Source organism: Pinus tabuliformis, chromosome 5_1, assembly GCF_031772625.1.
Source record: "Pinus tabuliformis cultivar Carrire ecotype Pingquan chromosome 5_1, CPIR1, whole genome shotgun sequence".
NCBI lineage: Eukaryota > Viridiplantae > Streptophyta > Pinopsida > Pinales > Pinaceae > Pinus > Pinus tabuliformis.
In genome coordinates, this window is record NC_142305.1 from 976,103,505 (window position 1) to 976,391,862 (window position 288,358).

Below are 288,358 nucleotides of genomic sequence, written 5' to 3' on the forward strand. Positions count from 1 at the left end.
TTTCGTTGATAGGGAGATATGAAGCATCTTGTGGCAATAATATTCTTGGGAGGACATTTGGTCTGCCTATGTGTTGATGTCTAAATCCCAAAGTAGGGAGGGTGGATTTGGTCTTGGAGCTCCGACCTTGGATACACACCTAGATCCTTGGGTTAGTGTTAGAGCTTAAAACCTTGATGGTGTCCAGAGTGGCTAAATCTTGAGTACACCTTAGTCTCAACCAATTGGAGTACCCTGGTTAGGTATGTAGTCCGTAGCATTGTGTGTGTTATGGCTCTTCAGCGTTCATATCATTTTGAGATCTTCCATGTACCTATATATGTATGTAATTATGAATACCTCCCTATTTAAGAGGAAGCATTGAAGAATGTAACTAGTGTCAGTATTCATATTTGTATTTGATGAAAAGAAATAGAAAAAAAATATTGTAAAAGAAAATTGAAGCATGGGCTTCATGTTGTTTTATTTATTTTCTAGGTCAAAGCATCCATTAAAGGCTTCTAGCTTTTGTCTTGAGTCAATAGAGTCATTGTCATTTTTATTAGACCCTTCTTAGGCTTTTGTATCATGTAAAAAGGATTATTTTTGAGTCAAAATGTCATTTTTCACCACCACACCAAGTAGGCCCTGTCCACATGAAGTTGGCTTGGGTTAGGGCTATTTGACCCAGTAGAAGAAGTATATATAGAGAGGCAACTCAAATCATTTGAAGAACACACTCAACAAGTTTTATCTACAAGAGAAAAAGGCATAAAAGGAAGAGTGAAGTTGAGGAGAAAGAATGAAGAAGCTAGAGAAGTCAAGAACGAAGTTTTTGGGCATCTCTCTCTCACATGTGCGAATTTATTGGACTGAAGATGTGGATGAAATTATGAATCAATTGTGGACCCAAAATTTTGAAGCTGGTAGCCGAAATTATGGATTGAAGCTGCATTTGAGAAGCTAACACTTGGATACTTTGGCAAGGATCATCTACTAGAATGAAGGGTTGACTTGGTGATTGGACGGGGTCTTTGTCTAGGTCAAAAGGGTCTTGGATCATCTCATCTTGATTTGAATCTACTAGTGGAAGAGTTGGATTGGGTTTTCCCCTTGGAGGGGTTATGCCCTGGACGATTGCCTACATCTTGTTTCTCTTGTTCTTATGGTTTTCATATACATTTAATTTGGTAATTTCTTGATGAAATATATTCTAACATAGAAGTAAAAGAATCCAACATAAATCACAAGTAATTATCAAGAAGGAGAAAGCACGCCCTATTTCCTATAAGCAATGATTTCTAAACATATAGTTTAGGTAACATGACCATCTAACTTTGTAACCAGAGAACCCACAGCAAAAACCATTTTTCTGTCAACGTTTCAAATCCCAATAGGGATCCATCATCAGGACTCTTATTGAATGTTGATAGTAGAAGAGCTCAATTGTGAGATATAAATAGTTATGAGGTAAGCTTACCTTCTTTTTTCCTTTAATCAAAACAGCTTACCTCATAACTATTTATATCTCACAATTGAACTCTTCTACTATCAAAATTCAATAAGAGTCCTGATGATGGATCCATGTTGGGATTTGAAACGTTGACAAAAAAATGGTTTTTACTGTGGGTTCTCCGATTACAAAGTTAGAATATATTAACCAGAGAAGTCTTAAATCCAATAACATGACCATCTCACATGGGACCTTTACAAAAATTTTGTCCCTTTATCCTCCTTCCAATCTCAAAATAGATTTAGAAATACATATTTGGTCTAAAGAGGAGGATAATGATTAAGAGGGATAAATGTTTCAATTCCTCTCTATAGACCAATACTTGGATATTCATGAGAAAATAGAGAATGATGAAATCAATGATTTCATATATTCCTCTTCTTCCTCAAAGCAAGCACACACTCTTAATGATATTTTTCACCTTGATGAGCCTTTAGCTAAAGAATATCAATATTTCACTATGGAAACCATGGAAATTGGCCCTGGCAGAACCTTGAACATTAAATAGGTATTGAATAAAAAAAGGAGTGATTGATGCCTTCACTTGGGATTACAGATACGAAGGGGATCTACCCCAACCTACGAACACATTATATATATATATATATATATATATATATATAAAGGATCTAGGCCCATTTGTTAACCCCAACGATGAATGAATCCAACACTAAGAGACATAGTAAAGAAGGAACTACAAAAAATTCTCACAATGGATTTTATCTACCTAATTTATGATATTCAATGGATCTCTCCTCTTTTCATTTTTTCTTGGATTATCGAGAACTGAATAAAGCAACCCACAATGACCATTTCCCACTTCCCTTTGTCTACAAGGTCCTAGACACCTTAGCAAGAAAGAAATATTTTTCTTTCCTCGATGGGTTCAATGGTTATAACTAGATTCAAATCATGCCTAAATACCAAGACAAGACCACATTCACTTGTCCATGGGAAACATTTACAAATCGACTCTTACCACTTGGATTGTGTAATGCCCCTGCCACCTTTCACTGAGACGTAATTAGTATATTCTTTGATATGATACATGAATATGTGGAGATATATGTGAATGATTTCATGACTTAAGGTGATTATTTTGATGAGGCACTAGATAATTTAGAGAAAACATTAATAAGATGCAAGGATGTCATGTCCCTTCTCAAATAAATTTGTAACAAGGTGCTACTACACACTTTTACATAATTTTAGCTAAGGAAGAGAGCCCATCATTTTTGACTTAGGGACTTAGGAGGCAATTTAACTTTATTTGGTTGCTAGTGGAATTTGGGGGCCACCCACATGGGAGTTTGAATTGGCCCATTCAAATAGCTTGGTCGGAAATTTGAATAGGTCGATGGAGTGATGCACATGAGGCTAGGGAGCCCCAAGGAGTTATAAGGAGGGAGAATCTCTCATTCTGGATTCATTCTTACACCTTGCAATCACAATTACTTGATTGTTCACTCTACTATTTAGTTGAGTCAACAGGCCGTTTAGCTACAAATCTATCAAGAAAGAGATTCAACCTCTACTTCGGGGGCCATCTGTGCCCACCCTAGAGAGGCAATTCCATAAGTATTTTAGGACTTCTAGGAGTGTGTTACAACACTACCGTTCAGCCACAACAGGGAGTGTGTATTTCTGGTTAGCTGGAGAATATGCAGGGGAATTTTGGAGCTATCAGTGATCAAGAATTTTCTTGGAGAGTTAGAGGATTGGGAGAGAGACAAAGGGCCAACATTTCTTGTGGGTTTTGGAGCCAACAGGGCTAGCATACCAACAGTTCGAATTACTGGGCTTGGCAACAGTGTAGATGGCCAATCCAACAATTTCGTGGAGCTGAGTAGGTGCCATAGGCTGGAAGCCCATCCAGGAAGTCAGGGGATTGATAGCAGAGGTCAGACCAGCACTTTGGGTCCATTTCTGGGAGGATTAATAGGGAGATTCCAACAAGCTGAGTTTTGTAGTTGAAGTTGAAGCTGGGCTCCAACGGGGTCGAATTTCAGAAGTCTAAACCAGCCAAATTCCTTCATGGGTTTTTCTCGGGTTTCTTAGAGGATTTCGTGGTTAAAATTCAAAATTTTCTAGATGTTATTCGGACCTGAAATCCTAATTCTTATAATAGGTCGAATTGCTAGTTAGTTGGGGGAATTTGCACCATTTTGTGGGTTTGACTTTGTCTCAGAGATAGGCCAAACCCTTTTTGGGTTGTTGTGTGTTTTCATCAAGGAGCTTGAGGTTAAATTTGCATCTTTTTCTAAGCATCAGAGGTGAAGTTTCTCGTAGTCCATTTTTCAGCCAACATTGTAGTTTTTTGCGCAACGCAGGGCATTAGAGGAGCATTCATTTCCAACATTTGAGATCATTGTATTATCACCTAGGTTTTGTCACGCTTTCCATTGAGGCAAACCCAGGTTCATTCCTCCATACTATTGTACTTGCTCCATTGATTAATAAAATGGCTTAGTTGGTTCTCACTTCTAATGTTTTTATGAGCATTTGCTGATTGTTTAAAATTTATGTGTTGTAAATCGTTTTTTCTTTGCATATCGCTATTTATTTAAGTTTGGAACATTAAAAAGGAATCCAATGTGGTCCTTAGTAATTTAAAATTTCAAATGATTTTAAATAAAGGCATTGTGTTAGGTCACTGTATCTCAACAAAAGGTATTCAAGTGGAATGGACAAAGATTAAGGTAATATTAAATATTACCATTCTACATTCACAAAAATAGGTATGTAGTTTCCTTGGAAATGCTAGTTATTAATGATCTCAAATTTCTCATTCATTATTTGCTTTACTAACTAGAAATTCCAAGTATGTAGGACAAAAAATGCCAACATGCTTTCAAGGAGTTGAATTCCAAAGTATCAGAGGCTCTAATTATAATAGGACCTAATTGGTCCCTCCCATTCTATATTTCCACAAATGCCTCAAATACCACCATAGGATACGTACTATACAACTTGAAGAAGGAAACCTATATGACATCTACTATGTTAGTAAGAATCTCTTTGGAACTAAACTATATGGTAACTAAAAAATATTTCCTCATGGTTATATTTGCAACCATCAAACTCTGACATTACATTATAGGTTATCTAGTGGTATTAAATACTAACCATGATATTAGTAAGTATTTAATGAATAAACTAATTACCAATACCATAGTTACTAAATGGTTATTTTTATTACAACAATATGGTATTAGCATTCTATACAAGCTAGGGCCAAAGGTAATGTTATGGATAATTTTCTCTCTAGAATTACATCTAATGAAAGTGAGCTCCCCATAAAATATTATTTTCTTGATGAGCTCCTATTTACATTTTCTACTAACTCCCCATGGATTGTAGATATATCTAACTACTTGACCATGGGTAGAATTCCACATCATATCTCCCTAAAGGAATTTCATAATATTGTGAGACAAAGTGGAAGGTTCTCATGGATTTATGGGTGTCTCTTTTACACAGGCCCTGATCTCATTATCCAGAAATTTTTTAGGGAATATAAAATCTATGAGATCCTCAAAGCTAGTCATGGTGGTCCATGTGGGGCCACTTTGATGATAAAATAACATGGTACAATGTACTTCACCGGGATTACTATTGTCCCACCATCTTCAAAGAAGCAAGGAATATGTAAAGAGGTGTGACAATGACCAATACATGGAAAGACTTGTGTACTTCGATGAGATGATGCTACAACCACAACTAGTATTGGAAACGTCTGATCTATGGGCCATTGACTTCATTGGTCCAATAAAATTTCCTCACTATAATTCTTACATCTTAATATGCACATATTATGTGATGAAATGGATGGAGGCCAAGGCACTTCCAACTACAACTGAACAAGTAGTAGCAAATTTCTTCATGAGAAAATATTGACCAGATTTGTGATACCACGATAGATAGTCATAGATGGAGGAGATTAGTTCATATCAAGACTCATTAAAGACAATGAAAAAATACAAGATAAAAAACAAAGTTACCACACCATATCATCCACAAGCCAATGGACAAGTGGAAGGAAAAAATATGATTCTTGAGAACATGATCATCAATACTATTCAATTACATCTCTAGGATTTAGCTGAAAAACTTCTTGAGGCCTCATGGGTGTATTAGACAACATGGAGAACTATTATTGGCCACAATCCTTATGAAATAGTATATAATAAAAGAGTATTATTTCTCATTAAGACAAATATCCACACACTTAGAACAATTGTTCAACTTGGAATGGACCTACAAGAATCTCAAAGGTAGATACTTCTCCATATGAATGAGTTGGACGAACTTTGTCATGCTGCCTTGCAAAAAATAGGAATAATACAGAATCAGAGGGCATAATGACATGACAAATTCATTAAGGAGAAGAAGTTCAAGGATGGATATTGAGCTTTGTTATTTTACTCCATATTTAAACACTTTAGAGGGAATTTTTGCATTAGATGGCTTAGACCTTATGAAATTAACACTTTTTATGACAATGGGGAAATCAAAATATGAATCATGGATGATTAAAAAATTCCCTTATGGCCAATGAACATAGGCTTCACTTATATCATTGACCCCTATATAAGGAAGCCTTACTACAAAAAATAACAAGTGGATGGCCTAATACTAATATGAGAGAGAGAGAGAGAGAGAGAGAGAGAGAGAGAGAGAGAGAGAGAGAGAGAGAGAGAGAGAGAGAGAGAGAAGGGAACTTCACAATTTTGTGATGGTTATGTTAGGATCTTTATCCACTAAAAGTGGTAAATGCAATTCATATTGCTACAGCTCCCATTATTGCAACTCCTATTTCTGCAACTCCCATTGTTGCAAATCCTCTAGCTACAAATCCCATTTATACAAATATGGTTAATTTATTTATCATTGCTACAATTCTACTAGCAACAATTCATGTTTCTGTTGATGCAACTCCCATTGTTATAAATCCCATTACTGCAAATTCGATGAGAATAAACAAGGTATGGCACTAGCTGCCAACTCAACCTTTATAAGGAGGTAAATCCTCCAAGATAAGATATGATAGGTTGGTAAGAGAACTTGCTTATCATTACCTACTATTACCATTCCCTTACTACATCAAATTCATTCATAAGAGTGTTGTAACTTACCATGTATTTTACATTTACTTGTTGAAAAAATGAAGAATATATATATATAATATATATATATATATATATATTATATATATATATAAAGAAAAGAATGAAAAAGATAAAAAGAAAAGGGATAAAATGAAAAAAAAAAAAAAAAAAAAAAAAAAAAAAATTGAAAATTGTTGAAATCAATGATCTGTGCGCTATTAAGTGCGAATTGTCACACATTATGGTTAATTAGTTGTTTAATTAGTTTAATCTTAATTAAATGAATAATCATATTTTGTAATATAGCTGACTTGGCATTGATTTTTTGTCATATATAAACAAGACGCATGATCAACTTCTGAGAAACTTTGAGATCCTCTCGATCATCAATGACAAGGGAAGCACTTCAGACACCCCTGCCGCTCCGACATTTAACCAAGAGGGGGGGAGGGTCAAAAAGTTGTTTTAAAAACTCTGCTAATGCTACTTGCTACCCCCTTGCACTTCGGACCCCCCGTATTAAACCATTAGCATCGACCCCCCTCGCCCCAAATCCAACCATCCATCAAAAAGCTCCCCCTCCATCATTCTGCCTCTCTGCCAACTGTCCATTTGTCATTCGATGATTAGTTGATCGTTATCTACCCACTCAATTCCTCGACTGTTATGATAATAAATGACCTGCTCCCATAATGAGTATTCTGACATGGTTAATCATCCCATTTTATAAATAAAATCTTGGTTTGCTATCGTTTTCTTTTACACATTCTGTTTTGTAAAACTGCATATCCAGGCTCAATATAACTAGACAACCATACCAGCATAAACAAACTTCTTTAGAATTACAACAACCTACTAACTTACCTGGTAATCATCACCATTACCTTGTATACCTTCAATATGTCTTCAAAAGGAAAAGCTAAGATAATGGAGGAAAACTCACTGATAACCCCTGTCATAGATTTAGATAGAATAGCCCTTGTTGATGAGGAATATAAAATTTCTGAAACCCAAAGTGAGTTCGACTTATATGAACTCCACATTTGGGTTGAACAAAACTTCCTTGTTGACAACGATGAATTGAGCATGTGGGACTCCTTCCTACCACAATTCGTCCTTCCCCAGACCCATTTATTTCCCAAATTTGTAACCTAGTGCCATTTCAAATACATCTCAAGCCAAAGAGCCATTATTTCTCAAAATAATGATATTTTTTTACCATATCCCTAGAGTCGATATGCCAAATTCTTAAAGTAAAACCTTCATCCCCTTTGAACGCTTTCTCTATAGATTCCCTCATGGAAATATATAAGAATTACCTTTCCTTGGTCAACCAAAATTTTTAAAATATTCTTGGCTCAAAATGCAGAATTACCTAGAAAAAAATCTCCATACCCCTCTTCCATGTTCCCAAAAATTAATAGACATGTTATCTCAATAGTTTCTTGTCTATTAGGTTATCCAACTAATCACTGGGTAGATGAGATTATTTTAGGATTTCTATCAATATTTTCAGCAGGTTAAAAGCCCCATGATCTTAAATTACAATGAGATTTTGTCTGAACCAATGCATGATCAATTCTTAAAGTTTTCAATAGAAGGGTATTTCAAGTATGAGTCAATTCTTGTATACCTATTGTTATTCCATAAAGTCGATACGTTTCAGTTACAATTATAGAAATTAGATGAGAAAGGTAATCCTCAATCTGTGATTCATTGGACTTCCTTAGTCAGGAAGAATACCAATGAATTTTCCTTCAATGATTACACCAATTAGTTTTTATATATGGTCTCATGCTTACTCAATAGTGATGGTGTTCCTAGTATTTCCCCTAAAATCAAGAGAATTCCCCATCTCAATGAGAAAACAAAGACTGGATATTGGTACTTGTACCAAAACTACACAAAGATCAGAGTATATGGATGTGAGTTTCCTCCATATAAATTGCCTAAGTTTGTACCAATTAGGATTTTTTCACTTGAATATATTAGGTAGATGATGAACATGGATGAGATACACTTTATGTCAGCTAAGAAGAAATATCAGTTTAAATTAAAAGCTCAAATTGGACCCTTTATTTTTAATACTAGAGCAGTAGCAAAAGAAGTAGACCTCCTTTTGAAACAAACAAAATTTAAACCAAGTTTTACCTAGTCTTATGATCCCTTGGGGATTATTTCTAAGCTAAGGGTAGAACATAAAACTAATCCTTATGCATGAACTCCTAGACCAAATATTGAACATTATATGAACCAAGAGGAATGGAAGGAGAATACATTGCAGGAAGCAGAGGAGCATGTTTTTATTTCTACATCAGCACAGACTCCAATACCATAAAAAAAAACATGCTAAAAGGACAAGGTAAAGTATTTCCCCTCTTGTTTTATAAATTTAGTAGTCAAAACTCATAATGTATAAAAATAAGAAAAATAACCATGTTGAAGATCCATCTCAAGAAGAGAGTTCAAAGGAAAAAACCACATTAATTTTATATGGTCCTTATGCTGCAACAGTCCCAAGAGTTGAAGAAATTTTATCTAGCTCTCATATGTCATTGGTCACTCAGGATCCTTTAGAATTAGTTCAGACAGGAGAGCTAGCCCAAACCACTATAGAACAAAGGATCTTTTCTAGGTACATAGAAATTAAGAATAAAAATGAGGCACTCAAGTACACTACTTATTCAGAATTATGAAAGAAAACTTCAGCTTCCTAGCACAGGCTTCTCTCAGTATTAGATACTCAAAAGGGACAGTTTCAGATGGCACTTTTAGAGCCTAAAGTTCCTTTTCCAAAAACTACAACAGAGTACAAAGCATCTATTTTCACCTTTGACACTAAATAGATCCATCCTATTAACCAAATTGATATGCACAAATGAGATGGAGAAATGATTTACTCCACCTTGGCTAGTTCATCCATGGCAACATCCAGGTTGCAGGTTTTAGTGAATAATGTTCAATCCCAGTTAAATCTAGAAATTATGTCATCACTTTCCAAATAATACTGAAATAAAATCTTTGCAAGATCTGGTAATTAAACAGGGATATGGTCCCAGTAATGTTAAAGCTACCGAGGAGATGATTAAAAGGAAAAATGTTGATATTCAAGCATTGAGGAAACAATTAAAACTCCCTACTACTGAAGATCCCAAACCAAAGAAGTAGATGAGTTAGAAAAGGAAAAGGATAACATGTTCAAAATTATTGTTGAACAAAACTTACAGATACAGAGGATGGAAACTGAACTAGAAAATCTTTTGAAGGAAAAACAACAACAAGCAGATGTCGCAACATCTCTTCCTATAGCAACAAATTCCATTGCAGGTACTCCAACAAATCATATTGCAAGGAATTCTATTGCAATAGCTATAACAGTGGAAACATAGTCCATAAACGTAGTAATTGATTTACCTAAAGAAATGGGAGATTTGTCCATAAAAGATAAAGAGATTGAAAATTTGAAGGTTCAACTCAAAAATCACTAAGAGCAAAAGCTAAAAATTGATAATTTTTATTTCACAGAGCTTCAGAAAAATCATAGACTAACTCGAAGGAGAGAAACTCTAGAAAATGAGTCTGTTATTTCTCACACCATTGCACAGGCCAAGGAAAACGTCTGGCTAGACATTAATGGGTCTATGACAAATTTGTGGCCTTCTATTGAAATTATTTTTGAACGGGAGGAGCTATTGGAAAAATCACTAGGAAGTGATTATCGAAGTAAAGAAAGACCTGGGTCAAAAACCAATAGATGCTACAACAATAATTAGAATTATGAAATAAAAAACAAGGGAAGAATTGGAAGAATTTGAAATAGTGTACAAAACCGAAACAAACTTGGAAGTGAGAATGATTCTCACTGAAATAAATCTAATGTTGCAACTGGAAAATAAATGTCATTATCTAGAAGCCAGCATCCAAAAATTTCATAAGAATTTCAATATTCTACATCAAAAAGGGCTTCCACGTTTAAGAGGAATTGCATACAATCTCATTCCCCTTGAAGAATACCAGTGCAAGTTGCATGCTATAGCTACAAACAAATCCAAATTTTCCAAGATTAAGGGGACTATTACAGGAAAAGCCTTCATTAAAGGTTTAAGTTTTGATTTATTGATTAATCATGAGATCAAACATCTGTTTTTAATTAATCCCACTTTTCAAAAATACATTGAATTGGATGAAACATACATCAAGTTAATTAAATATTCCACTCTAGATGATGAAAGATGGGAAAAGATATGTCAACTCCTTGAGTAAACACACACATATTTCTAGCAACAGATAAAGGATATTTTGCAACAGGATGCAAATTTTTGGGATCAATAAAACAACAACCTTTTCACCCCAGTCATCACTATAAGCCTCAAATTCAGTGCCAAAAGGCCTAAGAAGTTTTATTTTCCTATATTGTAGATCTACTTTTGTAAACAGTTATTTTGTAAATAAATATTGATATTTAAATCAAGATATTTTAAGGAAAGTTGTATAAGTACTTTGTACATCAAAGTATAAAGGATTGAACCATTGTGACAGACTCTTGAGCAAACTTGTAATCATCTAAAATTATTTGTTGAAAGTAATAGGAGGATTATGGATTCATCTTGAAACAACTTGTGTCCCTGTGAGTACTTCTACGTTATTAAATTTTCACTTTGTTTAAATATGAATATGTTTGAATTTAATGGGAATTCTAGGTATGATAAAATTGAATTCAATTTATCTAAAAACCCCTACAAATTTATTATCAATTACAAATATTAGTTAATTAGACTTTCTATGTCAATTAACTCCTCTACATCATTAAACTTTCATTTCCCCTCAAGTTTTAAATGTATGTTGTTTGGATGTAAAACCATTTTACACACATCATTTGTATATGACTAAGTTAAATAATCTATTTGAATATTTAATTAATCATATATTTTCTAAAGTTCAACCTTACACATTCCTTCAAATCTAAATCATGTCAGAGGTGAAGAGTCAACCCTTCTAATACATCATAAATAATTAAGAAATTGTACCTGTTGAACAGTGTAACGCATTGGTCATCCAAAAATTCAAAACAAAAAAAAAAAGACATTTTAGATGCTCTGGCATAATTCCTTGACCTAGATCTATCTATAGATGTACAACAAAGAGTATGAAATAGAGATATCAATTTCAAGTGAAGTGGAAAATCATCTGATTTTGAATTCATCAAGAAAGCTCAAAATACTTGGAGCTTGTTACAAAAATTTTCTAGTTGCTAAGCAACAACACCAACAAGCTCACAATTCTTAAAGATGAATCAAGGCCAGGGAAAATTACATGAAGTCAATTATCAAAAGAATAAGTCAAGCTTCATACCATGTCCACCATGCTATTCTAAAAAAAGAAGTCCTCTCGAAGCCCGGCTATTGATTATATCATTTATCAATTTTGTTGTATGTCAATGTCCTTATTCTAAGTTTCATAATCCATACATGTTGAGGTCCAAACTTCCATTTTGTATGGAGCCAACCTTAAAATATCCATCTTACTACTACTACTACTCAATCATGACTTAAACCTATTTTCCTTTCATAAGCTTACCATAATTCCTTGCTCCATCCACCCCATCTTCCATGTTGGATTTTCTTTTCAGGAAAAAAATGGAGAAAAGAAAATAATAAATAATAAAAATTCTAGCTATGAAAATCCAAGTTACTGGCGCACAAAGACTTCAATTTTCATTCCAAAACCAAGAAAAATGGCTCATGAAAATTTTGAATAACAATATCTACCAAGTGGTTCCATTTTTTTTCAAAATTATTAGGTAATATCTGATGAAGATTAAGCGATAATATGAGGAGAATACTTGTAAAGATGAACTTTTCAATTCTTGTAAATAAGCTCTATGTTATTGCATTAAGACCTATGCAAGCTACCACAAACACATATTTTTTATTTGTAAGTTTCTAAGAGCTCCATTTTTTCTCTAATAAAGAGACATGACCAATGTATCGTCAAATCCAGATGTAACAAGGTCTTTCTCATTCATAAGGAGATCATGAACACTATTGGAAGGAGGCCAAACAATTCAAACTTCTAAAGGAGAACAAAGACAAGGACTTGCGAAAACAAACAAGAGAATACTTAGTGCAAAAGAAGCAACATAAAGACTACAACAATATGTAAAAGATGGTTTGGTAAGGGTATTTGAATGCTTTTAAATTTTGTTAAAGTTATTGAATTAAAATAATAAAATGACAATACCTTTTCATTCCTATTATTTCACTAGCATTTTCCTAAAATTTTTGGTGGTTTTACAGCCCCAAAATTTTCAAGTTTGATTTATCAATACAATAAAAACCTTATCCTAATCGAACCTGCCTTTATTGTCCTAATGTTAACCCTAATAGCACTTCTTTATATTGAAGGCTTAAGGTCCAATGAGACTTAGTCAAACTAGTATACTAGATGCTTCATGCCATAATCGTTGATTAGAGGACCTTATATATTCATTTTTTTTCAATTTCCGGGAAACTGCTATTTTGAGCAGTTATACTTTTTTTATATTCATACCATCAAGGGTTCAAATATCAAATGTGACTACTTCTTGATCTAGGTGAAAGAAAAAGAAAGTCTAATGAGATTGTTTTCACTCAGATTAAGAATCACACTTTTTCCTTTGTTTTGTGTTTTTTCATAATTATGGCCCAATTCATCATTTAGCTAAAACTTGTGCTTTTTTTCTTTTTGCTTTTTTGAGGAAGGCTGCCATTTTAGGTATGTATATAATTAGTAAGCGTATATATTTTGAAGGTGCAAGTGTTGGCTGTGATTCCTAGCTAGCAAGTGAGTGGTGGTCTGAGCTTCCTTTGCATGAAAAAGTGAGGAGTTTAGTACCAACTTTGTCATTGGCTTCTATCTTGAGCCAACACTTGGTGTGGATCTAAATCATATCTCTAGGTAAATTTTCAAGGATTATGACCTCAAAGTCATAAGTTTTGAAATAATTAAATAATTGAATTTTTATTTAATTATTTAATAAATGGAAAAGGATTCAAATAGTTCTAATGAGAGAATGGGAGCTTTTACTAAATTTCTTCATGAGTAAACCTAAAGGAAAAGTGATTTTTTCCAATTCAATGGGGATATTTGAAAAGTAGATTTTGATGATGTTTTCACTTAATAACTAAAGTAAATAAAGAGAAATTTGTGTTTTTTCCAAAATAATTGAAAATTAAAATGAAGAGAGAATGGATTTACTTACAAAGCTTGTGGCCATTCCAACATTTCCTTGTTTTGAGCCATCAGATTAACTAGTTTGAGAGAGGAAATATTTCTTTCATATATGCATATTAGAGCACCACTACAAGGGTTAGACACTTTTTCTTATATGCTTTGGTAGAAATGAAGATCTCAGCTTTCTATTTTCTAATCTTTTAGACTACTACCTCCACCACAAGCGAAGGAATTCACGACAGCTTGTCACTTAGTACTCATTATGGCGCAACCAATTTATTCAGTAATTTGTGATTTCATTCAATTATGTTTTATTCTAACTCTTTGAATATATAGGAGGCCATTGAATTAATATATTTTGTAGTATGATGTTATATTGAACTACACTTCTTTTGAATTATTTCACTTCAAACACAAATTCGTTTCTAACATCACTTTTAATTACGTTGCTACTATTACTATCAAAAATCTAATTTCAACCATTATAAATTTCATCCTAAAGAATTATTTCACTTTTGGTTTCTTATTGACAAGTCAAAAGTGAAGCTTTTTTGAATGCTAATCAAATTGAAGTTTTATGTAAGAATATTAAGTGGATATTATTGTACATCATCTAGGGACACCCGCCAGAGACTAGAAAACACTAGTTCGAATAAAGAGACTTTCAACTGTGACAATGTTTACCGTCTAAAAGTTTCGTGCATGTTTTTCAATACATATTTTTGTGATAAAACCTAATTAAAGTTGGGCTTATATATCAAAAACCTAACTTTATATACCTATCATATACCACTATCCTATTTATCATTACTTATCCTATAAATCTTACATACCTAATAATTTCCATACATACCTATCCTATCACTCCTAACATACTCCATTATGCATTAGTATGGAAAATGAATCCTAATCATTGGCATGACTCCTTCATGCCAAAGCATATGTATAAAAATGGAAAAGAGCTATGGTGAAAACACTCTATTTTCTGCTCCATATATAAAAAAAAATTAACATTTGGTTTATATATTCATTCCCCTATCATCAATATGCATTCCTCTGCCCCCTTTTGAAGCTACATTCGTGTTGGGAGATTGACTAGTGTTTGACTTGCATTCTCATGATGTGAGAATTTGGTAACAAGTATATATATTTTTTACTATATGAAAACAAAAATGAGAGTAGAGGGCATAGGTGGATATATAGAGAACACAAATAATAGGGAAATAAAATTCTCCAAGTATGTTATCTCAAAAGCATTAAAATAGAAAATATTTTAAGTTGTGAGGATTGTTTTAAATTGTAAGTTTACAAATATTTAAGCTATGAGGTGTTACACGTCAAGTTTTTTCCATGACACTTGATCAGTTTATGGATATTATTACCATCCGTGAACATGTTGAAACCAACTCCCTTAGAAATGCAACAACTCAAAATATGTTAAAGTCCATGAGAATTTGGGTCTAATAGCTCTCACACCTTGTTAAGTTCCACCTACGTTGATTTCTCTAGTGTTTCCTATGCATGCAATGAAATTTACTCTGAGAATAGTGTAGAGTTGCACTCTGTCTATTACTATAAATCCGCGTAGGTGAATTCTAGAAAGTAAAAATAAAAAGTACATTCTAGAAACATAGTTGGTTAAATATTTTCCAATTGAAATCTTCTAGGTGATGAATATTTGAACTATAACCCTCATAAGATGCATTTCCATACCTTTTCTCATGGTAACCTAATCCTTCATTAAAGGAGGTTCATCCTCTTCTTATGGATCTAAGACTTCCTCCTCTTTGATCTATAAAAGGACTAGTAGGTTGAGGGATGAAGGAGGTCAAAATTTAGAGAATACAAACTTATGTTGTTAGTTTGAGATTGGAGAGCTTGTTATCTAAGGAGACAATTGAAGGCATTTGGGAGGGACCTCATGACATCAAGGCAGAGGTTGTAAGGCTCCTCTTATCTTACAATTAATACAAATGAGCACTTCTCTCATTGATTTTGTCTTTTGTGAATGATGAATAGTTTGCAATTATTTATTATGTTCATTAAGACAAGTTCAAGCCCTAATTTCCTTGATCATTAGGCTAAGTTGTTTGAATTACTATATCACAACTTATTTTGATCCTTTTTATGGTTTATGTTCCCAGGTTCTACCAAGCATTGAAAAGTTGCATCAAGTCACAACCACAAATACTCATCAGGCATTTCATGAAATTGGTAAGAGGTCTACCCATTAGTTAGACTACTTATAATTTAGTTAAGTTCAACTTAGGGAAAGATGTTAGGATATTCCGACACATAGGATATAGTTAAGTTCAACTTGGTCTAGTATAGAGTTAGGTTAGAGTTAGGTAAAGTGTGTTTCTTTACCGTTGTACATTTTGTAACTTACAATCCGACGGTCACGATATGTAGTGATCCGACGGTTCACTCTCACCTCGGTATTACCGACACTTGATCCGTGGCTTGACACCCGATTGGTCCATGAATTCTATTTAAAGCGCATGGAGGGTCATTGTTCGGGTAATCCATGCATGAGAGAAGCTTATGTAAATTTTCATTCTTTGATTAATAAATTGCCTGTAGTACCCACGTTGGGACAGGCCGTGGACTGTTTCCCTCCTTGCACTCTGAGGGTTTTAACCACGTCAAAAATACTGGTGTATTGATTTGAGATCTGGTTGTGAGCGGTGTCCTTTTGGTATTCTTTCTGTGGAACTTACCCTGTAAATTCCTACATGGTATCAGAGCTATTTGAGGGCCGCGTCCGTTGGTGATCCAAATCTGAAGCCGGTAGAACTGCATGCGGCTGTCGTTTCCTAGATCTACTGTTTCTGACTGCTTTCGGGCCGAGAGGACTGCTCTGTTGCGTTCGGAGCATCTGTTCCAGTGAGGAACCCCTTTCGTTTCACGTGAAAAGGTTTCCGGTAGCCCTAGCTGCGTCATTTTTTAGATCGGGAGGTATACAGTGTTTTTTGCAGTTTACTGTTATTTTCTCTCTGCTTATTTCAGTCTCAGTTTATTTAGCCTTTTTTTAACCGGATCTATACCTTTCATTTCTGCGTATGCTCTTTGCCCTGCGACTCTGTGCGATCTGGGCAAATCAGAAACAGAAAGGAAGGATTTTTCTCATGCGTATGCTCTTTTCCCTGCACCTTAGTGTGATCTCGGAAAATCAGAAACATTGAGAAAAATATTTAGTTTTTCGGCTAAAGCTAACTTTGAGATTTTTTTTTTTAAATTTCTAGTTTTTTTGGCTAAAGCTAACTTCGAGCCGTAAGGTTCGTTTTTCTTTGCATATTCGTGTTGGGTTTTGTGTTTTGTGTTTTGTAGGGAAAAAGAGCTTTCTCAAGGCAAGCACGCAAACCAAGGCCCCCCCCCCCCCTCTCTCTCTCTCTCTCTCTCTCTCTCTCAAATTTTTTGTATAGATCAATTGGTTCAAAGCTATTTTAAGAGAGTAGAGGTCTTGGGTTCAAGTCTCCATTTTGTGGGGGCGGATTTTTTCATTCCCGCACATTCGCGCACTTTGCCGGCAACGTCAACATTTTTTTTTCAAAAAGCCATAACTTCTTCATCCGGAAGCCTTTTTCAGAGCCGTTTTTTTTAAAACCGCCTATTTTTTCGAGATCTATCCATTGGAACACTTACTTTCAGCATCTTCAGCTTCAGTTTTTTTAAAATGGAAAGTCCATGCCAAGTCATTCTTGACAGCACTAACTACTTCCAATGGGTAGCCTACATGGGAGATTTACTTAGAAGTAAAGGTCTCTACAGAATAGCCACAGACCAAGAGAAGAAACCAAAAGATGAAGACAAGGCGGCAAAATGGGAAAATAGACAAGATCAAGCACGTGGTTTGATAGGGATGTCTGTTTCTCCTGATCTTAGATTCCACATTGCAGAACTTGAGACTCCTCATGAAGCATTAGAAAAACTTGCTAAAGTTTTTGGAATTAAAAATGAAATTAGAGCCCATCAACTTGAAAATGAGCTGCTTACTTTGGATCCTAATAATTTTTCTTGCATTGAAGATTTCTTGTCCAAATTCAAGACCCTTAGATATCTCTTGGAAGGTGTTAAAGTTAAGAAAGAAGATGGTAACCTCATTTATTCCATCCTTACTAAGTTGGGACCAGCCTACTCTGTATTTGTTTCCACTTTCCATTCTACAAGGGAAGCTTTCATTTGTCAAGGACAAGAATACAAGGCCCCTTCCTTTGACTCCTTTTGTGATTCCTTAATAAGAGAACAAGAAAAACTCTTACACCTTGGTCTTCTTAATCTTGGAAACTCTTCCACGAAAGTGTTAGCCGCCCAGCAGCAACCAAATTCAAAGAATCCTAAGAAGTCATATCCTCAAAAGAATGGTCCTAAACCATCTCAGCCTCAAAATGAAAGATCATTTCAGCAAAATGATAAGACCAATAAAAACAAATGGAAGAAGTCTGATAGACATTGTAACTTTTGTAATCGAGATGGCCACTTAGAATCTAAATGCTTTAAGAAGATGGAAGCCTTGGAAGCCGCAATGAAGAAACATAACATCCATGTGGAGCCTACTTCAACTTCAACTTCCGGAATGGCACTTTCTGCATGTCATTATCAATCATCTCAGTCTGGTTATGCATTAAATGTATCTTCTTCTTCTTCTCATTCTCATGAGTGGCTCATTGATTCTGGAGCCTCTTGTCACATGGCCAAAAATCAAGCCATGTTTTCTTCTTTAAATGATTGTAACACCAAAAATATATATATTGGTGATGATAGATCTCTTAATGTTGTAGGGACTGGAACTGTTCATCTAGACAATGGTCAGTTTAATGATGTATTATGTGTTCCAACCTTATCCTGCAACCTTCTATCTGTCTATCAGATAACTCATTCAGGTGAAGGTAAAATTGTTGAATTTTCACCTCATGATGTTGTAATCAAGGATCTAAAAGATCCTAAACAGATTCTAGCTACTGGTCTTGCTGATGATTCCAAAAGGTTGTATAAGTTTCACAACTTTGGGTCATCCATCTTCCCTCAGTATTTGTTGCTCATAATGATGAAGTGAGCAAACTTTGGCATGAGCGATTTGGTCACTTAAACTATCGCTCCCTTCAGCATCTATGTAAAGAAAATATGGTGACAGGTCTTCCTATGATATCTTGCAGAGATGGTGTTTGTTCCGGATGTGTACTCGGAAAACATCATCGGGACAGTTTTGACAAACGTGCCTCTTGGCACGCCTCAGCCCCTTTACAGCTTGTGCACAGTGATTTATGTGGTCCTCTTCTTGTTGCTTCATTCTCTGGCTGCAAGTACTTCTTAACTTTCATTGATGATTTCTCCAGACGCACTTGGGTATACTTCTTAAAACTCAAGAGTGAAGTATTTAACACTTTTTTGGCCTTCAAAGCCTTTGTTGAAAAACAATCTGGACATCAAATTCTTAAGCTAAGAACTGATAATGGTGGAGAATATGTTAAAAACACATTCATCAACTTTTGCACCGAAAATGGAATTCAAATGCAACATACTGTTCCATACACTCCACAACAAAATGGTGTAGCTGAAAGGAAAAATCGCACCTTAAAGGAAATGGCTAATTGTATGCTGCAATCTAAAGGACTCAGTCTTAGTTTTTGGGCCGAAGCAATTAACTGTGCAAATTATATAATCAATCGCACTCCTACTAAGGTTCTAGAGAATATCACTCCAGAAGAAACTTGGAGTTCCATTAAACCAGATGTAAGTCACTTTCGTGTGTTTGGAAGTGAAGCATGGGCCCATATTCCAGATGAAAAGCATAAAGCTTTAGAACCTAAGAGTGAGAAATGTACTTTTGTTGGATATTCTGAAGATGTAAAAGGTTATAGACTTATTCCATTTAAGTCCAAAAATGTTATCATTAGAAGAGATGTAAAATTTGATGAAAATAAATCGGCCTGCGAGCCTAGTCCGGCGGATGTGCCACCTCTTCCTATCTCTTCTACTTTTGAAAACATTTCTTCTTCAGATGATGAAAGCGAGGATGATAATCCTCCCCCACCTTCTCAGGATCCTCAACTTCCAAGATGGGTCCGTGCTACTCGGGATGCAGTAGGTGATCTTGCCGGTGATCCTACAGATCAGCGACGTACACGTTCTCAGTTCGAAAGAGCCTCTTCTTTACTGGCTCAAGCTCCAGTAAATCATGATCCTGACACTTTTGCAGAAGCTTCAGGCCATCCACATTGGGAAGCAGCTATGAATGAAGAATATCATTCATTGATGACAAATGATACATGGGATCTTGTTCCTCTACCAAAGGGACGCAAACTTGTTAGATGTAAATGGGTTTACAGAACCAAGTATGGACCAGATGGGAAAGTTGATAAACATAAAGCTCGTCTCGTTGCTAAGGGCTTTTCACAGGTTGAAGGCATTGACTACACTGAAACCTTCTCCCCTGTTGCCAAAATGAACTCTATCCGCCTTGTTCTTTCCCTTGCTGCCTCTTTAAAATGGGAAGTCCATCAGATGGATGTTAAATCTGCCTTCTTGCATGGGGACTTGCAGGAAGAAATCTATATGGAACAACCCATTGGCTTCATACAAACAGACTCCAGCCTTGTTTGTCGACTTAAGAAATCCCTTTATGGCCTCAAGCAAGCTCCTCGGGCTTGGTATGCCAAAATGGATAGCTTTCTTTTAGAATCTGGCTTTTCTAGGTGTCATTCTGACAATACTGTCTACACCAAGAAAGTGGGCAACTCTCTTATCATCCTTGTTCTTTATGTTGATGATCTTATTCTTACTGGTAGTGATCCCAACCTTATAAACCATGTGAAGTCAAGCCTTAAAAAGAAATTTGAAATGACAGACTTAGGCCACTTACACTATTTTCTCGGTCTTCAAGTCTTGCAATCCCAAGAGGGTATTTTCCTTTCCCAGTCCAAGTATGCTTGTGATATTCTTCGTCATTTTCACATGGAAGACTGTAAGCCAGCCCCTTCTCCCTTTCAGTCTGGAGTCAAACTTTCAGTCTCTTGTACTTCTCCTGAAGTTGATGCTACCTTATACCGTCAACTTGTCGGAAAACTCTTGTATTTAACCCATACTCGTCCTGATCTTTCCTTTGCTGTTGGCCTTGTTGCTCGTTTTATGCAAAACCCCCGTGAAAGTCATTGGAAAGCAGCTAAAAGAATACTTCGTTATGTTCGAGGTACAATACAGTTTGGGATTCATTACAGTGCCAAAGCAGCTCCTCTGTTAGTTGGTTTCACTGATTCTGATTGGGCTGGTGACCCTGATGATCGGAAGTCTACTGCCGGTTATGTCTTCACTCTTGGTTCAGGACCTATTACATGGGCTTGTAAGAAACAGGCTGCAATTTCTCTTTCGTCAGCAGAAGCAGAGTATCGTGGTGCCGTGGAAGCTAGTAAGGAAGCCTTGTGGCTTCGTCAGATCCTATCAGAGTTTGGCTTTGAGCAGCAGCATCCAACCACACTTTGGTGTGATAATCAAAGTGCCATTCAGCTATGCAAAGATCCAGTCCAGCATCAGCGCAGCAAACACATTGAACTACACATGCACTTCATCAGAAAGCTCATTCATGACCATGTTCTTGAAGTGCAATATTGTCCAACAGATGATCAGGTTGCAGACATCTTCACAAAGGCTCTCACAGAGGCGAAGTTCACTAAACTTCGATATATGCTTGGAGTTCAGGAAGTTGTCACTAAGGGGGGATAGGCTCTAGTGCCTCCTTCCTTCTCCTATTGTGTCATATTTGTAAATCCTTCAATCCTATCCCAAGTTGTTCTTAAGGGGGGATGTTAGGATATTCCGACACATAGGATATAGTTAAGTTCAACTTGGTCTAGTATAGAGTTAGGTTAGAGTTAGGTAAAGTGTGTTTCTTTACCGTTGTACATTTTGTAACTTACAATCCGACGGTCACGATATGTAGTGATCCGACGGTTCACTCTCACCTCGGTATTACCGACACTTGATCCGTGGCTTGACACCCGATTGGTCCATGAATTCTATTTAAAGCGCATGGAGGGTCATTGTTCGGGTAATCCGTGCATGAGAGAAGCTTATGTAAATTTTCATTCTTTGATTAATAAATTGCCTGTAGTACCCACGTTGGGACAGGCCGTGGACTGTTTCCCTCCTTGCACTCTGAGGGTTTTAACCACGTCAAAAATACTGGTGTATTGATTTGAGATCTGGTTGTGAGCGGTGTCCTTTTGGTATTCTTTCTGTGGAACTTACCCTGTAAATTCCTACAAAAGAGTCATTTCATTTGTCATGATTGTTTCTAGTTTCCATTTAGGATCTAGGGAGATCGATCTTGTCTGAAAGAGGGATTGTCCAGTGTAACAAACTGGTGACTCCACTGGAGAATGTCTTTGTTCTCATCTTTTTCCTTACCCTCTCTTTTTGATTTTTCTGATTTATCCAATCCTCAGTCTTCAAAAATTAATGACCTTTTAGATCTAAATGGTTAATTTTCAAATTTTTAATTTTTTCTTTAAGTTTTCCTCCCTGTGCTATTTTTGTTTGTACACAGAGCGCATCTTTGCACCCTTTTTGTCGTAACAACTGAGGGCATGTGCACTGTAACCTACTAGAAACCCACGCAGGCCCTGATTTTTTTTTTAAATTTCATTATAGCTTCAACCCAGACCTGAATTTGTCTTTCTGAAAGTGTCATTCTATTTTTTTGGATTTTGTGTTTTCTTTTCTGAACTCAGTATTTGCTTTGTTGATTATTTTCTGAAGATTAGGTCTTTTTGGAAGAATACCTTAGGATTTTGACAGGTTGATTTTATCATTGATCAAAACAAGTTTGAATGTACTTTTTTGATTGATATTCTTATTTTGTTCTGTCAAATACACTGGTGAAGCTTTAACCATTGTTTATTTGTAGTTAAAATCACTTTGAATTACAAGTTAGCGTTTTTGAATACCTTGTGCTTTTGTGAAAAAAATCATAGTTATTTTTGCTTGATAAAAGAAGTTGTTGCTTTCATCTTGGGAATATTTTCACAATTGCATTGTTATTGCCATAAAATCGAAGAATTCATGGGAGAATATGTCTTTTCTCCCTCTTCTTGAATGATTTCTGTGTGCTTGAAATTTTCAAGTGATTATAAGAAAAGAGTGTTTTAGTTTATTTTGATAATTAGGGAAATCTAGAAGTTAGTTTGTTGATTGCATTTTTCATTACAAAATAGTGAAATTGGTTGTTTTGAGAAAATTGGAAAAGTTGTGAGTTGTTGCATTTTATTTCTCAAAAATCAAAGAAAACTCTTTCTTTTCTCTAAATAGAATTTCATCGAAATTGAAAGTTGCTTTTTCATTTTAGAGTGCATTAAGATTTTTCATTGTGTCACAACATCATAAGTTTCACCTCGATTACCCATTGAGTAAAAGAAAAACTTAATAATATAGTGCTAATTAAAATTCACTTAGAATTTTATATTTTTTAGGGCTCTTTTCACCTACATTAGCTTAAGTGTAGGGCTTTGGAATAGGGAAGGAAGTAAACTTTCCAAAGCTACAAACAGACAATAGAATCTTGAGTTAGGGAGAGAAAATCCAAGTATTTCCATTTTTCTTTGCGAAGCTCTTCTTAGACATGAGTTAAGCACGAGGTCGTGTCGAATTTGGTGAAGTGATCCAACCCACTTCATTGGCCTAGATATAGTGATTTACATGTATTACAATGGTGTCGAAAGGTACTTGGGGTCACTTGAAAGTAAACCTCCAATTGATCATGTGGAGGAGCCTTCAAGGGGATTGAGCTTATTCCTCTGCCCTTGCCTGTACATCCAATCTAAGACTGTACCCCCACGTAAATTGTTTTATTTTGTGAACATAGTGGCTATAATCCTAGGGATCTACCTAAGGTGACGGCAGAGGGTAGGTCCTATTGTACCTGGAACATACGTTGGCTAGACTCACCTGGACTCTCTAGAGCGTAATATTTGCTTGGGATGATTTATAGCAGAGTTACTTGCACCAGACTGTTTTATTAAGCAGGTTATCAGGGCAACTGGTCCAAATACTCTTTTTCTATATAAAAAAAATCACTTTGTTCTCTTCGATGTTGGACTTCATCACCAACTAGTATATATTGATCTTTGTGAAGAGTAAATTTGTGTGGTTCGAACACCTATATTTTTAGCATGTGTTACTTCATGTGTTGTTTTTTTTACTTTTTAGAGACTTTAGGTATAATTTAGATATTGTGTGATTAATAATTTCAGAAAAATGTTCATTGTGGCGGAACTACAAAGACAAGCACGTAGGATAATTGGCGATCCCCCTAAGTATACACCTAGTCAGTTACAAAATATCAAAGAAGAAAATTCTAAATCATCTGAAACTAGAACTACGACAGAAATTGAAACTTCTACTATTATAGATTCTGATGTAAGAGGAATTGATGTTAATCAACCTATAACATCTACTATTTCAGGGATTGAAGTAACAAAAACTAAATTTAATCAAACTCAAAATTTAACATCACACTCAGCAGCAACTGATTTACAAATTACTGAAATCATTCAAACTGAATCAGATACCGAAGAATCTTTTGATAGAAACCTTGTTTCTGAACCAAATATTGACGAACCTGAGTTTGATATTTCTGAGCCTAAAATTCATACATCTGCTACATCACATATTCTGGATCCTCCACTTTCAAAGCATGTGAAACTTATCATTACTGATAGTCTTCCTCCTAGTCTTATTTCCATTGAAGAACTTGTTTCAGACAAAGAGGAAGAACCTCTAGTTTCTACCAATGAACCTATAGATATCTTAGAACTTTTTTTTCGATATCTTCACCCTCACCCTTGGTATTTTAAATCCTTGAAATTTTTAGGGAAAGGGATTCCATGTTACACGACTACTTATTCTACTGTACCCAGTTTTGATTGGTCCACAATGATTCCTAGAAGTTCCCTGACTAATACATCCATGTATTCCACTTCTCCAAAGTCCACATTGCATGGCGTTCTTTTACCACCTGGATATCACTCTCTCGTAGGAGCTTATTCAGGAGCTTCTTCCTAGAACTCATCTTAAAACATTTCAACTAGTGTAATAACCCTACGAATGAAGGTTTGGCATCTGAACAAGCCATTAATATGGTTTCTAGTAATGTTGGTAATCCACGAGCTAACCCAATAGGTGGTTATTATCCACCTGGGGGGAAACCATCATATCCTCCACATGGAGCACAACCTTTTGGTGGACCTTACCTTGTAGTTGGGGGAGGAACCCCCCACCAAAAACTACTTTAACTATGGTCAAATGCCTCAAACTAGTTTTGGTAAGCCTGTTATGCCTCAAACCACCTATGGAATGCCTTACCTTGGATTGAATACAATCTGGAACCCTTCTCAACAGTCAATTCATGTTTCTTATCAAGAACCTTTGTATCAACCTAGCCAACCTATTGGACAACCTATGCAGCAACTTCCTTTTCAAGGTATGTCTTCTCAAGTCCAACCAACCGTCCAAGCTACCTCATTGACACCTACCCAAAAATCACTTCAGTAGTCCACCCAAAGTACCCATCAAACCATAGGGCAGTCTGTTATGGCAACGTCTATTCAGAACCCATGTTCAAGTTCGCCTAGAATTCCCATTCCAGGAGTATCACAAATAACTGTCCCTCTTACATCACAGGTTACTATGAAACTTCTTGTTCAGTCTTTACCTCAGGCATCTGGTGTTCAATCCATTCCTACGATTCCATCAGCACCTCAAATACCTATTGTTCAACCTAGTGTTCCATATACACAAGTACCTTTTCAAGGTATATCTTTCCAAGGTTTACCCTAGAGTTAGTTTGTTCAAGCTACGCCTTTTCAAACCCAATTTCTCCAAGTCAACCCTTGCAAATCCAACCCTTTCAAGGATAGTTTGTTTGAGGTAAAATAGGTTAGAATCTCACCTTCTAGAATCAACCGTACCCAGGTCATATGTTTCAAAAACCGATTCAACCACAATATGGTATAGCTCATCCTGGATACCTAGGAGGTATGCAAATCCCAACTACTCAGGCTTTCCCAGGATATCTTGGATATCCTCCTCCTGGTATGGGACTTGCCCCTCAGGGTTATCAATATCCATCGTAGGACCCCAATTGCTACTTTCCTTTCATTGCAACTTTGGATTTTCCTTACCTCTCTCGATTAACTAATGATCCACTTCTTTATTTACCCTATTGGCCAGTTATTCCTACTAAGCTTCCCAGTGACATTCCTAACTTTGAAGGTAAGTTGGGTGAAGATCCATCCAACCATGTCATGACCTACCATCTTTGGTGTGGATCCAACTCATTAAATGGTGATTCTATCAGATTATGACTTTTCCAACGAACCCTAATCAATTCGGCAACCAAATGGTATGTAGAATTTCTGTGCGCTTCTTTCAACACGTCCAATACCATTACTACAATTTTTTTCACCCATTTTCAGTTACCCGTTTGGTATGACAATGGAATTGAACTTTTGACTTCTATAAAGAATTCAACATCTACCCATATCTTAGATCACATTCACAAATGGAGATGAAGATGTTTCCTAGTTAGAGTTTGCATTCCAGACCACATTCTGGCTGAATGCTTTATAAAGTTACTTTTACCAGTGATAACTAAAGATGTGGCCAAAGGGGGTGTTGTAATTGAAGAGTAGGTAATTGGCCGCACTTAATATCTCAGTCTTGTTTATACTCAGTCTAGTACTTTGTATTAAAAGAGCCCAAATTTACCCCGATCTACTCCAAATAATCCACCTCTTCCAGGATCACATGTCGTAAATGGCATGATTGGTCCTATGAGACAGAAGACTAAGAAAAAAAAGAAAAATTATACAAATGTTCAAGTTTCAGCCCTATCTGATTCACTTCATGAAGATCCTTCTCCTGAAATTACTTCCAAAATCAACACCGTAGACTCATCTACTAGCAAGGGTAAGTCATCCAAAAATTTTAAAAAAAAAGGGAAAAGGAAAAACTAAATAGGACAACTTCTCTAAGGAGAAATCATCTAAGAACGAACCATCTAACGAAAAGAGGAAACCTCAATATCCTTGTTTGATTTTTGAGGAAGATAATTACACTGAGTGCCCTCATCGAGCCGAAGTTTCTAAATTCGTCAAAATTTCGTCCACACCCATTGCTTTGAAGGATCCTTTTCCTCAAGATAGTAAAATGGTCTCTCACAACCAATCCTCCTCATCCCCATCGATAGATATCATGATGATGTATTCAAGTGTTATGGTAGAAACGAGATCCAAAGATTATGCATCAAAGAGTCCTGTTGAAAATGGAGATGATTCTAGTTCATCTAGTCAAACTTCCGCATCTACTCCTCCTTCTTCTAAACCATTACATATTGAAAAACCAAATTTTGATATGGTAATTCATCTGCCTCCTAAGGGTATGCTTCATAGGTCAGCCTTTAATCCTCATGCTAGGGCTGCCCAAAATTATAACATCATTAAAGATCTAGCTATGTCACCTTCGACCATGTCTGCCCTTGAAGTGCTGCAAACTTGGAAAGCTTTAGGTTCTTCAAAAATCAATCAATCTCCCACGACTTTGAAAGCATTCAATGGAAGAGATTTTCGTCCGTATGGACTTTTAAATGATTTTCCAATCGAGTTAGAGGGAAAAACAGTTGCAATAGGCATTCAGGTTGTTGATGCTCAACTTGATAACAACCTTTTTCTTGACCAGAGATGGACTTATGCCATGGAGGTAGTAGTCTCATCGTATTTTAGGATGATTATGTTTCTTCACAAAGGAAGAATTGTGAAAGTAGATCAATTGTACTACTATACCTCTGACCCTAATTCTACCAACAATATCCCATTTGTTGGAAAATCAACCACTCGATATGAAGAAGTTGGAGTTGGCCTAATCAAAGTATCATATTTGATGGGAACTTTCGCGTTCACTCCACTCATTCTTCTTCATAATGAAGCACATATCAACATGATTATATCAAGTACTTTCAAACTAGGAGATCCATGGAAAGTATCGTCAAAATAAGAAATGATCTTATATGGTGATGAAATGCCTCGTAGTCCTTTTGAGTTATCCTATGAGGTCATTTAGTCCTTTTCCAACCCATCAACATATGATGATGATCAAATTAATATGATCATTTATGAATCTTCTCATTTTTCATGCTTGGAACCAATATCTATGCCTAATCCTTTTAACAAATATTTTTTAACTGATGAAGGGATTATGGAAGTTATGACCTTGGATGAAATGACATGGGATGATACTCATCATCATTCAACTTTCTTACCATATTTTGATAAAATTGATAATAGTTTTTCATGATTATTTTCATCTGAGACCCTTAGTGATCCTCAAAATCCAATATCTACCCTTTCTTCCAGTTCTGAATAGAATTTAGGGAACATATTGGCAACAGTACCTATCGATATCTCAATGAAACCCAGAATAATTGAAAATATTCATATAGGAGCCTCTTTTTCATTAAAAGAGATTTCAACTTACAAAGCCCTCTTTCAAAAATTTTGTGACATTTTTGTTTGGTCCTACGAAGAGATGCCAGGAATCAACCCTAGCATTTTTGTACATTAAATAAAAACTTATCCGGATGCTAATCCAGTTAGACAATGATTACATCCACAAAAAGTTGTTTTTATCAAAACTAAGGTTGAGAAATTTCTAAAAGCAGGATTCATTTACCATGTTCCTTTAACCGATTGGGTATCAAATATTATGCTCGTTAATTAAAAGTAAGGAACCATTCGAGTGTGTGTTTATTACCGAGATATCAATAAAGATTGTCCCAAGGACAATTATCCAACTCTGTATATCAACCAAATTATTGACAACTGTGCCGGAAATGAAATTGTTTCCTTTATGGATGGATTTTCTGGCTACAATGAGATAAACATACTCTCTGTCAATCAATATAAAACCACATTTATATGCTCATGGAGGAATTTTTCTTATCGCGAACTCCCATTTGGCCTAAAAAAAGTTGGCACAAATTAATGAGCAATGTCTTACACATTCCACGATATCAAGCATATTGTTCAGCCTTATTTAGATGACCTCTCGACTCATTCCATGAAACGGCAAGATCACCCAATGCACTTAAAAGTGAATTTCATTAGGTGTAGGCATTACAATATTTGCTTGAATCCACACAAATGTGTTTTTTGTGTGCAATCTGGTCGCCTTCTAGGTTTCATTGTTTCAAAGGAAGGCATTCATATAGATCCCCGAGAAAATTTTAGGGGTTAATATTCGTAGGTGGGCTAATTTTCCATGTTTTTTCCAAAAAAAAAAGATTCAGCAATTTTTTTTTTTTTTGTAAAAGTGATTCTCCTACATTTTATAGTATAAAATTATTTTAGCTTAAAAGTAGCCAAAATTTTATATAGACTAATATAAAATCATTAGAAATACAAATATTTTTACAAAAATATTGGCAAACATTTTAGAATTTGCATATTAGGGACTAGTAAGATTTGCCAAGGTTTATAAACTTTAATACAAACTTCCATCCTTAAAATTTTCCTTGGTCGATCCTTTCAAGGTAGAGGCAATTTTGAATTTGCCTACTCCTTCTAGCCTGACTCAACTCCAAAGTTTGCAAGGGAAAGCAAACATTTTGTGCAGATTCATCCACAATTATGTTGAACTAACACAAGGTTTTACTCGACTATTGGAAAAGGGTATTCCATTTTTCTGGGGTGAGCCTGCTAATAAAGCTTTTGATGCATTAAAGAATGCATTGACTAATGTGCCTTTACTGCATCCACTTGATTATCATCGAGACTACTTTTGTACTTAGTTGCATCTGATGCTACCATTGGCATGGTGTTAGCCCAAGAGGATGATTCTAGTACCAAACATGTGATTTACTATTTGAGTAGGAGTCCCACTAAAACTGAGATTAAATATGCACATGTGGAGAGGCTAGCCTTGGTAGCTATGCAAGTTGTTCAACGATTCTGTTACTATATACTTTTCTGAAAAACGACTGTCATTTTAGATTGCAACCCTATGATGTATATCCTCACGAAGCAGCTGATAGGGGGGAAATACTCAAAGTGGATAGTCATTCTACAAGAGTTTAATCTAGAATTTGAAAATCCAAATCAAAGAAATCCTTGGTTTTCACTAAACTATTGTGTGACTTCCACCATACTGGTATAGAAACTGTAGTAGAAGATTCTTTTGCTGACGAATCTTTATTTCTTATTAGTGTATCAGATCCATGGTATGGATACATCATTATATATCTCCAAACACAAACTTTTACACCTAAGTTATCCAAAATTGATTGTCATCGAATTCGATACCAATCCCAACAATACAACATTATTGGCGACACTCTTTATCGTCATGGTGCTGATTTTGTATTCCGACATTGTTTAACTCTTGAAGAAGCCGAAAAAACTTTGAATGACTACCACTCTAGAGCATGTGGCGGTCACATGTCTGGGTATGCTACTGCCCAAAATATATTACGTGATGGCTATTTTTGGTCATCAATGTTTAAACACTACATCACTACAGTCCAAAAATGCCATAATTTCCAAATTTATGATCGAACAATGCAAGCACCTCCCACTTCTCTTCACCCAATCATATTTTTCATTCCATTTTCCAAATGGTGCATCGACTTCATCACTTGTAACCATCACTCGGGCAGGGGGAATGGATATATCATCCTTACAATGATTACTTTACAAAATGTTTTGAGGCGATTCCTACATATAGAGACTCTTAGTTTCAGTATTGTCTGCCTATCACTAGTGATCAAATATGATTTTGCGAATTCTGTTAGGAGTCTCAAGGTTAAATTTTATCATGTCACTAGGCTTTCATAGTAAAATTTGGTCACTGGCTAGTTTGTCTAGGAAGGTCTTCATTCTTTTGGAAAGTCACACATGTTGGTCACCTACCTCACTCAGATGAAGGAATCATAATAAAAAGGATGTTTTCATTATATAATTCATCATCATTAACATTCCATTTAGTCTCATGTCTTCATTAAGTCATTAGGGTTTCAAGGTCCATCGTCATCATGTGTAAATCCAACATTAAATGAGTTGTAACAAGTATCTCTTTCGCATAAGTTTGATGAGTTTTCATAAGTTATTCATGGTTTCAATCTCAAAGGTTCCAGAAGAAGAAGTCGCATTGTTCAAAAAGGTAAAAACAAACTTAGGTTTTAGCTCTCCAAAGTGGCTCAGTTTTAAAGGTGAAAAATCAGGTTTTGAAAAGGTATGTGGGGCCCATTTCTATTCGAAAGAGAATCATACTTGCCTATAAAAACCCAAAATGTTCCAAACTCATTTCATTTTCCTTATATTCTCCTTAGTCATCAAGATATCCCTTCCATTGGTGAAAAAATCATGGGTTTCTAGGAAAATTTGGTCAAAAATTAGCGGTGCTACACTTCCAGCGTCGGCACTACACTTCTACAAATTTATGTGTTTTTCATTTAAATTTCACTGTGTAATTTCCTAGTTTTCAGTTTGACTTGGTCAAAGTCAAAACTCTTGATGTAATTGAAGTTAGTTCGAGGTTAGATGATGTAATCATGAAATAAATAGACAGGTTGTTTTTATGGTTTAATAGGCCTCATTAAGGAAGCAAAATCCAAAATAAAGTCTAAAAGAAGTGTTTGTATTTGACCTTCTCACTCTCACCTCTTGGTTGAGAGAATCTTGGAAATAGTTCCACCACCTAGGAATTTGACTCCTGAAGGTGGGAAAGTGGTTCAATTGAGTCTATATGTATCATTTCTCATTCAAAGATAACGGTTGGACTTTTGCGGAGAAGCCTTGTAGCTTATGTTCTTTTCAGCTAATACAGGAGCAGTTGCAGCTATATTTCAGGAACTCTAGTTCAGTGAGTCTATGGTGTTGTTTCCTTTTCTTATCATTTTCGAATGGATAAATCATCTCTCTTTACATTATTTATCTTCTTCCTATGAAATTCCTTGTTGTTATATAGACAAAAATCTTGAATTTAAGCTCTGTTTATGTGGAGTTCATACTTGTTTTTCCTTTTCTTCTAAAGCTACTGAATTCATGCTTTCACATTCTCATTAGGTTCTCTGAAACTCACAAATATATACTACATTAACAAACACTCTAAGTGCACCATAACATACTAATATCTAGCTCCTATTTATACTTGTCTCTGCATACTTGAGGCCCTAACCTAATTACCTATTCTAAACCCTAGTCTAGTAAACCTAAAAAACATAAATTCACAAATACATGAAACAACCTTATATATCTAGCCTAAAACCTATTTCTTTACATATATTCATTGACAAATCCTTTGAGAGATCCCTCTCTGGTTCAATAGGGCTAGCTACTAAGCTGAAAGTGGTTCGAGGTTACCTCTTTCGATCTCCCCCTCGGCCTAGGAAATTGTAGAGGATAACGGAGACAATGACGAAATTGTGGCTATTTTCATTTTCAATCATGTGATTGCTTGATTCGACATCTCACAAGCTATTTTTATAGACCATAGTATTCATTTTCACAACTTTATGATGGTCAAATTGTCTGCACAACTTGACCTCCGCCATGATAGCACTACTCCATATTATCCACAAGATAATGGTCAATTCGAAGCTGTCAATAAAGTTTTAACCAATATGATTAAACAGATAGTTGGTATCCATAAAGGAAACTGGCACTCTATGCTATTTTCAGCATTGTGGGCTTACCGCACTACTGTAAAAACATCGATTGATTTTACCCCTTTTCAACTCGTTTATGGTTTCGAAGTTGTATTACCTATTGAATGTGAAATTCCATCTCTTAAATTAGTTATCGAATTATTACCTTCTACCTCTGCAGACGAAGAACAATCTGTACACATAGCCCATCTAGATGAAAATCATCACAATTCTGTATTGGCTAGCGAAGCTCACCAGAAACATGTCAAAGCTCAATACAACCAGAACGTTAATCCTCATACATATTCATAAGGTGACCTAGTCTTGGTATATGCTCAAGCTCATGACAAGCTAGGTGCAGGGAACTTTGAGCCCATGTGGCATGGTCCTTACATCATAAAACACGTATTAGCTAAAGGTTCCTATGATCTTATTGATTATGATGATGTTCCTTTGGGAAAGCTCGGAAATGGTCTTTACCTAAAGAAATATTTTTCATAAGTTTTTGGTGAAGATTTGTACATTATTTACCATTTTTAGGTATGTGTGGTAGATTAGTGTTTTTTAATACTTCTTCTTCTTATCTCATTCTGATCTAGGTGGATCCAAACACATGTAGAAGTCCAAGAGGACTCAGAAAAGGGTCAAAATTCAAAGTATTTAGATCACTCCCAAACTAGCACCAGATCGAAGTTCTTGTTGCCCTGGTTCCAACGATGTGAACGACACTCAAATCCGAGCTCGTATGAGGGAGAAATATCCAGTCAAAGTTTCAGTCAAAGTTGGACAGTGGGCTAGGTTTAATTGCCCTACAAATTCACCATCAACTGGTGTAGGAAGCTAGCTCGCAAAAGAGGGCAAATTTGTTGCATACTTAATTTGTCTAATATCCCTTATATTAGACAAAATAAAAAATGTGGCTATTATTGAATAAAAATAAAAATAAATATATTAAAAGAGGTGGTGGGCCATGATCCCCACCACCACCATCGGACCCAAACCATAACATTAAAAAAGAAATTGATAATTAAAAAACATCTACTGGTCGTGAACCCCGCCGGCCCAACCGCATTAAAAAAACTAAATTAATATTAAAAGGGTCAGTGGCCATGACCCCATTGAACCCTCCAAACTCCATGCCCAAAACTGTTAACACAAAACATATATATATATATATATATATATATATATAATATATATATATATATATATATATATATATATATAGATATATATATATAGATATATATATATATATATATATATATATATAGATATATATATATATATATATATAGATATAACATACAATACCGGTGGGAGTTGAACCCAAGGTTGGGTCTACCAGCCCTGCCCATGCGGTGGTCCCACACACCTCCGCTCCATATTTAAAACATATCACCACTTATGTAATGGCTCCAACGTACAACTCAAAACCACACTCCAATAAAATATTCAAATGGTCATGCACCAAGTAGAGGGGTCGATGGGGTTGGAACCCCCACCCTACCCATGCCAAATTTTGTGCTTTCACTAACAGGCTAACAACGCTTGTGTTGTATACTCCACCCGAAAACATACATTTAACCCATTTTTTTCATTCGCTCAAGAGAACGCAGTCACTAAATAGGAACAGAGAGTGGAATTGGAAATCAAAATATTAATATTTTATTACAGAGCAGCAGAACCATGTGGCATAGATTTTGAGACAGGAATCTTTTGATGTTGTGAGGAATCTTTTAGATTCCATGGGGAGGCAAAAATTCATTTTATCATAATGTAATCAAGTTTATAGTCATTTTAATCAAATTTTTGCAGGGAACACAATGGCGAGGTCAGATTTACCTTTTGAGTAGTGGATTTGAACATTCCCAAAAGAGGAGAATCTTTGAGAATCCTGAGGGAATCTTCCAGATTCTTTGGAGGCTGAAATTCGCCAAACTCAGAATGCAGACAACTTTATACTCATTCTTATCAGAATTTCGCAAGGATCTCAATGGAAAGATCAGTTTTTTGATTTGAGTTGCAAATATCTAGTTGATGAGCCCCAATTTTTGGTACAATTTGGGCTCATTTGGCCTACCTGCTCTGCTCAAACCATTCATTTTTTTATTGCTTATGCATTCATTTCTTGGTTTATTCGTGTTGTTTGTAGGAAGAAGGGTAGGAATTCTATCTACGTGACTAATACATGATGCTTTCAAGTTTTTGGCATTAAAAGGGAGCAAAGATCACGAAAAAGGAGACAAGGAGACAATGAGGTGGCACTGCTGGTTTTTAGGAGAGGATGTCCACGGTCTTGGGGACCTTCCTCGTGATTCCCACCATAGCTCCGAGCTCCAATCCATCTCCCCACCGAGCTTAGAGGCAGCCAACTGTTCTACAGGAACAGCAGTTATAACTGTTCTACAGGAACAGCAATTATGACTGTCCTACAGGATCAACAGTTTAAACTTCAGTTGGACAGCCGAGCTCCTCACGTCAAGGACACCTGTTGGATGATCATTTTGCATAAATACTGAGGCCGTAGCCTTGGATAGAAGCTTTTTGAACTTTGGTATTACTCTTGTAATTTGGAAGTACGAGCTACAGCTCGGTTTTTGTTCCTTTTGTAAGCCAATTTTGGCATGTCATCAGACTTTCGTTTATGAATAAAGGCAGGCAGATTTTGATCTCATTCTGAGTTTCTAAGGGAGCTATAGCTCTCAGGTTAGGGCCCAACCTGAGAGCAATAGATCTCCTCGGTGTTGTAATGTTGTTGCATTTCGTTCCAGCACTTTGAGTTTTTACTTTAACATGCAATTCGAGTTTACAGTTTGTTAATTTAGTCTTTTTCATGAGCTTAGATAGGATTAGTTTATGGTGAATTTGTTTCAGTTGCTTAGGTTAGAAGAGGATAGAAATAATCTATTGGAGCTCCAGAAAAAGGTTGTTAAAGCTCACTGCCATCTCTCTTAGGGATTGGGGTGCAGCCCATAACCAACCACCAAAAAGAAACGCAGTTCTTCTCACTTCCATGCAAGCTGCAACATAGACATTTTCGTTGAAGATCCATCCATGCATTTTTGACATTGAACCATACTTCTACATTCCACTTCCACGCATAAGTTTCATTTCTTGGTTTTCCATTGCTGCTCATAGGTTTCATGGCACAGTTATCATAGGTTAATGAATTTCTCGTTTTTGGTGCATAAGTCATTTGTTTCATTTCCGCTGCTCCTTATCAATCCACTTTCTTCTTCTTCTTCTTGATCTCTCCTCAATCCACCTACTCAGCCTTTGTCCAACCCATTTACCCTCCAACTCATCCATTAATCACTTAGCTCCATTTACTCAAACTTTCGTTGATCCCATCCTTCTAACCATCAAACCACTGCATGCACTCTTCCTCCATCTGATTTCTCTGCTCCTGAGCCATCACCAGCTCCATCTCCATCCCACCTATCCTCCCACACCACTCCAACACTTCACCATCTCCCAAAACTTCCACGGCCAAACATCCTGTAGAATTGCATAGACTTCCTGTAGAAACCCCTGAGTTTCCTGTAGGATCCCCTGCAGACTTCCTGTAGAAACCTGCAAACTCGGTTGCTGAGCATCCGAACGTGGTAGGCTTCTGTGGACTGATGCTGGAGACCCTCTGGGACCTCCCTTAGCCATCCTGACCTTGCCCATGCTTTCCTTCCATTCCAACCGCTCCTGCACAACCAAACCCTAATCAAAAGCATCATCACAATAAATCCAACCACTTAATGAAAAAATACAAAAACATGTCTTTTCAGATGCAAGTAGCTTAGATGCATGTATTTCAGTTCACTGCAAGTAATGGCATTATTGGTAGTTGTTTCATTCACAGTTTTGCATAGTTAGGGTCTAGCTAGTTAAATTAGGGTTTACTAGGGTTTTCATGCTTTATTGGCTCTCAGTTACTTTCTGCAATTAGACTAGTCTCCTTTGAGTTAGCTTTCGTCCATCATTCATAAAGCTTCTTCTGTGAGCCTATAGAAGTTGGCTTGAGCCCTAGCGGACTTGTGCCAGCTGACCAAGTGACAGCTGTGACAAGAGCTAGTACTTGTGCATACAGCACCGTCGCTTCCAAGTTTGTACGAACTACCGGGTTGATAAAATTAGAGATAGGAAGCTCCAGGAGTTGTAGCATTATTTCTACAATACTGGAGCCCACCATCTTTTTGGTGCCGTTGCCGGGGAAGCGTCAGAGTATTAGTAATTGTTGCTTTTCTTCTATTTTCTTACTCTTGCCTTCTGCTAAGTAGTTTACTTCATTTCCATTCTGCAAACGTAGCATAGACATTTCCTGCTTTCATAGATTAGCATTTCCTGCTTTCATAGATTAGCATTTCCTGCTTTCATAGATTAGCATTTCCTTTCTGCAATTTCATTTGAGCAAAGTAGAATAGTTCTTTCCTGCTTTCAGTTTAATCTTGCATCTTTCATAGTTAGTTGTAGATCAATCTGTCTCAGTTTTGCAGGTACCAAAAGAAAAGCAAAGCAAAAACAATCAAAGAAAAAAGAAAGTCTTTTCCATTTCATGCCTCGTAGGAACCGAGATAGATCAGGCAAATTCCTACCAAACACCCCCACCACATCACTGAGTCACCCTTCTCTCTTCTTTGGTGACAGTGACCCAGAAGAACCTATAGGTGAACATCCTGAGGTACCCAAAGACCCTATAGTAGAAGAAGAGTTAGAGACCACTCCATCTGAAGCTATGGCTGACAATAGAAGAGAAGATGAGAGAATAGAAGGTTCCTTCCCCATCCGAGAGACCAATGGAGAGATGAAAATGAAGAACATTAGCCCCTCTGCCTTACCTCACTTCCATGGGCTGACCACTGAAGATCCAGATACCTTCCTGTTTGAGTTTGCTGTCCTTTATAGAACCTATGACTATACTGAAGATGAGCAAAAGTTGAAACTTTTCCCTTCCACTCTTAAGGATGCAGCACTACGCTGGTTCATGGGCTTACCTGGGAATAATATCACCACTTGGGCTCAGATGCAGCAAGCTTTCAACACCAAGTACCAGGATTACTGTAGGTCCAAGGAAACAAAGGGGGAAATCTTTCGGATGTCCATGGGAAATGATGAGTCATTAGAGGATTATGAGGAGAGGTTCCAACTAAGCTATAAGCGGGCCAGGTGCACACTTGACCCTGAATCCCTCAAGCTGGTCCTGCTCCGAGGAGTCCCTGAAGACCTCTTAGATACCCTTCACATGTTAGCTGGGGGGGACATTTACCAACTGCCTTATGAGGACATCAAGACTGTGTTTAGAAACCACTCCAGGGCAGCTCGGAAACAAGGTAGAGGAAACCACCTCTCCACTAGTGTCCCCTTCTCCAAACATGAGCTTGCAAATCAATTAGAAGATCTTAAGAGTGAGGTGAGACAAACCATTGCCATGCAGCTTGACACATTCAGGATTCAGCAAAAGAAAGAAGAGGCTGAGAGAGCCTTGGCTGTCTTCTGCCCTAGGTGCACAAGGAGGCACCCTAAGAACGGATGCCCATTGCATTCGGTTGAAGTGTGTTTCGTTTGTGAGGAGGACCATCCCACAAATCAATGTCCAACCTTACCTAGGTTTAAAGCCATGTACCAAGGGACAGAAGCTCCCACAGAGCCTCTCTATTACCTCAACCAAAGGAGGCCACAGGGATCTAGACCTTATCAGCAGGGGATGCAAGGGGCATCTCAAGCTTTTTACAGCCCCAACCAATCGACTCCTATGCCTTCCTGGGGTCCCCCTGCTCATCCTTCATGGTCCATGCCTCCTCCATGGTCTTATCCAGCTCAGTACCCCACTCAACCTACTTCTCATTCATATCACTCGCATGCCCAGCCACAGCCTCAATGGAATGCACCTCAGTCAGGGTGGAGGCCCCAATACAACACTCCTCCTGCCATCTTGCCTCCACCACCAGTTCAACCTCAGCCATTACCTCTTGCTCCTCCAAGGCAGCCTCAAATGCCTGCTCAACCGAACCTGAACCCCAACAATAGACAGGCCCAGCAGGTATACACTGGGGAAACCTCATGTCCTACCTATGCTGTGGAGATCCAGGAGATCAATCTTCGATCTGGAAAGACTCTACCAGATCGCCAACCTCCTCCCCCAGAGGATGAGGAATATAAACAGGAAAGTGAACCAAAGGCTATTCCACCCTTTCCTGAGAGACTAACAGCCACCACACAACCCAACCCAGAGGAGGAAGAGCTTCTGGGTGAGATCAAGCAGTTGTGTGTAAAAATACCACTTCTCCAAGCCATCAGGGATGTGCCAATATACAACAAACTGGTTAAGGAGAAGTGTTTCAAACACCCAGGCAAAAGGAAGAAAGATGCCTCAACTATCAATGTCATAGGACAACTGTCTGACCTTATGTTAGGACAAGTCATCTGCCCAAAGTACCTAGATCCTGGAAGTCCTGTAGTAGATGTTCACATCAATGGCATCATTATACCTCACACCTTGATTGATCTGGGGGCTGCCATTAATGTGATGACCAGGGATACCATGCTTAAGCTTAATCTTCAGGGGTCCTTGAGGAAGACCTCGACAGTACTGCAATTAGCAGATCGCTCCACCGTGACTCCCGAAGGGATTGTGGAGGATGTCTTGGTCTCTATTGACTCTTGGGAGTACCCTGCAGACTTCCTGGTTCTGCAACCAAAGGCCAAGATTACTGGATATCCTCTCATTTTGGGAAGGCCTTGGTTAGCTACTACAGATGCTTACATAAGTTGTCGTGCAGGAAACATGACCATCAAAAATGGTCCCATGTCCAAGCAGCTAGTCCTATACCCTCCTGCCCAACCCTCCTTAGAGCATGACTTACCACTCTGGTTGGAAGAAGGAGAGGAAGACGAGGTGTACTCAGCACCTCTGTGCACCTTAGATACCACTAGGAGAGACCCCCCAACCGAGGATGACTTGATCGAGACCTTGATCCAGAATCCACCTTCCAGTGCACTACCCTTAGAGAAATTGGTGGAGGATGCCCAAGCCAACACCTCAGTGGATCTTTGTACAACCAACCCTGTTACTCCCAGAGTCAAGAATGTGGAGTTCGGCCCTGAGAAAGCATTGAACATCAGCTCCTCCCTATCTCCTTCCCAGGAAAAGGAGCTGTGTAGTCTGTTGGCCAATCACCTAGATGCTTTTGCTTGGAGCTATAAGGAAATGAAAGGAGTCCATCCTTCGGTCTGTACCCATCATATATACATCAAAGAGGATTGTAAACCGTTAGGCAACCTCAGAGGAGAATGAATCCAGCCCTTAAGGACATTGTCAAGGAAGAATTGCAAAAACTGTTGGATGCCGGATTCATCTACCCCATCTCAGATAGTGAATGGGTGTCCCCTCTAGTGTTGGTTCCCAAGAAAAATGGGAAATGGAGAATCTGTGTGGACTACCGAGAATTGAACAAAGCTACCAAGAAGGACCATTTCCCTCTACCTTTCATAGATCAAGTGTTGGATGGACTGGCAGGAAAGAAGTTCTTCTCTTTCCTGGATGGGTTTAGCGGGTACAACCAAATCCAAATCAGCCCGGAAGACCAAGATAAGACCACCTTCACTTGTCCTTGGGGTACCTTTGCCTATCGAGTCCTTCCCTTTGGGCTATGCAATGCTCCTGCTACCTTTCAGAGAGCTGTCTTGAGCATCTTCTCGGAGCTGGTCCATGATGCAGTATAAATCTATATGGATGACTTTACTCCTTATGGGGCCAACTTCCAGGAAGCATTGTCCAACCTGGGAAAAGTCCTAACCAAATGCACCGAGATGAACTTGTCCCTTAGTCCTGAAAAATGTGAATTCCTAATGACTGAAGGGACTGTGCTAGGCCATACCATTTCTTGCCAAGGATTGCAGGTGGATCCTAACAAAATTGCTCTCATCAAGAGGGTTCCACCTCCTCAAAAGGTCAGGGATGTCCGGAGTTTCTTGGGATTAGCAGGATATTACCGGAGATTCATTAAAGATTTCAACAAGCTAGCCTCGCCATTGTTTGGCCCGTTGGCAAAATATGTGGAGTTTAATTGGACTGACGATTGTCAGAGGGCTTTAAATGAATTAAAGGACAAGTTGGTGTCAGCCCCAATCCTGAGAGGTCCAAACTGGGCCCTACCTTTCCACATCCACACTGATGCCTCGAACAAAGCCATAGGTGCAGCTTTAGGACAAGTTAAGCAGAAACTTCCATATGCCATTTACTTTGTTAGCAAAACCTTGTCCAAAGCTGAGCTGAATTACACTGTAACCGAGAAAGAATTCTTGGTTGTGGTCCATGCATTGAACAAGTTCCGACATTATATTACTGGTTACCAGACCTTTGTACATACTGACCATGCTGCTATTAGATATTTAATGAATAAACCAGATGTGAATGCTCGTATTATTAGATGGTTACTTTTATTGCAGCAATTTGATTTGACCATTGTTGACAAACCAGGTAGAGAAAATGTTGTTGCTGACTTTTTGTCTAGATTGGAGTTGTCTGCAGATGAAGATGGAACAGTGGATGACCAGATGCCTGATGAACATCTGTTTGCTATTTCAGTACTCTCTCCATGGTTTGCTGATATAGCAAACTATCTTGTTTCAGCACAGTTCCCTCCACACCTATCTTCCAGAGAGAAGAGTAGAATCATCAGAAAAAGTGCCTCATTCACTTGGATCGGGGGCAATCTGTTCAAGCTTGGCCCCGATCAGATCTTAAGGCGTTGTGTAAGGGAGGAGGAAGTCTTTGATATCCTCCTCACTTGTCATGATGGGCCTTGTGGAGGACATTTTGCAGCAAAAAGAACTGCCTTCAAGATCCTGCAGGCAGGCTACTATTGGCCCACACTTCATCAAGATGTCAGAAGATATGTCAGTCAGTGTGACCAATGCCAAAGAATGGGGAAACCGACCCAAAGGGATGAGATGCCTCTCCAACCTCAAGTGACTCTTGAGCCATTTGAGAAGTGGGGCATGGACTTTGTGGGCCCAATCAACCCCTCTTCGAGGCAAAGGACTTACATCATTGTGTGTACTAACTATTTGACAAAGTGGGCAGAAACCAAAGCAATCAAAGCAGCAACAGAAGAAAAGGTGGCCGAGTTCCTAAGAGAGAACATCTTCTATAAGTTTGGCTATCCAAGAGAGTTGGTCACCGATCAAGGGAGCCAGTTCACCTCCAACCTAGTTGAAGATCTCCTAGCTCATCACAAGATCAAGCATAGGACTTCCACCCCTTATCACCCTCAAGCAAATGGGCAGGTGGAAGTCACCAATAGAGCATTATAAGGGATCTTGACTAAAGTGGTGAGCAGCAGCAGAAAGGACTGGGCAGATCGCCTGGTTGAGGCCACATGGGCCTACAACACCACTTGGAAGACCACCACCGGCTTCACACCGTATGAGTTGGTCTATGGGAAGAGAGCTTTGCTGTCCATTGAGTTTGAATACAACACTTTGAGGATGGCAGCTCAGCTGGACCTAGATCTCAGCCATGCACAACAAGAAAGGCTACTGCAGCTAAATGGCCTGGATGAGCACCGGATGCAGGCCCTCCTTCACTCAGAAGTGGTTCAACTTCAGAGAAAGGTGTGGCATGACCAACATCTCCATGACAAGCAATTTTAGCTGGGAGATTGGGCTTTGTTGTATGACTCAAGATACAAAGATTTCAAGGGGAAGCTGAGAACCAGATGGCTAGGACCATATGCAGTGGAGAAATGCCATGACAATGGATCTGTCCTCATTCAAACCATTGATGAGGAAGCCATTCCCATGCTTGTCAATGGGCATCGTTTGAAGATCTACAGGAGACCTCTCTCGAGACAAGAGTTCATCAAAACTATAGAGAAATCTGTATTGGTCATAGAGAAGGGTCCTGCCTCTGCCTCTGGCATACCGTGAAGGATAAAAATAAAAAAATGAAAAAAATAAAAATAAAAACAAAACAAAAATAAATAAATAAGTAAGTAAATAAAGATCCTTGGGTGAAAACTTCTCTGAGGCGCCCAAGGCAGGTATTAGGGGTGAAAACCTCATTGAGGCGCCCTTATTGTCTTTCAAAAAAAAAAAAAAGGAGAAAAGGTGAAAAAGATCCTTGAGTGAAAACCTCTCTGAGGCGCTCAGGGCAGATGGCACGGGTGAAAACCACTTTGAGGCGCCCCTGTTATCTTTCAAAAAAAAAAAGAGAGAAAAAAGAAAAAAACAATAAGCAGAATATGGTAAAATTGCATGCAGGTTGCAGATGTTCTATGGAGGAGAGGAAGTCCTTCAACTCAAAGCCAAGGGTCCTTATCATGCTGTCAAGGAACCTCACCAGCACCTCCTCCAAGAATACCCATGTTTTTTTCAAGGTATGTGCAATTTTATCATGGTTTGAATCTTCTACAGGAAGATGTTGTCTTTCTACAGGAAGATGCAGTCTTTCTACAGGAAGGCGCGGATTTTCTACAGGAAAGTACAGACTTTCTACAGGAAGGCCGAACTTTCTACAGGAAGCTCTGTGTTCTACAGGAAACTTCCTGTAGGAGTTTTGGACGGCCAGAATTCATCTTAAAAGGAGATTTGGCGACTATGGATTGGTTTGGATGCATGCAAGCCTCTGTTGGCACCCTTGCACATTGCTGTCACCTTGCTCCACCATCCTTGTCGACATGCGACCAAGTTCCCTACACCAACAAAGAAGATCGATGAGTTCTCACGGGAAAAGCCATTTTCAAAGTTAAACAAATGCTGGGATCTCATACCGCAGACATCAAGAGCTCCGGGAATGCGATTGAAAGGCCAGAACCTCCGTCGTGCAGCATGCACCCAAGGAGAAAGAACTGTTACGAGACACCTCGCGGGAATCCTGTAACAGTTCAACCTGCTCGAGTGGATACCATTCACAGCACCGCCATCTGAAATGAAACGCGAGCGCATGCAAGCAAAACATCCACTCCATCGTTGGCAGCCTGTAACCACAAGCCTCCGGGTCTGTGTAAGTCGCATGCAGCAGGTAGATCCACTCACCATCGTCCAAGAACTGGAAAAATCGTGTGCAGCCACACAGGTAAGTGTCTCAACCCTTCCTTCCATCAAATCGCATGAATTTTACTTCGAAATTGTTTGCATAGCGTAAAATTGGATGGTTGAGTGGCTGTATGGCCAGTCGACTGGCCACGTCGGCTAGTTAAAGTGTAATTGGATGTTTGGGTGGCGGCCACGACAAGGAGAATGAACAGCACGCACGTGAGAACACTCTCGTCAGAGCATGAGTTTAACAGGAAAAGGCGGCGGCAAATCTGTGGGAATGGATGCGGCAGCAAGTGAATACGCAGGCGGATGTTGGATGACGTCGCCCAACGGTCTGGCAGGGACAGCTCATCCCCTGCGCCACGGATTGCACCGATTCAAAATCTAATCGGCTAGATCATGCGCATGCATTTATCATCCAACACTTCAAACTCGGGTGGCTATTCTAATCTCCTCTGCACTTTGATACGCCGAGCTGTTGGCTACCAAAATGCCGGTAAAGCACACCTCGAGCGCGGGCCAACTACAGTCCTCCCCGAGAATTGCGCACTGCTTCTACAGGAACGCAGTTCTACAGGAACGCAGTTCTACAGGAACGCAGTCTACAGGAACGCAGTCTACAGGAACGCAGTCTTCTACAGGGAAGCGGGTGCCTCACGAAAAAGGTGGCCAACTAAAGAGGTAACCCTGAACTCTTCATGCAACTGGTTAGTAAGAGTGGCAAGACCATCGTCCACAGTCTAGTTGGTGGAATTGTTGTTTGTTGTTCCTATGCTGTCGTTCTACAGGATGTCAGTTTAGGTAGACTGTGTTGAATTTTGTGGATTATATGCATGCTCTGCCTTAATAGACCAAATCTCTGTTGCATTTGCCACCTTTAATTAAAACGACCGTGTTCATCATGCCGGGTGGGTTTATAAGACGAGAACCCACTGATTCAACTAAACTAAGGGAAAACCCGGCAGTGGTAGAGCTCTTCACCAGAGCACAATGGATGCCTTTTTGTGATAAGCTGCAGGGTTACGATGATGAAGTGGCCGAAGAATTCTTGCAGGCTCTGAAGCCTAAATCCCAGACACTGGCGACAGTAAACTTCAGAGGTCTAAGCCTCAAGCTCACCCCAGAACATATCAGTCGGATCACAGAACTTCCTATGGGTTTGTCGTGGGATAAGGAAGAAAGAAAGCTGAGCCAGCAGGCAAAGAAAGAATTCTTTCCACCTGAGGAAGAATTCTCGGAGGACAAAAATGGGGTGCGAAGAACGAGCCTGGTGCCACCATGGAACGAAGTCAGTTTGCAAATCATGAAATATATTACTTGTGAAGGCCGTTTCAGCATCGTGTATGCATATCACTTTCGGCTGCTCACTGAGTTGAGGCACCGAATTGACCTTCCTGTAGAACAAAAACTGAGCATCCCTTATTACCTGCAGTCTCTAATGGAGTGTGCCGCAAAGCTGAAAGAGGGAATACCAGATCAGATAGCCCACCATGGGTTGATCAAGCTTCTTGTGGAGGATGCATTGCATTCTTATAAGGTTCCCCTCTCATGGGAATCCTTCCGGAATTTGACAAAAGATGGGGACATTAAAATGTTGATCGAAGAAACGGGTTCCTCCAGTAGTGAGGAACACGAAGCAGTGGCCGAGGAACAGAGGGAAGAAGGCCAAGAGACCCCGACAACAGTACAGAAGAGAGAACAGAGGAAGAAGCATGAGGGAAAGGAGGACAAAGAAAAAGGTGGCACACCTATCTTGTCAGCAAGGGAAAAGAGAATGAAGAGTAGAATGGACAAAGCTGAGGTGGTCCACGTCATCACAAGTACCTCAACAGCACCTGCAACCAAAGCAAAAAGCAAAACTCAGGCAGGCAAGCAAGCAGAGGTGGAGACACCTGTGTCTACAGGAAAGCAAAAACAGGCTTCTACAGGAAGCCCAAAAACAAAAACAAAGGCTTCTACAGGAAGCCCGAAGATCATTGAGAAGCAGGCTTCTACAGGAAGCCCAAAAGCAAAGACTAAGGCTCTACAGGAAGCCCGAAAATCGTTGGAGAACAGGCTTCTACAGGAAGCCCAAAAAAATAGACAAAGGCTTCTACAGGAAGCCCAAAAATCATTGAGACACAGGCTTCTACAGGGAGCCCAAAAAAGGAGACAAAGGCTTCTACAGGAAGCCCGAAATTGCAAAAACAGGCTTCTACAGGAAGCCCGAAAACAGAGACAAGGACTTCTACAGGAAGCCCGAAATTGGAAAAAAGGGCTTCTACAGGAAGCCCGAAGGTCATTGAGAAACAGCCTCCTACAGGAAGCCTGAAGATAGAGAAAGGGCCTTCTACAGGAAGCCCGAAGATTACCAAAGCAGGGGTTTCTACAGGAAGCCTGGGAGTGGCTAAAGTCGGGTCTTCTATAAGAAGCACAAAATCGGGAAAGAAAGAATCTCCTACAGGAGGCCCGGAAGTGGGCAAAGCAGGGTCTTCCACAGGAAGCCCAAAATCTGAAAAGGAGGGGCCCTCTACAAGGAGCTCTGAGAGAGCAAAACGCAAGAAAGAGAAGGCTGGCATTCTCGAAAAGGAGGCAGCAGCGGCGCTGCTGCCCTCAGTACACCTCCAAAACCGAAGGAGAAAAGGGAGAGGGAGACCCCTCTACCATCTGAAGCCAGGAGAAGCAAGAGGATGACCACGGGCAAGCCACAGCCTCCACCCAGTAGCCAAACCATTTTAGGGGATGTCCCTACTTCACCCAGTGCAAGAACCCCCTCTAAAACATCAGCCACCCCTGAGAAGGGAAGCCCAAAAATAACTTCCTGGACACGAAAAATAGGCCAGTCGCCTTCCGAAGCCCGGCTCAAGGAAATAGGAAAGGGGGAAGAAGCATCACCTTCGTCACCACCAGGGGCAGCAAAGGCAGGGCCGCCAAAAACGGTAAAGGAAGAAGCGCCACCCTCGGTAGAAAAGGCAAGGCCACCAAAAACGGGAAAGGAAAAGCATGCTCCGGGCTCTAGTTCTCGGCCAAAGACGAGGAGCCAGGGCAAAGTTGCTCAAGGATGAGCAAATAGTTTAGCTGGGGGGTGATGATGAGCCCCAATTTTTGGTACAATTTGGGCTCATTTGGCCTACTTGCTCTGCTCAAACCATTCATTTTTTTATTGCTTATGCATTCATTTCTTGGTTTATTCGTGTTGTTTGTAGGAAGAAGGGTAGGCATTCTATCTACGTGACTAATACATGATGCTTTCAGGTTTTTGGCATTAAAAGGGAGCAAAGATCACGAAAAAGGAGACAAGGAGACAATGAGGTGGCACTGCTGGTTTTTAGGAGAGGATGTCCACGGTCTTGGGGACCTTCCTCGTGATTCCCACCATAGCTCTGAGCTCCAATCCATCTCCCCACCGAGCTTAGAGGCAGCCAACTGTTCTACAGGAACAACAGTTATAACTGTTCTACAGGAACAACAGTTATAACTGTTCTACAGGAACAGCAGTTATGACTGTCCTACAGGATCAGCAGTTTAAACTTCAGTTGGACAGCCGAGCTCCTCAAATCAAAGACACCTATTGGATGATCATTTTTCATAAATACTGAGGCCGTAGCCTTGGATAGAAGCTTTTTGAACTTTGGTATTACTCTTTTAATTTGGAAGTACGAGCTACAGCTCGGTTTTTGTTCCTTTTGTAAGCCAATTTTGGCATGTCATCAGACTTTCGTTTCTGAATAAAGGCAGGCAGATTTTGATCTCATTCTGAGTTTCTAAGGGAGCTATAGCTCTCAGGTTAGGGCCCAACCTGAGAGCAATAGATCTCCTCGGTGTTGTAATGTTGTTGCATTTCGTTCCAGCACTTTGAGTTTTTACTTTAACATGCAATTCGAGTTTACAGTTTGTTAATTTAGTCTTTTTCATGAGCTTAGATAGGATTAGTTTATGGTAAATTTGTTTCAGTTGCTTAGGTTAGTAGAGGATAGAAATAATCTATTGGAGCTCCAGAAAAAGGTTGTTAAAGCTCACTGCCATCTCTCTTAGGGATTGGGGTGCAGCCCATAACCAACCACCAAAAAGAAACACAGTTCTTCTCACTTCCATGCAAGCTGCAACATAGACATTTCCGTTGAAGATCCATCCATGCATTTTTGACATTGAACCATACTTCTACATTCCACTTCCACGCATAAGTTTCATTTCTTGGTTTTCCATTGCTGCTCATAGGTTTCATGGCACAGTTATCATAGGTTAATGAATTTCTCGTTTTTGGTGCATAAGTCATTTGTTTCATTTCCGCTGCTCCTTATCAATCCACTTTCTTATTCTTCTTCTTGATCTCTCCTCAATCCACCTACTCAGCCTCTGTCCAACCCATTTACCCTCCAACTCATCCATTAATCACTTAGCTCCATTTACTCAAACTTTCGTTGATCCCATCCTTCCAACCATCAAACCACTGCATGCACTCTTCCTCCATCTGATTTCTCTGCTCCTGAGCCATCACCAGCTCCATCTCCATCCCACCTATCCTCCCACACCACTCCAACACTTCACCATCTCCCAAAACTTCCACAGCCAAACATCCTGTAGAATTGCACAGACTTCCTGTAGAAACCCCTGAGTTTCCTGTAGGATCCCCTGCAGACTTCCTGTAGAAACCTGCAAACACGGTTGCTGAGCATCCGAACGTGGTAGGCTTCTGTGGAATGATGTTGGAGACCCTCTGGGACCTCCCTTAGCCATCCTGACCTTGCCCATGCTTTCCTTCCATTCCAACCGCTCCTGCACAACCAAACCCTAATCAAAAGCATCATCACAATAAATCCAACCACTTAATGAAAAAATACAAAAACATGTCTTTTCAGATGCAAGTAGCTTAGATGCATGTATTTCAGTTCACTGCAAGTAATGGCATTATTGGTAGTTGTTTCATTCACAGTTTTGCATAGTTAGGGTCTAGCTAGTTAAATTAGGGTTTACTAGGATTTTCATGCTTTATTGGCTTTCAGTTACTTTCTGCAATTAGACTAGTCTCCTTTGAGTTAGCTTTCGTCCATCATTCATAAATCTTCTTCTGTGAGCCTATAGAAGTTGGCTTGAGCCCTAGCGGACTTGTGCCAGCTGACCAAGTGACAGCTGCGACAAGAGCTAGTACTTGTGCATACAGCACCGTCGCTTCCAAGTTTGTACGAACTACCGGGTTGATAAAATTAGAGATAGGAAGCTCCAAGAGTTGTAGCATTATTTCTACAATACTGGAGCCCACCACTAGTCCACCTAGAGGGGGTCATCTTTGGAGAATCACGAGGGAATCTAAAAGATTCCTACAGGCGCAAATTTTGTTGGTTTCAAAATTCAGAAAATGGATAGTTGATTTTACACCTCTCGACGACACAAATTTAGTGGTGTAGTTAGTTTTTGCATTTGAGCCTTCTATTTTCGACCATTTTCCAGATTGGACTGATGATGTCAGATTTCAGAGTGTGGACAATCGATCTTATGACATGCAACGCCACAATTTCGATGGTGCATTCAAATCCAGCAGCTGAGCATTCCATTCTTTAGTCATCATCAGAGTTTAGGTATATGGAGTGTTATTGTCATGTACTTATTTGATCATTTTTGTTGTGAGATTTATTATGTTGTTTTGATTCCAGCTTGATGTATGATGTGGAATCTTTGTGTCTATTTCATGTGAGATGTATTCATCATGGATTGTTATGTATGTTTTGGTTGAGGTCCCTTTGATCCAATGATGTTGGGATACTCATTGTAACCATTTTTAATTTTATGTCATGCTGATAGGAGGTCTGTTCTGAGTGATAGTTCATGTAGCCAAACATCTCGTGGAGAGACTTTTCCACTCATGTAGAGGGTACATGTCCTTGTATGACAGAAAGCATAGTCCATGTACATCTTTGCCATTTATAGCACTAAATGAAGTGGCTAACACCATCTTGACACTGGGCCCTGAGACGTATTCCACATGGGACAAACTCCGTTATCAACTTCTTGTGTTTTATGTTGTTGATTCTTGTCATGTTCCCTCTTCTTTACAACATGCATATGTGTTCCTTTATGATCTTTTAAATGCAATTCTAACAACATCATGGAAGTAAAATATCTATGTTAAATCTAGGATTTGAGTCAACTCGAATCACCTTCATATTTACCACTACTATCTAACACTAGTTGTATACCATGGACTCCCAGCATTCCACGACCATCTGCATTTATGCCCAGTTGGCTAGATGGAGGGAAGCACTGCCACACAGTTTGCAAATAATGAAAGTAATGATCCTCAAGGGTAAACATTCGATGGACTAAATATCAATCCATCCATCTTTGGGCAGTGTACCCCTACAAAAACGTCATAAGTATCTATCAATAGTGTCTCCCCCTGCTCTTGATCCAGAAACATGAAAGGTAGGCTCCTCGATGAGATAACACAGTCAGGAAAGATATGTCATCGACATCAATGGTGAGGTGATAATCAATAACCACAAAGCACTATTCCTGGACATTCCAGGTCCTCACCAACCATGTCATCAAATCTACTTGGGATTTCATTCAAGGGATTAGCCAGTATTTTAGGAGGCCACAATTCCTGAGAGCCTGCAAAGTGGCCGGATCCACCAAAGTAGCCACATCATTGGCTTCATGGTATCTCTCCCTCCATTCCATTTTTGAGCAAGAAAAATGACCTGAAATGACCATTTTAAAGCAATTAGAATCTTTCTTCAAATTCATTTCATGTTTTTTTGGCTCCAAAGTTTGTTTTAAAAAAAGCCCAAGGTGATTATGCGGCTGCCCTTTTACGGACAGGGAGCAGCTGCATGAAAATTTCTAGCAAAATTCTACATAGATCGAGAATTTCCGTATGGAAAATTTTATCAGCCTGCGTGGGCCCAATTCTATGAAACCCATGCAGAGCTGAGGGTGCATTTTTGGAGAAATATTTGTCCCAAAAAACCAAATATAATCTTAAAATGGAAAAATAAACAGATAGAAAGATAAGTTATGGAAATATATTTTACCTAGAGGAAATGACGCTTGTTTTTGTCCACAAGTTGGCTCAGAATCAGTCCTGGAAGTTTCACAATAAAAAACCCCTCTCTCTACTCTGAACTGGTGAAAATTCAAATGTAAAAATAAATTACTTTTTCCCACTTTTATAAGTTTTTTAAGCCTAAAAAATATTATTTTTTATATTTTGAATCTTTTTAAGAGGGAAAACATTTGTTTGAGAAGTTATGATGGGTTATTGAGTTTGAATGTGCAGGATCATTTACGGAGTCAAGATGAATCATTTTTTACATTTCAACAAACTTTTATATCCTTTTATGCTCTTCAAAAATTATAAAAAGCAAAAAATCATGAAGTCTTCTTTTAAGCCCTTTTCAAACTTTTTCAAAAAAATAAAAGATTGTCGAGTACTTGCTTGTTTGAACTTGGAAAAGTAAATGAACAACCGTTCACTCAGTATAATTTTACCCCTTTTACAGACTGAGCCATAAAATTTTACGAAAAAGATATATGTTGATCGAACATGGTCAATAGAGTTCTCTCTTGTATTATTTTATCCTTTTTTGGATCTGAGACTAAACTAACGAAAAATAACCTGATGGAGTCTACTTATGTTTTCTTCTGTCTCTCTAAAAATGAAAAAAATTGAGCTTTACTTTCTCCGAGCTCGTTACAAGTTTATGGTTAAAGAGCTAAATGAGTTTTCCTTTTGTCTTTTTAAAACTATTGAAAGAAAAAAACATCGAGTTACACCTTTTCTGGACTCGTTAAAATTAATCAGTATGGGACTCGCTAAGCATGACAAGACTGAACCATTCCTTCTTAGGGTTCTTTAAAAATACTTCGATGGACTCATCTGAAGGATGAGCTTACAGTCCAAGCATATCTTATCCTCCTCAAGCTTGTAAAAAAATAAAGAGGTACTTGCCAGTAATGATGGGGGGAAATTGGGGAAGGTGTCCATTTTACATCGTTAGTTAAAAGGTAGCATGTCTCTCTTGAACACAACACTCCATCACATTCATGTCTGAGTTTGGAAATCCATTTTCCTTACAGTTAATCAAACCTAATTGAAAGTCTTCATGGTTTTGGGTATTATGGTTGAGTCAAATGCTGCCAAATCATTATAGTGTTGTTATGTATTCAAGAGAAGTTCAACGTTGGTTCAAATCCTTTTGAAAAGTATTTTCCTTCATTCGCGTCAGCCTTCCTTTAGTCAGTCCTTGCAATTATTTTCAAAAATCAATATCATGTTTCATGTCGTAGGATTTCCTACGATGAATCACTTCCTATCAAATTTTGTTCATCATTTCAGAAGCTGATTTAGAAACCTTCAGTACCTTGGAACCTACATGCCTTAATGGCAGGTTTTTCACTTTTGATGACAAGTTCTCATCATTGGACTTTGATCAAACGATTCTATGAGTGTTCGACTTCATATCACATATTCGTGCTTCATATATTGTATTGGAAGTACCCTAAGAACCATTGTCATTATTGGTGGTTTCTATCGTGCTTATTAGTGGTTCATAGCATTGACCGTAATAAAGTGGTTTATGCCATGTTAGACTTCGAAACATTCACTCGCATGGTTAGAATCGTATCGTGGATCGAGAGATGGAAGTCAAGACCCTAGATCTAGTTTCATCAATCCAAGCTGCGAGGAGATTTTATATTCATGATTATGTAGACAGATGGTTGTCTCCACGATGTGTCTACCATCTATGTGATCTTAGTTTTTCCATGATTATTCATTGAGTTTACTTTACTCTGAGTATGGGAATGCCTACCTCAAAGATGATTTTTGATTTATATTTTTCATTATGTTCCCTTGAATGTTCCTTGCAGGTTTTTGACCATTACCTCTAATCTGATCCTTGGAATGATAAAGCACTTCAATATTTTAAACTTACTTTTCAAACTTCACACTTTAGGTGGAAATCTATTCCACATCAATTTGTCACCATGAAACTTGATCAATTTATGGATATTATTACCATCTGTGAACATGTTGAAACCAGCTCCCTTAGAAGTCCAACAACTCAAAATATGTTGAAGTCCATGAGAAATTTGGGTCAAATAGTTCTCACACCTTGTTAAGTTATACCTACACCGATTTCTTTAGTATTTCCCACGCATGTGCTGAAATTTAGTCTGAGAACAGCATAGAGTTGCACTCTTTCTGTAACTATAAACATGCATAGGTGAATTCTAGAAAGTAAAAATAAAAAGTACATTCTAGAAACATAGTTGGTCAAATATTTCCCAACTGGAAGCTTCCAGGTGATGACTATTCAAACTATAACCCTCATAAGATGCATCTCCATCCCTTTTCTGATGGTAACCTAATCCTTCGTTAAATGAGGTTCATCCTCTTCTTATGGATCTGAAACTTCCGTCTCTTTGATCTATAAAAGGACTAGAGGGTTGAGGGATGAAGAAGGTCATAATTCAGAGAATACAAACATATGTTGTTATTTTGAGGTTGGAGAGCTTGTTATCTAAGGAGGAGATTGAAGGCATTTGGGAGGGACCTCACAACATCAAGGCGAAGGTTGTAAGGCTCCTCTTACCTTCTGATTAATACAAATCAGCACTTTCTCCCATTTATTTTTCTTTTGTGAATGATGAATAGTTTGCAATTGTTTATTATGTCCATTAAGGCAAGTTCAATCCCTAATTTCCTTGCTCATCAAGCTAAGTTGTTTGAATTACTATATCACAAGTTATTTTGATCCTTTTTATGGTTTATGTTTGTAGGTTCTACCAAGCATTGAAAATCTACATCAAGTCACAACCAGGGATCTATCATTAGGCATTTCATGAAATCAGTAAGAGGTCTATCCATTAGTTAGAGTGCTTGGTATTCAGATAAGTTCAACATAGGGAAAGAGTCGGTTCATTTGTCATGATTGTTTCTAGTTTCCATTTAGGATCTAGGGAGATTACTATGTTCTGTAAGAGGGATTGTTTAGTGTAACATGAGGTTACATGAATTACTAGTACTAACTCATATGAGGTAACAATCCACAAAATAGAAACATAGAAGTAGTTTTGGTAGCTCAAGATTGAAATAATTTTCACAAAAAAAAAATTCAACAATGATGAGTAGTTTAGGGTTGAAAAATTATGTTAATTATACAGTGTTAAGTCACGTTAGCTTAGGGTGAAACATTTTGTCAATAGTATTGGTTAAAATACAAAGTTAAATCATGATAACTCAAGGTGAAACATTTTGACAATAGTACACGAGGATTGTTTAGAGTTGAAATATTCTTATAAAAATGATTTTGTGTTAACTGTTGAACCTCTATTTTAAAGTAATTTTTTGGTTTAAAAGACGCCCTTTTATTACCAAAACCCCATTACAATACTTTCATCCAACCCCATTATTTCCCCAAAAATCATTTTATTGGACCCCATCCCCTTGACAACATACTCAAGGTAAATTGGCTCTTTAATTGTCAATTTGCTAAGTGTTTTATTAGATTAATAGGAATATTAGAGAGTGACTTTGCTAATGAATAAATTTTAGCCTTGTTTATATATAGTAGCATTTCAAAACCTATGGTTAGTGCTTGTGCCTTTGGATTGGTCCCATGGAGCATAAGGACAACCCCTAGAAAATTTTGAAAGTTCTGATCATGGTCATCTCGCACATGAAGGTTCGTCCCAAGTGTCTCATTGTAGTTGAGTATATCCCTCTATTCATGGAAGACATGATCTAGACTTCAACCACCAATGATGAACACTAGAGCTCTTATCCAAGTTTTACCTAAAAGTTATGCATGAGTACCTATTTACGAGAAAATAATGTAAGATTTTTCCCTCTTCTCTTCGATGTCAGAGGGGTCAACCCTATTCTCATCTAGGGATTTTCTTTACATACAATATATTGAACTCTGTAATAGTTAGTGAAGGATATGCTATTGTAGTTCAAGTTTCTGCAAGACTTGTATTGATTCTTTGTCATTTAAACTTTGTTATGGCTTAGATTTAAGCATTGTAGTTGTTGAAATATCTCATGTTGGTTAATGGAAGTTTCATTTTGATTGTTGGTGTACTTTTTTAGTGTGACTGCAACCTAGTAGCTCACCAACTTGTACTGACAAAAGCCCACCAATCCAGATCGACAAGACCTTCTATATCATATTTCATTCTAGCTTGTTTTATTGTTATTTTGTGATGATATCTCGATGGTTTGGATCAGGTTAAATGTTTATTTATAGTATAACATGTTTATATAGTATTAGAATTTGTTAAAACTTTCTTGAGTTGTCAATTTGAATGATAGTAGTCTTTTGGTATTGGTACATATTGATATAGCATTCATTTGGACATCAACAAATTGTGGTGACTTGGATATAATTCCATAAATCTATTGAAAACTATGGTTAGTTGCAACATTGTTACTTAAAGTCCAACATAGGAGGAACAAAGCACTATATCCACATCTTCCCTCTATCCTCTATCACCTTCTTTATGTAACATTGTCATGTTGATAATTTTCAAAAAGAGAACTTTTATACTTGCTTGAAATCATACCAAAGGTCACGAAACAATCCTCACTCAACTTGGTTTTCACATCAGTCAATAGCACACACTAGTCTATAAGCACATGCCTATGTATTATTTTTATTCTTAGCAATGTGCTTTAGCCCTAACTTGAATGTGTGAACTTCATTTATTAGTAGATTTGATTATAGCATCAAACTTTGAATCATTGCATATGATCTATGGTTTAAGGGTGAAATGGATAGGTCATTGAAGTATTAAGGATTTTAATGTTTGAAGCAATATTCCATTATAATATATCCTTGCAAAATATATTCAAGCTTTCTTATTATACAATGGTTTCTTACATAGACACTTAATCATATTGATATACAAGAAATCATTTCTTAAATGCATTAATACTATGTATATGTTGTGAATAATGTTAATTATCAGTAAGTAAAATATATTGCACAATATTTTGTTGAATACACACAATACAAAGGGAACTATATCATCCCACGGTGACACATGTTGAGATGTATAGTGAAGGAACACCTTGAATGTAAGATTGGTCTTTTAAATCACTAATCCTTCTATGAGTGCTAAATTTCCTTGTTAGGGCTTCTCTTCTTTGCAGAATTAGGTTATATTATTTCACTTTTGCACATTTAGGGAATCTCACCCTCCACTAGTGGAACCCAGAATACGCTCTATTTTTTCTTACTTTATGAAAAAACTCATGTTAGTTTGTTTATTGCACTTCTATTTGAACAAGTTTGTGTCCATAGGGGTAGTTTAAGAGTTGTTTTATTTACACAAATAAAGAACCCTGAGTTCTTAGAGGAACCAATCAATCATGACATAAAAAAACCTAACCAGTGTTAAGAAATTCATAGTGAGGTTGGCTAGACAAAGGTTTTGACATGGAATAAGAATGTTGTTGAATGTGTAGGAAGTTAGAGAACCCCAACAAAGAAACCCCCGCAAAAAGATAGCATCTCTAAGAAAAATAGTGTTGAGCCCTCTTAATTTTGTTCATTGCTCACATATTCACCTAAAGTCACCACTTGTTGCCCTTATGTTATATCTTTTTCTAGGTCTGATACATTTGTATAGGCTTTGAGTAGCCCTATAAATAGTTAGATAACTACAAAGGAAACTTGAATGGTTTGGATCCATTTATAATAGACCTCATTTTACTTTATTTCACCTCCCTATATTTCATTTATCCCATTTTAGTGAGAACATGAAAACTGGTCAAACTCGATGAAATATTGCTCCAAGATTATAAGTGAGAAATCAACATAGAGAAATATTACTTTAAAGGCATTCCATTTGTTTTTTTGGCTTGTTGATTTTTTGGCTTTGGTTGTTACTGATAGATAGTTGATTTATGAATCCTATAAATTTGTTACATATTTAGGTCATTACGTTTTAATTATAGGTCCCCTTACCTGCACTTATTGTGCTCACTGTTCATAATATTACAAACCACATTGACTTAAGGGAATTTTGATACTCATTAATTTGTCCAAAAATTAACAATTTTAGAGCCAACACAAAATTTTAAAATGATTCTTGTGTGTAATTGAAACTAGAAACCACTATTTTTCTTCAGTCGATTGTGTTGTTCTTTTTAACAGCATTTAGTTTTTTTTTAAGGCAAATATTATTGACAAAATTATAATTTTTACAGGGTTTTAACACAAAGTTCTCAATGGAATTCATAGTAAAACCATCTAAGCTTGAAATAGTAAAATTTCATTTTGATACAATGACCTTTTTACAAGAAACTGAATGGTTAGAATTTTTCTCAAAATTTCATGGATATAATCTTGAATTGACCATAAATTTTTATCATAGTTTTGATGGAGAGAGTGCCATTGTAGGAAAGAAAGTTATACACCTCTTTGAGAATACAATAGAATAGGTGAGAGTGTTGCCCCAGTATGGGGAAATATGGTTAAAAAATAAACAAGTGGAAGAGAAAGCATGGACCCCCTATGTGAAAATATCAAATTCAAAACCCAATTGGTTCAAGGGTATGCCCAAAACATAGTTGAACCATCCTTGGGATGAACTGACTCTCTTAGTTAAAAAATAAGATACATGTGAATGAAAATTTAGTCTCATATAATTGTATCATATCAAGTTATTACAAGATATGAAGTGGGATAAAATTATAAACATGCCATATTTCCTCTTACGCGGTCTTACCAAGATGAAAAAAATAATTTAGAGACAACCCATAAATGAGGAGAGAAGTCTATATCATCATGCTTTTATCAGGTTGATCATATAATGTGAGTTGGAGAAACAAAGACAAACTGAGGAAAATTTCTTAAAGATAATAAATTAATTGAGGAAATTATTAGTGAAGAGAAACAATAGTAGAAGAAGGGTCAGTAGAATAGTAAGTGATTGAGATACCTCCAAAAAAATATCAGCCAACACAAGAATCAGGGAAGAAAAAAAATTGTTACATGTGGTAAAAGAATTACTGAGGAAATGAGAAAGCAAGGTAAAAATGAAAAACAAAAGGAAAAACATTTTGCTAATGATGCAAAGAAACTAAGGACTACATTTTCTTCAATAACAACTGCTATTTTGGAAATAGACGAAGGTTAGAAAATACTTTATAACTATATTGAACCCTTGAAGGCCAAGGAACAACAACCTTCAACAGGGAGGGACATGTGTGAAAAATTAAGCATGCCTATAGAGGAGGAACCTAACTTCAAGAAGAAGAGAGGTACAACATTGAAGAAGAATTGAAAAATATAGTGAAGAACACTCCTAAAAAAAAAATGCAAGATTTCTATGAATATTGCTAAAGGAACCATGAAGAATAAAAAGAGGAAAATCAAGAGAATGAAAAAACTACTAAGGAAATGAAAGTCTTAGAACGATATTTCAAGACCTAAAATGAGTTACTTACTAGGCATAACATGACCCTTGTTAAAGAAAAATGAAAGTTTGAAGGACGAGAATAAGAGGCTTTAGGAAGAGTGATGTCCCTGAAACTTTGATCGCACTCTTCTAATTTTGCAAGCAATGGCTATCAGTATACGAAACAAAAAAATCTTGTTGACTTCTAAAATGCCGGAATGCCGAAATAGAAACCCTGTTTCTAACTAAAACACAGGAACTGAATTCCTTTGCTTCATTCATACAGGGCGCAGCCCATACAATTCTTTTAAAAACATATAACAGATACAAACCACTGTTTAAAAAAACATTTGCAGCATACATAAATTTCTGTATATCATAAGAGATCTGTGTTTTTCCTTTTTACTGGTCTTGGACACGATATCCAGTTATCACGACTCACCAATGTTTTTGCCTGTCCATAACACCAATGCACGCACTATTTGGGATCGCAGATTCACTGGAGTGACATGTCATTCATCCCTCGTAGAAATTACATCGCCGATGCGATAATTTTGGAACTGCATTCATTTAAAACTGAATTTAATCTTACTTCCGGTTTTATTGCGATAGGATGGGACATGTCATTACTTCCGCTCCGATGTCAATTACGCCGAACTGTTACAACTAACACGATATATCTTCCCTTGATTGTTGCCGGTTTACACAATGCCAATACAGACTTTCTCGGCAATTCAATTCAAAACTGAACTTAACTCAATTCCGGATTCCTGTATTAACGTCTTTCGAACTCACCAAATTCAACAGTGCTAAAAGTGAATTAAAACACAGAATCTACAACAGAAACACAACTCGAAAACCACATCAACCAATTTCTTTGATAAACAATGTTTGAATCAACGATATTTTTATTCGATTATATATATCATAGTCACATTTATAAAAATAAATAGAAATCGGCTTTTGGCCTCCTTTATGCTATAAAAGGCCATTGTTCTACACAAAACACCATCCTTTATTCCATCTGAGCTTTCGCTCTACAAATCACACACTAAAAACTCTCCTCCCACACAGAAAAAACTCTCCATTTATTACCACTTTTTTTTCCTTAACTCTACCAACAAATCGATACATAATCTTCTCATTTTAAAAATTCTAACATATAAAACTCCTATCTATTAGCGCTCACACACACCTGTTATAACAGATCTTATCAATAAGATAGACCCACTTCTTACAATAATAACTAATTATTTGTGAAATTGACCTCCTTAGTAAACTGGATTTTAACACACAGCAATGAATTTCACCCTGTCAAGCCACAACATGTGGACAATTTTCCACATTGCTGGCCAGTTCCTATGCTCCTGCATCAGACTCCCGGAGAAGAAAAGATTGGTTCTTTAAACTTTCAGGATTTATGCTGTATTTCTACAATTCAATTGTTGTCAACCAACTGGAATCTTCCATTGGCTGCTCTTTCCACTTGACAAGATACTGAAAATATGTCTGTCCTCGAGTTTTCTTGGATATCCTTTGATCTAAAATAGCTTCAACTTCTTTCTTGGATGTTTTTGGTACCTGTTCTTCCCAATCCACAGTTTGAACCTCATCACCTGTAGCTTCAGTCTGAAATTCTGTTTTTGCCTCTTTGAATGGATATAAGTCTGCAATATTAAAAATGGGGGATATTCCAATCCCTTCCGGCAACTCAATTTCATATGCATTGGCTGAAAATTTCCTTTTGATTTTACAGGGTCCTATTTTCTTCAGTTTCAGCTTATTATAAGTCTTTGTAGGAAATCTCTCTTTCCTCAAATATGCCATGACCAAATCTCCTATCTGAAACTCTTTTTCTCTCCTTCTCAAATCTGCTCTCTGCTTGTATCTCTTGCTGCTTTCCTGTAGTTTACCTTTAACCTCTTCCTGTAGCTTCTGCATTTGTTCAACAAAATCTTCAGCACTTGCACTTCTGGCTTCTTGTTTCCCCAAGTCCCTTAGCTCATATACTCCTCTCGGATGCATTCCAAAGACAATCTGAAATGGACTCATTCCAGTGCTTCGGTTTGGTGTGTCATTGTAAGCAAATTCAGCTTGGGCTAATGCCAAATCCCACTATTTGGGATTCTGATGTACTAAACTTCTTAATATATTCCCCAAGCTTCTGTTTACAACTTCAGTTTTTCCATCCATCTGAGGATGGTAAGCTGAACTAAAACTGAGTTTAGTTCCCAATTTCTTCGAAAGTGTCCTCCAGAAATGCCCTACAAATTTAGTGTCTCGATCTGATACAATACTTACAAGCAAGCCATGCAATCTTACAATTTCTGAAAAGAATAAGTTTGCTATGTGTGTGGCATCATTAGTCTTCTTACAAGCAATAAAATGAGCCATTCTAGAAAATCTGTCTATAACAACATAAATAGAATCGTTTCCTCTCTAAGTTTTTGGTAAACCCAAAACAAAATCCATACTCACTGCATCCCATGGTCGATTTGGTATGGGCAATGGCTGATATGGACCAGTATTTTGACTCCTTCCTTTGGCATACTGACATACCCTGCATTTCTCAACAAACTTTTTAATATCAGTTTGCATTTTAGGCCAATAATAAAAAGCATTCACCTGAGAAAAAGTTTTGTCTTGACCAAAATGGCCAGACAATCCTCCACTGTGCTTCTCTTTAATGATGTTTTCTCTCATTGAACATTTAGGAATACATAATTTGTTTCTTTTAAATAACAGGCCTCCTTGAATAAGGTAATCCATCCATTGAATTCTGTTATGGCTCACCGGATTCTGCACTGTAGTGTAGATGTCTTTAAAATCCTCATCATCCTTGTACATTTCTATCATTTCATCAAAACCTACAACACCCACTTTAAATTCTTGCAAAAGAAAACTTACCCTGCTTAATGCATCTGCCACTTTATTAGACTTACCACTTTTATGCTTTATTACAAAAGTGAAAATTTGCAGAAATTCCACCCACTTGGCGTGCTTCTGATTTAGCTTTGGCTGATTATTAATAAACTGCAAAGCGTGGTTGTCTGAATATAAGATGAACTCCTTCAGCAACAAGTAATGCCTCCACTTTTTCAATGCCTGCACAATAGCGTAAAATTCTTTGTCATAGGAAGAGTATTTTTTCTTTGCATCATTTAACTTCTCGCAGAAATATGCTATTGGCCTTTGCTCTTGGCTTAGCACCACACCAACTGCTTCTCCACTTGCATCAGTTTCCACTTGAAATACTTTCTCGAAATTTGGCAATGCTAGAATAAGATTTAATGTTATCTTCTTTTTCAACAAATTAAAATTTCTATCAGCTACTTCTGTCCATCGAAATGGCTGATTGACCTCCTTGATTATCTCAAGGATTGGTGAACAAACTTGACTAAATCCCTTTATAAATCTTCGGTAGAAATTAGCAAGTCCATGGAAACTTCTTACCTCGAATACACTCCTGGGAGTAGGCCAGTTTCTGATTGCTTGTACCTTCTTCGGATCCATTTTAAAACCATCTCTGGAAACCACAAATCCCAAATATACCAGATCCTCTTTCATGAAACTACATTTCTTTAGATAGATTAGTAGTTTCTCTTTCTGCAGAGTTTTCAAAACTAACTTCAAGTGTTCCAAATGCTCCTCTTTACTTTTGCTGAAAACTAGAATATCATCAAGGTAAACAACAACAAATTTACCTGTATATTCTTTTAAACCTCATTCATTAGTCTCATGAATGTGCTGGGTGCATTAGTGAGCCCAAAAGGCATCACTAACCACTCATACAGTCCACTGTTGGTTTTGAAAGTTGTTTTCCACTCATCGCCTTCCTGAATTTTGATCTGATGATACCCGCTTTTCAGATCTATCTTAGTAAAGTACCTGGATCCACTTAAACAATCCATTAAATCATCCATCCTGGGCAAAGGAAATCTATACCTGAATGTTATCTTGTTGATAGCTTTGGAATCGGTGCACATGCGCCATTCTCCTCCATTTTTTGGACTAAGCACCATTGGCACAGCACACAGTCTCAGACTTTCTCGAATCAGTCCCTTGTCCATTAGCTCTTGAACCTATCTTGCAACTTCTACGTTTTCCTGAGGAGTTAATCTATATGCAGCTTTATTAGGTAGACTTGCTCCTGGTATTAAGTTGATATTGTGACTTATACTTCTAATTGGTGGTAATTCATTCGGCAATTCATCCACAATGATATCCATGTAACTATTTAACACAGATTGAATTTCTTCAGGCAAATCATTTAAATTTGTGGAGGTTAAAATTACCTTTGGCCTTCCCATGATAGCGAAATGCACCTCTTCGCTTTTATCAACCTCCTGTAGCAGTTCCTTACCACTCATCAACATAATACTATTTTCAGGCAGCTCTTTATCAGCATCATTCTTCACTGGCAGCAACATATGTTTAACTCCATCCTTTTCTATGGTGTATGTATTTCTTCTTCCATCATGAATCACCTTTCGGTCAAATTGCCATGGTCTCCCCAATAACAGGTGACATACATCCATGGGCATTATGTCACATAAAATCACATCTCTGTATGTGCCAATCTGCATTTCCACATTACATTGTTCTGTCACGATGACTTGATGACCCTTCTGAAGCCAAGATACTTTGTAAGGTGTAGGATGCGCTTTCCTTGTTAACCCAAGCTTTTCCACCATCTCTGTAGACACAAGATTGTCAGTACTCCCGCTATCAATTATAACCTTACAGCACTTACCCTTTGATTTGCATGTAGTCCTGAACAAGTTCTTTCTTTGCGCAGGTTCTCCAATCTCCTTTTTTGATCTCAGCAAAATTCTTCTGAACAGCAATGATTCACCTTCTTCCGGTGGTTCTTCCTTCTCTACAAGTCGAGGTGGTTCCGGCTCCGCCTCAGCCACATTTTCACCCCTCTGGCTTGCTGATTTCTTATGAGGACAGTCCCGCGACATATGTCCCCATTCTCCACAGCTATAACACCTAACATCTCTTCCTCGCCCTCTTCCTCTGGGCACGAATCTCCTTCTACTAGATTCACCCATCTGTGGTGATCTTGAACTTCCTGCTTCAAACTGATGCTGTGTTCCTCTGGATCTGGCTGATCCTCTACCTCTTGCTGAGCTCTTTCCTCTGTTTCTTTGACTCTGTTTCCGCAGTATTTTCTCCTCTGCTTTCAAACTTGCTTGATAGGCATCCTCAACAGTTTTCAAACTTAACAGGCTAATCTCATCTTGGATCTCATACCTTAGCCCATTAACATATCTGGCTACTTTCTCCAAATCATCTTCTACATGCCCTGTTCTGATGCTTAACCTGTAAAATTCTTCAGTATATTCTTTAACAGACATTCCTTTCTGCTTCAGATTTTGCATCTGCTTAAAAAGATTCAAATGATAGTCTTTAGGCAAAAACTTGGCTTTCAGTTTGCTTACCATTTTATCCCACTGCTTGATCTTAGATTTCCCTTTTCTCGTTCTTGATGTCTGTAACTCGTCCCACCAGATGGCTGCGTGACCTTTCAATCTAGTGACTGCAAATTTTACCCTTTTATTTTCTTCAATCTCTTCATAATCGAAGTACTGATCTATGGATCTGATCCAATCCATGAGCTCCTCGGCATTTAGACTCCCTTCATACATAGGAATCTCCACTTTGGGTTTGCTTCCAATCTTTGCCAGCATCTTCATGAATTTAACATTTTCATTCTCTTCTTCTGCTTCCACATCTTCCTCAGATTCTTCTGAAGAACTTTCAGCTCCCTCATCAGGCGCTCTTCTCTGGGCTGTTTCCATTGTCTCCATTCGTTCACGCAGTCTTCACACTTCTTCTATCAGGACTGCATTTGGTTCTGGTCTCCCTCGACCAATTCCTCTCCTTGGCGGCATCTTTGCTGAAAACACATGTCTAACTTGGCTCTGATACCAAAGTGATGTCCTTGAAACTCTGATCGCACTCTTCTAATTTTACAAGCAATGGATGTCAGTATACAAAACAAAAAAAATCTTGTTGACTTCTAAAATGCCAGAATGCCGAAATAGAAACCCTGTTTCTAACTAAAAAACAGGAACTGAATTCCTTTGCTTCATTCATACAGGGTGCAGCCCATACAGTTCTTTTAAAAACATATAACAGATACAAACCATTGTTTAAAAAAACATTTGCAGCATACATAAATTTCTGTCTATCATAAGAGGTCTGCATTTTTCCTTTTTACTGGTCTTGGATGCGATATCCAGTTATCATGACTCACCAATGTTTTTGTCTATCCATAACACCAATGAACGCACTATCTGGGATCGCAGATTCACTAGAGTGACATGTCATTCATCCCTCGTAGAAATTACATCGCCGATGCGTTAATTTTGGAACTGCATTCATTTAAAACTGAATTTAATCTTACTTCCAGTTTTATTGCGATAGGATGGGACATGTCATTACTTCCAATCCGATGTCAATTACGCCGAACCGTTACAACTAACATGATATATCTTCCCTTGATTGTTGCCGGTTTACACAATGCCAATACAGACTTTCTCGCCGATTCAATTCAAAACTTAACTTAACTCAATTCTGGATTCCTGTATTAACGTCTTTCAAACTCACCAAGATTAGCACGTGCCCGGAAACGTAGCAGCATCTATGTGGTGCGAGACTACGCTTGTCTCTATCTTCAATACCATAGTATAGAAAGGAGAGGCCTGAGCATGCTAAGCAACCACTCATAATCTGGCATGGTACCAAGCGGCATACTATCAAGGAGGGATAGCCAAAATAAGGAGCAACCTCGCAAGCTGGGGTATAACAACTTGTATCTCATACCGGCCGAGTCCCATCCTCCCCAATAGAGTAACATAATGCCTCATCGATTATAGCGCTGAAACTGAAATAAAACACAGAATCTACAACAGAAACACAACTCGAAAACCACACCGACCAATTTCTTTGATAAACAATGTTTGAATCAACGATACTTTTATTCGATTATATTTATCACAGTCACATTTATAAAAACAAATAGAAATCGGCTTTTGGCCTCCTTTATGCTATAAAAGGCCACTGTTCTACACAAAACACCATCCTTTATTCCATCTGAGCTTTCGCTCTACAAATCACACACTAAAAACTCTCCCCCCACACAGAAAAATCTCTCCGTTTATTACCACTTTTTTTTTTCCTTAACTCTACCAACAAATCGATACATAATATTCTAATTTTAAAAATTCTAACAAATAAAACTCCTATCTATTAGCACTCACACACACCTATTATAACAAATCTTATCAATAAGATAGACCCACTTATTACAATAATAACTAATTATTTGTGAAATCGACCTCCTTAGTAAACTGGATTTTAACACACTGCAATGAATTTCACCCTGTCAAGCCACAACATGTGGACAATTTTCCAAAGAGATTTTGATGGTTTCTAAATGTTGTGCACCAATCTCAATAAACATAAGAAAAGATAGATCAACAAAATAAAAATTATCCTCTTTGAGGTGGAAACCTCCTTTAAATTACATAAATGGACAATTCTTCGATGATACAAATGATAAGACCTCATTGGTATATATAGGAGTCTAAGGGGTCACAATATAATTAGAACCTACATAACAATAATAACGTAAGGGAACAACAATAACAATAGTGAGCTTCTATGGGGCACAACAATAACAATATGGAGGATACATGGGCACAACAATAACAATAGTGGGCTACAGTAACAATAACAATAAGGGGGATACACTAGTATTATAGGGACATAACATGCCCCTATCCTTCAAAAAAGTGTTTTCCTCAATGCTTCAGTAGTTCCAAATGCTTCTGTATGAAATTCTCATCCTCCCATGTGGAATCTTCAGCAAGTGAGTCCTTCCACTTAATGAGATACTCTAAAATTAATTGATTTTGTAGTTGCCGAGTTCTTGTATCTGTGATTGCATCAGGCTCAAATATGATTTTTCCTTCATTGTCAAGTTCTCGAAACACTATTTGAATGATCCGGATCTTGGGGGGAGGCCCCCAAGATCTAAAATATTGAAATGGATCTTGGGGGAGAGATACCCAAGATCTGAAAAATCGAAATGCCAAAAGAAAAAGAGGAGAATGCCCAATAAACAAAACCACAAAGAAACTTATTATTAAAACAGATAATAATTGTAAGGACTACATTGTGGTGGACTATATGTCCTTTTACAAAATACGACTTGTTACTTATAGTATTTTTCAGTTACAATACCACGGGTCAATTCCATGGGTGAATTAATACCATGGGTGGAGTTCAAAATACCACGAATCAATTCCATGGGTTAATGAATACCATGGGTGGATGTCACAATACCATAGGTAAATTCCATGGGCGAATCAATACCATGGGTGGATGTCACAATAGCATGGGAAAATACCATGGGTGAACGAATACCATGGGTGGATGTCACTTACAATACCATGGGTGGATGCCACTTACAATACCATCGGTGGATGAATACCATGGGTTGATGCCATTTTCCATTCGAATCATTCCTCACTCCTTAAGAAGCAATGGTCCCCATTGTGTGAAGTTCCCTCCTACAAAGCCTTTATTGAATATGAAGACCCACTAAAGAGAAGGGTTTTATGTGGTTAACCCATAACCATGATGAATGAAGATCCAAGGATAGAGATACCCTGTAATTCTTATGACCAACTGTGATACTGACATTGTGCAGCCTAGAAAATGGACTTCAATGAAGTGTGGGTTTGTGGATGACGCATAACAGTGATGAACGGAGATCCGAGGATAGAGATACCCTATAATGCTTGTGACCAACTGTGATACTGACAGTGTGCAGCCTAGAAAATGGACTTCGACGAAGTGTGGGTTTGTGGATGACCCATAACCATGACAAAATAAGATCCGAGGATAGAGATACCCTGTAATGCTTGTGACCAACTGTGATACTAACAGTGTGCGGCCTAGCATATGGACTTCGATGACAAGGATTTTGTGTAGTTGACCCATAATCGTGATGTTGGTTGTTGATAAAGTAGCAGGTTCCTACATAGTTTGGGGTGGGAGGGCACGTCTCCAAAGGACCCAAGCCAAATGTTGCTATGTTGAAATTGATGAATGTGAAGCAGGGGCCTACTAAAGCAGGGTGGGAGGGCACGTCTCCAAAGGGAACTCACTTTAAATGCTGCTCCAGAATTAAAATGGACATAACTCAGTCAATATAACTCAGAATATTTATTATAACCTATTTTCAGAAACAGAAGGACCATTTGGCATCTTCCCATGTGTTGGAAATCCTTATCTGGATGCTCTAGAATCTCAGATTCATGCTGCTACTTTTCCATCATCACAAAAGTTCTGAAGAAAATAGCTGATTTTAAATCAGCAATATCTCTCACATCCGAACTTCAATTCAACCCATTTCTTTTTGAAATTGAGCGATTTTTCGAGAGAATCTTAGATATACAATTACTTTTCTAAAATTCTACACCAAAATTGCAAAAAAATATAGGAGAGTTGCCATCCACGAATTGTTGTCAGAAACATTTCTACAACATAGTTGATTTTATATTAGTGATATCTCCCTCATCCGGACTCTGATTCAGCCAATTTTTTTTTGAATTTGGGTATTTTTCGCAAGGAATCCAGATCCGTTATTTGTTTTTGTAAATTTTTCATCAAAAATTTCAGATCTAATCTGCAAACTCGTCACCCAAAAACATTCTTGCAAAAAAAATGAAAAAAAGAAAAATTATTCCCTCTTGGCCTAAGAAAATGCTTTGTGGAGGATGTAGCACACGCCTGAAGTTTGTTGAATATTGTTGAAAATTTTGAGACTAAAATATGCATCAAACCTTCATTCCCATGGAATCATAAACTGCTCTGATACCACTGATTTGGATCTTGGGGTGAGGCCCCCAAGATCTAAAATATTGAAATGAATCTTAGGGGAGAGGCACTGATCCAATTTTGAGGACCTCGAATGCATTAGGAGGCCTTTAAAAGGCATGTTTACTCATTGAAGGAAAAAAAGGGAGTCTTTAAAGTTTTTGTATGCAGATTATGAGAGAGATAGCTTGTTTTGTTTTCAGTGTAACAGGAGCATCGGGAGTCGGAATTGGGAATCGAGACAGGAGTCGAAAAGCTGGTTGAGAGAGCTTTCTGTTGATAGTAACCAAAAGTGCCTGCAAGCACATTCAGTCTGGTCAAATGTTTGTGTAATCTACATCCTCAGATTCATTCCTAATAAAGCGGTCGCCCATATTGAAAGCAGACCCGGAGACGTAGTCCATCAAGGACGAACTCAATAAACAATATTGTCGTCTGGTATAGCTATGTATTTGTTGTTTTCAATTTTGTTTTGCATCTTGATTAAGTTTTCCAACTGTTGCAAAGTCCTTCTTCTCTTCACTTCTCACAATTTCTGCACTTCCGGTTAATAATAAATTCATTAATCGCATAATCAATTCTACATCAGTTTTAATATGATCGTTTTCAAATCAAGTTGGTATCAAAGCTAAAGGTTTCAAAAGTTTTGTAGAATTTTCCAAGTGAATGTTAACTAGATCGAAGTCGCAACATGGAGAAGGAATCCTCGAGGAGATCGATCTAGAGATTGGAAATGAAGAGTCGTTCATAAATAGACCATGTCAGGATCAAATGCAGGTGAAATTCCAGAAGCTAAGTGGAGCGATGAATAGTTTCAGCAAGTGTTCATGAATATGCAACAGATGCTGGGTGAATTGTACGAAGATAAGAAGATGAGAGATGTAGCTTCTTCTTCAAATAAATTGAAGGAGGATAAAGGTAAAGGCAAAGTTGATGAACCACCTTCACCTCCATCATCTCCATCATCATCATCTTCTCCTTCATCTTCTTCATCTTCCAGTGAAGAATATGAAATAGAAAAGAAACCTAAGAAAGAATGTTTTTTGGAACTTGATGTTAAATTTGAGTTACCTATATATGATGGCGAAATGAATCCTGAAAAGCTAGATAACTGGATTAAGTAGTTAGAAGTGTATTGTCACATTTAGAACTTTACTAAGGATAAAATGAAAATTCAGCTAGCTACACTTAGAATGGGTGGAACAACTTTAATCTGGTGGGAAAGTAAAACTCAGATAGATGTAAAGAAAAAAGGTAAAGTCATCTCTTCATGGTCTAAGTTTTTAAGAGCTCTTAAGAAGCAATTTTATTCTTTAAGATACATGCAGCAAGCTGTTATTGATTGGCAGCACTTGAAGCAGTGTAAAGGACAAAGTGTTCAGGAGTTTACTCAGGAGTTCAGAAAGAAAGCCTTAGTGCTTGGTATTTCATTTGGATACACGTGAAACTTTGTTAAAATATATCGGCAGTTTACATTCATATTTGTAGCATACATTGTTGATGTTTAACTCTAACGATATTGATGAAGTGTGTGTTCAAGCCATTCATATTAAGTCAAGTGGCAGACCATACAAATTTGCACCACCATCATCCAAAGAGTTGGAATCCAAAGATTCCAAGGACAAGAGGAAGAACAAAGGAAAGAAATTATTGTTAGCTCAGAAGGAAAGACCTACTTGTACTCATTGCCAGAGAGTCAGTCATGAGGAATCTAAATGTTGGAAACTTCATCCAGAACTTAAGCCCAAAAAGTTCCTTAAGGAGAAGGATGAAAAGAAGGCAGTTGCAATAATCCAATGGGATCTAGGTTCTGATTTAGGTGATGAAATGAAGATAAATGCTATAGTTTCGACAGGTAAAATTTATAACCATGGTTCAAGTTCGAGTACTATTGTATCTTCAAATAACAGTCTTTAAGATGAGAATAAAAGAGTTGAATTGTTTCACATAAGGATAACTTCTAAGCACACGAAGATAGACACAATGTTTGATAATGGATTACAGGCCAATTTTATATCTTAATATTTAGTTAAGAAGTTGGTTTTGGAGACATGGAAACATCCTAAACCTTACCCATTAGGATGGCTAAATAAATCAAATCATATAAAGGTCACAAAGCAATGTCGATTAAGATTTGCCATTACAACTAATTACATTGATGAAGTGGAATTAGATGTGGTACCATTAGACATATGTGGAGTTGTCGTAGGGAGTCCTTATCTTTATGATTGTGATGTAGGCTTTTACAGGAGAGAGCATAAATATCACCTTAAGAAAAATGGGGTTGAATTTATTGTCAAGGCACATCAAAACAAAAATCAATTGAATTCAATTGTTTCTAATCAAATGAAGAAATTAATAAGTTCAAATAAGAGATTTGTAATCATGTGTGTAGAGGAACAAACATCATGTTCAAGTTATGAGTCCCAGTTTAAAGATAGTTTGATCAAAGAGATAGAAACTTCTTCAGTTCTACTTAAAGGAAAGAAACATCTTACTCATAAATAGGGAATAAAACATGCATTACAGTTGATGCCTAAATCTCCTCTTCCTAATGTCAGAGTGAATCAATTCAGTTTAAGTTTGAAACTTAACAGTTGCAAGGATACAAATCAGTATTGGGGAAAGTCAGTGTCTGGTTTCTCTTGTATTGTGTCACCATTAGAAGCCTCTTTTCAAGTGGAGAGGAAGCATTTTTGTTTTCATATCAAAGCATTTCTAAAAGCAGTGTCAAAGTATCCAGCTTATGCATCAGGGGAAAGTGCTAATCAATGGAAACATCGATTAGTGATATCAAAAATATCTTTAATTGTCTCTATCATTCCACAAAATAGATTGTTAATACATGTCAATGGTATTGAACAATATCCTATAGAGACTGTTTTCAAAGATTGTGAATCACTAACTCATGGTATCTTGTGGAAAGAAGTCAAATCCCATGTTTATAACAAGTTGTTTCACCATCATCACAAGTTTTACATACTACAGAAGAGTGGAACAGGTCACTGGTTCAAAAAGTGCCATGGTCAACATCAGGGTCATTAATTGCAGCTGATTGATCAAACTTATTGGTACATCATCATGTTAGGGTAGAAAGAGAGGGAGTTCTACCCTCATCAACTATTTAATTAGTCAAACTTTTGGTGGTCCAAAAGCTTTCAAGTGGAGAGGAGTGATCGAGTTTTGAGGACCTCAAGTGCATTAGGAGGCCTTTAAAAGGCATGTTTACTCATTGAAGGAAAAAAAAGGTAGTCTTTAGAGTTTTTGTATGTAGATTATGAGAGAGATAGTCTGTTTTGTTTTTAGTGTAACAGGGGCATTCGGAGTCGGAATTAGGAACCGAGACAGGTGTTGGAAAGCTGGTTCAGAGAGATTTTTGTTGACAGTAACCAGAAGTGCCTGCGAGCACATTTAATCTAGTCAAATCTCTATGTAATCAACCTCCTTGGATTCATTCCTAATAAAGCAGTCGCCCATCTTAAAAGTGGACCCGGAGACATAGTCCATCAAGGACGAACTCCATAAAAATATTGTTGTCTAGTATAGCTGTGTATTTGTTGTTTTCAGTTCTATTTTGCATCTTGATTAAGTTTTCCAACTGTTGCAAAGTCCTTCTTCTCTTCACTTCTCACAATTTCTACACTTCCGGTTAATAATCAATTCATTAATGGCATAATCAATTCTACATCAGTTTTAATATGATCATTTTCAGATCAGGCACCCAAGATCTAAAAAATTGAAATGTGAGAAGAAAAAAAGGAGAATTCCCAATAAACAAAGCCACAAAGAAATTTTTTATTAAAACAGATAATAACTGTAAGAACTACATTATGGTGGACTATCAGTCCTTTTACAAAATGCGTCTTGTTACTTATAGTATTTTTTAGTTACAATACCACGGGTCAATTCCATGGGTGGATGTCACAATACCATGAGTCAATTTCGTGGGTTAATGAATACCATGGGTGGATGTCACAATACCACAGGTCAATTCCATGGGTGAATGAATACCATGGGTGGATGTCACAATACCATGGGCAAATACCATGGGTGAACAAATATCATGGGTGGATGTCACTTACAATACCATGGGTGGATAAATACCATGGGTGGATGCCACTTACAATACAATGGGTGGATGAATAACATGGGTGGATGAATACCATGGGTTGATACCATTTTCCATTTAGATCATTGAACTAGGATCTTCTCACCGATAACCTTCTTTAAGCATGAAACATGGAATATTGGGTGTACTCAAGACGATGTAGGCAACTCCAATGTATATGACATAGTACCAATGTTTTGCAACACCCTGTAAGGACCATAGTTCTTGGGTGATAATTTATTATCCTTCTTAGCTTGCTTGAGGGACATTTTTTTGTATGGTTATAGCCATAAAAATACCTAGTTTCCTACATCAAAACTTCTTTCAATGTGATTTTGATATTCCTATTATTTCATTTGATTTTGCGCTAGAGTGAGGTTTGTTGGGTTGTGTTATATTCTTTCCATGAATAGCCCACGTAGTTAACTGGGGGATTAGGGGGGGGGGCGGAGCACCCCCTTCGTTGCGCATATTGTGTAGCGTGGGGGGTTCACAGGGGGTTTGAGGTGTACCCATAACCCCACTTTATGGGGTTTGAGGCAGCACCTCGGAAAATTTTGGTTTTGAACCCAATGTTAGGTTGGGTGGACCCACCTATGGTTTTGTCCATGATTTTCGCACATGTCTTTTGGACGCGATGGTTTTCGGTCCATGGTATTGGATGCTTCGGCATGTATAAATATGTATTATTACATTGAAAGGAACATAATGAAAAATCAAGCTGGTAGACTCGGTTTTGGGATCCAGGGGAAAATCTTTGTGTATATGTGTTTTGTGTGTTATGCTCTCACATTATTTATTTTCTGTGTTTTAGAATTCGTATGCAAGTAATTTCTATACGGGGTTAAAACGTACAAGGTTATCCTTTAAGAGTTGGATAACTTGTTGTTGATAGTAGATATGATCTTCCACTTCTTTAACCTTAGAATTTTATATTAAATATCATGTGATGGAGGGTGGATGATATCCATAAATGTTGTTGGGAAAAGTATCCAATACGGAATGACCCTATCCCACTCTAAGGGTGATAGTACCTCAGCAACAACTGAATGCAAAGCTATTCAAGATTACTTCTTTATGAGATGAGAGAGAGAAGAGAAAAGGGATCCACTAACCGTTATCTTCCGCTAATGGTTGATCCAATCTTCCCTCTTTGCTGCTTGCTCCTAACTCCTTGCTCTTTCACCAGCCCAGCTACACAAAGATCCTGTAAAAGCACAAGGAAAGGAAACTACAAGAAGCATACATCCATAATTGATTCAAGGATTAGAATAAATCAAATATACAAGCATCAATTCACCATAGAGATACATGCATATAGAAGAACCTCAAATGCTTTATTAATGGAAGAAGTAAAGTTCTGAGAGTGTTACAACCATAATAGGCCCAATCCAGCAACACCTCCCAGCAGAAAGAAATCTCCTCTTCACCTCCTTCAAAGCAATCACCCAATAGTTCTATACTCAAACCAACAGCACTTCCTTACTTGCACAAATTCCAGCCCCCCTAGACCTCATGAGAGAGCTCTATATATAGGAGTTTTGGAGAAAGGATGAGTCAGCTTGAGGCTGGCATGAAGCTGACTAGTGTCCTCTCCCACTTCAGTTATACTTCAGTTCTTGAGTCCACTTGGAGTTTCTTGCTTCCACTTGGAGATCTAGATCCTCTTACTCATCACAAGGCGAATTCCCTGATCCAAGTGTCATTTTGGAAGCTTCCTGGGCATTTGACACCTTGCAGAATGACTGTGCCACTTGGCCAATCTCGCCCAGCGCAGGTAGCCTTCATTGTTTTTGACATTCAGCGCAGGTACAGAGTCGAGCAGTTGACATTCAGCGCAGATGCTCAGTGGAGCAGCTGACATGATCCAAAAATAGCTTGTTTTTGAGTGTTTTCAGGTGGAGAACTGATTTTCAGTGCTATGGTTTGCTGACCTTGTTCCTCTAGGGGTAGGAACAACATGTTTAGGGACTTTGGATCCCTCAGATTATTGACATTTCATGCTTCATGCTATAAGGCACAAAAATGTCTATAACAGTTGCCCCCTAAAGTATGAGGTCGTTTATCGGGTGAAATGCTTTATCAGGAGGATCCGAAGTTCATTCAATCGCTGAGAGGTGCCCTGTAATAAAATACAATACAATACATTATTTTTCATTCTGCTTTCATGATCTAGCTGAGGCGGGCATTCCCATGCTCAGCTTTATAAATTCATTTTGGTACATAGAACAGACGATCATCTGATGGTAGACTGATAATTCTCTGCTGAAATTATCATCCTTTGAGTAGGATGATAATCTGCTGCAATGATGTACATAACAAATGTATTTATATCCTGAATATATATCGCAGCCCGGATGGATGAAACTAGATCCGGGGTCTTCAAACTCGTTCGATCTTCACTCTAAGTACAAGTCGATCCATGTGAGAATTACGCTGAAGTCGAACATGGAAAGACATCGCTTGATTATCGGTCAATAATGTAAACCGTTAACAAGCGCGAGAGGAATCACCAATAATGACAATGACCCTCAAGGTACTGCAGTACAATTCACGTGGTGTGAATAAAGGACTTGGCGTCGAACACCACGCAAAATCTTCTGGTCGAAGGTCATTAATGTATACCTGTCGCCGGAAGTGAGAAACTTGCCATTGAGGCATGCAAGCTTCAAAGTACTGGGGGGTTTGTTCCTAGATCAACTTCTTGGATAATGAGCTGAAGTCGACAAGAAGCGACCTGTCAAAGGAGGGCCTTAATGAATCCCACATCAGTGACACGGAACGGAGCTAATGATTTTAGTGGAGGTGAAAACAATCTGTGAAATATGATTCAGGGTGGCGATCATGGGTGGATGAAGGATAATGTATGGCAGTGGATGGGACACGGTTGACTCTTTCTGAACAACATCTCTTGAACATATAACGACACTGATGTGATGGATCGGTAGCATTACCCCAGATGTGGATGGTTTGGCGAGGACCATGGTGATGAGACCGGTGAATGAAACAACCCAACCCGATGTGATACGGAGGACAAAGTGTCATGTTCAAGAGCGACTTGCTACCATTAAAGCTTTGAGGTTCTCCCAATTTTTCCCCAGTCATTTCTGACCAGTACCTCTTTATTTTTGTCAAGCTTGAGGAGGATAACATATGCTTGTTCTATAACCTGCCCTTCGGGCAAGCCCATCGCTATGTTTTAACGAGCTTAGCGATAGGGAAACTCGTTCTCGTCTAAAGACAAGTTTGTCGCTATTTAATCATTTTAACGAGTCTAACGACAAGGAAAACTCGGTCCTTTTCATTTTTAGAGAGTCTGAAAAGGTACAGAAAGTTAACTCCAAAATTCCTTTTTCGTCATCTAATCCCTTAAGTCCGAAAAAGTATAAAACCATACAGAAGGGATGAGTTTTCGATAACTTTAACGAGCCGAATAAAACAAGCGCTCGACGTTTTTGTGCAATAATCCCTCAGGTCCAAAAAGATTAAAATCTAGAGGAGGGATATCTCTTCCGGTCACTTTAACGAGCTGGAAGGCCAAAACTCGGCAAACTTTTCATATTTTACGAGTCAGGAGAAAAGAGCTCAAAGAAGACTCGTCTTTTGAGGAACGAGTGATAAACAGGGATAGCAGCGGATTCCAGGTACAGGTTGGAATTTTCCAATCACGGCAGTGTCACAAGGATGGCTAAGTGAAATCACTCTTCGCAGTTGTTCCTCAAAATGGGTAAATAATCATATGGAGGTGAACGATTGGCCAAATGAAATGGAGGTGGCGGGTGCAAACACGACCAAGGCTTTTATGGCTAATAAATTTACAATCACAATGGTTATTTACCGGTACTGGGTTCATTTTTTAAAGAGCTTGAATGCGCCAAAACACTGCTCAAAAGCTTATGTTTATTTTTTAACGAGCATGAACTATGACGCTAAAACTGCTCGGATCTTCGCTTTTCTATTTTTTAACGAGCATAAATTCCGCGGTAAAACTGCTCGAATCATATGGTCAAACTTTGATTTTTTACCATTACTAGCTTTTCTCTCTTCAAATATAGTACTGCTTTTTCAATTGCTGCAACAAACTTTGTTAGAAATGAATAATATTTGCATGAAAATGAGATTATAACCCTAATATCTCACTTTAAACTGTGTAAAAAGCCATTAAAAGGTGTTTTTACCTCATTTACCATTTCATTTGCATTTGGTTTGTTGGAGCTCTGGAGGTGCCTCTTCCCCCTTGATTTTCACCAGCTGATTCTAGGAGATTCTGCGGACGATTTTCGGCGCCGTCTGGACCAGGTAGGAGCTAAACCCTAGCTCTTTCTTTTCATGGTTTTCTTTTCCTGTTTTTTGCTTGTTTTCCGGTCTTTCTGAGCCCCTGGGGTTTTGCCAGGGCGCCCTAGGATCAGCGCAGGTTTCCCTTTCGAAACCTACACTGAAGGTCAAGCTGCCTTAAGGCAGCCTGACTCTCAGCGCAAGTGGGAGACTTCCTGCCTGCGTTGGGCTCAAAAAGACTGAGCTTTAAGGTTATTTTTGATGAATTTTTCGCCAGTTTTTCATCAAATCAGCAATTCACTCTTTCTCTTGTTTGCTTTGCAGGGAACCTTGAACAAAATGTCCCTTACATGGCGAGAACGAGAACATGAAGAGGAGGACATGATTGCCCTCCATGACCCGGTCACGGTGAACGCGCTGCGGAACTGTGGCCCGCTGAAGTTCTTCCGTATCTCTAGCATGAGAGCACAGATTTCTTTACTGCAGTATATGCTTGATGCTTGGGATCCTGTTAACCAAGTGTTCCAGATTAGGGGGAAGACCATCCCCTTGACTATAGAGGACATGTACTTCTTGACTGGGTTGTCAAGATGAGGTGCCCTCATTTCCTTATCAGGTACGGCCCGGGGAACTGATTCCACCAGAGATTATGTCCGCCAGTATTGCAGGGAAGGTTCTCAGCTGAGCAGAGACGGCAAGATTGTTATCCGTGAGATTACTGATCGGGCTCTCAGGTCCATTCTGTTCACTATTGGTAGGATGGCCGGCAGCGCAACTTTACATGTTGCCAACAGGTCTTATATGCAGCACGCCTTGGAGTGTCTCCACCCGAAAGTATTCAACTGGTGTGATGTGGTACTTGTTCAGATGAAAAGTCAATTGACCAAGGTAAAGGACGGGAAGCTGAAGAACTTTGGATTTGGTTCTATTCTGACTGCCTTCGCCTTGGAGAAAATCCCACTGATGCAGCCCCAGTACATCATACTTGACTTGCCTTCTCCGACCGAGCCACGCATGCAGAGGTGGGTTGACCACATGTCTAGGCATGCAGGTCAACCTCAGATTACTTTTACTGAGGCCTTCTTTAGGTGGTTCGAGCGCCAGGAGATGGCGTTTTCTGAGTATCCATATGTGGGTATGGATTTCCGAGGTGATCTGGATTTGGTGCTACCGGACGGCGAGCAGTGGGGTGCCATTGGTAAACTCTTTGACCATATTATTGTTTATTGTTCTTATTCATAATGTTGTTGTGCTTTATTCTATCAAGACTTTTAATTGTACTCTTGGGTGCATGCAGATATTGGTCCTGTTCGTCCCGCAGTTCGTCCGAGATCGCCAGCTGCTGCCCCGGCAGGGGAGCCTGCTAGGAGAGTTGTTATTCGCGATCTTGACGACACTGAGACCCTTACAGCTGTGCAGGAGCAGGTTGAGAGCCTTACTCGTGGCCTTCCGGATGTACAGATTGACGAGTTACCTTTACAGATGCAGCGGCATACTATTGGTGTGCCTAGACGATGGACTCGTCTCTTGCGCATGATTGCACAGGCCGTGACGTACTATCATGAGCACCACTAGGCTAGGGTGCCCCCTAGCATCTTTTTGAGTTTTTAGGTCATATGACCAATTTTGTCTTGGTTACAGAACATTATGTATGAACTTATATAAACAGCTTATATATTTTGATTTTTGGTTTTACTCTTTGATTTACGTGATCCATATGTACAATTTTTTGATGATGTGTCCTTTTATAAATGTTGCAAATGTCTATCTAACACATAGTTTGCTAATGAGTCAGTTAATGTGTTTAAGTTTCTTGAAATATGTTGATATTGAATTGAATCAAATCGTCTTTCCAAGATCTTAACCCTTAGGAACATGCGATAAATAGCTGGATTGCGAACAGAATATATACCATTGAGTTGTAGTATTACGAGCTGTGAGTCTAGCCTGACAATTAGTCGGCGTATGCCACGTGTGATGGCATCAGAGAGTAGTTCTATCAACGCGCTATACTCAGCGATGTTATTCGTTGATTGCCCAATACATACACCTCTGAAACTTACTAACTCGCCGCTTGGATCAAAAATGGCCCAGGCTGCGGAGGACAGGTTCCGCGAACTACGACTCGCTCCGTCGGCATATCCAACACATGTCTCCATAAGGTTTGACATCTGCAATGAACGAAAAAGGCGGATCACTCGACCAGAACAAACACTTTAGCGAAAACAAAATACAACAAAAGCATAAAGGTTACTATTTAAGCATAGTAACGCTTGAGGTACAACCCGTTGCGGGGCTGCGCCAGTGGAATTCCATCGTAATCCATTAACTTGTAGGCTCCTTTTGCTAACACCCTTTTAACAATATAGGGGCCCATCCATAAGGACTTGAATTTGCCTGCTCCCAATTTATCGGATTCTTGGTCATAAAGCAAGACCAAATCACCTTCTGAGAAGACACGGGGTTTGACATTTTTGTCAAACTGAGCCTTGACTCGTTTCTTATGAGCTTCGTTAGCCAAAGCGGCGTCACGACGGGTTTCATCCAACTGGATTAATTCCAAGAAACGAGCCTCTTCTTCTGAAGTTCCGGGGAGGAGGTCGATTGCGAGTTTAAGTGATGAAATTTTGCACTGGATTGGCAAGACTGCTTCCAGGCCATACACCAGTTGAAAAGGTGTGAACCCGGTTGCGTTCTTTACCGAGGTCTGGTAAGCCCACAAAGCTGAGTACAGGATTAGGTGCCATCTTCTTTTATGAACCCCGATCATCCTTTGCAACATACGCTTCAGGACCTTGTTGATTGCCTCAACTTGTCCGTTGGCTTGCGGATAATATGCGGTAGAGCTGTCGTGAGATAGCCCTAGCTTGGCAGCTAATTCGACCATCATGTGATTGCGAAAATGCGACCCATGATCTGTGACTATAGCCTGTGGTATGCCGAACCTGGCGACTACATGATTGAAAAAGAAAAGGGCAGCTGTTTCACCAGTGTTATCCAATGTAGGCATCGCCTCGGCCCATTTGGTAAAATAGTCAACCGCGACTATAATATACCCATGCCCCCCGGTCGAGGTGGGGTTACATTGCATGAAATTGATGCCCCACTTGGCGAAGGGTCCAACAGCAACTATTGGCTGTAAAGGTGCGGGTGGTCGTCTGGTTTTTCTATCAAAGATTTGACAAGCATGGCAACTTCCGACTGCGGTTATGCAATCTTTGAACATGGTTGGCCAGAAGTATCCTGCTCGTAAGATTCTTTGTGCTGTTGCATATCCAGACTGATGCCCTCCACACGCGCCTGAATGACAATCATTCAGGGCTTTTTCGGCCTCCTCATGGGTAAGGCACCTCCTCAGAACTGTATCGACACCACGACGGTAAAGTGTATCACCGACGATCATGTAGTCTTTTGCTTGGTATCGTATACGTTTTTGTTCGGAGCGAGAGGTGTTAGGCCTGAACTTTTGGGTTTGGAGATAAACTATGATATCTCCATACCACTCATCGCTTACAGATATCAGAAACAAACTTTCGTCCACGATTGACTCTTCCGATGTTTCATCGTTGGACAACGATGGGAGATCGCATAACAATTCTGCGAAAACTAGAGCTTTCTTTGATTTGGAGTTTACAAATTCCAGATCAAACTCTTGAAGGATCGCTATCCATTTTGAATATTTTCCCCCCAGCAACTGTCGTGACAGTATATAAGTCATGGGGTTGCAATCTGACAGGATGGTAGTTTTCCGAAAGAGGACATAATGTCGAAATCTTTGAATCGCTTGAACAGCTGCAAGCGCTAGTTTTTCAACATAAGAATATTTACTTTCTGTATCGTTTAAGTTTTTACTTAAATAATAGATAGGATGTTCTATTCCATCAACTTCTTGAACTAAAACCATCGCAATGGTCGTATCTGCTGCAGCTAGATACAGGTTAAAATCTCTTTGATAGTCTGGGGCGTACATTAATGATGCTTTTGTTGGCATTATGATTCAAGTGTTGTCCTTGATGGCAACTCACTCAGAGGTTGGTACAGATACTCAGAAGTTGGTACAGGTAATGGCAACTTAATCAGAAGACAGATCCTAGTACAGCGTACCAAGGAAGTTCATACACGCAGGTTTGTTAAGCCCAAGTCGCGTGTACACGCAGGTTGGCTTCAGAAAAAGCGCGTGTATGTGGAAAAGTACCTTTGGTCCATGGCGGTTAGTCCTTGGAAGTTGTGCCTATGGTTTCGGACCATTGTGTCTCGACGGGCGTGTCGATCCCTAGTTTTGAAGTTGATGGTATTGTGTTTCTATGGTTTTTGGCTCTTGGTATTGAACAAGGCCTAAGGCTATATAAGGAGAAGATCACTAGGCAAAGGGGGATGGATTGTGGGTGTCTGACGCAGTGAGAAGATCTGGTATTGCTGGTTATCTGTTCGGGACGCTTGGCAAGGGTCGGATCTGACAGCAAAGGCAGAAGTAATCATTTCTAGATCTGCACGCGGGTTGCCTTTGGAGAAAGCGCGTATACACGCGGTTTTGGTACAGTGAAGTAGCGTATGCATGATAAGGGTTGATATTTCAGGTTGTTGCTGATTCTGGTGGTTGTTGCAGAGTTCTAGATTCTGGTTTGGGTTCTGTGTTCTTGATGACAGGGTTTCAGTGATTCGGTATTGGGTTGTTTAATGAATTATGATGCAAGTATAAGTTGATGATTGTATTGCGGTAATGTTTGCTTTGTACTCTTGGATCCAGTCTGAAAATTGATGAAACGTGGTCCCTGAAGGTTGTAGGGTCAGCACCTACGTACTAGTAAATGGATCAGCTAGTACAAGAGCTGAGGGAGTTGTAGCTCCCTTCCAGAAGTAGTTGGAAAACGAAAGAGAGGGTTGTAGCCCTCTGCAGGTTGTAGCCTGCATACTGGTAAAGGACTGCACCAGTATATTGTAAAAGAAGTTTCTCATTAAAGAAGAAAGAGACGAATTGCAGCAGGTGGTTTTCACCCACATTGGGTTTCCACCTTATATCATGGTGTTCATGTGTGTGGCTCTTGTGTGATGTTCTGTTCTGTTATACTGCACCTGTTTACTGTTAAATTGCTTAATAATGTTCTGATGCATTTACTGAAGATAAGATTAACTGAATCATAAGATATCTGCATATACGCTAGTTGCTTTAGACACAGTCGCGTGTACACGCGGATTCACTTAACTGAAGTCGCGTATATGTTTCTGAGTATGAAATTGAAAAGGTTTTATTGATCTGATAATACTGATTCACCCCCCCTCTCAGTATTATTTCCAACAGCTTTTACTAGACAATCTTTCAGAGCATCAAAGGAAGCTTGCGCCACCTGGTCCCAGACAAAAGGTACATCCTTTTTCAATAGACGAGTATAACCCTTAGCAAGTTCTGCGTAATTTGGAATGAACCTCCTTAGAAAGTTTGCTTTCCCTTGGAGTTTCTGAATCTGAAGCAAATTTGAAGGTGGAGGCAAATTAATGATTGCCTGAACCTTGCAGGGGTCGAGACGAATCCCATCTTTAGAGACTACAAAGCCAAGTAAACGACCAGAACCGACGCAAAACACACATTTGTGCGGATTGAGTCTTATCTTGTAGTGTCGGCAACGTAGAAATATCGCTCTTAAATGCTGCGGATGATCAGTCCACTTTCGCGAATGAGCCGGAAGATCGTCGAGATAAGGTTGAAAAATGTTCTTGATGTCATGGAAGGCATAATTCATCGCCCTCTGAAACGTCGCCCCTGCGTTCTTTAAACCGAAGGGTAATTTTCGATAAGCGAATGTGCCCCACTGACAAATAAATGCAGTCTTTGACTGGTCCTGTGGGCGGATATTTATTTGATTATACCCGGAAAATCCATCCATAAATGAAAAGATTTCACATCCGGCGCATTCATCAATTATCTGGTCGATGAAGGGTGTAGGGTAGTTGTCCTTCGGACAAGCTTGGTTTACATCCCTATAATCAACACACACTCTAATCGTCCCTTGTTTTTTCATAACAGGGACAATATTCGATACCCAATCGGTTAGAGGAACCGGGTAGATGAACCCAGCATGGAGGAGTTTTTCAACTTCCGCCTTAATGGTAGCGGCTTTCTTCGGGTGCACCTGCCGAAGCCGTTGCCTTACTGGTTTGACATCAGGATACATTTTAATTTCATGTTCAACGATACTCGAGTCAATGCCTGGCATTTCATCATATGACCATGCAAAGACATCTCTAAATTCGTGAAAAAGAGCGTTATATATTTCCAGTTCTGAAGGGGAACAACCTTTGCCGACATAAATATTTTCTACAATATCTGTTTTGGTCGAGATATTTATGGCTATAGTCTCTTCAATATTGGATAGGTTTCGCTCAGAATCCACCGTATTTACAGTATTCGTTAGGAACTCAAATACTGAAGGGTGATAAAGGTCACTTTGAGTATCTTCTTCATATTCCGGAAGAAGGGAACGATGGTGGTGATCATTCCATGGTGCCCCCTCAATCATCATTGATTGTAAGATTCCTTCGTCAGTCCCATGTACTTTCGACCAAGGATCTAATGGGGTTCCATATTCTCTAGATCTATCTACCCAAACGCTTGACGAGCGTTGATTTGGGCTCGCCTCCCATGCTTGAAACATTGATTGCTACAATATTTCTAAAGGGGTTGGGGGCAAAACCATTGAATGATCCATGTTGACCTTCGTGGAAGATATCATGTTGCAGGTTGCTACAAATGGTACATTTCCTATATAAATAGGAGGTGGTAGCACGAAAGTTCCCATCAATGTGGGGTCTTTCAATAATCCTACTCCGATATCTTGAATTGAATGTTTGCTCTCATGGATCATGGGAATGCTTCCTGTAACTTGTGAACCATTAGGGAGGAAATTCTGTTGGTCGACGATCGTAATCCCTCCTTCTAACGAGAATGCAATCTTCCTAAAATAAGTCGACACGACAGCTGCCATGGCATAAATCCATGGTCTACCCAGTAGGATGTTATAGTCAAGATTTCCATCAATGACTTCTACATCAATTTCTACTGTCTTTCCTCCTAGTTCGACTTTCAAGTTATTAAGGATACCGTAAGGGGTATAAGTCCTTCCGTCGAAGGCTTTTAATGTCGTCGAAGATTGCGACAAGGTTGGAGATCCTAAAGTTTTCCAGCAACTCATTGACATAATACATGTCGAGGCTCCCTCATCAATTATCGTTCTGTGAACAGTTTTGTTGAGTGCTTTCACTTGAATAAGGAAAGCTAGATGAGCTGGTAACTGAGGATCATATCCCTTGTGATCAAAGGATACTAGATTGGAATCCTTAGGATCAACCCCACCAATTGCCGATAACAATGCCTGCCTTTGGGTTGGACAATTTTGTAGCACTTCAAGAGTCGACATAGCGGATGGCGATTGGGCCAAATATTCCACTATATTATAATGCTGCGCCGCTCTGGCGCGAGGATTAAATGTCGACTTGTGTACTACACCCTTCGGCGGTTTTATTGTTAATTCAGGGATGGTGGGCGTTACAACTTCTGTCGAAGTTGTTGTCGAACTACTTGGTTGATCTTTACCTTTTTCGTTCGACACCTGAGGATTCCCATAATCTTTGTTCCTTGTCGAAATCAAGGCATCATTCTGCTGTTTCGAAACAGACAACATTAGGACTTGCGACGGGGAAGCATTTCCACTATCAACCAGATTTTGACCTGGGTTGGGAAATGGATCAGTTAACACAGCTGAGGTTTGGGAACTTTTGAAGAACCTCTTTAACTCAGCTTTGAATGGGCAATTCTTTGTGGTATGATCCTTATCATGACATATTAGACATGGATAATTTTGTTTCCCTTTGCCAGGAGGGTTTGAAGAATCTTTTCCAGGGGATGACTCACCCTGTTTCTTCTTCTTCCCTTTGTTTTGTTTCTTCTTGCTTCCTGGTTGATTGGTTTCTTTGCCCTTATCTTCCGATACGGCATTTACTTCCGAAGCAAGAATTTCTTCTTTTGCATTTTGATCCGAATTCTTACGGGCTTTCTTTGATGAAGCCTTTATCGATTTCGCGTTTGCCGTGCCAATCACGCCGTCACCGGCATGAGAGTCACTGTTTGATTTAGGAGGAGGAGGAATTAAAAACTCTGGTCTAGGGGCGTCAGGTATTTTGTCATAGAGCGTGCCGGACTGAGTATAAACTAAGTCCAAATATTGTGCACGAGCAATCACTTGCTCCTCTGTTATAACTCCCCCCTTGGCCACATCTTCCGTAATAGCTGGAAGTAACGACTTTATGAACCATTCAGCTAATAGCTGATCGGGAACATATGATTTCACCATCCTACGACGACGACGCCACTCATGTATATGATCAGATATATGGGTAGCAGTTGTCTGTTTGAAGTTGGTTAATATCTCTGTTCCCGTTTCATACCTTATCGGTAATTGAAAGTGGGTTAAGAAAGTCGTGGGTAGGGAACTAAAATTGTCGAAAGAGGCTCTTGGCAATTCAATATACCATTTAGCCGCTGGACCTGTCAATGTCCTCTGAAAAAGGCGAAGTCTTATCGAATCGTCGTTAAGGGTGTTCGACGAACACCACAGATGAAAAGTCATCACGTGATTCGACGGGTCTTCACCTGGATTTCCATTGAATTTAGGAATGTCAGATGGAAGTTTATGAGGAATCGCTGGCCACCAAGGGGCATAAGCAATCGGATCGTTGGTTAAACGATGTAAATCGGGTAACTCTAAAGTTGCCACGAATGGTAACTGTTGATTCAGGTTAGGCGAAGCGTAACCAGGGTACGATGGAATCGCTTGAGCAGTGGGCCTTTGCATACCAGCATAATGTAATTGATGTTGGTATGACTGATACGGTTGGTGGACTTGACCACTGTAAAGTGGTTGGTTTTGACCGTTTTGGATATACGGTTGTCCATTATTCGCAAAGATCTGCTGCTCAGAACCTTGGTACACTTGCTGGAACTGCGGTTGTTGGTATTGTACAAGCCATGGTTGTGACGCCATGTTCTGTTGCGCCATGCTAACCATTGGACCAAGGTGTGGGGTAATTTTACCCGTTTGTACTTGTGTCGCCCCACCAGTTGGTGATTGTGGTTGTGACCCATGGTCAAGCGACTGTTGCATTACAACCTGAGAAATCTGAGGTTGACATGTAACAGGTATCGCTTGAACTTGCGACATGGTTACAATAGCCGGGGTGGTTGGGATGTTCGTCACAGGTACACACTGTTGCATAGAATATACAATCCTTGGTTGTTGGGGTAGCATAGGTACCCAACTACTTGATGCAATTCCAGTATAACCAGAATACTGTTGAGAACTGCCATATGGATATCCTCCCGGAGGAGGTAATGAAAGGGCATACTGCCCCCCATATGGTAGCAATCCGGAACTCAGAGGGATTGTTAGTCCTTGAGGACTAGATGGCCCAAATTGACCTCCATGAGGATCAATCTGTCAAGTTTTAACATAAGAATTACCGGGTATTACTCCGGATGAACAAACTGGAACAGACCATACTGTCGAAATAGTCCCTTGGTGGACTCCTTCTAGCTGTTGAGAGCTAGTTGGGACTGCTGGTATGCCGGCAAACATCGTTGGAGTGACGGCAGGGGCTTCTGCTGTCGCTGTGTCATTTGACACAGTCCTAGATGATGACGGTTGTTCAGACATTTTAAGTCTATCCAATAGATTGCCTAGTGATTCTACAGGGACCTCCACTTGTGGTGGATTAACCTCTGATGAAGGAAAGAGAGTGACCCCTACTCCAAAATGAGTTGGAGTACTTGCTTGCGGATCCTCTACAATTTCCTCTATCGCAATCAAACCTGGTGGAAGAGGAAGACCGTCAGGTCCGTAAAATATTTCTGGTGCCGAAGAAGTGGTTATTTCGACAGCGACAGTTGTTTGGGGAACAAAACTTTCTGGACCGGTTACAGATGGAACTGGTTCAGTTACACAAGTATTTGCCCCCAGACTAGGATCAGTATTACTGTCCTTCTATGGCTGTTGAAATTCTTCTATAGAGGCAGGGTTTCCAGAAATGTTAGAAGTAACCAGAACCTCAGTTGCAGTTGGAACACTTGTTCTAACTTTCAAAGGAGATTTTGAACCGGTTAAACGAGTTCGCTTTGCCCGTACTGTTTTCGATTCCGGGGACAAAGACGGTTGACTCGTAAGCCTCCGCGAACGACGGGGTTTCAATTGACTTTCTTCCACGATTGCGGATTACTCGATCAACTAAAATATTAAAAGGGGAAAATTGTGTTTCCGAATTGAATGAATTTTATTAGACGCTTTTAAACACAACTTGCTTTTTCACTTTTTAAGAGTTGAGAAAAAGCTAAAGATGACTCTAGTCTCCTTCGATGTATTAACGAGCCCGAAGTGACAAATGCTCGGTTGGACTTTTTCAGTTATAGAGTTTGAAAAAGGCCAAAAGAAACTGCTCTGGAGATCTAGGCAGAGGGTGTGCCAAACCTTTCGCAAAACCACAGAATACGTTTTACGGTACGAGTGGTCGATCTTCGTGAATGTTGTGTTCACTGCATTGCGATTAGTAGGGCGGCCGACACGGTTTCCTATGGATAAACGCTTTATTCCTATAGGGGTCTCCCAATATATACGCGACGGTACGTGGGAGCACAAGTCCGTATTAGTGCCACCGACTCTCAGGAGGAATCACCCACCTTCGTCGAGATCGACAGTCACTACGTTTAACGACGCCGGAACACGTCTCTAGCTTAGACCTCTAGATGTTTGCGTTATGTTTCAAAGCGTTGTTAGGTTCATTCAATATATTTTAAGTTGATATTTTTTAAAGTTTGCCTTTCAAGGTTCACCACAAGATGTATTGATACAAATTCCTAAATGCAGTCTAAGATGAGAAGCAAGCTTTTTCAATCTTTTTGACTTATGAAAATCTTAACTACTGAGGGAAAAGAGGGACAAAATCTTTTCACACAGATCAAAGAGCACTCGCTAATGCACTTTTTCCCTAAATCAACATACAAACTTATATGCAAAATGCAAAGATGCAGGTATTTCTTTTCTCTTTCTTAAAGTTGGTGTAATGCAAAAAGAAAGCTGTTGTATAATTTTTTGAATTCAATTTCAAGTGAAAGCAAACAAGCTTGTCCAGAATCAAAAGACACCTTAAGATTTACTTGTTTCAACACTAGAAATATATAAATTCAAACAATATGATGAAAGTAAAAGCTCAATCAGCTATGAACATCAAACAAACTAACTCTTAAGATCAAAACGACACTTTATCACAGGTCTAGATCTAAGAGGCCACAGCAAGACTAGTTCACTTTCGTTATGGGAAACTGTAAATGTACAAGAAATACACAAAGAACAAACACAGTTTCTTTATACAACTGAGGCGGAATAGTGACAAGGAAAGTTGGTTTTAGATAGGCACACTGACTGGTAACAAACAACAAAAACAAGAGTGAAAACAGGGCAAGAAACAGCAGGAAACCCCAGCAGCACAAGGCAGGACTGGTCCAGCGCAGGTGGAACACTGCCTGTTTGACCTTCAGCGCAGGTAGCCCCTTCGGGAACTGCGCTGAAATGCAAACAGCCTTTGTACAGCCTGCACTGAAGAACGAAACTTTCGTTTCTGGTGGTTTCCGGGTCACAGATTGCTCAAAATTCACAGTTTTTGCTCAAATCAGAAGCTATCAGTCAAGGACACACTAAGGGATGACAAGGAGGATGAAAAGCTATCACTAAGAGCTTATTAGAGTCCTTGTGGATCAGCTCTTCAAATCATAAACTTGCCCAGAAACTGAGCTAGAGTAGCTGCCCTCTATTTTGCATTTGAAAGATTCAAACACAGTTCGATTCGGTACTCCCTTTGTTTATGAAATGAATAGCAAAAACACAAACAACCAACAAGATACGATCCCCAGCGGAGTCGCCAATTTGTTGTTGGGAAAAGTATCCAATACGGAATGACCCTATCCCACTCTAAGGGTGATAGTACCTCAGCAACAACTGAATGCAAAGCTATTCAAGATTACTTCTTTATGAGATGAGAGAGAGAAGAGAAAAGGGATCCACTAACCGTTATCTTCCGCTAATGGTTGATCCAATCTTCCCTCTTTGTTGCTTGCTCCTAACTCCTTGCTCTTTCACCGGCCCAGCTACACAAAGATCCTGTAAAAGCACAAGGAAAGGAAACTACAAGAAGCATACATCCATAATTGATTCAAGGATTAGAATAAATCAAATATACAAGCATCAATTCACCATAGAGATACATGCATATAGAAGAACCTCAAATGCTTTATTAATGGAAGAAGTAAAGTTCTGAGAGTGTTACAACCATAATAGGCCCAATCCAGCAACACCTCCCAGCAGAAAGAAATCTCCTCTTCACCTCCTTCAAAGCAATCACCCAATAGTTCTATACTCAAACCAACAGCACTTCCTTACTTGCACAAAATTCCAGCCCCCCTAGACCTCATGAGAGAGCTCTATATATAGGAGTTTTGGAGAAAGGATGAGTCAGCTTGAGGCTGGCATGAAGCTGACTAGTGTCCTCTCCCACTTCAGTTATACTTCAGTTCTTGAGTCCACTTGGAGTTTCTTGCTTCCACTTGGAGATCTAGATCCTCTTACTCATCACAAGGCGAATTCCCTGATCCAAGTTTCATTTTGGAAGCTTCCTGGGCATTTGACACCTTGCAGAATGACTGTGCCACTTGGCCAATCTCGCCCAGCGCAGGTAGCCTTCATTGTTTTTGACATTCAGCGCAGGTACAGAGTCGAGCAGTTGACATTCAGCGCAGATGCTCAGTGGAGCAGCTGACATGATCCAGAAATAGCTTGTTTTTGAGTGTTTTCAGGTGGAGAACTGATTTTCAGTGCTGTGGTTTGCTGACCTTGTTCCTCTAGGGGTAGGAACAACATGTTTAGGGACTTTGGATCCCTCAGATTATTGACATTTCATGCTTCATGCTGTAAGGCACAAAAATGTCTATAACAATAAAGTTCCATAAATGGGGTAACTTTTGCTGCAGTATGGAAGGAAGTGTTATACCACCATTCAACTAGAGGTAACCACTTGACCTGTTATGTTTGTTTATCATATACAAAAAAATGAAGATATCCTTCCAAACATTTGTTCACTATCTCAATTTTCTTGTCAAATTGAAGATGATAAGATGAGCTATGAGCTAATTACGTACCAAGACAAGAAAATAATTCCATCTAAAAATTTCCAGTGAAAATGGGGTCTGTGTCACTTATAATAATCTTTAGGTTTCAATGTAGCTTTTAAATTATTTCCATAAATGCAACAATAAATGTATTGGCTTTAAAAGGATGAGATAATGCATAAAAGTGTGCATACTTTGTAAGTCTATCAATTACCACCACGAAGACACTCTTTCCTCCAGACTAGGAAAAACATGTGGTAAAATCCATTGAGACCTCTTCCCAACGTTGACCTGGAATGGCTAAAGGTTGTAACAAACCTGAGGTCTTAATTGTCTCAACTTTATTTTTTTGTCAATCCAAACATTCTACCACAAACTTCCAAATATCAAATTTAAGGTCATCCCAAAAAATTCCTTCTTGACTCTGTGGTAGTTTTTAAAAAATCCTAAGTGCCCTCCTAAGGGGGAGGTGTACAATTCCAAAATAATATTTTATTTGACTTGGGAATTATTACAAAGATATAAACAATCTTTGTATTGTAATGAATCATTTTTCTAGCTAAATGTATCATCTGTATTGGGATCTTGCTACAACTTTTGAATGAGTTTCCTCACCTCTTCGTCATTCTTACATTCATCCCCTGTTTCGGTTATCCAATTAGGTTGGATAATAGAAATGGCACAAAGAAATGCTTCCACATCCTCATCCTTTCTTGAGAGTGCATCTGTAACAACATTTTTCTTCCCTTTTTTGCAGATGATTTCAAATTCATATCCCAACATCTTTATGACCCATTTCTTAGGCTCTTCTGAAGATAATATTTGTTCCAAAAAGTACTTAAGACTGTCATGATTTGTTTTTACGTTGAAGTGTCTTACCATTAGGTAAGGTTTCCATTGCTTTAGTGCATGTAGTATTTCCAACATTTCCTTCTCATAATTAGGCTTGTGTAAATACATTCCTTTAATTAGATGAATTTCAAAAGCAATGGTCTTCCCTCTTGCACTAAAGCAACACTAATTCCATTTCCTGAGGCATCACTTTGACAATAAAGGTTTTTGTGAAGTCTGACGTAGCTAAGACCTATGCTTGGAATATTGCCTCTTTAAGATGTTCAAAGGCCTTAGCTTATTTTGGAGCCTAAGAAAATGCATCTCTCTTCAGTATTGTTATTGGAGGTGTTGTTATTCTCCCATAATTCTTAACAAACTTGCAATAATACACTATCAACCTGAGAAATCCTTGAAGATGCTTTATGGTTGTGGGGATTTTCCATTCCTTAATGGATTTAATTTTTTTAGGGTCTAACTTAACACCCTCATGAGAAATAATATGACCCAAATATTCCACCTCATGTACTCCAAAGAAACATTTGGAGGTTTTTGCATATAATTGTTTCTTCTCCAATAGTTTGAGCACTCAGTCAACATGTTGAACATGATCCTTCCAAGACTTGTTGTAGATTAGTATACCATAAAAAATACTAACACACATTTTGTAAGGAAGGGTTTGAAAATGGAATTCATCAAAACTTTAAATGTAGAAGGTGCATTATAAGGCCAAAAGGAATGAACAAAAATTCATAATGACCCTCATGAGTTTCGAATACTATTTTCAAAATGTCTTTTGTCTTCATTCTAATTTGATGATATCTTAAATGAAGATCCAAATTGGTGAAGTAAATTGCTACATGTAAAGCATGCAACAATTCATCAACAACAGGAATGGGAAATTTATCTTTAATAGTGAGCTTGTTGAGATCCCTATAATATGGATACATATGCCATGATCCATCTTTCTTGTGCACCAATACTATTGGAGTAGAGAAGGAACCTTGACTAGGTTGAATTATACCAACCTCTAGCATTTTTGCAACCATACGTTCAGTTTCACTCTTTTGGGCATAGGGATATCTGTAAGGCCTAATGTTAGGAGGAACACTTCCTAGAATCAAATCAATAACATGATCATGATCATGAATATGTGGGAGGCCTTTGGGAGGATCAAATACCTTGGAATGATTTCCCAAGATTTTTTGGAGATCTGGAGAAATATATGATTTCAATGTTTGAACCTCTAGTGAGCATAATTTGCAACTACACGTCATTGTTGTTTCTTTAGAATCTTTTCCATCCCATTAGATATGATTAGCTTTCATGTTTTCCCTGCGGTACCCCTTAATTCAACTTCTTTTCCTTCCCCAAAAAAATTCTAGAGCATATCTTGAAAATTAAAAGCTATCATCCCAAAATATTGTAACCATTGGACTCCTAGTACAACATCAACATCACCCATTGGAATGGAAAATATTGGACTATTCAATACATGTTCCCCCATGGTTACCTTGATATTATGGCATTTTCTAGAAAAAATTATAGTTCCTCCATTTGCAACCATCACTTGAAACTCTAGTGTTGGATAAAGGAAGCAATTCAATTCCTTGACTATCTTAAAATGAATAAAATTATGGGTACTACCCGAATCAATCAGAACTATTACCATTTTCTTCTTGATATATCATTCTATCTTGGGAGTTTGATGAGTAGTAATTATTGCCAATGCAATATGATATATGGTCATATTTATTTCTTCTTTCTCTGGGGTTGGTTCCTGGTGTATATCCTCCTCTTTTGATGTTTCTTGCTCCTTTTATTCCTCCTCTTCAAAATCTATGTAGAATCATTTCTTCTCAGCACACTTATGACCTTTAGTGTATTTGCTATCACAACTGTAACAAAGCCATATTTTTCTTTTTTCCTCCAATTTTTTGGTGTCAACCTTGTAGGTTGTGGAAGGGTAGGAGAAACAACACTTCCATATTTATATTTGTGAGTGGTAGACTTCCTTGTTGCCATAAATTTTCTTTCAACTTTTCTTGCCACCTTTAATGCCTTCTCCAATGAATTGGGTTTTGAAAGGAAAATTGTATGTTGGATGTTATACTTCAAAGTCCTCATGAAGACATCAATCCTATGATCTTCTGGAATATCAGTTACCCTAATATTCAATTTTTTGAGGTCCTCAATTGCTCCACCATTGAAGCCTTATGTTTGAGATTTATCAATTGGTTAAAGAATGTGTTTCTCTTTCTATCCTCATAATTTTCTATCATTTCCTCTGTAACAATTAACCAAGTGACAAGTGGTTTACAAGAAAAAATCCATTGATACTATACAAACTAATTGGGTTATAGATATAAAGATGCAATGCATACCTTTTGTGTCTGTTGGACATCATTGAGATCAAAATATTGCTCCATCTGTAGTATCCATGTTATCGGATCATTGCCATCAAACTTCCTCATATCGATCTTTGGAATGTGGTGGGTCTTAAACCCAACACTAGAGTATCTAGAATCATAATTCATATTCCTTTTGTACTCATCATGATTTTATCGAATTACCTTGTCACCACTAAGAAGCCTTTCATCTAGCAACTTTTCCAAACCTTCCTTCAACCCTTCTATCTTGACATTCATCATTGCTTACATGGATACTTTTAAACCATCATTCAAAACTCCCATGCCTCATTTTATACCATCTATCTTAACATTCATCATGGCTTCTAGCTCATTTTTTGTTAATTAGAGCGGAATTTGTTGCACTTGGTCTCGTAATTTTGATATATCATGTTGCATTTCTTCCTCTTATTCATGTGTCATAGTAGATATTTCTGGTTTCTTACTAGGTGTATCCATTTTTATTTTTATTTTTAGGCATTTTGGAAACAAAAATTGATATCTATGCTTCACTATGCCCTTTGAATCACTTCAAACTATTTTTTCAAACAAAAGCTATGCAATATTATTTTTAAAAATACACACTTTGTTCTTGATTTTAGGAGCTTGATCTTGAAACTATTATATATCTATAATTTTGGCTCTTCAAGGTCTGAAATTTCATCCTATGGTATCCCTTTGAATATTATTTCCAAAGCCACAAGTCATACCAAGATTGGATTCTTCAAGATAAAGGTATGCCCAAACTCCCATGATAAACTGATTATGAACTAGTTCAGTAGAGAAAACATTTACGAAATTCCATGTGTTACATTTTCAACCTTCAACCCTAAAAATGATACAAGAAAAATTATAGTCTGTGCATTTTTAGTCACTATTTGTCAAATTCAAATCTAATACCTGTAAAGAATTTATGGCGATTTTCCCTAGGTCATTTGTTTGAGACTGAATTCTCTTGCATGCTAAAACCCTAACTTATTCTGACCATATATCAAAAAATATAGTGAACTAATATCTAAAATTTTTACACAAATTTCACCAAGAATTTTTCTCCACATGGTCGAAATTTCAGCTTCTGAAGCTTCGTACAAAAAAATTTATAGCGAAAATTCCATGATGACCTGTTTGATGCAACGAAACCCTAGAATCCAAATCTCTAGTACCCAATGTTATGCAACTAGCTCACAAAAGGAAGGAAAGATAGATCAACGACTTAAATATTATCCTCTTCGAGGGGGAAACCTCCTTTAAATTACATAAATGAAAAATTCTTGGATGATACAATAGATAAGACCTCCTTGGTATATATAGGAGTTTAAAGGGTCACAATATAATCAAAGCCTTATAACAGGTAAAATTTTAGGGGCTATTATTCCTCATGTGGGCTAATTTTCCATGTTTTTTTCGAAAAAACATATTCACAAATTTCCTTTTCTTCTAAAAATGATTCACCCAAATTTTATAGTAAAAAAACAATTACCTTAAAATTCACCAAAATTTTATATAGAATAATATAAAATCATTATAAATGTAAATATTTTTAAGAAAATATCACCAAACATTTCACAATTTGCATATTAGGGATTAGTAAGTTTCACCAAGGTTTTTAAATTTTAAGATAAACTTCCATCCTTAAAATTTTCCTTGCTACATGACAATAACAATGTAAGGGCACAACAATAACAATAGTGGGCTTCTATGGGGCACAAAAATAACAATAGGGGGCTACACTAACAATAACAATAAGGGGGATACACTAGTATTATAGGGACCTAACACTAAATAGGCATATGAATGGTATCAACAAAAGAAAAAAATTGAAAGCCAAGAACAAAAGCCTCAAAGCAAGGGTGTTGATGAATCAACAAAGGAAAACAATGCAAAGAGACAATGTAAGTGTTCTTCTCAAAGCATCCAGAGCCCTTTGATGTTGATTTTTTATAGCTCGGGAGGTACCCAAGCCTTAGGATTTGGGGTTGGGAGGTTGGAGCGCCACAATAGGGCATTATGGGCTTGGAACCCAAGGTGTGGGTTTTGCACCCAAGAATGTAGGTGTGAATCTGTGACCCTACTAGACATTTGATGGATGTAGATGATACAGGATGTCTGGATGAATCTAATGCTTCAAGAATCATCAAATTCTGAAATTTTTTTATGTATATATATTAATTTTTTAAGTTAATATATGTGGTTGTAGGTTAATTTGGGAGGAAAAGAGCAAGTCAGCTTGTGTCCAAACTAGAGTTTTTGACACCACATGTAGCCCTCACATTTGTGTATAAATTGAGGTGAGTTGAGAAGTCATTTCCACATCCACAAGTGCACAATTCATAAGAAAATAACATCTAAAGTTGAGTCGCAGGTCGAGGGAGACAAAGTAAGGAGGAATGACGCTAAGTTTTGGGCACATTTGTGATTATTTGTTGGGCCAAGTGAAAGGACAAGGAGGCTACATCTTCAAAAAAGAAAATTTTGGTGGTTTTGTGTTTGTTTGGCATTGTATTCTCTTGTGAAATTGAACTGCATACCTGTTTTGGAGATTCAGGAAGGTTGCATCTCTAAATCACACATTGTGAGGGGGCCACAAGTCTAATCAGAGGGTTGGAAATTATCCCAAGTACTAGTGCAGAGAAACAGTGACACAAGAGAGGTATGCTACAGTTGTAGGAGGTTGTTAGAAGGTGAAATTGAGGGTTAACAATGAGCTAATTGTTGCGTTGACCAGTCAGCGTTACCTACAACAAAAGTGCACCAGATTTGAAGGTATGTTGATGTTGTTTTGATGTTTAATTGGTGCTAGGTGGATGGTAGCTTGTAGATTCCATGTGGTTGGGAAAACTTAGATGGTTAGCAACCATAACCTAGGAGCAGATTCTATAGTGAGTTTTGACAGTTGTATTGGGCACTTGGTCATTGGTGGAGCTCAACAAGAAGTGTCCAAGTGTAGCCCTTGATTAATTGTCACAAAGGTAACTTGGCAGCTAAAGTTGGGTGATGTTTAGAGCCTATGAGTATCTCTTTGAAGGATGAAGGAAGCTACTAGAAGAGGTAATTTGATGCTTAGGGATTGGCCAACCTAGAGGACTAGATTGGATGAGCCAAATTTCATTGTAGTAGAAGTGACTTGCAACAGTGATAGTAAACAACTATCCCAGAGTCTCTATGTATTGTTCCTTGATGGACTAAGGAGCAACTAATGAGAAAAGTGGGAGTTAAAAGACCAACAGGTTATAGGGTATGACAAAATAGCTATGAGGTTCACTACATTAGATAGACCATCAGATTGTCTTGTATTTGTGTTCTTGTACTTGTGGATATTTGAGGGAAATTATCACTTGTATGGGAGTCATTGAATGTTGTATTATATGTTGATAATATAATGAATATTGGGTTGTTGTACATGTTTTTGTAAAACAATGTATATTTTTGTGCACCAGTAGATTTATTGTTGTATATTGTTCCACTGTGAAAAGTAGATTTGTTGTGATTCTCAGTTTGGTAGCGTCAAATATTTAAGATTCTATCCTAGACACTAGGGTCGGGGAAAATCAAAATTTGACAACCATAAACATATCTTTATACATGAGGACATACAACATTCTCTTCTTGGGGGAGATGTCAATTCTCAATTTTGGTGGAAATTTTCCATGTTAATAAACCATATATTGGCCTAAATAAACTTATCCTCCATAACTTTTAGAACTTTTCTCTTCCAATAAACACTTCAAAATATATTTTACCATCTACTTTTAATTTTTGAAATTTAACAAATTTTATGCATTATAATTCACTTTTACCAATTTTTTTATAAGAAATAATATATTTTCATAATTCCTCATTTGTGGAGCTATTGATAGGCGAGTTAGGTAAAACCAAGGACATGAATTTTGTTCTTGTTTTCCCTATATGGTTTCCTATTGGTTCTACAAGAAAATCCATGCACGACCCTAATCAATGTGCAATCAACATGGTTGCTCAATACATAAAAATGTAGATTTTAGGAGAAAATTCACCGAGGTCTTAGAGCTTGGGATTTTTCCTTGATTTCTCCCATTGTGGAGGTCAAATCCCATCCATACAAATGCTCAAAATAATTAGTTGGCTAAGAAGAGGTTTATTAGTAGTTGGTTTTGTTTTCTTATGTATAAATGAAAACCTAGTGAATTTTGAATGATATCTTTAGATTTCAAACTTTGTGATTTGTATTGTGATCTTTATATTTAGAAAAAATGTTCATGGAGGCTCTCTTTCAAGCTTCACTTTCACTAATACATGTAAATCCTTTAGTTTTATTATATTGTAATCTTAATTGTGAAAGCTAAGGTATTGGAGGGCCCCCATTGCTTGAACTTGTACACACTTTTCTTTAATGTGTATAGTTGAGGATGCTGGTATATATTTCTATGTTATCATTTGTTCATGTTCATACTTTGATGTTCAAGAAAGCCTATATTTTCATTTGATTCAATTATATTGTTCATACACTAATCATTGTACTTTTCTTGTTTATAATTGTTCATAATTCCGATCCAGGTGGATATTGGTGGCCACCCTCAAATTCTACTTGGACCCCCAACACTATCTCTTTCAGTTTTTCAGTTTCCTTAATTGTAGCACAATTTACTATTTTTAGTAGTTTTTCGGGTCCTGAACTTCCGAAGTTGTTTTGAGGCCCTAAATTGCATTTCTAGAGAAAACGGAGAGACTGGAAAAGTCCCAGAGGGAATAACTTGTTATTTTTGGCCTACTATTTGAGATATTCGAAAGAACGTATTATGATAGCCAAACGGAGATCATATGCCAAAGTTACGACCGTGGGAAATTGTTATACCAATTTACACAAATGTGGCCCATAGTTTTGGTGCTTCATCTCCTAGTGTAAGGTTTCTGGATGTTTGTTTCAGGGAAAGCTAGTGTCGATTAAAAATGCTAGTCCCACTAAGATGGGTAGCTATCTTAGAAACAAACAATCAAAGCCTTTAGAGAGTTCCTTTAAGTGTGATAGATTAAAGGGAAGAAAAGAGGACCAACCTGGATCTCTCGCTTGGATCCTTGCTTGATTTCTCTCTCCCGTGATAGAATTTTCCACTCCTCTCCTACTTTTCCTACTTCAAAGAGTACCTGTAGAGTCGAAGTAATAGAAAACCATCAAAGCATCTCCATCTAAAACATCATAAACAATGTGGAATCAGAAACACATTGACCATACAATTGCATTCATAAATAATAAGATTCATAAACACACGATTATATGGAGGAAAACTCAAAGAACTTTATTAATAGTGAAAGAGAGGATTACAACCTAGCTATTTGATCCAGCATCATCCTCCTAGTGTAGAAGCCCTCTTCACCTCATGAATAAGCAAATCACCCAATAATGCAATGTATCTTCTCACAGATAAACCGACAGCACTTCCTTACAAAATACAAAATTCCAGCCTCTAGATCTCTCAGATGAGGGATCCATTTATAGATTTCTTGCAAAGGTGTGAGTTAGCTTTGGGTTTTTGATTAGTTTCATTCCATTGATAGTTCTTGGTTCCACTTGGAGAATTCATTGATCTCTTATTCATCCCTGGGCGAATTCAGAGAGGCAAGTGTCATAGGAGAAGTTTCTGGAAGATTCCATGATCATCCACTTAGCAAACTGTCTCTGCCTTTTGTCTATTCTCAATCATCACACCCCACAGAAGGCCATTTCAGTATGCATCACACCTGGCCAGTGTGGCAGCCAGTATGCATCACACCTTGACCATGGAGCAGTCAGTATGGTCCAATTTTGGTCAGTTTTGAGTATTTTTTCAGGTGGAACTTCTAGGAAACGATGTAATCATATGACCATGATCCTTTAGGGTATGAAACAACACTTTTAGGGACTTAAAGGGCCCTTAGTTTACGGACATATGAGTTTGGGGTTACAGTTCCCAAATATGTCTATAACAGCTGCCCCCTAAAGCATGAGGTCGTAAATCTTCTGATGTCAGGTGAAATGCTTTATCATGAGGATCTGAGGTATTCGAAATAGAAGGTGACCTATATAAGATACAATACAATACATCATCATCATATTATTTTCATGATCTAGCTGAGGTGGGCATTCCCATGCTCAGTTTTATAAATTCATTTTCATGTACATAGGACAGACAATCATTTGTTGTTGTAGACTGGTGATTCTTCTCATGAAGAGTCATCTTCCCTGGCTTAGATCACTATCTATGCAGCTTCTGTGTACAATTGATGTCTTTATTTTCCTGAATATATTGCATCCTGGATGGATGAAACTAGATCTGGGGTCTTCAAAACTCGTTTAATCTTCGCCTAATGTACAAGTCGATCCATGTGAAAAGATGTTCTGAAGTCGAACATGGAAATACATCGCCTGATTACCAGCTAATAATGTAAGCTGTTAACAGACATGAGAGGAGTCACCGATAATGATGATGACCCTCAAGGTACTACAATATAATTCACGTGGTTTGAATATATGAGCCAATGTCAAAAACCATGTAAAATCTTTCGGTCGAAGGTCAATTATGTAAACCTGTCGCTGGAAGTGAGAAACTTGCCATTGAGGCATGCAAGCTTCAAAGTACTGAAAGTGTTGTTTCTAAGTCAAATTCTTGGATAATGAGTTGATGTCGACAAGAAGTGACCTATCGTAGGAGGGCCTTGATGTATCCCACATCTATGATGCGAAACGGAGCAAATGATTTTTCTGGAGGGGAAAACGATCTGATGATATAAGGTTCAAGAATGGCGGTCATGAAAAATGAAGGGTGGAGGTATTGCAGTGGATGAGGCGTTTGCTGGATGGTCATTCTCTTAATGACTTCTCTTGAACATATTGGTGACATTGATATGGACTGGTAGCGTTAACCCCATGGATGGTACGGAGGACCAATGGTGATGGTGAATGGAGAAACCCAACCCAACTCGATCATGGTGATGGAGTGAAAGTGTCATGTTCAAGAGCGACCTGTTACCAATAAAGTTCTTCAATTTTTCTTCCCTTTTTCCCCAACCATTGCATACCAGTACCTCTTTATTTTTGTCAAGCTTGAGGAGGATAACATATGCTTGGTCTATAATCTTCCCTTCGAGCAAACCTGTCGCTTTGCTTTTAGCGAGCGTAGTGTCAGTGAGACTCGTTCTTGTCTGGGTGGACAAGTTTGTCGCTATTGTTTTAACGAGTTTAATGACAAAGATAACTCGGTCCTTTTCATGTTTAGATAGTTTGAAAAGGGACGAAAAGGAAACTCCAACAGTCCTTTTTCGTGGCATAATCCCTTAAGTCCGAAAAAGTATAAAATAATACGAAAGGGATGACTTTTCGATCGCTTTAATGAGCCGACAAAGACAAGCGCTCGATCTTTTTGTTTAATAATCCCTTAGGTCAAAAAAGATTAAAATATATGGGAGGGGTGGCGTTCCCCTTAATTTAACGAGCTAGAAAGGCCAAGAGCTCGACAATATTTTTATATTTAACGAGTCTAAAAATATTTTAAAAGGGACTCGTTTTTTAGGAACGAGTGGTATTTTCAGGTAGCAACCGGTTCCAGGTAAGTTTGGAACTTCTCAAAACATGGCAGTGTGAAGAGGGTGGCAATCAAAATCACTCATCGTAGCTGTTCCTCAAAAGGGTAAACAATCAAGTGGAAGCATATGGTCAACCAAATGAATGGAGGTGATGGTAGGAACACAACCAAGGTTCAAAAGGGCTGATAGCAAAGCGATCACAAAGGTTATTTACCAAAGGTGGTTTCATTTTTTAATGACCTTGAACCAGGAGAAAACTATGCTCAGATGTAGGTTTATTTTTTAACAAGCTTGAACCTTATGGGAACATTACTCTTACCAGTTGTTTGAAAATGTCTCTTGGTAGATTTATTTTTTAATGAGCTTGAACACTACTATAACATGTGCTCATGGCCTTTTTATGCAGGCTAGAAACGACCGAGCTACGAGGTTAAAGGGTTGATAACCTACAAAATAAGAAAATCAAAGGTCGCTTTTCACTTGCATACAAAGGTTTGCATGCCCCCAGGTGTTTCAATAAAAGGAGAGTTTCGAGGTTACCAAATGGAAGTCCCTACGGTTAGGCAGGATTGTTTTTGTCGATAGACAAAAAACTCTTCCTTTGCTTTGTCCATCGAAATAGACGAAGGTGAATGGTGTGAGCTTCCAATCACATAACATACAAGGAAATAGGTGTTTCATACTGATCACATAACCTAGACGGGAATGTTTCTTCAATCCAATCATTATGACCTTTCAAGAAAATCTCTCTTTTCCTTTGGGTTCACCTGTCGAAGCAGACTAGGGTGCATGCCCCCTAAACTTCATCACACTCACCGAACTACTTGCTATAATTAGGTGGATGGAATGAAGGTTGAAGAGACATTGTTGACGCGAAGAGACCATTTAGGGATGATGGTTGATTCATAGTTGTGTTTGAACTAGGAAATGAAAGCTGGTCGACAAGTTGTACCAGTCTACCTTCATGTGGAAAACACATCACTCGAAAGAATGTGGAAACAATAGCTTCCATGCTATATATATAGTCACGTCCAAGGAGTAGATTGTAATCTAATGGCCCTTGGACTACTGTTATCACCCCAAGAAACTCTCCTAGGTTGTATCTTAGAGATGCTCAGGAACATTACAAATTCAACAAAAATGTTGGAAATGGGTGGATGAATGGAAGGAATGATGCATATTCAAGCTAGATAACCACTTCTACTATGCTTAGCCCTAGACATGGGTGAGCACCCCCAAACTACAAGGCTTTAGACAACCAATTACTCACAGTTTGAGGATTAAGTAAACATGGAGAATACTGACCACACCAGCAAATGCATAAGACCATGTGATGGTCGACTGCAACCAGTAAAAGGTCTGTAAATCTATTTCCTAATGCATAGACAGGATGACAGTTCTCTGGCACTAAGTAAATAGAAACCTGCATTACACATTCAATAATACATACTAGATTCTAACACAGAGGTGGGATGACAGCCCCTCTAATGCTAAACATCAATAGCACATGACAAATGCATAACAGACACAACCTGGAACAAAGAAGAAGTGGAAAGTGAGAAATTAACAGCAAAAGAAGCTTGTATTAGCTGAAAATGAAGACTAGTCACTGCAGGTACCACAGTAGTTACAGTCTCCAGACGTTGAACCTTACATCAAAAAAACAACCATCAACCTCATTACATCTTGTTTTTTGGTATATATAGAGTTTGTTTACAAAAATGCTCTGCTATCCTATGCGTGGAGGGGTCATAATGGACCACCAACCACCTTAACTCTCTGATATGGGTCTCTGATACAATCTGCTGCTTCAATAAATTAATTTGAAATTCTCTGTTGCTCAGCCATCCTTCCTGCATTTTGGCCATAATGCTCTTGAATTCAGTTGTTGAAGAATAACTCCACAGGGTACTGGTAGATGGCCGCCATTATCCTTCAGAAGCACAGCTCAGTTAAAGGTGGTGAAGACTTCATGGCGGGTGTATGAGTGGATGGAGGATGAACATCAACCGTTGGATCGCAGTGATTGATGGCGGGTATCGGTTTGCGGAACATATCGGGAGATATGAGGGCGGGGATATTTTTGGCCATTGGATCTCGGGCAGGGAGATCCAACGATCATCGGGCGATGAAGCTACGCGAGGGTTAGCAAGCAGGGGGAGGTGGTTTCGGTGGCGGGCGGTATTCCCCGCACCACTTATGGGAGGGAAGCGGTAAACGTACACGGCCACGCGATCCAATATAACAACGATGCGTGGCGGATGGGACTGGCGGTAAACCGCTTTCCCCGCTGGTTAACTAGTGTGTAGGTAACGGAAGTGGGGGAAGCAAACGACGTTGGATCGTGCAGCAGGAATGACCAGACAGTGGAAAGCGATAACGGGTTAACGAGCGTGAAAAGCAATGGAGACCATTAGATGGGGATGAAATGATCGAATAGTGTGGGTTTAAAAGTACGGGTTACCATAGGAAAAGGCATGCGGTCATGCTACCGTGGTTCCAAGGGTTTAATCCCTAGCACCTAGGGGCCGAAGAAACATAGGCTATCATGGCAACTTAGAGGTGAATTGGAATAAAACACATGCAGCACGGGCTATGGGAGTACACAAAAATGGAGGAGCAGGGGAAGAACAACTGATGCACATCCCTTTTTTGAGAGAAAACGACCCAATCAGGCATGTATTTGATCCTCGAATGTTGAAATCAATAGCAGAGCTAACACTATCTCCTTCTGGGGATGAGATCCTCCCTGTGAGGTCTCAAGAACCTGTAGATCAACGCCTTTCTGATGAAAAACAAATTAACAAAATTCCTATTGTTCCATTGGGCATGGAGTCTGACTGAACCTACACTAAGACTAATAAAATTAAATATTTACAATTTTATGGCCAAAAGACCTTAAACAACATATATTTTCAGAAAACACCCATTAACTGGGCCATGAAAACTGCCTCTCCTCCCATACTTTTCAGTATGAAGGTATTGTTCCCTTGAATCTGAGAAATGATAAAAGGCCCCGTCCAGAAAGCATCAAACTTCCCATGGCTGCCTTTCTTTTCTTTCAGTGCATCCCACTTCAGAACCAAGTCTCCAACCTGAAAATTATATGTTTTTGTCTTCATGTCAAAAGAATCTTTGATCCTTTTCTGATGTGTTGCATCCTTTTCAACCAATTATTCTCTAATTTGATGTACCTCTGCCAAATTAGTGATCCTTCGTGCCATGTCTTATTCCTCATTATGTTCTGGTTGCAGGAACTTCGCCACATGAAGAGTTAGCTGAATTGGGAATACAGGTTCAGTACCATATACCATCTTGAAAGGAGAATCCCCTGTGGATTTCTTCATGGTCACTCTGTCAACCCATAGTGCATACTTGAGCTTAGAATCCCAATTCTTTTTATTGTCTTCTAGCAGTTTCTTAATTATCCTTATCAGGCTTTTATTTGAAGATTCTGCTAGACCATTGCCTTGGGGATAATATGAGGTGGAATGAACAAGTTTAATACCCATTGAATCACACATTTCCACCAATTATTTTGCCCTGAAGGCTGCTGCATTATCTGTGACTAATTTGTGTGGACAACCAAACCTGGTAAAGATATTTTATGTTAAAAACTTGATGACCACATTATGATCAACCTTCCTGGTAGGAATTTCTTCAATCCACTTAGTAAAATAATCAATGGCTACTAATATCCATTTGTGCTGGCCACTGGAATGTGGATTGATTTCTCCAATGAAATCTAAGCCCCATTGCTGAAAAGGTCCTTTTTCATGTATTAGTTTTAAGGGCAGGGACTTCAACTGCTACTTTCCTTCAAATCTTTGGCACTTGTCACAAGATTTAACAAATCAAAATACATCAGAAAATAAAGTGGGCCAATAGTACCTAGCTCTGAGGATCTTATGGGTTGTAGTCTTCCAATAATGGTGTCCTCCACACATGCTGGAATGAAACTGCTGCATGACTTCTATTGACTTTTCTTTGTCCAGACACCTCAAAAGCACCCCATATGGATCCCTCCAGTAGAGCAGATTTTCATTAATGCAATACTTAGCTTCCCTAAGCTTAATTGTTCTGGCTTGACCTGTGCTTGAGCCTAGAAGGATTTCTAGCTTCAACAAGAATTTAACTATTATAGAATACTAATCACAGGAAGCTAGATTCTCAGCCACTGACTGCTTTCTCTTTGGTTCAGCTGCTTCCTCTTCTTTTGTTTGACCATTTTTTGAAATTGAGCACAGGAAATCTATGTCCAATGTTCTGCAGTTTTCTTCAGCTAATAACTTGGCAATACCCTGACCTCTGACCAACTTGGTAGGTTTCAGCTCTATATTAAATTATATTAACTTTGCAATCCATTTAGCCCTTCTTCCATCAGCATTAGGTTGTGTTAACACATCTTTTATTGTAGGAAAGGGTACATATGCAATTATCTTGGAATGTAGAATGTAAACTCTGAAAGCTTTCAAAGATTTGATAAGAGAATATGCTTGTTTTTCAATAACATCATACCTCAGTTCAACATCCCTTAAGTTTTGCTAAAAAATGCTACTGGATGTTCTGAACCTTCTTCATCTGTTTGCAATAAAACTGTTGCAATGGTGTCTTCAGAGGCAAATGAAAATATATGGAACTCCTTGCTATAGTCTAACTTCTTAGAGTGGGAGCTTCCATAATGGCCTTTTCGATAGACTCAAATGATTTTCTTGCTTCATCGGTCAATCTGACCTCTGACCCTTTCTTCAACATGGAGGTAACATGCTTAATCAGCTCTGCAAAATTTGGGATAAACCTTCTCACAAAATTAATCTTTCCCAGAAAGGACTGAATATCCTTCTTTGATCTCGGAACAGACAGGGTCTGTATTGAATTTACTCTTTCTAGGTCAATTTAGACACCTGCAGTAGAAACAACATGTCCTAACAGCTTGCCTTCTTCTAAAGAAAATTGTGATTTTTTAGGATTGACTGAAATCCCAAAACTCCTGCACTTCAGGAACACCTTTTTCAAATGCTACAAGTGGTTTTGATGGGTGCTGGAGTACACTGTTATATCATCAAGGTAGATAAGGACAAATTTATCCTTCTCTCCCACAAATGCTATATCCATAACTCTCTGAAAGGTGGCTCCAGAATTCATCAATCCAAAAGTAATATTGGCATACATAAAAGTTCCCCAAGGAGTGGTGAATGCAGTCTTCTCTTGGTCATATGGATGCACAACAATCTGATTAAACCTTGAAAATCCATCCAAGAAAGACATTACTTTGGCTCCTGAGACTTTTTGCAGCAAATGCTCCATCTTGGGTAGAGGATAGTTGTCTTTCTTTGAGCACTTGTTTAAGTTTTTGATATCAACACACAGTCTGTTTTCTCCACTTTTCTTCCTCACTACCACCAAATTGGCTACCCATTTGGAATATCTAAGAGGGAATATGATCTTGGCAGCCAGCAACTTTTTAATTTCTTTTTCAATCAGAGGAAGAAGAATAGGATTTATTGGTCTCATCTTTTGATTGAAAGGAATGGTATCATTCTCTAGAGGGATTTTATGTTGAATAATTTTTTTATCATAGGTTTTCAGGTCACTATATTCCCAGGAAAACACATCAGCAAATTGCTTCATTAAATTGTAGTATTCAACATTTTGGTCAACAGACAGATGAGCAGAAAGGTTTATGTACCTAGGCTAACCTGGACTCCCTATATCATGCTTACAGATTGCAGATTGATCTTCTTTTTGGGCAGCCTTGTAAGGAACATCATTCTGGTCAAACAGTCTTTCTAAAGGAATTAAACCCTTAGGTATATGATTGCTGAGAAGCTGGACAGTGCTATCTTTGCCAATTTTATTTCTAAGCTGGGATTGGGGGTTTTCTTCCAAGGCTTCATTCTCTTGATCAATTTTCATTTCAAAGAATTCATCAATGACTTGAAGGAACCTATTTATTTCATCATCATCTTCAAAAACATTCCAATGGTGGGCATTGTCAGGCAAGGATGGTCTATATTTCATTTTCACTTCATAAACTAGTATGGGATGCATGGGAGGGATAAATATGCTAGCAGACACAGTAAGGGAATCAACAAGCTGATTTTTGGCTCTAGGGATATATGAAATACAAAAATTATCAAAGGAATCTTTGAGTCTCCATACCTCATCTTTGTATGCTTTCAGCCTTGGGTTCTTAGCCTGAAATGTTCTATTTACTTGCTGAATGATCAAATCAGCATCTCCAAACACCTTTATGCTTCTGATTCCTCTGTATTTTGCTGCGTTAAGGCCCAATATCAGAGCCTCATACTTTGTTATATTGTTTGTGACTTGGAAAGCCAACATAAAAGGCAGATGTGTGCTTTTTTGTTCTGGAGATACCAGCACCACCCCTGCTCCTGCAGTCTCCCTGGAACACGCTCCATCAAAGAACATCTCCCAAACCTGACTTCCTTGCTCTTCTTCGGCCTGAACTGTTGGTTTCTTGATCCGTATTGAGGCCTTCTGCGATTCTTCTATTTGGAGGATACATGCTCCAAAATCAGTGTCCACAGCATATATGGGATGATTAGTAGGATTCTTATCATCACTGATGATGTATGCCAATTGCGCTTCTCTGTATAATCTCCTTCTTTCTCCTCCAAAAACTAGGACAGTGGCATAATATAGATCATTCTGTAATGTCCCACCTAATCTCTTAATCCATCCTCTAGACAACAGCATGCCAAACTTGGGAGGGACATCTGCTACCACAATATCCATCATCATACTCTTCATGGGTAGCTGAGTTAAGGTAATGGCTAGGTCTTTGATTAATCCTAGGCATTTCACTTTCCTTGAATCAAAAGAGAATAAATCATGGTATGGTCTGGTGATATCAAGGCCTAACTCTTCCATTACAGCTTTAGGCATTAGATTGTGGCTAGCCCCTATATGTAGTAGGCAGTTGTGAAGGATTTTGTCATGAATTGTCAAGGAGACATAAAATTATGGAGAATTATTATCAGCAGGTTCAATCATGGGGCTAAGCACAACGGTGGGCTTATCATCTTGCAAATTGACAGAGTCAGTGGAGGTTTGTGTGATTTCTAGCTTAAGGGCTTCAAGGATAGGCTTTCTAAATACTTCACTCTTTACCAACTCTACCAGAGGCACTACTATTTTCGACTTCTGAACTTCTGACTCAAAGCTGAAAGAGGAAAGTAACTTATCAGAACCTTTTACCTCTTGAACTGGAGCTTTGAGGATGACTGGATCAACTGCTAGTCTTCTCTATCTGATATTCTGTGACTTTGTTTGGATAGCATCTCTTTGGGCAGGATTCTCTTTGACATTTTTTTCATTCGACCTCAGATTGTATCTTAGCTGTTCACCAGTCTGCATAACAGCTTCTTTGTCCCATTGTTGACTTATTTGGTCCTACAGCAGTGATTCTTCATATGCAGCCAATGTAAAAAATGCAGCACTGCCTTTATCTTCCATGCAGTGAATTTCATACTCATCTTCAAACTATTCCTCCTCCATGACTACATTTTGAAAAGGAGCTTTAACTCTCTGTTCTTCATTTGTTTCTTTACCCCTCTGAATTATTTGTAACTTTTCATTTGCTCTTCTCAACGGATTTGGATTTCTTGGAGCAAATGTGTTTTGCTGCCTTGTCCTTCCTGAATTCTTCTTAACCTTCAGCTTAGATATTTCAACAGCCAATGACTCTATCATCTTAGTCATTTTGTCTAATTTTGGTTCTGATGTTGAAGCAGAAGAAGAAGAAGCCTCACCCCTCTGCCTTGTTCTATCAATATGACTTTTGAGCTTTTATGCAGCCATGATATTAGACTCTACTTCTAGGGCTACATCCTGCATGTTAGCTAGAGTGGCACATCTTCTTTCTCTTAATAATAGGAAGAAATCAGAGTCAAAAGCATTGGCATAGGTGAGTTTGGTAGAGGTGGGGGTAGGCTTTACCTCAACTGGTATCTTGTTATACATACGATTGAATCTTTTATTAAAATCAGGCAATGATTCCCCATTTTCCCTCTTCAAGTTACCAAACTCAGTATGGTAATATAGCAAGTCCTTTTTATCTCCCCAGTGCTTCAAAAATGCTTCATCTAAGGCTTCAATATTAGCAATAGATCTAGGGGCTAGTTCTCTAAACCACGTTTTGGCCTCTCCATCAAGGCTCTGGAAAAAAACGCTCATCCACACATCATTTTCACTTATATCTAAGTTATCAGCATAACTATAAAAAGCCTCAAGGTGTTCTTCTGCTGTCACTCCCTCTGTACCAGTAAACTTGGGCATATATTTTTGATATTCTCCTATAGGCATAGCGTTCAAAGGAGTAGGCAAGACCAAAGGTCCATACCTGGTAGCTACAATTCTTTCTATCTTCGTAGGTGCTTGTTGGCCTGCCATGACTGGGGTATGTGGAAGGATACTGGCAGATTGAATGGTAGGAAGTAATGTGATGGATAGCAGAGACAAAGGGATGTTCTAGACTGTATGGGAAGCTTTCTTTGGACTGAGATTCAAGGGGAACTAAATGGACAAGGAGATTTATTAATCTCTGAAAGAATTTCTTTACTAACAGTGTTGGGCTCTAAATCTTCAAACTGTATATTCTCAACTATGACCTTATCTTTCAGAGATGCATAAGTTTTCTTAGGCTTACTTGATCCTGATGCTCCTATAGATTTAACAAGTGGAATCTTAATGATTATAAAAAATTAGAAGCATAAAGGTAAGGAGATTAGAGTAGATATAAGAGATAGTAGAACACAATCTAGGAACTGTTCAATGACTGAGTTCGAGTCCTCACAAAGGAATGCAATGTGGAGTCATCAATTTGTCTTCCTCTAGTAGAGTCGCCAGATAGATGATTATAGCTAGAAATGTGCCCAAACCTTGTCTATCATCAAAATCTGGAACTGTATCATTCTCCCAGGGAAGCTGAGCTTCAATCTCCTCTTCCCCGGCAACGATGCCAATTAATGTTATCACCCCAAGAAACTCTCCTAGGTTGTATCTTAGAGATGCTCAGGAACATTACAAACTCAACAAAAATGTTGGAAATGGGTGGATGAATGGAAGGAATGATGCATATTCAAGCTAGATAACCACTTCTACTATGCTTAACCCCATACATGGGTGAACACCCCCAGACTACAAGGATTTAGACCACCAATTACTCACAGTTTGAGGATTAAGTAAACATGGAGAATATTGACCACACCAGCAGATGCACAAGACCATGTGATGGCTGACTGCAACTAGTAAAAGGTCTATAAATCTATTTACTAATGCACAGACAGGATGACAACTCTTTGGCACTAAGTAAATAGAAACCTGCATAACACATTCAATGATACATACTAGATTCTAACACAGAGGTGGGATGATAGCCCCTCTAATGCTAAACAACAATAGCACATGAAAAATGCATAACAAGCACAGCTTGGAACAAAGAAGAAGTGGAAAGTGAGCAATTTACAGCAAAAGAAGCTTGTATTAGCTGAAAATGAAGACCAGACACTGTAAGTATCACAGTAGTTACAGTATCCAGAAGTTGAACCTCACATCAAAACAACAACCATCAACCTCATTACATCTTGTTTTTTGGTATATATAGAGTTTGTTTACAAAAATGCTCTGCTATCCTATGCGTGGAGGGGTCATAATGGACCACCAACCACCTTAACTCTCTGATATGGGTCTCTGATACAATTTGCTGCTTCAATAAATTAATTTGACATTCTTTGTTGCCCGGCCGTCCTTCCTGCATTTTGGCCATAATTCTCTTGAATTTAGTTGTTGAAGAATAACTGCACAGGGTACTATTAGATGGCCGCCACTGTCCTTCAGAAGCATGGCTCAGTCAAAGGTGGTGAAGACTTCATGGCAGGTGTACGAGTGGATAGAGGATGAACATTAATTGTTGGATCGCAATGATCGATGGCGGGGATTGGTTTGCAGAAGATATCGGGAGATATGAGGGCGGGGAGATTATGGGCCATTGGATCTCAAGTGGGGAGATCCAACGTTCGTCAAGCGATGAAGCTGCGCGAGGGTTAGCAAGTGGGGGGAGGTGGTTTCGGTGGTGGCGGTATTCCCCGCACCGCTTATGGGAGAGAAGCGGTAAACATACATAGTCGCGCGATCGAATATAACAATGATGCATGGCAGATGGGACCGGCGGGAAACCGCTTTCCTCACTGGTTAACAAGCATGTAGGTTATGGTAGTGGGGGAAGCAAATGACGTTGGATCATGTGGTAGGAACGATCAGACGGTGGAAAGCGATAACGGGTTAACGAGCGGGAAAATAAATGGAGACCGTTAGATGGGGATGAAATGATCAAACAGTGTGGGTTTAAAAGTACAGGTTACCATAGGAAAAGGCGCGCGGTCATGCTACCGTGGTTCCAAGGGTTTGATCCCTAGCACCTAGGGGCCGAAGGAACATAGGCTATCATGGCAACTTAGAGGTGAAATGGAGGAAAACACATGCAGTGGGGGCTATTGGAGTACACAAAAATGGAGGAGCAGGAGAAGAACAATTGATGCACATCCCTTTTTTGAGAGCAAATGACCCAATGAAGCCTGTATTTGATCCTCGAATGTTGAAATCAATAACAGAGCTAACAAATACCATCATGTTCAAATGAATGGTTTTCTTTCTTAAAGTTATCGGCAACTTTGGAAGGATCCCTAATGGTCGACTGGTTCCTTTGTTGAAGCCTGACAAATTTTGTTTTTCAGTCAAAAGAAATGGTGAACCAAGCGCTTTGCAAGCAGTTGAGGAAATGATACTCACTGAAGCCCCTTCATCTATGATAGTGCTAAAAAAGATCATTTTGTAAACTTGTACTATGATTCAGAATGGTACATTAGATGGAAGGCGGGGTTTTGCTAGTTGATTCCAATCAAAGAAAACGACTAGACTGCTCAGAGGAGGTACCGGATAAATTTCTGGATAAATCTCATGAACTGGGGTGGGGGTCTCTTCCTGTTGTAAAGGAATGGGTGGATTGTCCCCAAGTTCATTAGACTATGTATCGACAAAAAGAATTGGAATGGTGTCATTCTCATTCTCTTTGTAAATTGTATCATCTGAAGGTGGGCCTTCTGAAGGCAAGACTAGGTTGACTGCCATCTCAACCAGTTGACTTTGGTCCGGTATGGACTTAGAAGGTTCACTTTCAATGATAGGTGATTCGATTGACAATTGATTTATGTCAATCGGGTTTTCAACTTGCGAAGGACTTGGTAAGAGTTTCCTATATCTAGGTGGAAGGCGCTACGGTGAAGCAGGACAGTTATCCAAAATGCTTTTGGCTTCATCCAAGAAAGGACAATGGTGAAGAGTATGATCACCTTCACATAACCTACATGGAAATCTAACTTTTCCTTTCTGTTTATTGGCTTTGTTTTCACTAGTTGATGGTGTGCTATCAACCTGACTGTTAGAGGTTGATGACATCGAATGGGTGCAAACGGGGAGACCATTCTCTCAAGATCCACAGAATGCAAGGGCAATCTAGATGGTAGTGGTCTCCCTTGCAAATTACACATGGAGTTTTTGGTTTGGAAATTTTAGTGTGTGGATTTTCACTGGATGATGCATGGTTGCCTCCTTGTTTAGCTGGCTTCTTCTTCTTCTCCTTCCCTTTCTTTTTCTTCTCAGGTACTTGGTTTTTAGCGTCACTAGTTTCACCAAGTGAAGAGAAAGAAGCAAAAGGAGAAACAAACGAAGTAGAAGGTGAAGGGGTAACTTCAGTATCATCTGGTTGTTGATTAGATTGTTGGGAAATTATGTTGTTTTGAATGACAGAGGTCGAGAAAAGCCATATTGGCAGGCCGATTGTGATTCCTGGAAGGGACAATGTAGCCATATATGGAGAACCAATATCTCCCCAAGAGGGGAAAGGACTAGGATTCCCTCCAAGAGGGATTCCTTGAATGGTGGACTCCATTATCTCAACCTCAGATCAACGAAGGAACAGGGGTGTTATTTCGATTTAAATAAATTTTAAGTCACTTTGACGCAACTTGCTTTTTCAATTTTTAAGAGTCAAGAAAAAGCTAAAGGTGACACTAGTCGACTTCGATTTTTAACGAGCTTGAAGTGACAAGTGCTCAGATGGACCTTTTCTTTTAAGGAGTCAAAAAGGAACAAAAGTGACTACTCTGGAAATCTAGACAGAGAGATTACCAAACCGATCGCAAAACTACAAAATACACCTTGGTGATAAATGATAGAGAATTACCAAGGACTTATGTACGGCAGTCAATCTTCCCGAATGCTGTGTTCAGTGCATTGCGATCAATAGGGCGGTAGACACGACTTCCTAAGGATAAAGGATATCAACCTATTGTGGTCTCCCAATATATATTCGACAGTACGGGGAGCACAAGTCCGTACTGGCACTTGTCATATCAAAGAGGAGGAATCACCCAACCTTCGATGAAAACGATAGTTACCAGGTTTTACGACGCTGTAACACGTCTCTAGCCTAGACTTCTAGATGTGTTGTGTTAGGTTCCAAAGCATTTTTATGTTCATTGAGATTTATTTTAGAGTTGATCTTGCTTAGAATTTTGTCTTTCAAGGTTCATCACGTGTTGTAGATGTAAAATTCCTAAATATGCAATCTAAAATGATAAACAATCATTTATTTTCTTTTAGCAATGAAAATCCTAGCTACAAAGGAAAGAAGATTATGATTTTTTCTTTCAGCAGAGAGCATAGAGCACACACTAAATGAACTTTCCTAAATCAAATTTCGCATGCAGTCAAAATGAAAATGCACGTGCATGTATTTTTTTTCCACTTCCTTAATGTGTGAATGCCAAAAAGGAAAGCTACGTACAGATTTGAACAATTTTCTTTCAAAGCGAAATTTCTAACAATTTCTTTTCAAAACGAAAGGAAGACTTAGACGACACTTTTCGATTTCGAATTGAAAACTATTTTCGACACTTCAAATACTAATAACTCAAATCAAGTACAATGAAAAAAGTACAATCAACTATCTAGAAGAGGAAGACTTTAGGACACTCTTCTTTTGATTCAAAATGACAATTACGACACTTGCATCAAAATGACAGTTCGATTAAGCTACTTTTGACAAAGGAAGACTTTAAATGATTCAAAAATACACAAAAAAAATTTCAATTCCTAACTGATGGAGGCTGAGCGATGTGAAGGAAGAAGGTTTCAACAAGAAGATACTAATCATGAACAGCAAAACTACTGAATAGAGCTGAAAATAAGGAGGAAAAACCAAATTTCAATGAGAGAAACAGTATCACTCAATCATCGCACCTGCAACATAGGGAAACAGGGATGCATCTCACCTGCAACACACGGGAGGTGTGATGCATACAGGTTGCCTAGTTACAGATAGTGCGATGGACCAGGGAGTGAAACTGAGCATGGTTTTTGCTCAAAATTTGCAGCTAAGTTGAGTGATTTAGGCTGAGTTATGATGGACAGTAAAAACAAAGTATAGGGGTAAGATCTTATGAGGTTTTGAGCTACCGCAAGGGCACTTAGAATGCTTGTAATTCATATGTTCAGTTCATAAACCAACCCAAAGATTGACTGAAGTAGCTTTCATCTAATTTGCAATTGCATAGCAAAGGTGTTTTGAAGACTAGCTGGCTAACTTCAGGCTCTATCTGTAGTTTATAAAGCAAACAATAAACAAACAAAACAAACTATTCAGTCCCTAGTGGAGTCGCCATTTTGTTTCAGGGAAAACTAGTGTCGATTCGAACTGCTAGTCCCACTAAGATGGGTAGCTATCTTAGAAACAAATAATCAAAGCCTTTAGAGAGTTCCTTTAAGTGTGATAGATTAGAGGGAAGAAAAGAGAACCAACCTCGATCTCTCACTTGGATCCTTGCTTGACTTCTCTCTCCTGTGATAGAGTTTTCCACTCCTCTCCTACTTGTCATGCTTCAAAGAGTACCTGTAGATTCAAAGTAACAGAAAACCATCAAAGCATCCCCATCTAAAACATCATAAACAACGCAGAATCAGAAACACATTGACCATAAATTGCATTCATAAACAATAAGATTCATAAACACACGATTATATGGAGGAAAACTCAAAGAACTTTATTAATATTGAAAGAGAGGATTACAACCCAGCTGTCTGATCCAACATCATCCTCCCAATGTAGAAGCCCTCTTCACCTCATGAATAAGCAAATCACCCAACAATGCAATGTCTCTTCTCACAGATAAACCAACAACACTTCCCTACAAAATACAAAATTCCAACCTCTAGATCTCTCAGATGAGGGATCCATTTATAGATTTATTGCAAGGGTGTGAGTCAGCTCTGGGTTTTTTATTAGTGTCATTCCACTGATAGTTCTTGGTTCCACTTGGATATTTCATTGATCTCTTACTCATCCCTGGGCAAATTCAGAGAGGCAAGTGTCACAAGAGAAGTTTCTGGAAGATTCCATGATCATCCACTTAGCAAACTGTCTCTGCCATTTGTCTATTCTTGCTCATCGCACCCCACAGAAGGCCATTTTAGTATGCATCACATCTGGCCAGTGTGGCAGCCAATATGCATTGCACCTTGACCATGGAGAAGTCAGTATGGTCCAGTTTTGGATAGCTTTGAGTAGTTTTTTAGGTGGAACTTCTGGGAAACGATGTAATCAGATGACCATGATCCTTTAGGGTATGAAACAACACTTTTAGGGACTTAAAGAGCCCTTACTTTATGGACATATGAGTTTGGGGTTGCAGTGCCCAAATATGTCTATAACAATGTTTATGGCTTTCCATTGTTTTTCAATAATAAATAGGCCTTGGAGCCTCATTGTAACATTGTTCAAAGGCATGTACCCACCACATCTCTTCTCAGAGATAAGCTACCATCACCCGAGCTAGCCTTATTTCCATTCTGTTTGTAAGCATATTTCAGTATTTGATATTAATGAAATGAAGTGTTATTTATGTTTCATCTTTGTATTTATGGTTATATCTATAATTTATTGTGTTCTTATTTAAACATGACTCAAATTCGTTGTTTAAATCACAAGCTTGGTTACTTCATTGCTTATCATAGTTTAGTTGTTTTTTATGAACAAATTAAGTCTCTTTTCGATAGAATAATCACTGCTTTTGAAAAATTAAGTTTATTGAAATACTAGGTAAAATATTAGGAGAGCCTATATACTAGAAAAACCCTTAATCCATGCATATTCAATCAAGTTAAACTTGCATCAAGAATTATTTTCATTTTTGAATATTTTGTTTTATTTTAACATTTAAATTTAACCTTGATGATGATGATAGTAAAGACCAAGGAGTCATCAAAGTACTTTTACAAGTCATTGAGCCACCTGAGGGAGTAGGTTAAAGACATTACAACCTATTTTTCTACCTATGAGACACCAGTGAATATTTGATCAATTAAGTGATTTTAAGTGAGTTGTCTACCTTGCTTTTACTTCAAGAAGTGTTCTAGAATTTCTTATCCAACCAACACATTACAAAAAAAAAAATGCAAAATATTGAAATATAAATGTCATTATAGAAATTAGGTATTGACACTTTTGGAATCAAAATTAACAATTTTGGAATCAAAATATACTCTTGTGTATGTAAAAATTCACATTTTGGGATCATAACTTACACTTTCGGAACTGAAATTCACACATTTTGGAACGAAAAATCACACTTTTGAAAACCAATATTGACATTTTCAAAACCAATTTTGCACTTTAGAAAGGATGATATTGAAATTTCCATAATTGAATCTCAAAAATTTTTAGTCTATATTTTGCATTATTTTTTCAAATTTAATGAAATTGAGGTTATAATGCAGCATCATACACATGCATTTAATTTTACTTCCAAATTAATAAAATGACTAATATTTGAAGGTAATGTTGATCACAAGTTATTGTATCCAACCATTTTTTCTTAGTAGGATAACAACATGATATTTATTATAATCATGACAAAATTGTAAGATGCACAAACTAATAGAAAAAGAGTCTACTTATAAACCTGAGCAAAAGTGCACAAATGGGGTGTCATAATAGGACCTAGTTTTGTTATCCTAGTAATGTACTTTACATTTATATCATGTTTGTGGTCTTAAAGCCTTCCCTTTTAACTAGAAAATACAAATGAGGTACTTATGAACCCCTTCCCTACCCACCTACACTCCCCCTCCTCCCCTCCTCTTCCCCACACCACACACACATATCTTTGGATGTGTGTGTGTGTGTTATATTCCTTGGAGTATTACTATAGTTAATGTGATTATGTGTGTGAAAATTCTTGATGGTTATTTTGTTGACATAAGTGACTTCTTGTATGATTATTTTGGTGATTAAATTCTAGATGAATTAATGGTAAAGTAAAATAAAGAAAAGGAAAAAAAATAGAAAATGTCCTCAAGCATAGAACACTTCTACAAGGTATAGAAATTGCTAGGAATTAAAGTTAAAGTGAGCAAGATAAAAATATGGGGCTTAAAATATTGTTGTAATGAATAGTTTCAAGGAGGGAAGTGAAGGGTTAACTAAGGGAGGAGACAAAAGTCAACTTCAAGGGAAGGAACCTCCATGGAAAAAGATATTATTGAAGAGTATATTAATGAGACTAAGAATTGACCCTAAGAATCGTACTTCTACACCATGGAAAGCACTAATAGGTTGCATTTTACCACATGGTTCTTCACTCATAGGGAAGTAAGGCATTCCCCAAGAAGGTATACTGAATCATCATTGCATCTTAGAAGGTGCTTGCAATCAACTTTTCTATTAAGGAAAAAAATAGAGGAAATATAATTTTGGATCCAAGTATTGCTATGAGATAGATTACCCTAAGGGCTTAGTCACACATATGTTAAATATGATATAGGTTCAATTAATTTTTGAATTTTCGATGAGCTCTATGGATATGATATGAAGTGGCGATACAGTTAAGGGTAGGTTATGATCTAGAACCACTCATTTGGTGGTTTATTCATAATAGCAAATATATATGGAGAAGGGGCTAGAGATGTTGAACTTTAATTTATCATCCACTAGGGGTATGCTACAGAGGATGAATAGGAAAAGTCATCCATATAAGGGCTTCATTGGGGAAAATTCCATCATGGTTCAAAATAGAAATTATGCTTTCTCAAGAAAGAAACATAGAACATCCATGATGGATATCCACATATTGTTTGGATAGGTTTCAAATAAGGAAATAAGGTTGTATTTTGGATGGGTAATGTATTGAGGTAAAGGAGGTTGAAAGTTGACATATTGAGGAGGGTCAAGGAAAGTTTTGGTTGACAAGGGTGTGGAATTTAGGGGATATCTAAGGATCAAACCCTCCTAATGAATTTGAAAACGGTGATTCAAGTCAATGAAATTAATGGATTCTAGAGTTTTCTTAACCATATTCCATGGAACATTCCAAGAAATGGGTGATTTGGTAAATATTTTAATCAAATATGATGTCATATATATGTTTAACATTTGTTGGTGAGATCTTATGAATTTGATTTATCTCCATGCAAAATGGGTTCTCTAGTTTGAGATTGGAATGCATGTTGATGTTATAGTCTTTGGCGGTCTATAAATTTATTAGAATTAGTAACGTTATGGTGCTTGCACAACTTATGGGGGTTCTTGTCAATTGTTCATTTTCACATTTGGTCTATAGTGTGATTTTATATGTATAATTGATGTGAATTCTTGTCATGGGTTTGAAAAAACAAGTTTTTTGGAGACATTGTGATGAATATTTGTTTCTTATAGGGAAAGGGTGTAATGAAAATACTTATATTTGGGTTTGCGATCCCTTCTCAAGGAATTATATGGTAGGGTATGGGCATGACCCAAGTTAGTGCTATAGAGGTAAGAAGAACGATACATAATCCAAAAGAAGAGAAATATAATATATATTAATAGGGGTAAGCATGCACTATCTAGAGGGATATTTGAAAGGAAATCTCAATCAAAGTATCCAAAATATAGTGTATGAATGGATTCATTTTTTGGCACATAACATGAGGGTAGGGATTAAATGCCTCTCTCTCTCTCTCTCTTTCTCACACACACACACACACATACACACATGCAAACGCACAAATAAAAGGGTTAAAGTGGAGAATGGAGTTGACACTAAACTTTACGATAAAGTAAGAAACAATGGGAACAAGAAATAAGGGATTAAGGAGATAGTGAAGGCCACTAGGTCAATTAGGGTTTTAGATGTTGATTATGATAATTCATGCATGTATATCAATATGGAACTTCAAGTAGGTTTCATATTATGTTTTACTATCTAATCAATAGAGTAAATTAAACCAACAAACTAGATTTGATTTACCATAATTTTAAAGTTCTCATTTAGGAATATATGACACACATTTTTCAAAGAGTTTGAATACGGTTAAGGAATTTTGACTCATTTTGACTGCATTATTAACAACTAACATGGATTTTGTTCATTATGCAGCTCAAATAAAGCATTCTAAGTGATTATGGGCCTAATGTCCAATGAAAATTCAACTAAAAACCAAGGATGAGTTAATACAAACCAAACTACCAACCAAGGAATCAAGAATTAGTGAGAGAAGGTAGCCAATGGTCCTACCAAATCATAACACATTCCTAAGAGGTCACACATTCAGGCTAAGTTAGAAGGGACTAAAGGAACATGGACTAGCAAAAACGAATAGTTTAGAGAGATAGAATATCATCATTGGATGAGTCATGTTTGTTTTCCATTTTGATGTTTTTAATACCCTATATTTTCCTCTATTTTTGACCAACTTTACCTCGAAACCTACTCACCACTTACTACCTTCTTCAAAAACATGACTTTTAGCATCCTTGTGTATATATGAGGTAATTTATATTTAAATCATGTTTTTATTTTTTCTTGTAGTAGAAATAGAATTATTGATTATTTATACTTTATAATTAATTGGATTTGCTCACATAGATGTTTAGACCATGCTCCTACTCGTCCAGTACTAGCCCAATAATCAGATACCAGTGCAGCGTTCCGGTAGTTGTGTTCACTCATCTGGCACCAGCAGCAGCAATCCAACACCTGTGGTCATTCGGAGCCAATCCTAGATTCATCCAGTACCAATTTTTAGAATTCCAGCGTTGTGTCATTTCAGTACCAATATTCCACCATTGTGTGATTCTTGGTACCAGTATTCCAACATAGTGCTCATTCGCTACTAATTTAAAGTCGAAATTTTGGAAGCTTCTAGAAGAAAATAGGGGATATGGGTTTTTTCGGGAACAACATTGACATGTGGAAACCTAAGTCATAATTCAACCATCCCGTATGTGTGGACCTCCATCTCAGGGGGGATATTTTTTGTGTTTTCTAGTACCATATTGTAAAAATAGTATAAATCTAAAATGTCCAATTTGTGCCTTAATTTTGTGCAAATGGAAAAATATATTTCAAAACGACCAAATGGGTTTCTAGAAAACACAACCATTTACAAAACCCAAAAATGGTTTCTAAATATCCACAAAGGAAAGAGATATATCAAAGGGCCTTTGACCTAAATTTGTAATTTCTGCATAAAAACCTAGATTTTTGAGATTTCATTCTAAAAATTGTAAAATTGTTTTTAACCAAAATCGGAGTTGGGAAAATTTGGTTCTATCCATTCCTCCATGGATTTCATGTATATATAATCTTCATAGGGCTATGAGGAGGAGGATGGTTTGTTATTGTGATCATTCTTTTGTAATGGAGGAGGAAGAGAGTTATAATTTCATTGTTGTAATTTGACCTTAGTTTTCAATATATGGAAAGTGATTGATTCCAAATTTGTGGTGCATACTTGGAGTTCATTTGAAGTGACACTAGTAGCAATTTCCAGCTTGGGAGGGCCCCTCAAGATTTTAGGATATTCCGACACATAGGAAATAATTAAGTATAACTTGGTCTAGTGTATAATTAGGTAAAGTGTGTTTCTTTAGTATGCATTTTTTTGTAACTTACAATCTGACGGTCACGATATGTTCTAGACATGAAGTGATCCTACGGTGCATTCTCTCCTCAGTATTACTGACAATTGATCCTTGGCATAACACCCGATTGGTCCATGATCTCTATTTAAAGAGCATGGAGGGTCATTTTTCTGGTGACCGTTCATGAGAGAAGCTTATGTAAATTTTCTTTCTTTTACAATAATAAATTGCCAGAAGTGGTCATGTTGGCTCAGGCCATGGATTGTTTCCCTCTTTGAGGCTTTTCACCACATCAAGAATACTGGTGTACTGATCTATGATCTATTTGTGAGAAGTGTCATTTGGTGTTCTATATAAGGAACTTACCCTTTAAATCTCTACATGGTATCAGAGCTAATCGAGGGTCGCATCCATTTGTGATCCAAATATGAAGTCGGTACATTGCATCCGACTAACGTTTCCTATATTGACTATTTCTAGTCACTTTCAGGCTGAAAGGACTACTCTATTGTGTTAGGAGCATCTATTCCAGTGAGAAACCCCTTTTGTTTCATGTGAAAATATTTCCGGTAGCCCTTGCTACATCATTTTTATGATCTGGAGGTATATAGTATTTATTTACAATTGTAGTTATTTAACTCTTGATTTATTTCGGTTTATAGTGATACATAATTTTTTATTACTATATTTATACCTTTGATTTCTACATATGCGTTTTTCCATTTCGCATTAGCGTGATCTCGAAAAATTAGAAACATTGAGGAAAATATCTAGTCTCCAACCAAATCTAACTTTAGGTCGTAAGGGTTGGGAAATTTTTCTTGTTCATTTGGTTTGTGTGGTTGTTTTTTTGTTTTGTAAGCAAGAATGAGTTTTTCGAGTGAGAACGCACCCCAAAGCTTTAGTGAGCAAGAAAAAAAAAACAAACCCTCTTCCACTTTTCCAACAATTACTAACCTTTCAAACTAACTCACTTGGTATAAAGTTACTTTATGAGAATAGAGGTCTTAGGCTCAAGTCTTCTTCTTTGTTGAGTTAATTTTTCAAAAAACACATGTAACTTATGTTTTAAAGTTATTGTATGTAAAAGTGTTCTCACTCATTATAAAAAGTGAGTCACTTATAACTCTAAAGTCAGATTATCTTTTGTTTAAGTTACAATTATTGGATAGTTCATAAAGTACCATTGTAAAAGTGACTTTCATTTATTTGTAAAAGTGGGTCACATAAAGTAATGTTATTTTTAAAAGTGGGCTAATTAGATTAAGCTTGGAAAGGGAGATATATTTTTTTTAAATATAACATCATCATCGACTTCCAAACATTCACGTGGTTCATTGGCATATTCAACAATGTTTCTTCAAAAAGCCATAACTTCTTCATCCGAAAGCCGTTTTCAGAGCCATTTCTTTTAATCAGCCTAAGTTTTTGAGATCTTTCCATTTGAACTCTTACTTTCAGCATATACATCTTTAGTTCTTTTAAAATGGAAATTCCATGCTCGATTATTCTTGATAGCACCAACTACTTCTAATGACTATCCTACATGGTGGATTTACTTAAAAGAAAAGGTTTTTATAGAATAGGCTCGGGCCAAGAGTCTAAACCTCAAGACGAATATAAGCAAGCCAAATGGGAAAATGAGAAAAATCAAGCTCATGCGTTGATAGGAATATCTATTTCTCCAGACCTTAGATTCCATATCACAAAAATTGATACCCCCGATGAAGCAATGAAAATCTCAGTAATGCTTTTGGAATTAAAAATGAAATTATAGCCCATCAACTCGAACATTTGTTGCTTACGTTGGACGCCAATACTTTTTATTCCATTGAATATTGTTTGTCTAAGTTCAAGACGCTTAGAATTCTCTTGGAAGGTGTTAAGATTAAGAAAGAAGATGGTAGAATTATTTATTTCATTCTTACTAAGTTAGGATCAACCTACTTTGTGTCTGTTTCCACCTTTCATTCTACTAGAGAAGCCTTTATTTCTCAAGGAAAAGCCTACAAGTCCCCCTCTTTTGATGCATTTTGTGATTCTTTAATAATATAACAAGAAAAGCTCTTACATCTTGGTCTTATTAATACTAGAAACTCTTCTAATAAATTCTTAGCAACCCACCAACAACCAAGTTCAAAGAATCCTAAGAAGAAGCATCCTAAAAATAATGGTCCTTGTTATCACAAAATCAGTACTAAGGGCTGCAACCAAGCAAGATTTCATGTAACTCTTTCAACCAGACTTTAGACTAAGGATTAGCCTCCTTAGTCAGAGAGGGCTCTCTCACAAACTTTTGATAAAAATCATTCACAACAACAGATGGCTAACTCTTCACACATTCATGAAAACAAAGCTGGTTGGACACATATCAAATTGGTCTTCATTTGGCTATGGAGTCTCACACATTTAGTAAACAAAATCACAGTCATTTCATGGAAGTCAAGGCTCTTTGCATCAGATGTTCAAACATATTTCACATAAACCACAGCTTGCCAAACATACAGGAAGTCAGAGCATTAAAAATGAATTCTGAGTGATTATGCTATAACAAGGCTGTAAAAGAACATTAAGAGAATAAACCACCATCATATTTGAACAATATAATCCATTGAGAATCTTGAGAAGAAACAACCACTGCTTTACTATTACTGTAATAAGTCTTTACATTGGCCCAAATAAACTCTGTTTTTGTATAAAATCTCCAACCCCTATTACATCCTAATTTGATCCATTTATAGGAATACATTCTTTCCTCTCTAGAGCGAGCTCGAAAGCCCTATTAACTACTCCTACATGCTATTTAACTAATTCATTAATTACAAAGTGCTGAACTGTAATTACACAAAATCCTAATCAAACTAAAACACTAATTCCATTCTCCTCGTATGCTTGATTCTTCTTGGATCCTTGACAACTGTCCTCCTTCAGTTAGGCTGAGATAGCTGAGCTAAAGATGCAAGGAACGCTGACTTTGGATACCTATTAGCGCTGATGGATCATTTATCATCAGGATCAAAACACCTATTTTTAAGGTCCCTGTCTCCTACCATCCTTCGAAAGTTCAGCAACATGTCCCAGCGATTTTAATAACCCCAGGTATGGAATGTTGCCATGTTTCTGATGTGCTGTACGTGATATTGATAGACAGATGTCTCTCTCCCACAAATCTCGCTCACAGTATCACAATAGCTGCTTTGCATTTAAAATCACCACCTACAGCAGTTTCGTAGCGCGCTACGAAACTACTGTTAACAACCTCTATTTGTTCCGTAGCAAATGAATCTGTAGTTGGTAAATGATTTGCTTGAGAATCTTGAGAATTCTAAAGAATCTGGTTGATTTGCTTGAGAATTCTTGAGAATCTGTAGTTGGCTAACTCTTCTTGCTCTTAGCAAGAAGTCTGAATGGAGTCCACCTCTGCAACCAGCTAAAAGGTGGGCATTTAAGCAACCCAAGTCCTTGTATACCCCTCCATACTACTGGAAATTTTTCTTCAGAAGTCCTTCGTACCACCTCTAAAGCTGCAACTTTCAATAGAAAGAAAACAAATTGACCTGTAGCTTCTCTTGTTACTTGTTCAATATCAATGCTACTATGAAGAACGTGGACCTTGAAACACATCCTAGAATGTGGCTTGAGGAAGGTAACACTCTGATTTTCTTATCTTGATCTACTTCCCCAGGCCTACAAAACCAGGGCTCGCTCCACTTCACAGTCTTCATTACTGAACCTCCTCTTTACAACATTACTATATTCTGCATAACACTGGGGCTGGTACAGGTTCTTGCAAAACATAACTTTCACTTAATTTCATTGCAGTTGTAGTATGGGTGTTGTAATGATGTCATGTACTGCCGCATTATCATTGATCCATCATCATCATCATTTTAAAGAAGATCGAACATCATAAAATCATAGCTCTGCTTATGAATATGATTGGTATCCTGTAGTTGTAATTGATGACTGTATTCATGTCAGTGTCCTCCAAACAGCTACTAATGAAAACCCAACATGAATTCTAACGACAAGCAACAAACAGAACCAATAGAAGGACCTATACAGTGATCCGTTCAACCTTTGGTGATGCAACTTTATTCATATGTCATTCTATTGGTTCAAACAGTCACTGCTGCTCCAGGGACCGATATGTTGGTAAGAAAACCAATAATGTTATTCTTTAGGTCTTTGCTCCTGTTCATGCATATGCATCACCAGATCTCGAATCAGGTAGTGCACTTCATCATTTATATCAACTTCATCACGGCCTTCTTTCTCCCAACAAATGTCAAGATAGCGCAATGCCTTTCTGTATTTTCTTAAAGCCATCTTATAATCCCCTTTCTTGTAATTTTCATTCCCAAAACATTTCGCAGAATCTACTGCATTCATCCACCATGAAATTTCTGCAGATTTCTCATTAAGATCAGCTGGCAAGTCTGGATACAAATCTCCATCTTTGAAGAAATTAGCTATTCCATCATCTGATCCTTCTGGGATCTCCCCACAATCTGAAATTACCACATCTAGAGAAGGGCGGTCACTACTTTCTGTGGGAGTATGCTCATTGCCACGCACAACCCCCATGCCTTTAATTACCTTCCCAAAGACAACACGCTTTCCATCCAGATGGGAAGTCCTTGTTGTTGTGATGAAAAATTGAGAGACATTTGTATTAGGTCCAGAGTTTGCCATTGACAACATTCCTCTGCGCTCATGTTTCAGTTGAACGTTTTCATCATCAAACTTTAATCCATATATTGATTCACCCCCTGTACCATTTTGAACTGAAATGTCTCCACCTTGTATTATAAAACCTTTGATAACTCTATGGAAAGGAAGCACTTTGTAATGCAGGGGGACGCCGGTATGAGGGCCAATGCACAAAGTCCTGAAATTTGGTCATATCCTCGACAAGTTCCTCGAGACTCTGCTGAACTATGACATGCCCCTTCTCCCGCTTCTCCAGCCAAAGTCCCGAAGACCATCAAACTAGCATCAGATGGATGATACTCAAATTGTCTGGGCCGAAACTTCCTGTTTGTCCTTAAGCATGTTGTACAAAACAATAAAAAAGTTGTCCTCCAATGTTGTCGACGCGCACAACCACAGCATAAAACTTGTATATAAGCAAACCATTTCCCTTTCCACTCATATGATAATTGTAATCTAACTCCAAATTGTCGACGAAAGTATCAGAAAACAAATCGGTGCTATAAAGGATGGAGTCCAGCTTTGAGCTCTCGTTGCTCCAGCACGTTTCAGGCTTTCCTTCTTTTGTTTTTATTTAATGCGCACTCATCTTTTAACGACACCAGTTAACATAATTCCAGCCTTTGTGCCACATCTCTATCCTGGTGTCACTAATAATGGTGGCCTTGTGGCAATCAAATCCTTATAAAAAACACTTGACACTTGGCATTTAATCACTGCATTCCATCAGAGAAAATTCTAATGCTGATATTGTCAAATAGTTTATGCGCATTCTCCATGCTACTGCACATAAAAATCAAGAGTAATTTTAATGTTTTGACCAAGTTCAACATTACATAGGCATGGATCTACACTTGCAATTTCCTTTATATCATTTCCACTAAGGATGATATAATCATAAACTTTGTCACTAATGCCCTCATAACGTATTTCGCTCTTTGATGTCAAGCTGATGAGACTGCCAATATATGAATCTGCTGTCGTGCCAGTGGCAGAACCACCATTACCACTCCCACTACCGCTACTGCTGCTCGGCTTCACGTTTCACCTTTTGCTATGCTGGGATTCAGAATCACTTCTAGAATTTTGGCTCTCTCTGTACAGCTAGGCATCCCAACTTCAAATACCTTAGGAAGATGTCGTAGTATTGCTTCATCTAACTCTTCAGGCCTGTTAGTTGCCGCAAGAACGGTAACCCGAGCAGTTTGATCTGTTGTAAAAGCCATCCCACAAAGCCATGAACTCTGTCAACTTTGAAATAATCATGTAAGGCAGTATCTATCATTTCTTGGCATTCTTTTACTTCTAGAGAATAGATGCTGCTCTTTAAACCATCAAGAACTCCACTTAGAAGGTATTTTTACAAAAGATTTCTTAAGTGTGAAACATATCTAGGCATAATAGGTTGAGAACCCTAAAAATTATGATTCAGGGGTCTAAGCAGGACTGAATTTGTTGATTGATGTAGAACAGTAAACGGAATGATTTCCACTTCAGCAGTTGCATTTAGAGACTTATTTTCAGCAGAAACACTTTCAGAGAATAAAGAAGCAAAAGATCCTTTACCACGTCCTATGAGGGTTTTCAGGCATGCTAAATGTAACCCAATATTAAAGGCCAGTTGAGGTGATAGATACGCCACCTGTGGATCAATGACTAAAGCATAATCTTCAGACAAACAGTACGCTGACAGAAGGCTCATATGCTTCAAGCATGCCAGCTGAGAACATAGTACTCTCTGTGATTGGTGGAATTCAATAGATTTTTTGTCTGGAGGATCCAAAACAAAGACTCTTGCAAGTCTCCCCACATTAGTATGGACATCCTTCACAATCACCCATGAACCAGAATTCAGAGATAACTCCCTTAATGTACTTGATGCCAATCCCATAATAGCTGCATCATCGTAAGGTGCTTCCTTGAAAACACTGTCACTGCTCTCATCTGCATTTCTGGAGGGAAACAAAACTCTGTACAATAGACATGCTGGGATTTGGGCCTCCACTGAAAACTCGAACAAATCCCCAATTTCGTAGCACACTACGAAACCAGCTAAACAGGTAGCGCTGCGAAAACACCCTGTCTTTAAGCTAGGCAAAAAAAAATTTGGCAACAGAATTTTCAGTGATAACAGTCCTAAACAAAACAAGGGTCTTAAGTAATTTCAGTCTCAAAATGAAAAATCAACTCAACAAAATGATAACGAAAATCAATACAAAGGGAACAAGACAAATAGACATTGCAACTTTTGTAATCGTGATGGTCACTTAGAATCCAAATGCTTTAAGAAGATGGAAGCCTTGGAAGCAGCCATTAAAAAACATAACTTCCATTTGGAGCACTCTCCAACTTCAACTTCATCTTCAGGAATAACACTTTTTGCATGTGGTTTTCAAGCATCTCGGTCTAGTGATGCACTAAATGTATCTTCTTCTACTCATTCTCATAAGTGGCTCATTGATTCTAGAGTTTCTTATCACATGGCCAAAAACAAATCCATGTTTTCTTCTTTAAATGATTGTAACACAAAAAATATATATGTTGGTGATGATAGATCTCCTAGTGTTGTAGGGATTGGAACTATTAATCTAGACAATGGTTAATTTAATGATGTATTATGTGTTCCTACCTTATCGTGCAAACTTCTATCTGTATATTAGATAAGTCATTTAGGTGAAGGTAAAATAGTTGAATTTTCAGCTCATGATATTGCAATGAAGGACCTAAGAGATCCTAGATAGATTTTAGCTACGGACATTGTTGATGATTCTACAAGGTTGTATAAGTTTAACAACTTTGGATCATCAACTCTTCCCTTGGTATTTCTTGCTCATAATCACCAATTGAGAAAAATTTGGTGTGAGTGATTTGGTCACTTAAACGATCGCTCCCTTCAAAATCTATGTAAAGAAAATATGGTGACATGTCTTCCTATGGTATCTTGTAGAGATGGTGTTTGTTCCAGATATGTACTCGGAAACATCGTTGGGATAGTTTTGACAAGCATGCCTCTTGGCACGCCTCAACTCCTTTACAGCTTGTGCATAGTGATTTATGTGGTTCACTTCCAGTTGTTTCATTCTTTGGCTACAAGTATTTCTTAACTTTCACTGATTATTTCTCCATATGCACTTGGGTATACTTCGTAAAACTCAATCATGAAGTCTTTAACATCTTCATAGCCTTTAAGGCCTTTGTTGAGAAACAATTTGGACATAAAATTCTAAAGCTAATATCTGATAATGGTGGAGAATATGTTAACAACAAATTCATCAAATTTTGCACTGAGCATGGAATTCAATTGCAACATATTGTTCCATATACTCCATAACAAAATGGTGTAGCTGAAAGGAAGAATCACACTTTAAGGAAATGGGTAATTGTGTGCTTCAATCTAAAGGACTTAGTCTTAATTTTTGGGGAGAAGCAATTAACTATGCAAATTACATAGTAAATCACACTCCTACTGAGGTTTTAAATAATATCACTCTGGAAGAAGCATGGGGCTCAATTTAACCATATGTAAGTCATTTTCATGTTTTTGGAAGTGAAGCATGGGCCCATATTCTAGATGGGAAACATAAAGACTTAGAACCTAAGAGTGAAAAATGAATTTTTGTTGGATATTCTGAAGATGTCAAAGGATATATAATTCTTCAACATAAATCCAAAAATGTTATCATTAGAAGATAGGTAATGTTTGTTGAAAATATATCGACCTACAAACCTAGTTTGACGAATGTGCCACCTCTCTCTATCCCTTCTACTTCAGAAAGCATTCCTTCTTTAGATGATGAAAGTGAGGATGAAAATCTTCCCCAACCTACATGGGATCTTCCTTCAGATCTTTAGCTTCCAAAATGGGTCTGCACTACTCAAGATGTAGCAGGTTCTCTTGCAGGTGATCCTACAAATTAGCATCATACACATTCTCAGTTTGATAGAGTCTCTTCTTTACTCGCTCAAGTTTCAGTGAATTATGATCCTGACACCTTTGTACAAGCTTCAGGCCATCCAGATTGGGATGCATCTATTAATGAAGAATATCGTTCATTATTGGCTAATGATACAACGAACCTTGTTCCTCTTCCAAAGGGAAGAAAACATGTTATATGCAAATGGATTTACAGAACCAAGTTTGGACCAGATGGAAAAGTTGATAGACATAAAGCTCGTCTTCTTGCTAAGGGTCTTTCACAAGTTGAAGACATTGACTATACTGAAACCTTCTCCCTAGTTTCCAAAATGAACTCTATCCGTCTTATTTTTTCCCTTGCTTCCTCTTTCAAATGTGAAGTCCATCAGATGGATGTTAAATCCACCTTCTTGCATGGGGACTTGCATGAAGAAATCTATATGGAACAACCTCCTAGCTTTATACAAAAATACTCTAGCCTTGTATGTCGGCTTAAGAAATCCCTTTATGGTCTCAAGAAAGACCATCGAGCTTGGTATGCCAAAATGGATAACTTTCTTTTAGATACTGGTTTTTCTAGGTGTCATTCTGATAATACTGTCTACAACAAGAAAGTGGGTAAGTCTCTTATCATTCTTGTTCTTTATGTTGATGATCTTATCCTTACTCGTAGTGATCCCAACCTTATAAACCATGTGAATTTTAGCCTTAAAAACAAGATTGAAATGATAGACTTAGGACACTTGCATTATTTTATTGGTCTTGAAGTCTTGCAATCCAAAGAAGTTATTTCCCTTTCCCATTCCAATTATGCTATGATCTTCTACACTACTTTCACATGGAAGACTGTAATCTAACCCTTTCTCCCTTTCAGTTTGGAGTCAAAATTTCATTCACTTTTACTTCCCCTGAAGTTGATGCTACCTTATACCCTCAGCTTGTTGGAAAACATTTGTATCTAACCCATGCCCATCCTGACCTTTCCTTTGTTGTTGGTCTTGTTGCTCGATTTATGAAAAAAACACATGAAATTCATTGGAAAGTAGCTAAAATATTTATTTATTGTGTTCCAAGTACAATTCGATTTGGGATTCATTACAGTGCAAAATCATCTCCTCTATTGGTTGGTTTCATTGATTCTGATTGGGTTGGTGACCCTGATGATCAGAAGTCTACTGCAGGTTATGTCTTCACTCTTTGTTATGGACCTATTACATGGGATTGCAAGAAAAAAGGTGCCATTTATCTTTCTTCAGTAGAAGTAGAGTACTATCACATCATTGAAGCTAGTAAAGAAGCCATGTGGCTTCATCAGATCCTGTTAGAGTTTGGTTTTCAACAACAACATCTGACTACACTTTGGTGTGATAGTCAAAGTGCCACTCAACTATCCAAATATCCATTCCAACATCAGCGCAACAAACACATTGAACTACACGTTCACTTCATCAGAAAGCTCATTCATGACCATGTTCTTAAAGTGAATTATTGGTCAACCGGTGATCGATTTATAGACATATTTACAAAGGCTCTCACAGAGGCGAAGTTTACTAAACTTCGATTTATGGTTGGAGTTCAGGAAGTTGTCACTAATGGGTGATAGGCTCTAATTTCTCCTTCCTTTTCCTATTGTGTCATCTTTGCACATCCTTCAATCCTATCCCAAGTTGTTCTTAAGTGGGGATGTTAGGATATTCTGACACATAGGAAATAATTAAGTATAACTTGGTCTAGTTTATAGTTAGGTAAAGTGTGTTTCTTTAGTATGTACTTTTTTGTAACTTACAATCTGGCAATCATGATATGTTCTAGACATGAAGTGATCCAATGGTTCTTTCTCTCCTCAGTATTATTGACACTTAATCCATGGCTTAGCACCCGATTGGTCCATGATCTCCATTTAAAGAGCATGGAGGGTCATTTGTCTTATGACCATTCATGAGAGAAGCTTATGTAAATTTTCTTTCTTTTACATTAATAAATTGCCTGAAAAGGCCACGTTGGCTCAAGTCGTGGACTATTTCCCTCTTTTATGGTTTTAACCACATCAAGAATACTGGTGTACTGACCTATGATCTGTTTGTGAGTGGTGTAATTTAAATTTATTATTTGCTCTGTTTGCATGCATCTAGTATCATAGATTTCTTTGTAAACTCTATTTTTCGTGTTGTATGTTATAATTATTGTTTTCTATCTTGAAATATAAGAAGAGTTAAGAACAAATATATAACCATTCATCTACATGTGTTGTTCATGAACACTCTCGTCATACATTTCCTATACTAGAATGCAAAATTTCTTTTAAAACTTGTTAAATTAGGAATGATTGTTTTGTTTAATATTTAAGTGTAGTAAGTTGATTTTAATTATTTGCTACAAGAAAATAGACTTGAATCCATATTTCTATTTCATGAGCCTATACATGGAAAACCTTATTGCCTAAGCAAGAAATTTTTAGATCACACGCTTGCTAATTTTTTTTAATGAGTTTTTGATCTTTAAATTGTGCCATGTAATTATATTAATTATATAATGGAAGCTTCCTATCTAGGATATACTCAATAGACATAGGAACTTACCTGTTATTAGCACATATAGTGAATCAACTCTACTGATTACAAATCCCTTGTTGAAAATTTAATTTGTGGCAATATATCATTCATATAACTGGGAGTTGTAAACAGTAAAAGGTAATGATTTGTTTTTTGATGAACAACTTAAGGGTGGAGAGAAGTTGGTAAGACTAGAGGTAAGAACCTGCGCATCCACTTTGGTTGGGTTGTTCCAAAGCTAAGTTGTCCTCTCTTTTAGTAAGTATTTAAAGTTTGATGTTTTGGATGCGTGGAAAGAAGAGAAGCCTAATCATCATGAACATATAACTTTGTGACAACAGGGTCTTAGTAGCATGGTGGTGCTTGGATACATGATTGGTTTGCTTGGATTTGTTTTAAGTGTTTTTCCTTTTTCAATTATTTAATATTTTAAACAATAAAATTAAAAAAAAAAATTATGAACTACATACACTAATCCATCTGTAGGACAGGGATTAGCAACAAGAAAAGCAATATTCAAGGATGATCAAGAGTTTGGAAGAAATCTCTCAAATTCTAGCAACAGCTAGGATATCTGCTTCTCAGGAAGAACAAATATTGACAATAGTCAAGAACTTATCTGCCTCCCCAGAAGTGATAGAAGAACAACAAATCCATGAACCACATCCATAGGAAGGTATTTACCCTTGCAATCTTGTCAAGGAAACTGAAGAATCATGGACCACATCCACCGGAGAGCAACCTTTAGAACATTAGATTGAAGAAAATTTGACATGCCTATATGTGGATCCTATAAGAAAACAAGAGGATATTCATCCCATAATAGAATATTTGCATGGCATGGTAAAGGAGGATGTACCAAATTACTCAAACAAGGAGGTAAACCATGAGCATTTTGATTTTATTGAAATTTGGTTTCAAGAAACTATAAGGCCATACCACTCCTTCATTTTTCCTTACTTCTTGTCATCATCATTAAAACTGTTGGTACTTCATACTCAGGTATGCATTGAGAATTATATTATGAACTTGAGTATGAATGCATTTTTACACCTATTGCGCACATGGTTACATTGGAAATACTCCTATACTTGAGGAGGGGAATTTCTTTTTCTCAAGTAGAGTAGGATAATAAATAAATGAATAATTGATGCATATGATAGTTAAATTTGTTTATATTTTTCTTTTTAATAAAGTAAGCTATGACCTTATGTTTGGAATCTTATGTGAGATTGGAAATGATTGCATTACAACATCATTTGGTATTGCATACGAATTTTCCGGTACCTTGTTTTAGCTAATTGGTACCTAGAATTTTGGTACCAATTTGTTATTTTGCAACTCAAAGAAGGATTCAAGGATATTCTTCATTTGGGATGCTTAAATATTGGAATAATATTTTCAAAAGCATAAAATACATCTTCATCAACTGAATGGAACACTTCGGGGATTATTTGATGTTATTTTTCTTTTCTCCTTAAGTAGTTAAAATTTATGCATTCACGATTTACGATTAAGACCAGTATTTCATGAAGATAATTGAATAAAAAATTTTATATCATAGAAGTTGAATCAAATGATAATTCCAAACTATTCATGGCTAAATTTCATTTTTCTTATCCACATAGATTTATGATTATCAATATAAAACAATCGCTGAAAATATAGTTACCAAAACATTCTAATGGAATTAAAAAAAAAAGTTAAGAGGTCCATACAACGATACCATTGAAAACAATAAACTTGAATACCATAACTATAACACAAAAGAATGATCTCCGAGCATATTTGTTAAGACTTGCAAGAGAATTAATGAAGTCTCTACTCATTGTGGAAGACTACTTTAAATTCGAAAGCATACATGAAAACTCTTATTAGTAGGACTTTAGGTGTCTTTTGGTTATTCTTTGGCAGTCTCATTGAATTCACATTAAAAATGGCTCATTCATGCTATGTCCTTTAAGTACCTATAAGTACCTTATGTGTCTAAGACATTATGCAGGTAATCTAAGTCACTCTAAAAGGTACCATCCTATGCCTATAAGGGGCTTTCTTAAGCCACTCCCCCATCTACCAATTGCAAAGGCAATGATCACAATCCAAATCTAAAATGGTAGGAAACATGGGACTAGAGCCTTCATTGTAAAATAGGTTTAGGAGGTTAACCTGTCGAGGTTATGTATGTCTACTGGTAGTGGGTACTAACCTGTGGTATCACTAGGAAAACCCATCGAGGCTATGGACACTCGTGGGAAATGGGACATTATGCCTAAAGAAATGACAACCAAACCAAGACTTTTTGTCTACACGTGTGATGGTTGATTTATAGTAAAAGAAGCATGCGTGGATGAAGTCAAGGGTAAAAATGAACTTCATAAATTTGTTGCTAAAGAATGATCTTAAGGTAACCTTGAGTCCTCTATCATTATTTGTTCATACTATATCTAAGATCTAATTGTCTTAGAAGTGGGACCTATGATCATTGATAATTAATAAAACTCTACTGCACAACTTATGTATAATACTTGCATCACTATAAGACTTTTGGATTTGGTTGGTAATAACTAATTTTTCATCGGATCATCATTTTCTGAGATCATAAAAAATCCTCCTTTTGAACAAAGAAGGAGAGGCCCTTAAATTTATAAAATGTTTCTTTTTTGAGCATAAGACTATTGAAGATTGATGAAACCTTATGTAATAAGTGATTTGAAGTATCTTTTATGCTTGGTGTTAATTTATCATCATTTTAACAAATTTGAGATGGATTATTTTTGTTTAGTATTCATCTAATTAGCTCCATTGTTCTGTTTTTTAGGGTCCTTTGTATTGAGTCATCTCAGCAACCCTCCTCATTTCTTCACTGCCTCACCTTTCTTGCATGAGAACATGCAAAACCTCAGGCATGGGAGAGTGGTTGTTCGGACCCTTTTCAACATCTTCATTTTATTCTTTTCAGATTCCTTCACCATATCAGATTGGCACTCATAAACTCTGGCTCTTCTAAATGACCCTCAACCTTACTTTGCCTTATTTTGTGACACTACCACTGCAATTTCAAATTTCATGTATCAGTGTGTTGTTTGTAGTTTTCCCAACATAACAAATTCACATGCAACATCAATAATTGCTAGTGCCTACTCCATCTTGATACTCAGAACATGCTAAGCTACAAAGAGAATCCTAAAAGATTCCAATTTGAAGAATATGCATCCGGTACTAGAAAATCAGTCTCCTATGTTCATCCAGTACTGGAAAAGTAGTCCCTGTATTCATCCAGTACTAGAAAATAGTAAACCTTTCTTGTGTTAATCCAGTAATAGAGGTACGGGGTCAGTGTTTTATTCTCTCCTATTAAGATTCATATTAATCATGTGATTAATATATAATTACCCTCATAAAATTTTATTACCATCAGTTGTTAAGCCCCTATCCTAATCCTAAAATTACTCACCTTTATTCCCCTATTTTCTAAAAAAAAAAAAACCTTTTGTGATATGATTGAATTGGATAATCATGGATGTGATTTGGCAGATGCCAATCATAATTCAGGGAAGAAGACTCCATTTTTAAAATTTTGAGGAATGGTTCAACACTTTTTGCATGAGGACATAAAATAACTTAGGCATGGAGGAATGTTGGGTCTCCATTTTGTTTCCTTTAATAACCTATATTGTCCTCTAGTTTTGACTAAATTTACCTCAAAACCTACTCACCACTTGCCTACCTTCAAAAACATGACTTTTAGCATCCTTGTGTATATATGAAGTAATTTATATTTAAAGCATGGTTTTTATGTTTTCTTGTAGTATAAATAGAATTATTTATTCTTTATACTCTATAGTTAATTGGATTGGCTCACATAGATGTTTAGACCATGTTCCTACTCATCTGGTACCAGTTCAGTAATCTAGTATGAGTGCAACATTCTGGTAGTCGTGTTTACTCATCCGACACCAAAAACAGCAGTCTAGCACTTGCGGTCATTCGGGGCCAATCCTGCATTCATCCGATACCAATATTCAAGTGTTGTGTGATTTTGGTACCAATATTCCATTACTATGTGATTCTGGTACTAGTATTCTAGCACTGTGTGATTCTGGTACTAGTGTTTTAGCACTGTGCTCATCTGGTAAGTTAAATTCGAAATTTTGGAAGCTTCTGGAAGAAAATCAAGGACATGGGTTTTGTCAGGAATGATGTCGACATGCAAAAACTTGAGTTAAAATTGACCCAACTCACACGTGTGGACCTCTAGGTGAGGGGGAATATTTTTTGTGCTATTCTGGTACCATATTGTAAAAATAGTAAAAATATAAAACTACCAATTTGTGCCTTGATTTGTGTGTAAATGGAAAAATACGTTTCCAAATGACTAAATGGGTTTCTAGAAAACACAACTAGCTACAAAACCCATAAATAGTTTTTCAATATTGGCAAAGGATGGAGATATATCAAAGGGTCTTTGACCAGAAGTTGTAATTTCTGCATTAAACTCAATTTTTTTAGATTTCATTCTAAAAATTGTAAAATTGGTTTTAACCAAAATATGAGTTGGGGGAATTCGGTTCTATCCATTACTCCATGGATTTAATGTATAAATAAGCCTCATAGGGTTGTGAGGAGGAATATTTTTTGTTATTTTGATCATTCTTTTTAATGGAGGATGAAGAGAGTTATAATTTCATTGTTGTAATTTGAGCTTAGTTTCTAATGTATGGAAATTGATTGATTCCATATTTGTGGTGCATCCTTGGAGTTCATATGAGCTGCCTCTAGTAGCAATTGTCATCTTGGGAGGGCCCCTCAAGATGTTAGGATATTCTAGCACATAGGAAAATAATTAGGTATAACTTGGTCTAGTGTATAGTTAGGTAAAGTGTGTTTCTTTAGTATGTATTTTTTTGTAACTTACAATCCGACGGTCATGATATGTTCTGGACATAAAGTGATCAGACGGTTCATTCTCTCCTCGGTATTACCGACAATTAATCCTAGCTTAACACCTGATTGGTCCATAATCTTTATTTAAAGAGCATGGAGGGTCTTTTGTCTAGTGACCGTTCATGAGAGAAGCTTATGTAAATTTTCTTTCTTTTACATTAATACATTGTTTGAAGTGGCCGTGTTGGCTTAGGTCGTGGACTATTTCCCTATTTGAGGGTTTTAACCACGTTAAGAATACTAGTGTATTGATATGTGATATGTTTGTAAGCGGTGTCCTTTGGTGTTATATCTAAGGAACTTACCCTATAAATTCCTACATGGTATCATATTTATTCAAGGGCCGCATCTATTGGTGATCCAAATCTGAAGCCAGTACAACTGCATCTGATTATCTTTTCATAGATCGAATATTTCTAACCACTTTCGGGCCGAGATGACTACTCTATTGTGTTAGGAGCATTTGTTCCAGTGGGGAGCCTATTTCGTTTCACGCGAAAAGGTTTATGGTAGCCCTAGCTACGTAATTTTTAAGATATGAAGGTGTATAGTCTTTATTTGTAGTTATAGTTATTTATCTCTCTGCCTAGTTCAGTTTATAGTGATATATAATTTTTCTATTATCGGATCTATACTTTTCTTTTCTGTGTATGTTCTTTGCTCTGCGTTTGTGCGATCTAGGCAAACTAGAAACAGAAAGAAATGATTTTTCTCATGCATGTGCTCTTTTCTATTGCGCCTTAGTGTGATTTCAGAAAATTAGAAGCATTGAGAAAAATATCTAGCTACTGACCAAATCTAACTTTAAGTCGTAAGTGTTGGAAACATTTTCTTGTTTGTTCGTTTTATGTGGTTGTTGTTTTTGTTTTGTATGCAAAAATGGGTTTTTTGAGTAAGCACGCACCCCAAAGCTTCAGTGAGCAACCAAAAAAGAATAAAAAAACACATTCCTCTTTTCCAAGAATCACTAACCTTTTAAACTAGCTCACTTGATCTAAAGTTATTTTATGAGAATAGAGGTCTTAGGTTCAAGTCTTCTTGTTTGTTGAGTTTCTTTTTCAAAAAACATATGTAACTTATGTTTTAAAGTTACTTTATGTAAAAGTGTTCTCACTCATTATAAAAAGTGAGTCACTTATAATTCTTAAGTCACTTTATCTTTTATTTAAATTACAATTTACTAGATAGCTCATAAAATACCATTGTAAAAGTGACTTTCACTTATTTGTAAAAGTGGGTCACATAAAGTAATTTGTTTTTAAAGGTGAGCTAATTAGATTAAGTTTGGAAATGGGGGATTTTTCTTTTTAAATATAACATTATCATCTACTTCCAAACATTCATGTGTTTCATTGGAATCTTTAACAATGTTTCTTTAAAAATCCATGACTTCATCCGGAAGTCGTTTTCAGAGCCATTATTTTTTAATCAACCTAATTTTTTGAGATCTTTCCATTTGAACTCTTAGTTTCAGCATATACAACTTTAGTTTCTTTTAAAATGGAAAGTCCATGCCTAGTTATTTTTTACAACACCAACTACTTCCAATGACTATCCTACATGGTGGATTTACTTAGAAGTAAATGTATTTATGGAATAGGCTCAGGCCAAGAGTCTAAACCTCAAGATGAAATTAAGCAAGACAAATGAGAAAATAAGCAAGATAAATCTCATGGGTCAATAGGGATGTTTATTTCTCTAGACCTTAGATTACATATCACAGAAATTGATACCCCCAATGAAGTAATGAAAAAGTTCAGTGATGTTTTTGGAATTAAAAATGAAATTAGAGCCCATCGAGTTGCTTATGTTGGACCCTAATAATTTTTCTTCCATTGAAGATTGTTTGTCCAAGTTCAAGACCCTTAAAATTCTCTTGGAAGGTGTTAAGGTTAAGAAAGAAGATAGTAGCCTTATCCATTCCATTCCTACTAAGTTAGGATCAACCTACTCTGTATTTGTTTCCACCTTCCATTCTACTAGAGAAGCCTTTATTTCTCAAGAACAAGCCTACAAGTCCCCCACTTTTGATTCCTTTTGTGATTCTTTAATAAGAGAACAAGAAAAAGTCTTATATCTTGGTCTTCTTAATATTGGAAACTCTTCTAAGAAAGCCTTAGCAGCCTAGCAACTAGCAAGTTCAAAGAATCCTAAGAATCAACAGACTAAAAAGAATGGTCCTAAACCAAACAAGGGTCCTAAGCAATTTCAATCTCAAAATCAAAAATCAACTCAACAAAATGATAAGGCAAATAAAAAAAAGGGCAGAATAATTATAGACATTGCAACTTTTGTAATCATGATGGCCACTTAGAATCCAAATGCTTTAAGAAGATGGAAGCCTTGGAAGCAACCATGAAGAAGCATAACATCCATTTGGAGAACTCTTTAACTTCAACTTCATATTCAGGAATAACACTTTATGCATGTGGTTCTCAAGCATCTCGGTCTAGTTATGCACTAAATGTATATTCTTCTACTCATTCTCATGAGTGGCTCATTGATCATGGAGCTTCTTATCACATGGCCAAAAACATAGCCATGTTTTCTTCTTTAAATGATTATAACACCAAAAATATATATGTTGGTGATGATAGATCTCTTAGTATTGTATGAACTGGAACTATTCATCTAAACAATGGTCAATTTAATGATATATTATGTGTTCCCACCTTATCTTGCAACCTTCTATCTGTATATCGGATAACTCATTCAGGTGAAGGTAAAACTGTTGAATTTTCACCTCATGATGTTGGAATTAAGGACCTAAGAGATCCTAGACAAATTTTGGCTAGTGACACTGTTGATGATTCTACAAGGTTGTATAAGTTTAACAACTTGGGGTCATCAACTCCTCCCTCAGTATTTGTTTCTCATAATGATGAAAGTGAGCAAACATTGGCATGAGTGATTTGGTCACTTAAACTATTGTTCCCTTAAAATCAATGTCAACTTCGAAATGGGAACTGATATTGTTACCCATTTCATAGAGATAGCAAAAAAGTGACCCGATTTTGAAAAGGGGTGATGCAAAACACACATGTTTTTTTTAGAGCATAGTTTTTGACACTTTAATTTTTTTTATGTACATTACGTTTTATAATGGTAGTGATTTTCATGATGATTTAAAAAAGTGAGTATTCTGCGTCACACCCTTTTTTTAAAAGACATTTTTTTTGGCTTTAAATTTTCTAATGTATAAAATGTAAATAATTATTTTGTAAATTTGATCATTTTTGAAGTGGTCGTTTTCTTCATATTTTCTTGTTTTTTATTTTAATTTTAATTTTTTTTAGTGAGGTTTTTATTGTTTTGCACTTTTAAATTAGAAGGCCGATATTTAGAATTTTTGATATTCTAATATTTATACATCCTTAATTAATTTTTCAATCCACATGAAATAATTGTCTCTAAAAAACAAATATAAAAAAATATATAAAAAAGACAAAAATAAAAAATGTAAAAAATGGTAAAAAAAAATTATCTCATAAACCATAAAAGAATTTGGATAAAAAAACAAAATTAAAAAAAAAAAATATATATATATATATATATATATATATATATATATATATATATATATATATATATATATATAAGTAAAAATTGAGAAATTAAAAAAAGGCATTAGCAAAAACTAGGAAAAAAAAAAATTAAAAACAAACTAGTTTAAAAAAAAATTAGAAAATTAACGAAAAAAATTAAAAAAACTAGTAAAATTAATATTAAAAAAAAAATTATCTCACAAAACATAAAAGAATTTGGAAAATATATATATATATATATATGTCTGAAGTAAGTAAAAATAGAGAAATAAAAAAAAAAAAAAAAACATTAACAAAAACTGGGAAAAAAAAATTAAAAACAAACTAGTTTAAAAAAAAAATTAACGGAAAAAATTAAAAAATTGGTAAAATTAATATTAAAAAAAACAAAAAAAATTTAAATTATAAAAAACAAAAAAATGCATATTTTTTATTAAAAAAAGAAAAAATGTAATTATTTTTTATTAAACAATCTCATTTTTTTATTAATAAAAAAATAATTTTTTTTTCTAAACAATTATTATTATTATTTTTAATTTAAAAATACAAATTATTAAACCTACATTTTATAGAATAAAAATAAAAATAAATAAATAATATTACAATTTTTTTTAAACAATTTTTTTTTTTTTTAATTTAAAAATACAAATCATAAAAAGTATTTTTATTTCTTTAAAGCAAATTTAATTTTTTAATTTAAAATTTAAAAAATTATTAAAAATAAAATAAAAGTTAATGTTAGTTTTATATATATATATATATATATTTCGTGGCCCTTTATAATTTTTAATTACAAATATGTGTTTTTAGATGGTTTTTATTAAATATTTATTAATAATTAAAAAAAATTATTAAACAATTTTAATTTTCTTTTTCTTTTAATTTTATTTAAAAAAAATATTGGCCCACACCCGCACCACCACCGGGTGGCGGGCGGGCCATTGGGCGATTCTCGGAATCGCCCAACGCCCTGCCCGCCGCCCGAAGGTGGTGCGGTCGTGGGCCGAGGGCTGCGTGCAGCCCTTTCGCCTACGGCCGCGCCACCACCACGGGCAGGAGGCGGGCCATTGGACGATTCCGGGAATCGCCCAACGGCCCGCCCGCCGCTCAGTGGTGGCGTGGCCGTGGCCGAATATTTGTTTTTGAATAAAAATAAAAATAAAATTATTTGATAATTTTTTTTTAAAATTATTAATAAATATTTAATAAAAACAATTAAAAAAACATATTTATAATTAAAAATTTAAAATGTTTAATTTGGGGCAGTCGTGGGCCCAATTTTTTTTAATAATAAAAACTTAAAAAAAAAATGTTGATCACATATTTAATTATAAATATGTTTTTTAAAAATTATTAAATACATTTTTTTTAGTTTAATAATTTTATTAAAATTGTTTAATAATTTTTTTTTCAAATAATCAAACAAAATTTCGTTTTACAAACAAAATTATATTTAAAATTTATTTTTTGGTTTGTTTTTAAATAAATAATGAAAATTTAATAAATTATTTATTTTTATTTTTTTTTCAATCAAAAACACATCTTTTTTGTAAGTTTAAAATGCTTTTTAATTTTTTTTTAATTGGAAAAAACATATATTTTTAAAATTTTGATAATTTTTTAGGTTTTTTTTAATAATTTGAGCTTATTTTTGTCTTTTTAGTTTTTTCTAAATGTTTTTAATATTAATTTTAGTTTTTATTTTTTTTTAATTTTCTATTTTTTGTTTAATCTAGTTTGTTTTTAAGTTTTTTTTTCCAAGTTTTTGTTAATGATTTTTTAGATCTTAATTTTATATATATAAAATTTTTAAACTTTTTTTTTTTTCAATTTCTTTTATGGTTTATGAAACAATTTTTTTTTATAACATTTTTTATTTATTTTTTGCCATATATATATATATATATATATATATATATATTTAAGTAATCATCATTTTTATCTTAATCTTACTAGTTCTTAATTTCTTTTTGTTAATTTTCCATTTTTTTTTTAAATCTAGTTTGTTTTTAATTTCTTTTTGTTAATTTTCAATTTTTTTTTTGAATTTTTCTATTTTTACCTACTTAATTTTATAGTTTTTTTTTAATGTGTTTTTTTTTCTTTTCCCAAATTTTTTTATGGTTTACATATTTGTATTTTTTTTCATTTTTTTTTAAATATGTTTTTTTTACTATTTATTTGTTTATAATTTGTAATTTTTTCCTAGTTTTTTAATTCTTATCTTTTATAAGTTTTTTTTTTTTTTTATTTTTACATTTTTATGATTGATTTTTATTTTTGATGTTTGATTTTTTTTGTTTTTTATTTTTATTTTATGTTTTGTTTTTAGTATATATTTTTATTTTTGTTTTGTTTTTTGTTTTAATTTTTATTTTATTTTTAATTTTTATTTTATGTTTTCATTATTTTTTTTTGAAATTTTAATGTTTTTCGAGGTCATGATAAAATATTTTACGCTATTATTTCGAAATGTTGAAATTTTACCCTTGAAAAAAAATGTTATTCCAGCATCAACACTTTTCGTTTTGAGGGTGTTTTTTGCACAAAATTTACCATTGAAAAAAAAAATGTTATTCGAACATCAACACTTCGTTGGACATTTTTTGTACAAAAAATTGGTTTTCACCGCCATTTTTAAAACATGTTGAAAATTTACCCTAGGAAAAAAAAAGTGTTATTCCAGCATCAACACTTTTCGTTTTTAGCACTTCTTTTTATGTTTTTTCGGGGTTTTTTGGCCAGAGTTCCCATTTTAAGTTTATAGTTCCTATTTCAAAGTTTACATAGTTTAAAAATCTATGTAAAGAAAATATGGTGACATACCTTCCTACAGTGTCTTGCAGAGATGGTCTTTGTTCAGGATGTGTACTGAGAAAACATCATCGAGATAGTTTTGAAAAAATGCCTCTTGGCATGCATAATCCCCTTTATAGCTTGTGCATAGTGATTTATGTGGTCAACTTCTAGTTGTTTCATTATTTGACTAGAAGTATTTCGTAACTTTCATTGCTGATTTCTCCAGACGCACTTGGGTATACTTCTTAAAACTCAACAGTGAAGTATTTAACATGTTCTTGGCCTTTAAGGCCTTTGTTGAGAAACAATATAGACGTCAAATTCTTAAGCTAAGATCTCATAATGGTAGAGAATAAGTTAACAACAAATTCTTCAAATTTTCCACTTAGCATGGAATTCAATTGCAACATATTGTTCCATATACTCCACAACAAAATGGTGTAGCTAAAAGGAAGAATCACACCTTAAAGGAAATGGCTAATTATATGCTTCAATCTAAAGGACTTAGTCTTAATTTTTGGGCAAAAGCAATTAACTGTGAAAATTACATAGTAAATTGCACTCCTACTAAGGTTTTAAAGAATATCACTCCAGAAGAAGCATGGAGCTCAATTCAACCAGATGTAAGTCACTTTCATGCTTTTGGAAGTGAAGCATGGGCCCATATTCCAAATGAGAAACATAAAGCCTTATAATGGCCTGTTCACGGTGTTGGACCCGCCAACATGTCAGGGGATCTCCCCAGTAAGAAGTCCCAACTAGACCTCAGACCCTTTGGAGTAGGAGTCCTAGCAGTGGATCGTACGATATCGCCTTGACCGCGGTTGTGTGCAAAGACAAGTAAGATGTCCCTATTGGTAGTAAGGGTGTGACATATGCAGCAAGTCAAGGAAGGTGCATGAACGGTTCTAACACACGGAGGGTGAGGTGAGTGTGCCCCTTGGAAACCTGTGAAATCACAGAGTTAAGAAGGGAACACACGAGCAAAGATACATCACAAACTGGAAGGAAAGTAAGCTAGAAATCCAAAGCGATGATTAAACCAACAACACATTTCAGTAAGATTCATACACACATATATAGAAAGAGTCTATACACACATGCATAAGCAAACATATACATATATCATTTAGAGTAAACAAGATAGTTGAAATACAATACAACATGTGCATGAAACGTGTTGGCTCTATTATATTAAGAAGTGAAAGTTCCAATCATACAATACAACCATGACCAACCACTAGTTTTGACAACAGAATGTTATAGTCACTATCGCCTGCTCCTCCAAAGAGATATACTAGCTCTGCATAGTGTAGAAGCCAAGGCTCATAACAATACTCTCCAAGCTTCTCTAAGATACTCCTATCAGAAGCTTGGCTGACCAAAAGCCTCTACAATCAGTTATGAGGGACTATATATAGCAAAGGGTGGGGTGGCCCTTGAAATTACCCTTTGTGACTGTTCATCTACCCTCATGACTCTTCATCTACTCTATGACTGTTACATCCAGCTATTGACACTTGAACTTCCATTTGATAAGATGTTACATACAATATTCACATGTACCCATGTGAGACAAAATAAGCTTGAGCGAGCCATGCAATACATCACTATGATTCAAACGACTATGGGAAGACCAACTCTTTGATATCCTCATGATGGTCGACAGTGCGAACTGATGCTTAGCTTGGTAGTCCGTAATGGTGTTTGTGTACTCTATGGTGACATCTTTCTAGAAACAAACTCTTGCCTCCATTGCATCCGGGTACACTGCTCTAGCTCCTATGTCAAAATCATCTAATAATATGTGCATCATTGTCTTGAGTGCGGTCGAACCAGTGACATACTGATGCATGGTGTCTGCAATGATCACCAAGTCTGCGTTGGTGGCTATGCGCATCAACTCGTCAAAGTGCGAGTCAAGCTCCCGTCGGACTTGTGCCTTCATCTTTGCCTCAGTGAGTGTCCTAATAGATGGGATTGCATGCGCATGCACAAAAACATCCATACTCCTGAATATCCATGCATGAGAATCCTACAAACTAGTGATGAGATATGAAACATATTCGTTCTGAATCTGACATCGGATGCGTGCCTTCATCTCGGCCACTCTGGGATTCATCATCTTGGGCAAGTGTAACAGGGCTCCCTTGTATCTCATTGTCCATGTTTGGATGTAGTCAACATCAGTATGCACGTTTGAAAAAATACATGCTCTCCTAGCACATCGCTGCTACCAACTGTTGAGATGGACAATTGCCTTATGCACAGTACCAAACTTGGAATACAATGCCTGCATGACTGTCTCAAGGGATGATATTTCATCTAGTATCACCTTCTTCAGCTTAGCTCTAGCAGATGTTGTAACCAGTTCCCCTCCTTCCTTGGCCGTATGTGACTCATTATCCATTTTCTCATTCTCAGCTATCGATAAGCAAACACTCGAGCTAGTGGCTTCGACATATGCTCTGATAGAATCAACCAATGTTTTTGGATGCCTACATAGGAGATGTGTTGTAATCCAGAGTAGACACTCAGCATGATGGCACAACTCTATCGTGTGACTCGTCGAATGATATGTTGTGCATCTCCCCTTCCAGATTGTCTCCAAGGATCTCAGTATCTCCTTAGTCGCTTGGGACTTGCTTTGCTTCCAGATCCAATGAAGTTGGTGGGTCAACCTCTTGGTGGTAAGGCATGAGCTCGATGTCTTGATCTAACTCTTTCTGCTACATATCTGTATCCATCTGCTCAAGTGCTTGTTCAATATCCTGAGCGAAGTCTTGCTCCAGTGACTACTCACCCTGTCTACTTGGTGCCAGCTGTTCGGATGATTCTACTACCTGTACGGGAACAGTTTCATCTATCTGTACATGTTGCACCCCCTGTTGTACCTGTTCTTGATGCTCTTCCTTCTCCTACATGTGCAACTCTTTTTCCTTCTGGAGTTGTTCCTTCAAATCATGCAACTCCTTCATTGTTTCGTCCATCCTTCTATTTTTCTTTCTTCCTTTGTGCGATCCTTCTATCGCATTATTTCCTCTTCACCACTATTGCCAAAGCTGCTTTTTGCACAAGTGGGTCTTCTCTGAACTTGTAACTTTGTTCTGCCTCTGCACTGTTGACAATCTTTCTCTTGCCTTTGTCCCGCACCAATATGTTTACCTCTATGCTGCTCTCCTGGATGTTTCTTCATGTTGCCTTGCTAACCATTCCACAGTGAGGCCGACTGGTTCATTGGGCCTGGATAAGTTGTGATAATATCTCCATGGGTCTTCCTCCCCCCACTGACACACCCCGTGGATCCACTGAAACTGTACTCTCACGTAGTGATCTTTCACAATACAATGTGGGTCATACGAATTGAAGCTTCATACATCGAAATGATACTTCTTGATCTCCTCTATTTCAACATCTGCATGATTAAGGTTATGTATCTCATACAACCTGATTCGCAATGGAAGAGTGAGCCAAGGTGCCTCCTTCTTCTGATGCACCCTAGCTGACAATCCTACCGAGATGTGGTATGATACTTATTGCATGACATGCTTGTCCATGGAAAACTTTGGCAAAACATTCGAAGGCTTCTCCACGCTATACATCTGTATGAATGTGTTGGATGGTGAGGCCTACCAATCCATTTTGTCAATTGGTGCCTCCACTACTACCTTTGACATGCAAGGTGGATCCTTCTCAAATATCATCTTGTACAATAGCGTGACAAAATGATCTAACAGTTGTGAGATAACTCCTATGAAGCTTCATTCGAAAAACAGTTTACAATAAGTATTGACAGAGGTTTCCGCTGATGTCCACGCCCACTTCATGCCTGGGAACTCCTGACAGACATAGATTGCATCCAAGATGTAAGAAGACATGTATATTTCTACTCGCTGACCTTTGGGTGGTTGCCGAGCTCCTGTGACCTGTTCCTTCAACCTATGAGCCAATATGTCAGACTAGTCGCGTGCTTTGCCTTCACTAGTCAGTTGGTCCAATGCAACACCCAACTCTGTGGGAAGGTATCCGTGTTCTCTTAGCCATACAAGCGACATGCAAAGATGACCAAGTATTGATACATCTTCTGCAGTATCTTCGTCTTGTAAATCTAGTTGGGTTTTATCTTGAATTTGGCTAACTCCTTTACCCTATTCTTCAAGATATCCCTGGATTTGGCATTATTGTTGGGTATGCTAAAGGATGTCTCCATCGTGATCACTGGCTTCAACAAATGGTACATCTACCGATAATCATGTACCTTGAAGGTAGCAATCTTTGTCCCAATGACACTGCTCAATGTCATCGTCTTGGGATCAGTGTGCGAGATGATCCAATGTATCATGCATGTGCATGGGAATGTGGGATACCTGCATGCAATCTGGTACAAACACGACTTGTGAATGTTCACATAGACTTGGCGATCTTCGAGATCTTCCCCAAATGGGCCTGAGAATGCATCATCGACCTCTTTCCATTTCAGCTTCATGTCTTTGTATATGATTAGATTGGTGTCTTCATAGATCAGAAAACTGGTAGACACTTGCTCAACTGTTGCTCCAGTTATGCTTCCATCGGTGTCCTTTGATCCTGCTCTCTTGAAGGCCATTGATCCTAAATTGTTGAGAGATGGAAAAACTCCTTCTATATCTAGAGACATGGAGACATGCATGGCAAGAAATATATCAATTAAAACCAAAGGAAACTTGAGGGATGACATGCAACATACCTGAGGACTGACTAGAAAGGATTGCACAATTTTCACTGGGAAGTCGGGCGACTGACTGTCGGAACTACGCAAAAGGGAGTCCAAACTGTTGAGAGGGTGGTTGACTACTGGAATTTCATAATGCGCAATCCAGACTAGCCTGTTGGGTGCTGGGATTGTGCAATGCACAATTTCAGCTAGCAAGTGATGCAGGCCCAGGGACTGCATTGCACAATTTTCTGGGCCAGCAATCACTGCCTCTCAGAATTGTGCAAGGCAAGACTGGATGGAAATCATTGGCCAGAATTGTGCATTTTCTGGGAGGAAGGTAGAGCATTCCCTCTCAAAATTTTGCAATGTTGTCTTGGTGAGGTAGAGTCCGAGCCAAGGTTGCCTAGACCCACCGACGGGAAACTAAAATCAAATGAATATGTGAATGCATGGTGATACTGAGTGTAAGTAGGAGTGAATTATCATGCATGCAAACAATGAATGCAAGATTCATAAAATGGAACAACATGAATGTGTGTGAAACGAGTCGATGAATCGGCGATTGTTCGTGAAAAATAGTGTCATGCATCTGACAATAATGAGATGCTAATGAAAAATAAAATGGTGCTTGTACAAGCTAACATGCATGTAAACGATAGCAAGTGTTCACAGAAATCAAGCAGAAAGCACTCACACAAGCCAAAACATAAAAAGTGATAAAAATGTTGTGAAAGACAAGTTAAGCGGACTTACCTGGAAATAGTTGAGCTGGATGTGTCGAAGACTCTTGGATGTGTTGTGGGATGTCAGATCTCCAATATTGATGTGAAGAATGAGCTCTGAAGCATTGAATAAATAATTTTGAGGCTCATGAAGCGCATGCCACAAATCTAGGAAAAGGCGACACTTGGAGGAAAGTTTCTAAAACGATATTTGCATGTAATCTCTAGCTGCTAAAAATGGATCCCTAAAATCTAGGGATGCTTTTTACATGATTCTTTTTTCTATTTTGGGAAAAGGTAGCCCATGCATGCAAATCAATTTTTCTTGGTCCCGAGTGGAACCGGTAAACTTGAAGGCACATGCAACAACCTGCTTGACTGAGGAAGATTTTTGCGTAATTTTTGGGAGGACGTTGGGCTGATTGTTCAAAGGGATTGTGCAATTTCTGGGAGGAGCAGCTAAATATTACCCAGAATTGCACAATTTATGGGTTGAGCTACACTACCAAGCTAGATTGTTCATTTTTCACTAGGAAGGATGTTTGACAGGATTGCGGAGTTTCTGAGCCCAGTAGGCTGCCAATCAAATTTGCACAATTTCTGGAGGGAAGACTGGTTACCCTCCATAATTGCACATTTTATGAGGGATCTGCTAAACCGATAGCTAACCCAAGTCCAAAGTGGCAACCTGTGAGGGGAGTGAAGCAAGCTATCATGCACAGGCTGACAAGCTGCTAGAAAACCAATGAAGCTCATGTACTTGACAGTGCAAGGCATGTTGCTGAGGATGGTTGGTAGGGAGGCTCCAAAACAAAGCTAAGGCAAAATTTTGGAGGGTGGTTGTAGCCGCTACAACACTTGGCAACACAATCGTAGAACTCCAGTTCTCTAAATGGACCTTGTTCATGAAAAGCAAGTCTAACACCTCCAAAAGTATTGTTTAGTTCTCTGTTCATCTTGGTTTCCACACTTGCTTGATTGTAAGATGTAGCATCTTTCAAGCTCTTGGCCAGTCCACACACATTCCAAGCCAAGTCAACACATTTGTTTCGATTGGGGATGAGGGGTGTATCAGTGCACAAGCACTATAGTCGTATGAGTTTTAGTTTCATATCTGGTGTTGCTCTACTGCCAATAGGTCTGCAGAGTAGCTCAGTAGAGTCACGCAGGAACACAAGTGTTACGCAGTAATTTGTCACTGTCTCCCTGTCAGTCTCCCTGATGTCTCATGAAATCAAATGCACCATGCTCATGCTCTCTAAAACTGGCCAAATGACCCACCTTTCCAAAGTTTACTGCATCAGCGCGTCTGTTATTAAAATACCCGCGCTGACGGGCGGCTTATAGTGTTACTGGTGCGCTGCCAGCGCGGAAGCACACAGGTTTCTCGCGCTGGTCAAATTTTGTGCGCTAGCGCAGCCTATCAAAGTATCAAGCTGCGCTGACATAGCCTCCACTGTTATTGAGATGCGTTGTCAGCACGTCAGTTCAGTGTTGCACCCGCGCTGATCTAGTTTGGGCGAATTTGTTCCAACAGCCAGCCTTCCAGATGGTTCCAGGCCTGGTTGTTAGCCTTGTGAGTGTCGCCCTCCTTTCTATGGCATGTTTGTTCGTCATTTGGAACCACCTTCCTTGAAGATAAGCTTGTCCTCCCACCATTCATGGAGACTCCTTCTCTACTTAAACCTCCACCATTACCATGAGTAATAGTTTTGGATAGTGTGGAATTCATAGTGCTTGGATTGCTGCTGTTAGTAGGTAGTTGGTGTGACAAGTGTGGTTTTGTTAGAGGAAGCTCAAGGAAGGTTGTGAGTATTGCTTGTGTGGGAGAGAGCTTTTGTGTAGGGAGAATCTACCTCCAAGGGTGAACGCTTAAGAGACTTGCTGGCTGGATCCTCAAGAGAAGGACTCAGCGTCAGAACATTGGTTGTACCTTTCTCTGTTATTGATTTAATAATAGATGACTACTGTTATGGTTCCATTCTCATTTGTCTTGCAATGGTTAATGTGAATTACATCCTTTCTGACTGATGTATAATTGATTTTATTAGATTTCACGCTTGTGTTTGTCTGTCTCTTCGTGTGTGCAGGTATCTATTCGCGGAGATCGTGGAAGATCGTGACCGGCCAGAGCGAAGGAGCGAGAGCGGCATCTCTTCATCAAACAATAGCGTTGGAATCCAAGTAGGTGTTCTTTACCTCTCTTTTAATTGCAATTAGGAACTTGCATAGTAGCATTGATCGATTGTTGCTAGACCCATTCTGGGCTAGTAGGGATCGCCTCTATCCGTAGAGGGGATTTACCTCTCCAACAATTTGGCGACTCTGCTGGGGAGCTGGCCTTTTGTCTCTTTTGTCCATCTTTGTGTTTGAATTTGATTGTCCTCTGTTTTTGAAATTGGGGATTAGTTCTCTGCTTTTAGCCCTCCTGGTTCAATCTAGGAAGTGTCTTAATTGTTTAAAGAGTTCTGGCCTTGGTTTGGGAGTTTTTGGGCTTGATTTTGCCTCTTTTTTAACCTCAGCGCGGTTTATATCAAAACAGTTGCGCTGACAGCGCATAGCTGTTTCTTTAAACCTGTTTTCATCGCGCTTGTACGTAAAACAGTCGTGACGGTTCTGAAATCGAACCAGCGCACTTAATCCGTGTCCTTCCGCGCTGACAGCGCCAAGTTGCTACGCGTGACCCTTTGTCAGCGCACAGTTGCTGAGCGCTACCCGTGCTGATCCTGTAAAATTGAATTTATTTCAATTTTGCCTCCTGAGCCTGTTGGTTTGCCTATCTCCAGCTTTTTCTACTTGGTTTGTGACTTGATATTCGTTGTTAGAACTGTTACACACTTGCTTGCGAAGTTTTGTTGCATGGATTTCATTTTTGTGTCCCGTGACCTAGTGCCATCATCCCGTTTTCACTGGATTGACCTTGTTTTGCTCACTTGTTCACCTGTTCACAAAAGTTCGTTGCTGCTTGCCTTTGCTATTGCGGAAACCTTCCTCTTTTTGCCTTCTTTACTTGATTGGTTGAGGTGATTGTTGTTGAACCAATCCTTCGATTATTTCACTACCCAGGCACAGATCACAGTTGCTAGGGTTCAATCGGCTCTTTTCACGCTTGTTGTGCTTTTCATTGAGTGATTTTAATTCTTTTTGCTCAGTGTTGCTGTCTCTCAAAATTCGTTTTAAAGTGCATTGTGCCATTGAAAGAGAAATCAAACTAGCATCTTTTGCATTCAATAGTTAATGAAAAGAAGAACATTTTATTGATTTGTGTTCTCAAAAGAAAATTTTCATTTCTTTGTCATTAGCTGCATTAGATTGTTTGATTGTTTTCGTCTTGTTTGATTGAAAGCTCTTAACCTTCTCATAGTTAGAATTCATCGAACAAAATGGTATTCTTTGGCATGTACTTTGCATCTAGGAAATTGTGAGAGATCATACGATAAGGCCTGAAACCGAAACTTAATTCAAGATCAACCTTAAAATAAACCGAATAAATCTAAAAACGCATTGGAACTTAACGCTCATATTGTAGGGGTCTAGGCTAGAGACGTGTTCCAGCGTCGTTAAACCTAGTCACTGTTGTTTCACATTACGGTTGGGTGATTCCTCCTCTTGTGACTCGATAGTGGTCTAGCACGGATTTGAGCTCCCGCGTACTGTCGCGTATATAGGGGAGACCCACTAGGTTATCGACCTTAATCCATAGGAAGCCGAGTCTGCCGCCCTGCGAGCCGTAACGCACCGAACACAACATTCGGGAAGATTGACTGCAGTACGGAAAGTCCTTGGTTCTCATACGATTGCCAAGGTGTATAAGCAGTTTTACGGATTGCTTGGTAAACCCTTTGCCTAGAGTCTCCAGAGCAGTCACTTTTGATCCTTTTCAGACTCCCTAAATGAAAAGGTGCCAGTGAGCTTCTTGTCACTTCGTTCTCATTAAACATTCGAAGGAGACTAGAGTCATCTTTTCGTCCTTTTCTCGACTCTTGAAACATGAAAAGGTCAAGTTCAGTTCCCGTGTATTAAAAATTTATTCGGCCACGATAACATCACCTGGTTAGATTTTGTATGCGTTAGTTTGAGTAGGGTCTTTGTCGTTAGTTTTCTTTAGGGTTTTGTGTGGGGTTTGTCATCTTGGATGACCCATCAACTCCCGGTCCAAGTGATCAAGGTTCTCCATCTTCTGTTGCTCCTGAGGTACCAGTTGTAAGCGATACTCTTCTGGTTATCCCGAGTATCCAGCCTATCAACGTACGTGCCCCGGGTGATCCGGATTACGAAGAAGAGTGGAACCCTATCTGGGAGCCTGACGAAGACGATATTCCTATTACCCCTCCTGGCATGTCGTCTCCGATGTCAACTTCCCAAATGGATGAGACATCACCCAGCGCAGGTGAGACACCCGCGGTGTCAAGTATTGAAACTCCCATTCCAGCTACTTCTCCACTCCCTCCACGCTATCAATCAATGAGGGATAGAATAGCTGCCAGAAGGCCTTCTACAACTATATGGGATCCTAGTGTCATTGCCACCACGGAACCCTTTCTTTCGCAACCCCCTAATATGCATGTTACCTCAGTTCCCACAAATCCAACTGTTTTTGTAGCGTACTCAACTCCAGTTGTCAGTGCTGTGACAACATCTTCATCTACGAACCCTGGGGCTGGTCCCTCTCACAGTCAAGTGAGCAGCAGCCAACCAGCGGTCTCATCTGGAGTCGTCGATCCTGCACAAAGTGCTCAGCCCTCTTTTGGTCCTGTTCCAGGAGCAGGGCCGTTTGATGCCCATGGGCAACCCATTGTGGACCCGAATTATCAAGGTCCACTCTTTTATTATGATGCTAACGGTCAGTATCTCGAGCACGTTCAATCCCTGCCTCGTCAACCTTTCGTTGAAGTCTCGACACCATTAGACGTTTCTTATGATCCCGTTACTCATACTTTTCGTGGGTGCCGGGCAATTCTTGGACAGCCCCAAGGACCACCTAATCTAGGCTAGCCACCTTATGTGCAAGCCCCCCAAGGGCAACCACTGTATGGCCAGTCTTACCCAGGACAATCTGGGGGCCCACAAGGACAACCCTACCCGGGACAACCTTCGGCCATGGGAGGTCCATCCTTTTCCTATCAGAGTCAACCTTCTGGTTACCCAGGGCAACCTGGTATCCAGCAAGGTTATCCGTCTGGTCAGTCAGGGCAGCCTTACATCCAACAAGGACAACCTGGTTTTCAGCAAGGGTATCCCACTGGACAAGCTGGGCAAAATTACACCCCTCAAGGTCAACCAGCAGTCCAACAAGGGTATCCTTCTGGGCAGGGGGGGCAACCCTACGTGCAGCAGGGCCAACCCGCTGTCCAGTCTAGTCATCTTTCTGGGCAGGGGGGCAACCCTACGTACAGCAGGGCCAACCCGCTGCTCAGACCATGCAACCTTCTGGGCAAGGGGGGCAACCCTACGTATAACAGGGCCAACCCACTGCTCAGCCAGTACAACCCTCCGGACAAACGGGCCAGCCCTCTGTGCAACAAGGCCAACCCACTGTCCGTCCTACTCATCCAGCTGGACAGGCTAGTCAACCGCAAGGTCAACCAGCCATCCAGCCAGCTCGGCCATCTGTTCCGCAAGGACAACCCGTGGTTGCTCAAGGACAACCTGGCACCCAGCAAGTGCATCCTTCTGGGCAAGAAGGTCCATCCCAGGTTCAACCAGGCCAACCTTCCGGCGAGATGATCCCAGCCCAGCCGGTTCAAGGACATTATTCTGGGCCTCAAACTCAAATGGGTTATCAAATGCAAGGCGGGCCACAGCCCCAGCCTTCCTACCAAGCACAGCCTGCTTACCAGGCTCAGTATGGAGCCTAGCAAACGTATGGCTACCAGCAACCCCAGGGGCAAACTCAGTTTACCCCTTACCAAAATTATCAATAGATGCAGGTCACTCCTTACCAAAATTATCAGTATGCTGCACCTGCGGGTCAAGTTGCTAATACATGGGGTGCTGGGGGGCAAACCCAGGGTCAACTGTCTGCATATGGATAGAATACATATGGGAAAAACCCCTACGGACAAGGTCCCTATGCACCTGGCCCTTTTGGGCCGGGTCCATCGGGACAAGGTTCTTATGCGCCAGGCCCTTTTGGGCCAGGTCCATCTGGACAGAGTTCGTGGGGGCAACCACCAACTGGTTGGAACCCTAATACTGCCTCGAACCCACAGCCACAAATGTCCTTTAACCCTCAGTTGCCATTCTTAGCGACGTTGGAACTTCCGGATGTGTCCAAGTTAACGAATGATCCCATTCTGCATAATGCGTATTGGCCGCCAGTTCCAACTAAAATACCCGGTGATTGTCCAAAATTTGATGGCAAAGCAGGTGAGGATCCTCAAGCACATGTTATGACCTATCACCTTTGGTGTTCATTGAACTCATGGATTGATGACTCCATCCGACTTCGTCTCTTTCAGAGAACCCTCACCGGTTCAGCCGCTAAATGGTATATTGAGCTGAATCGCGACATGTTTCAAGATTTCAACTCGTTGGCCATGGCGTTTTTAACTCATTTTCAGTTACCCATTCGGTACGAGACTGGGACAAATCTCCTCACGTCTCTCAAACAGGATACGGCTACGCACATATCTGATCACATACATGAATGGAGAAGGCGCCATCGATTGATCAAATTCTAGATTCCTGATCAACTCCTGACCGATTGGTTCACAACTTCCTTTGTCCCCAAGATTGCGAAGGACATCGCTATGGGAGCTTGTGTAACTAAAGAGCAAGCGATCGCGCGAGCTCAGTACCTAGACTTAGTATATTCTCAGTCAGGTACTCTATATGATTATTTGCCAGATGCCTCGAGGCCTGGACAGACCAAGGCTCCGCCCAAACCATCTGTCGATGGAGTCATTGGCTCTGTTAATTCGTCATCGAAGAAATCGGCCACGAACCCTGGGAAGCAAAAACAAAATGCTTCTAATGAAAATTCTTCTCAGGGCCAATCCAATCCTGGAAGTACCTCTGAGGTAAACGCCGTTCAGTCCACCACAGCGGATAAATCCTCAAAAGGGAAAAATAAGGGAAAAGCTAAAGATAAATCTGGTCAGCCTAAGCAGGATGCCCCTAAACCTCCACCCGAGGAAGGAGCTAAACGAAAACCTAAGTATCTCTGTCTCATATGTGATGAGGATCACTACACTAAGGACTGCCCAAGGCGGTCTGAAGTTAGTCGGTTATTGAAAGGAGCTCCTGGAATCCCTGCCGTGCTTAAAGAGCCTTTCCCTTCCCAGCAGACTCAAATGGTGGCAGACCCGTCTCAATCCTCTTCCTCGTTCGGTTCTCAAGTGTTCATGGCTGGTACGATCCCCATCCATGTTTCAACTCGAGCGAAAGATTATCCATCTCGTGCCGAGAAAGAGCCGGAGGCCCCCTCCAGCGCTCCTCCATCTAGTTCTAGTACTCTCCACATCGAAAGGCCCAACACTGAGACGATCCCCCGACCCCCTCAAAAAGGTGTACTCAGGAAGTCATCTTACAACCCTAATGCTCGTGCTACCCAGCACTATAGCATTGTTGAGGACTTAGCTCAGGCTCCCTCGGCTATGTCCGCTTTAGAAGTCCTCCAGAGTTGCCCCTCCCAGAGGAAGTCCTTGCTATCAGCTATTGGTGGCATCGACCCGGCAGATTCAGATTTGATCTCTTTCGATCTCGAGGGTTTTACACAGCAACTGCCTCACCAAGTCGCTTTCCTTATACAGGTCATCATCAATAGCAGAACGATTCACCGTACGGTTATTGATGAAGGTGCCTCAACCTGCATCATGTCTGTTGCTTGCTGGAAAGCGATTGGTTCCCCTGCTTTGAGTTAGTCCCCTACGACGCTCGAAGCTTTCGATGGAAGAGAATCTCGCCCTTACGGTATCCTCCAACGCTTACCCATCTCTTTGGAAGGAAAGACCGTAGAAGTAGAAGTTGAAGTTGTTGACGCCAATTTGACTTACAACCTCCTCCTCGGACGGAGCTGGACATATGCCATGCAAGCCGTGGCTTCCTCCCTGTTCTGTGTCATTCGTTTCCCTCACCAGGGAAAGATTGTCACGGTGGACTAGCTCTCTTTCTCCACCTCTTCTTCTGAAGGTAATGTGCCATTTGTGGAGCATACCTCAAAGTCACTTGTGAACGTGGGTGCTGGACTTTTCAAAGATCCCACCTTAATGGGAGTCTTTCCCCACCCACCTCCGAATCTCGCCCCTATCAATATGATCTCTATACACTCAGATCCGTGGGTTCTTCCTCCTGCTAATCAGGAAGACTCTTGGGGTGATATGATGCCATTGAGTCCTGCCGAACTCAACTACATCGAGATTGTCGCTGCATCAGCTTCCCCTGATGAACCTGCTCTTCCGAGCAGTGTTCTCGATTCATATGATCATTTCCCTTGGCTAGGAGCTGAAGCTACATCGGATCCATTGAAGGAAATATTTCCTTCCGACGAGGCCATCATAGAGACCATGTCTCTCGAAGAGCTCCCTTGGTCAGGTCACCACTATCGCTCTTCGTTTCTCCCTCCCCATCCGGAAATGACCACGTGTCTCGAGCGGTTTGCTTCTTGTGTCCCATCCCCGCCCCTCCAAACACCCATTCAGATGTATCAAGTTTCAGAGGGCATTATGGGCAATATCACGCAAACCCAACCGATCGACATCTCTGTTAAACCAGGGATCGTCGAGCACATCCATATTGGAGTCACTTGCACTCCTGAGGAAGTTCAGCTCTATACTGCTTTGTTTCGCGAATTTCGTGATGTCTTCGCATGGTCCTACGAGGAAATGCCCGGCATCGATCCTAATATAGTGGTGCATGAAATACCTACATATCCAGGTGCTAAGCCTGTTCGTCAGTGCTTACGCCCTGTGCACCCCCGAAAGGCTGCAGCCATCAAGGCCGAAGTCGAAAAGCTTCTTAAAGCTGGTTTCATCTACCCCATTCCTCTTACGGATTGGGTGTCTAATATAGTCCCTGTGAATAAAAAGCAGGGTACTATCCGGGTCTGTGTTGACTACCGAGATATCAACCGTGCTTGTCCGAAGGATAACTTCCCTATGCCCTTCATCGATCAGCTTATCGATGAGTGCGCCAGAAGTGAGATTTACTCGTTTATGGACGGCTTCTCTGGCTATAACCAGATCAACATTGCACCCACAGACCAGCACAAGACAACTTTTATTTGTCCTTGGGGCACCTTCGCCTATAAGAAGCTTCCTTTCGGTCTAAAGAATGCCGGCGCTACATTTCAACGTGAAATGTCTTATGCCTTTCATGATATACATCACATTGTACAACCTTACTTGGATGACCTTCCGGCTCATTCAGCTAAACGTCAGGACCATCCTTCTCCTCTTCACGCGATTTTTCTCCGCTGTCGACACTACCGCATAAGGCTTAATCCTCATAAGTGTGTCTTCTACGTAGAATCTGGCTGACTGCTCGGGTTCATCGTCTCCCGAGAAGGCATCCGTTTGGATCCCCTCAAAGTTGAGGCCATCTTGAATCTTCCTCCCCCTGCCTCTTTGCAGCAATTGCAGAGCTTGTAGGGTAAAGCGAATTTCCTTAGACGATTCATTCCGAATTATGCCGAGGTAGATAAGGGTTTCACATGATTATTAAAGCGAGACACACCCTTTCATTGGGATGCCATCGCCCAGGAGTCTTTTGAGCGACTCAAGGACCTCCTTGTCTCGGATCCACTCTTAAGACTTCCGAACTATCACCGTGATTATTCTTTCTATCTAGCTGCCGCTGACACCACCATCAGCATGGTTCTGGTGCAGGATGATGATGATGATGGAAATGAGCACGTTATCTACTACCTTAGTCGCAATCTCTTGGATACAGAAACTCGCTACGCATATGTCGAGAAGTTGGAATTGGCAGCTGTCTGCGCCGTCCAACGATTCCGGCACTATATCCTGTTGCGCACTACGACCGTGATTTCCGACTGCAACCCCATGACCTACATCTTGTCACGTCAGCTGCTGGGGGGCAAGTACTCGAAATGGATTGTCATCCTACAAGAGTTTGACTTGGAATTCACTGTTGCCAAGTCTAAGAAATCCCTAGTCTTTGCAGAACTGTTCTGTTCTTTCCCATCCCCTTCTGTACCATCCCGTTCGGAAGAGCATATCCCGGATGAAACATTGTTTCTCATCAGCTCCCTCGACCCTTGGTATGGGGACATCATAGTGTATTTGCAGACGTCTTCCTTCCGTCCTGATGTATCGAAAGACGCTCGACGAAGGATTCGTCACTAGTCTCAACCCTATCGCATTATTGGCGATACCCTATACCGCCTCGGCGCTGATTCCGTTCTTCGCCGATGCTTAACTCTCGAGGAGGCTGAGCGGGTGTTGAATGACTGCCACTCCGATGCTTGTGGCGGCCATATGTCCGGCTATGCTACTGCCCAGAAAATCCTCCGTGCTGGTTATTTCTAGCCTTCTATTTTCAAGGATTGCATCCTTGCCGTCCGTGCATGTCATGAATGTCAGGTTTACCACCGGAAAATGCGTGCACCTCCTACACCACTGCACCCTGTTGTTACCGTAGGTCCATTTGCCAAATGGGGCATCGATTATACGTCTTGTAACCCTCGTTCGGCCGGGGGGCATGGATATATCATCGTTGCCGTGGATTACTTCACCAAATGGGCCGAAGCGATGCCTACACTGAACGAAGACGGTTACACAGCGACGCAGTTCTTGTTTAATCATGTTATTACTCGGTTCGGAGTCCCCTAAGCTATTGTCACAGATCACGGAAAACATTTCCGTAATCATATGATGACGGAACTAACGACCCAGCTAGGCTTGCGTCAAGATAGCTCGACGCTGTATTACCCTCAATCCAATGGCCAAGTTGAAGCCATGAACAAATTTTTGATCACAATGCTCCAACGTACCGTGTATACGCACAAGTCTAACTGGCATCTGATGCTGTTCCCTGCCTTGTGGGCTTACCGGACCTCTGTGAAGGACGCCATCGGTTTCACTCCTTTTCAGCTTGTTTATGGACTGGAGGCCACCCTTCCTGTTGAGTGTGAGATTCCTTCGTTGAAGTTAGTTGTCGAGTTACTTCCCAACACCACTCCGGTGGTGGAACGACTTCTCTATTTAGAATGACTAGACGAGACCCGTCGCTTAGCCTCTCTAGCTATTGAAGCGTAGAAGAAGAGGGTTAAGGCCCACTTCGACGATACCATTCGACCTCGTTCCTTTGTTGAGGGAGACCTAGTACTGCTCTATGATCAAGCTAAAGATAAGCTGGGGTCAGGAAAACTCGAATCCATGTGGCTAGGCCCCTATATCGTGAAGAGAGTTTTGCAAAAGGGGGCATATGAGCTGATCGATTACGAAGGAAATCCTCTTGACAAGCCCCGCAACGGGCTCTATTTGAAGAAATATTATGCATGATTTCGTGCACCTAGTTTGTACATACATGTGTTCTTAGCAAGAGTGTCATGTGTGCATGATTTCTAGTTTTGCTTCGGTGTGAAGGCGTGTTTGCCTCTTATTTTGTTTTCTGCTTCTCGTGCAGATGTCTAATACACCTTACGTTGGCTTCGCCGATGGCGCCTGCCGTAGTACTTGCAATTTGTCTTCTGCGGCATGGGCGATCTATGATCCTCACGGCGAGTTGCTAGATCTTCAAGGCGTGTGCTTGGGCCGTACCACCAACAATGTTGCCGAATACAGTGCTGTAATTGAATTGCTAGCCGAAGCAGTTGATCTTGGCATCCGTGTTTTGGTGGTAAACCTAGACTCTCAACTTGTTGTCCATCAACTCAACGGGCGATATTCCGTCAGAGACCAACGCATTCTAAGGTTGTATTTACATGTGAGATTGTTAGAAAGGAATTTTGATTATATTACATATCAACACATTCCGAGACGATTAAATACGTTAACCGATGCATTGGCAAATCATGTGTTGGATAGACATTTGCGTAATAGATAAACATCATACAAGAAGAGATAGAAAACATAATAAGACCATAGAATAAGCATATGTAAATAATTTATTTTCCAAGCATAGTTTGCATGTGTGCCTGCATATGTGTTTTAAGTTTGTATAAAAATTAAAATACATGGGTCGTATGTTGTGCAACTGATACATAGATTACATTTGTATTAAGCATTTGCATAAACATATTAAAAAACATCATCACATGTGAAACGATCCATCCAAAAACAACATATATATATATATATAATATATATATATATATATATATATATATATATATATATATATATATATATATATATCGTGTGGCGCACTAAGGCGCTCAAAAATAAGTGTATATGTCCAAAAAATAAAGCCGGTGTCCTCAGTACATCCGAGACATATGTCTCTCAAAACATCAGTGGAAAACCTAGATAGCTACTGATCTGGGTTATGCTCTCTATAGCATACTGCTGCCCGTGCCACTCGCCTCAAAAGGCGGTGCATCCTGGGTGCCACCCCCACTGTGTGGATCTGATGCTCTATAGGGACCTCCTCGAACCCCTGGTAATCTGGCACCCCCTCCAACAAACCCTCGAGGTTTCGAGCTCCAGTCTCCGACGTATCAACTCCTGGAGGAACTAGGGCCAGGGCTCCAGCTCCTTGTCCCTCTCTCCGTGCCGTTGGGGCTAGCCCGATGGGTCTCACGGGTCCCACATCTGCACACCATGACATTTATCAAGACATGTACATGAAAAATCAAAAACATCAAAAAATATTGAAAAAAGATCAAGTGTCATACCTCCATCGTCCCAATGCTCTCCCGCGGGCAGCGGCATGTCAGGATCATTGCGGAAGTCCATGCTAGCATATGGCCAGTCCTCCACGATGACAACCTGGCGATCCAGCCACTCTCGGAAATACACTCCCCAAGACACTGGGCGGCCTCCACCTCCACGTGGCATGACGCGGGCCCATCGACTGGCCCTTGTCTCCCGAGGACCTCTAGGTGGATCCACGGCCATGGTCTGTAGTTGTAGGGCCGGCACCCGCTCCAGCATGAGCGGAAGTAGAAGAGACCCATATGCAAATTGCTTCGTCTCTCTGCGTCAGCAGTTGTTCAGTTGCCTCTTCATGTTAGTGGTCACAGCTGCTGCCCAGTTGAAAATGGTGGGCTGTAAGCACTCCAGAGCTAGTAGTAGTTGGGTCTTTGAGGCCTCATGATTGGCCAAAGAGCCCGCTGCCCGTGTCACTAGAAAGAGTATGGTGTGAAGAGGCATGTCCGCCACTGTCGGGATACCAACTTTCCCGCTCCGTGTTTTCACAGCCCGTGGGCACACTCGAGCCATGAGCTGATCAAGAGTCTCACCGCTGGGTCGTTGCCCCTCTAGGATGGGCATTCGGCCCCGGCGCGATAATCCAGTCAAGAAATAAATGTCCATGGAATCAAACTCAATGTCCTGGCCACGGATCATGAATTCACCATCCACTGGGTTCCAGCTCTGATTAAGAACTCAAGCAAGTCAGGTTGCGCCCTCAGGCGTGGAGTAAGGAAGAATTTCAAGAATCCGCAAGCCCGCATTGCATTTCGGCATTCGGCAAGCGCATAGGCAGCTATATCCTCATCATCGTGAGATCTCTCTTGCCAAACAAAAGACATTTTGCCCTGCAAGACCATTAAAAAATATTAAGTCACTAACCGTTGAGATTTGTACGTCCAATTCTTAAAAAATAAATCTTTACGGCGCCAGCGCGACTGTTTCTAAAACAGTCGCGCTGGAAATGGTGCACCGTTGTTTTTTCACTGGGTCAGCGCGGAAGCACACGTGTTTTCCACGCTGACCCATGTGGTGGTACGTGTAAATATAAATCGATCAGCGCGGTCCCGAGCGGGAAACCCGCGCTGACCGAGAGCGCACCAACGCTAAAAAAATTCACCTAAAGGGCCACATCCCACTGTGGAATTGCTAAAAAAAAAAGGCTCAAAATGGAACGCAGGGAGAGGAGAACCTACCTGGAACAAGCTGCCGGATGAATGGTGTCTGTACGGGCTGGAAATCGCTCCGTCAACCTTGCAGCTCCTCAACGTTCTTCACAACTCAAAATGGTAACAATGGTAAAAAATGACTTTTACCCCCCTATTTATGGTAAAAAACTCATAATTTGCTATAATTTCTTGTCAATGTGGGTTTTTGTCGTATTTTCACCATGGATTTAGCTCTAATATCACTAAATTATGCCTTTATGCATGTTTTACTATGTTTTTATGCATATCGAACGGATTTATGCGGGTGGTTTTCTTGTGCAGGTACTAGTGACCGGCGTGGTCATAACGATTCTTCGTGCACTTGGTCCCAAAAAATGTCGTCTTTAAGCTCTTTTCCGACATGAATCAAGAAAATATGGCTGAGCTTCCTTTCGGCTCGTTAAAGGGAATGAGAGGCGGTCGTTTTAAGCTCTTTTTCCGACCGTGTAACTTAAAAAGCTCGTCATGTGTTTGTCGTTTCGCACTCATTATTGGCTCTAAAACGACGTGCTTCCGACCGCTTTTTTACTTTTTCGGGTCAAAGCTACTATTCACGAAAAGTACTCCTCGGTCGTAATGGTCGGGCGGTTCTTTCGAGCATTGTTTTATACTTTTTCGGGCTCGAGAGACACAACTTTACGAAAAAGGACCCCCCTGGAGTTTCCTTTTCCGCTGTCTTTTCAGACTCTCTAAACAGGAAAAGACGCCGAGCTCCTCCTTTGTCAGGCTCATTAAAACTTAATGACATCGGACATTGTCGAAATGACACCTCTTCAAGCATATGCTATCCCCGTCAAGCTTGTCATCCAAAAATAACCGGGGTACCTGCCAGAAATGGTGGGGAAAATTAAACTGTAATAATGGTCGTGTCAGCAGTATGTCGCTCTTGAACATGGCACTCCTCTGCATTCGTGTCTGGGTGGGGATTTCTCATCTTGCTTTACACTTGCCTCCATGGGTTTGGGTCATCCTATCTGACCTATCATCTGCTCATTGCCTTGTCACCATGACCTTTTCTCATTTGATGTCAAATACTGCCAAATCCGCCACCGTGCCACCAATATGTTCAAGAGAAGTTCACCTCTGCAAGATTACCACCTCCCTCTGATGTCTGACACAAAATCTTTTATCCTTCTCTGTCTCGTGTCGATGGTGTGGGAAACATCATGGCCCACCTTCGATCAAGGTTACTTCCTGTCGACTTCAGCTCATTATCCAAGAAGGTGACCTAGAGACTCCCTTCAGGTGCCTTAGAGCCTGCATGCCTCAATGGCAGGTTCTTCGTGTTCGACGCAAGGTTTTCATCATTGGCCTCCGATCGGATGACTCTGCGGGTGTTCGACACCAGCTCATTGATTCACACGCCGCGGATTGTACCTATAAGTACCTTGAGGACCATTGTCATTATTGGTGGTACCTCTCGCGTCTGTTAACGGTTTTCATCATCGACTGGTAATCAGACGATGTTCATGCATGTTCGACTTCAACTCATGTATTCACATGCTTGAACTTGTACTTTGTTCGGATTGGAATGGAGCGCAAGACCCTGGTTTTTTGTCTGTTATGAACCAGGCTGTGATTTTGTGGATTGTTATTGCATGACTCATTGATGGATGGCTGCACCCATACCTGAGTCTTCGGGATGGCTGCGACCATACCCTCTTATCTTTATGGTCTCTTCAGCTGGGTGGCTGCGTCCATACCACAGACCTTCTTCGCATGTCTTTTGGATGGCTGCGCCCATGCCTAGACTACATGTAATCGAGATATCAGTTGTACATTCATGCAGGTCCTTCTTGGTGGTGTTCCAGTTCAGCAGTTTTGTAAAGCATTTCACCCCTCCCACTCTCTCGGGTCTCATGCTTTAGGGAGCATCTGTTACGTAGTAATTTGTCACTGTCTCCCTGTCAGTCTCCCTGATGTCTCATGAAATCAAATGCACCATGCTCATGCTCTCTAAAACTGGCCAAATGACCCACCTTTCCAAAGTTTACTGCATCAGCGCGTCTGTTATTAAAATACCCGCGCTGACGGGCGGCTTATAGTGTTACTGGTGCGCTGCCAGCGCGGAAGCACACAGGTTTCCCGCGCTGGTCGAATTTTGTGCGCCAGCGCAGCCTATCAAAGTATCAAGCCGCACTGACATAGCCTCCACTGTTATTGAGATGCGCTGTCAGCGCGTCAGTTCAGTGTTGCACCCACGCTGATCTAGTTTGGGCGAATTTGTTCCAACAGCCAGCCTTCCAGATGGTTCCAGGTCTGGTTGTTAGCCTTGTGAGTGTCTCCCTCCTTTTTATGGCATGTATGTTCGTCATTTGGAACCACCTTCCTTGAAGATAAGCTTGTCCTCCCACCATTCATGGAGACTCCTTCTCTACTTAAACCTCCACCATTACCATGAGCAGCGAGTTGGAATAGTTTTGGATAGTGTGGAATTCATAGTGCTTGGATTGCTGCTGTTAGTAGGTAGTTGGTGTGACAAGTGTGGTTTTGTTAGAGGAAGCTCAAGGAAGGTTGTGAGTATTGCTTGTGTGGGAGAGAGCTTTTGTGTAGGGAGAATCTACCTCCAAGGGTGAACGCTTAAGAGACTTGCTGGCTGGACCCTCAAGAGAAGGACTCAGCGTCAGAACATTGGTTGTACCTTTCTCTGTTATTGATTTAATAATAGATGACTACTGTTATGGTTCCATTCTCATTTGTCTTGCAATGGTTAATGTGAATTACATCCTTTCTGACTGATGTATAATTGCTTTTATTAGATTTCACGCTTGTGTTTGTTTGTCTCTTCGTGTGTGCATGTATCTATTCGCAGAGATCGTGGAAGATCGTGACCGGCCAGAGTGAAGGAGCGAGAGCGGCATCTCTTCATCAAACAATAGCGTTGGAATCCAAGTAGGTGTTCTTTACCTCTCTTTTAATTGCAATTAGGAACTTGCACAGTAGCATTGATCGATTGTTGCTAGACCCATTCTGGGCTAGTAGGGATCGCCTCTATCCATAGAGGGGATTTACCTCTCCAACAACAAGCATTGCTACATTGCCACCAAGCCTGGTCAGTACCTCAGCAGAGTTACTTGCATCACCTCTCTACGTAGGAAGCCTTTCTCTTCTTTTCACTTATTCATTTTTCATTTCTTTCCAAATTTTTCACTTTTTTTTCATAACTATGTATAGCACTTATTCATTTCAAAGGTGGAAGAGGGATCCCGACTTATTGAGAGCAGAAGAGGTTGTTCCTTTAGAGAAATTTTTTATTATACCTCTGACGTGCTTGTTAATGTTTTCTGCGTCACGTTACTCTAATTGACTGCGATGACAATGATTAACCCAAAAACAACTGACTAGAGTAGGTGATACTATTAGCGCACAAGTGTTGTGCTTTCACCAAGGTTCACTTCAAATAGTACATATTTTCCATCAACGTATCATGGACTGAAGATAACAAGTTCTTCGTACATAGGTAGGATGACATATAACCAAGTATTGATAACTGCACAAGTCCTCTTGTACTTTACCCAGCTTGTTCCAATAGTCGCACACGGTTTCGTGTGAAACTAAACTATGAGGGAAAAACAAGCAAACAAATACAAAACAAACCAAAAGTAGAAGTAAATGTGGAAGCAAAGCTAGTAAGAAAACAAGCATGCAGGCAAACAAACATGCAAAGTAAGAAGAAAACATACATGCAAGCAAACAAACCAAAAGAAAACACTACTCCTACTCCTAAGCTAATGGTGCATGGGCATGATCACGTGAAGTGATACTTCCAATGCAGCCACTGGTGCATTGGTCGACCCATGTTGGTGAAGGCATGGTTCGTGAACAACACAGCTGTGAAAACCAACAAACAAGAAAGATATAGCAATGAAGAAAAACACACTCCAAGTTTAAAAGTTCCCACAGGACATAAGTGAGTGCATGTACATGACATGTAGCCCATGGACTTATCACGGGGTTATGCAACACTGTGTGCAGCTATTAAGCATACACATACTCTTAACTATGGCATGCAACCAAATGAAATAAACAAAGACAACTTGCATCTTGCACGTGTGCTTGCTATGTAAGATTCGTCCAATGCATGAGCGATGGGATCATGTAGTTCAAGTGGAGGAAGCATAATATGTGTGTGATATTGACCTTCAATGCATACATATGAGTGATGAGGAGCCTCGAGTGTTTCAACAATTTCTTGATTGGGAGTGAAACCAACCTTAGGATAGTGAGGGCCTGACATAACCATCATCTCGGGCTGAAGTGCCTCAATAGTCTATGGGGCTTCAACTTTGTCGACAGATAGATCATCATAAATAGGTGGCTTCAAAAAATTAACTAAGATAGAATCATCATCATGATCGAATACAGGAGTAAATAGATCATGACAGCTACGATCAACAAATCAATGATTTCATCAACATCCTCATGATCTGATGAATCAAATGGAGGGGTAGATGAGAAGTGGACAAATTCACCCTCTGTGTTGCTAGAAAAAGAAGATGAAAAATCAAGTGGATTTTCAATGAATAATCTGTCGTCTCCATTTTTAGATAATGGACTGACATCCAGTGTGTTCTGTGAATGATCAAGAATGGGTGCATCCATAGACAAAGATACACATGCAAAATCATGGATGGAAGAATCACAAAATATGTGAGGAAAAAACAAAGGCCCGGACAAAAGGGAGTCATCCTTCACCAAGGATTGATGCTCAAGCTCCCAGTCATAATCTTCATGGATGACAGTGCAGGTTGGTTGTGTAACACCAACTCCGTCGATAGCTTGATCCTCGTTCACAACAAGTGTAGAGTCCAGAATGGAAGAACACAACATAGCGTAATTTGGAGGATCAACAGAACATGAAGATGGAGGTTGAGGTAAGACAGTCATGTGACAACCCATGGGTTTCGCAACCAAATCTATGCCAAAATTGAGGGAAGTGATGTTGGGAGGATGTGACAGTTGAACATATGTGTGTGCCTGTTCTCCCACATCACTCTACGGTGGTGGAACTGTTTGATGAGGGGATGATGAATAGTCACTTGTGACAACGACTGTGCCTACCTATGATTGTGCAGCTCCATCATCAAAGTATGCTAAGCGGGGCTTGGGCTTGAACTTCTTCTTGGGATTGACTGATTTTTTAAGAAAATATTCGAATCTGTCCCAAAGATATGGAAATTTCATTTGAATTTTAGGAGCTTGAAATTGCAACACTCGAAATTGTTCCCAAAATTCCATTGGCGATTCATGTGAAGCCTTCTGTTATTGTAATAGTTTTTGGTCAAGAGGTTCTGGATCAAAATGATGGAAAGTATATTCAATGAGATCACATAAATGCTCCAGTGGGTGCATGCTGGTAGGAGGTAGGCTGCAGCACCACCGTTGTGGGGATTCGTGAAGTGTGTATGAAAGCAGCAGATTGACCTCTTCTACATAGAACTCATCTACATTATCAAGGAATGCATAGAAGTCTTCTAAGTACTCATGCCAAGCTACTTCACCTTCACCATAATACGTGAATTCAAACAAGAGATAAAAAAACTCCCTCATGATGTTGAGAGGTTCGGAATGCGAAAGACATCGCAGAGGGATGAGTGTAATAGAATTCATGAGAGATGTGAAAAGGTTCAAAACAGGATGAGAGGAAATAGGTTGTCATCTAGCCCTCCTTCTAGCACTAGAAATGTTGATGGTGCTAGACCCACCAACATGTTAGTGGACCTCCCCAGTAAGAAGTCCCAACTAGACCTCAGACCATTTGGTGTAGGTGTCCCAGCAGTGGGTCATACGGTATCGCCTTGGCCATGGTTGCATGCAGAAGCAAGTAAGATGTCCATGTTGGTAGCAAGGGTGTGACATATGCAGCAAGTCAAGGAAGGTGCATGAATGGTTCTAACACACAGAGGGTGAGGTGAGTGCGCCCCTTGGAAACCTGTGAAAGCACAGAGTTAAGAAGAGAACACACGAGCAAATATGCATCACAAATTGGAAGGTAGGTAAGCTAGCAATCCAATGTGATGGTTAAACCAATAGCACATTTCAGTAAGATTCATACAAACATATACAGAAAGATTCTATACAGACATGCATAAGAAAACAGATACATATATCATTTAGAGTAAACAAGATAGCTGAAATACAATACGACATATGCATGAAACGTGTTGGCTGTGTTGTATTAAGAAGTGAAAGTTCCAGTCATATAATACAGCCATGATCAACCACTAGTTCTGACAGTGGAACGTTATAGTCATTGTCGCCTGCTCCTCCAAAGAGATATACTAGCTCTACATAGTGGAGAATCCAAGGCTCATTACAATACTCTCCAAGCTTCTCTAAGATACTCCTATCGGACGCTTGGCTGAGAAAAGCCTCTACAATGAGTTATGAGGGACTATATATAGCAAAGGGTGGGGTGGCCCTTGACATTCCCCTTTGTGACTATTCATCTACCCTCATGACTCTTCATTTACTCTATGACTATTACATCCAACTAGTGACACTTGAACTTCCACTTGACAAGACGTTACATAAAATTTGCACATGTACCCATGTGAGACAAAATAGGCTTGAAAAATCCATGCAAGACATCACTATGATTCAGACGACTATGGGAAGAACAACTCTTCGACATCCTCATGATGATCGACGGTGGTGAATTGATGCCAAGCTTGGTAGTCCACGATGGTGTCCATGTACTCTGTGGTGACATCTTATTGGAAACAAACTCTTGCCTCCGTTTCATCCAAGTACACTGCTCTAACTCCTATGTCCAACTCATCTAATAACATGCGCATCATTGTCTTGAGCGTGGCTGAATCAGTGACATATTGATGCATGGTGTCTGCACTAGTCATCAAGTCTGCGCTGGTGTCTATGTGCATCAAATTGTCAAAGTACGATTCAAGATTGAGTCAGACTTGTTCCTTCGTATTTGCCTCGATGAGTGTCCCAATAGATGGGATCGCATGTGCACGTACAACAACATCCATACTCTTGAATACCCGTGCATGGGAAGCCTTCCAACTAGTGATGAGTTGTAGGAGATCTTGATATTCTGGATCTGACTCTGGATGCGTGCCTTCAGCTTGACCGCTCTGGGCTTCATCATCTTGGGAAAGTGTAATGGGGCTCCCTTTTATCTCATTGTCCATGTTTTCATGTAGTCAACAATAGTATGCACATTTGACAAGATACATGCTCTCCTAGCACATCCCTGTTGCTAACCATTGAGATGGAAAATTGCCTTATGCACGGTACCAAACTTGGAATACAACGCCCACATGATTGTCTCAACGGATGATACTTCATCCAGTATCACCTTCTTCAGCTCGGTTCGGGCGAATGTTGTAACTAGTTCTCCTCCTTGCTTGGTCGTTTGTAACTCCTTAGCCATTCGCTCGTTCTCAGCTATCAAGAAGCGAACACTCGAGCTAGTGGCTTCGACATATGCTCTGGTAGCATCGGCCAATGTTATTGGATGCTTGCACACATCAGACATGATCACTCGTTCTTCAAACTATGCAGGAGATGTGCTTTCATATGGAGTAGACACTTTACGTGATTACACAACTCTATGTTGTGACTCGTCAAATGACATGTTGTGCATCTCTCCTTCTGAATTGTCTCCAAGGATCTCAATATCTCCTTAGTCGCTTGGGACTTGCTCTGCTTCCGGATCTGGTGAAGATGGTGGGTAGACCTCTTGGTGGTAAGGCATGAGGTCAATTTCTTGCTCTAACTCTTGCTACTCCATATTTGTATCCATCTACTCAAGTTCTTGTTCAATCTCTTGAGTGAAGTCTTGTTCCTGTGACTGCTCACCATGTCTTATTGGTGCCTGCCGTTTGAATGAGTCTACTACTTGTACGAGCACAATTTAATATATCTATACATGTTGCACCCCCTTTTGTACCTGTTCTTATTGTGCTTCCTTCTCCTATTTTTGCAGCTCCTGTTCCTTCCAGAGTTGCTCCTTCAACTCATGCAACTCCTTCATTGTTTCCTCCATCCTATTTTTTTCTCTCTGCCTTTATGCGGTCCTCCTGTCGCACTGTTGCCTCTTCGCCTCTATTTCCAAAGTTGATTTCTGCACAAGTGGGTCTGCTCTGAACTTGCATCTTTATTCTACCTAGGCTATGTCAACCATATTGCTCTTGCCTTTGTCGCACGCTGGCATGTTTACCTCTGCTGGTGCTCTCTAGATGCTGCTTCACGCTACTTCGCTAACCATTCCACCGTGATGTCAACCTGTTTATTGGGCCTGGAGAAGTTGTGACAATATCTCCATGGGTCTTCCTCCGCACAATGACACACCCCATCGATCCACTGAAACTGTAGTCTCGCGCATTGATCTTTCACAATACAATGTGGGTCATACAGATTGAAACTTCAGACATCAAAATGATATTTCTTGATCTTCTCTGTTTCGACATCCGCATGCTTGAGGTTCCATATCTCATAAAACCAAATCAGCAATAGAAGAGTGGGCCATGCTGCCTTCTTCTTCCAATGAAGCCTAGCTGACAGTCTTGCCGAGATGTGGTATGATACTTCTTGTATGACGAGCTTGTCCATGGAAAACTTGAGCAAAACATGCAGAGGCTTCTCCGCGTTGTACATCCATATGAAGGTGTCCAACGGTGAGGCATACCAATCCTCTATTTCGATTAGTGCCTCCATTGCTTCCTTCAACATGCAAGGTGGATCCAGCTCAAATATCATCTTCTACACCGACGTGACAAAATGATCTGACAGATGTGTGATAACCCCTCTGAAGCTACATTCAGAAAATAGTTTACAATAAGTATTGACAGAGGTTTCCGCCGATGTCCATGCCCACTTCATGCCCGGGAACTCCTGATGGGCACAAATTGCATCCAAGATGTAAGCGGAAATGTAGATTTCTACTTGCTAACCTTTGGGCAGCTGCCAAGCTCATGTGACCTGTTCCTTCAGCCTGTGAGCTAATATGTAGAACTAGTTGTATGCTTTTCCTTCACTGACCAGTTGGTCCAATGCGATCACCCAACTTTGTGGGAAGGTCTCCATGTTCTCTTGGCCATACAAGCGACATACAAAGATGACCACATATTGATGTGCCTTCCACAGTATCTTCATCTTTTAAATCTTGTTGGGTGTCATCCTGAATTTGGCTAGCTCCTTTACCCAGTTCTTCAAGATATCCCTGGAGTTGGCATTGCTGCTGGGTATGTTGAAGGGTGTCTCCATGGTGATCACTGGCTTCAAAAAATGGTACATCTATTGATAATCATGTGCCCTGAAGGTATAGATCTCCATTCTATTGGCACTACTCAATGTCATTGTCTTGGGATCAGTGTGCGAGACAATCCAATGTATCATGTTCGCGCATGGGAATGCAAGATACCTGCATGCAATCCGGTACAAGTCGAACTTGTGAATGTTCACATAGACTTGGCAGTCTTCGAGATCTTCCCCAAATGTGCCTGAGAATGCATCATTGACCTCTTTTCATTTCAGCTTGATGTCTTTGTCTACAATCAGCTTGGTGTCTTTATAGATCAGCAAACTTGTAGACACTCGCTCAACTACTACTCCAGTTACGCTTCCGTCGGTGTCCTTTGATCCTGCTCTCTTGGAGGCCATTGATCCTAAACTGTTGAGAGACAGATGAACACCTACTACATCTAGATACATGGTGATATGCATGGCAAGAAATCTGTCAATTAAAACCAAAGAAAATTTCAGGGATGACATGCAACATACCTAGGGACTGACTGGCAAGGATTGCGTAATTTTCACTCAGAGGTCGGGATACTGACTACCAGAACTACACAAAAGGTATTCCGGACTATTGGGAGGCTAGTTGTTTACTAGAATTGCACAATGCACAATCCAGACTCACCTACTGGGTGTTGTGATTACGCAATGTGCAATTTCAGCTGCAAAGTTATGCAGGCCCAGGGACTGCATTGCACAGTTTTTTGGGCCAACAGTCATTGCTTCTCAGAATTGTACAAGGAAATAATGGAGGGCATTCACTGACCATAATTGCACATTTTTTGGGAGGAAGGCAGATCCTTCCCTCTGAGAATTGTGGAATGATGTCTTGGTGAGGGAGAGTCCTGACCAAGGTTGCCTAGACCCGCTGACGGGAAACTAAAATAAAATGAAGATGTGAATGCATGGTGATACTTAGTGTAAGAAGGAGTGAATGATCATGCATGAAAATAGTGAATTCAAGATTCAGAAAATGAAACAACATGCATGTGTGCGAAATGAGTCACTGAATCGACAACCATTCGTGCAAAACAGTGTCATGCATCCGATAGCAGTGAGATGCTAACTAAAACTCAAACAATGCTTGTACAAGCTAAAATGCATGCAAATGACAAAAAGTGTTCACATAAATCAAGCAAACATCACTCACACAAGCCAAAACACAAAAAGCAACAAAAATGCTACAAAAGACAAGTTAAGTGGACGTACCCAGAAATAGCGGAGTTGGACGTGTCAAAGACTACTGGATATGTTGTGGGATGTTAGAGCTCCAAGATCGATGTGAAGAATGAGCTCTGAAGTGTCAAATAAATAAGTTTGAGGCTCATGACGTGCATGCCACAAATCTAGGAAAAAGTTACACTTGGAGGAAAGTTTCTAAAACGATCTTTGCATGTAACCTCCAATTGCTAAAAATAGATCCCTAAAATCTAGGGATTCTTTTTGCATGTTTCTTTCTTCTATTTTGGGAAAAAGAAACCCATGCGTGCAAATAAACTTTTCTCATTCCCAGGTGGAATCGGTCAACCTGAAGGCACATGCAATAGCCTGCTTGATTGAGGGATATTTTTGCGCAATTTATGGGAGGAAGTTGGGCTAGTTGTTCACAGGGATTGGGCAATTTCTAGGAGGAGCAACTTATTGCTACCCAGAATTATACAATTTCTGGGCTGAGTTGCACTAGTGGTCTATTTTGCGTAGTTTTCACTGGGAAGGTTGTCTGACAGGATTGCTCAGTTTCTGAGCCCAACAGATTGCCAGTCATATTTGCACAATTTCTGGAGGGATGACTAGTTACCCTCCATAATTGCGCAATTTTTTGAGAGAGCTGCTCAGCGAGCAGCTAAAGCAAGTCTGGAGTGCCAGCCTGTGAGGGGAGTGAAGAAAACTATCATGCACAGGATGGAAAGCTGCTAGAAAACAAATGAAGCTCATGTACGTTATAGTGCAATACATGTTGCTTAGGATTGTTGGCAGGGAAGCTCCAAAACGAAGTTAAGGAAAAATTTTGGAGGGTGTTTGTAGCTGCTACAAAAGAAAATAAGAGTGAAAAATGTATTTTTGTTGGATATTCTAAATATTTCAAAGGATATGTACTTTTTCAACTTAAATCCAAAATTGTTATCAATAGAAGTGATGTAAAGTTTGTTGAAAATATATAGTCCTACGAGACTAGTTCGGTGGATGTGCCACCTCTCTCTATCCCTTCTACTTCTGAAAAAATTCCTTCTTCAGATGATGAAAGTGAGGATGAAAATCCTCCCCAACCTTTTGAGGATCTTCCTTCAACTCCTCAACTTCCAAAATGGGTCCGCACTACTCGGGATGTAGTAGGTGCTCTTGCAAGTGATCCTATAGAGAAGTGTCGTACACATTCTTAGTTCGATAGAGCCTCTTCCTTACTAGCTCAAGTTTCAGTGAATTATGATCCTGACACCTTTGCGGAAGATTAAAGCCATGCTTATTGGGATGCCACTATGAATGAAGAATGTTGCTCATTATTGGCTAATGATACATGGGACGTTGTTCCTCTTCCAAAGGGACGAAAACTTGTTATATGCAAATGGGTTTACAAAACCAAGTTTGGACCAGATGGAAAAGTTGATAAACATAACGCTCGTCTTGTTGCTAAGGGGTTTTCACAATTTGAAGGAATTTACTATACTGAAACCTTCTCCCATGTTGCCAAAATGAACTCTATCTGCCTTAGTTTTTCCCTTGTTGCCTCTTTCAAATGGGAAGTGTTGGAAATAATACTGAGAGGGGGGGTGAATCAGTATTATCAGATTAATCAAACTTTTTAAATGTCCAAAAACATATACGCTACTTCAGTTAAGTGAACCAGCGTGTACACGCTACTATGACGAAGTAAAACAGCGTATAAGAAGAAAACTCACAATTTAGTTAGCTTATTCTTCAATTAAGTGCATCAGGACATTATTCATCACATGAATAGTAAACATGTGCAGTATAACAGAACAGATAAAAAAGCCACACACATGAACACCAAGATATAAGGTGGAAACCCAATGTGGGTGAAAACCACCTGCTGCAAGTTGTCTCTATCTTTCTTTAATATGAAACTTCAGTTTACAATCTTTTGTACTGGTGCAGCCTTATACCAGTACGCAGGCTACAACCTGCAGAAGGCTTCAACCTTCTCTCGTTCTCCAAACTTCCTTGGAAGGGAGCTCCAACCCCCTTTGCTCTTGTACTAGCCAAGATACTAGTACGTAGGTGCTGACCTACAATCTTCCTTCTTTCAGGTATCACTTTTCATACATTTTCAGACTTGGATATTCCTGAAGCACAACATTACAATCTGAAGACCACAATTCATTCAATTTCCACAATAGATCATTGAAGCATAAAACAACCAAACTTTGAATCACTGAATCACTGAACCCTGTCAATCACCAGTTACCAGAACACAGAGCAGACTACAGAACTCTGCAATAACAGTCAGACCCTACTGTAAACCCAAAATCAAGCTTCAAAAGATATACGCTACTTTAATGAGCAGAACCCGCGTATACACGCTCTTTTACTGAAGCCAACCTGCGTACAGATCTAAAAATAAACTTTCTCAATTTGCAGCTGTACCAGACATTAGTTAGACCCAGAACGTAACATTGCGACAATATGCAGATCTAGAAATACGCATAATCAACCATATCATGATAGTGCATTTCAAACCATTAGATCCCGATCTATCCTTAGATCTAGTCTTCCATCAACCGATGTGATCTCTCCTTGGCTTAGATCAAGCAATTCAGAACCTGCATATCAGATCTCTTTCTCTCTTAGATATTCAAGCCTTGTCAAAAGATGATTTTGCCTAATGATCTTCTTCTCCTTATATAGCCTTAGGCCTTTCTCAATACCAAGAGCCAAAACCATAGTAACACAATACCATCAACTTTAAAACTAGGGATCGACACGCCCGTCGAGACATAATGGTCCGAAATCATAGGCACAACTTCCAAGGACTAACCACCATGAACCAAAGGAACCTTTCCACATACACGCGCTTTTTCTGAATTGAACTAGCGTGTACACGCGACTTGGGCTTAACGAAACGGCGTGTATGAGCTTCCTTGGCATGCTGTACTGAGATCTGTCTTCTGATTAAGTTGCCATCACCTGTACCAACCTCTGAGCACCTGTACCATCCTCTGAGTGAGTTGCCATCAAGGACAACACTTGAATCATAATGCCAACAATCTCCCCCTTTGGACTTGATGGCAACCACCACACCAAGTCACTCTCCCCCTTTGACATCAAGGGCAAAGGGCTATGCTCCCCCTGAGGACATGCTGATACCTTTGCTTGGCTGTGCTGACTCGTGCTCCCCCTGACAGTAGGCCAGATCTGCAAAAGATGTTCTTCAACAAGAACCAAGACTTATACACCATAAGGGACCTTTCTATCACCAAAGGACTCAATACATACAACCATAACATATCAGAAACAACCAATTATATTACAGCATTCATCCCAGGCATAGTGGGGAAACCAACAAAGGCCGTTACATGACCTTGACACCATAAAAGAGACAAGAGAGATACATGACATAGAGACAACAGATCTAGACCAAGACTTAGGAAAGACACCAGCAGCATCTGATAAACATCTTGTTAGATCAGCAACTAGAATTTCTTTCTGAGCTCCGTCTCCTGAAACCAACAACCAAAACATCTGAATGCCAACAATGCTTTATGAGACTTTTGAGCTGCTCCCCCTGAACCTGTGCCTGTTGCACTCCCTGAAACTGTGCCTGAATAATTCTGACATTCCTATTGCTGTTCAGAACTTCAGAGTTTTCCCTTGCTGTTCAGAACTTCATATACGCGTTTTATCCTGTATACAACAGCGTATGTACGCGGATATTCTTTCTGCAACAAGCGTCCAGCATACACGCGACTTACCCAGCATGAAACCGCGTGTATACGCTCATATCCCTTCCGTAACCTGCGTATACCAACTTTTCTGTAGAACAAACTTCAACAACAGGATGAAGCATCAACTACTCCCAGCTTTTGTCTGAGATATTCAAAAGTTTCCCTGGGCAGTGGTTTTGTGAGAATATCAGCAACTTGCTCCTTAGAAGGAACATACTCCAACTTGACCTTCTGCTCAAGCACTTGTTCCCGAAGAAAATGGTACTTGATTGGTATGTGCTTGGTCTTTGAGTGCATGACTGGATTCTTTGAAATGCTGATTGCACTTGTATTATCACATAAGATAGAGACAGGTGGAGTGCAAGTGATTTGAAAGTCCTGCAAGGTCTGCATCATCCAAAGAAGTTGTGTGCAACAAGATGCTGCAGCCACATATTCTGCTTCAGCTGTAGATAAGGCAATCGAACTTTGTTTCTTGCTGAACCAAGATACTAATCTGGAACCCATGAAGAAAGCACCTCCACTTGTGCTTTTCCTATCATCCACACTTCCAGCCCAATCTGCATCTGTGTAAGCATGAAGAGTGAGATCTGTATTTCTAGGATACCATAAGCCATAGTTTTGGGTCCCTTGAAGATATTTGAAGATTCTTTTGACTGCCTGAAGATGAGTTTCCTTTGGGTTGGCTTGAAATCTCCCAACCATTCCTACTGCATGTGTAATATCTGGTCGAGTACCTGTCAAATAAAGCAAACTCCCAATCATGGATCTATAAGTGGGTTGGTGGACTGCTGCTGATTCATCATTTGCACTGAGGCTGCATCCTGTAACCATGGGTGTACATACTGGCTTTGACTCTTCCATGCCATACTTTTTCAAGATCTGCTTGAGGTATTTGGTTTGAGACAAGAAGATACCTCCTTCATTTTGTTGGATTTGCAATCCAAGAAAATATGTCAATTCTCCAAGAAGTGACATTTTGAATTCTTTCTGCATAACCAAGGCAAAGTTTTGACTCATAGTCTCTTCATTGCTGCCAAAAATAATATCATCTACATAAACAACAAGAATTAGCAATTTGTTATTTTCAACTTTTATATAGAGATTGCTATCTGCTGATCCTTTTGAAAAGCCTTGTTGGTGAAGATATTTGTCCAACCGATAGTACCAAGCCCTTGGAGCTTGTTTGAGCCCATAGAGAGCCTTTTTCAATCTGCATACAAGGTTTGGATCATTCCCAAGAATGAACCCATCTGGCTACTCAATATATACTTCTTCTTCTAAGTCTCCATTCAGGAAGGCTGATTTCACGTCCATTTGAAATACCTTGAAGTTTTGAAAGCTTGAGAGAGCAAGGAACATTCGGATGGCCTCTAGTCTTGCCACAGGAGCAAAGGTCTCTTCAAAATCTATTCCTTCTTGCTGTGCATACCCTTTACAAACAAGTCTGGCCTTGTTTCTAATTACTTCTCCATTTTCATTTAACTTATTCTTGAAGACCCATTTTGTTCCTATTACATTCTTATCTTTTGGTCTAGGAACTAATTCCCAAGTGTTGTTCCTTTCGATTTGCTCAAGTTCTTCATCCATTGCTTTGACCCAACATTCATCTTTGCATGCTTCTTTCACATTTTGTGGTTCAATGGAGGAGAGTAGAGCCAAGTAGCTTGAAGCTTCTGCAAGTGTCCTTCTTGTTTGTACTCCTGCTTCTTTCTGCCCCACAATCTGAGTTTCTGGATGATTCTTTTGGACATATCTGGATGGAGTCTTCTCTTCTATTCTTGTCTGCTCCTCTGGTTCTTCTTGAGATTCTTCTTCTTCTTGAGGTTCTTCTTCTTCATCATTTCGCCTTTGAGAGTAACCTTCATCTTCTTCATGATGAACTTGCCTAGGAATATATCCCTTCTCATCAACCACTATATCAATACTGTCAACAATTCTGCCAAGTCTTTTATTGTAGCACTTGTATGCTTTGCTATGTGGAGAATAACCAAGAAGAATGCCCTCATCTGCTCTAGGTTCAAGTTTGCCAAGTTGCTCATCAGTATTCTTAATATAACATTTGCTCCCAAAGATTTTGAAATGCTTCACGGAAGGAGTTTTACCACTCCAAAGCTCATGAGGTGTTTGAGTGCTGTTTACTCGGACATTTGTTTTGTTAAGAATGATAACAGCAGCATGTGCAGCTTCACCCCAGAAGGTTGCAGGAGTACCTGATTCATCGAGCATAGCACGAGCCATTTGTTGGATAGTTCTGTTCATTCTTTCCACAACCCCATTTTGCTGAGGAGTTCTAGCTGTAGAGAATTCTCTTCTTATCCCATGTTCATCGCAGAAATCGAAAAATTCATTTGATGTGAACTCCCCACCTCTGTCAGATCTGAGGCACTTGATTTTGTGTCCTGATTCATTTTCAGCCAATGCTTTGAAGGATTTGAATTTTTCGAATGCTTCATCTTTGTGCTTCATAAGCCCTAACCAAACAAACCTTGAGAAATCATCAATGAATAATATCAGATATTCTTCTCCTCGAGGTGTCCTTTTCCTAAATGGACCACATACATCTGTATGGACTAGCTCAAGAGGCAAGCTAGCTGATCCTTCCTTCTCTGGAAAGTTAGTTCTGGTTTGCTTTCCAAACTGACAAGATTTGCATATGGTGTTGTCTGGAATTTTGATATCTGGAAGATCGCGAACTGCCTGATATTTGCATGCTTTCCTTATTTGTGAGAAGCTTAGATGTCCCAACCTTCGATGCCATAACCAGTGCTCTTCATCCTTGCTAAGATAGCATTGTTGTTGTCCTTCTTCAAATATGTACAGATTATTTGGAGTTCTTTTGCCTTTGAGAACTGTTTTACCTGTATCAAGATCACGAACAAGACATCCATTCGATCTGAAAATAACCTCTGTTTTTTGATCACACATCTGGCTGACACTTAGAAGATTATGCTTCAATCCATCAACATACAAAACATTTCCAGCCTTGACCTTTTCTTTCAAAGGAGCAATACCTTTTCCTTTTATAGTTGCAGGAGTATCATTTCCAAAAGAAACTTTCTTTCCCTTTTCTAAAGTAGAATAAGATTCAAGTTTTTCTTTATCACCTGTCATATGTTTCGAACATCCACTGTCAATGTACCATAGATTTTCCTGTCCTTCTGCATAAAATGCTATCCCACATCTTTCTGTTTGAGGTTCCTTTATTCTCCATGTTTTGGTGCTTGTGGCTTGTTCCTTTTTCTCCTGAAACCTGCTCCTGCATTCAGAGTCTTTATGACCAAAATTATTGCAAATAGAACATTCTACTTCATTTTCAAGCACCGAAAAGTTGTTATAGGTCCTTTTTGTAATCCCTGTCATACTTCTTTGTTTTTGAGCTTCCCTAGTCATGATTGTTTTATATGCAACACATTGAGCTGCTCTGTGACCAAAGTTGTGACAAGAAAAGCATTGTCCATTGAAGAAGCTTCTGCGGTTATTGAATCTACCAGTCAACTGATTGTAATTTCTATTTTCATCTATTCTTGAGCCAAACTGAGAAGATTTTACCTGTGGTTGGTTGTAGCTTTTGTTCATCCTTAAGGAGGATTGTCCCTGATAGTTTCTGTTTGTAATTCGTCCCTGCTTTACCTGATTATCTTCATTGTTCTTCCGCTCATTTCTTCTTGCTGCATCAAGATAACTTTTTGAGGTGGATGCTTGAGAGGTTTCTCCATTATAGCCCAAACCTGTCTTGTTTAGAGGAGACCGCTGCACACTGATAATCTCATCCAAAGTTTCAGATCCTTTGACAAATTTAAGATTAATAGCTTTTGTTTTCTCAATTTCTTTTCTGAGACCAACAATTTCACCTTCTAGTTTTTCAAGATGTTTTTCTTTTTCATCAATCTGAAATTGCAAAGTATCAATGATCACATTTTTTCTTCTATGCCTCTCTTGAGTCTAGTGATTTCATTATAGAGATTATCCACATCTACAGCATCCTCATAATCATCATCTTCAAATGCCATTAACAGCTTATATTTATTACCTTGTTCATCTTCATCACTGTTTGATAAGCCATCACTATCTTCATGGGTGTAGTAGCTTTTCTTATTTGCACTTTGTTTCTTGTTCCATCTAGCAGGTTCTTTTCCTTTATCCTTATAAGGACATTTTGCAGCATAATGACCTACTTTCCCACAAGAAAAGCATTTGAAAGGTAGCTTACCTCTGAACCTTCCAGAACCCCTTTGAAGATTTTTGACAAAATTTGATTCTTCTTCCTCTTCTTCTGGAACATGGCTTGCTTCATAGTAATCTTCTTTTCCTGATGCCTTAAAAGCAGCTTCCCTTCTGTCAGATGGACCTCCCTTTCTCATTTCATAAGCGGTTAGAATTCCATGTAGCTGAGACATAGTGAGAACACGGAGATTTTCTTTTTCTTCTATTGCAGATACTTTAGATTCAAACTTGGGGGATAATGATCTTAGAACCTTTTGAACTACTATAGTTTCTCTAATTTCTTCACCCAAATTTTTCATACAATTAACAATCTCATCTACCCGAAGAAAATAATTAGCCACACTTTCATCATTATACATCTTGAGAGTCTCATATTGAATCCTGAGTGTTTGAAGTTTAGCTTGCTTTACCTGTTCATCTCCTTCATAGCTAGTGATCATTTTGTCCCATATTTCTTTTGCTGATTTGAAGTGCATGACCTTCATGAATTCTGTTTGAGATATACTTCCTAATAGAGTACTGACTGCTTTTGCATTTGTTTCATATGCCTTTTTCTCAGCTGGATCTGTAGGAGTAGCTGAAGGAAAAGCATAGCCTGTTTCTACAATGTCCCAAACTTCTGTACCAAGAGATTGAAGATATGCAGTAACTCTTACCTTCCAATAATTGAAATTTGTTCCATCAAAAACCGGTGGCCTGATTGATGCTTCTTTCTCGTAGTTGCTCATGATGAATGATCTTCCTTCAAGCGATCAAGCTTCTCTGAAGGACCTGCTCTGATACCAATTGTTGGAAATAATACTGAGAGGGGGGGTGAATCAGTATTATCAGATTAATCAAACTTTTTAAATGTCCAAAAACATATACGCTACTTCAGTTAAGTGAACCAGCGTGTACACGCTACTATGACGAAGTAAAACAGCGTATAAGAAGAAAACTCACAATTTAGTTAGCTTATTCTTCAATTAAGTGCATCAGGACATTATTCATCACATGAACAGTAAACATGTGCAGTATAACAGAACAGATAAAAAAGCCACACACATGAACACCAAGATATAAGGTGGAAACCCAATGTGGGTGAAAACCACCTGCTGCAAGTTGTCTCTATCTTTCTTTAATATGAAACTTCAGTTTACAATCTTTTGTACTGGTGCAGCCTTATACCAGTACGCAGGCTACAACCTGCAGAAGGCTTCAACCTTCTCTCGTTCTCCAAACTTCCTTGGAAGGGAGCTCCAACCCCCTTTGCTCTTGTACTAGCCAAGATACTAGTACGTAGGTGCTGACCTACAATCTTCCTTCTTTCAGGTATCACTTTTCATACATTTTCAGACTTGGATATTCCTGAAGCACAACATTACAATCTGAAGACCACAATTCATTCAATTTCCACAATAGATCATTGAAGCATAAAACAACCAAACTTTGAATCACTGAATCACTGAACCCTGTCAATCACCAGTTACCAGAACACAGAGCAGACTACAGAACTCTGCAATAACAGTCAGACCCTACTGTAAACCCAAAATCAAGCTTCAAAAGATATACGCTACTTTAATGAGCAGAACCCGCGTATACACGCTCTTTTACTGAAGCCAACCTGCGTACAGATCTAAAAATAAACTTTCTCAATTTGCAGCTGTACCAGACATTAGTTAGACCCAGAACGTAACATTGCGACAATATGCAGATCTAGAAATACGCATAATCAACCATATCATGATAGTGCATTTCAAACCATTAGATCCCGATCTATCCTTAGATCTAGTCTTCCATCAACCGATGTGATCTCTCCTTGGCTTAGATCAAGCAATTCAGAACCTGCATATCAGATCTCTTTCTCTCTTAGATATTCAAGCCTTGTCAAAAGATGATTTTGCCTAATGATCTTCTTCTCCTTATATAGCCTTAGGCCTTTCTCAATACCAAGAGCCAAAACCATAGTAACACAATACCATCAACTTTAAAACTAGGGATCGACACGCCCGTCGAGACATAATGGTCCGAAATCATAGGCACAACTTCCAAGGACTAACCACCATGAACCAAAGGAACCTTTCCACATACACGCGCTTTTTCTGAATCGAACTAGCGTGTACACGCGACTTGGGCTTAACGAAACGGCGTGTATGAGCTTCCTTGGCATGCTGTACTGAGATCTGCCTTCTGATTAAGTTGCCATCACCTGTACCAACCTCTGAGCACCTGTACCATCCTCTGAGTGAGTTGCCATCAAGGACAACACTTGAATCATAATGCCAACAGGAAGTCCATCTAATGGATGTTAAATCTTCCTTCTTGCATGGGGACTTGCACGAATAAATCTATATGGAACAACCTCCTAGATTTATACAAAAGTACTCTAGCCTTGTATGTCAGCTTAAGAAATCTCTTTATGGTCTCAAGCAAGCCCCTCGGGCTTGATATGACAAAATGGATAGCTTTCTTTTAGATACTGGCTTTTCTAGGTGTCATTCTAACAATATTGTTTACACCAAGAAAGTGGGCAAGTCTCTTATTATTCTTTTTCTTTATGTTGACGATATCATCCTTACTGGTGGTGATCCAAACCTTCTAAACCATGTCAAATATAGCCTTAAAAAATAGTTTGAAATGATAGACTTAGGACACTTTCATTATTTTGTTGGTCTTCAAGTCTTGCAATCCAAAGAAGGTATTTCCCTTTCCGAGTCTAAGTATGCTTGTGATATTCTACACCACTTTCACATGGAAGACGATAAGCCAACCCCTTCTCCCTTTTAGTGTCGAGTCAAACTTTTAGTCACTTGTACTTCCCCTAAAGTTGATGCTACCTTATACCGTCAACTTGTTGGAAAACGTTTGTATCTGACCCATACTCATTCTGACCTTTCCTTTGTTGTTGGCCTTGTTGCTCGATTTATGAAAAAATCACATGAAATTCATTGGAAAGATGCTAAAAGAATACTTCATCATGTTCGAGGTACAGTTCAGATTGGGATTCATTAGAGTGCAGAATCATCTCCTCTATTGGTTGGTTTCACTGATTCTCATTGGGTTGGTGACCCTGATGATCTGAAGTCTACTGCAGGTTATGTCTTCACTCTTGGTTATGGACCTATTACATGGGCTTGCAAGAAACAAAGTTCCATTTCTCTTTCTTTAGCAGAAACAAAGTACTGTGGTGTCGTTGAAGTTAGTAAGGAAGCCATGTGAGTTCATCAGATCCTGTTAGAGTTTGGTTTTCAGCAGCAGTATCTGACTACACTTTGGTGTGATATTCAAAGTGCCATTCAACTATGCAATGATCCAGTCCAACATCAACACAGAAAACACATTGAACTACACATGCACTTCAATAGAAATATCAATCATAACCATGTTCTTGAAGTGCAATATTGTTCAACTGATGATCAAGTTGTAGACACCTTAACATAAGCTCTCAGAGAGGCAAAGTTTACTAAACTTTGATTTATGGTTTATTTTCAGGAATTTGTCACTAAGGGGGGATATGCTCTAATGCCTCCTTCCTTCTCCTATTGTGTCATCTTTGTACATCCTTCAATCATATCCCAATTTCTTCTTAAGGGGGGGTGTTAGGATATTCCAACACATAGGAAATAATTAAGTATAACTTGGTCTAGTCTATAGTTAGGTAAAGTATGTTTCTTTAGTATATATGTTTTTGTAACTTACAATTTGACAGTCACGATATGTTCTAGACATGAAGTGATATGACGGTTCATTCTATCCTCGGTATTATTAACACTTGATCTGTGGCTTAACACCTGATTGGTCCATAATCTCTATTTAAATAGCATGGAGGGTCATTTTTCTGGTTACCATTCATGAGAGAAGCTTATGTAAATTTTCTTTCTTTTACATTAATAAATTTCTTGACAAGGCCGCGTTGGCTCAGGCTGTGGACTATTTCCTTCTTTGATGGTTTTAACCACGTTAAGAATATTGGTGTTTTCATCAGTGATCTATTTTCGAGCAATGTCATTTGGTGTTCTATCTAAGGAACTTACCCTGTAAATTCCTAAACAAAATTGGTAATATGTTGCTCATTGTACTTTTAATTTAAATTTATTATTTGCTATGTTTGTATGCATCTAGTATAATAGCTTTCTTTGCAAAATCTATTTCTCAAGTTGTATGTTAGAATTATTGTTTGTTATCTTGAAAAATAGGAAGAGTTAAGAATAAATATCTAACCATTCGCCTACATGTGTTGTTCGTGAAGACTCTCGTCATACATTTCCTGTACTAGAATGCAAGATTTCTTTCAGAACTAGTTAAATTAGGAATGATCTGTAAATGCACAACCTTATTACCTGAGAAAGAAAGTTTTAGATCACATTCTTGCTAAAATTTTATTTATGAGTTTTTGATCTTTAAATTGTGTGATGAAATTAGATTAATTATAAAATGGAAGCTTCCTATCTTGGATATACTCAACAAAAATATTAACTTACCTATTATTGGTACATATAGTGCATCAACTCTACTGATGACGACTCCCTTGTTGATAATTTTATTTGTGACAATATATCCTTCATGTAATTGTCCCAACATTTTTTGGCGTCGTTGTCGGGGAGATATAAATGGTAATAGGTAATGATTTATTTTTTTATGGACAACTTAAGAGCGGAGAGAAGTTGGTAAGACGAGAGGTAAGAACCTATGCATCCACTTTGGTGGGGTTGCTCCAAAGTTAAGTTGTCCACTATCTTGTTAAGTAGTTAAAGTTTGATGTTTTGGATTCATGGAAATAAGAGAAGCCTAACTATTGTGAACAAATAACTTGGTGACAACAGGGCTTAGTAGCATGGTGGAACTTGGATTACATTATTTGTTTTCTTGAATATGTTTTAAGTGTGTTTCCTTTTTTAATTATTTAAGATTTTAAAAAATAAAATTTAAAAATTTAAGAACTACATACACTAATCCATGTGTAGGACATGGATTAGAAGCCGACAAAGCAATATTCAAGGATGATCATGATTTTGGAAGAACTCTCTGAAATTCTAGCAATAGCTAGGATATCTTCTTCTCAGGAAGAACAAATATTCAAAACAGTTAAGAACTTATCTACCTTTCCAGAAGTAATAGAAGAACAACAAATGCATGAACCACATCCATGGGAAGATCTTCACCCTTGAAATCTTGACAAGGAAACTGAAGAATCATGGACCACTTCCACTCGAGAGAAACCTTTAGAACCTAAGATTGAAGAAGCATTGGCATGCCTATTTGTGGATCCTCTAAGAACACAAGAGGATCGACATCCCATAATATAAGATTTTCATGGCATGGTAAAAGAGGATGTGCAAAATGAGCCAAACAAGGAGGTAAACCATGAGTATGAATTATATTATGAACTTGGGTACAAATGCATTTTTACACCTATTGCACACATGGTTACATTGGAAATACTCCTAAACTTGAGGAGGGAAATTTATTTTTCTCAAGTGGAGTAGGATAATAAATAAATGACTAATTGATGCATATAGTTAGATTTATTTTAGTTTTCTTTTTAATAAAGTAAGCTATGACCTTATGTTTGGAATCTTATGTGAGATTGGAAATGATTGCATTACAATCGTATGGTATTTCATACCATTTGTCCGTTACCTTGTTTCAGCTAACTGGTGCCCAAAATTTTGGTGCCAATTTGTTATTTTGCAAGTCAAAGAAGGATTCAAGGATATTCTTCATTTGGGATGCTTAAATATTGGAATAATATTTTCGAAAGCAAAAAATACATCTTCATCAACTGAATGGAACACTTATGGGAGTATTTGATGTTATTTTTATTTTCTCCTGAATTAGTTAAAAATTAAAAATTATTGATTTACGATTAAGACCAGTATTTAACAAATGATCGAATAAAAATTTTTGTTTCATAGAAGTTGAACCAAATGATAATTCCAAACTATTCAAGGTTGAATTTCATTTTCTTATCGCCTCCGCTGCCAGCTTTTGGCACCATTGTTTTCACTATGGGAGGCTCAAGGAACAACGCTTGGATCAATGCACATATATCTGTTCTCTTCACGGAGGACCCTGAGGATGAGGAGGGTGGCTCAGGTAGCAAGGAGGAGCCATCCGAGGACATGCAGGAAATCATTGAGGAAGCACAAGTGGGAGTTCTGGAGCAGACTCCTTCCCATCCGCAAGCGAATGAAGCGTCGTCCTCCAAGCAGGCTGAAGTGGACGCGTGGGAAGGCCGCCCTGAAGGAGATGGATGGAGCCGAATCCTCGAGAAAAAGCCTGAGGAATGACAACCCTCGGCAAGCTCCGTCTCCATCCTCTTTGCTCAGGTCCGGTATCAGCTCTTTGTTTTTATCTATGTCGGCTATAGGCCAAGTATCTTTGTCTGGGTCTTGTTTGTTTTTCCGTATGTCGTGGTTATCATAGTCCTGCCAGTTCGGCTTATGTCAATGTTTGTCAAGGATCCGCGGTCACCCCTGCGTGGGTATAGTTCTGATTTTGGATGGAAACCCCTGCGTGGGTCGCTGATGCAAGTTGTGGGTACAGTTTTATATTTTGTCAAAGGCTGGGAGCGAGTAAGTCTGGTTAGGAAGCCCCTGCGCGGGCCTATTTTGAATCATGAACAGCCTCAGTTGGCCCTGAGCCACATGTCATTCTGGATGTAAAGTTCTATTGTACATAATATAATAGATAGTCTAGTTTGACGAGAAAAAAAAATTCATTTTCTTATCCACATAAATTTATGATTATCACTATAAAACAATTGCTCAAAATATAGTTACCAAAGCATTATAAGGGAATTAAAACAAAGTTAAGAGGTCCATACAATGATACCAATGAAAAAAATAAACTTGAATACTATAACCATAACACCAAAGCATGGTCTATGACCATCTTTATTAAGACTTGCAAAAGAATTAATGAAGTCCCTACTCATAGTTTAAAACTACTTTAAAGACAAAATCACACATGAAAACTCTTATTAGTAGAACTTTAGGTGTCTTTTTGTTATTCTTTGGCAGCCTCAACGAATTCACATTGAAAATGGCTCATTCATGATATGTCCTTTAAGTACCTATAAGTACCTTATGCGTCTAAGACTTTATGCAGGTAATCTAAGTCACTCTAAAAGGTATCATCCTATGCCTTTAAGGGGCTTTCGGAAGCCGCTCCCCCATCTGCCAATTGCAAAGGCAATGATCAAACATGGAACTAGAGCCTTCAATGAAAAATAGGTTTAATAGGTTAACCCGTCGAGGCTATGAATGCTTGTTGGCAGCAAGTACTGACCTGTGATATCACTAGGCAAACCCATTGAAGCTATGGATTCTCATGGGCAATGGGGTATTCTGCCTAAAGAAGTGACAACTAAACCTATACTTTTTGTCTACACATATCATGGTTAATTTATAGTAAAAGAATCATGTGTGGATGAAGTCAAGGGTAAAAATGAACTCCATAAATGTTTTGCTAAATAATGGTCTTAAGGTAACCTTGATTCCTCTATCATTAATTTCTCATACTATATCTAAGATCTAATTGTCTTAGAAGTGAGACGTGTGATTATTGAGAATTAATAAAACTCCACTACAAAAATTATCTATAATACTTGGATGACTATAATACTTTGGGATTTGGTTGGTAATAACTAATTTTTGATCATATCAACATTTGCTCAGATCATAAAAATTTTCCTTTTGAACAAAGAAGGAGAGCGTCGTAAATTTATAAAGTGTTTCTTTCTTGAGAATAAGACTATTTAAGATTGATGAAATATTATGTAATAAGTGATTTGAAGTCTCTTTTATGCTTGGTGTTAATTTAGAATAATTTTAATAAATTGGAGATGAATTATTTTTGTTCAGTGTTCATCTCATTAGCTCCATTGTTTTGCTTTTCAAGGTCATTTGTATTGAGTCTCTCAGCAAACCTCCTCACTTCTTTAGTACCTCACCTCTATTTCATGAGAACATGAAAACCTCAGGCATGGGGGAGTGATTTTTGGGACCCTTTTCAACATCTTCATTTTATTCTTGTCAGCTGATCCGAATTGGATCCATAAAGAATTGTCAAAGGAACCTTGACTGTATCAGGTCAGAACAAACATCAAAGAAATTAGAACAGCGATCAAAAACACCCCTGAACCAATGGCAATGGTAGCCAGCATGGAACGATGAGGAACTCAGTCAAAGCACACTGACCGAGGCCCATGGAGGCTGTGTGAGAGGCCAAATTAGCCCATGGGAGGCCCGGATCGGGAAACGGAGGTGGATTTTGATGCGTGATTAGCGCTTAGCACTAACCGTGCATCCCTAGGTGAAAAGGCTCGAAATGGGGAAGCCCTGAGCACTTGGTCATGTGGGGAGTCGAAGAACTGTAGGGTGAAAGGCAGAAGGGCTAAAAGCTAAAGGCGGGAGCCACTCCGAAACCGATGGTATTGATCGGGGGTTTCCTGAACGGTAAGTAGTTTTGGATGGAAGCGGAGCGATCCCACTCAGTGATCAACGTGTAGCAAGCAGAGGAGAGAGAAAATCATCATTCATTGCACGCTAACGGTCGAGCAAGTCAACCGTGCGAAATGAGCGAACAAAATTGGATCTGGGGATCCAGATCAAATGGCTGAGATCAAGCCCAATGGGGAAGTGTAATCGACAAAGGATAAGCCACGGTTTGTAAATATTTGAGGTCTGTTTTGACTGCCACAGTGGAGGAAGACTCATTCCATGACGTAACTGAAGAATTGAACTGACGAAGCAAGCTGGCGCATTACAGGAGGACATGTGGCCACTCCTTGTGAGTGTGATGATGATGTTGAACAGGGAACTCCAAGCGCAATTGCAGAAGGCGATTTGATAGAGGAATTGAACATACATGGGAATGAATGGCCTTAAAGCCATGAACAGAGATAGAAAACACACATAAAGAGACAGAGAAGAGGAACCCGAACCCCGAGAGGAGGACCGATCACAAAGAGAAGAAGGCAGTAAAGCAAAAGTAGAATGGAAGATAGAGGGCCAGGTTTACCAAAGGCAACATCGAGCACTAGAGAGCTTGAGAGATTCAAGACATCCCAAAGAGGATCTGTTCGAACTGAGAACAACATTGGGCTCTCTCCATTGTAGACCAGGAGGTCATAGAGCTGGTAAGGAAAAGAGTCTGTGTACTCTAGTGGCTTGGGGCATCCAAGAACCACCCTGCCAAGTAAATTTCCATTTCAAGAGACTCACATTAAGCTCCTGTATTGTAATTCTCTGCTTAAGACACAATAAAATAAGGCCACCACTAAGAGCTGGACCAGAGATGTAGTCCTGGAGGATACGGTGAACTCCTTATTAATTTCTTGTGTTCTTGTACTTGCTTACTGTATTTCTCTCTTGTCTTTCCATTGTCTATTTATTGGCAATCTGATCGATCCATTGCTTCAATAACATAAACACACACACTAGCACATGAGTTTGTAATACCTTTAATCAACAAATCTTTAACTGAGGTCACTCATAGGGTGATTATCAGATCAAGTGGTATTAGAGCTTTAGGTTGTAAGGTTAGACAAGCTTGTGTTGGTTTAGCTGTTGAATGCTCACTAGATCAAAGCTCAAATTAGGAGAAGGAGAGTTGGTCGAAACTAATCTTGAAATTGGGAGACTCTATCCTCGGAAGACAATGTCAGAAGAAGGTTCTGTGGGGCCAGACCCTCAATTCATAGAGAGTTTCCTAGCTATAAAGTCTATGGTAGAAGAAATGTATAGGGACTTTAGAAAGCATAAGGTTGAAGATTCATCAGGTTCTAAACAAGATAAAGAAGAAGATGAGTCTCACTTCCATGACCACTCCAAAGGAAAATGGAAAGAGGAAAGATTTCTCACACCTCCTAATAACCCTACACATAATAAGAAAGCATCTTCAATCAAGCTAGATGTTAAATTTGAGTTTCCTATATGTGATGGAGAGCTAAATGTTGAAAAGTTGGACAATTGGATTAGACAAATTGATGTGTATTGCAGGGTATAGAACATAGACTCAGATAAGAGTAAGATTCAGCTGGCAAGCCTATGCCTAGGAGGCACTACCTTGGTTTGGTGGGAAGGCAAAACCCAAGTTGATATGAAAAGACATGGTAAGACTATCTCTGTCTAGAGTGAATTTGTTTCTGCCATTAAAAAGAAATTCTATCCATTAGCCTACATGCAACAAGCCATGATGAGTTGGAAAAATCTTTGACAGTTGAAAGGGCAAGGTGTGTAAGGGTACACTCAAGAATTTAGAAAGAGAACATTGATGCTAGGCATCTCACTAGATTCACCAAAGACTCTTTTGAAGTACATTGGTGTTCTACACAGCTACATGAGGCATACCATCCTCATGTTTAATCCCACTAGTATAGATGAGGTATCTGTACAAGATACTAATCTAGAAGCTAGACGAAAGTGTTATCACAAAATCATGCCCCTGATAGGCTGCTGATCAGGAAGACCTTATGTAACTCTTTCAAACCAACTTTAGGCTGAGGCTTAGCCTCCTCAACCTGAGAGGGCTCTCTCTTGATGGATTGATGATTTTGATTAAAGATAAGATGGCTAACTCTTATAGAACAACTGTGAAAAATATGAATGGTGGAAACACATTAAACAAAACTATCCATTGGGCTTATGGATTCAACAACACCTCAATATAACAATGAACTCAACCCTACATGGAAGTCAGGGCATTCAGCATTTAAACATTCAGAACATAAACTCATATGGGACCACACAGTTTATAATGTATACAGGAAGTCAGAGCACATTCAGTGAATTATGAGTGATTATACATCCATACCACTGTAAGAATTAAGAAAAGTATAACATCACATATTCTGAACATAAAAAATCCTTCATGAATCCTGAGAAGTAAAGTCAAGCATGTATTACTGAAAATGAGTCTTACATAGGCCAAATACAAGCTTTTCCATAAAATTTCCAACCCTTTGTACATCAGATGTTCTTCTATATATAGAGCTCTTTACATGCTTAGATTCCTCTTCTAGGAAGAGGAAAATTCGAATTCTACCTGACCTGACACCTACTAACACTCAAAACTAACTATTAAATTCAAATGACACCTAACTAGCAGTCCTAGAGACCTAATACAACTAGGAGTGTAACTCTTTATCATGATTACAACAACCTTATCTAAGCATTAAACACTCCTTTTGACACATAAAACTCCATGAAGTCGAATTTGATGAAGCCAATAACCTTCCAGCTGGCCCTTGATGACTCATCCTTTTATTGTTCCTAGAAACTAGGAAACTGTCCCTTGCTCTGTTCTGGCTGAAAAATAGGTCTTGGGACAGAGCTCATAACTTCTCATAAACAATGTATTTGGAAAAACGGAAGGAGGCTTTTGTGAAACAATCTGTTTTTAACAAAAACCTCTCTTGTGTTTTTGAAACACCTTTCCTACCACCCAGAATGTGTCTTTGAAAAACCTGTGTCAAACAGAGAAATATGCCTGTGAAAAACTTGCACCTACAGCAGTTTCGTAGCGCAAGTTTTAGTCACCCGTTTCTCCAAGCTCATAATGGATTTGAAGAAAGTGGAAGAGGCTTTTGTACTTTAGTATATTAGGAATGAAAACCTCTTTCAATTTTCATAGATGCATTTTCAACTGCTCATAAACTCTTCTAGAAGTTGACTGGTAAAAACAAGAAGATAGTTTGACTGATAAGTTGACTGCTAAAGTTTGGAGTTCAAAAATGTCTCTCCTCTACTTGTTTTGCCCTTGCTGAATGTTTAAACCTTTTAAATGATTCTTTGTAGAGGTTCTCCTTCAAGAATATTTGCCTTTTTCTTTCAACATTGGTCCATGAAAACATAATGTGCAGTGACAGCAGTTTCGTAGTGCGCTACGAAACTGCTGTGTGAATAAAAAAACACAGTTTTTTCTCAAAAATTATTCTTCTTGTGATTTATTCACAGCTTCATCTTATGCCAATAGTCCACATATCTTTGAAATAATTCATCCATAAACAGATTCAAAAAGGTAATGTTCTAACAAAATTGTGTTAAGGCTCCAATCACTTACTGCCCGGTTCTTTTATGCTAAGACTGTCCTCCTGGTTTTCTCAACTGAATTTGCAGGTCCTCAACTGTCTCTTCATCATCCTGATTTTAGTTCCTAATTTCCATTGATCATTCTGATATATTTTGCCTTCTTTATTGCAGGGATAATCCAAGTGAAATGTTGAGCATGGTTGTCAACTAGTTCATGTCTTGGAACTTTTACATCTTTCCAAATGACTTTTACTCTTTTGAAATTGGCTTCTGGTTACTCTTCTTTTCTTCAAACATGTCTATGAAATCCCTACAAGGAAACTTGAAGATAAACCTACACTTTATTGGTTTGAACACTGCCTTGCTTGAATTTGAAATTGATAACTGCCTCGCTTTAGATTTCAAAAAGTTCTGATGAGTGTCATCCTTAAGCTTGCCAATTGTCTTCTTATGCATGAAAGAAACATAGGAGAATAACCAAGACCAATTCTCCCTTACCTTACCCTTTTCCTTTGAAATCTTTTCAGTGATAACAGTGGCTCCACTTGGGATAGTGTGCCCTTGTGGTACACTAAGAACTCGCAGGTCCAGTGCCTTATCCTCTTATGATAAACGGAAATTTGTTTGACAAGCATCCCCTTTAAGCTTCTTGGGCCTTCACCTCAGGCTTAAGCTTGATGATTACTGTGAGAGAAATAAATCTACCACTACTGAAAAAAAAATTGCTCAGTCAACCTTGAGCTTATTTGCATTTTCCTACCTACCTACCCTATCAGTTGCAAGCTCCACTTGTAGTTCAAGCAACATGATATTTCCAATAAAGCCAATCAATTGTCCTCTCTGATATGGGAGGCTCTTGACTGCATTCAACCTCAAAATAACCATGGTAGTGAGATGACCAAATCAACCTATAATGTATATGATCTTCATAATGCAAATGAAATTGAAATACTGATGTGCAAAACTTTGCCATGTATTCATTTATAGGGTCAAAGAAAACATGGTTATTTTGATAATCATCATAACATTCTATCTCTTTAGACAATTGATCCTTAGCCACACAAAATTCCTTTGATGTGCTATCCAACTGCCTTTCTGCATGATTCCCATAGACAATGTAATTTTCCTCACTATTGTGATCATTCTTTGATGTAAGCTGCTGCAAGGAATCACAAAAATGAACAACCTTTTCTTCTGCCTGAGGATTATAAAAAAATTCTTCCAGTATTTCTTCTTGGTGTTTGCAATCAATTTCATATTCTTTTATGATCAAAAGAATGACAATCTGCTGCATCTTTTCATTCATATCAAAGGATGAAACATGGTTTTCACAAGTAAACCCTGCTGATCTTCATGCTGGTTTCATGAGATGTTTACTTTCTTCTTGGTGTTGAAATGCATTGTTATGAAGAGGCCTCTAAAATTTCTTCATCCATAAATTCATCATATCATTACAATCATCCAAATATCTGTAAATAAAAATCGTATAGAATGTTTACAACATCTTTGACAACAATAAGGGAGGGATGACAATATTTATACATGTCATAGAACACATCATGACATCAGCAAGAGAATTAATGAACATTTTCCAAATTTTGTACCAAGACCATGCTTTTCCTTCTAAAGTGGTCATAAACACTCTCATGAGACAATCGTCAGGAAAGTGAACCTTAAGATTGCGTACATGCATATGAAACCTAACCAAATGAAGAGCAGCATTGTCTTTCTTTTCATCTTTGAATATCGGAAGATCCTCTAACCAATCAACCTTTGGCATAGGATTTGGAAAACTAGGGATATGAGACCGATTCATAGGAGCATACCTGGCATTCATTCTTGCAATGGAATTCATCTTGAAACTTCATCAAGCTACTAATCTTCTAGCAGTGGAGTCACCTTCCAATTTCTTATTCGATGTGTGGAGTCGCCAAGGTAGTTTTGCAGCCTCAAATAGATGTCTGAGCTCCTGCTACCTTCAAAAGTTCAACCTCTTAATTTCAGGAATGAATAGACTTCAGGCTCCCGGCAGACGCACCAAAATGTTATCACAAAATCATGCCCCTGATAGGATTCTGATCAGGAAGACCTTATGTAACTCTTTCAAACCAACTTTAGGCTGAGGCTTAGCCTCCTCAACCTGAGAGGGCTCTCTCTTGATGGATTAATGATTTTGATTAAAGATAAGATGGCTAACTCTTATAAAACAACTGTGAAAAATATGAATGGTGGAAACACATTAAACAAAACTATCCATTGGGCTTATGGAGTCAACAACACCTCAATATAACAATGAACTCAACCCTACATGGAAGTCAGGGCATTCAACATTTAAACATTCAGAACATAAACTCATATGGGACCACACAGTTTATAATGTATACAGGAAGTCAGAGCACATTCAGTGAATTCTGAGTGAGTATACATCCATACCACTATAAGAATTAAGAAAAGGACAACATCACATATTCTGAACATAAAAAATCCTTCATGAATCCTGAGAAGTAAAGTCAAGCATGTATTACTGAAAATGAGTCTTACATAGGCCAAATACAAGCTTTTCCATAAAATTTCGAACCCTTTGTACATCAGATGTTCTTCTATATATAGAGCTCTTTACATGCTTAGATTCCTCTTCTAGGAAGAGGAAAATTCGAATTCTACCTGACCTGACACCTACTGACACTCAAAACTAACTATTAAATTCAAATGACACCTAACTAGCAGTCCTAGAGACCTAATACAACTAGGAGTGTAACTCTTTATCATGATTACAACAACCTTATATAAGCATTAAATACTCCTTTTGACACATAAAACTCCATGAAGTCGAATTTGATGAAGCCCATAACCTTCCAGCTGGCCCTTGATGACTCATCCTTTTGTTGTTCCTAGAAACTAGGAAACTGTCCCTTGCTCTGTTCTGGCTGAAAAATAGGTCTTGGGACAGAGCTCATAACTTCTCATAAAAAATGTATTTGGAAAAAATGAAGGAGGCTTTTGTGAACCAATCCATGCTTAACAAAAACCTCTCTTTTTTTTTTGAAACACCTTTCCTACCGCCCAAAATGTGTCTTTGAAAAACCTGTGTCAAACAGAGAAATATGCCTGTGAAAAACTTGCACCTACAGCAGTTTCGTAGCGCAAGTTTTAGTCACCCGTTTCTCCCAGCTCATAATGGATTTGAAGAAAGTGGAAGAGGTTTTTGTAATTTAGTATCGTAGGAATGAAAACCTCTTTCAATTTTCAGAGATGAGTTTTCAACTGCTCAGAAACTCTTCTAGAAGTTGACTGGTAAAAACAAGAAGACAGTTTGCCTGATAAGTTGACTGCTAAAGTTTGGAGTTCAAAAATGTCTCTCCTCTACTTGTTTTGCCCTTGCTGAATGTTTACACCTTTTAAATGATTCTTTGTAGAGGTTCTCCTTCAAGAATATTTTCCTTTTTATTTCAACATTGGTCCATGAAAACATAATGTGCAGTGACAGTAGTTTCGTAGTGCGCTACGAAACTGCTGTGTGAATCAAAAAACACAGTTTTTTCTCAAAAATTATTCTTCTTGTGATTTCTTCACAGCTTCATCTTATGCCAATAAGCCACATATATTTGACATAATTCATCCATAAACAGCTTCAAAAAGGTAATGTTCTAACCAAAATTGTGTTAAGGCTCCAATCACTTACTGCCCGGTTCTTTTATGCTAAGACTGTCCTCCTGGTTTTCTCAACTGAATTTGCAGGTCCTCAACTGTCTCTTCATCATCTTGATTTTAGTTCCTAATTTCCATTGATCATTCTGATATATTTTGCCTTCTTTATTGCAGGGACAATCCAAGTGAAATGTTGAGCATGGCTGTCAACTAGTTCATGTCTTGGAACTTTTACATCTTTCCAAATGACTTTTACTCTTTTGAAATTGGCTTCTGGTTACTCTTCTTTTCTTCAAACATGTCTATGAAATCCCTACAAGGAAACTTGAAGATAAACCTGCACTTTATTGGTTTGAACACTACCTTGCTTGAATTTGAAATTGATAACTGCCTCGCTTTAGATTTCAAAAAGTTCTGATGAGTGTCATCCTTAAGCTTGCCAATTGTCTTCTTATGCATGAAAGGAACACAGGAGAATAACCAAGACGAATTCTCCCTTACCTTACCCTTTTCCTTTGAAATATTTTAAGTGATAACAGAAAGAATGGAAATCCAGAAGTTGGCAGACCATCCCAACCCATTGCAAGCAAGAGCAAGGAGAAAAGAAAGCAGAAGTGGAAAGCAAGGAAGGTTGACACTGTACAGAAAAGGAAAGCTTCATGCAATCACTGTAAAAAGGATGGGCATGATGATAAGCATTGTTGGATTCTGCATCCAGAGCTGAGACCTAAGAAGTCCGAGGGCAAGAAGAAGAAGACTGCTGCAACTATTCAGAAGGATTTGGGGTTAGACTCAGGAGATGAAACAACTATTGCAGCCACAGGTATAAAAGGTAAGAATTCTGAAGCATCTACTAGTAATTCTGCTCAAACTGTTACTGATGAAGAAAATGAGAGAAAAAGACATGAGCTTTTCCATATTCGAGTTCTTTCCAAAAATCAAAAGATTGCTACTCTATTTGATAGTGGCTCACAAGTAAATCTAATTTTTGAAGAAATTGTAAAGAAATTGGGATTAGCAACTACACCTCATAAGAAACCATACCCATTAGGATGGTTGAATGATAAAGCACAGCTACAAGTGACTAGACAATGCAAACTCAAGCTTTCTTTTAGGTCAGCATTTGTAGATGAGGTTGAGTTAGACATAATTCCTTTGGATATATGTGGAATTGTTTTAGGAAGTCCTTACTTGTATGATAGAAAGGCTATTTTCTATATAGCTGAGAACAAGTATCTACTTGTTAAAGATGGAATCAAATACTTTGTAAGAGCTCATAAGCTCAAGAATAATTATACTCTCATAAACTCAGGGCAAATGAAAAGAATGATAAATTCATGCAAACAATTCTTATTGATGGTTGTAAAGGAAAAGAAACCTGATAAAACCAATGTATTTGAGGGTTGTAATGCTAAACAACAAGCTGATATAGAAAAGGTTGTTTCAGAGTATGATGTCTTATTTCAAGAACCTAAAGGTCTGCCACCCAAAAAGGGAATAGTACATGATCTTATTTTGTAGCAAGATGTTCCATTGCCTAACATTGGAATGTACAAGTTGTCTACTTTAGAGAATGCTGAAATCAAGAAGTAGGTGCAGGAGTTGCTGGAGAAATGGTTCATCAGGCCTAGCACATCACCATGTGGGTCACCAATCATTTTTGTGAGAAAGAAAGATGGCTCATGGAGAATGTGCATTGATTACCGAGCACTGAATAAGATAACAATCAAAAATCATTATCCCCTTCCTCGCATAGATGATCTTTTAGATCAAATGAAGGAAGTTGTTTATTTTACCAAGCTAGATTTGCACAGTGGATACCATCAGGTCAGGGTTACAAAGCAAGATGCATGGAAGACTACTTTCAAGACAAAGCAGGGATTGTATGAATGGAAAGTTATGCCTTTTGGCTTGACCACTGCTCCCACTACTTTCATGAGATTAATGAATGATGTACTCAGACATTTTCTTGATGATTTTTTTATTGTGTACCTGGATGACATTCTGATTTTTATTAAAAGAAGAACATTTAAAGCATGTTAAGTAGACATTAGATGTTTTGAAAGGAGAATAACTTTATGTTAAACTCTCAAAATTTGAATTTGTCAAAACATCTCTAAACTACTTGGGTCATATAGTAGGGGGAGGTGAATTGAAACTAGATCCCTCTAAAGTGGCAGTCATTGTAAACTGGCCTACACCCAAATCTGCTACAGAAGTGAGAAGCTTCTTAGGAGCAACACAATATTGGAGGAAGTTCATTTCTAACTTTTCCTCAATTGCAGCTCCCTTACATGCTTTAACAGGATTGAATAAGGTGTTTCAGTGGGGAGGCAAACATCAGAAAGCCTTCGACACCTTGAAAGAAAAGATTAGTACAACACCTGTAATAGCACTGCTAGATCTACAAAGATCATTTGAGATCCAAACTGATGCCAATGACTATGCCATGGGAGCAGTGTTGACATAGCATGGTAAACCCATATGTTTTCATTCTGAGACTTTTAATCTTGTAGTAGTTAACTATCCTACATATGATAAAGAATTGTATGCATTAGTTCAGAGTGTGAGAAAGGGGAAACATTACTTAATGGGCAAAGAGACAGTAATACATACTGAACATCAACCACTTCAATATTTACACTCCCAAACTAAGTTGCAGCAATCAAGACATTATAGATGGATGGGTTTTCTACAACAGTTTCATTTAGTCATCAAATATAAAAAGGGCATACATAACAAAGTTGCAGACATATTATCTAGACCCATTATAAATGCATCTACCATACTTAAGAATAATTTTGTACTATATGAAAGCTACATTGAACAATATGCTCAGGATATGGACTTTAAAGATGTATATGCAACTTTGAGTCAAGACAAAAGAGTAGAAGAATTGGACTATCATGTAAAGGACCGACTCTTATATCATTGTGGGAAACTCTACATTCCACAAATTGAGAGAGTAAAGATAATTAGGAAAGCACACACTTCTCTGATATCAGGTCACTTTGGGGTAAGTAAAATAGTTGCACAGCAGCAAAGATTTTGTTATTGGCCGAAAATGAATGAGACAATTTCTAGATATGTAAGAGGGTGTGCTATGTGTGCTAAAAGCAAGCCCAACAACAGAAAACTAGGCTTGTACGCTCCATTGCCAGTTCCTTCTCACCCTTGGGAAAGTGTTTCCATGGATTTTGTTGGAGGACTGCCTAAATCTAGGAAAGGTCATGATTATTTATATGTTGTTGTGGATAGGTTCAGCAAAATGTGTATTTTGATACCTTGTAATAAACAGATTACAGCTGAACAAACTGTAAAATTGTTCTTTGAACATGTATGGGTTCATTTTGGATTACCCACTTCCATTGTATCTGATCAAGACACCCGATTTGTGGGGAAGTTTTGGTCGAGTCTGTGGGAACTGATGGACACCAAACTGAAGAAAAGCATATCTTTTCATCCACAAACTGATGGCTAGACAGAAGTAGTTAACAGGAAAGTGATTTAGTTACTGAGGGGATATTGCAGCAAACATCCTAAGCTTTTGGATGAACACTTGTATTATGTGCAGCATGCTTACAATGGAGCAAAACACTCTTCTACACATAGATCTCCTTTTTAGACCTATTTTGGTTTCATGCCAAGGTCTCCTTTGGATTTTGGCTTTGGTAAAGATACCATGGTTGATGGACACAGTGATGTGGACAAGGCAACTAGGTTCATTGAACAGATCCAGGAGATCCACCAGGCAGTATAGGAACAGCTGGAAAAGAGCGATGCCAAGTACAAGGCTAGGCATGACAAGCATCGGATGGAGCATAGTTTTTGAGTTGGAGACCAGGTCTGGCTATATATCAGCAAGGATAGGATGCAAGGTGAAGGTAAAAAGCTAAAGCCTATCAGGTATGGACCCTTCAAGATACCTGAGAAGATTGGTGAAAATGAGTTTCGCCTTGATTTACCATCTTACATGCACATCTACTCAGTCATAAATGTAGATTGCTTGAGATTGTTTGAACCTTCAATGATTGAGGACCCTGAAGAGCAAAGTCAATTGCCTTCTATTGATGACCTGCTACCTGAATATCTTAATCAATTTTAGGAAGACACAGTGCTCGATAGGAAGGTGAGGACGATGCGCAGGGGGGATGTGGAGTACCTCAAGATTGGGCTCAAAGGTTCAAATCCAAGCAGTTTGAAGTGGATTGAGATTGGTCAAGTGAAAAAACAATATCCTCACTTAGTCGATGATTGAAAACCAACTTTTGGTGGTCCAAAATCTTTTTCAATGGGAAGGTCGTGATCCGAATTGGATCCATAAAGAACTGTCAAAGGAACCATGACTGTATCAGGTTGTGACAAACATCAAAGAAATCAGAACAATGATAAAAAACACACCTAAACCAGTGGCAATGGCAGCCAACGTGGAACGACAAGGACCTCAGTGAAATTGCGCTGACCGAGGCCCATGGAGATTGCGCGGGAGGCTGAATTAGCCCCTTGGAGGCCCAGATCGAGAAACGGAGGTGGATTTTGATGCGCAATTAGTGCTTAGCATTAATCACGCATCGCTAGGCAAAAAGGCTCAAAATGGGGAAGCCCCGAGCACTCGGTCGTGTGGGCAGCCGAAGAACCGTAGGGAGAAAGGTAGAAGGGCTAAAAGATAAAGGCGGGACCCACTCCAAAACTGGCGGTATTGATCGAGGGCTGCCTAAACGGTAAGTGGTTTTGGATGGAAGCAGAGTGATCCCACTCAGTGATGTACGCGTGGCGAGCGGAGGAGAGAGAAAATCGCCATTCATCACATGCTAACGGTCGAGCAAGTCAGCCATGCGAAATGAGTGAATGGCGTTGGATCTGGGGGATACAGAACGGACGGCTGAGATAACGCCTGATGGGGAAGCAGAATCGACAAAGGATAAGCTACGATTTGTAAATATTTGAGGTCCGTTTTGACCACCACGGTGGAGGAAGACTCATTCCATGACGTAACTAAAGAATTGAACTCACGAAGCAGGCTGGCGCATTATAGGAGGACATGTGGCCACTCCCTATGAGCCTAATGATGACGCTGAATAGGGAACTCCAAGTGCAACTACAATGGGCGATTTGATAGAGGAACTGAACAGACATGGGAATGAATGGCCTTAAAGCCATGAATAGAGACAGAGAAGAGGAACCCAAACCTCGAGAAGAGTATGGAGCACGGAGAGAAGAAGACAGTAAAGCAAAAGTAGAATGGAAGACAGAGGGCCAAGCTGACCAAAGGCAGCATCGAGCACCAGAGAGCTTGAGAGATTCAAGCCATCCTAGAGAGGATCTATCCGGACAGAGAACCACATTGGGCTCTCTCCATTGTAGACCAAGAGGTCACAGATCTGGTAATGAAAAGATTCTGTGTACTCTAGTGGCTTGGGGCATCCAAGAACCACCCTGCAAAGTAAATTTCAGTTTCAGGAGACTCACATTAAGATCTTGTATTGTAATTCTCTGCTTAAGACACAATAAATAAGGCCACCACTAAGAGCTGGACCAGAGATGTAGCCTTGGAGGATAGGGTGAACTCCTTATTAATTTCTTGTGTTCTTGTACTTGCTTACTGTATTTCTCTGTTGTCTTTCCATTGTCTGTGTATTGGCAATCTGATCGATCTGTTGCTTCAATAACATAGACACACACACTAGAACATGAATCTGTAATACCTTTAATCAACAAATATTTAACTGAGGTCACTCATAGGGTGATTATCAGATCATCAGCTTCCTTCATCATATCAAATTGACACCCATAAACTCTAGCTCTTCTAGATGACCCTCAACCTTACTTTACCTCATTTCCTGACATTTCCACTGCAATTGAAAAGTTCCTGTACCATTATGTTGTTTGTAGTTTTTCCAACAGAACAAATTCACTTGAAACATCAATAATCACTATCACCTACTCTAGCTTGATACTCATAACATCCTAAGCTACAAAGAGAATCCTACAAGATTCCTTTCCGAAGACAATGCATCTGGTACTGGAAAAATAGTCTCCTATGTTCATCCGGTACTAGAAAAGTAGTCCTTGTATTCATCCAATACTGGATATTAGTTTTCATCTGGTACTAAAAAACAATTCTTGTGTTAATTCGATAATAGGGGTACGAGGTCGGTGTTTTATTCTCTACTATTAAGTTTCATATTAATCATATGATGAGTATATAATTACCCTCATAAAATTTTATTGCCGTCAGTTGTTAAGCCCCTATTCTAATCCTAAAAGTACTTACCTTTATTCCCTTATTTTCTAAAAAAGAAAAGTTTTGTGATATGATTGAATTGGATAATCATGGGTGTGATTTAGTGGATGCCAATCATAATTCAGGCAAGAAGACTCCATTTTTGAATTTTTGAGGAAACGTTCAACACTTTTTGCATGATGACATGCAATAACTTAGGCATGTGGGAATGTCGGGTCTCCGTTTTGTTCCCTTTATACCCTTATTGTCCTCTATTTTTGACAAAATTTACCTCGAAACCTACTCACCACTTGCCTACCTTCTTCAAAAACATGACTTTTAGCATCCTCGTGTATATATGAAATAATTTATATTTAAAGCATGGTTTTTATGTTTTGTTGTAGTATAAATAGAGTTATTGATTCTTTATACTCTCTAATTAATTTGATTGGCTCACATAGATGTTTAGACCATGTTCCTACTCATCTAGTACCAACCCAGTAATCTGGTACCAGTGCAACATTCTGGTAGTCGTATTCACTCATCTGGCACCAACAACAGTAGTCTAGCACCTGTGGTCATTCTAGGCCAATCACATGTTCATCTAGTACCAATATTCTAGTGTTGTGTGATTCTGGTACCAATAATCTAGTATTGTGTGATTCTAGTACTAGTATTCCAACACTGTGTGGTTTTGGTGCCAGTGTTTCAACACTGTGCTCATCTTGTACTTAGTTAAGGTCGAAATTTTGGAAGCTTCTAGAAGAAAATTGAGGACATGGGTTTTGTTGGAAAAGACGTTGATGTGCATACAATTGAGTCAGAATTCACCCAGCTCCCACGTGTGGACCTCTAGCTCATGGGGAATATTTGTTGTGCTACTCTTGTACCAGACTGTAAAAGTAGCATAAATATCAAAGTACCAATTTGCGACTTGATTTGTGTGTAAATAGAAACCTACCTTTAGAAATGACTAAATGGGTTTCTAGAAAAGACAACCAGCTACAAAACCAAGAAATTATTTCTAAAAATACAAAAAGTGTATAGATATATCAAAGGGTCTTTGACCCGAATTTGTAATTTTTGCATAAAAACCTAGATTTTTGAGATTTCATTCTAAAAATTGTAAAATTGGTTTTAACTTAAATATGAGTTGGGAGAATTTGGTTCTATCCATTCCTCCATCGATTTCATGTATAAATAAGTCTCATAGGGCTTTGAGGAGGAGGATTTTTTGTTATTGTGATCATTCTTTTGTAATGGAGGAGGAAGAGAGTTATAATTTCATTGTTGTAGTTTGAGTTTAGTTTTCAATATATGGAAAGTGATTGATTCTAGATTTTGGTGCATCCTTGGAGTTCCTCTTAAGTGCCTCTAGTAGCAATTGCCAACTAAGGAGGGTCCCTCAAGATTTTAAGATATTCCGACACATAGGAAATAATTAAGTATAACTTGGTCTAGTGTATAGTTACGTAAAGTGTGTTTCTTTAGTATCTACTTTTTTGTAACTTACAATCCAATGGTCACGATATATTCTAGACATGAAGTGATCTGATGGTTCATTCTCTCCTCAGTATTAGTGACACTTGATTTGTGTCTTAATACCCGATTGGTCCATGATCTCTATTCAAAGAGAATGGATTGTAATTTGTCTAATGAACATTCATGAGAGAAGCTTATGTAAATTTTATTTCTTTTACATTAATAAATTGCTTGATGTGGCTACATTTTCTCGAGCCATGGACTGTTCCCCTCTTTGCAGGTTTTAACCACATCAAGAATATTGGTGTACTGATCTGTGAACTATTTGTGAGTGATGTCCTTTGGTGTTCTATCTAAGGAACTTACCCTGTAAATTCCTACATGGTATCAGAGCTATTCGAGGGTTGCATTTGCTGGTGATCCAAATCTAAAGCCGATACAACTACATCTAACTATCATTTCCTATATCGACTATTTCTGACTACTTTCAGGCCTAGAGGACTACTCTATTGTGTTAGGACTATCTGTTCCAGTGAGGAACCCCTTTCATTTCACGCGAAAATATTTCCAGTAGCCCTAACTACATCACTTTTAAGATTTGGAGGTATATAGTCTTTATTTGCAGTTATAGTTATTTATCTCTTTGTATATTTCAGTTTATAGTGATATATAAATTTTTATTACCCGAACTATACGTTTCATTTCTAAGTATTCTCTTTGCCCATCGACTTTGTGCGATTTGGGAAAACGAGAAATAGAAAGAAAGGATTTTTTTCATGTGTATGCTCTCTTCTGCTGCACCTTAATGTGATCTCAGAAAATCAAAAACATTGAGGAAAATATATAGTTTCCAGCCAAATCTAACTTTAAGTCGTAAGGGTTGGAAAATTTTTCTTGTTCGTTTGGTTTGTGTGGTTGTTTTTTTGTTTTGTAGGAAAAAAGTGGCTTTTCGAGTAAGCAAACCCCAAAGCTTCAGTGAGAAAAAAAAAACAAAACCCTTCTTATTTTCCAACTATTATTAGCCTTTTAAACTAGCTCACTTGGTCTAAAGACACTTTATGAGACTAGAGATCTTGGGTTCAAGTATTCTTGTTTATTGAGTTACTTTTTCAAAAAACACATGTAACTTACGTTTTAAAGTTACTTTATGTAAAAGTGTTCTCACTCATTATAAAAAGTGAGTCACTTATAATTCTAGAGTCAATTTATCTTTTATTTAAGTTATAATTTAGTGGATAGTTCATAAAGTACCATTGTAAAAGTGACTTTCACTTATTTGTAAAAGTGGGTCACATAAAGAAATATTTTATTTAAAAGTGAGCTAATTAGATTAAGTTTGGAGGGGGGGGGGGGCGCGAGAGGGGGGGTTGTGGGGGTTTAAATATAACCTTATCATCAACTTCTAAACATTCATGTGGTTCGTTGGCATCTTCTACAATGTTTCTTCAAAGAGTCATAACTTCTTCATCCGGAAGTCATTTTCAGAGCCGTTTTTTTAATCGGCCTAATTTTTCGAGATATTTCTATTTGAACTCTTAGTTTTAGCACATACAGCTTCAATTTCTTTTAAAATGGAAATTCCATGCCTATTTATTCTTGATAACACCAACTACCTCCAATGACTATCCTACATGGTGGATTTACTTAGAAGTAAAGGTCTTTATAGAATAGGCTCATGCCAAGAGTCTAAACCTCAAGATGAAGATAAGCAAGCCAAATGGGAAAATAAGAAAAATCAATCTCGTGGCTCATGGGTTGATAGGGAAGTCCATTTCTCCAGACCTTAGATTCCATATCATAGAACTTGATACCCCTGGTGAAGCACTGAAAAAGCTCAGTAATGTTATGGAATTAAAAATGAAATTAGAGCTCATCAACTCAAAAATGAGTTTCTTACATTGGACCCCAATAATTTTTCTTATATCAAATATTTTTTGTCCATGTTCAAGACCCTTAGACTTCTCTTGGAAGGTGTTAAGGTTAAGAAAGAAGATGATAGCCTTATCTATGTTATTCTTACTAAGTTAGAATCACCCTACTCTGTGTTTGTTTCCACCCTCCATTCTACTAGAGAAGCCTTTATTTCTCAAGGACAAGCCTAGAATTCCCCTTCTTTTGATGACTTTTGTGATCCTTTAATAAGAGAACAAGAAAAACTCTTACATCTTGGTCTTCTTAAAACTAGAAACTCTTCTAAGAAATCCTTAGCATCCCAACAACATCCAAGTTCAAAAATCCTAAGAAGAAGCATCCTAAAAAGAATGGTCCTAAACCAAAAAAGGGACCTAAGAAATTTCAGTCTCAAAAATGAACAATTAACTCAACAAAATGATAAGGCAAATAAAAAAAATGGGAAGAAGACAGATAGACATTTCAAATTTTGTAATCATGATGGCCACTTAGAATCCAAATGCTTTAAGAAATTGGAATCCTTGGAAGCAACCATGAAGAAGAATAACATCCATTTTAAGCACTTCAACTTCAACTTCATCTTTAGGAATGACACTTTTTGCATTTGGTTGTCAAGAATCTCGGTCTCGTTATGAAGTAAATGTATCTTCTTCTATTCATTCTCATGAGTGGCTCATTGATTCTGGAGGTTCTTATCATATGGCCAAAAACAAAGCCATGTTTTCTTATTTAAATGATTTTAACACCAAAAATATATATGTTGGTGATGATAGATCTCTTAGTGTTGTAGGGACTAAAACTATTCATCTAGACAATGGTTAATGTAATGATGTATTATGTGTTCCTACCTTATCTTGCAAGATTTTATCTGTATATCAGATAACTCATTCAAGTGAAGGTAAAACTGTTGAATTTTCACCTCATGATGTTGTAATTTATAAGGACCTAAGGGATCCTAGACAGATTTTAGCTAGTGACATTGCTGATGATCCTACAAGGTTGTATAAGTTTAACAACTTTGTGTCATCAACTCTTCCCTCGATATTTCTTGCTCATAATGGCTAAAGGAAATGGCTAATTGTATGCCTGAACCTAAAGAACTTAGCCTTAATTTTTTGGAAGAAGAAAATTAACTATGCAAATTACATAGTAAACCACACTCCTACTAAGGCTTTAAATAATATCACTCCAGAAGAAGCATGGAGCTCAATTAAACCAGATGTAAGTCACTTTCATGTTTTTGGAAGTGAAGCATGGGCCCATATTCCAAATGAGAAACATAAAGCCTTAGAACCTAAGACTGGAAAATGTATTTTTGTTGGATATTCTGAAGATGTCAAAGGATATAGAATTCTTCAACCTAAATCCAAAAATTTTATCATTAGAAGAGATGTAAAGTTTGTTGGAAATATATCAATCGAGCCTAGTTCAGGGGATGTGCCACCTCTCTCTATTCCTTCTACTTCTCAAAATATTCCTTCTTTAGATGATGCCAGCGAGGATGACAATTCTCCCCAACCTTCTCTGGATATTCCTTCAGCTCCTCAACTTCCAAAATGGGTATGCACTACACAGCATGCATCAGGTGCTCTTGCAGGTGATCCTACAGATCACCATCATACACATTCTCAGTTCAATAGAGCCTCTTCCTCACTAGCTCAAGTTTTAGTGAATTATGATCCTGACACCTTTGTGGAAGATTCATGCCATCCAGATTGGGATGTAGCTATGAATGAAGAATATCTTTCATTATTAGCTAATGATACATGGGACCTTGTTCCTCTTTCAAAGGGACGAAAACTTGTTATATGCAAATGGGTTTACAAAACCAAGTTTGGACCAGATGGAAAAGTTGATAAATATAAATCTCATCTTGTTGCTAAGGTTTTTTCACAAGTTGAAGGCATTTAATATACTAAAACCTTCTCCGTTGTTGCCAAAATTAACTCTATCCGCCTTGTTCTTTCCCTTGCTGCCTCTTTCAAATGGTAAGTCCATCATATGGATGTTAAATCTGCCTTCATTCATGGGGACTTGTATGAAGAAATCTATATGGAACAACCTCTCGACTTTATACAAAAAGACTCTATCGTTTTATGTTGTATTAAAAAATCCCTTTATGGTCTCAAGCAAGCCCCTCGCGCTTGGTACGCCAAAATGGATAGCTATCTTTTAGATACTAGCTTTTCTAGGTGTTATTCTAACAATATTGTCTACACCAAGAAAGTAGGTAAGTCTATTATCATTCCTGTTCTTTATGTTGATGATATTATCTTTACTGGTAGTGATCTCAGCCTTATAAACCATGTGAAGTTTGGCCTTAAAAAGCAGTTTGAAATGATAGACTTAGGACACTTGCATTATTTTCTTGGTCTTCAAGTCTTGAAATCCAAAGAAGCTGGTATTTCCCTTTCCAAGTTCAAGTATGCTTGTGATATTGTACACCACTTTCACATGGAAGACTGTAAGCCAACCCCTTCTCCTTTTCATTCTAGAGTCAAAATTTTAGTCACTTGTACTTCCCCTGAAGTTTATGCTACGTTAAACCATCAACTTGTTGGAAAAATTTTGTATCTGACCCATACTTGTCCTGACCTTTCCTTTGTTGTTTTCCTTATTTCTTGATTTTTTCAAAAACTACATGCAAGTCATTGGAAAGAAGCTAAAGGAATATTTCTTTACGTTTGAGGTATAGTTGAGTTTGGGATTCATTACAGTGCAGAAGCATCTCCTCTATTGGTTGGTTTCACTGATCCTTGTTGGGCTAGTGACCCTGATGATCGGAATTCTAGTGCAATTTATGTCTTCACTCTTGGTTATGGACCTATTACATGTGCTCGCAAGAAACAAAGTGCCATTTCTATTTCTTCAGTAGAAGTAGAGTATTGTGGCACCATTGAAGCTAGTAAGGAAGCCATGTGGCTTTGTTAGATCCTGTCAAAGTTTGGTTTTCAGCAACAACATCCTACTACACTTTGGTGTGATAATCAAAGTTTCATTCAACTATGAAAAGATCCATTCCAACATTAGCGCAACAAACACATTGAACTACACATGCACTTCATCAAAAATCTCATTTGTGACCATGGTCTTGAAGTGAAATATTTTTCAACCGATGATCAAGTTGCGGAAATATTTATAAAGGCTCTCACAGAGGCGACGTTTCATAAACTTCGATTTATAGTTGGAGTTCAGGAAGTTGTCACTAAGGGGGGATAGGCTCGAATGCCTCCTTCCTTCTCCTATTGTGTCATCTTTGTACATCCTTCAATCCTATCCCAAGTTGTTCTTAAGGGGGGATGTTAGGATATTCCGACACATAGGAAATAATTAATTATAACTTGGTCTAGTGTATAGTTAGGTAAAGTGTATTTCTTTATTATGTACTATTTTGTAACTTACAATCCTATGGTCATGATATGTTCTAGACATGAAGTGATCTGACGGTTCATTCTCTCCTCGGTATTACCGACATTTGATCCATGGCTTAACACCCGATTGGTCCATCATCTCTATTTAAAGAGCATGGAGGTCATTTGTCTGGTGACCATTTATGAGAGAAGATTATGTAAATTTTCTTTTTTTTGCATTAATAAATTGTCTGCAGTGGTCGCATTGGCTCAGGTCTTGGACTATTTCCCTCTTTGATGGTTTTAACCATGTCAAGAATACTTGTGTACGGATCTATGATCTATTTGTGAGTGGTGTCCTTTGTTGTTCTATCTAAGGAACTTACCCTGTAAATCCCTACACAAAATTGGTAATATGCTACTCATTGTAATTTTAATTTTAATTTATCATTTTCTCTATTTGCATACATGTAGTATCATAGATTTCTTTGCAAACTCTATTTCTCGGTTTGTATGTTAGAATTATTGTTTGCTATCTTGAAAAAAGGGAAGATTTAAGAACGAAGATCTCACCATTCACCTACATGTGTTGTTCGTGAAGACTCTCGTCATACATTTCCTGTACTAGAATGAAAAATTTATTTCCAAACTATTTAAATTAGGAATGATTGCTTTGTTTAGTATTTAAGTGAAATAAGTTGATTTTAATTAGTTGCTATAGGAAAACAGAGTTGAATCCATCTTTCTATTTCATGAGCCTGTAAATGGACAACCTTATTACCTGAGCAAGAACTTTTTAGATCACATGCTTGCTGAAATTTTATTTATGAGTTTTTGATCTTTAAATTGTGTGATGAAATTAGATTAATTATAAAATGGAAGCTTCCTATCTAGGCTATACTCAATAGACATAGGAACTTACCTGTTATTGGTACATATAGTGCATCAATTCCACTGATTATGACTCCCTAGTTGAAAATTTAATTTGTGGCAATATATCATTCATATAATTTCCCCAACATTTTTGGTGTCGTTGCCAGGGAGCTGTAAATGGTAATAGGTAATGATTTTTTATTTTTTATTTTTATTTTTTTATTTTTTTTTTAATTAATTAATTAATTTATTTATTTATTTTTTATTTTATTTTTTATTTTTTATTTTTTATGAAAACTTAAGGGCGGAGTGAAGTTGGTAAGACGATAGGCAAGAACATGTGCATCCACTTTGGTGGGGTCGCTCCAAAGTTAATTCGTCATCTCTTTTGGTAAGTAGTTAAATTTTTATGTTTTGGATTCGTGGAAAGAAGAGAACCCTAACTATTCTGAACAAATAACCTGATGACAGCAAGGTCTTAGTAGCATGGTGGGGCTTGGAGTACATGATTGGTTTTCTTGGATTTTTTTTAAGTGTGTTTCATTTTTCGATTCTTTAATATTTAAAAATAAAAAATAAAATAAAAATTTAAGAACTCCATACACTAATCCATGTGCAGGACAAGGATTAGGAACTTGCAAAGAAATATTCAAGGATGATCAAGAGTTAGAAGAACTCTCTCAAATTCTAGCAGCGGCTCAGATATATGCTTCTCAAGAAGAACAAATCTTGACAGTAGTCAAGAACTTATCTGTCTCTCTAGAAGTGATAGAAGAACAACAAATCCATGAACCACATCCATAGGAAGATCTTCACCCTTGAAATCATGTCGAGGAAACTGAAGAATCATGCACCACCTCCACTGGAGAGCAACCTTTAGAACCTGAGATTGAAGAAACTTTGACATGCCTAACTATGGATCCTATAATAATATAAGAGGATAGTCATTCCATAATAGAAGATTTTCATGGCATGGTAAAGGAGGATGTACCAAATGAGCCAGAAAAGGAGGTAAACCATGAGAATTTTGATTTTATTGAAATTAGGTTTCAAGAAAATATAAAGCCATACCACTCCTTCATTTTTCCTTACTTCTTGTCATCATCATTAAAATTGTTGGTACTTCATACTCAAGTATGAATAGAGAATTATATTATGAACTTGAGTATGAATGATTTTTACACCTATTGTGCACATATTTACATTGGAAATACTCCTATACTTGAGGAGAGGAGCTTATTTTTCTCAAGTAGAGTAGGATAATAAATAAATGAACAATTGTTGCATATTATAATTAGATTTGTTTATAGTTTGATTTTTAATAAAGTAAACTATGAACTTGTGTTTGGAATATTATGTGAGATTGGAAATGATTGCATTACAACATCGTCTTGTATTACATACCAATTGTCTAGTACCTTGTTTCAGCTAATTGGTACTAGAATTTTGGTACCAATTTATTATTTTGCAAGTCAAAGTATGACTCAAGGATATTCTTCATTTGGGATGCTTAAATATTGGAAGAATATTTTAAAAAGCATAAAATACATCTTCATCAACCGAATGGAACACTTAGGGGAGTATTTGATGTTATTTTTATTTTCTCCTTAAGTAGTTAAAAATTATGCATTCACGATTTAGGATTATGACCATTATTTCATGAAGATGATCGAATAAACAATATTTTTCCCATATAAGTTGAACCAAATGATAATTCAAAACTATTCATGGCTGAATTTCATTTTTCTTATCCACATAGATTTATGATTATCATTATAAAAAAATTGCTCAAAATATAGTTACCAAAGCATTCTAAGGGAATTAAAACAAAGTTAAGAGGTCCATACAATGATACCAATGAAAAAAATCAACTTCAATACCATAACCATAACACCAAAGCATGATCTCTGAGCATCTTTATTAAGACTTGCAAGAGAATTAATGAAGTCTCTATTCATAGTGGAACAGTATCTTAAAGGTGAAAGCATACATGAAAACTCTTATTACTGGGACTTTAGGTGTCTTTTGGTTATTCTTTGGGAACCTCATCGTATTCACATTAAAAATGGCTCATTCATGATATGTCCTTTAAGTACCTATAAGTACCTTATACGTCTAAGACATTATGCAGGTAATCTAAGTCACTATGAAAGCTATCATCCTATGCCTTTAAGGGGCTTTCTGACATTGCTACCCATCTGCCAATTCCAAAGGCAATGATCACAATCCAAAACTAAAATGGTAGGAAACATACGAATAGAGCCTTCCATGTAAAATAGGTTTAAGAGGTTAACCCGTCGAGCCTATAAACGCCTACTCACAGTGGGTACTGACCTGTGATATCACTAGGCAAACCCATTAGGGTTATGGACGCTCACGAGAAATGGGGCATTCTGCCTAAAGAAGTGATAGCCAAACCAAGACTTTTTGTCTACACGTATGATGGTTACTTTATAGTAAAATAAGCAAGTGTGCATGAAGTCAAGGGTAAAAGTGAACTCCATAAATTTGTTGCTAAAGAATGGTCTTAAGGTAACCTTGATTCCTTTATCATTAGTTTTTCATACTATATCTAAGATCTAATTGTCTTAGAAGTGGGACCTATGATCATTGAGAATTAATAAAACTCAACTGAACAACTTATCTATAATACTCGGATGACTATAAGACTTTGGGTTTTGGTTTCTATTAACTAATTTTTCATCGGATCATCATTTGTCGAGATCATAAAAAATCCTCCTTTTCAACAAATAAAGAGAGCCCCTTAAATTTATAAAATGTTTCTTTCTTGAGCATAAGGTTGTTGAAGATTGATCAAATATTATGTAATAAGTGATTTCAAGTCTCTTTTATGCTTGGTGTTAATTTATCATCATTTTAATAAATTTGAGATGAATTTTTTTTGTTCAGTATTCATCTCATTAGCTCCATTGTTTTGTTTTTAGGTCCCTTTATATTGAGTCATCTCAGCAACCCTCATCACTTCTTTAGTACCTCACCTTGCTTTCATGAGAACATGCAAAACCTTAGGCATGGGGTGGTGGTTGTCGGGACCTTTTTCAACATCTTCATTGTATTCTTTTCAGCTTCCTTCAACATATCAGATTGGAACTCATAAACTTTGTGTCTTCTAGATGACCCTTAGCCTTACTTTTCCTCATTTTTTGACACTTCCACTACATTTACAAAGTTCCTGTAACAGTGTGTCGTGTGTAGTTTTTCCAACAAACAAATTTGCATGCAACATGAATGATTGCTAGCACCTACTTCAGCTTGATACTTAGAACATGCAAAGCTACAACGAGAATCCTACAAGATTCCAATTTGAAGACTATGCATCTGATACTGGAAAAGTGGTCTCTAGTATTCATCCAGTACTGGAAAATAAGTCATTGTATTCATCCGGTAGTGGAAAATAATTTTCATCCGATACTAAAAAAAAACTTTCTTGTGTTAATCTGATAATAGAGGTACGAAGTTAGTGTTTTATTCTCTGCTATTAAGATTCATATTAATCATGTGATGAATAAATAATTACCCTCATAAAATTTTATTACCATAAGTTGTTAAGCCCCTATGCTAATCCTAAAAGTACTCACCTTTATTCCCCTATTTTCTAAAAAAAAAAAAAAAAAAACCTTTTTGTGATATGATTGAATGGGATAATCATGGGTGTGATTTGGTGGATGTCAATCATAATTCAAGCAAGAAGACTCCATTTTTGAAATTTTCAGGAATGGTTCAACACTTTTTGCATGAGGACATGCAATAACTTAGGTGTGGCAGAATGTTTGTCTCCCTTTTGTTGCCTTTAATACCCTATATTGTCCTCTATTTTTTTTACCAACTTTACCTCGAAACCTACTCACCACTTGCCTAACTCCTTCAAAAATATTACTTTTAGCATCCTTGTGTATATATGAATTGATTTATATTTAAAGCATGGTTTTTATGTTTTCTTGTAGTAGAAATAGAATTATTGATTCTTTATACTCTCTAATTAATTGGATTGACTCACATAGATGTTTAGACCATGTTCCTAGTCATATGGTACCATCTCGGTAATCTGGTACTAGTGCAACATTCTGGTAGTCATGTTTACACATCCAACACCAACATTAGCAATCCAGCACCCGCGGTCATTCGGGGCCAATCCTACATTAATCTGATACAAACATTCGAGTGTTGTGTGATTTTGGTACCAATATTCTAGCACTGTGTAATTTTGGTGCTAGTATTCCAGCACTGTTGACTCTAGTACCAGTATTTTAACACTGTGCTCATCTAGTACTAATTTAAATTCAAAATTTTGAAAGCTTCTCAAAGAAAATCAGGGACATGGGTTTTGTCGGGAACGATGTCAACATGTAGAAACTTGAGTCAAAATTCACCCAGCTCGCACGTGTGGACCCCTAGGCCAGGGGAATATTTTATGTGATATTCTGGCACCAGATTGTAAAAATAGTAAAAATCTCAAACTGCCAATTTGCACCTTGATTTGTGTGTAAATGGAAAAATATGTTTCCAAACGGATAAATGGGTTTCTAGAAAACACAACCAGCTACAAAATTGATAAATGGGTTTCAAGAAAACGTAACCAGCTACAAAACTAATAAATGGGTTTCAATAAAACACAACCAGCTACAAAAATGATAAATGGTTTCTAAAAATTTTCCAAGGATAGAGATATATCAAAGGGTCTTTGACCCAACTTTGTAATTTCTGTATAAAAACCTAGACTTTTTGGATTTCATTCTAAAAATTGTAAGATTGGTTTTAACGAAAATCTGAGTTGGGGAATTTGGTTCTATCCATTCCTCTATGGATTTCATGTATAAATAAGCCTCATAGGGCTGTGAGGAGGAGGATTTTTTGTTATTGTGATCATTCTTTTGTAATGGAGGAGGAAGAGAGTTATAATTTCATTGTTGTAATTTGAGCTTAGTTTTCAATATATGGAAAGTGATTGATTCCATATTTGTGGTGCATCCTTGGAGTTCATCTGAAGTGCCTCTAGTAGAGATTTATAGCTTGGGAGGGCCCCTCAAGATTGGTAATATGCTGCTCATTTTAATTATAATTATAATTTATTATTTTCTCTGTTTGCATGAATCTAGTATCATAGATTTCTTTGCAAACTATTTTCTCGGGTTGTATGTTAGAATTATTGTTTGTTATCTTGAATAATCGGGAGAGTTAAGAATGGAGAGCTTGCCATTTACCTACATGTTTTGTTCGTTAAGTCTCTCATCATACATTTCCTATACTAGAATGCAAAATTTCTTTCCAAACTAGTTAAATTAGGAATGATTGCTTTGTTTAATATTTAAGTGTAGTAAGTTTATTTTAATTAGTTGCTACACGAAAACAGATTTGAATCCATATTTCTATTTCATGAGCTTGTAAATGGACAAACTTATTACTCGAGAAAGAACTTTTAGATCACATGCTTGCTGGAATTTTATTTATGAGCTTTTTATCTTTAAATTGTGTGATAAAATTAGATTAATTATAAAATGGAAGCTTCGTATCTAGGCTATACTCAACGGACATAAGAACTTACCTGTTATTGACACATATAGCGCATCAACTCTACTGATTATGACTCTCTGGTTGAAAATTTGATTTGTGGAAATATATCATTTATATAATTTCCCCCAACAAGTCACATATGAAAATGACATAAGATTGAACCTGTTATCCTATACAATTTACTAGGCTGAGGAGGAGATCAAAAGAGGTAACCTCGAACCACTTTCAGCTCAGTAGCTAGACCTATTGAACCACTAATGGATCTCTCAAAGGATTTTTCAATGAATATATGTAAAGAAATAGGTTTTAGGCTAGATATATAAGTTTGTTTTGAGTATTTGTGAATTTAGGCTTTTTAGGTTTGCTGGTCTAGGGTTTAAAACAGGTAGCTAGGTCAGGGCCTCAAGTATGCAGAGACACGTATAAATAGGAGCTAGATATCAATATTTTATGGTGCACTTAGATTTTTTGTCAATGTAGTATATATTTGTGAGTTTTAGAGAACCTAATGAGCATGTGAAAGCATGAATTCAGTAGATTTAGAAGAAAAAGAAACAAAAGTATGAATTCCACATAAACAAAGCTTAAATTCAATATTTTTTTCTATATAACTACAAGGAATTTCATAGGAGCAAGATAAATCATGTAAAGAGAGATGATCTATCCATTAGAAATTGATCAGAAAAGGAAACAACACCATAGACTCACTAAACTAGAGTTCCTGAAATATAGTTGCAACTACTCCTGTATTAGGTGAAAAGAACATAAGATACAGGCCTTCTCAAAAAAAGTACAACCATTCTCTCTGAATGAGAAATTATACATATAGACTCAATGGAACCACTCCCCCACCTTCAGGAGTTGAATTCCTAGGTGGTGGAAATGTTTCCAAGATTCTCTCAACCAACAGGTGAGAGTGAGAAGGTCAAATACAAACACTTCTTTTAGACTTTGCTTTGGATTTTTCTTCCTTAATGAGGCCTATTAAACCATAAAAACCACCTATCATGTCTATTTATTTTAGGATTACATCATCTAACCTCGAACTAACTTTAATTACATCAAGAGTTTTGACTTTGACCAAGTCAAATTGAAAGCTATGAAATTACCTAGTGAAATTTAAATGAAAAACACAAAAAATTTTAGAAGCAAAGCGCTTGTCAAAAACTTATTCTCCCAAGGTGTCTCCAGAAGCACAACGCCTGTCAAAAATAGGGGCAAAATGTTGATTTTTGACCCCTTTTTCTCCTTTTTCTCAAAATTTGGGCCTGTTGTAACATTATCTAGTTTTGATAAGTTAGCATATTAGTCAAAATAATTTTAAAATGTTAAGTTAGGATATGGATGCAAAAGAAAGAAAATTTAAAATGTTAGGAAAATTTTATGTTTTATAGGCATCCATATCAATAAAATGTTAGGTGCTAACTGCCCTAAATAAAGAAGGAAAAGGAAAATAAAATGCTAGTGAAGGAAAAGAAAAGGAAGGCTTCATTTTATGTTTTTTTTTTTTAAATGCACAGGCTGCTAGTCTAAATGTGCCACAATCAAACATCAACTGTGTTTTCCTGTGCGGAAGGAAAAGAAAGCAACTAAGGTTACTCTAAGGTTTATATATTAATTTTGGGTATTAATACTATTCCTAAGTTTTAAATCCCTATCGCTAAGTATTAATAATATCCTAAGTTTTAATCCCATATTACCCCTCCACTCATAATTCCCTTCATTTTCATTTTCCTAAGTTCAACACCCCTCTTATATCTCATATTTCTTAACATTACATTAAATATTGATTCCTGACCCCACCAAGAAATTTTGTCACGTCACGGTTAATCCCCTGCCATGTCACGATTCATCTCCACCCATCTTCCCACATCCAATGGCCTGCATTCAAACTTTTCCCCCCCCGCCATCGGAGCTTTACCGTCGAGGGGGTCTGAAATGGGTGGTATACCAAACTGTGCCCACCCCTACGTGGCAGTTCCACAACATTTCAGACCTCCCATGAGTGAAACCACAAACCACTCAATCCCCCCTCTGAAAAGTTGATTCCAATGCTCCTGATACTGCTTACCTGACCGTTGCGCTCCCACCATTCGCCTTCTGCCACCTCATCCATCTATTAAACCCCTAAAATCATATTCATTCCCTTTGGAATTAACCTGTTAAGAATTTAATTAGCTTAGCCATTAATTCAATGGACCCACGCCACAAATGGAAAACCAAAATTCCTATATAAACCTCTTTCCTCTCTATGAACAGGTTACTGAATTCATGTTGGATCACTGTTAATTGATTTGATTATAGGTTGCTCGCCAAATCCTGACATTGTCAATCGCCAATGACACTCTCTGTCTGATCATTCCCAGCTTATTCCTTCTGTTCCTGTCTCTAGAACCTTCTGTCTGTCTGTGAATTGTCTCCTCCCAATCCAATTTTCACTCTCAACCATAACCAACATGCCTCCAAAGGACAAAGGACCAGAGGAAATTGTCAATCCTCTAATTTATCCTCCTATAGATCTTCACCATGTCCCTATGGCTGACAGAGACTACAAAATTCATGAGACACTCTGTGAGCTTGACCTCTTCGAGATGTATTGTTGGCTTGAAGATAAATATATTGATAAATCATATGACATCCAGTTGTGGGATTCAAACCTACCTCACTACATATTTCCTCATACCCGTAGCACCCTTGATTTCATTAGCAAATGTCATGCCTCATACTTGCCAAGCCAAAGGGCCATAGTCAACCCCACTGGAGAAATTTTGTTTACCATAACCCCTCAGGCCATTGATCAAATGATACAAGCCCCCACAACAACCAATGCAGCCCCATTTTCTTATGAAGCTCTGGTTGAAATATACTAGAAATTATACTTTGCTAAGAGATCCCAAACTCTTGAATTATTCTTGACACAAGATGCTGCATTACCAAAGAAAAATCCTCCATATTCCCTAAGAAAGCCAAGAAAATTATTACTGTCATTTCTTACCTCCTTGGCTACTACTTTGATCAATGGGTAGATGAGACCATTATAGAATTTTTATCCATCTTCTCTATTGATGCTAAGCCCTCAATTGTGTTTAATTTCAACCATTTTCTTGCAGAGTCTATTCATCACCAACTAGTTAAGTTTCCAACAGAGGAGGTATTCAAATATGCCTTTGTTGTAGTCTACATGTTCCTATACTTTCAAGGGGACAACATGAAACTATCATTGTAAAAGATAGATGAGAAGGGAAACCAGCAGTTAGTCATTTTCTAGACTACTCTGGTTATGAAAGAGTAGAAAGAGTACACTTACAAACAGTTTACTGAGATGTTTGTTCACTAATCCATAGGCCTCCTAAGCAGCAGAACTGAACCAAGAAACCATGAAGAGATAAAAAGGGTTTTGCAACTATCAGAACAAGTTCAGGTAAGGGACTGGTACATGTATGAAAATTATACAGAAATAATAATTTTTGGATGTGAGCTCCCACCTTACAAGCTGCCAAAATTCCTCCTGATGAGGATTTTTTCCTTGGAGTACATCAGGAAGATGATCAACATGGATGAAATCCACTTCATTGCTCCCAAGAAAATGTCCTAGTTTAAGATTAAAATACAGGTTCGCGCTTTCATCTACAATAGTAGGGCAAAAGGGGAAGAGGCAGATAAGATTTTGAAGTAAGTGCAGTTCACTCTTAGTTTGACTTGGTCTTATGATCCATTAGGGATCATTTTTAAACTAAATATAGAAACCAAGTCTACTCCTTTCTTTCACACGCCCAGGCCATAAATAGAAAAGTACAAGAATAAGCTACAGTGGTTCGAGAACACATTACAAGAGGCAGAAGAACAACAAGTCTCCTCATCAATAGTGCAAACTCCTACTTTGCAGGAGAAGACAGCCAAGAGGAGAAGTGAGGAAGAGTCCCCTTTGGGTACTAATATTTTCAGTGAGGGGTTTAAAATAATGTACAAAAAGAAGGCTAAGCTTAGTTCCAGGCTAAGCCTTACCAAATGTTCAGAGCAATAGACTATCATCACCACCAGTGAGCCGCTTCTTTCTTCATTAGTGGGTGATCAGTCTACACAATGTCCTACTGCCTCTTCAGCTTCGCTAGAGAAGCAACAAATAATGCAGATAGGTACATCTACTTCAGGAAAGGCAGAGAATATAATAATGGATATCTTCAAGGAAATAAAATTCATAAAAGAATCCTTGAATATTAACACTTACAACCAGTTCTAGACGCAGACTTCTAGTGCCTAAAGTAGGTTGTTGTCAGCCTTTGACTCAGAGAAGGGGAAAATGTAGATGGCATTCCTTCAAGCGCAAGTTCCTCAATGCAAGGGAACATCAGACTACAAAAATACAACTTTTGAGTTTGATATCAAGGATATACATCCCATTGACCAAATGGAGATGCATAAGAAAATTGGGGAAATGATTTTATCTACTATCACTAACATGGCCATGACTTTGTCCAAATTACAGGTTACACTAGCAAATGTCCAGTCATAGCTAAATATGGAGAAATTTTATGTTCTTGCCAAAGATACCAAGATTAAAAACCTGGAAGATTTGGTAATCAAATCGGGTTATGATCCTACAAGAATCAATTCTATAGAGGAGCTTATCAAAAAGAAGAATTTGGATATAACAGCATTGAGGAAGTAGTTAAAACTGCCAGCTACTGAAGATCCTCTAGCTAAGGATATTGCAGAGACAAAGACTCAAAAGGTAGATATGATGAAACTCATCATGGAGCAGACTGCACAGCTTAAGCAAATGGAGACAAAGATGGAGAAATTGATCAAGGAAAAGGAGAAAGCTAATAAAAAGATTGCCCCTTTGGAAGCACTTCCTATCACAGTCATTCCTACAACCATACTAGCTACAACAAGTACAGGAGATGCTGCAGACTAGTTGGCCAATGCAGTCCAAACTATGTCTCTTCAGACTGAGGAAATCAAGAAATTGCATGATCAAGTGAAACTTTTGGAAGATCATCGAAAGAAATCCAAAATTTTTCATGCAGCAGAGCTTCATAGTGCTCAAAATCAAATAGAAGTGTGGAGGAAGTCAGCAGCTGAATCTTATATTGGCTACACTGTGGGTAAGGTCAAGGAAATCATATGGAACAACATCATTGAGGAGATGGATGAATTCTAGCCATATATCCAGATCATTTTTTAGCAGAAGGAGTTGATGGAAAAGGAAAACCATACAATTGCCAATATAAATTCTCAACGATGAGAGATGCCTACTACATCCAACAACATTATAAAGTTTCTTAATTCTAAAAACAGGTATGAATTGGATGATATAGGAATGGATGAAAGGACTGAAACCATTCTGGAGGTGAAGAAAGTTCTAACCAAAAATAATTAGTAGAGAAGTTGACAGAGAAATGTCACACTCTTGAAGTTGCAGTCAACACATTTTTCACAAGGATTGATGCATTGAACAAGAAAGTTTTGCCTTCACTATTTCTGATCAATGATAAATTACTGACCAAGGAGGACTACTTCAAGAAGCTTCACGACATTTCTAGGGATACAGTTAATTCCTTCAACATCAAAGGTTCCATGATAGGCAGCGCGTTTTATGAAGCCATCAATAACATATGTTTTGTTCAACATGAGTGGTGGGCTCCAGTATTGTAGCAATAATGCTACAACTCCTGGGGCTTCCTTCTCTAATTTTATCAACCCGGTAGTTCGTAACAAACTTGGAAGCGATGGTGCTGTATGCACAAGTACTAGCTCTTGTCGCAGCTGTCACTTGGTCAGCTGACACAAGTCCGCTAGGGCTCAAGCCAACTTCTATATGTTCTCAGAAGAAGCTTTCTAAATGATGAACGAGGACTATCTCAAAGGAAATTAACCTACTTTGCAAGAATGAACTGAAAGCCAACCAAACATGGAAACCCTAGTAAACCCTAATCTGACTAGCTTAATCCTTACAATGCAACGATGGGAATGTAACTCCTAAAAATGATGCCATTACTTCTAGTGATATGAGATGCATGAATTTAAACTACTTCTATTGAAGAGAACATTGTTTTTATATTTTTGCTTAGGTGGTTGGAGTTATTATGATTTTGTTTCTTATTGGGTTTTGACTGTGCAGGGGTAGTTCGAAGGGAAGGAAGTCTTGGAAAAGGTCAGGCGGGCTAGGAGAGGTTCCAGGGGATTCCTAACATCATTCCACAGAATTCCACAACGTTCAGGTGCTTGGCAACCGAGTTTGCAGGCTTCTACAGGATGTCTGCAGGTGATCCTATAGGAAGCTCGGGATTTCTACAGGAAGTCTGCTAACTTCTACATGATGTCCTACAGTTGGAGTTTTGGGTGATGGAGGAGTCGAGGAACTGTATAGGTGGATAGGTAGGATGAAAATGGAGCTTGTGATGGCTCAGGGACAGAGAGATAAGATGGAGAAAGAGTTGGTAAAGTTGGTTGGTGGATAGAAGGGTGGAAGCAATGAAAAGTCAAAAAGATGGAGCTACGTGAGAAGTAGAAGGGTTGGAAGGCAAACGAGCTGAACAGAGGATGAGTAGGTGACTTTAGGCGCGGTTGAGAAGAAGAAGAAGATAATAGAACAATGTTGCACAGTGTAAATGGAACAAATCCTCTATGTCTTGCACAAAACCGAGAATTCCATCAACCTATTCTAACTGTGTTATTTAACCAACGAACAACAATGTAAATTGTGGAGAGAAATCGTGCATGGTGTTGGAACGAAGAAGTATTTCTCAAGATCAGAATGCATGGACGGTTCTATGATGGAAATGACTGGGTTGCAGCTTGCATGAACATATAAGACTACGTTTTTTGGTGGTTGGTACGGTCTCCACCCCCAATCTCTAAACAGAGATGGCAGTGAGTGCACTATCAACCTTTTCTTGGAGCTCTAATGAATTCTAATCCTCCTACTCTAATATAAACTGCTGACAGCACTTTAACCATAAACTAATCCTACTCAATCACATTAAAGAAATTAAATCAGCAAACTATGTTTTCCAAATGCATGTCAAAACAAAGAAACAAAGTGCTGAAAGGAAAGACAAGTAACAATACAAAGAGAAGGAGGTCTATTGCTCTCAGGTTGGGCCCTAAGCTGAGAGCTATAGCTCCTCTTAAGAACTCAGGATTGAATCCAAATCTGCCTGCCTTTATTAAAAGATCATAACCATGAGTCTAACAACATGCCAAAAATTGGCTTACAAAGAGCAAAACCAGAGCTACAGCTCGTAATCCAAAATCTATAACAAAAGTTCAAGAGTCTTAGGGAAGGCAACAACCTTAATATTTATACATGATGAGGGCCAAGCTGGCCTCCTCAATTAGTGGAGCTTGGCTGTCCAACTGAAAGTGAACTGCTATTCCTGTAGAATCCGTTGGCTGCCTTCTAGCTCGGTGGTCATAGCTGTTGGAGCTCGGAGTTGGGGTGGCGATCACGAGGGAGGTCATTCAAGGCTGTGGACAACCTCCCTATAAACCCGCAATGCCAGCTTGGTTGTCTCCTTGTCTCCATTTGCATGGTCTTTGCTCCATTTAATGCCAAAAAAACTGAAATCATCATGTATTAGCTAAGTAGGCATAATGACTGCCCTTCTTCCTACAAATAACACGAATATACTAAGAAATGATGCATAAGTGATAAAAATATGAAGGGTTGAGCAAGGTAAGTAGGCCAAATGAGCCCAAATTGTTACCAAAATTTGGGGCTCATCATCACCCCCCAGCTAAAATATTTGCTCATCCTTGAGCAACTAGTCCAACTCTTCATCATTCATTGCCTTTACTGCTACCCTTACATCCCAAGCCTCTGTAGTAGTGTCCTCTTTGCTGATATGAAACCCAGCCCTTCTATCTACCTCTTCCCATTGTTCATTATCATCTGTCTCTGTGCTGCCTTCCATCAATCCTAGCAGCAGTGGTGGGCTGAGTTTAAGGCCAATCCAGCTGGCCTGGAGGTTTTGCATGGATTTCTTGTAAAGGGCTACACTTACCAGAGCTTCCCTCATCTGAGTTGGGGTATGGTACTCTCGGATTTTCAAACTGTGTGCCAATGTATTCCATCTGCGTGTGCATGCTTGGACAACATTTTTTCCTAACAGTCTCTCCATGTCTTCAAAATGAGCTATGGCTTGGGCCTGTTGATCCATATATCTTAGTGAAGCTGTAGGATCAGTAGACAAGTGTTGGTGTGCTGAGATGAGTGCAACTGGATCCTCTGGTTCTGCCCGAGTGAGAAATGGCTCGTTCAATTCTCGGTTCATGACCAATTTTGCTTCTGCTGCTCTTTGATCCTCATGGTTCAACCATGAAGCGAACGCCATTAATTGCATATCTCCCAAGGTAGTATTGGGATCCCAGGAAACTACATTAGGCAAGGCCAAATTATGGAGGTAAAACTCCGCTAATTTGGATTTATCCTCTGACGAACTAGTACTGCACAATTCAAAAAATTGTTGTGGGTCTTGGATCTAAGAAATACCTCTTTGTGCCAAGGTATTTATTTGGAACTGCAGCCATTGGTCTTTCAAGTACAAACCATAGGACTTGGCAGGTTGTCTGCACCATATTGCTCCATGGCCCAACTGGCCATGCAGGCCAATTGTGCCTCTTTTTGCTGCAGCTGTTCTTTTAGAGCTTGCACTTCAATCTGTGCTTGCTGTTCTACTTCCTGTAGAAGTGTCATTGGCTCCCCAAGACCGGTGGTCAGTTCCTTTTTGCCTTGCTGATCTTTTGTGGTGTCCTTGGAGGATGTACCTGTCCCTGCCCTCAGCTCCTGTAGCTGCAATCTTAGCTTCTGGTTTTCTTCCTGTAGGTACACTCTTTGACAATTGGCCACATGTTTAGCCATGGCTAATTCACTCCTAGCCTCCTTGAGTTGCTCTTGTAAAGGACCTATGTCCGCCACACCCTTTGACTTTGCTATCTTCATCCACGTGTGTGTACAGACTCTCTCTTCCTCCAATGCAAAAAACAGTGGCACGGTAAATTTTTGAGGTATAATTTTGCCAGCCTCTAAAAAGGTGTAGTATGAACTCAGACTTGGCTGAGGGCTGGGCTCTAGAATGTGCTCCTTTTCTACCTCTTTGGGTGGCTCTACCTCGCCCTCCCTTAGTGGTGATGAGGGTCCTTCTCCTTCCATCTTCTCTATTTCCTGTAGCCGGGCCAGAGTTTCCTGTAGAACATTTTCAACATCCTGTAGCCGAGCTTTTTCAGTCAACAGGTCTAACTTTTCTTGCCACGTAGTTTTCTTTGGGCTCCCCCTCTCATAGGTGACTGATATCCCCGAGGGGGAATTTTCCTTGGGCGAAGTAGGGGCATCTTCAATAACAATCAGGCTGCTGGACGAAGGCTGTGGCTTGCCTGTCTTTATTCTGACACTTCTTCGAGCTTTAAAGTATAGAGGGGTCTCCCTCTTTCTCTTCTCCTTTGGCTTAGGTGGCGTGCTGAGGGCGTCCAGCACAGTTGCTGCCTCCCTTTCACGAATATCAGCTTTCTTCTCCTTGGGTTTCACTTTTTCAGGGCTTCCTGTAGAAGACCCTGTTTTAGTCAATTTCGGGCTTCCTGTAGAAGACCCTGTTTTAGTAATTTTTGGGCTTCCTGTAGAAGACCCTTTTTCAATAACTTTCGGGCTTCTTGTAGAAGCCGGTTTCGGCTTTCCTGTAGAAATAGGTGTTGCCGCCTTGGGTTGCTTTGCTGCATGAGTTTTACTTGTTGACTTAGTTGCGGTCGCTGTCGAGGCACTCTTGCTGATGTGGACCTTCTCAGCCTTGTCCACTCTGCCTTGCAACCTTTTCTCTCTTGCTGTCAAGATGGGTGTGTCATCCTTTTTCTCACACTTCTTCTTTTGCTCTTTCTTCTGCACTGTGGTCGGGGTCTTCTGGCCTGTTTCTTTCTTTCCCACGGCCACTGGTTCTTTCTCCTCACTGCTGGAGGAACCACTTTCTTCGGTCAACATTCTTATGTCTCCATCTCTTGTCAAATTTCTGAATGCTTCCCATGAGAGGGGAACCTTGTTTGAATGAAGCGCATCCTCCACGAGAAGTTTGATCAATCCATGGTGGGCTACCTGGTCTGGTATGCCTTCTTTTAACTTTGTGGCACACTCAATTAGAGACTGTAGCAGGAAATATGGGATGCTCAGTTTATTTTCTACAGGAAGATCAATCTGGTGCCTTAATTCAGTGAGCAACCTAAAGTGATACCTGTACACAATGCTAAAATGGCCTTCGCAGGTTATATACTTCATGATCCGCAGGCTAACTTCATTCCATGGTGGCAATATACTGGTTCTACGCACCCCATTCTTGTCTTCCGAGAATTCCTCCTCTGGGGGAAAGAATTCTTTCTTGGCCTGTTGGCTCAACTTCCTTTCTTCCTTATCCCATGGAAAACCCATTGGAAGTTCAATAATTCGACTGATATATTGTGGGGTGAGCTTGAGGCTTAGGCCCCTGAAGTTCACGGTGGCCAATGTTTTGGGTTTCGGCCTCAGAGCCTGCAAAAACTCTTCTGCCACTTCGTCGTCATAACCCTACAATTTGTCACAGAAGGATATCCATTGTGCTCGTGTGAAGATCTCCACCACCTCAAGATTTTCCCTTAACTTTGTTGGATCAGTGGGTTCCCTTCTAATGAACCCACCCGGCATGATAAAAACTGTTGCTTTAGCTAGAGGTGGCGAACGCGGAAGAAATTTGGTCTACTGAGACAGAGCGTAGAATTACGCTTCTGTCATGCATATAATCCACGAAGCTTATCTCTGAGGACCTTAACACAGCTTAATTACACTGACATCCTGTAGAACGACAGTTTATGCACAGCAGACAACAATTGCAACAATTTTCTACGACCAGACTGTAGACGATGATTCTGCCACCTTCAAAAGCCAATTGCATGGAGAGTTCAGGTTTACCTTTTTAATCCGCCACCTTTTGACGTGAGGAACCCGCCTTCCTGTAGAAACAGCGTTCCTGTAGGAGCAGCACGTGATTTCTGGGAAAGACTGCAGTTGTTTGCGCTCTTGGTGTTGCTTCACAGGCATTCTAATGGCCAAAGGCTCGGAGTATCGAACTGCAGAGGGATCCGGATGATCACTCGAGTTTCAAACGGTGAATTATAAATTCATGGGGTGGCAATCTAGCCGATTAGATTTGAATCGGCGAAATCCGTGGCGCAGGGGTGAGCTGTCCCTGCCGAACCGTTGGATGACGTCGTCCCATCATTTGCCAGCGAGTTCCCTTACTGCCGCATCATTCCCGCAGATCCGCCGCCGCCATTCTCATTAGAACTCGTTTCTCCCCGAGTGGACGGTTCTCACGTGCCCACTGCCCGTTTTTTCCACAGCCATCATTCACACATCCAGCTCGACCAGCTGACTGGTCGACGTGGCCAATCGATTGACCATACAACCGCTCAACCCATCCATTTCACACTTTGCAAACATTTTCAAAGTAAAATTCATGCAATTCGTCGGAAGAAAGGGTCGAGACACTTACCTGCGCGGCCGCAACACGATTGTTCAGGCTTTTGGATGACGATGAGTGGATTTAATTGCTGCTGGTGGATTTGCGCAGGCCCGGAGGTTCGTATTCACAGGTCGCTGACACTGGATCAGATGCTTCAGCTGCATGCGCCCGCGTTTTCATTGCATATGGCCAGCGGTGTGAATGGTGTACACTCTAACGGGCTTAACTGTTACAGGACATCAACTGTTACAGGACTCCCGCAGGATGTCTTGTAACAGTTCTTCCTCCTCGGGTGCATGCTGCACGACGAAGGATTTGGCCTCACGATCACACTCCCTGAGCTCATGGATGGCTGGGATGGATATGGTATGACATCTCAGCATTTTTTTATCTTAAAAATTGCTTTCTCTTTGATAACTCAACGATCTGCTTTGCTGGTGCAGGTAACTTCATTGCATGTCGACAAGGATGGTAGAACGAGGTGACAACAGTGTGCAAGGGTGACAACAGTAGCTTGCATGCGTCCAAACCGATCCTTAGTCATTAGATCTCCTCATAAAATGAATTCTGGGCCGTCCCAAACTTCTACAGGAAGTTTCCTGTAGAAATACAGAGCTTCCTGTAGAAAGTTTGCGTTTCCTGTAGAAAGTCTGCATCTTCCTGTAGAAAATCTGCATCTTCCTGTAGAAGACTCAAGCCGTGATGAAATTGTGCACATACCTTGGAGAAAAGGAGTATTCTTGGAGGAGGTGTTGGTGAGGTCTCCTGACAGCATGATAAGGATCCTTGGCTCTAAGTTGAGAGGCCTCCTCTCCTCCATAGAACACCTGCAACCTGCATGCAATTTTACATTATGAACTTGTTGTCCTTGTCTTTTTCTTATTGCTTTTTTCTTTTTTCTTTTTTCCCTTTTTTTTTGAAAGATAACAGGGGCGCCTTGATGAGGTTTTCACCCTTGCCATCTGCCTTAAGCACCTCAGAGAGGTTTTCACTCAAGGATCTTTTTCAAATCTCTTTTTTTTTTTTTGAAAGACAATAGGGGCGCCTCAATGAGGTTTTCACCCCTACCACCTGCCTTGGGTGCCTCAGAAAGGTTTTCACCCAAGGATCTTTATTATTATTTTATTATTATTATTATTATTATTATTTTTAAATCTTTCAGGGTATGCCCAAAGCAGAGGCAGAACCCTTCTCTATGACCATCACTGATTTCTCCATAGTTTTGATGAACTCTTGTCTTGACAGAGGCTTCTTGTAGATCTTCAAGCGATGCCCATTGACAAGCATGGGGATGGCTTTCTCATCAATGGTTCGAATAAGAACAGATCCATTTTCATGGCATTTTTCCACTGCATATGGTCCTAGCCATCTGGTTCTCAGCTTCCCCTTGAAATCTTTGTATCTGGAGTCATACAACAAGGTCCAATCTCCTGGCTGGAATTGCTTGTCATTGAGGTGTTGGTCATGCCACACCTTTCTCTGAAGTTGAACCACTTCCGAGTGAAGGAGGGCCTGCATTCGGTGCTCGTCCAGTCCATTCAACTGCAATAACCTTTCTTGTTGTGCATGGCTGAGATCTAGATCTAGCTGAGCTGCCATCCTCAAAGTGTTGTACTCGAACTCAATGGACAGCAAAGCTTTCTTCCCATAGACCAGCTCATAAGGTGTGAAGCCGGTGGTGGTCTTCCAGGCGGTGTTGTAAGCCCATGTGGCCTCAACCAGGCGATCTGCCCAATCTTTCCTACTGCTGCTCACCACCTTAGTCAAAATCCCTTCCAATGCTCTATTTGTGACTTCCACTTGCCCATTTGCCTGTGGATGATAGGGGGTGGAAGTCCTATGCTTGATCTTGTGGTGAGCTAGCAGGTCTTCAATCAAGTTGGATGTGAACTGGCTCCCTTGATCGGTGACTAGCTCTCTTGGGTAGCCAAATTTGTAGAAGATGTTTTCTCTTAAGAACTCGGCCACCTTCTCTTCTGTTGCTGCCTTGATTGCTTTAGTCTCTACCCACTTTGTCAGGTAGTCAGTGCACACAATGATGTAAGACCTTTGCCTCGAAGGAGGGTTGATTGGACCCACAAAATCCATACCCCACTTCTCAAATGGCTCAAGAGTCACTTGAGGTTGGAGAGGCATCTCATCCCTTGGAGTCGGTTTCCCCATTCTTTGGCATTGGTCACATTGGCTGATATATCTTCTGACATCTTGATGAAGTGTGGGCCAATAGTAGCCTGCCTGCAGGATTTTGAAGGCAGTCCTCTTTGCTGCAAAATGTCCTCCACAAGGCCCATCATGACAGGTGAGGAGGATATCAAATACTTCCTCCTCCCTTACACAACGCCTTAAGATCTGATGAGGGCCAAGCTTGAACAGATTGCCCCTGATCCAAGTAAATGAGGCACTTTTTCTGATGATTCTGCTCTTCTCTCTTGAAGATAGGTGCAGAGGGAACTGTGCTGAAACAAGGTAGTTTGCTATATCAGCAAACCATGGAGAGAATACTGAGATAGCAAACAGATGTTCATCGAGCATCTGGTCATCCACTGTTCCATCCTCATCTGCAGACAAATCCAATCTAGATAAAAAGTCAGCAACAACATTTTCTTTACCTGGTTTGTCAACAATGGTCAAGTCAAACTGCTGCAACAAAAGTAACCATCTAATAATACGAGCATTCACATCTAGGTTATTCATTAAATATCTAATTGCAGCATGATCCGTATGTACAAAGGTTTGATAGCCAGTAATATAATGACGGAACTTGTTTAGTACATGGACCACAGCCAAGAACTCTTTCTCGGTTATAGTGTAATTCAGCTCGGCTTTGGACAAGTTTTTGCTAACAAAGTAAATGGCATATGGAAGTTTCTGTTCAACTTGTCCTAAAGCTGCCCCTATGGCTTTGTTTGAGGCATCAGTGTGGATGTGGAAAGGTAGGGCCCAGTTTGGACCTCTCAGGATTGGGGCTGACACCAACTTGTCCTTTAATTCATTCAAAGCCCTCTGACAATCGTCAGTCCATTTAAACTCCACATCTTTTGCCAACAGACCAAACAATGGTGAGGCTAGCTTGCTGAAGTCTTTAATGAATCTCCGGTAATACCCTGCTAATCCTAAGAAACTCCGACATCCCTTACCTTTTGGGGAGGTGGAACCTTCTTGATGAGAGCAATTTTGTTAGGATCCACTTGTAACCCTTGGCAAGAAATGGTATGGCCTAGCACAGTCCCTTCAGTCATCAGGAATTCACATTTTTCAGGACTAAGGGACAGGTTCATCTCAATGCATTTGGTTAGGACCTTTCCTAGATTGGACAATGCTTCCTGGAAGTTGGACCCATAAGGAGTGAAGTCATCCATATAGATTTCCACCGCATCATGGACCAGCTCCGAGAAGATGCTCAAGACAGCTCTCTGGAAGGTAGCAGGAGCATTGCATAGCCCAAAGGGAAGAACTCGGTAGGCAAAGGTACCCCAAGGACAAGTGAAGGTGGTCTTATCTTGGTCTTCCGGGCTGATTTGGATTTGGTTGTACCCGCTAAACCCATCCAGGAAAGAGAAGAACTTCTTTCCTGCCAGTCCATCCAACACTTGATCTATGAAAGGTAGAGGGAAATGGTCTTTCTTGGTAGCTTTGTTCAGTTCTCGATAGTCCACACAGATTCTCCACTTCCTATTTTTCTTGGGAACCAACACCAGAGGGGACACCCATTCACTATCTGAGATGGGGTAAATGAATCCAGCATCCAACGGTTTTTTCAATTCTTCCTTGACAATGTCCTTAAGGGCTGGGTTCATTCTCCTCTGAGGTTGCCTAACCAGTTTACAATCCTCCTTGATGTATATGTGATGGGTACAGACCGAGGGATGGACTCCTTTCATCTCCTTATAGCTCCAAGCAAAAGCATCTAGGTGACTGGCCAACAGGCTACACAACTCCTTTTCCTGGGAAGGAGATAGGGAGGAGCTGATCTTTAACGATCTCTCAGGGCCGAACTCCACATTCTTGACTCTGGGAGTAACAGGGTTGGTGGTACAAAGATCCACTATGGCTTGGGAATCCTCCACCAATTTCTCTAAGGATAGTGCACTGGAAGGTGGATTCTGGATCAAAGTCTCAATCAAGTCATCCTCGGTTGGGGGGTCTATTCTAGTGGTATCTAGGGTGCACAGAGGTGCTGAGTACACTTCATCCTCTTCTCCTTCCTCCAACCAAAGTGGTAAGTCATGCTCTAAGGAAGGTTGGGCAGGAGGGTATAGGACTAGTTGCTTGGACATAGGACCGTTTTTGATGGTCATGTTTCCTGCACGGCAACTGATGTAAGCATCTGCAGTGGCTAACCAAGGCCTTCCCAAAATGAGAGGATATCCAGTAAGCTTTGCCTTGGGTTGCAGAACTAGGAAATCTGCAGGGTATTCCCAAGAGTCGACAGAGACCAAGACATCCTCCACAATCCCTTCGGGAGTCAGAGTGGAGCGATCTGCTAGTTGCAGTACTGTCGAGGTCTTCCTCAAGGAACCCTGAAGATTGAGTTTGAGCATGGTATCCCTGGTCATCACATTAATGGCAGCCCCCGAATCAATCAAGGTGTGAGGTATGATGGTGCCATTGATGTGGACATCTACTACAGGACTCCCAGGATCTAGATACTTTGGGCAGATGACTTGTCCTAACATAAGGTCAGACAGTTGTCCTAAGACATTGATGGTTGAAGCATCTCTCTTTCGCCTGCCTGGGTGTTTTAAACACTTTTCCTTAACCAGTTTGTTGTATATAGGCACATCCTTGATGGCTTGGAGAAGTGGTATTTTCACACACAACTGCTTGAGCTCTCCCAAAAGCTCATCCTCTTCTGGGTTGGGTTGTGTGGTGGCTGTTAGTCTCTCAGGAAAGGGTGGAATAGCCTTTGGTTCACTTTCCTATTTATCCTCCTCGTCCTCTGGGGGAGGAGGTTGGCGATCTTGAAGAGTCTTTCCAGATCGAAGATTGATCTCCTGGATCTCCACAGCATAGGTAGGACATGATGTTTCCCCAGTGTATACCTGTTGGGCCTGTCTATTGTTGGGGTTCGGGTTCGGTTCAGCAGGCATTTGAGGTTGCCTTGGAGGAGCAGGAGGTAATGGCTGAGGTTGAACTGGTGGTGGAGGCAAAATTGTGGGAGGATGTTGTACTGGGGGCCTCCACCCCGACTGATGTGCATTCCACTGAGGCTGTGGTTGGGCATGCGAATGATAAAATGAGTAGTGGGTTGAGTAGGGTACTGAGGTGGATAAGATCATGGAGGAGGCATAGACCAGGAAGGATGAACAGGGGGACCCCAGGAAGGCATAGGAGTCGATTGGTTGGGGCTGTAATAAGCTTGAGGTGCCCCTTGCATCCCCTGCTGGTAAGGTCTAGGTCCTTGTGGCCTCCTTTGGTTGAGGTAATAGAGAGGTTCAGTGGGAGCTTTTGTCCCTTGGTACATAGCTTTAAACCCAGGTAAGGTTGGACATTGATTTGTGGGATGGTCCTCCTCACAAACGAAGCACACTTCAACCGAATGCAATGGGCATTCATTCTTAGGGTGTCTCCTTGTACATCTAGGGCAGAAGATAGCCAAGGCCCTCTCAGCTTCTTCCTTCTTCTACTGGATCCTGAATGTGTCCAGTTGCATGGCAATGGTCTATCTCACCTCACTCTTAAGATCTTCTAATTGATTTGCAAACTCATCCTTGGAGAAAGGAATACTAGCTGAGAGAGGGTTTCCTCTACCTCGTTTCCGGGCTGCCCTAGAGTGGTTTCTGAACACAGTCTTGATGTCCTCATAAGGCAGCTGGTAAATATCTCCCCCAGCTAACATGTGAAGGGTATCTAAAAGGTCTTCAGGGACTCCTCGGAGCAGGACCAACTTGAGGGATTCAGGGTCAAGAGTGCACCTGGCCCGCTTATAGCTAAGTTGGAACCTCTCCTCATAATCCTCTAAGGACTCATCATTTCCCATGGTCATCCGAAAGATTTCTCCCTTGGTTTCCTTGGACCTACAGTAGTCCCGGTACTTGGTATTGAAAGCTTGCTGCATCTGAGCCCAAGTGGTGATACTATTCCCAGGTAAGCCCATGAACCAGCGTAATGCTGCATCCTTAAGGGTGGAAGGGAAGAGTTTCAGCTTCTGCTCATCTTCAGTATAGTCATAGGTTCTACAAAGGACAGCAAACTCAAACAGGAAAGTATCAGGATCTTCAGTAGTCAGTCCATGGAAGTGAGGCAGAGCAGAGGGGCTAATGTTTTTCATTTTCATTTCTCCATTGGTTTCTCGGGTGGGGAAGGCACCTTCTATTCTCTCATCTTCTCTTCTATTGTCAGCCATGGCTTCAGATGGGATGGTCTCTAATTCTTCTTCTGCTATAGGATATTCGCATATCTCAGGAGGTTCACCTATAGGTTCTTCTGGATCACTGTCACCTAAGAAGAGAGAAGGGTGACTCAGTGATGTGGTGGGGGTGTTGGGTAGGAATTTGCCTGTTTTATCTCGGTTCCTACGAGGCATGAAATGGAAAGACTTTTTGATTGCTTTTGTTTTTTTTTCTGGTACCTGCAAAACTGAAACAGATTGATCTACAACTAACTATCTTGCTGAAAATAAAAGTGCAGAATTGAAATCAAAGCAGGAAAAGACTAATCTACTTTGCTCAAATGAAATTGCAGGAATGGAATGCTAATCTACGCTTGAAGAATTGAAAGGCTAATCTATGCTTGTAGAATTGAAATTGCGGAATTGAAATGCTAATCTATGAAAGCAGGAGATGTCTATGCTACTTTTGCAGAATGGAAATGAAATAAACTACTTGGCAGAAGGCGAGAGTAAGAAAATAGAAGAAAAGCAACAATCACCAATACTCTGACACTTCCCCGGTAACAGCGCGAAAAAAAAAAGATGGTGGGCTCCAATATTGTAGCAATAATGCTACAACTCCTGGGGCTTCCTTCTCTAATTTTATCAACCCGGTAGTTCGTAACAAACTTGGAAGCGACGGTGCTGTATGCACAAGTACTAGCTCTTGTCGCAGCTGTTACTTGGTCAGCTGGCACAAGTCCACTAGGGCTCAAGCCAACTTCTATATGTTCTCAGAAGAAGCTTTCTAAATGATGAACGAGGACTCTCTCAAAGGAAATTAACCTACTTTGCAAGAATGAACTGAAAGCCAACCAAACATGGAAACCCTAGTAAACCCTAATCTGACTAGCTTAATCCTTACAATGCAACGATGGGAATGTAACTCCTAAAAATGATGCCATTACTTCTAGTGATATGAGATGCATGAATTTAAACTACTTCTATTGAAGAGAACATTGTTTTTATATTTTTGCTTAGGTGGTTGGAGTTATTATGATTTTGTTTCTTATTGGGTTTTGACTGTGCAGGGGTAGTTCGAAGGGAAGGAAGGCTTGGAAAAGGTCAGGCGGGCTAGGAGAGGTTCCAGGGGATTCCTAACATCATTCCACAGAAGTCCATAACGTTCAGGTGCTTGGCAACCGAGTTTGCAGGCTTCTACAGGATGTCTGCAGGGGATCCTACAGGAAGCTCGGGATTTCTACAGGAAGTCTGCTAACTTCTACAGGATGTTCTATAGTTGGAGTTTTGGGTGATCGAGGAGTCGAGGAGCTGTATGGGTGGATAGGTAGGATGAAAAGGGAACTTGTGATGGCTCAGGGATAGAGAGATAAGATGGAGAAAGAATGGGTAAAGTTGGTTGGTGGATAGAAGGGTGGAAGCAATGAAAAGTCAAAAAGATGGAGCTACGTGAGAAGTAGAAGGGTTGGAAGGCAAACGAGCTGAACAGAGGATGAGTAGGTGACTTTACGCGTGGTTGAGAAGAAGAAGAAGATAATAGAACAATGTTGCGCAGTGTAAATGGAACAAATCCTCTATGTCTTGCACAAAACTGAGAATTCCATCAACCTATTCTAACTGTGTTATTTAACCAACGAACAGTAATGTAAATTGAGGAGAGAAATCGTGCATGGTGTTGGAACGAAGAAGTATTGCTCAAGATCAGAATGCATGGACGGTTCTATGACGGAAATGACTGGGTTGCAGCTTGCATGAACATATAAGACTGCGTTTTTTGGTGGTTGGTACGGTCTCCACCCCCAATCTCTAAACAGAGATGGCAGTGAGTGCACTATCAACCTTTTCTTGGAGCTCTAATGAATTCTAATCCTCCTACTCTAATCTAAACTGCTGACAGCACTTTAACCATAAACTAATCCTACTCAATCACATTAAAGAAATTAAATCAGCAGACTGTGTTTTCCAAATGCATGTCAAAACAAAGAAACAAAGTGCTGAAAGGAAAGACAAGTAACAATACAAAGAGAAGGAGGTCTATTGCTCTCAGGTTGGGCCCTAACCTGAGAGCTATAGCTCCTCTTAAGAACTCAGGATTGAATCCAAATCTGCCTGCCTTTATTAAAAGATCATAACCATGAGTCTAACAACATGCCAAAAATTGGCTTACAAAGAGCAAAAACAGAGCTATAGCTCGTAATCCAAAATCTATAACAAAAGTTCAAGAGTCTCAGTGAAGGCAACAACCTTAATATTTATACATGATGAGGGCCAAGCTGGCCTCCTCAATTAGTGGAGCTTGGCTGTCGAACTGAAAGTGAACTGTTGTTCCTGTATAATCCGTTGGATGCCTTCTAGCTCGGTGGTCATAGCTGTTGGAGCTCGGAGTTGGGGTGGAGATCACGAGGGAGGTCATTCAAGGCTGTGGACAACCTCCCTATAAACCCGCAATGCCACCTTGGTTGTCTCCTTGTCTCCATTTGCATGGTCTTTGCTCCATTTAATGCCAAAAACCTGAAATCATCATGTATTAGCTATGTAGGCCTAATGACTGCCCTTCTTCCTACAAATAACATGAATATACTAAGAAATGATGCATAAGTGATAAAAATATGAAGGGTTGAGCAAGGTAAGTAGGCCAAATGAGCCCAAATTGTTACCAAAATTTGGGGCTCATCATCACCCCCCAGCTAAAATATTTGCTCATCCTTGAGCAACTAGTCCAACTCTTCATCATTCATTGCCTTTGCTGCTACCCTTACATCCCAAGCCTCTGTAGTAGTGTCCTCTTTGCTGATATGAAACCCAGCCCTTCTGTCTACCTCTTCCCATTGTTCATTATCATATGTCTCTGTGCTACCTTCCATCAATCCTAGCAGCAGTGGTGGGCTGAGTTTAAGGCCAATCCAGCTGGCCTGGAGGTTTTGCATGGATTTCTTGTAAAGGGCTACCCTTACCAGAGCTTCCCTCATCCGAGTTGGGGTATGGTACTCTCGGATTTTCAAACTGTGTGTCAATGTATTCCATATGCGTGTGCATGCTTGGACAACATTTTCTCCTTACAGTCTCTCCATGTCTTCAAAATGAGCTATGGCTTGGGCCTGTTGATCCATATATCTTAGTGAAGCTGTAGGATTAGTAGACAAGTGTTGGTGTGCTGAGATGAGTGCAACTGGATCCTCTGGTTCTGCCCGAGTGAGCAATGGCTCGTTCAATTCTCGGTTCATGACCGATTTTGCTTCTGCTGCTCTTTGATCCTCATGGTTCAACCATGAAGCGAACACCATTAATTGCATATCTCCCAAGGCAGTATTGATCCCAGGAAACTACATTAGGCAAGGCCAAATTATGGAGGTAAAACTCCGCTAATTTGGCTTTATCCTTTGACGAACTAGTACTGCACAATTTAGGAAATTGTTGTGGGTCTTGGATCTAAGAAATACCTCTTTGTGCCAAGGTATTTATTTGGAACTGCAGCCATTGGTCTTTCAAGTACAAACCATAGGACTTGGTAGGTTGTCTGCACTGTATTGCCTCCATGGCCCAACTAGCCATGCAGGCCAATTGTGCCTCTTTTTGCTGCAGCTGTTCTTTTAGAGCTTGCACTTCAATCTGTGCTTGCTGTTCTGCTTCCTGTAGAAGTGTCATTGGCTCCCCAAGACCGGTGGTTAGTTCCTTTATGCCTTGCTGATCTTCTGTGGTGTCCTTGGAGGATGTACCTGTCCCTGCCCTCAGCTCCTGTAGCTGCAATCTTAGCTTCTGGTTTTCTTCCTGTAGGTACACTCTTTGACAATTGGCCACATGTTTAGCCATGGCCAATTCACTCCTGGCCTCCTTGAGTTTCTCTTGTAAAGGGCCTATGTCCGCCACACCCTTTGACTTCGCTATCTTCATCCACGTGTGTGTACTTACTCTCTCTTCCTCCAATGCAAAAAACAGTGGCATAGTAAATTTTTGAGGTATAATTTTGCCAGCCTCTAAAAAGGTGTAGTATGAACTCAGACTTGGCTGAGGGTTGGGCTCTAGAATGTGCTCCTTTTCTACCTCTTTGAGTGGCTCTACCTCGCACCTTCTATTCTCTCATCTTCTCTTCTATTGTCAGCCATGGCTTCAGATGGAATGGTCTCTAATTCTTCTTCTGCTATAGGATCTTCGTATATCTCAGGAGGTTCACCTATAGGTTCTTCTGGATCACTGTCACCTAAGAAGAGAGAAGGGTGACTCAGTGATGTGGTGGCGGTGTTGGGTAGGAATTTGCCTGTTTTATCTCGGTTCCTACGAGGCATGAAATGGAAAGACTTTTTGATTGCTTTTGATTTTTTTTTCTGGTACCTGCAAAACTGAAACAGATTGATCTATAACTAACTATCTTGTTGAAAATAAAAGTGTAGACTTGAAATGAAAGCAGGAAAACACTAATCTACTTTGCTCAAATGAAATTACAGGAATGGAAATGCTAATCTACGCTTGCAGAATTGAAAGGCTAATCTATGCTTGCAGAATTGAAATTTCGGAATTGAAATGCTAATCTATGAAAGCAGGAGATGTCTATGGTACTTTTGCAGAATGGAAATGAAATAAACTACTTGGCAGAAGAAGAGAGTAAGAAAATAGAAGAAAAGAAACAATCACCAATACTCTGACGCTTCCCCGGCAACGGCGCCAAAAATATGGTGGGCTCCAGTATTGTAGCAATAATGCTACAACTCCTGGGGCTTCCTTCTCTAATTTTATCAACCCGGTAGTTCGTAACAAACTTGGAAGCGACAGTGTTGTATGCACAAGTACTAGCTCTTGTCGCAGCTGTCACTTGGTCAGCTGGCACAAGTCCGCTAGGGATCAAGCCAACTTCTATATGTTGTCAGAAGAAGCTTTCTAAATGATGAACGAGGACTATCTCAAAGGAAATTAACCTACTTTGCAAGAATGAACTGAAAGCCAACCAAACATGGAAACCCTAGTAAACCCTAATCTGACTAGCTTAATCCTTACAATGCAACGATGGGAATGTAACTCCTAAAAATGATGCCATTACTTCTATTGATATGAGATGCATGAATTTAAACTACTTCTATTGAAGAGAACATTGTTTTTATATTTTTTCTTAGGTGGTTGGAGTTATTATGATTTTGTTTCTTATTGGGTTTTGACTGTGCAGGGGTAGTTCGAAGGGAAGGAAGGCTTGGAAAAGGTCAGGCGGGCTAGGAGAGGTTCCAGGGGATTCCTAACATCATTCCACAGAATTCCACAACGTTCAGGTGCTTGGCAACCGAGTTTGTAGGCTTCTACAGGATGTCTGCAGGGGATCCTACAGGAAGCTCGAGATTTCTACAGGAAGTCTGCTAACTTCTACAGGATGTTCTACAGTTGGAGTTTTGGGTGATGGAGGAGTCGAGGAGCTGTATGGGTGGATAGGTAGGATGAAAAGGGAGCTTGTGATGGCTCAGGGACAGAGAGATAAGATGGAGAAAGAGTGGGTAAAGTTGGTTGGTGGATAGAAGGGTGGAAGCAATGAAAAGTCAAAAGGATGGAGCTACGTGAGAAGTAGAAGGGTTGGAAGGCAAACGAGCTGAACAGAGGATGAGTAGGTGACTTTAGGCGTGGTTGAGAAGAAGAAGAAGATAATAGAACAATGTTGCGCAGTGTAAATGAAACAAATCCTCTATGTCTTGCACAAAACCGAGAATTCCATCAACCTATTCTAACTGTGTTATTTAACCAACGAACAACAATGTAAATTGTGGAGAGAAATCGTGCATGGTGTTGGAACGAAGAAGTATTGCTCAAGATCAGAATGCATGGACGGTTCTATGACGGAAATGACTGGGTTGCAGCTTGCATGAACATATAAGACTACGTTTTTTGGTGGTTGGTACGGTCTCCACCCCCAATCTCTAAACAGAGATGGCAGTGAGTGCACTATCAACCTTTTCTTGGAGCTCTAATGAATTCTAATCCTCCTACTCTAATCTAAACTGCTGACAGCACTTTAACCATAAACTAATCCTACTCAATCACATTAAAGAAATTAAATCAGCAGACTGTGTTTTCCAAATGCATGTCAAAACAAATAAACAAAGTGCTGAAAGGAAAGACAAGTAACAATACAAAGAGTAGGAGGTCTATTGCTCTCAGGTTGGGCCCTAACCTGAGAGCTATAGCTCCTCTTAAGAACTCAGGATTGAATCCAAATCTGCCTGCCTTTATTAAAAGATCATAACCATGAGTCTAACAACATGCCAAAAATTGGCTTACAAAGAGCAAAAACAGAGCTACAGCTCGTAATCCAAAATCTATAAAAAAAGTTCAAGAGTCTCAGCGAAGGCAACAACCTTAATATTTATACATGATGAGGGCCAAGCTGGCCTCCTCAATTAGTGGAGCTTGGCTGTCGAACTGAAAGTGAACTGCTGTTCCTGTAGAATCCGTTGGCTGCCTTCTAGCTCGGTGGTCATAGCTGTTGGAGCTCGGAGTTGCGGTGGAGATCATGAGGGAGGTCATTCAAGGCTGTGGACAACCTCCCTATAAACCCGCAATGCCACCTTGGCTGTCTCCTTGTCTCCATTTGCATGGTCTTTGCTCCATTTAATGCCAAAAAACCTGAAATCATCATGTATTAGCTACGTAGGCATAATGACTGCCCTTCTTCCTACAAATAACACGAATATACTAAGAAATGATGCATAAGTGATAAAAATATGAAGGGTTGAGCAAGGTAAGTAGGCCAAATGAGCCCAAATTGCTACCAAAATTTGGGGCTCATCAATGAGATAAACCATATTTTCATTGTAAAACCCACTTTTTCCCGGTATACTGAGGTAGATGAAATCTACCGTAAGGTAACCAAGATAGCAATCCCAAATGAAGAATGGTGGGAAAAGCTGTGTGAATTTCGGGATTAGATTACAGATCATCTTTGCTAGCGTAGAACTTGAATAGTGGCCACTTAGCAACAACTTTCCTTCAAAACAAGGCCATATGTTTAGATTAATTTTTTTTTTATCAAATATCTTCCCTTTCTATTATTTTTAAGTAATAGTAGAATGTCGTGTCACTGAGGCATTTATTATATATTTTATATTTTGTTTAAATACTTCATTTTGTCGAAGTATTCAGGGTTGCACCCTTGAACCAGTTAGCAAACAAATTTGTACTAAGCTGGAGCATTTTTTATATAATAAAAGATTCTGGATTTACTTCATATGGCTTGTCTCTCGGTGAGTTCTTTTCATTGTGTTTTCCATTATTTATTCCTCATATAATTTATTTCTTTTACAGTCATCTAATTGAATCTCGGTTTCATTTTCAATCCTCTGTGAAGAAGTAATTTAATAAAGAGATTAATTTACAGGACTATCTGTTATTATGAATTCCTCTTTGAACTTAAATTGCACTAGATTTCTGAGATGACTTAATTATATTTTGTTGATTATGAAAATGCAATTTTCTTAATTTCTACTTATAAATTGTCAAATACTCTGTCTGAATATTAAATCATTTATACTTCTTCATATTCTACTTATCCATCCCACTTAAAATAAAAATAACCATATGTATTTAAAGAAAATGCTTTTGTTTTATTAATAATCTCTCTAAGTTTAAAGCAACTATTTAAAATTAGTTCACTGGTCCTCCAAACCATTAAAATCAAAAAACATTTTAGATGTTTTGGCATAGCCCATTGAACCTAGCTTATCTCAATGGACAACATCAGACTGGTGTCGTTGCCGGAAAGCGAATAACTGAAAGTTAAATTTTCCCTTGGGCAATGATTTTCCCTTTCCTTTAAGGTGAATACAGGATAAAGTTATAGCTCAAAATATTTCACCTAGCAATTCCACTGGTCCAAGCTAGCTCCCTATAAGCATACAAGATCATGTTCTGATTCTGAGATTGTTAACCCTCTACCAGACCCAAAAAGACTCATTAGGGGAGCCTCTTCAAGGAGAAGACGTAGAACACCTTCTTCTTCTTTAGCTTTACACCTTGAAGAAATTCCATCTGTAGATCCCTTTTCATTTATACCCACCCATCCTGATTGGACTGAACTACCTCCTAGGGTTTCTGATCTTATTTCCAGAGGAGTAGACCTTCCATCAGCCTTTTTGATACAGTCACTTGAAACATATCAAGTTCCATCCATTCCTATCAAATCACCTTCATCTGAGGAAGAATTGGGTTTACATTTACCTGAATTCAAACCTCAAGATTTCATTACTCCAACCCCTTATTCTATTCCATCATCCTCAACTAATTTTGAAGAGACATTTTCTGTCTATTCGAATCCCTTATTTGAAAATAAGGAAGACTTCCCACCAAGAGTTCAGAAATTGGTTATTAAAACCCCTTTCAAACCCTTAAATAGGTCTCCTCCCTCACCTCCACATATTAATACACCTATTGACTCATCTTCATCTCCTTCATCTTCATCATCTTCCTCTTCCTCATCAACATCCACTCAGACACCCCATACTCCTCCTGTTGTTATGGCTTTTCGACCCATTGTGCAAGCTAGGTATGTTACTCTAGTTCTCCCTACAAACTTGGGAAATTTTCCTAATGGTTATCTAAAACATCTCCCAAGATTCAATGGACAAATAGGTCCCTCAGCAGAGGATCACGTATTAGCCTTCCCAGATTTTGCTGACAATGTGAACATAGAAGAGGAAAATTTTTGTATGATATTATTTGTGCAATCTTTAGAAGGAAATGTTAGGATCTGGTTTAGGCATCTCAGAGCTTACTCTATTAGAACTTGGAATAAGCTCATAACAATCTCAAAAATTAATGGGGGGTAAAGAAAGATCTTTTTTACTTCCTTACTGAATTTGAAGAATTAAAGAGAAACCCTGGTGAACCCATTGTTGAATCCATCAAAAGATTTAACAAACTTTGTCATAAAATTCCTGTTGATTGTAAACCACGAGTAGTAGCTGCAAAGGTCAAATTTTTCAAGGCAGTTGATGATGATTTTGTAGTCATGCTAACGGAAAGAGTTTCTAATACATTATATGACATGCAAAATAATGCTATAGAGGTGGAAGCCAATAGGTCAGGTTATGGAAAACTCAAAGCTAAAGTAGAAAAAGAAGAAAGAAAACTAAAGGCTAAGATTGATGATTCATCTTCCTCCAAATCTAAACTTGAAGATCAAAAAATTGATGAAATTACATCATTTCTTAGGAACCTTTCTAACACTATTTCCAAAATTGAAACATAGCCTAGAACTGTTCAACAAACTACTTTCAGACCTCAAGCTCAAACTCAATTTAGAAGAACTCCTCAAATGCAAATTCTTTGGAGACCAGCTTCTGACCAAAAACATCAACCACCTTTGATGATTGATGATCAACCGTCACAGGATACAGGCCCTTTAATCACTAAATATTTCAATAATATTGATTCATTAGTAGTACAAATGGCCATAGTTCCTTCATGTTGGGTATGGAATCCCCCCAAGGCATGTTTTGTGGCTTAAAGCCCAAGTTTTGACCGAATCTTGTTGTAAAGCTCCACGAATTGCAGGCATGGGGCGTGAAAGTATGATAGAGTCACAAGGTTGTCCGCCCTAGTTTTGTAATGTAATGTCAGCTGGACAGACCTACCCATGGTCCGTGGACCATGGGATTGTATAAATAAAGTGAGGCTCTAAGTGTAAAAAGAGAGAAGGAAGAAGTAGGAAAAATTCTAAGGGATTAAGTTGCAAGTTGTAGTGTGTCTTTGGGTCGTAGGGTAGGAGAAGGCTCTACAGCTGAACGCGCAGAGGCCTAGTAGTCCACAGCTGAGTACACAGACCCTTGTAGCTGAGTACATGGACCCCTGGAGCTGAGTGCGCAGGGCGAAGTCGAGTCTATCACTGAGGAAGGAATTGATAAAGAGAAGTTTTGTTAGAATTTTGTGTATCTGTTCTTGGGTTAATGAATGATTGATATAATTTTCAAATATACTGTTTATTTACTACATGCACTTGTATGAATGGTTTATGTTGTTAAGTATAACTTAAATCACACAAGTAGGCTAAGGTAATCAACTAACATTGGAATACTGGTCTTGGGTAATAACGCAGAGCGCGACATTCAGCCCCTGGGTAGGGTTGCACGAAGGTAGTATATCAGGCTGCAAGGTATGGGAAAGTGCACGAAGCAACCTGCGTGCAGGGTCAAACCGCAAACCACTTGAACTCATCAGACATCTCCAAGGTGCGGAAACATAGTTCTAGCACCCTCCCATACTACTTCAGGTGAGACCTCAGTCTGCGCTCTGTGGACCATTGCCGAAAGGGCCAGTAGTACCAGGATTTGTTTGACTAAATTAACTCTGAACCTGGGTCAGGCCCCATTAAGCCAACAAATGGTTCCGTTGTCGGGACCAGGATATGCATAGAGATGTCTGATGTCGTATCACTAGAATTTGACAAAGAAAGGAATTGAAGAGTGGTTGGACATAAAAATTCATGAATTCACGGTGCAGGAAAATAGAAATCCGAAATTATCAAAGGAAGAGTGGTTAGATTGCCACTTATATATAGAAATCCACGAAATTTTCTTTGCATCCTCCCCTTTGAGTTGTACAAGTGGATCGCGAAGCTAGCAGACAGTCAAGGAAGGTGTAGGATCAACAAACCTATTGTTTGGACTCCAGACTTTGTGCGCAGACTGGAAGCATCAAAAGATAAGATCACATGCGCTGTGGATCACTGATTTGATCGAATTATAGGAGGATTTATCACCAAGTTCACGGTAGATAATTCAATCAGCTATAACGAGGTAGAACGATGCTTCCTCAAAGGACTGCGAGGTAAGTACATTAAATCTTAGAACACTTGGATTAAAATGCTATTGTGTGAAAAGTGGGTTATGCGAATAAATTGATGTTTGGGGCTATGCGGAGTGGGAAGATCTACAGAAACAAAGGTAGTGTAGAACTAGAAACTAGCCCCTTGATTTCACCTCCATGAGAAAGCGAGGAAGAACACATGAAGGTTTCACTAAGAAGTGCGATTAGTTTGATAAAGCAAAAAATTCCGTGCATACCACTCCCACCTACACCACTCCCAATTTCACCATCTTCACCCATGTCTTCACCCACACCACCTCCGCCACCACCACAGTTCAATATGGCAAGTGCGATAATGTTTTCGGTGTTCAAAGGAGTAGGGAATGAAGATCTGGACTAGTTTTGGTTCGTGGTAAGGGTTGTATGGGAAGCGCAGGGATTCACGGATGACAATATAAAGAAAGCAATGCTGGTCAGTACTCTGTAGGATCGCGCACTAAGTTGGTACATTAAGCATTCCAATGACAATCTAAATGCAGGGTTCGCGGAGATCCAAGATGTGCTAAACAAGGAATTTAGTAGGCCAAAATCAAAGACAGTCGATCATTGGACTTAAGGAAATCCCGATGCTTCCAGGCAAGACACCTTAGGATCTAGATCAGAGACTAAAGTGTACAATTCGTGAAGCTAATATGACCTTGATGGATGGGCAACACCAGGCATGGTTTGTAGCATCGCTAATGCTGCATCTAAGGAACACGTTGTCACAGTAGAAGCTAACTACTCAGGATGAGGCCTTAGAGATCGCAATGAGACTACATGAGACCCTGATACAAGATCCTAACCTGGGAGTTCAACAGATCCACGCGCAGTTGAAAAACTTGTGCCTAGAGGTGCAGAGTTTGAAACAAGACAAGATAGTTCACCCAGAAGCGCGTGAGAAGGTATGGTGTTTAAGGTGCAAAGGCTAGGGACATCACAAGGACCATTGTCCAGTCTTTGCAAACTACCTAGCGGGAGGAGGACCAATGCCATTAAGACTGAAGGCATAAGCAGGACCGAGTGCAGCGCCTATGTTATGGTGCATGATTTGTCAGATAGGAGGGAAGCATGCTACAGATAATTGCCATCCATTGCTGAAGTATACGCAGAATTCCCAACAGTTGTTTTGTAATTTTTGAAGGTCAGTAGGCCATGATGAGAACACCTGTAGAAGTTATGAATTGATGATGGATCAAACTCCTACCTACAGAGTTTAGACCAAAAAATGGGCCCTCGATCAAAACAAAGGTATGGCATGCACTAGATTTCAGGGGCGAGGACGAACTCGAGGTGGAAAGGGACCAGGAAGAGGTCGCGGCCAGCTGATATGTTACAATTGCGGAGGGCCAGGGCATTATGCTCACGATTGTACAAATCCAATGAGACCATCATGCTTATATTGTACCCAGTTTGATCATGAGACAGAGGACTGTCCAACGCTGATAGCGAGGTTGCACGATAGAGGAGCACTCCAACCTTCCCCGACTCAGAACCTGAAAATGATGAGGTCTGAGCCATGCGAGGAAGACCCGAATGTAAATATCGCACTTTGAAGTGGTATCACGATAGGAGATGACAAAGGAAAGCAGCCCAAAGAGAGTGCCTAGGTTCACAAGGCTCCAACAAAGGAACCAAAATTTGATTTAGAATGCGCTAAGGAGACATTCATGGAAGTTAAGAAGAGCTTCATGAATGCCTCCACTTCAGGAAGTAAAGACAAACTGGAACTGGAAATGGACCCATCAGTGCTCACTACATTTATGGAGATATCCATGAAGCTATTGTGTGACAGAAAAGCTATGAATGGCCTACAAGAACTCATCACTAGATGTGCTGGAACCACGCCAAGAGAACCGTGCATAGTCCAGAAGCTTGGGAAGCACACAATTTGAATAGGAAGAGGGATGAGATTGACCGCGCAGATCAGGGAATATGAAATGGATCAAGTGATTTTGGATCTAGGATCAGATGCAAACTTCCTACCAAAGAAGATGTGGGAGCACATGGGTAGGCCTACGCTGCAATGGTCTCCTATTCAATTGCGAATGGTGAACCAACAAAAGGTCCTACCTATGGGAAGATTGCAAGGAATAATGGTAGATATCGAAGGTGCGAGTGCACTAGCAGATTTTGAAGTGATAAATATTGTTGATGACAATAATCCCTATCCCACACTACTGGGAATAGATTGGGCTACTGACATGAATGGAGTTATAAATCTAAAGAAGTGCAAGATGATTTTTGAGAAAAATTCGCTGCGCATAGTGGTACCTTTAAACCCTGCGGAAGGATCACGCTACACAGAGCCAGTGTACGACTAAGATAGATATGATGATCTAGACTATATCTATAAGATAACTGCATGGGAGTAGGACTGGGTAAATCCAACAGCAGATGGCAGACTCTCATGGGACCGCAAAAGCTCCTGCACCTCAGATTCAGACGAGGAAATAGAACGATGGCAGAACCTGTTAGGCCCCAATACTACTAGTGTAACCCCTTATTGTTATTAGTACAACCCCCTTATTATATTGATGTACCCATGTAGTGCCCATATTGTTACTATTTTGCCCCATAGAAGCCCACTATTTTTATTATTATGCCCTTACATTATTATTGTTGTGTTAGCTCTGATTATATTATGACCCCTTAGACTCCTATATATAGAAAGGAGGTCTTTTCATTTGTATCATCCAAGAATTGTTCATTTCTGTAATGTAAAGGAGGTTTCCTCCTCGAGGAGGCTGAATTCTAAGATGTTTATCTCTCTTTTCTATCTTTTTGTGCACTGGTTTCATAACATTTGGTATCAAAGCTTTCGATTCTAGGGTTTCGCTCCTCCAAATAGGTCATCGTGGAATTTTCGCTGTAAAAGTTTTTTGCAACATTTCAAAAACGAAAAAAATAACCCATTTAAGACAAAATCGTACTGAACCTCGGGTCTGAATTGCAGAGCTTTTCACGCTATATTTGCGGAGATATGATCTGAGGAAGTTGGTCTTTTTGCAGACTCCTGAATTACATTCCAAACATGTGACCTGGGGAAAATCGTCATAACTTTCTCTCTCAGCATCGGATTGAAATTTCATAAGAAGGTACAAAAAGAGGACGGAATGTAGTTTCTTGTGTATATTTTTCAAAGCCTAAGGTTGAAACAGTGATATGTGGCACTTCCTACAAGTTCACTCTTCTGAAAAGGTATATAAACAGGTCATCGTGGGAGATTGTGCATAACTCTTCCTTGGAGAATCTAAATTCGATCAGATTGGTGGCATTGGAAAGAGGACATAGAGGGCTACTATAGGTCACAATTTTAGAATTGGAAGAGCCGAAATTACAGAGTTATAGTCATTTCAATATCGAGCTCCTAAAATCAAGAAAATGCGATATGAGGAAGTTTGATGGCAAGGATCCAGTAAATTGGATACTTCAGATGGAGCAATATTTTGATCTACATGGTGTACCACTATTACAAAAGATATGTATTGCATATTCATTTAGAACCGAATCAATTTTTATGGTATAAATGGCCTTGTTCTTGTAAACAACTTGTTACGTGGTCAATTTTCACGATGAAATGATAGCACATTATGAGGATACAAAGAGAAACACCTTCTTTAGAGAAACACCACAACAATTGGAAATAGTAAAAGGGCTTTGTTACATAGTGGAAAGTAAAATTATGTTAACAAGGAAGTCTACCCCTCACAACTATAAAGATGGAAGTGTTGTTTCTCCTAGCCTTCCACAACCTACAAGGGTTACACCACAACAATTGGAAGAAAAAAGAGAAAAAGGGCTTTGTTACAATTGTGATAGCAAATGCATTAAAGGTCATAAGTGTGCTGAGAAGAAATTATTTTACATAGAGTATGAAGAGGAGGAAGAAAATGATCAAGAAACATCAAAAGAAGAGGATATATGCCAGGACCCAACCCCAGAGAAAGAAGAAATGAATCAGACCATATCTTGTAAAGCATTGGCAAGAATTACCACTCCTCAAACTCTCAAGATAGAAGGACATATCAAGAAGAAAAAGGTGCAAGAAGTGAAAGATCACATAGAGAAAGAAGAAATGAATCCAAACATATCTTTGGTCGGAATTACCACTCCTCAAACTATCAAGATAGAAGGACATATCAAGAAGAAAAATGTTCAAGAAGTGAAAGATTACATCGAGCATCAAGAAATGAATCTGACCATATCTTGTAAAGGATTGGAAGAAATTATCACTCCTCAAACTCTAAAGATAGAAGGACATATCAAGAAGAAAAAGGTTCAAGCAGTGAAAGATCACATCGAGCATCAACAACAAGTTCTCCAACTTTTAAAGGATAATGCCACTTTGGTGAAAAATCAAATGAAACAATAGGTAGATCAACATCATAGTGAAAAATGTTTTGATGTAGGTGATTGGGTATTTTTACTGCTACATCTCAAGAAAGCTATTTATGAGAAGGAAATGTTGGCAATACTACATGCACTTAAGAAATGGCGACCTTACAAAATGGGAAGACACTTCAAGGTAAAAATGGATCATGATAGTCTTAAATACTTTTTAGAACAACTATTATCTTTAGAAGAATAGAAAAAATGTGTCACAAATATGTTGGGTTATGACTTTCACATCATCTATAGGAAATGGAAGCAAAATTTTGTTGCAGATGCACTCTCATGAAAGGATGAGGATGTGGAAGCATTGTTTTGTGCTATTTCTATTATCCAACTAGATTGGATAAACGAAGCAAGGGATGAATGGAAGAAAGATGAAGAAGTATGGCCACTTATTTAAAAGTTGCAAAAGATCCCAATTCAAACAATATTGCCAGAAATTGAAGAGGAAGGAAAAATCATATTGGAACGTTGAGCAGTCATAGAAACAAGAATCTGATAGCTACGAAATCAAGCAATTTCAAAGTATCTCATAAAGTGGAAGAACTTACCCACTGAAGATTCCACATGGGAGGACAAGAATTTTATACAGAAGCATCAAAAACTACTCAAGCATTGAGGACAACACTTTTTGAAGGAGAGGGGCATGTTAGGCCCCTATACTACTAGTGTAACCCCTTATTGTTATTAGGACAACCCCCTTATTATATTGATGTACCCATGTAGTGCCCATATTGTTACTATTGTGCCCCATAGAAGCCCACTATTGTTATATTGTGCCCTTACATTATTATTGTTATGTCAGCTCTGATTATATTATGACCCCTTAGACTCCTATATATAGAAAGGAGGTCTTTTCATTTGTATCATCCAAGAATTGTTCATTTGTGTAATGTAAAGGCGGTTGCCCCTTGAAGAGGCTGAATTCTAAGACGTTTATCTCTATTTTCTATCTTTTTGTGAGTTGGTTTCATAATAGAACTGATTACACGAGGTAACCACGCTCAACTATAACATGATGACAAGGTCACTGTGCTGCATTGCAACAAAGGTAAGAGATCTGCCTACATATGATGGGTTGAGTGAGGTGGATGATTTCATGAACAAATTTGAAAGAGAAGTACCGGAACAACAACGTTTCAACGCTCTGAAATGGGTACTGCACGCTACGCCCGCAAGATGGTGGGGTACGCATCAAAGAAGTTTTGAGGACTGGCGCGAATGCAAAAGGATGTTGTGCATGCAGTTTGGAAAGCCTCATATGTGGATGAAAGCCAAGTATGACTGATGAAATAGATTGCGCGTCCACCCTTCCAGATGGGTACAGGCGTATGGTGCTTAACCTGCACAAATTCACACCTTCCCTGCGATAGGAAACATGGCCAACAAGCAGGAGTGGGAAAGACAATGGTGTGAACGATGACTAGGAAGTATGGTAAGACCAAGCATGCAAAAGCATATTCATGTAGAAGATTTTGACAAAGTATGCGAAGCACTGAACATGGTCCACCATGTGAAATGAACTGACTAGGACCTGCACGTACCAGCGATTCTCTGGGCTTATAGGACCATGTGTAAAACCCTGACTGCATGGGCACTTTCGAAGCTGAAGTATGAAGTGAATGTTGTAATCCCTATGGAGCATGAAAATCCTAGTCCGCGCATAATAGCACCAATAGATACAAGGGTTTGTAAATCCCGGAAAGAAGGGATCACACAACTACAAGAAATAGAACACATGGGACTTGAGGAAGAAATTCAACAAGGAAACCTTAGACTCCACAAACTTGAAGAAGAAAGGGTACAGTTAAGGAAGAAAAACGCTTTGATGGATGCAGAAGTCAACAAGATGGAGGATGAAATAAAGAAATATTTTCTTGACAAAAGGACTAGAATGGTAAGGCAAGGTGCGTGCGATCACGATGATAGGGTTAAGACCTATTGTCACAAATTGACCAGTCTGATTCCTTGGCTTGGACCGCATATTGCTAAGTATAATGACCAGGGTATCACGTTGCAAGTAATAAAGTACATGATTCTGACCATAATAGTAAAAGGTAGAGATTCTCCAGGCAAGATGATGAATGATGGGATGAAACTTTTCATGGGTGGTGCAACCACCTAACTAGCCGAGGGAAGGATAGTCTTAGCGCTTTAGGTAGTTGGAAGGGAGCACGGGATAGTGGTCCTCACCCAGAGGCTTGTGCAGATGCAGCAGGCTAAAGCACTGAAGGAGCAGGTGGACGTGGCATGACATAAGGAAGCAGTCCTAAAAGCGCGCATCTAGCCTTGGATCGACGAGGCCTTCACCATCACGGCAGAAATCAAAGGCAAGCTCGTACACATACAAGGGATGCAAAGAAGCACTCCCGACACAGAGGTCTCAGAACAGTGTATGTAGCAGATCCAGCAAGCAACAACTCAGTGCGTCGTTGACCTCTGCGCAGTTTGAGAACAGTTGGAGGGACTCTGCGCAAAGATTGCCATGCCAACAAAGTGACTCAAGGGAGAGTCACAATGTTTGTTTTGGGGGCCTTTTGGGCATGTAATCCCCCCAAGGCATGTTTTGGGGCTCAAAACCCAAGTTTTGACCGAATGTTGTTGTAAAGCTCCGCAAATTGCGGGCGTTGGGCACGAAAGTATGATAGAGTCATAGGGTTGTTTGCCCTAGTTTTGTAATTTAATGTCAGTTGGATAGACCTACCCATGGTTCGCGGACCATGGGATTGTATAAATAGAGCGAGGCTCTAAGTGTAAAAGAGAAAAAGGAAGAAGTAGGAAAAATTCTAAGGGATTAAGTCGCAAGTTGAAGTGTGTCTTTGTGTCGTAGGGTAGGAGAAGGCTCTGTAGTTGAGTGCGTAGAGGACTAGTAGTCCGCAACTGAGTGCGCAGACCCCTATAGCTTAGTGTGTAGGGCGAAGTCGATTTTGTAACCGAGGAAGGAAATAATAAAGAGATGTTTTGTTATAATTCGATGTTTCTATTCTTGGGTTAATGAATGATTGATATAATTTGCAAATATACCGTTTATTTACTGCACGCACCTGTATGAATGGTTTATGTTGTTAAGTATAACTTAAATCACACAAGTAGGCTAAGATAATCAAATAACATTGGAATACTAGTAATGTCTTGGGTAATAATGCAGAGCACGATGTTTAGCCCCTGGGTAGGGCTGCACGAAGGCAGTATATCAGGTTGCGAGGTACAGGAAAGTGCATGAACCAACCTGCGTGCAAGGTCAAACCGCGGACTACTTGAACTCATCAGACATCTCCAAGGTACGGAAACATGGTTCGAGCACTCTCCCATACTACTTCGGGTGAGACCTTAGTCCACGCTCTGCGGACTGTTGTCGAAAGGATCAATAGTACTGAGATTTGTTTGTCTAACTTAACTTCAAACCTGGGTCAAGCCCCAATAAGTCAACACTTCATCCCCACCTTTCAAAATACTTAGCATTCTCTGAATTTTTAATTGCATAATTGAATAAAGGATATGATCTAAGGCCTAGATCAGGTCTTGGTAGACCTCCTAAATCCACCACCATAATCGAACCTGCAATGAAAACCATTCAAATACAAGATTCAACACCTCAGACTACATAGCCATCCACTGAAACCTCTTTCATCTGACAAGGCTGTTTTGACCACTTTTAATATTGAAAAGGAATTGGAAAGGGTCAAGATTCCTATAACTTTATCCAAACTTTCCAAAAATACTGGTTACAAAAATCAAGTGTCAAAATGGATACAGTCTTCTAGTGTAGATGCTAAGGGAGATGTTATTAGTCTGTAGGATGAAAAACCCTTGGTTGTATTTGGCCCTAATTATAATATGATCAATGAAATTGTTCCACCATTTTATGTAACATTAAAATCTCATGATTTTCTTTTATACAACTACATGCTGGATTCTGGAGCCTCTCATAACCTTATGCCAAAGGAAATTATGGATCAGCTTCAGTTACAAGTCACACGTTCCTATCATGACTTTTACACCTTTGACTCAAAGAAAGTACCATGCCTAGGATTGATCAAAGACCTAGTTGTCACCTTAGCTCAAATACCTGTCAAAAGTATAGTTTTAGACATAGTTGTCACTGATATTCCTGCCAAGTTTCACATGCTTCTATCTAGATCATGTTATGCTAAACTTGGAAGATCACTTTAGATAGACATGTCTTTTGCTACTATCCCGGTCTATGGAGGCGAGAATTTAAGATTATATAGTGAAGTCAGATTCCTTCATACTATTTGTAGGTGTGATACAAGCAAAAAAACCACCCTATCTATGCAGTGGAATAGGATTTTGGTTTCTTTCACTTGTCTTCACAAAATGCATCAAACACTAAACTTGTCATTGAAAATATTGTTTCCCAGCCTAAAGTTGTAGAAATGGATATCTGGAAACTCTATTTTGATGGATCTTGCTCAAAAGAAGGAGTCGAAGAAGGAATTATTCTTATATCAACAAATAAATAAAACATTACTCAGTCATGTAAACTTGATTTGAGGTTACCAATAATGTGGCTGAGTATGAGGCTTTTCTTCTTGGTCATGAGTTAGCTAGAAGTTTAAAGGTTCAAAACTTGAGTGTATTTTTTGATTCTGAGCTTATAGTGAACCAGGTTAGAAATTCCTGCTAGACTAAACACCCAAGGCTTAGGTCGTACAAAAATGAAGCTTGGGACACAATTGAAAATTTCTTCCAAGGTTTTAACATAAATTCTATTCCCAGAGATGAAAACATGCATGTTGATTCACTAGTTGTCTCAGCAAGCTCTTTCAAAATCCCTAAGCCAGTATTATTAGAATACCAAATCCAAGTCAAGTATCGGCCATCAATTCCTGATAGCCTTAAACACTGGAAAATTTTCAAAGATGATGAACAGTTGAAATATTTCCTTCAAGTTATTGATGAATTCTCAAATATGCAAATTGAAGGAGATCAAAATGATATTCCAGAATTAAATCAACAAAATCTAGAAACTTCATTTAGTCCTAAAATTCTTGATCATGATATTATCCAATTATCTAATAATTTTATTCCTAAAGGATTAGTCCCATTGGAAAAATTATTTGATAATAATTATGTCTCTAAAAATACCTTGTTTCATTCGCCTAAAGAAGAGATCAAAGAATGCAATATTGGGACTGTGGATGATGTGAGAAATATCAAATTAACATCAACCTTAACTTCAGATGTAGAAACCAAATACTTGAATCTTCTTAAAACCTACAAAGACATTTTTTCCGCGTCTTATAATGAATTGAAAACTTATGACACATCTTTGATTCAACATAAGATTCCTTTGAAAGCAGAAGCAAAACCGTTTCAGCAAAAGATGAGAAGAATCAATCCAATACTACTACCAACCTTTGAGAAAGAACTTAAAAAGTTACTTGATGCTCATATCATTGTGCCCTTAAGGTATTCTAATTGGGTAGCCAACCTAGTTCCTATTAGAAAGAAAAATGGTGAGATTAGGCTATGTGTAGATTTATGAAATCTGAACAAATCATCCTTAAAGGATAATTATCCATTGCCTAAAATGGACCATCTACTCCAGCAAGTTTCAGGGGCTAATAGGATTTCGATGCTAGATGGATTTTCTGGTTATAACCAGATTATAGTAAGTGAAGTTGACCAAGATTAAATTGCCTTCACCACTCCTTGGGGTACATTTATGTATGCCAGAATTCCATTCAGGTTAACCAATGCTGGAGCCACTTTATAGAGAGCCATGAACCTCGCATTTGTAGGTAAAACATCTAAATTTACTGTCACTTATTTATATGATTTAACTATTTTCTCTAATTCTGATGAAAGTCATTTAAAACAATTGAGAAAGGTTTTTGACAAGTGCAAGAAATTTGGCATATCCATCAATCCGAAGAAATCTTTGTTTGTTGTGAAGGAAGGGAAATTAATAGGGTATATAATCTCCAAGGAGGCAGCTATAATTGACCCAAAGAGAGTTTTGACTATTCAAGCCCTGTCTTTGCCAAGGAATAAGAAAGAGATACAAACCTTCCTTGGAAAGATCAATTTTATCAGAAGGTTCATCCCAAATTATCCTGAGATAGCTAAATATATAACACATATGCTTAAGAAAAATAATGAAGTGAAATGGAAAGTCCCTGCTAGATATGCTTTTGATCATATCACAAAGGCCATATCTGAGGCCTTACATTAGCTAGCCCTGACTATTATTCACCTTTTAGCATATTTTCATTTGCATCTAAGACAACCTTAGTTGTTGTACTTTTACAGAAAAATACAAATGGTGATGACCATCCTATAGCCTTCTTTTCCAAAGTTATGAGGGGTGATGAACTTAGGTATGATATCATTGAAAAACAAGCTTATGCCTTAATTCAAGTGCTCAAATCCTTTAGAGCCTATATCCTGCATTCACACATTACAATGTATGTCCCTAACCATGCTTTCAAAACTGTTTTGACTCAGCCTGATACTGATGGAAGAAGAGGGAGATGGATTGGTAAAACACTTGAATTTGACCTTGAAATTAAAACCACAAAGCTAGTAAAAGGCCAAGGCCTGGCCAAATTGTTAGTTGAATCCAACTGTAAAGTATTGGGGATTAATTTGATTTCTAAAATGTCATCAAGGGAGAATCCACAAGAACCTATTTCTTGAGATCAAGCCATTATTTCTCACATAGATCAGAAATATCTACTTTCTGATTGGTATTATGATATTATGTAGTTTCTTAGAGACTTTCAATGTCTGGCTGATCTTAATTTGAAACAATGCAAAGCTCTGAAGCTTAAAGTAGTGAAATACTACATTATTAATGCTAATATATATACTGGAAACGCCCTCTTAATATCCTTCTTTTGTGCTTAACTGAAAATGAAACAGAGGGAATTATATATCAGTTCCATGCAAGGTTTTGTGGTGAACATTATGCCTCGAGAGCAACAACATACAAAATTTTAAAAGCAAGTTTCTATTGGCCCACACTTTTTAAAGAAGTTGGAGCAAGAGTAAGAAGTTGCAAACCATGCCAATTATTTGCAAGAAAATAGAAACTATAAGCACTTCCTATGGTCCTTGTATCTGTCCATGCTCCTTTTCTACAACGGGGGTTAGACTTTATAGGGGAAATTCATCCACATTCCAGTAATCAACACAGATGTATTTTAACTGCTACAAACTATTTCACCAAGTGGGTAGAAGCCATACCGGTTAAAAATGCAACTGATAATGTTGTAATTAAATTTCTTTAAGAAAACACCCTATCAAGATTTGGATGTCCTCAACAGATTGTTACATATAATGCAACAGCTTTTAGCAATGTTAAAATGATTGAATTCTATCAAAAGTATTCAATCCTTTTACACCATTATATACCATACTATCCACAGGGTAATGGGCTAGTAGATACTTCCAACAAGAGCTTAGTTAAGGTCATTAAGAAGACTCTTGAAGACCATAAAAGGAGTTGGGACAACCATCTTATTCATTCCATTTTGGCAAATAGAGTTTCTCCTAAGAGATCAACACACAAGTCTCCTTTCCAATTAGCTTATGGTAAGGAATCATTTTTTCCTACTCATTTAGATTTATGTGTTATGAGGTTCCTCCAAGAATCCTATGAAGAAAATGACCATTTCTCAAGAAGGATTAATAAAATTATTGAGTTGAATGAAGACATGGATGAAATTCAATACAAGCTAAGGAAATACCGGAACAAGATGAAAGAACTGTTTGATAGAAAGGCTAGAGAAAGAACTTTCAAGAAGGGTGACCTATTGCTCAAATGGGATACAAGGAGAGAAGATAAAGGAAAGCATGCAAAATTTGACAACCTCGGGTTTGCACATTCAAAATTGCGGAAGTCAAAGGGAACAATACATTCATCCTACAGAATCTGGAAGAATATTATTCCTCATTGCGAGTCAATGGGAGATACTTAAAACATTACATTCAGTATTGATTTTTGTTTATCCATCATCTATAAATATTTAGAGAGTTTACTTTGAGTTAGGATATTAATTCAAAAGAAATAAAATCTAAAATGTTAGACAAATTTGATGTTTTATAGGCATCCATATCAATAAAATTTTATGTCCTAGCTTCCCTAAATGAAGAATCCAAAGGAAAATAGATGCTAGGGAAGAAAAAGAAAGGGAAGACTTCATTTTATGTTTTCTTTTTAAATCTACAGCCTGTTAATCTAAATGCGCCATAATCAAACATCAACTGTGTTTTCATGTGCAGAAGAAAAAGAAAGAAGAGTAAAGGTTACTCTAAGGTTTATATATTAATTTTTGCCATTAATACTATTCCTATGTTTTAAAATCCCTATCCCTAAGTATTAATACTATCCGAAGTTTTAATCCCATATTACCCCTCCGCTCATAATTCCCTTGATTTTTAGTTTCCTAAGTTAAACACCCATCTTATATCTCATATTTCCCGACATTACATTAGATATTGATTCCTGGCCCCACCAAGAAATTTTGTCACATCACGGTTTATCCCCTGCCATGTCACGATTCATCTCTGCCCATCTTCCCACATCCGATGGCTCGCATGTAATTTCGGGCCCCCCTCGCCATCTGAGCTTTGATGGGGGCTCCAAAATGGGAAGTATACCAAACCGTTCCCGCCCCTACGTGACAGATCCACAACATTTCAGACCCCCCATGAGTGAAACCACAAACCACTCACCCCCCACCCCAAAAATTTGATTCCATTGCTCCTAATGCCACTTACCTGACCATTTTGGTCCTACCATTCGCCTTCCTCCACCTCATCCATCCGTTAAACCCCATCAAATCATATTCATTCTCTCCAGAATTAACTCGATAAGAATTTAATTGGCTTAGTCATTAATTCAACAGACCCACGCCACCAATAGAAAACCAAAATTCCTATATTAACCTCTTTCCTCTCTGTGAACAGGTTACTAAATTCATGTTGGACCACTGTTAATTGATTTGATTACAGGTTGCTCGCCAAATCCCGACATTGTCAATCGCCAGCGACACTCTTTGTCTAATAATTCCTAGCTTATTCCTTTTGTTCCTGTCTCCAGAACCTTCTATCTATCTGTGAATTGTCTCCTACCAATCCAATTTGCACTATCATCCATAACCAACATGCCTCCAAAGGACAAAGGACCAGAGGAAATTTTCAATCCTCTAATTTATTCTCTTGTAGATCTTCACAATGTCCCTATGGCTGATAGAGACTACAAAATTCACAAGACACTCTTTGAGCTTTACCTCTTCGAGATGTACTACTAGCTCGAAGATAAATATATTGATAAATCATATGATATCCAGTTGTGGCAGTCAAACCTACCTCACTACATCTTTCCTCATACCCACAGCACCCCTTATTTCATTATGAAATGTCATGCCTCATACTTGCTAAGCCAAAGGGCCATAGTCACTCCCACTGGAGAAATTTTGTTTACCATAACCCCTCAAGTGATTGATCAAATGATGTAAGCCCCAAAAGTAAACAATGCTACCCAATTTCCTTATGAAGCTCTATTTTAAATATACGAGTGTTGGCTTATATGGGCTGATGCAGGTTCGGAAGAATTATTTAGCCAAGCAAAACCCGCAGCTACCGGCCCTTTCGGCGACAGCCCACAAAGTGCGGACAGAGGTCTCACCTGAGGTAGTACGAGAGGGTGCTGGAACTAGGTTTCTGCACCCTTGGGATGTCTAGATGTGGTTTGGAGGTTTCGCGCTCCGCTCTGCAGCTTCGTGCTGCACTATCTTCGCGCGGACCCTGAATACCTCGTGCAATTCTACAGATCTAATCTAAAGGATGAAGTATTGCAACTCAAATCTACTTTAAAGTGGTCTTTAAGCAAAAATTTATTACTTTTATTCAGTTCACGTATTAAGATTAAAACCCGATTCACAAGTATTCAATAATCAATACGCATAGCCCAAAACAGCTTTATTAACCATACAAATTTCTAGATTCGCGATAATTCAGAGATTACAAATAAATTTCAGAATGAACTTATCTTTATTTCCACTTCACACCAGTACATCCAGATCCACCCTATGCACTCAGCTGCAGGGGTCCACGCACATAGCTATGGACTCTTCCAGGCCTCTGCGCACATAGCTGCGGAGCCTCTATCCTCTACCCAAACCCTCAACTCGGACTTACAGATGCTTCTCACTTCCTCCCTCAACAACCCATTATAAGTTAGATACAAGATCATACCCAAAAGGAACTGCATTTCCCTCATAGAGTCACGCTCTATTTATACCTATCTATGGTCCGCGAACCAGATTACTTCCTATTATTTTATATTATTTTTCAGGTGGACAACCCTTTGACTCAGTATTTTACATTTCACGCTCCACATATTTTGGAGTTTTACAATATTTCTATTAATTTCTAGGCTATCAGACCCAAAACTGTTACACGGGACCTCCGCTACCCAACAGTCCCCCAACACAATCATCATGACTCGTCCCGAGTCACTCGTTGGTGCAACGAGATGCACTATCATGGCTTCACGATTCACCTACCTCTGAGTGACACTCGTCGTCCGACTGCTTCTTCGTTGTCTCTTACAACGCTTCGTCCAGCTCCTACTTCAGTGTTTTTTCCACTTCTTGCAACTGTTGCTACTCATTCTGCTTTACTCGGTTAACATAGAACACCCCCTCATCAGATTTTAGCTCGAGCAGGGGAGCAATGTACGGAACCTCCTTGTACCACCGCAGCCACTTCCAACCTTCGTATTCGCTCTTCACCCTGTCTGCTGCAGCTTGTGTTGCAATTTTGCAAGATTGTTACTGCTGTCTGTGAGATCCCATGCCTTCAAGTCTTTCATAGATGCCTTAGTAACTTCGGTTCCTCCCATGGTCACCGTTTTTCCATTCTTTTGCTGAATCATTGTGGTTCGCTGACCTACCCGCGGTCGGGGCAACGGTATCCGGACCAATTCTGCTTCGTGTCTCCCCTTTTCTGGTACATCTCTTACTATTGATGTAGCAAGATGCAGAATGCCCATGGCTGTCAACACCATGCTCCTTAGATAGTCTTCCTATTCTATCAGCCATATCACCACCCTCGAGCTTATTCCTTGTGCAGAGATACGAACCAGCTCCATATCAATACTTAGCATACGCTTTGCGGAAGTGTAGTTTTCCCAGTGGATGCCCCTTAGTGACTTATAAGTGATTCGAATTTCAAATTCCGTGATTCCCACCTATTTCGTGGAAGGTCTGTGGCAACTCGTGCCATGTTTGGCTCATACTTCTCTTCTTAATTTCCCACCGCATGATCTTTTTCGCCATAATGTAGGCATCTTATCGTGAATAGTGACAAAAATGATCACCTTTTCTTGGAGCAACGCAGCAGTGTAATTCTGACCGCGTGACCACGATCTTGATGATGAGCTAGATCGACACGTATCCTGGTACTCGTGCCTCTTTCTCCGAGACCGCTTTACCATCCCATGCTCTCTTTCAACTGGCAAAAGTGGTGAGACTATCCCTCGAACGGTTAGTCAGGCGGCCAACCTGCCCATATAGAGCTTCAGGCGACTACCATTCACTCGGCCCAAGAAGGGGTCCCTATTGAGTTTGGCAAGCTGAACTACGCCCTCGTCAGTAACTTCTTTGATGACATAGGGTCCCAACCAATGCATTCGGAGTTTGCCAGGGAATTTCTCAAATTTACTGTCGTATAGTAATACTAGATCATTCTCCTTGAAAGTGTGCACCTTGATATGATGATCATGCCACACTTTTTCGCATTGTTTCTGTACTTGCTGATGGGATCCAGCCAAAAACAATTCCTCTTCCAGTTCTTCAAGTTACGCAAGACTTTCCTCCAAAGCCCTGTGGTCTGCCATACCGATTATTGCCGCTATCTGCAGACTAGGCATAATATATTCCATAGGAATAACGACCTCCTGGCCATAGACTAACCGAAAAGGTGTATGGCCCATCAACTTATTGCATGTGGTGCAATATGCCCATAGCACAATAGGGATGCACAAGTCCCAGCCATTTTGGCGCGCATTACAAACCTTAGTCAACACATTCTCCAAGATTTTGTTGAATGCTTCAACGGTCCCATTCATTTGCAGGTGGTATGGCGTACTCTGCTGGTGGTATATCTCGAATTCTTTAATGAGCGCGCTAATTGTTTCATTCAGAAAATGCATTCCACGATCTCTCATTAGAATTTTGGGACATCCAAACCTTGTCAGTACATTCTCGAACAAAAACTTCGCAATTGTTGCAGCCATGCAATCCTTAACTGGTTGTGCCTTAGCCCATTGGATCAAATAATCTGTCGCGGTGATGATATAATGCATTCCCATTTTCCCTCGTAGCTCAATAGGTCCTACAAAGTCGATTGCCCACTTCTTGAAGAGCTGTAGTGTCATCTAGAGCGGCATTTCATCTCTCCGCGATGGTTTCCCTGTCCATTGACATGCGTTGCAGGCTCGGCAATGTGCTTTCAAATACTGATGCAGAATAGGCCACCATAATCTTGCGCGAAGGATCTTCTGAGCTGTGGTGTGACCTGCATAATGTCCACCAGCAACCCCCCCATGTGCTTCATCCAGGATCTGTCCTCATTCGAACTCCGGGACATATCAGCGCAATATCTCGTCGTTGCCCATTTTGTAGAGGTGGCCTGCAATCATGGTGAAGTCTGCCACGCGTATCACCAATTCCTTCTTCTGCTAAATGGAGTATCACTGTGGCATGGTTCCTGTAGTTAAGAAATGGATTATATCCTCAAAGTGACCATCCACGATGTGCACTACATATAGCTGAGCATTTGGAAGCCCGTCCTCTAGATTTGTGGGTTCTTCATCGGTCTCAATTCAAGACAGGTGATCTAGGCTTGCATTTAGATGTCCCGGTTTGACGACGACCTCAAAGTCATACTCATGGAACAACAACAACCATCTACAGATATGCCCCCCCAACACAGGCTTATTTGCTAGGTAGTTTAACGCCAAGTGATCGGTATACATCTTAAAGTGACCTCCAAGCAGATAGTGGTGGAATTTTTGAAGCGCGTATACCATCGCTAATCCCTCGCGCTCAGTAGTGGAATAATTCTTCTCAACTTTTGACAACCGGCAACTTGTGAACGCAATCAGGTGGTCGATTCCCTTCGTTCCTGGTTGAATAAGTACTACCCCCAATGCGATACATGACATGTCAACATGCACATGAAATTCGACATCCCAATTTGAAAAGACCAATATAGGGGCTGAGGCCATCTTTTCCTTAAGCATCTCTAGACTTTTGTTACATTCCTCATTCCAGCAATAAGGAGCATCCTTCTTCAACAACTGTTCCACCGAAGCCGTGATTTGAGAATAGCTTTTGATGAACTTTTGATAGTAGCCCGTTTGTCCAAGTGCGGCGCATAAATGCTTGACACTTCGCGGTGCTTGCAGATTGAGTATGATGGCGATCTTTGTCGAGTCCACCATTAGGCCTTGCTTATAGACCACATGGCCCAGCAGGTTCTCCAATGGGACAAGGAAAGTACACTTCTTCAATTTTAATGCAACCTAATGTCAGCGGCAAGTATCCAACATCAACCGTAAGCTCGCTACATGCTTCTTGACCAATCCAAACATGGTCCAGTCATCAAGATAGACTTCTAAGAACTTGTGGATAAATTCTTTGAATGTCACGACTACTATTCGTGAAAATATTGCCAGCGCATTCTTCAGTCTGAAGGGCATCACTGTGTACTGAAAGCAACCCCATTCAGTAGCGAACGTTGTCTTACTCATGTCCTCTGGTGTGATCTTGATCTGGTGATATCCTGAGAACCCATCCATGAAGGAGTAGACTTCCTATCCCCCCACATTTTCCAGCACTTCATTTATCAATGGTGTTGGAAAGGGATCATTGACGTAGCATCATTGAGCTTCCTGAGATCCACGCAGATGCGAATCTCACCCTTCTGTTTCTTCTCCTGCACAACCATTAGACTCACCCAGTCGGACTCCTCGACTGGTTCAATGATTCCTGCTGCCAACATCTTGTCCAGTTCTTCGTAGACCTTTGCTTTATCTTTTGGATTCAATCGGTAGGGCAGCTGCTTCACCAGTTTCGCGTCTGACTTTAATGTTATCTTCATCATTCCTAAGTCTCCTAGAATCCATTTTAGCTACATAATCTTTGTTGGGAACAAATCTCGATATTCCCGTAGCAACTCGACAACCTTCTCCACTGTGGTGTCATCCTAATAGTCCCCAAACGTTGCATACTTCGGCTCTTCTTCAGTTCCAATATTCACTTGTTTTCTTTTTAATGGCGCCATGATATCTGGGTCTTCATTTTTGGGGCCCTGCACTTCCTGGCTCCCCTCTTATTCTGGAATATTGACATTTCACGGATCATCCTCATCATCTTCTACCTGGAGATTATAGCGTTTCAGGGCCTGTTTTAGCTGCTGCAACCAGCCGGGCTGCACAGTTTCCTCTGGCTCTAACGGTGTCTTGAATATGGCAGCCTTTACCAGCTGTAACGCTTTGTCCATGGGATCCATCCACTGATCTTCAAACAAGAATGTCGACAAAAACCCTGCGTGCAAGATATCCCACTTGCCTGTGTCGTGTCGAAGCTCTGCTTCCGTGTACCAATTTCTAGGAATGACGTCCAAGGTGTGATAAAACAAGTGCATCCATTCTGGTTGAGGTTCCTCTTAGTAGGCTTTGATCCACTTGGTAAGGTGCATGCGCAGATCATCACGTCCATTGTATTTCTCCGCTACGCAGAGTTTTGGTTCCCAAAATGGGATCTTCATCATGCACCTGTAGGCGTGCCAATCTATGAACGTCCCTTCATGTGTGCCCCACCATCACGCAAACATCGTGCACATCACCCATCTCATCAGATCAAACCGTTGGTGCTCTGGTACTACGATTTCAAACTTGGTCAGGAATTCATCTACCATCGTCAACCCATCATACTTTGGCAATTCATGCTCCTGGGCCCTTATGCAGTACAATGAATTTTTCACCATGTTGCATGTAGCATGGTTACTCCTTTCCACCTATTGCACCACCCCTCGTCTTCCTCATTTGAATCGGAAGTGCAGAATTCTTCATCACCCCATGATATTCTTCTATCCCCCGATGTTTTGACCCATCCTCACTCTTAGGCAGACATTTTGTAGCTACAATTTACGTCGTCATCACGTTCTTCGTCATGCACTGGTTCAATGTAGTGTGGTCCTTTAGCCAGATCTAGTGGAATGACGACGTAGAGCACCTTTGTTTCAAATATCATTGTCCATTTTTTTAGGCTAATAACGTTGTTCATGTCAGTGGCCCAAACTATTCCTAACAACGTAGGATAGGGCGTACTATCATCCATGAGCTCAATAACTTCAAAGTCTGTGTGGGTACTTGCGTCATCAAGGTCTACCATAACTCCTTGTAGTCTTCCCATGGGTAGCACCTTCTGTTGATTTTCCATCCATATTTGGATAGGGGACCATCGTAGTGTACGCTTACCCATGCGTTGCCATGTCTGTTTTGGCAATACATTGGCATCTAAGACTAGATCCAAAATGACCTGCTCCATCTCATAATTGTCGATCTGCGTTGTTAAGCGCATTTCCCTTCTGGTCTGTGATGCATGTCTTCCCAAATTTCGAATGACACGCAGTTCACTCCATCTTGTGCATCTATTTATCACCTCCTATAAGCCGTTAGCCGCCCCATTGTCACGAAGCAATTTTATACATGTCTCTAAAAAGGTAGTAATCATCGAGGGATCCTTGTCTGACCCGGGCTGATCCCTATTACCTAGGGTAGAGACCTCCGTGAAGCTCTCCTGAGCTTCCCGATATGTCTCCTTATCGCCTCTTGAGTTCCGTCTATCTGCTCCTATGGCTGTGCCACTCCTCAGAACCATGTTGACCTTGGGATCTTCCTCGCGGGGTTCGGACCTCATCACCTGCACATTCTGGGCCATTGTTGGTTGCGCTGCTCTTCTTTCACGAATTTGCACTATCAGTGTAGGAAAATCTATCAGCTCATGATCGAACTGTTCACAATAACTACACAAAATTCTTGTTGGGTTGGTATAATCTCGTGCAAAATGTCCAAGTTCTTCGCTATTGTAGCAGATTAGCTGCCCACGACCCCTTCCTAGCCCCATTCCACCCCATCCTCATCCACGGCCCTAGAACCCACCGTGTGCAATCGCTGCGGCTGGATCCTGACCTCGCACCTTAATCTGCATTCTGTAAGCAGGTGAATGGTCCATTAACAATTGGTAGCTATGACAGTCTCTTTCCTCGCGGCCCACTGACTTGCAAAAGTTTCAAAATAGTTGTTGGGGGGTCTGGTTGTATTTTGGTAATAGGTGATAGTTATTAGTGTTGTGCTTTCCTCCCACCTAACAGATTGCACACCAGAGTGGGGTTGCGGTGCTCGGTCCTGTCTGTGCCTCTGGTCGCAATAGCATTGGTCCCCCCATTGCCACAAACTTTACTATGACCAGGCAGTGATCTTTATTGTGTCTCTGGCTTCTGCACTTTATACACCATACTTCCTCCCGAACTTCTACTTGTGGTATATGTTCTTGTTTTATCTTCTTCATTTCAACACACAAATCTTGGATCGGTGCTTGGATTTGCTAAACTCCCAACCCCAGGTCTTACAATGGAGTTTCATGTAACCTCATTGCTATCTCTAGTGCTTCAACTTGGGTTGATATTTTCTGTTGTGATAGATCCACCCTTAGATGTGTTGTTAAGGATGCCATAAACCAAGCGCAATGTTGCACGTCCGTCAAGGTCATGTTAGCCTCGCGAATAGTACTTTTCAATCTTTGGTCCAAATCCCACGGGGTTTCTCTAGGCATCATCGCGATTTCTTTGAACCCTATAATTGACTGTGTTTCTAACCTTAGTCGGCTAAACTCCTTCTTCAAGTCGGTCTGAATTTTTGCGGTCCCCGCCGTTGGGTGGTTTCTTGAATATTTTATGTACCATGTTAGTGCTCGGTCCTGCAGCATGCTGACTAAGGTAACTTTTATAATATTATCATCTATGATTTGCTACGCGTTCCATACTGATGTTAGCACAAACCAAAATTGTTCTGGGTCTTTGCCTCCTGCTCCTTTGAATACTGGAAATTGAATCGTGCTCGCCATAGTTACCCTTGATCTATTATCGTTCCTGATCCCTTCGATCCTTCAATGTTCTTCTCTATAAATTCCCCGCGTTTCACACCAGACACCCATTAGGTAGATCCCAGTCCCGGCAAAAGAACCATTTGTTGGCTTATATGGGCCTGATCTAGGTTGGGAAGAGTTATTTAGCCAAGCAAATCTCGCAGCTACCAGCCCTTTTGGCAACATCCAATGAAGCGTGGACTGAGGTCTCACCTGAGGTAGCAGGGGAGGGTGCGGGAACCAGGTTTCCACACCCTTAGGATGTCTGGATGCGGTTTGGAGGTTTCGCGCTCTGCTCTGCAGCTTCGCGCTACACTGTATTCGCGCGGACCCTGAATACCTCGTGCAGTTCTACATATCTAATCTAGAGGATGAAGTATTGCAACTAAAATCTACTTTAAAGTGGTCTTTAAGCAAACATTTATTACTTTTATTCAATTTGCATATTAAGATTAAAACCTGATTCTCAAGTATTTAATAATCAATGCGCATAGCCCAAAACAGCGTTATTAACCATACAAATTGCTAGATTCGCAATAATTCAGAGACTACAAATAAATTTCAGAATGAACTTATCTTTATTTCCACTTCACACCAGTAAATCCAGATCCACTCTGCAGACTCAGCTACAGGGGTCTGCACACATGACTGCGGACTCTTCCAGGCCTCTTCACACACAGATGCAGAGCCTTTATCCTCTACCCAAACCCTCGACTCGGACTTACAGACGCTTCTCACTGCCTCCCTCAACAACCCATTACAAGTTAGATCCAAGATCATACCCAAAAAGAACTTCCTTTCCCTCATAGAGCCGCGCTCTATTTATACCTATCTATGGTCCGCAGACCAACTTACTTCCTATTATTTTATATTATTTTTCAGGTGGACAACCCTTTGACTCAGTCTTTTACATTTCGCGCTCCACATTTTTCGAAGGTTTACAATATTTCTATCCTAATTTCTAGGCTATCAAACCCAAAACTGTTACACGAGACCTTCGCTACCCAACAATGAGAAATTAGACTTTGCTAAGAGAGCCCAAACTCTTGAATTATTCTTGACACAAGATGCTACATTACCAAATAAAAATCCTCCTTATCCCTCCTCCATATTCCCTGAGAGATCCAAGCAAATTATTACTCTCATTTCTTACCTCCTTGGCTACTACTCTGATCAATGGGTAGATGAGGCCATTATAGGATTTTTATCCATCTTCTATGTTGATTATAAGCATTCAATTGTGTTCAATTTCAGCCATTTTCTTGCAGAGTCTATTCATCAGCAACTAGTTAAGTTTCCAATAGAGGAGGTATTCAAATATGTCTTTGTCTTATTCTACATGTTCCTATACTTTGAGGGGGACAACATGAACCTATCATTGCAAAATATAGATGAGAAGGGAAACCAACAGTCAATCATTTTATGGACTACTTTGCTTATGAAAGAGCAGAAAGAGTACACTTACAAAAAATTTACTGAGATGTTTTTTCACCCAGCCATAGGCCTCCTAAGCAGCAGAACTAAACCAAGAATCAGTGAAGAGATCAAAAGGGTGTTGCAGTTGTCTAAACAAGTTCAGATAGGGGACTGGTACATGTATGAAAATTATATAGAAATAATGATTTTTGGATGTGATCTCCCACCTTACAAGCTGCCAAAATTCCTCCTAATGAGGATTTTTGCCTTGGAGTAGGGAGATGATCAACATGGATGAAATCCACTTCTTTGCTACCAAGAAAAAGTCCTATTTTAAGATAAAAACACAAGTTCGCCCTTTCATCTGTAACAACAGGGAAGCACGGGAAGAGGCAGATAAGTTTTTGAAGGAAATGCAGTTCACTCTCAGTTTCACCTGGTCTTATGATCCATTAGGGAAACTTCTGGAATATCATCAAAATAAATCCGATTTTTTTCATGCAGTAGAGCTTTAGAGAGCTCAAAATAAAATAGAAGCATGGAAGAAGTCAACAGTTGAATATTATATTGGCTACACTCTGGGTAATGTGAAGGAAATCATATGGAACAACATCATTGAGGAGATGGATGAAATCTGGCCATGTATCCATATCATTTTTTATCAGAAGGAGTTCATGGAAAAGGCAAACGGGACAATTGCCAATATAAATGCTCAACTGGGAGAGATGTCTAGTACAACCAACAACATTATAAAGTTTCTTAATTCAAAAAATAGGTATGAACTGGATGATATAAAAGTGGATGACATGATTGAAACCATTCTGGAGGTGAAGAAAGTTCTGACCAAAAAGAACTTAGTAGTGTAGTTGACAGAGAAGTTTCACACTCTTGAGGTTGCAGTCAACATATTTTTCACAAGGATTGATGCATTGAACAAGAAGGGTATGCCTTCACTGTTTCTGATCAATGATAAATTAATGACCATGGAGGAATACTTCAAGAAGCTTCAAGACAATTGTAGGGACATAGACAAGTCCTCCAACATCAAAGATTCCATGACAGGCAGGGTGTTTTACAAAGCCTTCAAAAACATATGTTTTATTCAACATGAGATAAAACATATTTTCACTTCAAAACCCACTTTTTCCCAGTATACTGAGGTAGATGAAATCTACCATAAGGTAACCAAGATAGAAATCCCAGATGAAGAACAGTGGGAAAATTTGTGTGAATTTCAGGATTAGAGTATAGATCAACTTTTCCAGTGCAGCACCCGAATAGTGGCCATAGCAACATCTTTCCTTCAAAATACGGCTAGATATTTAGATTCATTTTATTTTGATCGAATTTCTTCCCTTTTTTGTTAGTTTTAAGTAATAATAGAATTCTGTGTCACTCAGGCGTTCATTGTAATATTTTATATTTTGTATTTTGTTTAAATACTTCATTCTGTCGAAGTATTCAAGTCCTTGTACCAGTTAGCAAATAGATTTGTACTAAACTGGAGCATTTCATGGATGCTTCAGTAAGCATCTCTAAGTTATCTCTCTCATTTTTGTCCTTTACAATTTCCTTGAGCTTGTTTTTCAACTACTTGAGCTTGATATTACATATCATATTTCTGATTTGATAGTGATGTGCCATGTGCCTTAGTAGTTGGTTAGCTCTGTTGGCTTTGTCAAGAAGCTTTTCCAAGTGATCATTGACCTTATCTAGCCAATATCTTTGTCCTCATTGATCTCTAAGGCAATTATGTCCTCCTTGTCTAGGTCTTTATCTAGTAAACTGTGTCCTTTCTCCTCCTTCAACGCCTTTTTTGAGTCCCTTGGTCCTTGGCCTATTTTTATTGCCTTTTTTTTTAGTTTCCTCAGGTTCACTAGGATCCAAAACGGCTTTGACTTTTCCTGCTTGCTGCAACAATTTAGTTTTCTCTTTCACCATGATGAGTTGTCTAGCTTTTAGCTGGTTGTTTTCTTGTTCTAGGAAAGAGATAACAAGCCATGCTCTTGCCATGTTGTCCATGACTTGTCTGATCTAAGAATCCCTCTTTGATAGTCTGTTGCATGTTTGAAGGCTCATTTTCTGTTTCCAAGTCCACCAATTCAAATTCATGCTCAATCAAGTCTTCATCTTGTATATGTGATCCCTATTTTGCTGATGTAGAAGGCTTGGCCCTTTTCTCAACCTAAGAAATAAACACAAGCATTTTTCCTCTTTGATACATTCTAGTCACCTCAGGTCTAGGTGCTTTAGGAACCTCCACTGATTGGTTTGATGATCCTGCCTCCATCTATTGTGTAGGTATGTTTTGATGCTAAAGTGAAACAATAGTCTCATGCCATTTCAAAGCTATTTTTATGAAAGAATCCCATGTCATTTTTTTCTCTGCAAGCTGGTGGAGAACTACAGTCTTTATCAAGCTATGATGAAAAATACTAGTGTATTGTTCTTTGTTTTCACATGTAGCTTCTCAAACATTTTGACAAGGCTTCTACATAGATAATTGCACATGTTGAGAGGATTTTGAGCTGTGAAGTGCATTAGAGGATGGATGTGATATGCATACAATCTATAAAATATTCCCTTACAGGTGAAAAATTTCATGACAACCTGCATTAATGGAGCATACTTCTCCAACAGGTACCTAAATGGGATAATGTGTGTATGGGTCTCCCTGTAGGGTGTTTTCAAGAAAGACCTGTAATGTTCAAGATCCAAATTCATACCCTTAAACCAGTATTCTCCATGATAAGGTATCCCTGTAGCAAGTGAAATAGCAGCCACTAAAAATGTAAACTCAACCCTTGCTATGATGGCCCTTTCCCCTTTCAAATGAGTGGCAATCCAATTTGTCAACTGTTCATGAAAACCTACTTCACAGACCCTTTTGCAAAACTCTAGACAATTTACATCTTCAAAACATCGCTTGATGAAGGGTGATGAGTTGATTTCATTGTAGTTGGTAGGCTCATATCTATGGATTTTGCCTCCTTTATGGTGTTTTTCCTCTTTGGTGAATAATCTCCGTCCATGATGGTAAAAACCATAGAATTAGGAAAATGGAAAAAATAGTGAGGAATGAGTGAAAAGATGAAATGAGGGATTTGAGGAATGGAAATGATGGTAGGGAAATTTTTAGGAGATAAATAGGGATTGCAAGAAACTTATTAAGCTTAAATGAAGTGAAATGAGGGAAAATAATGCTTATGAGAAATTGTAAAATAGAGCTTCTAGGAAATCTACTCAAACTGCTAGGTATGAGCTAGGGTTTAGTTAAAGGTGAGGTAATTTGATGATTTATGGGTTGTTTAGTGAATCAAAGTGTATTTTAAACATGTATATAGGTGTGAGGTGGAAAATTTACATGTTTAGAATATAAAAACTAGACAAACCATCAGTTATCCTAGCTTGCAGCATGAAAATTTCACCTAAAACCCTAGATGAAGAGAAATTATATTTGAATTCATCTTGCTAAAGGAAAAAGGTAAACATGGTGTTATACTTACTTGGGAACAAGCTTAGGATAGCAAGAAATAAGTTTTCAAGCTTCAAAATCAAATTTGGGTGAGTTTTGAAGAGTTTTGGGCTACTCTGGCACAAGAGCAGAGCAATCTCTAGATGTGTAGTGCAGTATCTGTAAGCACAGCATTGACCTCAGAAGAGTGGCACAGTCTCTGGAAGCGCAGCGCCACCAATTTTTGACCGAATTTGCCTAGAAACCTATTTTTTTCGCCAATGGAGGGGAGATCTTGATGAATAATTGAGAATATAATGCAAATGAAATGAGTTTGGAACCTTTTGGGTTTTTATAGGCAAGTATGATTCCCTTTTGAATAGAAATAGGCCCCACATACCTTTTCAAAACCTAATTTTTCACCTTTAAAACTGAGCCACTTTGGAGAGCTAAAACCTGAGTTCCTTTTTACCTTTTTGAACAATGTGACTTCATCTTCTGGAACCTTTGAGATTGAAACCATGAAGAACTTATGAAAATTCATCAAACTTATGCCAAAGAGCTTCTTGTTACAACTCATTTAATGTTGGATTTAGACATGATGAGGATGGACCTTGAAACACTAATGACTTAACGAAGACATGAGACTAAATGGAATGTTAATGATGATGAATGATATAATGAAAACATACTTTTTATTATGATTCCTTCATCTGAGTTAGGTAGGCAAACAACATGTGTGATTTTTCCAAAAGAATGAAGACCTTCCTAGACAAACTAGCCAGTGACCAAATTTTACTCTAAAAACCTAGTGACATGATAAAATTTGACCTTGAGACTCTTGACAGACTTGGTAAAAGAATATTTGATCATTGGTGATAGGTAGACAATACTGAAACTAACATTAGCTCCAGCTAGAGATGCTAGCTCCTTGGAGGTGTCAAGAACATCGTAGAGCAAGTAGCCTTATTCATTGGGCAATTGAGTCAAAATGCAAAAAACTAAACTGTAACTGAAAAGCGACTAACTATTTGACACGACGGGACTGAAAAATTAAAATAAAAGCAACATCTGATCAAATAAGCCTTATGGCCTTCTCCTCAGGCTTCAAACTCCTATGATATCCACTTAGATACTGGAACACAAAAGAGAAACGATATGTACAATGGTGGTGAGAATTTGCAGAAATTGTTTCAAACATGGTAGTGCTTGAGAGGCCTACCATTGATTGCTCCCCCTGAATAATATTCTCCATTAATTTCCTCCAATATAAAAGCATTCTTCCCTTTGAAAGCTGAAATTCTGTAGGGTCCCTTCCACAATTTTTCAAATTTTCCATGTTTTCCTTTTTCTTCATTTCTAGCGTCCCAACAAAGAACCACATCTCCCAAATTGAAATTGTCTTCCTTTGTCTTGCGATCATAGATATTTTTTATTCTTTCCTGAAGTTTAGAGATGTTTTAAAAAACTTCCTCTCTAGTATGATGTAGATGGGTCATCTGGTTTATCCTTCTTTGCATATCATTGGTTTCGTTGTCCAATTCCTACAGAATTTTCATGACCGAGATAGCAAGAGATGAAGGAAAAATTGTGTCAATCTCGTACACCAACTAAAAAGGAGACATACCTATTGATTTCTTAGTATTGACTCTATCCACCCATAAAGCATTAATGAGCTTTTTGTGCTAGTTCTTCTTGTTCACTTCTAAAAAAAAATTTGATGATGTTGATCAAATATTTGTTGGAAGATTCGGCTAGACCATTCTCTTGTGGATGATAAGCAGTGGAGTGTCCCAATACAATATGGTACTTAGCACAAAAATCCACCATCCTTTTTTACGTAAAAGAAGCAACATTATCAGTGATTATTTTCTGCGGGAAGCCAAATCTAGACAAGATATTAGATTCAATAAATTGAATGATAAGAGAATCAGTAGCTTGCCTCGTTTGGATTGCCTCAATCCATTTTGTAAAGTGGTATGTGGTTATCAAATCCATTTGTGTTGTGTTGATGTTGAAGGATGAATCTCACCAATGAAGTCAAGACCCCATTGTTGGAAAGGAGCTGTGATTGAAATGCGCTGCAAGGGTAATGGAAAAAGTTTTCTTTTTCCTTGGAAAATATAACATTCATGATAGCTCATCACTTTTGTATTAACATCAGAAAAAAGAGTGGGTCAATAGAAACCAGCCCTTAAGATCTTATTTTCTGTAGTCTTCCAGAAGTGATGGCCACCACAATGTCCTTTGTGAAAATATTTCATCACACCATTTGCTTCATTTTCTACTAAACAATTAAGTAACACACCATGAGGGTCTTTCCAATATAAAACACCATCAATAACACTTTACTTTGAAGCTTTCAACTTTAAAGATCTAGTTTTACCTTTGGGAACTTCCGGTGGAGGATTTAAATGCTGCAAGACATAAACAATTCCAGAATACCATGGAGATGAAATGAACATATCGGATACCTGTAAGTAAGAGTCTTCTTCTTCTTCTTTAGAAAGTTTTGCAATCAAATTGATGTCTAGTGAATGTAGACTACATTCAGACATAAGCTTGACCAAACCTTGTCCCTTGATGAGCTTTGTGGGCTTTATCTCCAATTCATACTCCAGCATGGCTGCAGTCCATTTTCCCCTTCTTCCTTCAGGATCTGTTTGCACAAGAATTTCTTTTATCACTGTTGTGGGAACATAAGAAATGGTGTGAGAATGCAGAATATAAAATTGGAAATATTTGAGAGCTTTCACCAATGCCAAAGCATGATTCTCAATGATGATGTATCTTAGTGTTGCATCTCTTATTGTGCGACTGAAGAATATAGGCTGCTCATTTTTCTGATCTTTGTTTTGCATTAGGACTGCTGCTAATGTATGCTCAGAGGCAAATGAAAAAATGATAAAATCTAAAGTATAATCTGGACTAATCAGAATAGGAGCAATAGATAATGCAAATTTGACTACATGGAAAGATTTCTTAGCCTCTAAAGACCATTTTACCTCATTGTCCTTCTTCAGCATGTCTATCATCTCTTTTAAATATTCAGCGAGGTTGGGGATGAATCTTCTCAAAATATTGATTTTCCCATTAAAAGACTGAATTTCTTTCTTGTTCCTTGGGAAATCTAATTGTTGAATGGCTTGGACTCTTGCAGGATCAATGTGAATTCCATCCTTGGAGATAATGTGTCCCAACAGCTTACCTTCTTCCATGGTGAATAGGCTCTTCTTTGGATTGAGTGAAATACCAAATTTTCTGCATTTCTGGAAAATAATCCACAAATGATGTAAATGATATTCATTAGACTTGGAAAAAACTATGATATCATCTAAATATATAACCAAAAATACATCCTTTTCATTAGCAAAAGCTATGTCCATAGCTCGCTAAAAAGTCACTCTTGCATTCTTTAATCCAAATGGCATATTGGCGTACATGAATGTACCCCATGTTGTTGTGAAGGTTGTTTTCAATGATCATATTTATGCACCAAAATCTTATTGTACCCGAAATATCCATCTAGAAATGACATCCTGGAAGACCCAATTACCCTCTGAAGTATGTGATCCATCTTTGGCACTGGATAATTATCTTTCAATGACACTTTGTTTAAATTTCTGAAATCAATGCAAAGATGAATCTCCCCAATCTTGTTTCTTACTGGCACTAGATTAGACATCCATTGAGAAAATCGAATAGGAACTATGACACCAGACTTATAAAGCCTATTTACCTCTTTTTCAATTGATGGTAGTAGCTTGGGAATAATCCTTCTTAGTTTCTGGCGAAATGGCTTTTGATAAGGCTTGACCATAATGGTGTGCTGAATGACATTCTTGTTATAAACCTTTAGATCTGGATAGTCCCAAGAAAATACATCATAAAATTCTTTTATTAAATCTATGTACTTACTTTTCATTTTAGGAGATAGGGACTTTGACAGTTTGACCATCTTAGGCTGGTCAGCTACACCAATGTTTACATCTTCAACACCTTTCTCTGTGGGGACCATGGTGGGCTTTTTAGCAACATCGTCACGATCAAACAACTCTTCCAAAGGTACAATACCTCCTAGAATTTTTTTCCCTTCAACTACAATATTTCAATATCAGCTGATTCAATCTCTGGATCATTCATATTGGATGTATCATCAATGGAGGAATTCTAGAATTCCCCTTCCATTTGTAGAAAATTGTTGATTTGTTTGTCATCCCAAAACACTTGCCAAAATATCATATTATCGGGAACAATTGGGAGACTTTTAACATGGATAGAATACTTCTTATTGGTGTGAATGGGAATCTTCACCATACTAGCTACATTAGCAAGAGAGTCAACTATAACATTCTAAGTTCTATGAATAAGAGACAAAGTATATTCTGCAAAAGTTTTGAGGATGTCAAGTACATCATTGTGATAAGATCTCATTCTTGGATGCTTTGCATGGTATTCCCCTTTTACTTGTTTGATTACCAACTCAAAGGTGCCATAAATAGAAATTTTCTTTGCTCCCAACTTCTTCAGAATATTGAGGCTAGCAATCAATGCCTCATACTCCGCCTCATTGTTTGAGCAATTAAAAGCTAACTTGTAAGAACTCATTCTTACATTGCGTGGAATTTTCCATGAATGATGAAATGGACCATGAATCCAAACACAAATCCAAGCTCCTTATTTTCCCAATGCACCATCAAACTCCATGGTCCAAAGAACATTTTCTTCATTAAGAAAAAGAATTTCTAAAGGCTGAATTGTTTGATCTTTTGGAGGATGGCTAGTTGTCTCAAGGCACACTATTTTCTGCACTATCTCAGCAATCTTTTCAAAAGGGTTTACTGGATGCCAACATTTTTCATTCATCTCCTTTCCTTCAGTAATCATAAGTTTCTGTGCATTGGTTACAACATCTGAAACTTCTGAAATTTATACAAGTTGACTTTCATCATCGACTAAATTCATATCATTATACAAAATGAAAGAATCAAGATCAGTATGTGCAGCATGTATAGGGTGATTTATTGGTTTTTCCTTGCTGTTGATCATGAATTTCATCTTCTTTTCCCGATAGAGTTTTCTACGTTGCCAAAATACTAGGATAGTAGAATATGAAAAGTCAAGTTGTAGAGTGCCTTTTAGTTTTTCTCCCCAAGACCTTCAAAGTAACATGCCAAACCGAGGAGGAATATCAATGGCAACTACATCCATCAGCACATTCTTGGATGGAATTTGGTCCAAGGACACTACTAAATCTTTAATGAGGCTAAGCCATTTCAATCTATCCGAATCAAAAGAGTAGAGGTCATGATAAGGTCAGGTGATACTCGGTCCTAGTTTGTCCATGATGACTTTAGGCATAAGTTTATGTGAGGCACCAGAGTCTAGCATGGTGTTATGGAGGATAAAGTCATGAAGTTTGAGACTAAGATAAAAAGGTGGGATTTCACTATATTCAGGACTTCCTTCTAAGGCTGGACCAAAAACAATTGTTGGCTCATCATCAGCCACATTTATTGTATCTGATATTTGGTCAACCTTAAGAATTTTTGCAATCTGAGACTTATACTAATCATTCTTCACTAATTCAGTGAGAGGAATTGAAACTTTCAACTTAGAAATTTAATTTTCCAAACTAAATAAATTATATTGCTTTTCTACCTCTTTTGCAGCAATGTCCTTCTTTTCAATCTTCCATTTAGCTTGAGATTCCTTCTTATGACTTTCACTTTGAAACTCTTTATATTTTCTCACATTGCTGGTAGAGGCCTCATTGGTTTTATCCCAGTTTAGTATATCAATCTCTTTTTCTTTATTCTGATTTGCAGGAGTTGCTTCTTTTCTTTGTGTGTCGTTCTGTGCATTTTTCCTCTTCTGGATCAATGTAATAGGTACATTTTTGTTCCTTAAGTTGTATTTTTTTTGCAAATGACTAAGAGAATTCTGATATCCTCTTTGGTATTATTCAATTTGCATAGCCCATAAATCATCACTTGCAAGTACAAGCTACTGATCACTTGGTATAAAAGACTCTTCAGAGAGATGTTCTTCTTCTGTTAAAAAGGTAGGTATCTCATCTTCTTCAAAGAAATGATTTTATTCTACAATATCTTCCTCATCTTCTCCCTGCCCTTCGGTATAATTTTGCTGAAATGGAGCTCTTACTTGTCTTTGAGGATCTTGATTTCGCTGCTCTTTCTATCTATTTCTGAACTGTTGTTGTTGCTGGCCACAAAAGTTCAGATTCCTTACTGAAGGCTCCGCTTGTCGATCTATTACGGAAATTCTATCCATCATTCTTTCCATGGTTTTGATCAGAGTGTCAAGCTTTAAATGTGAATATTATGAGGGTTCTTCTTTAAAAAAAACTTTCTTCTCAATCCTCTTAAGCTTTGGTTTAGATTTCTTAATGAGCAAATTATCTTCGACACTTACTTCCTTTCGCTGCATTTCTTCAAGAGTTGCAGGGTCTCTCTCCCTAAGCTGATATGCCATGTCTGGGTCGAAAGCATCAGGATAATGGAGAAGTGCTAGACCAGTTGGAGGCTTCATATCATCAAGAATAGAATTGTATTCCATATTGAATCTTGTTGTGAACTCTTGGACCGTCTCATTTTGATTTCCTTTCATAGAATTGTACTCAGCCAAAAGATGTAGTGTTATTTTTCTTTTCTTGCCAACGTGCTAAGAAAAATTCTATCAGTCTTTGAGAATTATTGATATAATTAGCAGCCAAATTGCGAAACAATTTCTTTACATCTCCATAAAAACTTTGAGCTATCATTCTCATCTTAGCATCATCTTCATGAATTTCTTCAATTATGATAAAATCTATCAATTTATCAACATGATGTTGGGTTGTGATTTTTGAGCTTCCATCAAATAAATGGATTCTTTGCCCATAGTTCATAGGTAGAGCAGCAAGTTGAGTAGGTAGCATAAGAGGTGAAAATCGTGCCATAATTGTTGGAGGTGGTGTAGGTACTATAATGGGTTGTGTAGGTAAATATGATGACACTAATGGAGGTGGCAGAAGAAGGGCTGAGGTATATGAGGTATTTGGAGATGTAGTATATGTATTTGGAGGTGTAGTAGAGGATGAAACAACAGTTAAGTATTCAAGCTGATATTGGATATAGGCTTTTTCAGTAGTGATTTGGAGCTGGTTAGCAAGGCTTTGAAGTTTGTCAAAATTCAACCACAACTCATGATCAACTCTAGCAGATAGAGATTCTGAAGAATGGGAATGAGATTCAAATTGAAGAGGTTCAGATATCACTTCAAAAATGCAAGACTCATATTTTGACCTTGAAAGACACAATTCTAACTGAATATCAAAAGGAAGCTGCTCACAAGCAAATAGATTTTTAGGCAAAGAAGTTGTCCGTTTTATTTTTCGAACTGCACTTTTAGAGATGGGTAACTTGAGTTTTTTGAGCAGTTTTTCTAGGTCTTCAACAATAAAAGGTGGATTTGCATCAATATTTGACCTAGTATGACTTTTAGGAGCCAAGTCTTTTTTATCTTTTTTTACCTTAAAATTGATAAAATTTGTCAAATCAACCTATCTTTAGATACTGGAAACTGTCAACTACAGAACTCGTTTTCTTGAAAGCTCTAAAATACCTCCCATGAATGATTTATCAATTGTTTCCTCGACAATGACGCCAAAAATGTTATCCTCTACAAATTCCTAGGCTGAGGAGGAGATTGAAAAAACCTTGAACCACTTTTAGCTCAATAGCTAGCCCTACTGAACCAGAGAGGGATCTCTAAAAGGATTTGTCAATGAATATATGTAAAGAAACAGTTTTTAGGCTAAATATATAAGTTTTTTTTGAGTATTTGTGAATTTAGGTTTTTTAGGTTTGCTAGACTAGGGTTTAGAACAAGTAATTAGGTCAAGGCCTCAAGTATACAAAGACAAGTATAAATAGGAGCTAGATATCAGTGTGTTATGGTGCACTTAGAGTGTTTTTCAATGTAGTATAGATTTGTGAGTTTCAGAGAACCTAATGAGCATGTGAAAGCATGAATTCATTAGCTTTAGAAGATAAAGAAACTCAAGTATGAATTCCACATAAACAGAGCTTAAATTCAATATTTCTATCTATATAGCTGCAATAAATTTCATAGGAAGAAGATAAAGAATGTAAAGGGAGATGATTTATCCATTAGAAACTAATAAGAAAACGAAACAACACGACAGACTCACTGAAATAGAGTTCTTGAAATATAGTTGCAACTGCTCTTGTATGAGCTAAAAAGAACATAAGATACAAGCTTTCTCCACAAAAGTCCAACCATTCTCTCTGAATGAGAAATGATACATATAGAATCAATTGAACCACTTCCCCACCTTTAGGAGTCAAATTCCTAGGTGGTGGAACTGTTTCCAAGATTATCTCAACCAACAGGTGAAAGTGAGAAGGTCAAATACAAACACTTCTTTTAGACATTGTTTTGGATTTTTCTTCTTTAATGAGGCCTATTAAACCATAAAAACCACCTATCATGTATATTTATTTCATTATTACATCATCTAACCTTGAACTAACTTCAATTACATCAAGAGTTTTGACTTTGACCAAGTCAAACTGAAAACTAGGAAATTACACAGTGAAAATTAAATGAAAAACACAGAAAATTGCAGAAGCGCAACGTCGATTTTGAGCCCACTTTAAGGTGCATTGCTAAGGTCCAAATGAAGATATGAAAGAATGGTCAACTATCGTTTCCAGTCTAGTTTCCAGAACAACTTTAATTTTTGACAATGACCCATGAGAATTCCTTCAAAAACTCATTCTCCCAAGGTGTCTCCAAAAGCACAACGTGTGTCAAAAACAGGGGCAAAATGTTCATTTTAACCCCTTTTTCTTGTTTTTCTCAACATTTGGGCCCTCTATGAAAAATATGATGAAATGGGTTTTGAGGGGAGGCTATGAGCTTTCCATAACTTAAAACCATTTTTCATTTGGAGGCCTGAGGAAAAAGCTAGCCAATTTTCTGAATTTGGCACCAAAATAGTTAAAAAAACAAAAAATGCTCAGAATTCCTTCAAAATTGGTAATGAGCTGAAAAATTATGTATGTCAAGCCCTAATTGATGCTTCAGCAAGCATCTCTAAGTTATCCCTCTCATTTTTGTCCTTTAGGGTTTCCTTGAGCTTGTTTTCCAACTACTTGAACTTGATATTACATATCATGTTTCTGGTTTGATAGTGATGTGCCATGCGCCTTAGTAGGTGGTTATCTTTGTTGGATTTGCCAAGAAGATTTTCCAAGTGATCATTGACCTTATATAGCCAATACTCTCTGTCCTCATTGATCTCTAACGCAATTATGTCCTTCATGTCTAGGTCTTCATCTAGCAAACTATGTCCTTCTCCTCCTTCAATGCCTTTTTGAGTCCCTTAGTCCTTGGCTTCTTTTTCTTGCCTTGTTTTTTAGTTTCCTCAAGTTCACTAGGCTCCAAAACTACTTTTCCTTTGCCTACTTGCTGCAACAATTTAGTTTTCTCTTTCTCCATAATGAGTTGTCTATCTTTTAGTCACCTGTTTTCTTGTTCTAGGAAAGAGATTGTGGATTTGGGGTAGCATCAGATGTGCTCTAGCCATGAAAATTGGTGGAGAGGCTAAGGCACATGAGATATCCAATAATGAGAAAGGGTTTAGGCAGATTCTAAACAGTTTGAGAGATATTAAAATAATTAATATTATTAATGGAGTCCCTAAGTCCAAACTTAGGGAAAATAAAATATTAATGTGTATTAATATAAAACTGTGTTGGAATGGTCCAAAAGTCATGGATCAAGCCAGATCTAATCTTAGCTGTTGATTAGGGACTTAATCTAGGCTATTGATTTGGCAATAAGAAAAGTATAAGAGGAGGCTTGAGGGTCACTTAGAGAACACACCAAGAGATCAAGATTTCAACTTTTGGGGCTGGGTTTGCTAAGAAAGTTGAGAGAGTGATCTGGAGTTGCAACTGATGGGAAGTGAATATAGAAGCAGAGAGGTAGAGATAGTGCCAAGAGGATCACTACAACAGCTGGGAAAGCTGACGCAGAGGGCAGAAGCTGGAACTGCCTAGAACAGTCAGAACTTCCGGGAACTACCGAAACTGCCAGGAAAAGCTGGAACTATCGGGAATTTCAGAATAGTCAGGAAAGCTGATGCAAAGGGTAAGAGCCAAAACTAATGGGAACTTTCGGAACTATTTGGAAAGCGGACGTAGAGGGAAAAAGGCAAAACTGCCAAGAACAGCCGAAACTGCCAGAACTTCCGGGAAAGTTGATGCAGAGGGAAGAAGCTAGAACTACCAGGAAATCTGACGTAGAGGGTAGAAGCCAGAACTGCCGGAACTGCCGGGAAAGCTGATGCAGAGGGAAGAAGCTAGAACTACCAGGAAATATGATGCAGAGGGTAGAAGCCGGAACTGCCAGGAATAGGCAAAACTATCAGGAAAGATAACAAAGAGGGCAGAAGAGGTTGACACAGTCCCTAGAGGTTGACGCTAGGGTTTTTTGTGGGGTAGATTGGAGCTAAGGAGCTGTCGGAGTCTTTATCCAGGGTTTCAGCTGGAGCATCTGTCTCTGAAGGAGAGGTACTACTGTCGAGATTTTTCTAAGTTGGGTGAGCCAGATTTGGAACCCAGATTGTATTTTGAAACTGCTTAATAAATCAAACCCTCAAATAACTACATCAGTTTTCCCACATTAGGTTTTTTCGGGGACATTAGTCCAAATGAAATAGTGTCACTTTTGTGCTTGTTTTTATTTCCTTCAGTTGATGATATATAATGTGTTGAGCATGTACTTGTATTTATTTCCAGTATTTACATGGTAAATAACTTGTTAATTAATAGAACAAGTAGGTAGGAATAAATCAATAAAGTGCATGAAGGGTTTCTAATGTGTCAGATTTAGAAATGCCCACATGGTATCAGAGTGTGGTCATAGATCATAGGAGAACTGAGGACATCACCCGAATAGAGCAACAACAGCAGAAAATAGTTGTTTCGAGTGACAAAAGCTATTCCTAACAGAGTGGTAGCAAGGAAGAGGTGACATTGTGCTACGTCAACAAGATTGAGCCAGGAAGAGGTAGCACAGAGGCTGAGGGAGGAAAAGGAAGACTCACGCAAAGCCACGCAGAAGCCAGGAGGGCTGACACAGTTGGCTGAGGAGGTCGATTTTCCGGTGTCGAGATTGCGCAGAGCCTAAGAGCTCTAACCTTCAGTTTGTTGGGGTTTATGAGGGTGTGCGTAAGTTGCAGAGTGGAGCTGGTGGGGTACTGTAGTCAGAATAGTACCTAATAGGGCAAGGCAAATGTAGAGGGAGTTGTTGCCGAGGCAGATTTCTAGCCAAGGAATCTGGATCAGTGTTGTTGTTGCACAGACGATCGGAGAGGGGAAACTTGACGTTGGCAGAAGTATTTCCAGGTGGGAAATCGAGACTTAGAGGGAGTCCAGAAGAGAACTTCCAGACGAGAAGTAGAGAGACCCAACAGGATTCAAACCGAGAACTTCCAGATGAAAGTAGAGAGACTCAGCAGGAGTCGAACTGAGAACTTCCAGATGGGAAGTGGAGAGGCTCGGCAAGAGTCGAACCAAGAACTTCCAAGTAGGAAGTAGATAGACTCAGCAGGAGTCGAACATAGAACTTCCATATGGGAATTATACTCAGCAGGAGTCGAATAGAGAACTTCCATATAGGAAATAGACTCAACAGGAGTCGAACAGAGAACTTCCAGGTGGGAAGTAGAGAGACTCGGAGGAGTCAACAAGAAGAGTAGAGAGATGGCCATGAATGGGCTGAGGGATCAGCACATGTTGGATGAGGCATCCAACTTTGGCATCTGGAAGGCCACGATTCTTTCTGTTCTATGTGCCATGAGTACACACACACCACTTGAGTGGAAGTGGGGAGACATCAAGCTGTAGTCAGAAGGACTACAGGCAATGAGGGGCAAGATCCTCGAGCTACCCAAACTCTTGGATTATACCTTGCTACGGGAGCCCCCAAAAGGAGTAGCAAGACTGGCGGATGTCGATAGAAATAGATGCAGATGGAACTATAGAGGGAGATATAGTGCAGGAGTCCCAGGACAGCATCAGGCAGTAGTGCGAGATGCACAGATTTGTTGCAGTAGCGCAAAGGTCAGAGAGGGAGCACTTATCAGTGACAAAGGGAGCTTTAGCATCGGGAGTGCTTCTAGCCTAACGAATATGCCAGAGTTGGGAGATCAGTTACTTACTTCTCAGTAACTGAGTTGCAGTGCAACAGTTAGCAGTGGCAGTGCTATGGAAAGAACGATGAAACATGATGAGAGGGGTTATAGTGCAGATGTAGTAGTGGTAGTGGCAGGGCCATGGGCAGCAACACGGATGAATAGGGAGCTATCATACAGATGCAACAGTGGCAGTGGCAGGGCCATGGGTAGCAATACATGACGCAGCAGTGCAAAGGATGCTGGGCAGTAGCTCTAGCATTAGCACAGGGACCGATGTCGGATGATCAGGGTGATGCTTAGTGAGGAGTATTACTAGAGCACAATCCTCGCTAAGAGGGAGTGTTGATTTTGGGTAGCATCGGATGTACTCTAGCCATGAAAATTAGTGGAGAGGCTAAGGCACATGAGATCTCCAATACCCAAAAGGGTTTGGGCAGATTCTAAACAGTTTGAGAGATATTAAAATAATTAATATAATTAATGGAGTCCCTAAGTCTAAACTTAGGGAAAATAAAATATTAATGTGTATTAATATAAAATTGTGTTAGAATGGTCCAAAAGTCATGGATCAATGAAGATCTAATCTTACTCATTGATTATGGACTTAATCTTGGCCGTTGATTTGTCAATGAGAAAAGTGTAAGAGGAGGCTTGAGGGTCACTTGGAGAACACACCAAGAGATCAAGATTTCAACTTTCTAGGGATGGGTTTGCTGAGAAAGTTGAGAGACTGATCTAAAGTTGCAACTGAGGGAAAGTGAATACAGAAGTAGAGAGGTAGAGATAGTGCCATGGAGGATTAGCATAGCAGCTAGGAAAGCTGATGCAGAGGGCAGAAGCTGGAACTGTCGGAATTGTCAAGAATAGCTGGAATTGTTGGGAACTATCAGAATAGCCGGGAAAACTAACGCAGAGGGCAGAAGCCGGAACTTCCGGGAACTTCTGGAACTACCAGGACAGTTGATGCAAAGGGTAGAAGCCAGAACTGTCGAGAACAGTCGGAACTACCGTAACTACCGGGGAAGCTGACACAGAGGGTAAAAGTTGGAACTACAGAGAACAACCAGAACTATCGGGAATTTCCGAGAAAACTGACGCAGAGGGAAGAAGCCGGAACTGCTAGGAACAACCGAAACTATCGAGAAAGCTAAGGCAGAGGGAAAAGGAGGCTGACGTTGGGGTTTTTCGTGGAGAAGAATGGTGTTGAGGGTTTGCCAAAGTGTTTATATAAGGTTTCAGCCAGAGCATCTATCTCTGAAGGAGAGGTACTACTGCTGAGATTTTTCTCTGTTGGGTGAGCTGGATTTGGCACCCAGATTGTATTCTAAAACTGCTTAATAAATCAAACCCTCAAATAGCTGCACCAGTTTTCCTGCATTGGGCTTTTCCAGGGACATTAGTCCAAAAACAATGGTGTCACTTGTGTGCTTATTTATATTTCCTTCAATTGATGATTTGTAATGTGATGAGCATGTACTTGTATTTATTTCCAGTATTTACATGGTAAATAACTTGTTAATTAACATAACAAGTAGGTAGGAATAAATCAGTAAAGTGCATGAAGGGTTTCTAACGTGTTAGACTTAGAGATTCCTACAAAGATAACAAACCTTTTTCTTGCCATGTTTTCCATGACTTCTCTGATATGAGAATATTTCTCTTTGATAGTTTGTTGCATGTTTAAAGGCCCATTTTCTGTCCAAGTCCACCAATTAAAATTCATGCTCAATCAAGTCTTCATCCTATATATGTGATCCCTATTTTGTCGATGTAGAAGGCTTGGCCCTTTTCTCAACCTAAGAAGTAAACACAATAATTTTTACTCTTTGATACATTCTAGTCACCTCAGGTCTAGGTGCTTTAAGAACCTCCACTAATTGGCTTGATGATCATACCTCCATCTGTTGTGTTGGTATGTTTTGATGTTTAAGTGAAACATCAGTCTCATTCCATTTCAAAGTGTTTTCTATGAAAGAATCCCATGTCATGTTTTTCTCTGCAAGCTGATGGAGAAATACATTCTATATCAAGCTATGATGAAAAAGGCTAGGGTAGTTTTCTTTGTTTTTCACATGTACCTTCTCAGACATTTTGACAAGGCTTCTACATAGATAATTGCACATGTTGAGAGGTTTTTGAGCTGTGAAGTGCATTAGAAGTTAGATGTGATATGCATAAAATCTAGAAAATCTTCCCTCACAGGTGAAAAACTTCATGACAACCTTCATTAATGGAGCATACTTCTCCAACAAGTACCTAAATGGGATAATGTGTTTATGGCTCTCCTTATAGGGTGTTTTCAATAAAGACCTGTAATGTTCAAGATCCAAATTCATACCCTTAAACCAGTATTCTCCATGATCAAGTATCCCTGTAGCAAGTGAAATAACATCCACTGAAAATGTAAACTCAGCCCCTACTATGATGACCATTTCCCCTTTCAAATGAGTGGCAATCCAATTTGTCAACTGTTCATGAAAGCCTACATCGCATACCCTTTTGCAAAACTCTACACAATTTACATCTTCAAAACATTGCTTGATGAAGGGTGATGAGTTGATTTAATTTCACTTGGTAGGCTCATATCTGAGGATTTTGCCTCCTTTATAGTGTTTTTTCCTTTTTGGTGAAGAATATACCTCCATGATGGTAGAAACCCTAGAATCAAGAAAATGGAAAAACTAGTGAGGAATGAGTGAAAGGATGAAATGAGGGGTTTGAGGAATGGAAATGATGGTAGGGAAATTTTTAGGAGATGAGTAGGGACTACAAGAAACTTATTAAGCTTAAATGAAGTGAAATGAGGGAAAATAATTCTTATGAGAATTTGTAAAATAGAGCTTCTAGGAAATCTGCTCAAACTTCTAGGTATGAGCTAGGGTTTAGTTAAAGGTGAGGAAATTTGATGATTTATAGGTTGTTTAGTGAATCAAAGTGTATTTTAAACATGTACAGAGGTGTGAGGTGGAAGATTTACATGTTTAGAACATTAAAACTAGACAAACCATTAGTTACCCTAGCTTGCAGCATGAAAATTTCACCTAAAACCCTAGATGAAGAGAACTTACATTTGAATTCATCTTGCTAAAGGAAAAATGTAGCAGAGTGTTATACTTACTTGGGAACAAGTTTAGGATAGCAAGAAATAAGTTTGCAAACTTCAAAATCAAATTTGGGTGAGTTTTGAAGAGTTTCGGGCTGCTCTGGCACAAGCGCAACGCAGTCTCTGGATGTGCGGCGCCAAAGCACAGCGCAGCGTTTGGAAGCACAACGCCGTCCTCAAAAGCACAATGCAGTCTCTAGAAGCACAGCGCCACCAATATTTGACCAAATTTTCCTAGAAACTCATGTTTTTTTCACCAATTGAGGAAAGAGCTCAGTGAATAAAGGAGAATAGAAGGCAAATGAAATGAGTTTGGAACCTTTTGGGTTTTTATAGGCAAGTATGATTCCCTTTTGAATAGAAATGGGCCCCACATACCTTTTCAAAACCTAATTGTTCACCTTTAAACTAAGCCGCTTTGGAGAGCTGAAACCTGAGTTGCTTTTTACCTTTTTGAATAGTGTGACTTCTTCTTCTAAAACCTTTGAGATTGAAACCATGAATAACTTATGAAAATTCATCAAACTTATGCCAAAGAGCTTCTTGTTACAACTCATTTAATGTTGGATTTACACATGATGAGGATGGACCTTGAAACCCTAATGACTTAATGAAGACATGAGACTGAATGGAATGTTAATGATGATGACAGATATAATGAAAACATCATTTTTATTATGATTCCTTCATCTAAGTGAGGTAAGTGACTAGCATGTGTGATTTTTCCAAAAGAATGAAGACCTTCCTAGACAAACTAGCCATTGAACAAATTTTACTCTAAAAACCTAGTGACATGATAAAATTTGATGTTGAGACTCTTGATAGACTTGGTAAAAGCATATTAACACTAACAGAACCAAACATCAACAATCTTACTGTTGGTGGCTAGATTTGCATACTTTTACTCACCCTTTTCACCTTGTTCTTTTATCCATTTCACGCCAATAGTGGTTAATCAATATCTTAAATTGCATAGGTATACCTCTTGTCATGTCTTTATGGATTATTAGTTAATGAAGCATAGTCGTAGGGGATTATTACCTAAGTGACTTGCTAATTCAGTTATTTCTATAGATTTAAAGGGAGAATGACCAGGATCGTGATTCAATGAACAATGTTATCAAACTGACAGTGCTATTCTTGAATGTTGGATGCAACAGTGAATAGCCCCTTGATTGACACAGTATTATATTTTAAGATTCTGTTTCATTTTGAAAACCACCATGTAATTAAGGGAAGACAGTGTCGTAATTCTAGGAGTTGTATCATTGACAAATTGTATAAAGTAGAGTTGCAGGCTATGAAAGTGAACACTATTAAGAGGCATTAAGCTGCAAAAGAATACTCTAACTTTGAGTCTGTAACAACACAATTGTAATATTTCTTTTATTAATGACAAGTTGATCTATTGAGCATATTGTGATTCTTTGATTTCACCACAGCCCTGATCAGGGAGTTGGCCCCACTCTCTTGACTAGGTGTTGCTAGATTATATGTGTGTTATGTTTATTTCTGTAAGTTTATTATTGTTGTGAATGTTTATCAGTGCATTTTTGTGAGTTCTTATTGTTGTTACTCGTATTTTCTATTGTAGTTATTACTCTATGTTACTCTTATCTCTTGTTACAGTATTGCTTGTGGTTACACATTGATGAATTTATAGTTAATGTTCATTGTTGGCTAGGGAAATTGTGGCCTACACATACAGTGCATGATAGCCTTGAAACAACTCATAGAGCCTTGGGTTGACATTTAAATGTGGTTTGGGTGAGTTGCATGATTCATACTTGACCATCAACACTTACCTCTAGGTGGCTAGGCATAAGTAAGCACTAAATTGTAAAGCCAATAATATAACCTACAAGGGCACAAATCATATAGATAGAATTAATCTTTGCAAGCTATTGTAATAATTGTGTCTAAGGAGTTTATGTAAAAAATGCATATTAGGTTTTATACTTGTCTAAAATATGCCAACTAGTTGTCTCAAACTAGACAACTAAGTATTTTACTCTTAGTGTTATGTTGATGGTGTATTTTCTTCAATTTTATGTGATTTTATTGATATTTAAATTTATACTTTTTTTTTCCATTGTTAAGGTTTTCAAATTCACATATCAGACCGATCTCTTCTTAGTCTTATTGGATTTCATGTTAATGTACTTAGCTAATAAATGAGAAATTTAGAATTAATAAGTTCTCAATAATATTAATATATATATATATATATATATATATATATATATATATATATTATATATATAGATATATATATATATATATATATAAACATAAATTTACTTGTAGATTTCTTATCACTAAATGTTAAGCATTGTCCTTTATAACCATGTATTAAAAACAATGTTTTCCAATTATACAAAGCACAATGTTTTGTTTTTTACCTTGCAAATAGAGAAAGTTATGAGAACATGTTAGCACCAGTTTCTTGGCA